General features: G+C 42.1%; 9 protein-coding genes, 2 long non-coding RNA genes and 4 other non-coding genes across 35 annotated transcripts in view; 9 read left to right on the top strand and 6 right to left on the bottom strand.

Annotated features, from left to right (window-relative positions):
* Positions 1 to 827, bottom strand: part of LOC113019985 (alpha-2,8-sialyltransferase 8F-like) — an 18,358-nt gene extending 17,531 nt beyond the window's left edge. The window contains exon 1 of the mRNA XM_026163653.1: positions 554 to 827. Within this exon, the coding sequence (XP_026019438.1) occupies positions 554 to 564 (11 nt within the window). The 5' untranslated portion in view covers positions 565 to 827. The remainder of the gene's footprint in view (positions 1 to 553) is intronic.
* A 9,225-nt stretch (positions 828 to 10,052) lies between these two features.
* LOC113020384 (alpha-2,8-sialyltransferase 8F-like) lies at positions 10,053 to 18,918 on the bottom strand. The gene is made up of 7 exons (XM_026164310.1): positions 18,170 to 18,918; positions 14,597 to 14,671; positions 14,391 to 14,465; positions 13,120 to 13,264; positions 12,034 to 12,146; positions 11,858 to 11,950; positions 10,053 to 11,779 (listed from the first exon to the last, which is right to left on the bottom strand). Exons 1-7 carry the CDS (start codon positions 18,268 to 18,270, stop codon positions 11,302 to 11,304), a joined length of 1,080 nt encoding a protein of 359 aa, XP_026020095.1. The 5' UTR covers positions 18,271 to 18,918; the 3' UTR covers positions 10,053 to 11,301.
* Positions 18,919 to 26,968: 8,050 nt separating this feature from the next.
* rpl19 (ribosomal protein L19) lies at positions 26,969 to 29,904 on the bottom strand. The gene is made up of 6 exons (XM_026164309.1): positions 29,820 to 29,904; positions 29,331 to 29,437; positions 28,497 to 28,619; positions 28,249 to 28,369; positions 27,906 to 28,016; positions 26,969 to 27,161 (listed from the first exon to the last, which is right to left on the bottom strand). Exons 1-6 carry the CDS (start codon positions 29,822 to 29,824, stop codon positions 27,038 to 27,040), a joined length of 591 nt encoding a protein of 196 aa, XP_026020094.1. The 5' UTR covers positions 29,825 to 29,904; the 3' UTR covers positions 26,969 to 27,037.
* A 14,699-nt stretch (positions 29,905 to 44,603) lies between these two features.
* cacnb1 (calcium channel, voltage-dependent, beta 1 subunit) lies at positions 44,604 to 87,710 on the top strand. 7 transcript variants are annotated; one of them, XM_026164303.1, is made up of 15 exons: positions 44,604 to 44,882; positions 50,440 to 50,526; positions 69,604 to 69,723; positions 69,906 to 70,028; positions 70,936 to 71,072; positions 71,526 to 71,593; positions 73,296 to 73,324; positions 76,523 to 76,603; positions 76,700 to 76,758; positions 78,192 to 78,301; positions 80,620 to 80,628; positions 81,996 to 82,147; positions 82,273 to 82,368; positions 84,097 to 84,282; positions 85,641 to 87,710. In XM_026164303.1, the coding sequence occupies exons 1-15, from the start codon at positions 44,793 to 44,795 to the stop codon at positions 86,178 to 86,180; spliced, it is 1,887 nt and encodes a 628-aa protein (XP_026020088.1). In that variant the 5' UTR covers positions 44,604 to 44,792; the 3' UTR covers positions 86,181 to 87,710. The 7 variants fall into 7 exon arrangements, with proteins under 7 accessions (XP_026020088.1, XP_026020085.1, XP_026020090.1 ...); XM_026164300.1 differs by lacking the exon at positions 73,296 to 73,324 and adding an exon at positions 72,662 to 72,822; XM_026164305.1 differs by lacking the exon at positions 80,620 to 80,628.
* Positions 49,783 to 49,854, bottom strand: trnac-gca (transfer RNA cysteine (anticodon GCA)). Its single transcript has one exon. It is a non-coding gene; the product is annotated as a tRNA-Cys (tRNA).
* Positions 87,711 to 91,527: 3,817 nt separating the features above from the next.
* Positions 91,528 to 94,631, top strand: arl5c (ADP-ribosylation factor-like 5C). The gene is made up of 6 exons (XM_026164308.1): positions 91,528 to 91,757; positions 92,111 to 92,171; positions 92,279 to 92,426; positions 92,753 to 92,836; positions 93,312 to 93,463; positions 93,625 to 94,631. Exons 1-6 carry the CDS (start codon positions 91,712 to 91,714, stop codon positions 93,671 to 93,673), a joined length of 540 nt encoding a protein of 179 aa, XP_026020093.1. The 5' UTR covers positions 91,528 to 91,711; the 3' UTR covers positions 93,674 to 94,631.
* Positions 94,632 to 94,959: 328 nt separating this feature from the next.
* On the bottom strand, positions 94,960 to 95,031 carry trnac-gca (transfer RNA cysteine (anticodon GCA)). The gene has a single exon. It is a non-coding gene; the product is annotated as a tRNA-Cys (tRNA).
* Positions 95,032 to 95,235: 204 nt separating this feature from the next.
* LOC113020380 (plexin domain-containing protein 1-like) lies at positions 95,236 to 109,298 on the top strand. 2 transcript variants are annotated; one of them, XM_026164298.1, is made up of 15 exons: positions 95,236 to 95,295; positions 98,397 to 98,482; positions 104,138 to 104,304; positions 104,587 to 104,730; positions 107,235 to 107,304; positions 107,402 to 107,524; positions 107,616 to 107,734; positions 107,836 to 107,935; positions 108,011 to 108,106; positions 108,195 to 108,276; positions 108,343 to 108,403; positions 108,494 to 108,614; positions 108,707 to 108,742; positions 108,809 to 108,972; positions 109,079 to 109,298. In XM_026164298.1, exons 2-15 carry the CDS (start codon positions 98,404 to 98,406, stop codon positions 109,190 to 109,192), a joined length of 1,476 nt encoding a protein of 491 aa, XP_026020083.1. In that variant the 5' UTR covers positions 95,236 to 95,295; positions 98,397 to 98,403; the 3' UTR covers positions 109,193 to 109,298. The 2 variants fall into 2 exon arrangements, with proteins under 2 accessions (XP_026020083.1, XP_026020084.1); XM_026164299.1 differs by lacking the exon at positions 95,236 to 95,295 and adding an exon at positions 95,562 to 95,607.
* On the top strand, positions 104,937 to 105,008 carry trnac-gca (transfer RNA cysteine (anticodon GCA)). The gene has a single exon. It is a non-coding gene; the product is annotated as a tRNA-Cys (tRNA).
* On the top strand, positions 106,493 to 106,564 carry trnac-gca (transfer RNA cysteine (anticodon GCA)). Its single transcript has one exon. It is a non-coding gene; the product is annotated as a tRNA-Cys (tRNA).
* An 848-nt stretch (positions 109,299 to 110,146) lies between the features above and the next one.
* lasp1 (LIM and SH3 protein 1) lies at positions 110,147 to 141,045 on the top strand. 2 transcript variants are annotated; one of them, XM_026164296.1, is made up of 7 exons: positions 110,147 to 110,475; positions 120,250 to 120,344; positions 126,254 to 126,338; positions 131,981 to 132,103; positions 135,635 to 135,713; positions 137,278 to 137,375; positions 137,554 to 141,045. In XM_026164296.1, the coding sequence occupies exons 1-7, from the start codon at positions 110,407 to 110,409 to the stop codon at positions 137,725 to 137,727; spliced, it is 723 nt and encodes a 240-aa protein (XP_026020081.1). In that variant the 5' UTR covers positions 110,147 to 110,406; the 3' UTR covers positions 137,728 to 141,045. The 2 variants fall into 2 exon arrangements, with proteins under 2 accessions (XP_026020081.1, XP_026020082.1); XM_026164297.1 differs by having other exon boundaries at positions 110,149 to 110,475; positions 131,981 to 132,088.
* A 1,789-nt stretch (positions 141,046 to 142,834) lies between these two features.
* On the top strand, positions 142,835 to 144,657 carry LOC113019983 (uncharacterized). Its single transcript, XR_003272128.1, has 2 exons — positions 142,835 to 143,710; positions 143,894 to 144,657. It is a non-coding gene; the product is annotated as an uncharacterized LOC113019983 (long non-coding RNA).
* A 1,177-nt stretch (positions 144,658 to 145,834) lies between these two features.
* LOC113019984 (uncharacterized) lies at positions 145,835 to 147,248 on the top strand. Its single transcript, XR_003272129.1, has 3 exons — positions 145,835 to 145,968; positions 146,123 to 146,191; positions 146,652 to 147,248. It is a non-coding gene; the product is annotated as an uncharacterized LOC113019984 (long non-coding RNA).
* A 1,662-nt stretch (positions 147,249 to 148,910) lies between these two features.
* arhgap23a (Rho GTPase activating protein 23a) lies at positions 148,911 to 216,478 on the top strand. 13 transcript variants are annotated; one of them, XM_026164288.1, is made up of 24 exons: positions 148,911 to 149,331; positions 189,259 to 189,462; positions 192,560 to 192,584; positions 193,781 to 193,873; positions 194,670 to 194,748; positions 195,488 to 195,548; positions 197,060 to 198,656; positions 202,356 to 202,511; positions 203,372 to 203,480; positions 203,569 to 203,611; positions 204,773 to 204,910; positions 204,993 to 205,301; positions 205,409 to 205,470; positions 205,683 to 205,801; positions 206,313 to 206,431; positions 206,530 to 206,682; positions 207,334 to 207,412; positions 207,512 to 207,585; positions 207,687 to 207,776; positions 207,868 to 207,993; positions 208,090 to 208,131; positions 208,861 to 208,954; positions 212,597 to 212,628; positions 212,713 to 216,478. In XM_026164288.1, the coding sequence occupies exons 1-24, from the start codon at positions 149,323 to 149,325 to the stop codon at positions 214,153 to 214,155; spliced, it is 5,256 nt and encodes a 1,751-aa protein (XP_026020073.1). In that variant the 5' UTR covers positions 148,911 to 149,322; the 3' UTR covers positions 214,156 to 216,478. The 13 variants fall into 13 exon arrangements, with proteins under 13 accessions (XP_026020073.1, XP_026020069.1, XP_026020074.1 ...); XM_026164284.1 differs by lacking the exon at positions 148,911 to 149,331 and adding an exon at positions 162,715 to 163,164; XM_026164289.1 differs by lacking the exon at positions 148,911 to 149,331 and adding an exon at positions 163,863 to 163,884.
* Positions 216,479 to 217,604: 1,126 nt separating this feature from the next.
* hexim1 (HEXIM P-TEFb complex subunit 1) lies at positions 217,605 to 219,615 on the bottom strand. The gene is made up of 2 exons (XM_026164295.1): positions 218,013 to 219,615; positions 217,605 to 217,677 (listed from the first exon to the last, which is right to left on the bottom strand). The coding sequence occupies exon 1, from the start codon at positions 219,105 to 219,107 to the stop codon at positions 218,028 to 218,030; it is 1,080 nt and encodes a 359-aa protein (XP_026020080.1). The 5' UTR covers positions 219,108 to 219,615; the 3' UTR covers positions 217,605 to 217,677; positions 218,013 to 218,027.
* Positions 219,616 to 222,419: the final 2,804 nt, after the last annotated feature.

Raw genomic sequence — 222,419 nt, 5'->3', positions numbered from 1 at the left:
TGTTTCTCTAACTAAGTAACGAACAGCTGGAAAAATGAGAGAAGTGGGAAGTGATGATTTACTTGCTCTCTGTTGCCAAATGACTAATGTTAGCAGAATTAAATTCTTGCAGTGATTAGATTAATACTGGCAAAGCACTTTTTTCAAAATTAACTAAAAAAAAGCATGCCTTTAAAAACACATCTGATAATGTATTAATATTTTAAAATTGTATTATATTTTACTTAAAACTACATTATACAAGCATTTCACATATCAGTACATGCAAGTGTCCACTTTGTGGCAGCATTTCTTCACCACTATGTTGTCACTGTTGCATATATATTATACCTGCACATTGTTACTGCTCTTTTGAAACAGATGCCTCCCAAAACAAATATTTTTAATCAACTATTTGCTCAAATTACCACAGATATTCAGATATTCTTGTGTATTATGCTTTTGGTCCCTACCAAGAACTAACTCCCCAGTTCTTGACTGTTGTTTATTTTTGTTCCTTTTTTTTCTGGCAGCTTGGTCCTTCAAGCTGGATCTCAACATTTCCCCCACTCACCTCGGGAACATGACCGAGACCGTGCATACGGGAGTCTGGGGCTCCACCCCAGTATTGGGGTTAGAAGTGCTGTTTCAGAATGTAGAGAGCGGGAGCTAGAGGCAACTGAAAGAGTGACGAGAATCATAAACTAGAGGAGCAACTAGAATTGGGAGCAAGTGGCCTGGGACCGCGAAAAGGAAACCTCACATGGAAAATAAGATAGGCCTGCTACTAGAATCCTAGAATCTGACTTTTCTAGACTTTTCTAAGAGAGACTAGTCATTTAAAAGGGTGTGATCAAAGCCCAATGATCAAACACCACTTGTTGTAGAGACCCACCTTTTAGCACATCCCAGCACACCCACTCACTTCACCAGATGCACCTTGTTTAGTTCTCTCACCTTTGATTGGGTGTGGTGCTTGTCCTTAATTGCACTCACCTGTCACACATTATATAAGGACTGCATTCACTTTTGGCTCACTTTTTCTTCACTCCTACATGGAGCGGCAGCAGAGCAATGGCAGTCCATGTGTGTCCTTCCTTCCTTCCTTTATTGATTTGGAGAATAAAAGGAAAACCCTGTGAATGATTAGATGACTGCTTATTCTTATTCTAATCGGATGAGCCCATGATGCTGATTACTTAAGCCCTGAGCCTTCCTTCCTTCAAAACACCACTGATCAAAGCCCACTGATCAATGGCCACGAGTACCATTCACAGAGAGTTGGGGAATGACTGCAATCACAGCATTGTAAGATGGCGAAAGATGTACCCTTAGGCCCCCACCTCGATTCAGAGATGGTCTTTCCCTTTTCACGTAAATAGCCTCCAGAGGAACCAGTGTTCCTCTGGTTTGAGCGCTGGCCTGTGTGGACTCCTAGCCTGACGAGTTAGCTCTTCTGTGTTGTGCCATCTGCTTCACCAGAGGTTGTTTGGTTTCCCTGATCTATAAATCTTGGCAATTCTCCTGGCACTAAACAGCGTACACTATGTTACTCTGTTTGTATCGGGTGACCCGATCCTTGGGGTGGACCAGTTTTTGGTGCAGCGTGTTTTGGGGTTTAAAAGCCACAGAGACATGGCGTTTAGAAAAAATGCATCTCAGCTGGTCCGATACTCCTGACATGTACGGGGTCACTAAGTGTTTTCCCTTAGGCAGCAGTTGTCCTTCTCTCCTGGATCAGCTGGAGCTTTCTTTTGGTGCCTTACCAGTTTTGACACATGTCCAGCTGGGATAACCACATTTACGAGGGGGCTTCTTGATGTGATGTTCATCTGCTTCCCTGGCTGCTGTGGCTGTGGGTGGGGATGGTGTTCGCTCTGTGTTGTAGTGTCCTGATGACACCCAGATGAACAGAATCAATCTTTTGGGATTTACTTACCTGGATGATTGAGCATGCATCAAGACATGTCATTTAAGGGAATGAAACACATGAAAAAAATGTTGAATAACAAAACTGTGATTTCCTCAAATTCTGTTCCACAGCAGGAACCAGGACCTTCAACAGAAAAGGGTGAAGCCAGGAGACTGGGTGTTCCTTAAAGTCATTAAGAGCAGTGAAAATAGTGGAGAGAAGAACCTGGATGTGTCTAAGCCATTGTAAGTCTGCCACACATGTCAACCACAAAGACAACAAATAAAGCTGAGGTAAAGCAACACTTTCAAATGCACTTTAAAACTATCTATGCAATGGAACCTGTACTTGTGCCCTAGTTTATCTGGTTATATCTTTTACTGTGGTTTTAGGCCTAAAGGCAAACACTTTGGCATCAGAAAGTAAACTTTCTCACAAATTCTATAAAGGAGACCTACCCACAGTTGAATGGCACGTGTGTATATATATATATATAGACCCCATGGGGGTTCCAAGAGGACTCCCAGATGACTTTAAAGCACATAACCAGATAGCTGCAGGGTTTTAATCCATGTTCTGGTAGCTAACTATTATTAAAATGTTGATTGGATAAATTAACTGTATTACAAACAACAAAGATTCTTGAATTACTTTAGAGTTGCAAATAAGAGACTTTTGGAAGAGCAGAAAGATAATATACTTTAAAGGCATGTTGAAAGTCTTATCTTCAAAAATAATAAAAATAAATAGAAGCTTAGCAAGAGAAAGAACTCTTACTCTTCCCAAAGAGCCTGAAACAAGAAAAGTGGAGAAAATGAGGAGGAAAATCTTGTCCTAAAGGAATTGCTAGACAATATAAACCCTTGTTTTAAGGGGGGGAAAAGACAACATTATTCCAAACTTATTAGACTATAGTGGGCGGGATGCAGATGTTGAATTCATCTATCACAGGGGTGGGGAACGCCAGGCCTCAAGGGCCAGTGTCCTGCAGGTTTTAGATGTGTCCTTGAACACAGCTGATTTAAATGGATAAATGACCTCCTCAACATGTCTTGAAGTTTCCCAGAGGCCTTGTAATGAACTACTCATTACTACTGATTCAGGTGTGTTGACCCAGGGTGATATCTCGAACCTGCAGGACACCGGCCCTCAGGGCCTGGAGTTCCCCCACCCCTGATCTATCAGAATAACTCTGTGACAGGATGTCACATGTTGGATTTGATTAAATATTTGTAGGTTTCACATAAGACCAAACAAAGTCACAGTGTAGGATGATTTGTTTTCCACCTTCAGTAGCAGGTAATTCAATTGCACATCAGCAGATTCTGCTGATCGACGCCATGCAGGACACCACAACATGACACATCAACAGGAGATGAGCATTTTAATAACCTGATCTTCCTTCATAACAATATCATGCACATCAGTTATATCGTTTTACAAAAATTGACATCATGGCATAATTTTACTGGCAGCTAACCCACGCTGGTTTTGTTTTCCAGAATTGTCAAGATGATTTTAGAGTAACATATTCAGGTGGAAATCTAAAAAGAAAATTATAAATAAATAAAAAGGTCCCATTCCCAGAGTTAAAGATGATTATTGTACTTCAGGTTTATGTTTTGCAAAAATGAGCCAACATTCCCTTCTCTAAGCAATCTTGCCAAGAAACATCTGGAATTTATTACATCATCTGTACCTTCAGTTAGGATTTTCTCAAAGACAAAGTTAGTGAGCTAGAAAAGAAGTACAAGAAAACATTTATTTTCCATTAATAATTTGTACACTTTATTTTAAAAAGACACAAGTGCAATAACAGGGAAAATGTCTTATTATATTATTGTTTCTGAACAAAAAAGTGGAGTGTGCCATGTGAGATTTAGAGCAACAAATACTTCCCTAGCAGTCTGTCTAATTAAATATCCAGGCCTAGTGTGTGGTTTCACCTCATTACAGGCTACAACTTGGCATGCCAATGCACTCAGTACACTCTGACAGCGCCTCAAACAGCAGCTCCATTACAGACTACGGGAACCTGGACACCAGTATCTCATAAGGGTGGAAGTACAATACTGTACAATAGAATACAATCAAACTTTCAAAATAAGATCCCACAGGTTTCAAAGTGTCCGTGATGGGGTTGAATTAGGATTGTGATTTCATGCATGAGGTGGGAAGTTGTATTTTCTAAAATATTTGACCAATAATATTTAAGAAATCTACTATCAGATCAATTTATTAGACATGCAGTTCTTTAAGGTAATCAAAAATGCACCTCTCTGAGAGAATCATACATTGTCGTGGTCCCTCGGTCCTACCTGGCTGACATATCAGGGTTTGTTTTTGTCAAGGCTCGGCTGTGTGGCAGGCAGGAGGAGGACCCAAACGCAAAACTCACAGACACGGGGATGAACTCAAAATCACAGCTTTAATGCTGGAATGGCAGAACATAGGAAATACAAAACTAAACTGGGAAAACTACAAACTAAGAACTCACAGAGAGACACAGGGAGATCCACACAACATGAGGGACGACGTCACGCTGAACAGAGGGAGACGCAGACAGAAATACACAGAGGGTTAACGAGGGGAGTGGGAACACACGGGGAACACAGGTGACACTGATAACCATAACGAGACAGGGCGGGGTGAACTGAACACTGACGGGAGAGGTGAAACAGGGAGCACAGAGGTTCAGACAGGAGGAGAGAGAGCACGAGTAGAACACCAACATAACAGGCAGAGGAGACACGGAATAAACACGAAAGGGGACGAGGGCTCATAAATACATAGAGGGGCACACAGGGAGACATGAAGGGCAAGGGATCAAAACTAGAAGCCATAGAATAAATCACACAAGTACAATAATACGAAAATCACAAAGAACTAAAAACGCTGGGTCAGGAGACCCAGGACCGTGACAGTACCCCCCCCTCAAGGGCTGGCTCCAGACAGCCCAAACACAGAAAAACAAAACCAAACAGAAAACAACCCAGGGCGGGCGGCGGGGGCCCAGGACGGAGGGCTCGGAACAGAAAACAAAGAGCACAGAAAACACCGGAGCCCAAGAAAACAACCCAAAACACAGAGCAGTTCAGGGGGCCGACCGTGCGGAAGGCAACGGCGGAGACGTGGAAACAGTTCAGGAGGCCGACCGCGCGGAAGGCAACGGCGGAGACGTGGAAACAGTTCAGGAGGCCGACCGCGCGCAAGGCAACGGCGGCGACGCGGAAACAGTTCAGGAGGCCGGCCGCGCGCAAGGCAACGGCGGCGGCGAAGGAGACGACGGAGCAGTTCAGGAGGCCGACCGCGCGGAAGGCAGCGGCGGCCCTCCAGTCCCAGGCGTGCCGGCCATGGCCCGGTGGGCGCAGGGCCAGACGAGGCAGCTGATGAGGATGCTGGACCAGACGAGGCAGCTGATGAGGATGCTGGACCAGACGAGGCAGCTGATGAGGATGCTGGACCAGACGAGGCAGCTGATGAGGATGCTGGAGCAGACGAGGCAGCTGATGAGGATGCTGGAGCAGACGAGGCAGCTGATGAGGATGCTGGACCAGACGAGGCAGCTGATGAGGATGCTGCGGCAGACGAGGGCTCTGAAGAGGAGGCTGCGGCAGACGAGGCAGCTGAAGAGGAGGCTGCGGCAGACGAGGCAGCTGAAGAGGAGGCTGCGGCAGACGAAGGCTCTGAAGAGGAGGCTGCGGCAGACGAAGGCTCTGAAGAGGAGGCTGCGGCAGACGAAGGCTCTGAAGAGGAGGCTGCGGCAGACGAAGGCTCTGAAGAGGAGGCTGCGGCAGACGAAGGCTCTGAAGAGGAGGCTGCGGCAGACGAAGGCTCTGAAGAGGAGGCTGCGGCAGACGAAGGCTCTGAAGAAGAGGCTGCGGCAGACGAAGGCTCTGAAGAGGAGGCTGCGGCAGACGAAGGCTCTGAAGAGGAGGCTGCGGCAGACGAAGGCTCTGAAGAGGAGGCTGCGGCAGACGAAGGCTCTGAAGAGGAGGCTGCGGCAGACGAAGGCTCTGAAGAGGAGGCTGCGGCAGACGCAGAGGCTGAGGCCGGGCCAGGCGAGGACGCAGAGGCTGAGGCCGGGCCAGGCGAGGACGCAGAGGCTGAGGCCGGGCCAGGCGAGGACGCAGAGGCTGAGGCCGGGCCAGGCGAGGACGCAGAGGCTGAGGCCGGGCCAGGCGTAGCAGAAGCACAGGCGGATGTAGCCGGGCCAGGCGATGACGAGGTGGTCGCAGATGGCGGCTGGACAGGCTCCTCGGACCCTCCAGCGGAGACGTGAGGCTGAACGGGCCCCTCGGACCCTCCAGCGGAGACAGGAGGCTGAACGGGCCCCTCGGACCCTCCAGCGGAGACAGGAGGCTGAACGGGCCCCTCGGACCCTCCAGCGGAGACAGGGAGGTGCTGGCCGGGCCCCTCGGACCCTCCAGCGGAGGCAGGGAGGTGCTGGCCGGGCCCCTCGGACCCTCCAGCGGAGACAGGAGGCTGAACGGGCCCCTCGGACCCTCCAGCGGAGACAGGAGGCTGAACGGGCCCCTCGGACCCTCCAGCGGAGACAGGGAGGTGCTGGCCGGGCTCACTGGAACCCCCAGCGGACGAGGTAGATGGCGGCGTGGGAGCCGCGGAGTCCTGGATGAGCTCATCCGAGCTTCCAGCAGGAGCCGATGTAGAGCCAGAGAGGATTGGGACCCCGGGCTCAATGTTAAGCTGGCTAGAAAACCGCACTGCTACGGGGAACTGGGCCAAAGGTTCAGGTGCGAGCTGAGCTGCTGGACACACGGGGACCTGAGCTGCTGGACACACGGGGACCTGAGCTGCTGGACACACGGGGACCTGAGCTGCTGGACACACGGGGACCTGAGCTGCTAACAGTGGAGAAGTAAATGACTGCACAGGGGACTGAACTGATGTCTGTAGTAACGGTGGTGGTGAGAGTGGAGTAGGTGGTGGAGTTAATGACTTCACAGGGGAATGAACTAGAGGTAGTGACGGTTGTGGTGCTGGTGGTTGAGTGGGTGACTGTGCTAAAGGAGGCTGCACTGGGGACACTGGAGACTGTACTGGGGAAAGCAGGGCTGCAGGAGACTGCACTGGGGACACTGGAGACTGCACTGGGGACACTGGAGACTGCACTGGGGACACTGGAGACTGCACTGGGGACACTGGAGACTGCACTGGGGAAGGCAGAGCTGCGGGAGACTGCGCTAGAGACTGCAGTGATGGTTGTAGTGGAGGTGTGACGGGTGGAGGAGTGGCTGAAGTGGCTGCGGGTCGGGCGGCTAGTGGCTCAGCTACAGAGCATATTAACGGCAGGGCTATGGGTTGAATGTCTGACTGAGTAGCAGCCTGAGTGGCTGGGTGTAGTGACGGTTGTGGTGGAAGAGAAACAGGTGGTAGTGTGGATGATGGAGCTAAGGGCGACTGAGTGGCAGACCGAACTGATGACTGAAGCGATGGTAGAGGTGAAAATGGAGCTTGTGGTGGAGTTAATGGCTGAGCTAGCGGGGACACAGGAGACTGAGCTGCGGGTGGCGGCGAGGGAGCTAACTGAGCTGCGGGTGGCGGCGAGGGAGCTAACTGAGCTGCGGGTGGCGGCGAGGGAGCTAACTGAGCTGCGGGTGGCGGCGAGGGAGCTAACTGAGCTGGAAGTAGCAGCGAGGGAGCCGACGGAGCTTCTGGCAGCACAGAAGGTGAATTAGAAGGCCGAATGTCCGGCTGTGGGGTGGCGCGTCGGCGGCGTGAATGCCGTTTCTTTCGGGAGGCCGGAGGTGCGGTGATGGAGGAAACCGGCAACGACGGAGAGATCACGGCCGGCTCCTCATCCTCCGACCACATTGCTGCGAGAAAGGCAGCGGGTGAGTGACAGTCAGAGTGGAGGGTGGATGGAGAGGAGTCCAGTGGCAGCAGCGTGGAAACGTTTCCCGATTGTGGCGGTCGCTGTTGCGGTGTGACGAGCTCGCGGATTTGTACTGTCTCCTTGGCTTTCTGCAGATTGGACAGTAGGCCCGAAAATCCTGAGAGCTCGTGCAGATGGGGATTCCCCTTGAGAATAGCCTCGATGGCGTTTATCCCAATGGACATGGCTTTAATGTCCGAGGCGTGGGAAACTCGCTCCCACAGGCTGAAGATGCGGGCCAAATCGCTTTCCCGGGAGGAGCCTGCTGGGTCCATGTCTGGTGACGTCGTACTGTCAAGGCTCGGCTGTGTGGCAGGCAGGAGGAGGACCCAAACGCAAAACTCACAGACACGGGGATGAACTCAAAATCACAGCTTTAATGCTGGAATGGCAGAACATAGGAAATACAAAACTAAACTGGGAAAACTACAAACTAAGAACTCACAGGGAGATCCACACAACATGAGGGACGACGTCACGCTGAACAGAGGGAGACGCAGACAGAAATACACAGAGGGTTAACGAGGGGAGTGGGAACACACGGGGAACACAGGTGACACTGATAACCATAACGAGACAGGGCGGGGTGAACTGAACACTGACGGGAGAGGTGAAACAGGGAGCACAGAGGTTCAGACAGGAGGAGAGAGAGCACGAGTAGAACACCAACATAACAGGCAGAGGAGACACGGAATAAACACGAAAGGGGACGAGGGCTCATAAATACATAGAGGGGCACACAGGGAGACATGAAGGGCAAGGGATCAAAACTAGAAGCCATAGAATAAATCACACAAGTACAATAATACGAAAATCACAAAGAACTAAAAACGCTGGGTCAGGAGACCCAGGACCGTGACAGTTTTGTCTCTCTCTAGGCTTCCGTTTCTTTCTCCTCTCTTCTGTCTGTTATTGTTTGTTGTTGTCTGTGCTGTGAGGCAGTACTCATTCGTGTTCCTACCCTTGAGTCTACACACCTGAAGATAATCAACCCCCTCTGGCCTCTGATCTCATCATCAGCCATTACTTAAGGTAGTCATTACTGGATTGTTGAACTACCTTGTTAGTTAAGCACTGGCTCCTAGCTTGTATTTTGCTCGTGTGTGTTTGCCTCAAAGGATCCGACATTGTCTTCTCCCTCTGCACAGACCTTCCCTGGATTCCCCTTCCTGGACTGTGGTGAGTGTGCCTATTTTGAGAGAGTATTGTACTGGAGAGACAATTGAATGTTTTCGGATGCAGTTTCACCATGGACCCCTGGAGACCCATTTTTCCACCTGCACTGTTATTTATAGCATATTCTGGTGAAAACGCTGTAAATAGAATGCACTAAACTTTAAAATCATAAAACATCAATTATCTGTCTGCATCACTAACAGCTTTAAGCATAAGAAAATTAAGTTGTTGTGAACCCATGCTTTCATTTAGTGTGAAACATGTTTAACAACCATTTAGTAAATACAATAACTGAGGCCTTGGTTATAAATTCCACGTTACTTTCCATGTCCGCAGGTCTGCTGGACTCTACTTGAGTCAGAGTGACTTAACTTCAGGAACAGCTATGAGGGTGTGTGCATGGCATCATGGGCCTGCCAGTTTTTTGTCACTAATTGCACATTCACCCCAGATGGCAAACTTCAGATAAGTATGACGAACAGTTACTCAGCCATGGTGTCTCCAGCTCTCTGCACCAAGGTTTAAGTGACTAAGCTCCCTTAACCTTATAGTTAGAAGAGAAGGTTGTATGTTACTTTTCTCTGGTAGGGTGTCCCTAGGCAAATTAGACAATTTTCATTTCTTCCTATGTTGAATGCATAGCCATCTATCATGAAATCTTCTGTCTATTAGGAAGTATCTCCAATGGTATTAAGTCAAGTGTCTTAGTGCCCTAGTGGTCAGTATATTGATAGGAGTTCCACAGAGATATATTTTAAGAGCTCTATTATTTACCATTTATATAAAGAATAAATATGTCATGTATATCTTTACACTATTTTATATGCCACTTGAGAGCTTTTTCTTTTATCTGGACATTGCAAAACTGTTGTATTCTTTTGCTATATTTCAAATCTACCAAGAAGAGGCCAAGAAATCTATCAAGAAATGGAATGCTCATCATTGCTACAGTAATTACAATCGCTGGTCATAGGACTTTCTAATATTAGCTGTGCTTCTTATTGAAATCTGTATTTAAAAACACAAAACAGGATTATAAAAATAATAAAAGGGAAACAATGCATATAAATATATGTATATATATACACTAACCACAAAAATGCCCAAAAGACAGCAAGTTTTTAAGCACTTGAGATACTAAATCTTCCAACTGAGACATCCAGATAAATCTTTCCCCACCTGGTTAGAGAAGTGAAAGGCACCACACTTTTTGATATTTATGTATTCATTTGAATTTCATTTTCCTTTTATAACATACTGTTAAAAACAAAATATACAAATGTTCACAATATGTTGCCGTTGCTACAAGAGATGTCAGGTGTGATAATTCACAGCTTTATAATGCAGTGTTATGCTAAGAAACCTTGCATAATACTCCACGTAACTTGGCATGCACCTCACAAAACACGTAACTACACATCAGCGCCAATGTGTAGTTACACCAGAGGATACCCACAAAGGTCTAATGTCTCTTGTGGAAGCAAAAGCGGGACCTTAATGGCAGGAGGCATGTCATTTTAACATCGTGGCTTATTAGGGGCATTTCTGCATGACAAAAATCAATGCTAATACTTTAAAAATACCAGCCTAAAAGGCAACATTCCCATCTACATCAGACACACCTAAATACTGGTACAAATATTGCATAAGAAATTGTTCTGAACAGAGGTTTTCACTCTAAGTGCAAATTTTACAATTACATTTTTACATTTACAATTAACAATGAGATAAAAAGAACTTACACAACTAACATTTTACCAATAAATGTATGTTGCCACTTTGTGGCAGTAAGTTTTTTATCACCGTCTGGTCACTGCAGTGACGAAGCATAACACACATTTGTGTGATTTTATCAGGCACTACACATTCATTACCAGCTGGTACTAAAATACAAAGAGGTTAATAGTTTAAAAAATGTCAAAATAGGCCTTACATTCAGTGTATTCGTTTTCTTTCTAAAAAGCTTTTCAGCACGAACGTCTTCATGTAATGGAGGTATTTCAGAATATAAGGTGAGATCAATCTTTCATGAGGCACTAGACTGAGAGCAACTGCCTTACACAGGCATCAAACTGCATTAAAATCATTCCAGACTCCAAATGGAACATCTGTTTAATAAATAGGGTTAAAGAGGCACTCATCAGTGCAAATGTCTTGGTTGCTGGAAGGTAAGGAAGGTGCCTATGTGGCCATTTTCCATCTTTCCACTAACCAAAAATAATGTCTAAATTTTCTTAAACACATATGAAATGAATTGAGTGTCTAACTTCATCCTGAGGCTATAGAGAAGGCACTTAATTCTGCACTTTGCTTCTGTGCTGTTGTCTATCCCTGGGAACTATTTTTCATCTGATTCACAGTCTCCCAGGTGAAGCCTGAGTACCCCTTCAGTGTGCAGCTGCAACAAGCGGTTAAATTCAGCTGGCATTGCATGAAAACTCGCTTTAGCTGGTTTGTCATCATAGTAGTGGTTAGTCAGGGTATAGAGGCCATATGGGTGATTACTAAAGGGCCAGAATCCATACAGATGCACATTTTCACACAATTCCAGGGCCATGCTAACCATAATTAATCCAGTGCTGAGCCGCCTTTCTTTCAGGCCTTCAGAGCTCCAGAATTGAGCCAGACTGTCAAGGTACTGAGGGTTAAAGAAAACAGGTCGAATAGGGCTTTTAAAGTCCTCTATTGTATATGCAACTCGCTGACACACAGCAGTATTTATACCAAAGGAGAAGGCAGGAAGGAGCAGCAGAGAGTTGCCGTACTTGCGAAGACTCTCCACGAATGGAAGGCGGCGTCCCACCAGGGAGCCATACCTGTGCAAAAGAAATAGCTGACTTTGAGCAACAACTCATAAGTAATGTGAGGTGGCAGCAACTTTTTTTCTTGCTTACCTCTGTGTGAAGATGCTTGGATTTGCTGTCACAAGGCTAGTTTTGCTGCCAACATCTTTCTCATATCCATTTTCCAAAGGAGGTAAGTTGCACCTGAACAAACAAAAAAGTAGACACAGGAATGGTTATGTGGAATTTCCACTCTGAATTTGGTCTACATTGGACACTTTTCTCACCTGATAACAAAGTCAGCTGAATCAATCATTTTTCCACAGCTGCTGTCAGACAGGATCCCACCATTCCCAACTACTGAACAAGTGTCCCATTTCTTACTTGAAAAAGGATTCTCCTGGAATAGACAGCGACAAATAAGGCATTATAAAAAAAACATTTACCATTGTTGCTGATGTCAAATGTTGAAGCAAAAAGGATTTATATATAATCTTTCCTCTTCAATTCACACGTTTTCTGTCAATTTAAACTGATACTGAACTAAATCAGCATTTGTTGCTTTGCTGGTTGAGATGCTACTATATCACCTTAGCTTTTGTGGTTTGGTAGCTTACATATTTTTATATCTCTCATTCTGGATTTGACTTTATTTTTGAAACACTTCATAACAACTGACCGAATTGCAGTCGAAACAGAGTAATTAAAATGTTTAAAAAAAATAAGATAACAAGAACAGAAGAATAAATCAGTACAGGTACAAACAAAGAGCAAGAGGTTAAACACAGATAACAACTCACACTGGGTTAAAAGCCAAGGAGAAACGCTGTGTTCTTAAATGATTTTTAAAAACAGCAAGAGATGGAGCCTGCCTGACAGCTCATTCCACATTTTAGGAGGCAAAACTGCAAAGGCTGTGCCTCCTCTGGATTTACAAAATGTCTACGGGACAATCAAAAGCATTTGGTTATCTGATGTAAGAGCGTGAAGGCATGTAAAGGTGAAGCAGCTCAGACAAATAAGAAGGGGCAAGACCATTAAGACACTTAAAAACAAATAAAAGAATTTGAAATGGATGAAATGACTGCATGTCTGTTATTACTATGCAGTTTTTCTGCTTCTCCTTTTTTATACTGGTGTATACTTTATACTTAGTTTGTATCCGTTTGAGGGGGTGTAGCATTTAAGTTCCTGTTTGTAATACTTCTAAAAACATATTTTTAAAAGTGATGGTGCATTACTTACATATGGCTGTGTATGTATTTACATAAGCAAGCCCCAGCCCCTCCCGCCTCTCTCACACACACACACACACAAACAAACAAACAAACAAACAAACAAACAAACAAACAAACAAAAACAAAAAACCCTACCTTTGTAAAAATGCTGAACAGCTCTTTGTTCACCTGTAGAGTCCTCTTCTTTTCCCCATCATAAACGAGCTTCAACCCCACTGGAGTGTTATTCTTGGTAATGATTGCTTTGTCAATGCCATTGCACTTAAGTCTCAGATCAGTTCTGGGGAATATAAAACACTTTGTTGACACAGGCTAGCTATTTACCAGACAAACCGGTTCGCAGTTATTAACTGGGAACAGAAATATTGCTTTTCTCAAAATACAAGCTATCCAGATTGTCATATAATTTCATATTATGCAGTAAATTAGAAGAATATTTTAGGAAATAACATTAGTTTATTAAAAACATGACAATGGTTGGATCTCGAATAAAAATAAATTTTAATGCCATTATAAGAAATGCATATTAGCCATGTGTCTGAAAGCCTGTGTGACATCTAAGAAAACTGTCAATATTTAAAGTTGATGCTTGTTTAATTTATACTAACAGACATTGCCAATCTAAATGAAACCACTGCTATCGGTCCCTTAACGTAATGCCAAGGAATACCATTTCTTTAATGCTTTTGATTCTCTTCATGTTCATTGACGTGTTCAGTGAAATAGTTCAGTGTGAATAAATAGACAGAGAGAGATGAGACATCAGTACACCCACAGGGCAGGAGAGCATACAACAGGTGAGTGAGGGGAGGAACAAACATTGATCAATATAAAGTTAAACAGGAAAAGGTTAAAAATAAAATAAAAGAGCAGTGTATTACAACACAGTTAGCTTTAGTAATCGGTATAAAAAAATCTTTCTTTCAGCTGTAGGTAACAAATACAACAACAACTCCTGTTAATGTTTTATGCAGCTCGAGCTAATAGAAAGTCTCAGTCACATAGTCTTAAAGAGATATTTACCCACATGGTAAATATCTCAAGTATTCTTTGTTGTGCCTACAGAGATATTATGTCAAAGTCATCGTCCCTCATTGCAGGGCTCCTTTGGTTTAAGCTACTGGCTCACTGACTCCTACATGAGGCTGATGACACCTGATACCTGATAGGCTGATACCTCAATCAAATCTTTGCATAAAAAAATCCTGTTATCGATACACTATTTGAATATATTGTGGTAGGGATCATATTATGCTTGCAGAGCTCATCTGTGACTTTAATTTTATTTTATTTTTAATTAAAAATTTACTCGAGCAGACACACACACTCCTATTTAGTAAAACATTTTACTTTGATTTGTAATTTCTATAGAAAAAAATTGGAAGTGTTTGCAAATTGGTTCTTACCTGAATTTTAAGTATTTCTCCTCCTGCTTCTTCCAGGTTTGATTGTAACGCTCTTGTACCTTGCTAATGATTTCCCTGTGAAACACACAAACACACAGTCAACAGAATCATATCTGCACAGCTGACTTTGCAGAGCTCATTTTTGACGATGGCATAAACAAAGAGGTTTCTCAGGGAAATTCTGAGACTGTTATGTTATCTCTCACTTGCAGCCTTTGCAAATTTCTGAGGGCTTTGCGGCATGTTTCTTTTGAGAAGCTGGTTGGTGAGGCTTCACATGTCTGCAAAAAAACACAAACAAACAACAAAAACAAAGAAAACTGGTCAGATTAAGTAATACAGATCAGGAAAATGCAGAAAAAAGAGATGACATATTATAACAGCATTTCATTGTTGTTGTCAGTTGTTCACACATCCTGGTGTGAACAACTTAGTGATTCAGAGTGACGTATTGTTCCAGTCAGTGTCAAGCACTGTACTTAAAACTTGCTTGTTGTCCTTTTTTTCCAGTTTGTGCAACTAAATAATTATAATACGTAATATAATATAATTATATTACATCATATCACAGCAACTGTTCCTAATTTTTACTCAACTAAACTGATCCGACAACTTAAGTAATTATTTACAAAGGACAGTTGGACTGAATGATATGTTATCCTGGCTGTTATCCTTCCAACCTCCATAAAGATTAAATAATCTTGCATGCAATTGGTGTTCATGACTTAAACACTTCTTCGTGCAAATGATAGCCTCAGTTTCCTGTTCCTAGCTGGCAGCAGTGACAGTGTGTGGTCACCTGCTGCTGTAGCCCACCTGCTTCAAGGTTCAATATGCTGTAAGGAACCTTGGAGTCATTTTTGACCAAGACATGTCCTTCAATGCACATATTAAACAAATATGTAAATATGTAATATGCTTTCTTCCATTTGCACAACATCTCTAAAATTAGAAATATCCTGTCTCACAGTTACGCTGAAAAACTAGTTCGTGCATTTATTACTTCCAGGCTGGACGACTGCAATTCATTATTATCAGGATGTCCTAAAACCTCCCTGAAAAGCCTTCAGTTAATCCAAAATGCTACAGCAAGAGTTACTGACAGGAACTAGAAAGAGAGAGCATATTTCTCCTATATTGGCTTCCCTTCATTGGCTCCCTGTTAAATCCAGAATTGAATTCAAAATCCTGCTCCTCACATACAAGGTCTTAAATAATCAGGCACCATCTTATCTTAATGACATTGTGGTACCATATCACCCCAGTAGAGCACTTCGTTCTTGCACTGCAGGCTTACTTGTTGTTCCTAGAGTATTTAAAAGTACACAATATCTCCACTTTCAAGATTAGGCTTAAAACTTTCCTTTTTGCTAAAGCATATAGTTAGGGCTGGACCAGGTGACCCTGAATCCTCCCTTAGTTATGCTGCAATAGGCATAAGCTGTTGGGGGATTCCCATGATGCATTGAGTTTTTCCTTTTCAGTCACCTTTTTCACTCACTATGTGTTAACAGACCTCTCTGCATTGAATCGTACTTGTTATTAATCTCTGGCTCTCTTCCACAGCATGTTTTTATCCTGTTTTCCTTCTCTCACCCCAACCAGTCACAGCAGATGGCCCCGCCCCTCCCTCATCCTGGTTCTGCCGGAGGTTTCTTCCTGTTAAAAGGGAGTTTTTCCTTCCCACTGTCGCCAAAGTGCTTGCTCATAGGGGGTCATATGATTGTTGGGTTTTTCTCTGTATGTATTATTGTAGGGTCTACCTTAAAATATAAAGCGCCTTGAGACGAGTGTTGTTGTGATTTGGCGCTATATAAATAAAATTTAATTTAATTTAATCTTCAGTGTACCCTTTCAAATAAAGATGTCTATAGCAAATACTTCAGCTTCTACACCTCTTTTCAGAAGATAGTTCTGCTTCTGCTTTTTTCAGCAGAAAATTTCCGCTACACAACATTCTCATTGCATTCTCACAGGAAATGCAACTTTTTCTAGTTTTTACTATTACTATTGTTGTTGTTGTTGTTAAATAATGATAAAAAGAAACATTTTATTGCTATTAATAGTAGCTATGTGATATTATATCAAGACTTATGTTTGGATAGGGTTTAAAATATTTAGTTTAATGAATATACAGCACACCATATCTATGTCAATCTTTGACAGGGGTGCGTTGGTCTAAATAAGGCTTGCTATTCAAATAATAAATAAATAAAGCAATGCATATTTACATTTACAAATTTAGCCACAGTTATAAAACTATAGAATTATCTGTCTTAGATTGCAGAAAATTTGTTTTGCAAGCTGATCGATGAATATCTTTCATTTCATAGAGACTTGGGGGGTATTTCTCAAAGTCTGTCCGGCTTAAGCTCAATGTATGTCTCAGTCCGGGGGTTACGACTGAGGGGGTTATTCCGCTTAAAATTTTGATCACGCCCCACAGCTTTGAGACAACCCCCATATTTATTATACCGTTTCATACAGCTCGATAGGGAATGGTGTGCTATGGGAAAGGGCCTGAAAAAAGGTCCCAACCCAGGCCACTTTGAAGGTCCACCGCTCGGCCATACTTTGTCATAGAAACATCATTTAAACTTCTACAGGTCACAAGACTTTGGACTTTTATTGACCAAATCCATGTTGTGAGTCTGGAGAATAATTTGAAAAAAAGGTCTTTCTCTTCCTTTCCCACCCAAACCGTTTGCCCTACATGTATAATTTATACATCAAAACGTAGCTATCGTTGTCTACTTTCATCCAGTGTCTTCCTCACTGAGATCATATTTACGGTTTTCACACAAATGCCATCAAAACGCAGCCTCCTCCCTCTCTGTCCCCATAGACGGCCATTCTAAACCTGCTCTCAATTTTCGGTTCAAATTTAACATCACAGCGTGTCTTTACACTGTCACCACGTCAGTATAATACACTCTACAGGCATGGAAATTTATTATGTTGTAGTCTGGATGTTCCTACCACTCACAGTGAAAGAATCTTTGTGATCGGACCTACAGTTTTCTCTTGGGAACAATTTGTTTCAGAGTTTAATTCCTGTTTGCCGTTCTCTGTGTTTGACCCCAAATGCAGTGTGTGTGTGTCCCAGCGCCTCCTGCCACTCACACGAGTTACTATAGCAACCAGCCTTAACAGCTATGAACTGATGACTTTTTAAAACTCAACAGTTTTTTCCTCCAACCACATAGATCCTGTCTTCTGACAACTACCTTTGTTAATATGAGCTCAAAACATACTCTGACGAGTAAAATTAAGTGCAAAACCGTCATACCATTGTGAATGTAACCTACAAGCATACTTTAACAGCAAAAATTAAGTGGCAGATCACCCTACCTTTGTTAATAAGCACTAGAAACACACTCTGACGGGTACAATTAAGTTCCAAGCCATGCTACTTTTGTGAATGTGACCTACAAGCATACTTAAACCGGTAAAATGAAGTGGCAAACCGTCCTGGCTTTATGGATATGAGCTACAAGCATACTCTGATGGCCAAAAGTGGCAAACCGTCAAACCTACTTAAATTTATGCTGGAATTACTCTGTGACAGCAGAAATGTGCATAAACTACTTACGGTAGGACGTTTTGCCAAAGTAGGATGGTTTATCAGAACACCGGCATAGGCACAATTAAAGTTTCTTCAGAAATGTTCGCTTTCTAGTTTCACATCTTTGTTGCTACTTTTATACGGTGAGCACAATCGTTCTTCCACAGCCTCTTTAGTTTTTGCTCTCTAGGCACAAATGTAGTTATGCACTCACTTGCCGTCCGACTTGTACCAGATGAGAGTGGTCATCAGGCTCCCCAGACAGACGAGAGTGATCATGAGAGACAAGAAAGACTTCGAGAGCTGTCCCCTCATACCTCTCCCCTCCTGTTAGTCTTTCCCTTTAGAGGCCCACCTTTGTCTGTCTCTCTCCCTCTCTTCCTCCTTGCCCTGCTTTTACCTTGCGCAACACGCGCTTGTTTTATCTACCCTGTCCCGTTGCCTATGTTCTCATATTTCCAAACTCGCTTTGCACTGCCACGAAGTACTTCACAAGCACACACGCCGGCTCAGTGAAGGCTGTTAATCTTTTTCCTCATGCCTGTCTGCTGTTTTACGCACTCATCACTCCCGCCTCCCTCGCTCACTCTCTTCCTGTCTCATTTGCCTCTGTGGTTCAAATCCCTCCCCGATAAATTAAGCACCAGAAATTCAGTCATTTCTCTCTGTCTAGTATGATTTCTTTTCCGCCAGACTGGTCGAGACAAGTTTGAGCCCCTGTGCGCACTTCTGTTACTCTTGTTTCCTCTCGTTACACTTTGGTGGCAGTCAGCCGAGATGAAACCGATAGAACGTTCCTCCACATCACTCTTAAATTCTCGCCACTTCTGCTTTGCTCGTCCGTTTCTTTATGTTGTCGCGCACCTTTTTTGTCATTTGCTCACACGATGAAAGTCCGCCATTTCTTCTCAACTACAGCTCTGTTTTAGCCCCATTCTCTCGGGCTTCTGTGTGTACTTTCCCCTCCCTCTGCCCACATTGGCTAAACCCCTCTCCCCTCTGCACTAAAAGCACGTAGTAACATGAGTGCCCTGTACTGAATTAGCTCACAGTTGTCTCTTGACTCGACTGGTTCGTGTGTTGGTGAGTGTGTGTGTGTGTGATAAGAAAAACGTTCAAAATCAATGAGAGTCAGAGGAGGCAGGAGCCTATGATCGCCCCTCCAATCAGAGGGGCTCTTAAAACCTACCAAACTCTTATTAACGCACACAAAAGCTTCTTTGATTCGCGTGTGAAACTTTGCAAGCTTACAGCTGGTCTTTCTCTATGTAACTAACAGCTGGAAAAAATGAGAGAAAGAGGAAGCCATAATTTCTAACTTTTTCTATGTTGCCAATTGTGTGGTGGAAGTGGAATTAAATTCTTGGAGTAAATCATAATGAGGATTATGTTAAACTAGTTACATTTATGGGAATTTTTTTTCACAATAAATAACCATAAACAGATGGTTACTCCCACACTAATTCCAGTTGTCAGTGGTAAATTTCTTTCTCTCTCTCTCTCTTTCTTTGCAATAAAGGCATAATTCCTACATGCTATGGGATACCAGTTGTATATCACAGCAACTTCACTTTAAGTTTTTTAAGTTCTTTGGAGTTTTGCATCCATGTTTATTATAAGGCGTTTTCTGTTTGGTTTCAGCTGCAGCTCATAGGAGATGATGTCATTTCCACTCAAACACCCCATTAGCTATTTAAGCACATTAAACATTCATAATGTTTTAACAGAGGAGTTTTCCTCAGCCTTATGCAGTCCTGTGCGTGTAAGAAGCCTCAAGTCTCTCTAATGATGGAGGATTGTGTTGTTAACTTTTTATTGTACACCTGTCATGAGTAGTAATGAACAGGGTTGTAGCTGTGAATGTCTATATGTTCCCAAAGCTGCTCTGTTGGATTAAAATCTGATAATTTTGGAGGCCATTTGAGTACAGTGAACTCATTGTCATGTTCGAGAAACCATTTGTGAAACGGCATGTTATCCTACTGAACATATTAGCAGATAATGTACACTGGAACATGGTTAGCACAAACAGGGTGGGGATTTGAGACTTTGCTCAGTTGGAACTAAAGGAGCCAAAGTGTGCCAAGAAAATATCCCTCACATTGATACACCCCGACAGCAGCAGTCTGAACTGTTATACTGTTGATACAAGACGGGATGAATCCATGTTTTCATGTTGTTTACACAAATTCTGACTCTACCATCTTAATGTCACAGTAGAGATCAAGATTTTTCCAATCTTCTTGTCCAATTTTGCTGTTCCTATGTGAATAGTAGCTGCAGTTTTACATTCTTTGGCCATGATTATACTCAGCTGCAGACACTGACGCAAACAGCTGGAGGCTCCAAGTCTGAGTAGTCAATGGCGATGTCAGCGTCAACCTCAATTTTATTTCTCTAGGACATTTCATTGTATGAAGACATAAAGATAAAAGCATGAAAATCAGGTCTACAATGGCTTAAGGCAATAAAATAACAACAAAATAAAACTTTACACAGATAAAATACAATTTAGTGTTCACATACACGCACAGATACACACAATTTTTGACAGTAGCCCCAACGTGTGAGAATAAAAAGTGTTTGAATGTGGGTTTTTTTAATGTAGATAAAGTTCTAAGTCAGTGGGCAGATTGTTTTTAAGAAACAGTAACTGAAAGCACCCTGAGAAGAGTTTTGCACCTGATGACCTGAGGGTCCAACTGGGTTATAAACACTAAACAGTCAGAGATGCACTCTGAGAGCAAACCACTGAGTTCTTTATGAACTAATACAGCTCTTCCTGTTGTATTTCTTTGAATTCCACTGCCTGAGGCGAATGCATAGTTCATGCATGGTTCATGATGCTGTTTTGTTTGCTTTAAAGAACAGTAACTAATAACATGAGTGCATCATCTTATCTTTTTAATGATTGTTTGAATTTTTGTTTTTTATTTACACTACAGGGCTTAATAAAACTAAATAACTCTTCAAGTCATTCAGCTTTATGAGATTCATGATTCCTTTGATTTCTTTATTCTAAGAATGAGTTTGATTTCTTGTGACTAAAATGTTGTTTCCCAGTCATGTTTTCACAGTTATTGTAGAAAGATGACCCTAGTATTCCAGTTTTGTTTCCTGTCAGGTTTTATGGCATTTGAGATGTCGGATAAATAGGTTTATGTTTAACTTTTAGTTCAGAATTGCTGTTTTTCAACTCCTACTTAGAGTTTATTTGTGTTTAACTTCTTTAGTCTGTCTTGTCTTCCTATGGTTATACTTAGGGGTGTGAGTGTGTGTAAAAATGATAAGGCATGCGTCACTGGGTGAATGAGACTTGATTTTTATTTAGTTTAGTTCTTTTTTTTTTGTCGTGCATTTGGTTCTTCCTGCACACCCTCCAAACCCATGATTGGGAAGTAAAAGCAACATTTAACCCAATTTGTACATCAAATACACAGTGATTTCTTCACTGATAGACAGATCATGTGACTCCGGACTCCAGTAAGCAGCTGTAATGTGTTTGTCACAGTATGTAAAACTTCCAAGTGTCAAGTGTTTTGCAGATAGCTAAAGTCCTGGGAAGATAATGTGCATTTACACTTGGCATACATCATGAGGCACTAGCAGAAACATAGGTAAAATGTTGTTGTTGTTTTCCATTTGCATGGAATAACCACAATAAGGACTAGGCCACGACTAGAAAAGGGGAAGCCAGTGTCACTAGTGTATCATAGGGCAGTCAGACAAACACTTTGCTTCAGTTGCTGTCTGATTATTCAATAACCCAGACGTCTGGTTTTCCATCATTACAGGCTGCCCTGCTGCCTCCCACAGCAGTCATTAGCTTGTTACAGACAATGCCAATTCCATCCAAAGACTCCATTAGCAATTTAACCACATTAAAGGCAAAGAAGTAACTTTTCATAATGACATTCATAATCTTGTAAAACAACAGAGTTCCTCACCACCGTGTAACCCTGTGCCTGTGTGAAGCCCTCAGGCTCTCTAATGACATAAGATCGTGTTATTAACTTTTAATTATACATATGTCAGGAGTAGAAGGAGAAATTGGCAAATAAATAAATAAAAATAAAAAAGTTCTGTGCAAATTTTTCACATGTCTAAATTGGCTTACACAGGATCAGCTGTGAAGGTCTGTATGTTCTTAAAAATTGGTAAACACAGTTAAAATGTGCATGTGAGAGGACAAAAGCAAATTTATTACAGTTTATTGCAGCAGGGAGGGTGACAGTGGATGAGCGATGGGTTGGAGGAAGCAAAGGATGGAAGGTGTGCAAAGTACTTCCTCCATAAAGTCATGCTATATGCAAATGTAACAAGACAGAGATTCTTTGTTGTGCAACAAGTCACCTTTTAATAACAAATAACTTGCTGGTTATCTGATTCCTCTGTAAAACTGTGTCATTAATGGTGTAATAAAAGACCAAATGTAAGCCTGTTCCTCCATGTCTATACAAGGTGGGACTTTTGCTGAAAGTACACTGAGCTTCCTTTCAGGCTTTTAAGGTCAAGAGGCCGCATGCTGCAAACATCACCAATCTGCATGTTTCCTGCCAGCTTGCATGTTATTCTTTGCAGTGCATTCTCCTTCACGATGCTTTAATAGACAGCAGAATTCATGGCTCCATTTAACACAGCAAGTCTGTCAGGTCCCAAGGCATATAAACAGCCCCAGACCATCACACCTCCACCACCATATTTTACTGTTGCTATGATGTTCCTTTTCTGAAATGCTGTGTTACTTTTACACCAGGCCTCAAACTTTCCAAAGAGTTCAGCTATTTTCTCATCAGTTCACAAAATATTTTCCCAAAAGTTTTGAGTTTCAAATGTGAGATGAGCCTTTGTTCTTTTTGGTCAGCAGTGGTTTTCTCCTTGAAATCTCCCATGGATGCCATTTTTGCTCAGTCTGTTTCTTATTGTTGTATCACGAACTCTGACCTTAACTGAGACAAGTGAAGCCTGCGGTTCTTTAATGTTGTTCTGGGTTCTTTTATGTCCTCCTGGATGAGTTGTCGATGTGTTCTTGAAGTAAGTTTAGTAGGCTGATCACTCCTGGGAATGTTCACCACTGTTCCAAGTTTTCTCCACTGTGGTTCACTGGAGCCTTAGAAATAACTTTGTAACTCTTTCCAGGCTGATAAATGTCAGTGACTTTGTTTCTCGGGTGTTTCTTTAGATCATGACGTAATGTGTTGCTTTTTAAACTCTTTTGGCCTGGTTCACTTTGTATTTACTCAGGCTATCTTTGTCTAATATTTACAATTTGTTTAATGATCTGAAACATGTAAATGTGACAAATATCCGAAACTCTAGGAAATCAGGAAGGGGGCAAACACTTTTTCACACCACTGTATACATCAAATGGGGACACAATATATTTCCAGAGTTTCAGAAACACAACCAAAACACCAAAATAAACAAAACAAAGAAATAATCTTTATGTCCAAGCAAATTAATCATAGCATCTTACTTATCAACAATTACATGACATGCATGAAATATTACTTATCTTATCAACACAAGGGGAAGTCCCAGTGATTCTGGTGTTGGTGGTGGTGATAAGCGTGCAGTAGTAGTAGCCAAATTAGTTATTAGATATTCTGGTTCCAGCTTCTTGTATGTAAAGATTTTTCCATCTTTGTTATAAGCAGTATTTATGTGGGTTGTTGTTTATAAATTCAGGCCATTCGTGCTTATTGTTACTTTTTCTTTTTACTAAATTTTATTCTATTTATTGAAGACATAAATGCTTCAATTGATAACACAATTAACCTAAGGCAAGCTTTTAATGCTAATGACAAAGTCCAGCAGGAATCCAGGAAACTCAGGACTCAGGAAGACAGAATGAATGTAAACACCCCGGCAAGACTAGAAAACCAGACATTGGAAACACAAAGCTGGAAACAAACAGCAAGCATCAGAAAACAAGGAAAAGAGAGGGATGACTCAACAAAGGATCAGGGGAGACAGAGATAACAGACACTAACATGCAAACTTGGCACAGAAGTGCAGAAAGGGGAAAGCTAAGGAAACAATAAGAGAATGTACAAAATAAATCTGAGGCAGAGAACCAAAAACTGACAAAAAGACTCTGGATACTTAGAATAAATAATAATTATCAAACTAAAAACCAAAAGGAATGTTAAATAATAAAAAAGAATTCAAGCCCTCTTGAAAAACCCTCTGTCCAACGCCCAGGACCACGACATTCATAATTAATTCAGGTTTGGAACAACTAAACCTTATTTATTATTTTGATTGTGCTTTTTTCTCCCTAATTGGTTCCATCTGCCGAGGCTTGGCTCAAAACTTTCTCTTGGATGTCATTATGGCCTTTGGGACTTCTTGGTCACTTTATGGAATATTTGGTGGATTTTCTCAAGCTGCAATCCTTTAAATTTAAATTGTCAACTTCCACGGCTGTGACTATTGAATGTCTCCACATGGGAGTGTTGCAGAAGACATGGGCCTTAGGGAGGGAATATTGGGGTCGTGTGGTTTGGAACAGCTGATCCTTGTGCATTCCAAAGCTGTTTAGTGGTTGGTATTTTTATGCCTCAGTGATCTATTGCCTCCCTGTACAGCTCAGAAAAATCACAACCAAAACACAAAATAGTCAAATGATATCAACAGGCAAGCACATCTTGAAAAGGAACAAACAAACACAGATTCCGAGAAACAGTAGTTCACTCTGAAACGCAGTGCACCTGCAGATGCTGTTCATTTAACTGTGGTTAAAAGTTGCGAGAGTGAAACATCTCTGGCAGGTGGTTCAAATCAAACTTTTGAGAAATCCCATGCTGCAACCACTAGATGGCAACAAACCTTGAAAATTAACAAAGTTTATTTGCCCATTTATGGATCAAAATTATGTACACATTTGACAGGTTCATTGAGAACACATGGAAAATCCATCAGTTTGAGCTGGTTTGGGTTGTGGGTCAGTAGAAGTCATAACAGCGGCCTAAGAGAGTTCACTGAAGGATTACTGTTCTTCAGAAAGCAGGAAATAAAATTAATCACAACAGGATTAGTCACGGGGGGAAAGGCATAGGGGATGAAGTTAAATTGTATAGCCACATGGAAAACTAATTTAGAGAGAAACATAACTAAGCAAGTTCCAAAGGATGTGAAACCCATGATCCAAACATGGATCCACAAAAAACAAGCACATTCATACACATTCAGTCAGTGACAATTTTCTGCTTCTTAAGACTTACAAGTATTACAGATTTTATTTACCTTTGTGATTTTTCTCATTTTAATTTTTCTACCACAAACAACTGTAAAAATGAAAAAAACAACAACATATCTTTGTAGAATGCAGTTTCTATACTGAATAAATAAAACGATAGATGGATAGATATGTTGAATTGAATTTAAGGGGTAATTTGCTGGTTCACATTCATGTCCTTGCTCACAAGATAGATATTTGCCCTGTGTATGCATATCAGTGTGTAGGTATGAACATACTTGTGTTTGTGTACATGGGCGACTGACAGGACAGCTACAAGTAAGATGAATATTGCTTTCAATCATTAAACAGAATGCACTGGCCCCCCCGGCCATGAAAATGAATGCTTGTTTACTTTGGAAACATCAGTTTGACAAAACAATCAATTTAAAGGCTACTTTTTTTAACCTTTTAATAACATTTTCTTTTCATCATTAAAATGATAAGCTAATTTTGATTGAATTCTTTTCTACCAAAGTTACCCAGGATGATAAAGGAGGTGAAAATTTAGTGCTTAATAAGTGTGCGACAGTCGTTGAGAGTACTTCTTGCTCTTCTAACTTTCAATGTATAGCATGGTGCAACTTTCAAGTACAATCTAGAATAATACAAAAACAGTAAGCACTGACTGATAGAAAGAAAAAGAGCAGCAGCAGATTCTTATTTCACTACTTAATATACTACTTTTGTAAAATAACTGGGTATAAAATATTACAATTATTACAAACACACACTGCATAGACCACCTCACAATTAACTTTATCCATCCAGGTCCAGAGCTGCATCGTCCTCCACCAACAAACTGCAGTATGGACAAACAACTCAAAGGTTGACTGAGTTGTTTCAGTAATAGTTCTATTTCTGGTAAAAATGCAAAGCTGTCTTTCACAGTGTATACAAATTGATACTGTTAAACATTTTAATTTGCATTACAAGCAACAAGCAAATATGCGGCTTAAACATGTTCACCACTATGCTGTGTGAACATGTAAACTCCACCTATACTGTTTTATCACTGGTGTAACTCTGTTGCAGAGTAAATTAGGAATAAGGCCATATTGTTACAGCTTTGGGAGCCCATTATCACTTTGTGGAAGCTAGAGTAACTTAAATAATACAAGAACTTCTTTCATTGCCACTCTGGGAACTACCGATAGCAGTGGTTAACTTTGGGACCAGCAATGTTGTGCCACCCTGCTGGGTTTTGCTTTTTTTTTTTTTTTTTTTTTTTTTTTTTAAATCAACAGATCCATTTTTATATACATTGAACCAGCACTAAATTAAGTGGAGAAATGCTAAACATCAACTTTCAGCAAAAGAATGTAACCACTTGGCACACATACTTCATAACAGGTGTTATTAAGTATATGCGTTTGGTTTTTATTGCCCATTTATTGAATGTACGTGCACAGACAGATGAATATTTGGTCGCATGTAATAAAACATGTCACCGTGTGTTAAGCCTTCAGGTTTTCTCAATTAAAAGATATTGCTAATGCATTAGTGCAGGGGTGGGCAATTCCAGGCCCTGAGAGCCAGTGTCCTGCAGGTTTTAGATCTCACCTTGGGTCAACACACCTGAATCGCAAGATTAGTTCGTTACCAGGCCTCTGGAGAACTTCAGGACATGTTGAGGAGCTCATTTAGCCATTTAAATCAGCCGTGTTGGTTCAAAGACATCTAAAACCTGCAGGGACACCGGCCGTCGAGGCCTGGAGTTGCCCACCCCTGCATTAATGTCATCATGATGGAAGTAAACACACAAGACTACTGTTGTGTTTATGTACACTTTTATTATCAGCACTTGACAGGTGGCAGTCAGGCAGGACATAAAAAGCCAGATTACTTCTTTGTCTCCTCCTCCTTGGACAAGTTCTTGATGATCTCCTCCTTCTTGGCCTGGAGACGCTCCTCTCGGCGCTTGCGGGCCTCTCTTGTCTTGGAACGACGAGCCTCGGCCTGATCGCTGCAGGACAAACAGGAGAGACACCCGTGTTCATACAGTGCATAATCACAGCCACCACAGCTATTTTACCACAGATGTTTAACATCAGTGTGTTTTCTTTTTAGTTGACTAAATCCTTAAAACTGACACACTAAAGACTGAAAACATCCTTTATGTAAGGGCAGAACAAAAACACTGATCTTTTAGTTCTTCCCTCACAACTGCTAAATTATATAAAGATGCAGGTATAGTCAACACAATCCACAGATCATTAGCATTGCTAACACCCAACAAACAAGACTCCTTCACAGTCGCTATGGAGTTTTTCGAACAAACCGATCTAGCGTAACCAACCCTCTGCACTTAAGCTGCACAGGCAGCAGAGCACTTTCTCTAACAGACTGATTTAGGTTTTTTTGTCACAAGAACAGACACCAGAAATCTTTCAGACCTCAAGCAGTAACTCTCCACAGAGCACATCTGTGTAGCAGATAAATCTCTGCTCTTGTCTGAAGAGCTTTATTTCAACCCTCCACAGCTACTTGTGCTTCTGTATTTATCGAGCCATTTTACTTCAGGTTTTGCCCTGCAGTTGATTTAGATTTTAATTTGCTGAGCTTATTCATTTCTATTTTAGCTTTTCTTTTGACTTTACTGAAATGTTTTGTTTCGTCTTTCTAGACTTTTCGTGGTCAGGGCTTTCAAAACAATCCAGATGCCACAAATAGACGTCACTGTGCCAATTAAAGATGTAAAAATACTTACGCCAGGAGCTTCTTGCGGGCCTTGTCTGCCTTCAGCTTGTGAATGTGCTCCATAAGGATGCGCTTGTTCTTGAACACATTACCCTTAGCTCTCAGGTAGAGGCTGTGGTACCTGAAACGGATCATGTGGAAAATAAATGAAGGGCATCACAATTAAATAAAACAAAAAACAAGAACAACGCCCACCCACACAAAGTGAGGGAAAAGGATTTAAAAGCAAATTCTTTAGCCCAAGAATAATTCTATAAATACCAGCACATTTCACTGAGCTGACTTTATTAACTAAAAATCAACTAGATTTTAGAGTGTTCAGAGAGTCTTTATTTAACCACTGCAGAACCTACATGTGCCTGTCAATCTTCTTGGACTCCCTGTAGCGACGCAGCAGACGACGCAAGATCCTCATGCGGCGCATCCAGGTCAGCTTCTCGGGCATACGAGCGTTGGCAGTACCCTTTCTCTTACCTGGACACACAATAAAGACACATCAAGTACCGATGATAACGCAAACAAAATTTAAATTAGCTTTGTCTTTCAATTTCATCTTAAAAATGTAATCACTTTCTGCTTTGCTTTGCAAGTTTTAACCTACCGTAGCCTGTGTGTCTTCCCTTGCGACGCGCTAGTGTGTTCTTGCGGCAGCGGGCCCTGGAGTGGACCGTAACAGGTTTGCGGATGATAAGACCATCCTTTACCAGTTTACGGATCTGCTGGCCTGAAAATGGAAGAAAATAAAATGAGACGATGGGATGCAATGAATACCACCTTTGTGGTTTCTACCTATCAAAGCAGTGCTGAGTATGATCCTCGGATATCCGCAATTCATTCACCAAGTACAGAAGAGTGTTAACTAATATTAAAAATTTCCACCCCCAAAAAAACCAAACTAGAAAGTAGAACTGCTCCAGAGCGCTTATGCTGCAGTTAAATACTAGATTATGTACATCACTTCATACTCATGTCACTGACTCATATTGGTTTAATATTGCTCCAGTAAAGCAAAAAAAGATCATAATTGTTTTGGTCAACACTGTAATGAATTACTTAACAATCATTAACCTAACAAACTATTAAATTATTGAAATTTTAAAAAATGAAACCAAGATTAAATATTTAGCAGCTCCACCTAAATCCCTTCAGATGGGCGTCTGACATAAAAACTGCCAAATCAAACTGAGGAGGCCTGCTGCGTTAGTTTCCAGTGTTGATACACATTAACACTGGAGTTCACCTGTAAGATTGTGATGTTATAAATTCACTGTGCATCGAGTATGCAGGGCACTTAGTTTATTTAGCTGAGCTGATCCTCTGGCTCAGTTTTGGTCACACACGTGTAGATAACTTTGCATGAGCCGGTGAACTTTTAAACTGAGCCGCTAACAAGGCGTTAAGGACAAACTACAAAACTACTTTTTGTTCTGCTTACGGGAGTTGGCGTTGGCGATCTCGTTGGTCTCATTGGGGTCCAGCCAGACCTTCTTCTTGCCGCAGCGTAGTACGCTGGAGGCCAGCCTCTTCTGGAGCCTGAGCATGCTGCGGGAGGCACAAACAACCACCGGTCAGAATTACAGCTGAGATTAGACCCCCAAAATTTGTTCCTGTAGTCTTAAAAGCAGAATGTCTTTTTAAGGCTGTAAAAGTGTTGTTAACACACCAAAGAATTACGAGAGGATTAGTTAAAAGCTAGCTGTACGGCTAACTACCAGCCGGGCTGACAACATGGCCTCTCCGTCTGCTACATCGTGTTACACAAAGCACCGTAAAAACATGCCATGCTAACTTTGGACAGATCTATAAACTTTATATATTGATAAAAAGGGACTTTGCGTGTCTTAATAAAATGGTACGATACTGAAAGCTGCGCATTTTAACGCTTAAATTTTGACTTTTACTATGGAATCGCCTCGGCTCCTACCTCATGGCTGCTACTTCAGTAGGAAAAGGAAGGCTTCAGAGACGGACCGGAAGATACCATTTCTGAGGAGAGTCCATCTCTGATCTGTGAAACAGCTCGATGTCGACCCATACAATAATGGACATTATTATCACTTTAATTTTTACATAATGATACTATATATCCATATTGGAGCAATAAATACATAGGAAAGTGACAGAGAGAAAGGAAGTCTTTATCGCATTTTAAAAGTTTATACCGGTGACATCCCCTTTTGCCAAATAATGGCACTGCCCAGCATTGCTGCACTGCATTATGGGTGGAGAGGTAATTGGGTGTTTTCTGACGTTACACCACATGACAGCGGTGTTGAGACAAAAACTCGAACAAACCATGAACGTTAAAAAATATTTAAATACATTTTTCTATTCTTAGTTTCACTTTGAATCCTAAAGGTTTGTTTTTCCTTTTAAAAAAATTACAGGACAGCCCCCTTTTATTATCCTGCAAGTGGCGTTGCGTTCGAGTCAATGAAAGGACAACGTAACTAAAATGACAATGACATTTTTTTTAATATTAAAAAATTAATATGACATATAGTAGTATATCATCAAGTCATTAAACGTCTGGAATATTGATGTGGTCATATTAGCAGTTGTTAATCAGTTTCAGCTGCTTTGGTGATAATCAAACCAACAACAGGTGCACTAGACGAGAAGCAATGAGACATAACCCATGAACAGGAATGGTGTTACAGGTCACTGACAATTTTTCACTCCTCATCTTATCTTTTGACTCTTTTTTCAGTAATCTCACATTTGACTAGGGTCAGTGTTAAGACAAACGCAAAACCTGGACCATACCGAAGTGGCACAGGTATGGTCAAGGTTTTGACGTCAAGTCCTCAGGCCACCATCATGAGGAGTATTTGTGATTGCTTAGGCAGAGACATTAACACCAGTGGCCTGCTGAAGATCATTTTGTAGGGCTCTTGCAGTGCTCAATCTGTTGCTTTAACAAAAGACCAGACACTGGTCATTCAGATGGTTTAAGGACCTTCTTCAGTTCTGTCTAGCTCTTCAGAGAGCTATGTTGGGAGAGACTGCAAACCTTCTGGCAATGGCATCCTCTAATGATCCCTGTGCCTCTCACATATCAGAGTAGGTTCACACTGAGCACACGTGATAGATCTGGAAGTGTCTGGAGAAGCTGTGGAGAACGTTATGCTGCCTGTTACATCATTCTTCATGACTGGTTTGGTGGTGGTCAGTGATGTTGTGGAGAGACATATCCATAGAAGAACACACAGTGCTGGTGCAGTAGGTCCTGGGTTCCTCTTGGCGCATAACAACGCCCAACCACGTGGAAACAGTATGCACTCTCACCTGACTTAAATTCAGTTGAACACATCTGGGTCATTATCTTTCTGTCCATCTAAAACCACCAAGTTGCACTCAGACAGTCCAAGATCTCAGTGATGGCTTGGTTCAGATATGGGAGAATATCCAACCAGAATGCATCCTTCATTTATTAGTTTAGCTTTTCTCACAACATTGTCAGGCATGCACACAAACACGTAGGAACCATACAAACTACTGAGTACCATTTTGAGTTGCTGCAATAAAATTTTGACAAAACAGACTAGCCTGAGGTATCGCTGTTCACTTTTATTTTTTATTTTTTCTTGGTTATCTTTGAATTTAGCCCTCTGTAGGTTGATCATTTTCACTGACATCAAACAATGTGGTCTCCTTTTGTTCCATAACCAGTGTAGAAAAATAATTGCTATTTCCAACAAAAAGAAATTGCAAGGAGAAACGTTTCCCATAATATTGCACAAAATATAATTATCTTCACACTGTCTGAACTGTGAGTGATGTAGTGTGAAATTCACCATGTAAAGGTGTAAAAGCCGCTGAGTAAATAATTAACCTGCTGAGTAAAATAGCAAAAGTGTGATTGAGAACCAGGAGTGTCAAGAATGACAAATAAAGATCATTTTCAGCTACTTGAAAACATATAGTTTGAGCTTTGTTATTCTACTAGAAGCAGTCTTTGGAAGATGGGTACACTGTGCTCATAAAGGGATGAACATGGTCAGCAACAATACTCAAGTAGGGTGGTATTTGAATAATGTCTGATGGGCACAAAATGTGCCACAAAGTATCCCCCATACCATCACATCACCGCCAGCAACCTGAACCACTGATATACAGGATGGGCCATTTATATGGATACAGCGTAATAAAATGGGAATGATTGCTGATATGATATTAAAGTCCTGTTTGTGGCACATTAGTATATGTGAGGGGGCAAACTCCTCAAGATGGGTGGTGACCATGGTGGCCATTTAGAAGTCGGCCATCTTGGATACAACTTTGTTTTTTCAATAGGAAGAGGGCCATGTGACACATCAAACTTATTGGTAATGTCACAAGAAAAACAATGGTGTGCTTGGTTTCAACGTAATTTTATTCTTTCATGAGCTATTTACAAGTTTCTCTTTGTTCACAGCCATTGACATGTCGAAGAAGTTAACACGTGAGGAGCGGATCGAAATTGTGTTGATATCTGGTGAACGCACTAACCGAGTCATTGCAGCAGATTTCAATGCAAGACACCCTACGAGACCACCCATCTCCCATGCTACAGTTAGCAAACTGCTTGCTAATATTCGTCCAAAATGCAGCTGCTCACCTTCTTACAGAACCCATAAGCTGAAGCATATCTCCCCTGTTCTGGCCTCCCTTCACTGGCTTCCTTTGTGTCTTTAAGCATTTATTGTATGTTTTTAAACCCCTTAATGGATTAATATTACCTTGCTGATCTTTTAACACTTATATATCAACTTATATATGAGTGTCTTCTTTAAAAATAAAGTTGGTTAGTGAGTGGGATTCTTGTGAATAGACTTACAAAAAATAGCCATCTGATACATTACCATTTGACCGGCCACTTAGTAAGAATGCTGTTATAGTATCCTCTGCTTTTCATCCACACCAGGAGCAGCAGCCCATCACTATGGCAACACTGCAAACCTGTTGTGTGGGTGAATGAGGACCACTTGTGTGACTTCTTCACCTCAGGTAATACGAGTGAAAATCACCATCTGAGGGGGAAGTTCAACACAAAGTACTAGATCATCAACTCTCCTCCTCACTGCAGAGGAATGTGTCATCCAGCAAGAGAGAAAACAATCTATAAACTCCATGAACTTTGTGTTGGGCCACTGTCTGCCCAGGAAGAGAAGCAATATAGCTCATCTGAACTGCCATAGCTTTTGGAGGCCTCGGTGCGTAGTCTCTGTTGTCCTCTGGTGCAAATAACACCCCAGTTTGAGTTACGTTTTTGCTTTGCAGGGGAAACAAAAATGCCTTCCCTTAACAAATATCGAACAAAAGGCTGCTCATTTGCAATGCAATCTTGCATCTAATTAGCATTATTGGAACCTAATGCTTCAAACAAATTATAATAATGCCAATCTTGATTCTATCTAATAATTCAGTAAATGTGCATAGATGTACAATGAGCATCTCTCATTTCTTCTGAATCCACAGCTTAGAATAAATAAGTGTTTCCATAGCATTTGTTCACTCACTCCTGACCGAGACACATTTTCCAATTTAAATCAGCCCTGCACTCTTGCTTCCCTTAAGATTTGAATCCCTGCCATTAAGAGGTGCAATTAATTGGCTGTTGTTATACTTTAACATTTAATGGGTCAAAAAGTATTGATTTGTCTTCTGTAGTATCAACATCACTGAAAGTCTTTCTTCACTGAGCCAGTAAGGAATCTACTGAATCCTCCTATGAGCACCGGGATGCTACAGTGAGTGATATTTTTAATGTTGAAATCATCAGGATGTCAATCATAGTGAGTTTGAACTCCTATTTGTGAGATTTCATTCATATTGTTTATGAAATCATCACTCACATAAAAGGACACAAAAACACAGCAGGCAGAAACCAAAGAGCCGAGAAAATCACCATGTACTGAATTAAAATGTCGTGGCTGCACATTTATTATAGTGTTGATCCTTGTGGAAAAGTAAATGGATACTAGAGCTGACTACCTTGAGCTACCTTGGGTAGCAGTAGAGAGATTAAAAAAAAAAACACGAAAGGCTAGATAGAAAGTCCTGTTCTCCTGCTGCACATTATGTTCTTCTTGAAGGAGGATGTCAGCCAGTTGCTGCAGGAGAGTTAAAGGGACTATTCAGAGACATGACTACCATAATTTCAGTAAATATGTAAAATATGATAAAATATGAATATAAGTAAAATATGATCCGTTTTTGCTCCTTCCTCCTATGCAAAACTGAGCTCAGCGGAAGTATGACCTGCAGCCGCAGAGGACGATCTTGTGAGTGGGCATCAACACTGAATCAGGACGTCACACTGATTTCCCCCCAGAAGGGCTTTATCAAAGACTGCTGCAGGTGTGGGGTTCATTTTCCTTTATGACTGGTTGATACAAGAGGAGGAGGTGGATGAATCATCCCTTTGTTTATTCAGATTTACACGGATATCATCAATGCTCTTGTAACAGTTGCTATCGTAATGCAGTGTATCACCACATGGCGGCGCCTCCTGTCTCACGACTGGTGTCACCCCCTTTTTGTTCTTCTTCGCACTCCTCCTGTAATGGATGCTCCCGTGTGTACGCGGACTAGTGTGCTCTTCAGTAATGTGTGGTAGAGGTAGCACTTATTTTTGATATTGTAAATAAATGAGTACTTTTTGGAAAGTCAGAAGCTGTTGCTCATTCGCTATCCACCTGCACACCTCCGCGGCTGGCTTCATCTCCACCGCACGTTACAACTGGCGCCCGAACTTTTCCCCTTGGACTTCAGACGATTTTTGCATCCCGCCGAGGATTCTTCTCTTCTAGCACGTGAACTGTCTCGGAAATCCCCCAAGTTTTGCGGACGCTTGGACGTTTTCTCCAGTCATGGCCGCAGCCTCAGCTCAGGTGGGACTCGACTAATTTCAGGATACCGCGGTGTGCCGCTGCTCTGCTTGGGAGAAAGAAAAAGAGAGAAGCTGACTCCGCGACGCGAATGGACTCCGTGGATTTGTTATTTGGACGTGCTGTTGGTTTCGTCTTCTAAGGATTAATTCTTCTGTGGAGAGCCTGGACATGAACATTTCTGCTGGCTTTCCATTCCCCTTTCCCTCTGCTGAGACTGACTGTAGCACATTCTGATCTGACTCTTTTACTACTATATCAATAACTACACTGTGCCCTGGAGCGGCTTAATTTTTTTGAAATCACAATGGCACACTGCCCAGATGACTCTGACTCAGACATGGAACTTACCTCGTTACCTATGTGCCAGATAGTTGAAAATGTGACTCCTAGCCTTAGCCAACAAGTGGTGGAGTTAAGAACTGAGGTGAATAAGCTTAGTGATTGTTTACGTGACTCACTGAACATACAGCAGAGTTTACTAAGGCAGTGGGACCAACTCACAATGGGGAGCTCTCCCCCTCCTGCAGTCCCACAGTCTCCTGTTTTCCCAATGGCCACATCGACACCTCATGTTCCTGCGAGAGACAAAACTGAACCCACCAACAGTACCAATCCGTTCCTGCCCAGCAACCCATTTCAACCTACAAATCCTTTTCTCCCATCTCACTCACTTGAGCTCAGCAGCACTTCCAGAGTGATTGCGGCAGCTTTACATCACGCAAAACTGGAGCCTCCTGTGTATGCTGGGGACGGCAAAGTGCAACCTGAGGACTGGTTAAATGCAGTTGGCACATACAAAGCCTCATTGAACCTAACCGATGGGCAATTGCTAAACGAACTGCCACACTTTCTTGCAAAAGAGCCCGGGAAATGGTTCAAGGCATTGAGCTCCCACATCACATCATGGGCTCAATTCTGTCAACTGTTTAAGACAGTTTTTCTGCCCTCCGACAACCAAGAACGCATCCTGAGAGGAATTTTAGATCGTGTTCAGGCTCAGGACGAACCACTCCCAACCTTTGTTGCCCACATGTTGAGTGAGTTTGACAAACTGAAGAGTCCTCCACCTGAAAAAGACAGAATCGACCTAATTAGTAAACATGCTCTTGAAAAATACAGAGTTGCCCTGTATGGCGCTAATGTCACTTCTGTAATGGACCTGCTGCTACGTGCTCATGAGCTTCACTCAGTGCTTGGACCACAAAGACCACAGCCTGCTTTATGTAGCAAAGACAACTATAAGCCTGAACCTTACTGCTTCAAATGCTCTCAGCCAGGGTTCACCACACGCACCTGCCCAAACTGTAACACCCAACCTCATTTGCCACAACGAGCCTCGAACACCGCTAGGCATGGCCCAGTCCAGCCATTGCCGGCACCTGGCCCCTCTGACCCTGGCCATGAAAAGGTGGAATTAAGCAGCACCACATCCCAGCCACAATACAGGCAGTCGGGAAACTACAGGGGGGGGAGGACATTTCACAGAGGCCAACCTTCCCCCAGTTACTAACGGAGCCTCACACGCCCGATTCACTACAGGGTGGACACAGTCTTGGACACTTGGAAGACAATTTTTCACAAGTCCACTGGAATACCCCACTAAGAACGAAAGTGAACTTCAATGCTTCATCTGTGGATGCTACCCTCGACACGGGTGCTTCCCTCTCGGCTGTACGAACAGATCTCATTCAAGTAAATGACTCTTACCCTAGAAACACAAGTGAGTGGAATGGTCCTGCAGTTAACCTCGCCAATAATGCTCCCTGTATCCCTGACGGTGTTATTTGGCTCAATATTGGATTCATGAACAAGAACTTTTACCAGCGTTTTGCAATAATACCAGATTTGTCCTCTCCTTTCATTCTGGGAATGGATTTTATGGCAAGAGCTTCTGTTTCTATTCACATTCCCACTAGAACCGTCTACATTGAGGACATCCCCTGCCCACTCGCAGACGATGAAGAGGACCTTCAAAATGATTACTCACATTCACCTGGAACACTGATGTCTTTGGACTTGGTTCGCTCAGACTTAACAGCCAAACTGTCTGAAGCAAGTCTCTCAGAGAACAACAAGGATGCTTTACTCAATCTGCTCAGCAAGTTTAGCTCCTTGTTTGATGGTCAACTTGGTCGAATGGCTCTCACTGAGCACGCCATAGAGACTGGCAATGCAACACCTGTCAATCTCCCACCCTATCGCACGTCACCTGCTAAGAAACGTGTGATTGAAGAACAAGTACAACAAATGTTGAAGGACAACATCATTGAACCTTCCACAAGCCCTTGGGCAGCTCCTGTAGTCATTGTAAATAGAGCGGCCACGGAACCAAGGTTTTGTGTGGACTTTCGAGGGCTCAACCAAGTTACCCGAAAAGACTCTTATCCCCTGCCTCGTGTAGATGAGTCTTTGGACTTTCTGGCAAGAGGAAAGTTTGTCTCGACATTGGACTTAGCGCGAGGCTATTGGCAGGTTGCTGTAGCAGAGGACTCGAAGCCTAAAACTGCCTTCATCTCTCACTGCGGTCTCTTCCAGTTTCGGGTGCTGCCCTTTGGGCTCTGCAACGCACCTGCAACTTTTCAGAGACTCATGAACTCTGTGCTTGCTGGCCTCATTTACAAAACGTGCGCAGTCTACCTGGATGACATTGTTATCGCCTCACCTACCTTTGAACAGCACTTAGTGGATCTTGAGGAGGTGCTGGGCAGACTCCAGGCTGCTGGCTTGTCATTGAAGCTCAAAAAGTGCCAATTCTGCCTCGATGAATTCACCTTTCTCGGGTACCGCATCACATCATCAGGTGTTAAGCCCGATCCAGACAAAGTAAAGGCGGTTAAGGAGTTTGATACCCCAACCTCAGTGAAACACGTCTGTCAGTTCCTTGGCTTGACTGGCTATTATCGACGCTTCATTCAGAATTATGCCCGCCATGCCGAACCTCTTCACGCCATCACCAGAAAGGACAATGCTTTCCACTGGGACGACAGCTGTCGAAGGGCCATGGACACTTTGAAGGATCATGTCACATCAGCCCCGATCCTGTCATTTCCAGACTTCAACCGTCCCTTTTCCATTCACGCCGATGCATGTGACATTGGTCTTGGGGCAGTGTTGATGCAAAAGGATGACAAGGGTCGTGAGTACGTTGTGGCTTTTGCTAGTCGCTCCCTTCACAAAGCTGAACTCCCCTACTGCACTTCAGAGGAGGAGTGCCTCGCTGTGATATGGGCTCTGGAACACTTCCGCCCGTATGTTGAAGGTGTTCATGTTACTATCTTCACTGACCACAACAGTCTCAGGTGGCTCATGTCTCGTCAAAACCCAACGGGCCGACTCGCCCGCTGGTCACTTCGTTTGCAGGACTTTGATTTCACAATAGTGCACAAACCTGGTGCACAAAACAAAGTTCCCGACGCACTGTCACGCAACCCTTTGCCTCTGACCTGTGTCAGGCCGACTGATCTTTTACCAGATCATGCTGTTATGGGCAGCCTGGACATTCGTACTCTGCCCCCCGTCATTCTGGCTGACCGTTCACAATTGAGACAGCTGCAGTTAGACGATCACGTCACAGGTCCACTCCTCAGAGACATTGAAGCAGACTCTCTGAACAGCTCGGACAATGCCACCTTGTTACAGTATGTTGTGTATGACTCTCTTTTGTATCACAGGGAACCCAAGTCCACATGTGCTTTGCACCCTTTGAAAGAGCTGAAACTGTTTGCCCCTACTTCCATGAGAGGCACCTTGCTGGACTATTACCATGACCACCCCACAGCAGGTCACTTGGGTGTTTCTAAGACATTGGCTAGACTGCGTTTTAGGTTTTTCTGGCCCAAAATGGCAGCTGATGTGAAACGCTATGTGATTTCATGCTCAGTGTGCCAACTCACCAAGCCAAGTCAGAAAAAAGCAGCCGGTCTTATGGTTCCCATTGTCCCCCAGAAACCCTGGGAGTATGTGGGTGTGGATTTTGTTGGGCCACTTCCCCGCACCCCCACTGGTAATGCTTATTTGATCGTGTTTGTTGACTATTTGACTAAATGGGTTGAAGCCAGTGCTGTCAAAGAAGCTACATCTCAGGTAGCAGCTGGTAAATTCGTCACTGACATTTTTGCTAGACATGGTACACCCACTTACCTGATTTCTGACAGAGGGTCTCCTTTTGTGAGTGAGCTTTTTGAACATGTTGTTTCTGCATTAGGCTCGGTGCACAGACTCACTACGGCATATCACCCTCAGACAAATGCTACTGAACGCGTCAACCGGACTCTGAAAACTGCAATCCGCGCTTATGTAGGTGATAAGCACACATCATGGGACAAGTTTCTCCCTCAGATTTGCTTTGCTCTGCGCACCGCCCCTCATGACAGTACAGGTTTGACTCCTGCCATGATGCTTTATGGTCGTGAGTTAGACACCCCGCTTGACCTTATCACTCAGCCTTCTACAGCAGGTGTTGATGAACCGGGTGTGCCTTACCCTGAGACTCTGAGAGCCTCCCTGCAGGAAGCTCACGACCACGCCAAAGCAGCTTTGGACTATAGCCATGACAGACAAAAACATTACTATGACTTGAGACATCGACATGCCACGTTTCGTGTTGGTGACCTTGTGAGAGTTAAGACGCACCCCAGGTCAGATGCTCAGTCTAACTTTACTGCTAAACTTGCACCACTGTTTCAGGGACCATTGTGTGTATCTCAGAGACTCAGTGATGTTAATTACAGGCTCACTTGGGTGGACTCCGGTGTGGATGCAGGTGTTTATCATGTTGTGAACATGCAACCGTTCCATACCTGGGACTCTCTCACTTCCAAAGAACATTCTGTTTCATCGCCTGCCGAGAGAGAGACCGCAGAGGGTCTGAACTCTGACTCTCAGGCCCACCCTGGCCCCCCTGCAGACACTGAGATTGGCTCTGAGCCATTCCCCTTTGATTTACCGGACATTGACTCTTCTTCTGGTGTGGGCGCTGTTCCAGAGAGTGTTTCACCCAGATCTGTCCAGCACCCAGCTGCTGGTGGACATTACAATCTCAGGCCCAGACGTTGCCCCAGAGTTACGTCTGGCTGGAGCAACAAAAGATGGACTAATGATTTTCACACAACCAGGCTTGATCTGAAGTGAAATGTTCTGGTTAAACCTGTTTGATGCTGTCTTGTTGCATTGCTACTTTGAGTCATGATATGTAGATGTTTCTGTTTGCTCTACTTAATCCAGTTTTATGGCTCTTTAGTGCGTTAAGGTTCATTTTTGGCATTTACTTTAAAAACAAAGAAAAGGAAAAAGTGAAAAAACTAAGAAGACTGATTTTCCACTGTACATATTCGTCTTATTTTCACCAATTTCATTTTTAAATTGTCTTTTGCCCTGTGTGTGTGCACCAATCTTAGCTGTAACCTCTATGTATAGGGTACTGTTAGGTGTGGTGTGTGTTTTTTCAGCTGTGTACGGCTGAGGACAGCCTTTTTCTCACCAGGGGGGACTATGTAACAGTTGCTATCGTAATGCAGTGTATCACCACATGGCGGCGCCTCCTGTCTCACGACTGGTGTCACCCCCTTTTTGTTCTTCTTCGCACTCCTCCTGTAATGGATGCTCCCGTGTGTACGCGGACTAGTGTGCTCTTCAGTAATGTGTGGTAGAGGTAGCACTTATTTTTGATATTGTAAATAAATGAGTACTTTTTGGAAAGTCAGAAGCTGTTGCTCATTCGCTATCCACCTGCACACCTCCGCGGCTGGCTTCATCTCCACCGCACGTTACACTCTGTGAACTCAGTGTTTATTACACTTCCGTGACTGTCGTCATCTAAAACTCATCAACACCCAAACCTAACGATAATTTTGGGAACCGGCTGCTCATTTCGATTTCAGCCATGCACTTGAGGTGGGAATAATTCGCTATAACAGTTGGCCGTATAAACATCTGAAAATGCCACACTGAATAATATGCAGGAATCAAATACCAAATGGACCCTCAGAGACTTGCACTTGCACTTGACTTTTTACAGCCTTTTAAGGTGTTTCGGGTCCTTTTTTTAGGGGACGCTCTTTGACTTTACAATCTCCATGAAGTATCACAGAAATGTGGAAGTTTGCATCAATAGATGTGAGTTAAAACTGCATGATGAGCTTCAGCGAACAGCTAAAAAAGCTGAAAAACAGATGCATCAGACAGCATGAAAAAAACATTTTGAGATTAAACTTTTCTAAAGATCTTGAATAGTATAAATATTTTTTGGTCAGATTCAGTATACAAGACCTTTATTGTCAGTGTGGAAGCAACGTCACATAATGTATAGGAACAGAAGTGTTGGACCACACCACTTAATCTTTCAATTAAAGCAAAGCAAAGTGGATATTTGTAAATGGTAAATGGCCTGTATTTATATAGCACCTTACTAGTCCCTAAGGACCCCAAAGCGCTTTACATATCCAGTCATCCACCCATTCACACACACAATCACACACTGATGATGGCAAGCTACATTGTAGCCACAGCCACCCTGGGGCGCACTGACAGAGGCGAGGCTGCCGAACACTGGCGCCACCGGTCCCTCTGACCACCACCAGTAGGCAACGGGTGAAGTGTCTTGCCCAAGGACACAACGACCGAGACTGTCCAAGCCGGGGCTCGAACCGGCAACCTTCCGATTACAAGGCGAACTCCCAACTCTTGAGCCACGATCGCCCTTTGTAGGAGCCAAAGCAACTCAGACACAAAGTGGGAGAGCAAATAAAGTTAGTGGGTCCCTAACTAGTGTGCAAAAGTGGCCAACCATCTGCTGACAGAGTTCTAAATGTCCTTTGTCTTTAACATCAGCAGAAAAACTGTGCACCAAGTGCTTCATGGCATGGGTGTCCATGGCTAAGTAGCTTCTGGTGCACAGTTTTTGTCATACACCGGTAAAATTGAACATAAGAATATTGCACATCAGGACTGTACATGAAGTACAGTTCAGTGGTGTTGCAGCTGTTGTGAAGAATTTGAGTTTCAATCTGTTTGTGGATGCTTTTATAGCACTAAAGCACCCGCCTGCTGCAAGGAACAAATGGTGTCCAGCATGTGTCTTTGTGAAGTTGCTCAGCACTCTTCAAGCAGTGAGTGATGCAGAGATGTTCCAGAGATGGCTGGCAACAATGTTTTGTGCTGTTTTCAAAACACACTGGAGTGGCTTTTTGTCAGCTTTGGTGCTGCTACCTTACCAGGCTGTCATGCAGCTTGTGAGCGCAGTCTGTAAAATTTGGCAAGCCATTATAGGGGGGAGTTGGCTCTCTTTGACTTTTTTAATAAATAAAGGTGTCATCATCCCAGGAAAGGTGCTCAGTGATGTGAACCCCCAGAAACCAGAAGCTGAGGGCTCTTTTCATGGTCTCTGTATTGATGTATAGAGGTGTCTGTGGTTTTCTTTGTAGTCCTTGTTTGGTGGCATATTTGGTGTGATTATGTCCATGATTTCCTCAGTAAATGCATGCTAATAATTCTTTATTACTGAGGTGGGAGTACTGTACAATAACGTTGTTTTTTTTGTTTTTTGTTTTTTAATATATCAAAAATACTAGCGGACAAGAGAGTAGCAGAGGAGGAATATTCCAGCATCCAGAGCACATTGCCAAAAAAAGAATTTCTAAAAAAGAAGAAACTAAGAACTGTGACCTGATGCCTGAGTCGAGTTCAGCAGAACACTTTCGCAGCATTTTAAAGAGAAAGACAAACCAACCAAACCCTTCAGCAAAGAGGGTTTAAAAAATAGTTTGAACAGCGGAACAGCAACAAGATCTGTACTGTCCTGCATGTCAAAGACAATTTAATCTGTCATCAAAAGCAAAGGCAGAACAGGATGCAAATTAATGAAATAAATAAAAGATTTAAGTAATTAAAGTTGTACTGTTACACTGAGTCTCTACTGTGGAGCCTGCACTTATTACAGTAAACGCAGTTAAATCAAATCATGAGACTGCAAAAGTTTCCCCTCTACTCATGTGTCATGCTTCTGTTACTGGCTTCCATCTAATGTCTGTCCAACAGATACATTTAATATTGGGGCCTTAGGCTAAATAACGCCATCAAAAAGTCAAATCTGAGCAATTGAAAGGTGGCAAAAACTTTGCTTTCACTTTTGGTCTAAAACAATGCGCCTTAATAAAACAGGTGCATGCTACCTGCTCAGCATCAAATGACAAATCGGGAAATAGCTAGCTGAAGAGCTGGTTAAGGCATGGATGTTTTTAAGTTAGAGGACAACAAAGATAAAATGTATTGTTTACTGGATGTGTACTCATGGGATGGTTTGCCTATGCATCTGCCCACAAGTGATGATTTGCATTTAGCTGTCCACTCGTTTGTCTTTTCTGTTGTTGTTCCAACTCCAAGAGACCAGAATTATGTTTAGTTTGATGATTTTGAAAGCTTTAAGTTAATCATTTATAACTTTTTTACTAGATACATTAAAACTGTGAGATGATAGTGATTCGTTTTTTAAAAACCATTTCTGTATTTAGCTAGGTAACGCTAAATTTGGGCCCTCCTAGCAAATCAGACAGTCTTACCTGCTTCTGGGTCAGCATTATAGCTCAAAGTTTATTTATTTTATTTTATTTATTTATTTTACCCAAGGCCACATCAACATCATTCTCCTCTTCTTCAAATCATAGAGACGTAAGGCATTGAGACTCCCTGCTGCTTCAACAAACTAGCTGTCAAATTGAACTATTCTCACCCCCCATTACAGCCCCGCAGGACCTTTGATTCCTGGATCCCGGTGCGGGGACCAGTGGCTCAGCTTGACAGCCTATCCACACCCACAGCATCCATCGCTGCGTCTCGCTTCTCTCCATCAATCGATAAATGAGGGTGGGGTCTGTTCAGTGGGGCGTGGATCTCGGCTTCCAGCTGGAGTCTGTTGAGTTGAGCGCACACAAGGAAAAGAATCGACGTCAAGACAGAAAGAGAAACACAGAAACCCGAGAGTAGTTAGAAGATCCTGCCTTCAAAATAAAAGCCTGCCTGCGCTAGGTCGACTGATTTTGTAGCCATTAGTTTCTACTGTTACATCTTTCACAAATATAAATTTAACAAAACTGGTACCATGTATTAGTTTTAGCACAAGTGTTTTGCATTGTTTACACAGTGCAAACAGTGAAAAAAAAAACATATTGTACTTAACCTTGATGTTGATAGGCAGGTTGTTTCAACTCTCAGGGAACAGTTCATCTCATTGTTCTTTTTTCAGCTGAGTGTAATTCCTTATGGCCAGCGTTGGGGTTATTATTCCAAAAATGTGACATATTACATGTTAATTACATACTTTTAAAAAGAAAAAGCCCAAGTAACACACTACGCCGACACGGCTTATGACTGGTTGTATGTTTGGGCCTATTGTCCTACTGCAGAGTAACACTTTGCATTACCGATGCATTTGAGCATTTTGCTAACCCTGAAAGCGCATAAGGACCACAGGGGTCAAAGTTCATAGGTCGTGCTGGATCAGATGTCCCCAAAGCATCCCTTAGTTGCTCTGCTGTGTGTTCAGGCTCTTTGCAAAAGCAGGTTCTGCCAGAGGTCTCTTACTGTGAAAAGGGAGTTCTGTCTCCCCACCACTGCCAAATTTATTTCTCTCTAATATTCTACAACCTTTACCTTCTTATACATAACAAACGTAGTTTTGAACATGTGCTATGCGGAATAAACATCGAAAACTTTCAAACAGGTAAAAATAACAAAACTTGTAGTGATGCTTCTTTCCTATTCAAAGAATTTTGTTTTGAAAGCAGGATAACCGGATGTACCCGTGCGTCACACCCATAACTTGACTCTTGTGTAAAAGCCTGGTGCGACAGTGTGTAACGCTATAGGCTGGAAGGAGGCAGCTGTTGCCATTATATTATCAACCAGCTTAGACGCATCAGCGGCTTCATTCTCTCCGAAGAAAAAAAAATAAAAAGATGAGTCGATCGACACCATCGTAAACACACGAAACTAGAAACTGAAAATAGATTTTTAAAAAGTTAAATCAAATGGTACAGAAAAGTAGTATGTCCAGGACGCCTTCGACCTCAACCCAGGAGATCCAAATGGACATGTTCGACCATCACCCACACACACAGGTAAGACCAAGACACGGGAAGAGGGTAAAGCTTAAATATTATGGGAGTATTATGTTAAAAATCCCACGTCTACTATTTTGAATTCATACTCTATATGATGCTGGTGACCATTAAAGCTGCTGCACTTCTGAAGATTAACAGGTTGTTCTCCAATTAAGTCGATAAATTTGCCTTCGGGGTGCCGAGACGCTCGTGTACGTTGCACGGATGAATTTAGTCAAATTAATGATTTTAAGAAGAAGTGAAATGGATGAAATATTCTAGTTTTTTGATTTATAGCTACATCCTTGTTCTGTGTTTAATTTTTTCTGGCGTTAATAAGTCTGTGCTATGTAACTGTGATGTGACGCTTGTTTATATGCCGTCTGACCAGAGGGTTCCCAGGAAAACCACGCCTTTGTTTAATTGATGTCTAATTATCGAGTAACATGTTGAATTGACCAGCTTCTTCTTTTTTGCGGGGGGGATTTAATAATTTCCATATAGAAAGAGCGACTTGAGTTTTTCATAGGTGGAGTTGGTTTATGTTGTTGACATTTTTCCCATTTTGTAACCCCTCCTCCCAAAATACCAACAAATAAACAAACAAACATAAAATAAAATAATAATAACTCATTGATAGCTTTTATCTCCCCATGATGTCACCTGTTTTACAGCCACAAATACAGAGTGGCTTAGGAAGTGACATGACGTTGTGGGCATGTTTAGACATAAATGGATGACAAAAAAAAGAAAAAAAAAAGATGAGAATATCTAGAACAAACACACCCACGCTGGGCTCAGTCATTATCTCTCTGGAGAAGGGGAAAAAAACAGAACACCTCACCATCACAGACAACCAGCGCTTCAAACCCTGCCAAGTCCCGCTCTCTCCTCTTTACTCCCACTTCTCCCCCTCAGCTCTCCATCCACTTTGAATGTGCCACTATGCCCATCCTGCTCTCGCCTTCTCACCTCATGTGAGATGTCTGTTTTTAGAAATCAGATCTTTATCTGCTGAGAGGCTGTGGTGAGAAGCAGATGGGCACGGCCCTTGTGCCAGGCAGATTAGATGTAAAGTTCATGTTGACCTGCAGTGGGCTACGCTGTTATATGCACTTGTGTTTCTGCTGTAGAGAGAGAAGAAGAAGAAAAAAAGACACATTTCTAATATCCTGCAGGAAATGGCCAGAGTTCTCTCACCAGCCAGTTCTTTAACACGGAAGAAGAAATGAACTGTGTGCCGAGAAATTATCCAGTTTCGGAGCCTGAGGGCAGCTTAGATTAAAGATTGTGTCTGCTGACCGCTGTCACATTGCAGATCAGTTGGGCTCTCTGAGCACAATATTGTATAGAAGGTTCTGGTTAAAAGAATGAAATATGTTTGTGATACCTTTCAGTGTGCCACCCTCCACCCCTTATACTCCCTGCCTTCCTGCTTTCATAAACAGCACCCTCCTTAATTATACACTTAATCTGGGAGGATGTTTACCAGCAGGAAGCTTCCCATCCCACTTCCTTTGGCATTTCTCTGCTCTTTGGTGACAGAAATCAGCTCCATCATGGCTCCAATCATGCAAACATGCATGCTAATGCATGTATGCACCTGATATCACACACGCTGTGAGATGTGATAAAATTTACCAGCTTAATTGCTGACAAATTTAGTGGCACAGGAGCTTCTCCAGCATAGCAAACAGTGGGATCGGGCTGTGAGGCTACTTTTGGGTTCAATTTCAACTTTATTGTCCCCAATGAGAAATTGATTTGTGGCATGTCCACTCATCAAACAACACAGATATTTTATTATTTAAAAAAAAAGAAGCTGGACCTGAGTCCTCCCTAAAATCTTACCAGTCTGGTCCTATTGAAAGGCAGATTACCATACAACCAATGGTAAATGGCCTGTATTTATATAGTGCTTTACATATCCAGTCATCCACCCATTCACACACTGGTGATGGCAGCTACATTGTAGCCACAGCCGCCCTGACAGAGGCGAGGCTGCCAGACACTGGCGCCACCGGGCCCTCTGACCACCACCAGTAGGCAACGGGTGAAGTGTCTTGCCCAAGGACACAACCACAGAGACTGTCCAAGCCGGGGCTTGAACTGGCAACCTTCCGATTACAAGGCAAACTCCCCACTCTTGAGCCACGATCACCCCAATGATACAAAACATTAGAACAGATTCTATAAAACCTTTATTTTAAAAAAGGGTCAACACTTCAGGTGAAACATTACAAAAAGTTCAGCCATTGTTGGACTTTTTTTTGTGTGTGTTGTAGCAGCAAAATGTGACTCAAAGGACAGAACATTACCAAGAAAAACAGGTAAACATGACAGTATATTTGCACACAGGTCAAGAACCATGGATTTTGTCTTGTATCGCTAGGAAAACGAAGAGTGTTTAGCTTGTTTCAGTGAGTACGCGGCTGCTGTTATAAGAAAGATGTGAAACTGAGACTATCCAACCAAATTATCTTACTACTGCCTGGATATCAAAACACAATCACCTCTCAATGTTAGATGATAACTCACACAAAATCAATAGGATTAATTAAATTACACATTATACATTTGAGTGGATTGGCGGTTATTTATACTGGATCCATATGTTTGAAATGCTGTCTGCAATATAGTTCTTCATGACCCTGATGAGGGCCGCAACCTGACATGGTAAGGTATTAAAGTTGTTCCTCATCATACAATTATTGCTGGCGCTTCAGCGTCTTTAGGCGATGAGCCTTCTCCATGCACCTTGGAAGTAGGTGTGTTGTGCCAGAAATTAACTTTGTGTTTTCACTATGTGGGATTTGCCAGTTGGACACTCTAAGACTAACATCCAAGCAAAAGGGGGATGTGAGCAGCACCAAGATTAAATGTTATCAGCTGATGCACAGAAACTGTAGGCTGCAGAGATGTAACAGAGCAGGAGCAAGACCCATGCATGGAACAGAGGGGGCATTAATGAAAATACCGACAAAGTCAGATAAACCGTGAAAAGGATGAGCTGATGTGAACGTGGGTTGCAAAGCGGCTTACAGAAAACAGCAACTGTAGGCAGAGTGAAGCACCCCGAATAGCACATCCTGTATGCCTTTTACTGATGTGGACTGACATTGTGATTGTGAATATTCTTCTAAGTTAAATATCCGAATACAAACCAACATCTGTTTGATATTTTTGCGTGACAAAATATTTTCATGAACGCACACAGCACATCTTCAGAGAAGTCATGATTCTTGGATTCTTTCAGTCAGTGTAGGTGGACAGATTTGCCAGCAGTGATGTCATCCTCTATTTTTAAATCTGAGCAGCACAAAGTACAGCTGCCCATCCACATCATTGACAATATCTTGTATCAACACTTCATATTTCATTTCAATATTAAAAACCCAGTACCCATGTTAGCCGAACATTGAAACACAGTAATTGTTGTGGGTTCATCAGAGGTTGTCTTTTTTTCTGTGGAACATCCTGTGGTGTATTCATCCTATCCCATCAAAAATACTAAATCAAGCATACAACAGAAGGCTCTGTAGATAATTTTTTGCGCTGCTGGAGGCTTAAGATTGATTGAAATGGATTCTTGAGATGGATTTTTTGGAGAAGAACATGTAACAGATGTGTTCCCTTTTATTTGTTAACACTGGAAACCTCTCGGCCGCAGCGTGCTTTTATGTTCGCACCAGTTGGCGCTGGTGTAACAGGTCATGTTTGTTTAAAAGCAGGCGTGACAGCATCATTCATCCAAGGGCCTCGGTTTCCCCCGTTGAACATAATGTGACAGTGATAGCAAAATACCGAGTCGAGGACACTCACTGTTGGCTTGTAGTTAATCTGTCTCTGGATCCCACCTGCCAATTCAAGATTAGCCAATATATACTGACATTTGGGAAGTTTTGAGGTAGTTGTTCAGTGTTTACAATGGTGAGCATGTTTGTGTACAGGATCTGGGGGGCTGATTGGAAACAGTAGCAGGTAAATGCAGTTGTTTCTCATGGGAACCATAAAGCAAACAGATGGTTTATTAGAGTGTCACTGAAGAGAATATGTTAGGGTTTCATGCTGATTACTGACCTTTTGTGTATCCTTTTAAGAAAACTCACACCTCTTTTGAATTTTTATGTCTTTTTTAATCATAAGTCATATCTTTTCATGTCATGAGCAACACTGGAAATATTTATGATGATCACATTTTAGTTTTTATTTACAAAATTCTTTCATTTTAATTGGTCAAATATGTGTATAAAAATAAACAAACATCTTCACTGGTGAAACTGGCTTTGTATTGGTCCAAATCAGCTACCTGCTAACATGGACAGATTAGCCAATTGTATCTTAGTCACTAGCAAAATACGATTGGAATCCATATCAGCTTTTATTGCTTTATACTTTTGTGGATCCAAATAAAGGGCAAAAAAGGAAAACTCAAATTTTTTTTCATCCTTTTTTAATTTTACTGATAAGTTTTAAGCTAAAATTAGCCCATGTTACTCATTTCATAGAAACTCCATGCCAGTTCCCTCAGGCTGTTTGAGACAACCAATACCTCTTTTATGCTTTTATTGTATTGTACAGTGTGTTCATACACTCGGGATTATGGGCATTATGGGGAAAGCAATCCTGAGAGAGATAGTTTATTCTGCTGTGTGATAGTTAACATTAACAGAGGATAGTTTTCACTAGAAACTAGAGTGAGTGTTTTGGAGTGGCTGTCTCGAGCTAGTTTCCTGTTGGGTTTGTTTTGTAAACTAATGTGAAAAAAAGAGAAAAAGAATCAAATAGACATTTAGTGTGTTTTTCTCAGGAATCACATCAGATGCAGATGATCTGTGTAAACAAAATAAAATACACACCCGTGCAGTCCTTTAATGGGAAATGCCACAGCTGTTCCTGCTTAAACATGCTGAAAACTAGGGGGCATCCGGATTTGAACCAGAGACCTCTTGATCTGCAGTCAAATGCTCTACCACTGAGCTATACCCCCTGTGAGCATGCAGCAACAGGAGGATGATTACCTGAGGTGTGTATTAATGTGCTCTCTATGTGGTAGCATGTCTTTTCTGTATATTAATCGACTATGTTTATTTCCTTATCAGCAGTTCGCTTTTCATGCTGAAAGAACAACAACGCCATCCTTCTGATTGCAGACAAATGCGATTAGTCGGCATTGCGTTCCCATGACAATGTGGGCAGGGTGGGCTCATAATGCAATGTGTGGCCTCTGCACAACCCGGACAGGCCGTTTGCCAGGGGTCTACCAATCAGATTACAAGGTCCCAGTTTGCATCACAACATGAAAAATGACATGTAATGAAGGCAGTTCACGAACACGCTGGACACATTTTCTCTGCTCGACTTCCTCTACGGTCTGGGACTTGGGCTGCTTTATCTCTGGCTCCATCTAACCGCCTGATCATATTCAGAAGCTTTTACAAACGCTGCACCAAATGTTAATGGCTGCCATGCTCCTCGGAAACAAGGTTTTTCGAGAAATATGTCGAGATAATTATCGTAAACGAACATAATTAAACCTTTTCTGTTTTTTTTTCTCTTTTCTCAAAACCTTCAGGGAAAGTACGCCAAGAGGAAGAGCCGATTTAAGCGCTCAGATGGAAGCACCTCATCTGACACCACCTCAAACAGCTTTGTCCGACAGGTAACATTTCACACCTAATCCTTCCCTCAGATTTAATGAGGGCGCCAGACTTGGCCTCATCTTGTTTAATGAAGAATTACAAGTTTAATGGAATCAAGTGAGAACTTTTAGTGCCTTTGCATTTCAAGAGTTGCTAATGAAAACTCGTGGTTTATTGAATTTATTAAAGTTTTTATTCCCTTTTTTTAACATAATGCAAATTGAAATGTTACAAGAGATTATTTAAATGTGTAAATCAATACAAAACACAACACAGTGAACACATTGTAACAAAAAAATAGCTAACATATATCTGTAGTACAATATGAAATAAAAGTGTAAAACACAACAGGGCAAAGAATGAAAAATAAGAAGATAAAATGAGTTAGTGGTACTGTTAGTTTATCACATATACTAAAAAAAGAAAAAATACTTTGTATTAAGTCTGTCCAAAGCTCATAAGAATTTCCATGGAAATTGTTAGCCCTTGTAATTAATCCTAATCTGACTCTTCCAGTGCCAGAGAATGACTGCAAAGCTGTGTTAAAGCCTGCAAAAAAATGTTGTTTAGATACATTTACATTGGCAACAGTAATCCTCATCCACTTTAACATGTGTATAATAACAATATCTATGGGTGACTTTATTGCACATAAATTTATCCACCGCATCCACAAGTAACTGAAAACATCAACAACATGATCCTCATGTAGTTAGATATTCTATTTAACCTCTCATTCATTTAGTATTATAGTTTTTCACAACTACCATACAATGTCATTTTTATTAAAAAAAACAAACAAACAACCAAAACCACATTTTTGGTCACATTTTGTTTTAGTCACATAAAACAAACTATTTGAATATGTGAATTTTCCAGATAAGTAACATTTATCTGGAAAATCATCATCACTTACAACATATTTATATTGATACAGATTGATTGATATATTTATATTGAATACATCATTGATGCATTTAACGAAATTTACTGTAAATTTCTAAGTTAAAATCTGTAAATTTTGTAGTAACCTGTAAATTTGTATATTTTACTGTAAACCTACTGTCATTTAATGGTCGGGCATTGCACAGCTATTAGCATTTCACCTCATGTCATACTGCGTATGGTTGTGTGTGTGACAAATAAAATTTGAATTTGAATTTGAAAGGTGAGCACTGAAAACATGTTTTTCTGAAACATAAATTGCCCAATTATCAGAAGTATTCAGGATTACTGCATCATAATCTGTTTGTTTCTGAAAATCAGAAACAAGAAACAGTTTTGGATTCTAAACATTCTCACTGTATATTTTTCTCTGTATTACTTATATTTCATTCTCTTCAAAGTAAAAAAATATAGTTTTTATCCCATACATATGAATTTAAGTGTAATGGTTGTAGACAGGTCTAATAAACAAACATAATATTTAATATAAAAAAATTGTTATGGCAGCTAGAATAAGTGTGGAACCAATAAGTGTTTTATTGCAGAGTTAAGAGTAGGTTACATTTTTATGTTTGCAGTTCTTTCTCTCTTTACCTGTGCATGTCACAGGCAGCACACACACTATATAAATAAACATTCATGATATGATAATATCTTACTAAAACCCCTGTGGATGCAGCTGTGCATCACAGCATTATTCTCAACTAGTTTGAGCTGAGCAACATCTGCACAGATTCCTCCAGGTCCGACTGTGAATCTCAATCCCCAAGTCTTACTCATGCCACACCAATGCCCTCTGATCTGACCCCTCCCGGCCTGTTGATGTGTGTATACATAGATTTCTCTGTCAATCAATGCATGTAGTGAACAAGTTATAGCTTTAAACTTGTCCAGCTGCAGATGTTAATGTTCCTGCTCGGAATGACTGAAGAAGCCTTTCTTCTTGAGCTGTGAACATTTCTTCTCCTCGGGGGGTTGAAGGAGTTGGTTTGGGTATCACACGCTCATGACCCACGCAGCAGTCCTTGTCTGGCTGTGACATTTCTCAAAGACATGCTGCGCCGCAGCTAAATGAGCCCCCCTTTTCCACCTGACCTCTTCATTTGAGAGAGGGAATGATGCGCCGCAAGCTGAATGACATTTACCTGTTCAGTACTGGTGTTTCTTCAGAAAAAAAGAAAATCTCACTGCCGTGTGGTGAACACAGGGAGCTCAACTCCCCTGTGGTTTCTAAAGGTTAGCCACATCCCTTGCCTGCACATACCCCCCTTCCCACTGCCTTGTTCTTCATTAAATTTGTGACGGTGGACTACAGGTAGACAGGGCTCATATCACCCACGCTGTATAACGAGCGCATTACCTATATAGTAAGGATGATTTCATGCTTCATGATATAAATATGCTCCCATGCCTTACACTACTGCACATCAGATCCACTCATCAGAGTTGTCAGGGTTGATGTTGAGCTGCCAAAATGTTGCACATAATGTAAAAAGTGATTTAGCAACTCAACTGTTAAGTGTATGGAGTGTTTCCACACATGCACACAATTTTTTAAACTATGTTAAGATATTTTTTTAAGGTGTTTATTCCAGAAAAAGAAGCATAAAGATGCGTTATATAGGTTTTTCATACATATAGCCCTTATTAGCCGAACAACTGAAAGCAGAGCCCTGTATAGGCTTTACATTCTCACACACACCTACGCAAGTGCACACTCGTTCTTTCACACACACACACACACACACACACACACACACACACACACACACACACACACACACACACACACACACACACACACACACACACACACACACACACACGAGTAGACGAGAGCCACAATCAACCAACAGTGGAGCGGCTGGTACACTCGGCCTGGTTTCCACGGCAACCGGGCTACTGAATCTCTCCTTGTGTGCAGGCACAGTGGGATGGAGAGACGAAGGAGAGCATGTTTAGATGGGGTTGTGTTTGCTCGTGTGTGTGTGTTTGTGCGTGTGTGTGTGTGTGTGGGTGCAGCCTACGTGTTTGTGCAGTGTCAAGTTCAACAAAAACACACTCTGCCTTCAGGTGTGTGAATACAGGCAGGGACTGTCTGCTGCTGCTGTTGTGTGAAGTTGGGATTATTGTATTTGCTCCAGTAGTATTTGGTGATGATGTCAGTAAACAAAATACTTTTTACTTGCATATTTATGTTCACCTTTTTTGGATCAATCATGCCATGATCTCAAGCCAAAACACCCTCATCAGGGACCTCTAACACCCCCACCATGGACTGCTCTCCCTGCTGGAAAGAGGCTCTGCAGCACTCGGTGCAGGACCACCAGGTTATGCACTTGCGTTTTTCCCGAGGTCATCGGAAGTGCTGAAATCTAATTTGATACCATGTTTCTATATGTTAATTTCACCGGTTGCTTTAAGCATTGCATTTTATATGGTAATTTTGGATTCTATATATTTTTATATATTTAGCATAGGTGTTTATACTTTCACCCTGTGCTGAACCAACTGCAGTGAAATTTTGTTCCTTGTACGCTTGCTGTACACTGAATGACAACGAGTCTGTCTGTCAAATTAACAACCCAAAAAACAGACACAGCCATCACTGCTTCGTGATGCAACATCAGTTTAGAAAGGCTGTTATAATAAAAACATGACTTCTAATAAGGACACAACAAGATCCTTCGGACAATGTGAAATCCAGCCTGAACTTCCTATTCCTCTCTAACCCTAAACGTCTACATGAAGCATCTCTTACAGAGAATGAACCCAATTGTATTTTCCGGATTTAATCACCAGTGATGTCCAGTAGTTTAGTTTTTAAGCCGATGCTGATACGACTTCACGTTTAAAAAGAAAACAAACTGAAAGACAAACAATCTGCTAAATGAGGATGACTATATTCAAAAGAAGACTGCTATTTCCCTCTGCAGGAGGTAATATTTGGCAGTCTGGCCCTGTTGGGGGGGGGGCCTCCCCACCTCTCCACATGCTTAAGTGTAAACCATAAAGTGTAATTTACAGTACAGGGTTCAATCCCTACAGTATTGGACAATGTTGTTGTTTGTATTTATACTTGTGTGCTGGTATGTCTACATTGTCTGCCCACAAGTAAAACACAGGTGTTCATAGTGGACTTGAAATCCAATAATCTTGAACAACAATTACTACAGGACAGAAAATGCCAGAAACCATTCTGAGCTGTCGGAGCTAGAAAAATTAATAAAACAACATATCTTTTGTACACTGTCAGAATACTAACTATTGCATTACTGTAGTGAGCATGCGATTAGTGCTTTTACTGAAATATTATCCTTGAGCTTGTCTGCATACAAATCACAGTAGAGAGCAGCAGCAAACCGATGCACAGAACAGAGTGGGGATAAAACACAAAAGGTCCTTTTGTTATACCAGACATAGCATGAAAGTTGGAGTTGAGGTGGAGGTAGGTTGCAGATGCAAGACAGCAAATCTTTATCAGAATAGCTATGAAAAAACAGAATCAAGCTGTTGCAATGACCCAGTCAAAGTCTGGACCTCCACCTGATTGAAATGATGTGGAGAGCTGTGCATACACGAATCCCTGCTAACCTCAAGCAACGTTGTAAAGGAGAGTGGGCCAGAATTCCCCCGTTTTCACAGTAGTCCCTGCAGTCGAATCAAATTTTTCTTTTTAACATGCTCTGTGTGATTAATGTGATAGATAACTAACTGATAACTGCTGTTGAATAAATTAACATTGTGATATGAGAACTTCCACCTGAATAAGACTCACCTCAGTGCAAAGTTCATTGCATTACAGCAAAGATATGACATATTTTAGTAGGTTGAGTGCTAAATTTGCATTACAAGACCTGCAATATTGTTTCAGTTAGTTAGTTAGAGTTTTGCAATATTTGAAATATGTTTCACTCATCAAAAAAAGCCATATAGGAAAATTTATCCACAATTTGAATGTCTTAAAAACTATTTGAATCATTTAAAAAGTAGAATAAGTCAAACTTGCATGTGGTTTTGCTTTAAACACAGATTCATTTCTGACATCAGAATACCAAGACCCATTAATCTTCCCATAGACAAATCCTGGCTTGGTTGCCATATATGAAGACTTTGAGTGTTTAGATCCCGGAGAGATGCAAGTCGTCCTCCTGTCAGATCTGACATATGAATCCCAGCAGAGAGCCCCAGTTGCTGCTGTGTTTGGCTGCTCGAGGAGCCAGCTGGTATATGTGTTAGCAGCTCTCTGTTTTTTCACCGTCCCTCAGCTGACTCTGTTGTCACCGGTTACAAACACAAGTCAGGAAGGGGTGGTGGGGCCTATAGCCATGAAGAAGCCCCTGTCATTGTGTCAAAGGTTGCCCTCTGGTGGACACAGTAGACTTTTCTACCTGCTGCCTCCACAACACCTCCACCTACAAGTATCTGCTCTCCAACTGCCTCCTTTTAGCCTTTTAATAGTGTCCTATTTTGGATAATGTTTAAAATGTAGAAGGTCATGGGGTATGAGCGGTAACTATTCAACAGATACTTCAAAGGCTCGAGTCATCAAGCGCCAGTTGCTTCAAAGTGTCACAGCCCAGATCGCTGCTCTTCATGTCCTCCATTCCCTAATGCTGCACTGACTACCTCTCTTGTCTGTTTTACCTCTGCTCATATCCATATTATTCCTCATCTGATACCCCTGTTTCCAAGAGATAGACAAAGAAACAGAGAGAGCTAGAGAGAGATTGGGAAGAATGAGATCAGGACAGAGGCAAGGGGGACTGAAGCAAAAAAGAGAGAGGGGAGGGGGTTTCCCTGGGCACTGCCCCAGTCTTCTCCCACGTCAGCTGGGGCACTGAATGGCTGACGACTGCATACCAAGCCTCCTTCTGGGTCTCAGTGTGTTCACGTCCCTGTTTCTGCCCAGCCAGGGCTAAATATATTTCCCCAGTTTGCAAATGTAGCACAAGTCCTGCAACCTGACCCCCAGCCAGTTCCAGCTCCCTTCCTCTACACAAGGTTCACGTTCCTCTGGGTTGTGGAGGTGGGGGGTGGATATGTGTGTGTGAGGGTGTGTGTGTGCGAAAGGGTTGGAGGTTAAGAGAGCGCTCACTTAGTTTCGGGCGCACGACACTCTTTTCTGGCTTTCTCTCCTGTCACACACACACATACACTCACAAATACACACATACACTCATGCACTTGTTAAGCTAGACACTCACACTAGGTCCCACGATATACACGTTACTCTGTCGGCGGACTCTGGCGTTGCCCCCTTGGTTTGCCGTGGTGTGGCGAGTGTGGCAAACGAGGTATGGAGAGGACTGAGAGGATTCAAAGGCCTGTGTTGGTAAGAAGGATCTGGATTAATCTACAAGCTGTGCACTTTCTGCTGTGCCTGACTCAAAGTATGTAATGCAAGTGTGTATCAGTTTCCTTTCTGAATGGACTAACTTTTTGAAAATTCAGCAGAGGCTTTGAGATATGACTGGAGAATATAACTTTGTGTACCGTCCTGATAGCGTTATACCCCCTGCTCTGCGGCTTTCTTTGCTCCCCCTTGACTATACGACTGTGCGATTCCATTTTGGGCCGGGCCACAGCTGCTGGAAAGGCGCTGTGTTTTTAATTAGACTTCCAGTCCTCACCGTTGCGTTTGCAGCTATGTGGACTGCCTCTCAGACCAGGACTGTGGCCATTTCAGGGGGGTTTCTTTTACTGCTGTCCCTCAATCTCTGGCCTCGGTTGAATTGTTGATCACTGGTGTTGGAACTGCAGAATATTTTAAGAGAACTACGACTTGATATCGTCCTTGTTGCGCGGGTTTCCATTATGTTTGTAGTTGGTTTGGGGCAATAATTGAGTTAAACTTCAGTTGAATATTTTTGCAATGATTTGCAGCTAAAAAATGTTTCCTCTTTTTATTAATCAATTTATATCAAACATTTGATCATCTACTGTCAGTAAATAACAATATGGGAATGAAAATACATGTTGAAATGTTTCAATTTTCTAGAAAGAAATCCTGAGATTTGTCATTTTATCTGATCTCAGGTGTGATTGCATTAACCCTTTTTTATTAGAAAGTAGAAAGAATAAATGGCACCACTGTGACGTTTCTGTAAATTGAGTATTGACAGATGGACAAATGAAACTTATATATTGTGTTGTTGTTTTGCAAAATTATTTTTGTCTAATTTAAATGAGCAGTTTTGTACATAGGGACGCACATGCGCCCACATGACACAAGTCATCACTTTGATTCATTTATGTGCAAATGAGCACTAAGGACTGAGGCTCAGGAGTTTCCAAATTTGATCTTGATTTAGGCTGTTTATGTTGCATTGCTAACATATTTAATTAACTTACACAATGTTTGTATTTTGTGTGTATTATAGCATGTATATGTCTCATTAAAATCTGCTAATGAAACTATGATCTTTTGCATAAGAATTAGCTTTAAATTGTAGCACATTTGTATGTAGCACATTTAAACACAACAGACATTGTCCAAAGCGCTGCACAGCAAGTAAAATTATCGAAACAATACAAATCTTTTAAGAACAATGAAAAGAGTCATAATGATGGTAATTCATGTATTCAGCTGTACAAGCTTCAGGAATTAAAAACTATTAGAAGCTACTGATCAAGAAGACCTAAGTGAGCAACATGAGACACAGACATTGTAAAAGATCTCATAAATAACCAGGAGCAAGCTCATGCAAGCCAAGCACTTATATGTGAGCAACAGTATTTAATTAATTAATCCTGTACTTCACAGGAAGCCAGGGAAACGATTTAAGAATTAACTGTGATCACGCTTCTGTGTCCTTATCAGGAGGCTAGCAGCAACATTTGGAACCAGCTGTTTTTGCTCCGTCCGTCCGTATAATTTGTTGCAATAATCCAGTCCAGATATAATTAAAGCATGAATAACTTTCTCTAGGTCACTGATAGAAAGAATTTTTATAGCTTTAGTTTAAGGTCCTAATTGAAAAAAGCCGGCTTTAATAAGTGATATGTAAACATATTACCAACAAATTTCTTTACAAGTGAATTTTTGCACTGCACAGTAATGTCTTTAGAATTATTTTGTTTTTCCATCTTACTTACATTTACACAGTTGGTTCATTATGTACACTATATACATTTGGTCCCAGTCTAATGTATACAGGCAAATATAATAATCTTTATACTTTAAAATAATTTGATTTTTAGATTTCTAGGGAGTTTAAATGCCGTTAATAATGATCACAGTTTTGTTTCTATGGTAAAATAAGTGAAAGTATAACAGAAAATCTAATTTTTGTCTTCTCCCTTATTCTCGAGGATCATCACAGCAGATGTCCTGAGATTGATCTTTTGCTTGTGTCGCTTGTGTTGTAAACCTTTTCTCTACTGGTGTCAGAATTTGGCAGCCTGTGCTTTCTTGATTTATACGTCTCAAAAGCAATGAAGAAAGATTTTCAATAATGATAAACTCCAAACTCCAATGGGTTTTGTCCATCAAACAGTTCAGTATTAGAACACTTGCTTTTACACTCCAACGTTTGCTTGTTTGTGGGGATTTCTGATGAGTTCACTCCATGACTCATCTTTCTGGTAATCTCCATTCTCCGTCCATCTGGTTGCCATGACACTGCTGTGACAGAGAAGGGGCCATGGCCATTTACAGCCACTGGCCATTAGCTTCAGCCAGGAAATCTTTGGTCTGTGAATAGTAGTTTTGTGAGACATATATTTTGCTACTTCACCATTTCTTCCCTCCTACCTCTCTTACTGAGTTAACCTCGCCCTGGATGTGGTATGAATACACAGTTGGCTCTCAGACTTCTTACTTGTATCGTTGTGTTCTTCTTCTCTTAACTCTTTGATGACTGTGGCCCCGAGGAGACACTGAGATAAAGCGGATAGGAAAAGAATATTAAATCTTGTGGTTTTTCCATGCTTTTTTTTTTAATTTACACATCTTCTGATGTGACAATTGTGAATGCATTTTTATCTGAATAATTACCAGGGCAGAGGATCACAGTATGTGTGAGCTTTCTGAGGGTAATTATTTCTTTCTAACCCATTGTGAAGTCTGACAACACCTGTGGTGTTCCTGTTGTTTGTGATACTCACAAATTAACATGTTTGACCTCTGCACTGTTGCCTTGCATAACAGAAAAACACTGCTGATGATCTGCTGTGTTTTTCTAAAGATGTTAGGAACAAACATGGGGACAAATACAACATCAATGCCAAACGAAGAATTTCATTTTGTAAGCTGAGGCTTAATGCATGCTACTAAAATATATTTGCTACTACTACTACTACTTTATTTCCCAATTATAAGTAACTGCAAAACTCAGCCAATCAACTGATCTCAGTGCAAAACCACATCAGATGATTAGTCAGGTAATACCCATCTATGCATCCAGTTAGCAAACATCACATACGGTATGCTAGTTAAAGGGGACCTCTCTTTTTTTCCTTTAATGTCCCTGCGTACAATTTATAAAAACCCCATAATAGATTGATGTGTACTAAACTGTTCCCATGAGGGAAATGATTCAAAAGCAACATATGGAACTACATTTGTAGTTCTCTATGATGTCATCTCCGACATACAGCTCTGGCTGTAAGCACAGAAGCCCCACCCACCTGCTGTTCGAACATTTTGAAGGGTGGGAGCTAAAAAGGTTATCTTTAAGCTGCTTTAATAGTGTCTATTAAATAAACATGAAGTTGGAAATGAGCACAAGAGGTCTCCTTTAATGTGATTTAGTCTGGATTAGCTGCATGCCACTTTGTAACCCAACTCCTCCTTTTGATGCTGGGCCAAACTCAATCAGGAACTTCAGGTTTGTCGCTGCTGGTCTCTCCGTCAGTGCTTGCCTGTGAAAGGGCGAGGAGATTTCTGAACAGAGCCGACACCAACAAATATAAATTACTTCAGATGGAAAGAACAGCTCTTTTTTTTCCTTTTTTTTACCGTAGTATTAACTGATTTCCTTACTGCAGGGTGACTCTTTTCAACCCTCATTATTCAAAGCACTTGCTTTTACCATCCCGCCGTCGCTCCTTATTCTATTACCCCCCTACGTTCTGTTGCACTCCCTCTTTACCTCCCCCCCTCCATTTATTCAATATCGATGCTAAGGAGGTGTAAAGTCATCACGATGGCAGCCACTGTGCAGAAAATGGAAGGAAAACAGTTCATGTTCGGGACCATTACTGAACTTTACCTCCCTTTCTTTTCTTTTTTCCCCACTATCTGCTCCTTCTGTGAACAAAGGTTTTTGGAATTTCATCCATTAGATGTGGGAAACTGTAGCATTTAAAAACATTGATATTATATCTGCTACATCCCTTAAAAAGCTTACCCAAAGCCCATGATGTTTTGTTATTGTTATTGACATGTTATACTAAGGCCTATTGACTAGACTGCGGTCTCCCAGTGTGAGAAAATACCACATTGATCACCTGTTGAAATGCTTTTATACAATTTCCCTGCCTCTTATTTCACATCAGGGCATTTCATTTACTATTGATTCCCATATCTTCTTTCTGTATCTCCTTTGCAATACAGCGCTTTGTGGCTGCCAGTAATAAGCTGCAGCCATGGTTACTATGACACTGCTGGGGTCTCTACTAGTGCCCGGCCAATAGGAAAGCAGCTCTGCCATCAGGTGGCCTGTAGCTATTTTGAACAGGAGCTGTATGTGAAGTGAAGCAAGCAGCTAAATTAGAGACACAACTCATTGACTTCAGAGAGGGAGACAAGGAGGAGGAGGGGAGGGAGGGAGGGGACTGTGGAGGTGGAGGAAATTAGTTCATTTGTTTGCTCAGTCTGTCCACACATTTTGATGGAATTGATGGGAGAAAGGTGTAGAAAGGTTATCAAGTGGTTTCTATTTTTTCTTTTCCTCGTTTCCACTTTTTTTGGGATAAAATATTGACTTTTGTGTCCTTCACATTTATTCCTGGCTGTGTGTGACATGAATCAAGTTATTCAAGCACAACTTCATAGTGATCTCTTGTCCCTCCCACTCCCTCTATATTTTGCTGCATCACCGACCTGTTGTACTGAGCGTGTTATTCACAGGTAGTTTCCAACGTCATTTCGGCTCTTATTCTCTAAAAACATCCCCCTGGGTTCCCTTCCAGTGTCTGTTAACCTTCTCTTAGGCAGGGCTTCACATTGGGATGCACTTCTATGGTGTAGAAAATGACTCAGAGTCACTAAGTACAGGCGGCTATCCTCATTAGATGCGGCGTACCACTCACAGGATCATTCTTCCTACTTGAGTGGGATGTGGGCGCACCGCTTTGAGTGTTCGAGTAAATGAAACAGGAAGTGTGGATGGCTTGTAAATGCCCGAGGACACAAGGAGTCACTGGCCATTGCCTTGGAAACAGGGAGGAACTACATTTAGTGTGCTGTTGCCAAGTCACAGAGGGCCTCGGTATGACAGGTGGCAGAGCTAGAATCAACATTAGTATGTGTAGTTTCATTTCAGATCATACAGAGACACGTGAATGCTAATCAAAGGCATAGAGGAGCATTAACTATGCGTAAATGGACGTGCAAACATTCAACCACCACATGATGCTTCACATATGAGCAGCTTCTTTCTCTGAGTAGATATGTTACAATTTATATGAGTTGTTTATTCCTGTTGAACAGACAAATTAAAGGTTTAGGAGCATACAGTTTGTGTTTCTGAGAGCAGTAGTCTTGGCTCCACTGGTGCTGCTATGTTAACTTTTCTTTTTAACCTGTAATCGAAGGTTTTTTTGCTCTAACTTGTCATTATAAAGTAAATGTTGATTGCACATTGCAGTGACTGCAGAACTGTACAACAATAACCCCGCCTGCATTTTGATTGGTTCCCGTAACTCTCGCTTTTACCATGCAAATTCAGTAAACCACCAGGGATGATATTTTCCAGGAAAATGTAGTCTAAATTTACTGCACAAAGAAAGTGTTTGCATTTTGTACCAGAGGTGGTTATGTCATGTTTCTCTGCTCATTTCTAATATGAAATCAAACATCTACCTTCGTCTTCTTTCCATTTTCTAAAAAACATAACACGAAACCAAACCTGCCTGCTTTCTTGTGATAAGATAATCTGCTTTGATATTTTCCTCATTCAATCTTTAATGTAATCCCTTTTAAAAACACTCACTGGCCCCTTTATTGGATGCATGTGTTCAACTACTTATCAAGTAGTTCAAACTGAGCATCAGAGTAGGGAAGAAAGGTGATTTAAGTGACTTTAAATGTGGTGTGGTTGTTGGTGTTGTTGGTGCCTGGGTAATTCAGAAACTGCTCATCCACTGGGATTTTCCCATAAACCATCTCTTTGGTCACTTTGGTCCTGTGCTGGATATTTTAAAGTGCTTTATAAATAAAATTGGATTGGATTGGAATTGGAATTGGATCTCTGGAGTTTACAAAGGATGGTTCAAAAAAGAGAAACTATCTTTGATATCTGCCTTGTTACCTGCAGAACTTCACTGTAACCTCTCTATACAACAAAGTTACACAGAACACCGTATCTGAATGCACAACATATCAAAACTTGAAGTAGATGGGCAACCTTAGCAGAGGACTGCGCTGCAAGCCACTCCTGTCAGCTAAGAACAAAATTGGACAACAGAAGATTGGAGAAGCATTGTCTGGTCTGATGAGTGCTGAATTCTGTTATTGCGTTTGGATTGTAGGGTAAGAATTTGATGTAAACCCAATGAGCGTTTGGATCCATCCTGCCTTGTGTCAGTTGAACAGGCTGTTTTTTTAATGTGTAATGTAATTTTCTTTGCACAAAAAGGGGCCAACCCTTATGACCAACTGAGCATCATATAATCTAAAATCTTATGGAATGTTTCTGGCACCTTGTTGAATCTATGCCATAAAGAATAAGGCAGTTGTGAAGGCTAAAGGGAGTCCAATCTGGTAATTACCAATTGTACCTAACAAATGTGTGTATGTGCCTAGTGACAAGAGCAAAATAATTGTGATTTCTCATTGTGCAGTGCTGCTAAGATGGCAGTGTAACTGTATTAATATTAGCATTGGTGAGTCTGTAATTGGTGAGTCTCAGTTGCAGAGGCGGGCGAAGTCATCACACTTTCTACAGTCATTGCAAAATAAGAGGCCCCAAGCAAATATGTGAGTTTTAGACTCATTCATTAATGTTCTGTAGTTAATAAGAGGAATCAGATCATTTGCGCTGTCTAATTTTAACTTGTTTTATGTTCATTTATATTAGAGTGTCCTTGGGTGTTTTTAAAGGCACCTATAAATAAATTGTATTATTATTATGATCATAAAACTTACATACTGACAATTCACTGATTGGCATCAGAAATCGTATGAGCCTTTGAAATAAAGGTTTACTTTAATTGAACTAATTACAGCTTAATTATTTTAGCGAAATGTTGTTGTTTTTTACTAGATATTAAAAATTAAAAAATAATGTAACGTCTCACCTGCTGTACTCCAAAGAACTACTAGGTGTGCTGCATCTATTAGCACTAGGAAGGCCCAGAGCCCAGCCATTTGGCTTTTCTACCTTTAAAACCCGGAGAGCAGCCAAATGGCTGGTAGGCTTTTAGCTAAGCTTTAGCTTCAGGCAAGTGGAAGCTAAATTGGCTAGTCATTCATATGTAAATTGGGTTGTTACCTGGGAATTCTGGAGGGAGGGGAGTGGGGGTGTGTGGATGAGGGGGGGGGGGAGCTGCTAAAAGCGGTGAGCTTCCTTTTGTTTCATCTTGATGCATTCTCAATCATCCAGGGAAACAAATCTCCAAAAGTCACCAACTTGGAGTGTTTCAGTTTGCCATCTTAGGGAGAAATCAACACACATGGGTGTATGTCCTTTGTTGCTGAGATTTATTGATAAAAACAGTACAAAAAATCAACCATTTGTACACATTTTTACAAATAATTATAAAAAGTGAGTGAGTACATTTCAACATTTTCAGCAATCACTCACAATCCTGGCACTGCCATGGTATCTGTAGTCTGCATTTACCACATGTGTATCTGTTGCAGTGAACACATCGCACAGTGGCATGATTGTTCTTGCAATTGTGTTTGACCTGACACATGGCTCTTTTTCCAGGGCTCAGTGTGGAGGGTTGTGTCAAAGGCAACTGTTCTTTTCTTGCCTTCTTCGCAGCTACATGAGAGTGAGCTAACTCCCTTGCAAGCTCCACCAGGAAGTCCACCCGTCTTTCCTTCGTCCCGGAGCATGCTTGATACAGCACATGTGCATTCAGTGCTGCCATGTCAATCATGTTATAAAACACGGCAACTGGCCAGCGCCGTGTTCCTCTGCGGACAGTGTACTCCCGAACCATCTGGTCCATCACATCCACGCCACACTTTGTTTTGTTGTAAAGGGTGACAGTGTTTGGCTTCCTTTTGGTAGTGTTATCAGTCTGAACCACGCCGTGCATGCTGCTAAGAATATAGACTGTCTTCTTCCGTTTGGCCGCATACGCCGTCAGCGTGGCAGCAGAGGTTGAAGGAATGGAGAGTTTAAATGTTAGTTGTAAACAGCTATATCATATAATAACTGCAGCTGTAGCTGTGATCAGACATCCCCCTGCAGGCCCTGAAGCTGAGCTCTGAGGTCCTCACAAACCTGCTGGAGCCAGCTTCCATCCTGGGGAGCACGTTTTTGTGTTTCAGCGCGGGGCGAGGCACAAAACCCAGATGGTCCAGATGGACCAGATGGTTCGGGAGTACACTGTCCGCAGAGGAACACGGCGCTGGCCAGTTGCCGTGTTTTATAACATGATTGACATGGCAGCACTGAATGCACATGTGCTGTATCAAGCATGCTCCGGGACGAAGGAAAGACGGGTGGACTTCCTGGTGGAGCTTGCAAGGGAGTTAGCTCACTCTCATGTAGCTGCGAAGAAGGCAAGAAAAGAACAGTTGCCTTTGACACAACCCTCCACACCGAGCCCTGGAAAAAGAGCCATGTGTCAGGTCAAACACAATTGCAAGAACAATCATGCCACTGTGCGATGTGTTCACTGCAACAGATACACATGTGGTAAATGCAGACTACAGATACCATGGCAGTGCCAGGATTGTGAGTGATTGCTGAAAATGTTGAAATGTACTCACTCACTTTTTATAATTATTTGTAAAAATGTGTACAAATGGTTGATTTTTTGTACTGTTTTTATCAATAAATCTCAGCAACAAAGGACATACACCCATGTGTGTTGATTTCTCCCTAAGATGGCAAACTGAAACACTCCAAGTTGGTGACTTTTGGAGATTTGTTTCCCTGGATGATTGAGAATGCATCAAGATGAAACAAAAGGAAGCTCACCGCTTTTAGCAGCTCCCCCCCCCCCCCATCCACACACCCCCACTCCCCTCCCTCCAGAATTCCCAGGTAACAACCCAATTTACATATGAATGACTAGCCAATTTAGCTTCCACTTGCCTGAAGCTAAAGCTTAGCTAAAAGCCTACCAGCCATTTGGCTGGTGGCGGGTTTTAAAGGTAGAAAGGTAGAAGCCTGGGACTGCCAGTGTTAGACCCACTGGAGAAACACTGGAACAGTTATTATAAAAGTGTGGGAAAAGCCTGCAGGTGAACTCCTGCAGTATAGGAAAGGAAAAATCTATATTTATTATTAGGATATATATTTATATATCTATAGTTATATTTTAAAAGAAACGGAAGTGATTGATTACATGAAAATCATTCTTTCTTATTTAGACAATATATAGTCCTGATTCGTCTTGTGTCAGTTTTGGAAAAGAAGTAACAGGATGGAACAGATGTAACAGTAGCTATCAGGAGCCTGAAGTAAAGCTGTTAATGGGTCTATTTCCATTAACAGTTTTTCATAATCACTGAGAATACAAACTTAGGCCTATGTGATGGTTGGATTAAACTAGATAGTTGAATAAAATCACACAGTTACTTCTAATGTTTTCTTACCATTAACTTTGCAAAAGTAGGATAAATCACATGTCCTGTGTTGTTGTTGGTTGCTAAGCTTTAAGGAAAACAGAAAGCAACAGCAGCGCCAACAGTAAGATTTGACCAGTAATGCACTGAGTGTAGTTACACAGTGAAAAGCACTGCTAGTATACTCACATTCTCCAATCTGTGGATTTATAAAAAAAAAAAATTTGTTGACATACTTTAACTCTAATATTGGCATCAATACCGAAAGAAATTCCTAACAATAGCCGGCCACAGTCCAAAGATATCTGTTATACTCACTGTTTGTCTGATGTTACACCCCGGCCTAGGCAACCGGGGTGCAACGCAGGAAAATAAAAATAAGGAAAATAAAAATAAAGTAAAAACACACGAGAAAAAACTAATACGGGTTTCCACAAAAATCATCCCAAAACGAAAGTATCGACCACTATTTTCTTTAAAGCAAAATATGATATTTATTTACATCACAACACATGGCGCCAAACTATTTACAACGGGGGGGAAGAAGATCGCGACCATGACATACAGAAACACAGGGCTTAAATACATAGAAGGAGCAATCAGGGAATGGACCACAGGAGGGAAACACAGCCGGGGCAAATTAGAACTAACGAGACAAGGAAACGTAAACTGAACACACTAAGATGACACAGACTTTCAAAGTAAAGTAGGAAACACATAACAGTCACGCAAAAACAACACATTACCAACGCCAAATCGTAACATACCCGGAGGAGCACCTAGACACTCAAATCCCCACACAATTACGGCCACAGTCGTAACACCCCCTTACCCAAGAATTAACATTAACCCCAAAATGTTTAATTCAAGGAGACAGTGCTCTAGACAGGGTGTCAGCCAATACGTTAACCTTCCCTTTCTTGTAGCTGATCCCCAAGTTAAAATCTTGCAACAACAAGGACCAGCGCATAAGTCTTTGATTGGAGTTGCACATTCGGGAAAGGAACACCAGTGGGTTGTGACCGGTAAACACCTGCACAGGCAGCACACTTGACCCAGCATAGACCTAACATACCCCCCACCCAAAAAAACACAAACATGTAAAACATACAACCCCAACGAAAAAACGAAAAGTTCCATGTCCAGCCCATACGGCACCGGCCACCGTCCCGCAGGCGACGCTGAAGACTGGACGGGTCCTCCAGTGGAAACGGAAAACCGGAGCGGGCCCTCGGATCCTCCAGCGAAGACAAACGAAGCTGACGAAGGCTGGAGCGGTCCCTCGGACACTCCAGCGAAGGCGGATGAAGGCTGGAGCGGCCCCACGGACCCTCCAGCAGACGACGAAGGCTGGGGCGGTCCCTCGGATCCTCCAGCGAAGGCGGATGAAGGCTGGAGCGGTCCCACGGACCCTCCAGCAGACGACGAAGGCTGAGGCGGCCCCTCGGACCCCCCAGCGAAGGCAAATGAAAACTGAAGCGGTCCCACGGACCCTCCAGCGGAGGCAGATGAAACTGACGGAGGCTGGAGCGGTCCCCCTGACCCTCCAGCAGACGACGAAGGCTGAGGCGGTCCCTCGGACCCCCCCAGCGAAGGCAAATGAAGACTGAAGCGGTCCCACGGACCCTCCAGCGGAGGCAGATGAAGCTGATGGAGGCTGGAGCGGTCCCACTGACCCTCCAGCAGACGACGGAGGCCGGAGCGGTCCCACGGACCCTCCAGCGAAGGCGGATGAAGCGTGGAGCGGTCCCACCGACCCCCCAGCGAAGACAGACGGAGGCTGGAGCGGTCCTCGGACCCCACAGTGATTGGACGAGCCCCCATATGTTACACCCCGGCCTAGGCAACCGGGGTGCAACGCAGGAAAATAAAAATAAGGAAAATAAAAATAAAGTAAAAACACACGAGAAAAAACTAATACGGGTTTCCACAAAAATCATCCCAAAACGAAAGTATCGACCACTATTTTCTTTAAAGCAAAATATGATATTTATTTACATCACAACACATGGCGCCAAACTATTTACAACAGGGGGGAAGAAGATCGCGACCATGACATACAGAAACACAGGGCTTAAATACATAGAAGGAGCAATCAGGGAATGGACCACAGGAGGGAAACACAGCCGGGGCAAATTAGAACTAACGAGACAAGGAAACGTAAACTGAACACACTAAGATGACACAGACTTTCAAAGTAAAGTAGGAAACACATAACAGTCACGCAAAAACAACACATTACCAACGCCAAATCGTAACATACCCGGAGGAGCACCTAGACACTCAAATCCCCACACAATTACGGCCACAGTCGTAACACTGAGTACACATGTGCAGGGAATTTTTCATCATCATTGCATATGCTGTATGTCATCTTTGTTCATTCTCACCTCTATTTTAAAAACCCACACCTAGTGACTCATTTTTTCTGCCTGGAACATTCATTTGTCCACATTTTTGTCAGTACCTCCCACAAAGCATCAGGCAGCCTGTCAGCTCAAAAACGAAAACAGCAACAAGAGAACAAGTGGGATTGTTATATAAATTGAACACTCGAACACTTCAGAAGTTCAGGCTGCCTCCCTCCCTGCGCTGGACATGCTGAGCAGTACAGCGGGTCGACTCTGCAGGCTCGGAGGAGGCTCGGGTTTTTGATTGTGGCATGGGTGTCTGAAAGAGGGTCAGCAGGAGAGAGTCGAGTTACAGTGCATGAGTGGTGGATGTGTTAGAAACTGTAGCCACTTCATGAGAAATTTATATCCTCGCTGATATTATAAACAGTCCTCGAGCCATTTTTTTCCCCTCTCCACATCTTTCTGTCTGTACTTGACACACCCACACATGCTGAATCTATTGTGCCTGTGCAAAAAATACGATTTAACACCCCGGCCGCTCTCGATGCTGCGGTGGAAGTGTCGGCAAATGAAAATGTTATGCATCCTTCCAACCTCGAATAACACAGAGTCAGCTTCATGCAGTGTGATGGGCGGGGTTCTCTTTGTGTTTATTTAGGTTGCACTTCACAAGGTGGTCTTGATATTATAATCTCAGGATATTAAAAAAACAGGCTGCAACCTTTACTCCTCATATTGAGGAGCAGCTGAAAGACACATACCTGGATTTAAGGTGCAACACGAGTGGACTGATGGGCATGCAATTCATCAGTTAGACTGCAAACCTCATGCTTATTTGGTCTAACTCTGCTTTCGTTATATGAATTCTTTGTGCATTTCAGGGCTCTGCAGACTCCTACACCAGCCGACCGTCGGACTCGGACGTGTCCCTGGAGGAGGACCCTGAGGCTCTGAGGAAGGAGGCCGACAGGCAGGCTCTCGCCACACTCGAGAAAGCAAAGGTCAGAGATCAAGCCTTTCACATCCATCTCTTATGCTGTGTGCTCATCCTTATTGAGTAACTGTCACGTGATTAAGTGTTTGGACACAGTTAAATCTCTTCAGCTGTATCAGGCACCTCTAAAGTGCGATTTAGTGAGCTGCTCTGTGCATACTAATACCTTTTCTCCCATCTTGGCTCCAGACCAAACCAGTGGCATTTGCTGTGCGTACAAATGTTGGTTACAACCCAGGCCCCAATGATGATGTTCCTGTGCAGGGCATGGCCATCTCCTTTGAAGCCAAAGACTTCTTGCACATTAAAGAGGTTTGAACTTATTTCATTCTCTTATTATAGAGTCATTTCAGTACATTTTTCACACTGAGAGTAATTTCTGTGGCTTAGAGCACCAACGTTAACTAAAGTTAATGCTTTTGAGTTCGAGTGAGGATATTTTGGATTTTGGATGGTATTGGGAAAAGAATGCCAGTAGCATATTGGCCCCATCCAAAAACTGTCAGTGGTGGTGGGTGGGAAACCAATGAGGGATCATGCTACAACTTATTGCACTGCCTCCTTCTTTTGTAAAGCCTAGCCAGGCCATGAGTAGGAGTTAGCTGCAATACAAGCTGCAGTGCAGTGAGAAATAGGTGATCCAAATTTGGGAAAAAAATGGGAAAATATTTGCTAAATAAAAGTAGTGCTCTGATTTGTTTAATACTGTTTAATACTTTGAGTGACTCAAGATACAGAATTGTGTGTTTTTACCAAGTTTGGGCTGTCATTTAGCTTGTTTTACACTTTATATTTAGTCTAAAGTTTCATATAAAACCTTAATAATCATATTCAAAAAGTTTTAAATGATGAAAGTTTTAATGCAGCCCTATTTGGGAAAAATTTCTGGCTGCAGAAATGCTCTTGTGCTCTACTGGAGAAGTGATGATTCACAGTTTAAATTAAGCCTTATTTAGCTTATATTGGACCTTGGTGCCGGCCCTCTTCTGTTTGAGATGAGACACTTTAACTTCTCTCCTTTTAAGGCTGCTCTCTCCTTAAGCCATTTCTTCTGATAGTCCTCCCCCGGCATTAAGAAGGTTTGAAACTATAGCCATGTTTGTACAATGGTGGATTCTCATGTTTAATATATCCATGGCAGAAAACAAGGGTCAAATGGTAAAATATATTTGTATAAAATGCTGCATTGCCCTCTGATGCCTGTCTGTTCTGAATACAGAAGTACAACAATGACTGGTGGATCGGGCGTCTGGTGAAAGAGGGCTGTGAGGTGGGCTTCATTCCCAGCCCGGTCAAACTGGAGAACACCCGTCTGCTGCAGGAGCAGAGGATGAGGCAAAACCGACTCAGCTCCAGGTAACAATGAAGAGCGAGCTCTCTGTGTCTGCGTTATCAGCAGCACAAACAAGAACCCACTCTTTAAAACAGGTCACACATGAGTCACACAGCACTCAACGGCAATGTAAAACATACTGAAATAGACAAAAGCACTGCTGTGAGTCACTCTGTTACTCAGTGCATCTATAGTATAGTATGTACAAAAGTCTCTATAGTCTCTGTATTTACACATGCAGTAGAGGAAACAGATTTTAGTATACATATTAGTTGAATATGAATTTCTGCACAGTCAGCAGGTAATTTAAGCAGTTTTCCACGTGTTCTCTTTGTTTTTTAATGTTTACATTCGCATCATCATATGTAACAATTTGTGTCTTCTTCTTTGTTTAAGGTAGAAAATAAAAATGAAATCAAAAGGAATCATGTATCGTTCTCCAAGCTATGATTTGTGCCCGTTTTTCTGTATTTCAGTAAATCTGGAGGAAGTTCTAGTCTTGACGTTGCCACGGGAACCCGCAGGCCTACTCCACCTGGAACAGGTGAGGTCACAAGGTCGCCCTGTCACGTGGAAACATAGTGCCTGTCTGTGTGTGTGCGTTTGTGTGGGCACCTGAAAGGGTGAGAGAGAGCGAGAGAGATAGCAAGATGAGACGGGCGCCTGATATTTAGATGAAAATTTTAATTGGCTAGTTAGTCAGGCATGATGATGAATCACAGCGTGTCTCAGTGGGTTGCTGTGTGAAGCGAGAAAGGTCTTAGGAGGTCTGTCATTAGCACACAAGACGGGACTGAAATAGAGCCGAAAATGAACTTCACTCATTAAACTTGTTAAGTACGTCTGGCTGACAGAGAGAAGGAGAGACGGTGGAGGAAATGGGTAAACATAAACATCTCTTGATTGACTTTAAAAGGCTTTGCATATCTGTGTAACAGAAAAATCATCTCTCTAACACACCTTGTACATCCTAAGTTGTTGTTCTGACTCAAAGTCAGAATTTGACATAGATTCGAGATATACTAGAGAGAGAGTTAGATATACACACACATTTTAATGAGCTACAAATTTGCTACTTTTGTACAATTTTGTTACAATTACTCAACCCTTCCATGATATACCTTTAAAACAAGACACCTGCAAGGCCCCATTCACCCTCCCTCATCCCTATAGCAACACACACCCTGTCTCCACCCTAAACTTCCCTCTTTGCTTGATTCCTTCTTTCCTACCTGTACCTTTTTCCAGTTCCCGCTGCAGCCATCCTTCTCAACGGTTCGTTCACATCTTTACTTCAGGTTTTGTTTCTTTCTCGTCGCACCAAATTCACTTTCTGTGCTCTGCCTCATAAAATTGTGGTGTGTTCTTTTTAAGACTCTTGTAAGTGTCGTTTCCAGTTTAAATCATACTCTGTGTCACTTTTTTCCAGTCTCTGTGCCATCTCTTGCCTCTCTCTGGATGCATCTCACACTTTATTCTTCCCCCTCTTGCCTTTTCTCCCTTCTGCTATTCTCTCTGCTCTCATCCTTTTTCACTCCACCTCATCTCGCTTTCTCCTCTTTCTCCTGTTCTTTTGTTCCGTCTCTCCAACGTCCACCCTTCCCATCATCAGCTCACGTAGACATGTCCACAGTGGCCTTTGACGTTGACCCCCTCGACCTGGAGGCTGAGGAGGCCCCTGAGTCCCAGGGTGACCCTCGCTCTTCCAAGAGCATGTCAGGCAGCGTAACATCCCCCCAGGCCAACATCCACCGACTGCCCTTCTTTAAGAAGGTAACATTAGAGGGCAAGGTGATCTCTCTCCTCCTCCGTCCTGCATTTGCCCCCCTTTCCTCCAAGATATCCAGGTTTAAGCTCTCCTTCTTCCACTCTACATCTCTCACTAACCTCTCATAACTGATCCGTCCCTGCTGCTGCTATAGATCCAAAATCTAACACTGTTTGGCCCCTCAGGCTCCCACGGTTACAGTGATATGTTTGGATGTGCGTTTCTGTGCTTGTTGAGCTGGGAGAGGCGTTGAGCTAACTGATCCTCTCTGAAATAGCTGCTGCTGGATATCAGTCTGAATCTGTTTGAAAATGAATTCACAGAGGAGGCAGTCAGTGTAAACTCTGCTTTAATCAACAAACAGCTCCTCTCCCAATTCCCCCACCCCTCTAATCCAAACCTGTCAATAACTAAATGTGCTCTTGTGTTTTGTGCTTTTTTTTGTCTCCTCTGGCTTTTGTGTGGATTGATACTGTAGGTGGCCCGGCTAAACAGAAACAGAAGTCGGTGAGTGTGGCTTGTCTTCAAGACTAACCTCTAGCATTTCGTCTTTTTTCCTCCGTCTCCTCGTCTTCTGTTTGTTGTCTCCTCTTTTTATTCTGTGTATCACTTCTGATGCTCGTTAGCGCAAAAATATTCACTGGATCATTTGTAAATTGTGGTGACACTTCTGTCATTTCCTCAGAGCGTGTATCACAGCTGTTAGTGTGCAGATGCAGGTGCAGAGCCGTCCCAGACCCTGTTAGTCAGCACGTGGCTATAATGCGTCCTGACATGCTTTCATTTTCATTTGTGATGGCTGATTTGAGTCACAGTGGCCCACAATCAGCAGTTTTTATGCTTTTCAGCACAATTTCAATCACACGTAAAGGCTGAAGGCTGTTGCGGTAGGAGTAAGAAATACAAGCAACACCATTCGCACAGCAATACTTATCACAGCAATATCTCATAAGGTTTAAAATTCATTTCACGACATATTATTATCAATTTTTTTATTCATTATGCACTTTTAGCCCACTTTAGGACATTTGTAACTCCCAGTCATTTCAATTAAAAAATGGAAATTGCACACTAATAAATGAAATAACTACAGAGCACAAGAGAAAAGAAGCCTGAAAGATTTAATCAAACATCCCACTCACTGAAGAGAAAAGACATTTTTATAGCTTATTGTTATTAACCTAGTGGGGGGGGCAGAAACACTATATTCACAAGAGTAAAACACAAAAATGAGGAGTTTAGCTAGACAGCTAGGGGAAACAAACAGGAGAGAAAACATGATGAGAGTATAATCAGACATCTTCAGTGAGGACAAAGGGAAAGAGGCAACTGTGGTTGCAGCCATATAGTCAGTTTCAAGGTTATTAACTGAGCGAAGTATCTACATAACAGCCGTAATAACATCTGTTCATCTTCTCTGTATACTAAGAAAAGGTAGTTCAGTACTTACTTTATTACCCCCTTTAGCAGCAGATATATTGGACAAGGAAAGAAGATAAGCTGTCCCAGAATTCATAGCAAATGCATCATCATACCATGACGATCAACAAAAGTGCCAAAGTGAAACATTTTGTGTAAAAGTTTTCATTTTGTACTATAGGATGCTAAAATGTTTCATATTTACAATAGCAGAGTGTTAAACCCACAGCTAAAGCGATGAAGTGATTTGAAGGGAATTTGACTTTACTCAAGGAGTAAAATTGTAAAATTGAGAAAAGTGGTTATACTGGCTAAGTCTTTAGTAAATGTCATAAGAAAATAAGATTTATTTCCTAAAGACCATAAGCTTGCTTTTCTTTAAAGTATGAGTTGTGAAAAGAAAAGGGAAGTAAAACTGGAAGAAGAACCACCTTTAAAGTAAAAGAGGAAATGACAACTGGGGAAAACAGGTAACAGGTACTGATATACAGACAGGAGAAAGCAAGTGAGGGAATCCTCAAGCTACACTGCTACTATTACTATAATCACAAGAAGAAAGGACACGAGCCGAAATTGAATGATATCAACAACAAAAAAAACTGAGATTGTGACATGAAAATAATGCAAATGGGATTCATTTTCTCCCTGGCTGACTAAAATACTTTAAGTTCTTTCTTTCAATTTATGTTTGAAACCTAAACAAATATGGCTCGGCTCCCACAATAGACTGGGAAAGCTATCCAGTTTATACGCCACCTTTCACCCTCTGACAGCTGGGATAAGCTCCAGTCCTTCCATGGCTCTTAAACTGGATTAGCAGACATGATGGATATGCAGAAGCACATGTAAGATCATTGAATATAAATAAGATATATTTTATTTACGCCAAAGCTGTGAAATTTCTTTGTTACAGTAGTTAAAAATGAAGTAAAAATGAAGCCGGGGTTAATACCCATCAATTCTTCCATTCCCATCCAATTCTGGAGCTGAATCAGTGTCATAATAATATTATTACTTATTATTGCAATATAATATAAGGAAAACTGCATATCTAACATTAAAGGATGGGTAAGTCGGGTAATTTGATTTCAGCTTTCCAGTTTAATCTTTCGTCTACGAGAGCTCACACGAGTTTTCTGTGTGATACCTGATGGAAATTCGCAGTCATCCTTTGCATCATTTTTGAAAAGTATTGGATATAAATTCGATTTTTTTCTGTTGTATAAACATGAAACTGTGAAACCGAATATCTACACGCTGGAACTGTATAACGTGTGATTGGAGAAGAACAATAAACCGCGTGTCATTCCTCCCCGTGCTAAATTGTTCCCTGCGCTCCTGTTTTTCCCGAACGAATGAGTAGTGTTGTGATGTTCAGGGCTCCAGCGCTGCCCCTTTATAGACAAGAGCCATTTGGAAGCTTTTATATTATTTATTTTTAGCTTCTGTGAATACAAATTGGGTGAAATGAGCTTCCGTTGTTCTGCTTTATGTAATGTAATGTAGAAGCGGGACACTCCAGCACTTTCTCTTGCCTGAAGTGCTGTACAGTGTGCACAGGGGCGGGGGCGTGCTTGGAGTACAAATGTAGAAAAGGTTAAAAAAAAAAATCCAGTTTCATTGTCAGAGTATATCGGACATGTGACTCCTTCCATCCATTTCTCACTAACAGAGGACAGAAACTAATGGATCAGTTGATAATTTACTAATGAGCCTAAAGTTCAACAATGCAGGTGGAAATTTGATTATAAATGCTACACTGATTTTTTAGTTTTAGTTTTTTTTAAATATAAGAAAGTTGATTTTTTTTAACCATAAAATACTACTCGTACTGCAAACAATACCTTGCAGTAATTATGTGACAGTGCAGAAGGAAAAGAAAGAGCTGCAAAGGATGACGTTTGTCTTAAGAGCTGTGACGCAGTCGTGAGATTTCTCCTGACAACCTGGCATCTGGGTTAATTACGGGCACTTTAATTATGTGAGACTGCAGACTGAGAAGTAGAAGCCAAGGCTTTCGGTGAGAAATTGATCCCTGACCCTGAACATTCATAGACACTCAATAACGCAAATGGACTCCAAATTTCTGGAACTCTCCATCCATCAATCTGACTGCTCACAGAAGAGAAGGAGGGTTTATGGGGAGTGGGTGGGGCTGTTTTGTGTCAAGTTAATGTTGATTTGTGTGTGAGTATAACCCTGTGACTGCAGGTCTTCTAAGGTCTTTGGAAATGTGCTGAGTGTATAACGTGACACCAACTCACGTGCTGTGTTGTCCATGCTCAGATGGAGCATGTCCCCCCTTACGACGTGGTTCCCTCCATGAGGCCCATCGTCCTAGTCGGACCTTCACTCAAAGGCTATGAAGTAAGGAGAAGCAGCGCATTCTCGGCTTGTAATTTCTACTTTCATTGGATTTTACTATTAAATATTACTTGTTTCTGATGTCTGATGTTTTACTAGGTGACGGACATGATGCAGAAAGCACTTTTTGACTTCCTGAAACACAAGTTTGAGGGCAGGTAAGAATGGAGGCTTACACCCATCCAGGATTTTTGTTTTTTAATGATTATCCATAATCATATACACTCCAGCCACTTCATTAGGTACATCTTGTCCAGCCCTTTAACCAGTTTGCACCCGATAACTTCCTCAAGTCTTCGTGGCATTTATTTAACAATGTGCTGGAAATATTGCTCAGAGATTTTGGTCCAGATTAACATGAAACCAGTTCCAGCACACCCCAAAGATGCCCTATTGGGCAGAGATCTGATGACTGTGAAGGCTGTTTGTTTGTATTTGTGCTTTATTTGTTTTGTGGGGGGGGGGGGGGGGGGGGGGGGTTTACATCAAATTCTGACCCTACCATCCAAATTTCACAGCATAAATTGAAATTCAGTAAGACCACGCAACTTTTCCCCCCCAACATTCTGTTGTCCAGTTATAGCCTCAGTTTCTAGTTCTTAGCTGGCAAGAGTGGCACCCGGTGTGGTCTTCTGCTGCTGTAACCCTTCTGCTACAACGTTCAACATGTTGTGATTCAGAGATACTTTTCTGCAAGCATTGATTTTAACAAGGGGTTATTTGAATTACTGTTGCCTTTACTTACCTCAGGTTACAGCTTGAAGTAGTCTTGTCATTCTCCTCTGACCTCTGACATCAGCGAGGCATTTGTACCAAGACAACTGGATATATTATATTATATTATATTATATTATATTATATTATATTATATTATATTATATTATATTATATTATATTATATTATATTATATACTGGATATTTCTTCTTTTTTGGACCATTCTCTGTAACCCCGAGAGATGGTTGTGTGGGGAAATCCCAGCAGATCCTGTAGATTAGCAGTTTGATAGCTGATTCCTGTATGGCATCAACAATCATGCCACGTTCAAAACACCTAAATCACCTTTCATCGCCATTCTGATGCTTAGTTTGAACCTCAGTATGTCATCCTGACCGTCTGCATGCCTAAAACACTCCGATTAGATACTTCGATTAGTGAGCAGTTGAACAGTTGTACCTAATAAAGTGGCCCATCAGTGTACATGACATTACTGGATCATAATATTGATTCATTAAGGTGTATATCCCTTAAATGTTATAGCCTGAGATGGATTACAGAGATCAGTATTTGCATTAGAAGTGGAAAGCACTGTAACATAATTGCTTAAATAAAATAAAAGTACAATAAAACTGTATATGAGTAAGTGTTTGTAGTTACTTTAGATGTCCTATTTATGCCTTCATCCACTGATATTGAGGATTGAAAGATGAACAGTACGCTAGTCTAGTTGGCGGTACAAAGGAAGGCCAATCATATTTCTGTGTCACTCCATGCCCCTCCCCCCTCTGGACACACCCTTGCAGCCATGATAGACTCTAAATTTAATAGGTTTCTTTTTACTGACCCACTAATGTGCTGGCTCTCTGTTTCAGGATATCCATCACACGGGTGACAGCAGACATCTCTCTGGCCAAACGTTCAGTCCTCAACAACCCGAGCAAACACACTATCATTGAGCGCTCCAGTACCCGCTCGAGCTTGGGTAAGAGGACGCTTTTGTTATCCACAAACCACAACAGGCAGAATCACACTGAGAAACGCAACGCAGACAGTTCGTGACAATTAGGATTTAATTTTTACTCTTTCAACAGCTGACATATTAAAGTTTAGGGAGAATATTAGTGTAATGTATTTTTGTTCATCACATCATGTTACTGAACATCTTTCACTGTCCTTCATATCTATATTTCTTTAAGTGTGTCTCTCTTTTATTTAGACAGACAAGAGTCCATTAATATTGCGTTGTTGTTGTTGTTGTTGTTGTTTTTTAAATACTCAACAGCAGCTGGGAAATTACATTTTTAGCAAATGTTACTAAAACAGGAGAAACATTGCATTTGCTTTTTTATATCAGCCACACAGGGAATGTTGGACTGATCAAAAAGACAGTGTGTTTCTGTGTGTGGACATATCTCACACAAGCTGACTTGTAAATGATTAAAGGGATGACTGACCCCAAAATCATATTTACATATTTTCCTCTTGTCCGTAGTGCCAATTATTCATCTAGGTTGTTATGGTGATTTGCCATTTTTTAAGATTTTAAAGGTGTCTGCCCTCGCTTGCATATAATGAGACTAGATGGCACTCAGCTTAAATTTCCCTCAATCATGACCCAGTTCCCAAAATATTTCCAGAAGTCTTGTTATAAGCAGTTTTATCTACAGTCATGTGAAAATACTGCTTATGTAGGACTTAAGAGGGAAAGTAGCTGCCAGATCCTGCTAATCAAATCCATAAGCACCAGTGGTGGCAGTGATTGAATCGATCATGAAGTCTAAAGTCGAATGTGAAGCCATCTGCCATCAGCTAACGGTTGGCCAAAATCAGGTCATGCAACAGAATGACCAAAAAGGCATAAAAGTGTTGCAGTGGCCCAGTCAAAGTCCAGACCTCCACCTGACTGAAATCCCGCCAGTGCCTTAAACAAGCTGTGCACAAACAAATGCCAACTGCCAATGGCTGCCCCTCTCTGAGCCTGGTTCTGCTTGAGGCCTCTTCTTGTTAAAAAGGAGTTCTTACTCTCCACTGTCACTAAATGCTTGCTCATACGGTGTCATATGATCGTTGGGCTTTTCAGCATTTTTTAGAACTTCTATCCATTCATCCATCTGCCACTTATCCAAATCAAGGTCGTGGGGGGTTAGAGCGTATCCCAGCTGTCATAGGGCAACTGAATAAGGTGCCAGTCTGTCATAAGGTTGACACAGAGAAAAAACAATCATTCACCCTCATACCTATGGCCAATTTACCTTGGAGATAACAGGTAAGCATCACGCACAAGGGCTGGTATCTTGAGATCTGAGGAGCTCACAGAGAAATGGCCTAGATAAATAAAAAGCACTGCAGGCACTACACAAGTTAATATATTTGATTATGGGGTGAGCTATAACTTGTAGTCTTTAGACCAGCGGTCCCCAACCCCCGGGCCTCGGACCGGTACCGGTCCGTGAGTCGTTTGGTACCGGGCCGCGAGAGTTGAGGCTCAGGTGTGAAATGTATAGTTTTCAGGGTTTTTATCGGTTTTCAGTGTTATTTTGTTATCGTTTTTATCGTTAACTCGGTTTTCCTGGGTCTTTTCACGTGTATTATGAATAAATCTTCTTTTTTTCGGTACCGGTACTAGTTTTATTTTGTTGTATTTATCCGCGACACCTTAAAGGCCGGTCCGTGAAAATATTGTCGGGCATAAACTGGTCCGTGACGCAAAAAAGGTTGGAGACCGCTGCTTTAGACAACAGTCACACTCTTCTTCATACAAATATCAACTTTAAAGACTTAAAGACAGACTTCTTAAAATATGGATCAGTCTGTAGCTGGGTTTAGTCTTTTTATTTGACTTCTTAATAAAAAGACAAATGTAGAAAATCATCAGACTTAATATCTTTTAAGCTTTACACATTAAGAATATGTGTAAAATAGCATACTGTCTGTATTCAAGCACAAAATGAAGCTCTTGAAGCTGAATGTTTGAGAAAAACATTTCAGCATCTGTGTTGTCAGAGGTGTGGTTATCAGTGACATCACATGGAGGACTTTTCTTTCAAATGTATACATGATAAATCGGAATATTTTAGGTTAGATAATTACTAACGATCAGTTCTAGCAGTTAACGTACTTCAGTTTCAAGTTTGAGGTGTATCATCCAAAGACACGAGACTGTCACTTATTTTCTTTTTACACCTGCTCTGATTGCCTGAGTCTGATCTGGCCTCCTCTCTCTCTTCATCCTGTCTACACCCATCCTCCCCCCTTTCTCTCCCACCACCCATCCTCTTCCTCCTCTGTCTTTTGATTCAGACGTACTGGGTACGTATGCTCTTCCCGCAACAAAACAATGAAGCATCTCTTTCTCTTTCCTTCCCCTCCCCTTTTTCTTCTAACTATATTCATCATCTGCTCATACATCGTTGTCTGCCTGTCTGCTTGCCTGTCAGTTTCTCTGTTCCTCATACTTCTGTGTGACAGCCTGTAGTCTCTTAACAAAAAGAAACCAATTACAAAACCCAAGCAGGAAGAGATCCGTGGGAGGGCAGCAGAGCGGCTGGTAGCAGAGAGGGAAGACGATACTCTCCCATCCTGCTGTCACCCTTATGTTGTGACTCATAATGCTGTTTATCTTCAGTCATACCCAAGGATAGCATCTATTGCAGCTGGACCTTGCCTTTTAAATTCACTCTTGTCATCACGGGGGAGCAAACGTCTCTCTGAAGTTAAATCCAAATTCGCAGAAGGCTTTGTCGAGGTTAATGGAAACCTTGGCTGCTGTTTCTTTGTACAACTTAAAAGTTCACGTCTCTTGTCATTCTGCAGAGACCCCGTTTCGCCTCCGGCTTTAATTCTCTATCCTTTAGCCCTCTGGAGGCTGCTGAAATGTGCGGGCCACGTCTCTGTGCAGATTGCCTTGCCCCTGTTATCTCTCTTTGCCACTTGGGTTGGCAGCGCACAGACACCTCGGAGGCGCTGAGGGTTGACCAGACAGACGAGGAACATTCTGGTTTTCGGTTTTAATCTCGCTCCTTACACGTCGACAGGCTGATAAAAAGGTGGAGCTGTCTTCGAAATGCTAAATAACCAGCTTTTATAGGCTGCTGTTGAGGAACAATGAACACAACGTTCAGCATTCTACAGCCTTGAGTGATGCACCTGATAGTATAATTACCGCTGTGCCTATTAGTGCTAACAAAACAACTAATGTTCCACTTCATCTATTTAATGAGGTTGTTTTTTTTGTTTGTTTGGTTGTTTTTTTGTCGTTGATGTTTCTGTTTTAGTTACATGGTGAGAACTTGTGCCCTTATTGTAAGTTATTTCAAGTACCACAGGCATCTCATTCTTAAGTGCCTCCTTTCTCTGCACCTTTTAAAAAAGCATTAAATACATATCTGAAATGTCAGGAGGGGGCAGGAGAATGAGGATGTTCGAGCGCTCCATTTAGCTGTGCATAAATGGAACTTTTAACTGTGGTCCAATCTGATTCATACGCTTGGAGCTGTTTTGTTTTCCTCTTAACTCCGACATGCATGAGTAAGAACTAACACGTCTGTTATGTACTTTTGCACAAAGTTAAGGGAGATTGGCTCACATGCAGTGCTTTAACTCCTCAAACAGAGATCATGTATCTGTTTTGTTGTCTCACTGTATTCACGTGTCTTGTCTGTTTCCTGGGCATTCAGCTGAGGTGCAGAGTGAGATCGAGCGTATCTTCGAGCTGGCCCGAACTCTCCAGCTTGTTGCTTTGGATGCCGACACCATTAACCACCCCTCTCAACTGGCTAAGACTTCCCTGGCTCCCATCATTGTTTATATCAAAATAGCTTCCCCTAAGGTATGCCTGTTTCATTCATTCATTTAAACCGATTCTCATACTTAATTTTGGAATGACTCTACCGTCTTCTGATTCTGATAGCAGTAAATATTGTTTCAGTTCAGTGCTCTGCTATCTCCCTGCAGGTTCTCCAGAGGCTCATTAAATCCAGAGGGAAGTCCCAGGCTAAACACTTAAATGTGCAGATGGTTGCAGCAGACAAGCTGGCTCAGTGCCCACCTGTGAGTTTTGCTTTGCGACTTGAGCTTTTTTAACATATTCTCATCCCCGGCTCATCACACCCTGACACTCAGTCAAATGAATTTGAACTCATCAAGTACCCCTTTGGGATTATTTTCCAACGGTATCTGACGATTAACAGCTGAAAGAAGACAGGTTCGAGGCCCTCAATTCAGTTTAATTCAATTTTATTTATACTGCCCCTCATCCAACAACGGCTGCTTTTATTCTGAGTGGGGGCCCTACAAAAATAACAATCAGACTACACCTTATGAGCAAGCACTTGGCAAGTGCTTTTTCCATCACAGTTTTTTGGGGGTTTAGGCATAAAACCTACTTGGATGGATTTCAGGAAAAGATGTAAAAACTTATATCACAGTACTTTCCGGTTTTACAGAATAACACTTATGCATCTATCTTTACATGAGCGGACTTTGACATGATTTTACAGAGCAATAAATGAGCTACTCTCAGGCTTTGCTAACAAATGATACATTTTTGGCACAGAGCTATAGAATCGCTCCTTAACAGGCTGCCTGTTATGCTTTTACGATAGACCTGATCGTTCTGTCTTGAGTAATATTTAGTCATCATCCCAGCTGGTTCCCTGTCGCTGTGTGTGGAGGAGCATAGAGACCATAGTCTGTATATGGCTGTTGTGTCAGCCATTGGTTTAGGACAATGCATTTTGAGTTCTGTCCACCTCCATATCAGTTTTTTTGAACGAGCGGGTTCTAAGGGCGGCACGATGATTCAGTAGTCAGCAGTGCTGCCTCACAGCTTTGCCTTTTTGTTTGGAGTTTCCATGTTCTCTGCATCCTCTAACAATACAAATACATGCTTGTTAAATTAATTGGTGACACCTAACTTACTCTAGGTTGGATGTAAGTGTGTGGTGTTTGCATATTTATAAATAAAAAAAAAACAAGTTATAAAAATGCCAAAAATATCTTGTAGAATTCAGAGGCAAAACAGAAGACAGATGGAGAGGCATTTTCTTTAGGTTCAGAAGTGGCTTAATGAACTCATGTTGACTGTGAGCTCACATATCCACAACGTACTTCCGCTCCTTTTGCAATTTTCAAGTAGGGTCTTGCTTTAAAACTAGCTGCACATGCTACCTAGGCTTAAAGAAAAGTTGAAAATGCTGACCTCCATAGGCCACATCATTCACTGTCTTCCCCTGTGATGCTGGTTGCCATGATTTCTGCAGAAGCACTAAACTGCAGTGAACTGAATAACTACATTCGGTTGAACTCTCACTGAAATAACTGATCAGAAATATGGTTGTTTAAGTTTTTCATTATCAAACTGTATGAATTAGTGTAACTTACAGTCGAACTTCCCCATTAGAATTCAGGTGAGGGGGAACAGTGACTTCAATAAAATAAAATAAAATACCATACAGCTGTTATGAAAGGGAAAGCTAGATATAAACAGTTTTTTCCAGCAAACCGTAAATCTGCTTTTTAATACCTTTTTTTAAAATGCCTGACTCTTTTGTTGGGTTAGCCTCAAATGGCTACTAATTCCTTTCTCACCACTGGCATAATTTTTCAGATAGAGTTACCACTTTCTTAAATGCTGAGGCATTCTACATATGATGTCTTGAAAGGCGGAGCAGATGGTTTTGTGATAAAACAATTGGCTGTTACTAGAATTCATGTAAAGACAGAAGGAAAATTCACTTTGGTACAGTGAAATAAATGAAGAGCTGTTTTTTGTTGCAGGAATTATTTGACATCATCCTGGATGAGAACCAGCTGGAGGATGCCTGCGAACACCTGGCTGACTACCTTGAAGCCTACTGGAAGGCAACACACCCTCCAAGCAGCAACCCTCCCAACCCTCTGCTGAATCGTACCATGGCTACGGCAGCCCTGGCTGCCTCCCCAGAGCCCGTCTCCAACCTACAGGTACAGGTCCTCACCTCCCTGCGCAGAAATATGGATCCGTGGCCTGACATGGACGGCACTGTAGCCACTGAGGGGAAAGAGGAAGAACATGCTCTCTGAAGTCCAGTAGCACAGGGGGGTGGGGGGCGACTCCGGCAACTCAACCCAAACTCAGCAGCCTGTTCCTTTTACCCTGGAGTAGGAGTGCACTAATAGCCTGTTTATGCTGTATAAAGGAAACCGCAGATACATCTGTGCAAGAAATTAACACCCAAATGAACCAACAAGGATCCAATTTTCCACACATGAACAGCTAGCCTAAGAACACCTACGAGTAAAAATGATGTAGTCTGCATGTTAGCAGGTCAGCTTTTCCTTCTGTGCACTGTTTAAAACTGTGAAAACAGCTCAGCTGAAAGCACACTGGACTCAAGGAATAACCTCAGAAGGTACCTCTGCCCCCACAATCCCTTCTATTTTACTGTAATCAGACGTAAAATAGCGTCTGCTGCCCCCACCCTGCCCTCTGCAGCTCTGTGGCCTCCTTTTCTTCAGCGCTTCTAGAGGCTGAAATCCAGTTTGCTGTCCTCCTCTCTGTTGCCATGGTACCACCCCTGAAAACAGCAAGTCATGTCCGCCTCTTCAAATAGAAACGCTTAGTTTGGTGGAGGCTGTTGCTAACACTCTGTCCGGTTTAATCAATTTATCTTAAGAGTGAGAGCAAAATACTAATCAGTTTTCATTCTGTTCTTCAGTTGCTACTGGCTCCTTATCAGCTAACATGAGCTGCATGCTGTCAGATTAATTACATGGCACACAAGCGACAGTCTTGCACCGAATGGACACAATTATGCAGGGATCCTTGACAAAAATGAATGAAAAGTATTTTTTAAAAAAAGATTCAAACTGGATTGAATTTTTAAATTTAAGGAAAACTGTTTCAGGATAAACATGTGAGCTATATCATTTTGCTGCTTTGTTCTGCCATGAGCTCAAACAGCCAGCAGATGGCACTATTGTAATTGTAGATATATAGTTTAGCTTCTTTATAAGTTGCTGGGATCTGTTTTCGTTTGTAGGTTGATATCATCATTTTATAACAGTCAATTAGCAGAACTAAACAATTTCTACTTACTGATTAAATTGTGTTGTTTGAGTATAGACTAGTGTGAGTATGCACAATGTTAATGTGGAATGTGTTTCATATAAGTATCTTCAGCACTAATGCCTTTAAAGTCATGGATTCTTAAGCTAGAACAAGTATGCATCTTTGTTCTTTCTGCCCTGTCTGCTAACCCTGCTAATTAACTGCTGACACCTTGGTGTGCTGTTTGTGTCTCTGCATGCTTTTCGTGTGGCATGGGTGCGGCTCGCTGCAGGGGGCGTACTTGGTGCATGGTGAGCAGAAGCGGGAAGGGCCTCTGACAGAGTGTGGTGGGAGCGGCACGCTGCATGACTATCAGACAGACCTGGGAGGGAAGCCCCAGCAGCAGCACCAGCAGCAAGCATACCTGCGCTCCTCTCGTGGCCAGCTACGAGGAGGCAGCGGGCGAGGCCTTTCACGGCAAGACACCTTCGACTCGGAGACCCAGGGCAGCCGGGACTCGGCCTACACCGAGGCCGGTGACTCCTGCATGGACATTGAGACCGACCCCTATGAGGAGCCTGAGCCCTACCGAGGAAGTGGGGGCAGCCGCCTCCACCTGGCGCAGCATCTCGGCCGACAAGCCTCCTGGGAAGACGAAGGTGCCGAGCCGGACCAGGAAAACCGAAACCACCCTCCGATGCCGAGCCAGACACATCCGCATGGACGTGCCAAGCTGAGGGAGCGTTACTGCCAGGATCCTGTGGACACAGGGGCCAACATGAGCCGCAACAAGAACCAGGATGACTGGGGGAGGGACGTCTACATCCGCTGAACGGTCATCATACCACAGAGCCAAGGAAGCCCCTGGACAGACTGAGGACAGAGGGAGAGGAGGGGATGGAGGGGAAATGCTCTGGTTTTTGGGTTCAACAGGAACTGAAGTGTAGGTTTGGGGCCATGCCGGTCAGGCTAACAAAAAAATCTGTTTACATCCCAGTACAATGTAAAGAAATACATCAACTGCCAGATGCCATTCTCATCAAGTTCTTCTTGTAATTCAGTTTATTTACATTTAGAAAAAATAATATTGGTCTTTTTTGTTTCTTATGTTAATACTGCATGAATATCATGGATTTCTATACTCACAGCACAAGGACAGTAATTGTTACGACTCTGATCTGTATGATTCGATCCTCTCTTCGATTGTAAAGTGCAAAGGTCGGTAGAGCCGTAGTGTATCACGTCTGTCCTCTGCAGTCTTAAACAGGGTCTAATGTCACGGTTCCCATGTACGTACAGTGTCAGGGTTTCTCTTTACCTTAAGCTCACTCAGTGCTTTTGGCTTTCAGGGTTTCCTCCCATACTGATATCCAGAAGTTTTGAGTCTCTCACCTCCACTTTCTTATCACCCAGACCTTAAAAAGTTGGTGGAGAAGTTGCCATATTTTAGCACGTAAATTTATCAATGTTGCTATACTCATGTCAGTGCGATAACAATGAATAATACACTCCAAAGATGTTTACTTCTTCCCTAACCTGGTTCAGTCACCATACCTGACTGTATATGTCTGACCCAGTCCTCCCATTTCTGTTATCCTCTTCTTCATGGGTGCTGAGGGCACCTCCAGTTGTTCTCTGGTTTCCAAATGTGGTGCAGATTCAAAGTAGTTGTGTGAACGAAACGTCCTGCCTTAGTCACTCCCACCCCTTATTTCAAGAAAACTCCAATCACAAGTGCCGGAATGTCTCGCCAAGCCATGTCCGCCGCTGCTGCGGTGGGATGTCTTAACTCTTGTTACACTCGTTTTCATACCATATCTCTGTCTCTTTGTGTCTCGTGGCTGCTCCGTCCCAGCTCGTTGCTCATCTCTTTTTTCTTTGCACCAGCTTCGTCGTCTGTTTTTCAGGGCTAACAGTTATATAAAAAGTACTTGTACGTGTGGTTAATCACTTCGAACTTCCACCCAAACAGCTCGCTTGTCTAATATTAAATACCACTCTCTTCTTACTCCTGATTTCTGACTGAATTAGTGTTGGGTTTTTGTTTTTTTCAGTGAACATTTGCATTATTTTTTTCAATCTTCAGTTCTTGTGAGCTAGTGAGAGGAGTATAAAGTGGGCAGTGGGGGGGATAGGATCAGCTTTGGTCTTTACACAGTTATCTATAATGGAGAATTCATGAATGTCTTTGGTAGGCTGCTTTGGCCCACCCCCGTCTTCAGTTGAATAAATAAATATTAAATAATGATCAGTAAATAATGTTATTGTTGCGTTATCGCAATTGTTAAAATGATGAAATAACATGTATCATTGGTGCCTGATTGTAGCTACATTTTGCTTTTTCTGCCTTTCATTTTTAATCTGTGGATAAATTCGTATTTTAATTAAAAATCGAATAAGAAAATGCCATTGTGTCATTTCATTGTTACAGTGAGATGTGATGAACAAAAACAGCTGTCAAAAATGCTAAATGTCTGCACGTGTATGTCTGCGTCGTGTTGTTTATTCCACTGGATACATGTGAACACATAGTTCAATACAAATCATAGAGTAGATTAGTTTTTCAATAAATTACATGATAATTAGTCAAAATTGATATGAAAAGCAAAAGACAGGCTTGCTGCTTCCATAGGAATTAAGAGGGTAAGTAGCAGCCAGGTACTGCTAATCAAATGCACTTAATTAATTAATCATCAGCACCTCTGTGGAAGCAGATATTTTGATAGTTTGCTGGTCTGGAGCATTCAGCTGGGTGTTAACACAATGCCACAATTTCTCCAGGAATGGATGTCTCAACAAATTTGCCCCATGTCAGAAAAATACCCAAGAGCTACATCTCAAACTTGACAGGCTTCTGTTAGCAGTGCTAAATGCTAAAGTGCATCATAGAATAATTAGAATTAGAATAAAGAAGGGTATGAATTGAAAGTTCGCCAACAGAAAGCCTCTTCTCTCTAAAAAGAACACAGTATCATAGCTTCACAAAGATGAATCTGAACAAGCTACAAGAGTTGTGGAATAATGACCTTTGGATAGATGGGACCAATGTGGGAATGTTTACCCATAATGCACACCACCAGTTTAGCACAAAAACATCATAGCAACTGTGAAGCACAGTGGTGGAGGAGGGGGAAACTGTGCTTATTTTGTTTTTGCAGCAACACGACCTGGGCACCAACCATGTAGTCAACCATGACCGCCTCTGTATACGAAAATATTCTGGACACAAATGTGAGGCCATCTGTCTGACAGCTACACGTTGGACCAAACAAGGTCATGCAACAGGATAATAATCCCAAGTGCAGTAGCAAATGCCTGAAAAGGAACAGAATCGACTTGTTGAATCAACCTAAGGCCTTTAAAAAGCTGTGCAAAAACAAATCCCTGCAAACCCCAATGAGCAGAAGCAATGCTGTAAAGAAGAGTGGGCCAAAATTTCTCTATAATGATGCAAGAGACTAACAAAGTCGTGCTGAAAACAACTACTCTGCATTATTCTTGCTAAAGGTAGTTGTTGTATGTTCACCAGTATGATAATGATGAAGCAGTAATCTCAGTTAACGTGGTTTTATTAACCAGCACAGCAGCAGAGAACTTACATGCTTGGATTCAATAACGGAATGGCGCCTATACCACTCAAAACATACACACACCTACACGGAGGTACCGCAAGCGGATTAGGACAAAATACCAAACTAACAGCAGGTTATCTACAGTAGTTATACAAGCTATTGATTCATCAGGTTGTACTAAGCTTTTTCATATGACTGTCTTATTTAAAAAAAAAAAAAAAAGCCAACACCACCCTGAATGTAGAAACTATCCCATACTTCTGCTGGGTGTAAACCTGCAAAACAATGAGCCACAAGAATGTTGACAGATTCTGAGAATAAAAAAAACAGTTTCACTTTGTATTCACAGAAACGTAATCTCCAAAATACTCGTGTCAAATTGCAGCACATTTCAAAACACCTGCATTTTCTGAAGTGCAGTTATGAAGTGCAGCTGGCTCACTCCAGGATGTGGTTTTTGTCATCGTCGAGCTGATGCTCTGCACAGGACAAACTGTCACAGACCTGAGACACGGTTTCCATCTGTAAATCGAAATGTGAGACTTACATCAGAGCGTTGCTCAACAGGGTCAAAATGACTGTAATAACAAACTGCTAAAAACTGACAGAACGGGACAGAACAAATATGTAACACATGTTTGCATGTATAACTAAAACTAAGGGTAAACTTCCATTATTATAGTTAAAGCAGGATAATTTTAAAGAAAAACACAAAAAGTTATCTGCAGTATCACTGCTTCAGATTTTGAAGTGTACACATGTGGAATGACATCTTTCAAAGTGTTTCTGATGACTGTTATCTGATCATCTGTATTAACAATAAGGACCATATCACGGTTATAAAGCAGAGTTAATTTCAAGTATATACTGTCTGACATGCAAGTTAATTTAAAAAAATCACATCGTAGATCCTTTAATGTAGCAAACAGAAATACTGGAGAGTGATAAGGTAACATTAAATGCTTAATTATAGTGGAAAAGAAATGTGCAGCGGTAATAATCACAATAATAATAAAAATGATGATGATGATGATGAAGATAACAGATACCATAACTGTATTCCTGATGAGAAAGTGTGCTTATGTGATTACTTTTACCTCAATAAACTAAAGAAAATGCCTTTCACCTTCAATATACATTCATTTCCAGAATGAAACCTGGCAATTAATTTCACTTAAAACACTTCAAGCTATAAATAAATTATAGGGAAATAAATACAGGTACAATACTTTGACTGAGGTGAATATAAGTATGCCTCATTACTGAATCTCTTATGGGTTTGAAATTAAGACAAATCTGTCAGATCAGAGGCCCTAATATGCAAAGAGGTCATCAGTGTTGTGATTGTGTAACTGGAGAGTTGAAAGTAGAACTGATATAAAATTGCTTGAACGGTTCAGTGGAAATCCCGGGGAATTCTTTGTTTGAAGCCAGTTTTGCTTTCTGTTGGTTTTTACAGGCCGATAAGTTCTATGGTTTCTCAGAAAGGAAGGTACATAGTTTTACTTCTCTTTCCATATATAGACCGGACATACGCGTGTCACCGACTGCGTCATTATCCCACTCGTGCCGTCGGTGTGGCAGGACTTGTAGGTTGCCTTCAGGGACTATAGGTGAGCTCAGATTTTCGATATTTAAGGAGGTAAATAAATTGCATTTAATGTACGCTAATATCTCGTGATGACGAACGATGATTTATCTAGGATTTTTCGGTACTTATTCGGCTTTTACAAACATATTCTTCCTCAGTTTGGAGCACAAGTAGTTTTCTATAGACCTGATAAAGAGGTCACTACACAATGAACGGGGCAAAGAAAGCGATTTGGGAGACATTTAAAATATATTTAGAATATTTGGCCCAAATAAAAACAAAGCAAAACAATAAAATCTTAAATGCCTTAAATTACTTTATTACCCCAAAGTAAATAATCACATATACAAAGAATCAGAATCAGAAATATTATTAATCCCAAAGGAAATTATGGGCAAGGGCGGCTGCTATTTCTATATTTTTTCCACTTTGTTAAAATGAGGGTAGAATAAATAAAATTCTATATAGTAGAATATAGAAATGCCAGGGTATATTGTATTACAGCTAGGACAATATTTCTGTCCAGGGTGACAGGGTGCCCCATTTATTTGGTACAGCCCAGTATTTCACTAATATTCTCAATTATGGAGTCAGCGTCTCACAATTTAATTGGCTCTATATAATAGTGAACACCTCTCTCACACTCGTGCAACAAAAAGATATGTGCTGATCTGTGACAGCATCCCTACTAAAAACACAAGCAAGTAAATGTGTGAAAGTACAAAGACGACCACACATGACTCCAAAACAATCTCAGTCTTCCAGTGATGCTTTTAAGATGTTGGGAAAATCTCATCTGAGCAAAATCTTTAACTTACAATTATTTAAACAAAAAAAAAGGAAAGAAAAAACAGCCTACCCACTTGCATCTGTAACATAATCCACACCGTCCCACACAAACCCCAACTTACTTTGTGGATAATCTAGCCCTTGGCGAATCCCTCACCGGCCCACGTTTTGTATTCCCCACAGCACTGAACGCACCATCATTACTATCTACGCTGCTCGTGACTCACTCGGCAAAAGGTGCAGACTTTCTGAGGAGGAAGCGCCGCCCACAAATGGTATGCCGAGGCAGAAACTGATAATAGATCCCGCAGCAGAGTCAGTCTGACAGTCAGCTTCTAATCGATACTGAAGTCTGCTTCCTCTGGATTTCTTTTGTATTCATCGCTCATCTAGCACTCACACCTGTTGAACATGGGCTATCTGCTGTCTAAGATGATGGCTGTGTTCGGGGACAAAGGTACATGTGCTTTAATTCTTGTGTTCGTCTTGTTATGCCTGCATTGTTGCTGTTTAGATGAATTATAAAAGCCCGTCGGTGTGTATCGGGTAATATGTGATAATTGTGGTTTGATCACCTTACTAAAAACTGATTTCCTGACACAGTAAAGTTTCAGTCCTTTCTTATATACGACACTTAAACCAAGTGTTGGACGTGTTTTACTGCAAGAACAGTCTTTTGATAAGAGATGTGAATCTGTTCAGCACATCACCCTCATGTACTTGCCTTTTATCTTATCTGTGTGTACATTTATCCCTTGAGGCTGAATTTGCAGTGAGCATGCAACTTTAACATGTTTAACTTTCCTACAGAGCACAAAGTCATCATTGTGGGTTTGGATAATGCTGGGAAGACGACCATCCTCTATCAATTGTGAGTGATCTGACTGCTTTCTGAGTCTTTCAGCAGTTTTTTAAAATCTGTTCTCACAGTTTAATCTAATTCTAAATGCATCTTTTCCCTTTTTCAAATACATCTAGTCTGACAAAAGAAGCCGTCCACACATCACCAACTATTGGCAGCAACGTCGAACAGATCACCGTTCGGAAGACTCACTTTTTGGTTTGGGATATCGGAGGACAGGAGAGCCTGCGAGCTAGCTGGTACTCCTACTATGGCAACACAGAGGTATGGCTCACCTACACTCTTCAGATCCTTTCTATCTCTAAAAAACTTTTAAAACACAGTAAATCTTTCATTGAAGTGCATTGGAAGTGATATTAGCAGTTCCCAAAAATAAATCCAGAGAAAGTAAAAGCTTTTGAAGTGCTGGCTGCTAATGCACCTGCATCTGTTTTATGACTTTTCCTGTGATCCATTGTTTACAGGTACTGTATCTTTAATAGAGCATTGTAGACATGCTGTGCTCCCTCTTATGAATCAAGCGTCCCATAGATTGGGTCCTGATAAGAACGACCTTATAACAGGTTTAATAACTATTATTTCCCTTTCAGATCGTCATTCTGGTTGTGGACAGCACTGACCGGGAACGACTGACTGTAACCAAAGAAGAACTTCACCGAATGCTCGCACATGAGGTAGGATCTTTAAAACATAGCGTAGAGACTGACTTTATTAAAACATTTAGGGAAGTTACTTGGTCATAACTATATTAAAAGTGCCTTTTAACATATTTGAATACTGCTTACGGATGATAAACAGGTAGAGGAGGGTTGATCATACTTTGCTTTATTGTTTAAATATGAAGTGTTTTGCCTGTTTTCTTTGAGAGCTGCTTTGACGTACAATCACATTGTTGTTTTGTGAAGCTGCCCTCTTTTGGTGTTTGACGTTCCCTCCCGCTTTCAGACAGACACTGATTGCGTAATAGATGTGAAAGCAGATTACTCACCCATGACATACTGTGATGAGGAACTTTCTTCTTATAGTCAGCATGTCTGTGCGTTTCTATGTTCCGCTGAGGTTGCTGTTTGTTTTGAACAACATCACATGTTTCCAGTGGAACCTGAGTGCAGACACGGTATCGGTAACCCATTTTTAAATTCTTTTTAGGACCTACAGAATGCAGCCGTTCTTATCCTGGCCAACAAACAGGACATGAAGGGTTCCCTGACAGCGGCAGAGATCTCCCAGTTCCTCACGCTCGACTCCATCACAACACACTCCTGGCATGTTCAAGCTTGCTGCGCCCTGACAGGAGAGGGGTGAGTCTAACGCACCTCCAGCTCTCAGTATCATCGACTATTACTCACCCTTCACAAATATGTGACGTAGCTAACAGAAACATGCCTCTGCATACCACTGCTTCTGTTGAAATAATAGCCTTTGAAACACTTATCAAAATGCTTCTGATCTCTCCCTGCAGTCTACCTGCCAGTCTGGACTGGATGAAGTCGCGGGTTGTGGCAAACTAGAAGAAAACAATGGATTAAAAGTCCTGAAACTGAACCAGCCTCTCGGGCGCTGCAAAGGCCGCAGTGTCAGGATTATTTACAGTGTTTTGAGCCTGTGACCACAACATCTGTGACAGAAACTGCCTCACCACGTCTACAGTATGACTTACTGACAATGTGACATCCTGAAGAAACCTGCGTTGTGTGTACCTCAGCCTCGGAAACATGACAACAGACAAGCTTCAAAAACTGTTTGATTGTTTGATTATATTTTAGTAATCTGGAGGTTGTGCACTGAGGGAGAGAAAGTGTTAGTAATGTATTGACATAAGTGGCCTGTGTGTAAATGAGAACAATGTTTGGGCAAATTATCCTACCTCACCAGAAGTATCACGTTCCACTTTAACTGTCAAGAGTGACTAAAATGTTATTATTTTATTATTAGAAAGGAAAACAATAAGGCAGGTTGACAAAGGACAATGATTTATAACACTAAGTCATATATTTTCCTATTAGTATCTTAATTTTCTAGAACTGATCCAGTGATTCCACAGACGCTTTAAAACAAGACAATCCTAATTTCATTTTGACTTAGTTCTCATAAATGAAGATTTTTGTTCTTAGTTCACAAACTACTGATTCATCACAGTTTACCAGCAAACAGTAAGACTATAAAGAAAACAAACAAAAGAACATTATGCAGCTGCTGTGGTTTTCCTTCTCAGGATTTCTGCAATGTTGCAAAAGCCTACAAGCCTGCATCTGATGTTAAAATTTAATTTAACGCCAGCAAATGATTTTAGCTTCATTAAACCTGAATATTTATATTAATTTATTCTTTTTTTAATGCTCTTGGACTGTGTACTGTATATGACAGCGATTTCTTGAATGGGAGAAGGCGCTAGCTGCTATGAGTCATAATTTTGCAATGTACATACTGTATAGTTTGATTTTTTTTAAATAAATGTTATTATTGCTATGTGTGTGTTGTTATTTTAATAAGTGATGGGCAGCATGCTATTGAGGTTGTTAACGCTAGTTTACCTTTGGCTTCCTTTGTCTTTACCATCCTTGTCTCTGTCCCTCCAGCCCTCTGTATACCCTCCTTTACTACATTCACGAATCTTCTCTGTGGTCTTACTGTTTTCGTCCTGCTTGACAGCTTCGTATTGACACGCTTTGTTCTATATAACGTTTTTCTTGTTTATTAAACAATAGCGCCTAAACTACAACGTTACGATAGCACTAACACGACTTCAACAACAAACGTGGCGTTTTTCACTGGCAAAAGAGCAAAATTAGATTTTAGGGGGCATCCGGATTTGAACCGGAGACCTCTTGATCTGCAGTCAAATGCTCTACCACTGAGCTATACCCCCGCACGCTACGACGAGCGGCCCGCTCCTGCTTTAGATACAATAATAATAATTCTATGTTCTTGTTTTGGACATTCTGTTTTTCATAATCACTCGAAAATCTAAATTCGAGTTGATTTTGACGACAGCCGTGGTATTTAATCGCTAAATAATAGACGGTTTTCTGACCGCTAGAGGGAGAAATGAGTTTACATTTATGGCTGTCACTGTAACTGGACGGCGAGAATAAGAACACGCGTCACATTCGTGACAATAAGCACAAAGGGGGTAAGTTTGCATATTTATTTAGGCAAAAAGAAAAAGAAATTGAAAAAAAAAACAACGAAACTTACACACTTTCATCATCACGTGGTTTAACATCACACGGAAAGTTATTAAACATACAACAACAATCCTTCTAGATGCAAACATCATCAGCTGTTTTAACAATGACTCAGCATAAATGAAGAAAAAATTGATGTGCAGAAGTGACTTTTTTGTGAAGTGAAAACTGTGGTCACCTCAGCACTGTGTGACTATCACCACAGCTGAAGACTTTGTGATTTTTGAAGTACCCGTTGTGGCTGAGGAACAACCAGTGTAAGTCTTAAGTCACACATGTTTACCTACCACAGAGTTTGGGATTTTTTTCTTTAGACATGAAGCCACAATTTTTCTGTCCTTTTTAAAATTTCAACAGTCATGCTGACAGGAGCAATCAAGTAGGAATGTTTTTCAAGTCCACATTCGATTGCCAAATAACATTTTTCTTAGACTTTTATTCTGATATACCACCTTCAAGTTACTGAAATACACACATGAGCAGGACAAATATATAGGATAAGGTTGACTTTTTGTCCCCTTACTCTTTGATTTGTTGGACCTCAGCGAAGCCCTCGATACAGCTGATCATGGGACCTTGTGTTGTGGTAGCTGGTATTTAACATATACTAAACTGGTTCACTGTGATAGTGTCATACTATCACAAGTAGCTGAGTAAATTTTTGATCAATCTTTGATTTTTGAAGTTCACATCAAGTCTCTGACCTGCTCTTTTTTAATTTTTCCATTTAAGAAACATGGCTAAACTCCTAAAAAGTTGTTCTCAAAAAATGGACTCGACTGTTCATCTCTTGCTTGGAATGTTGTGATGTCCTGTTTTTTGTGGTTGTGTCCTAATTTTGACTTTCCACAAGTTAGTTTTATTGATGCTGCTGTCAAGAACTTTGAGATTTTTTATCTTGAAAAGCATTATATAAATAAATGTTACTTTTAAACTTAAATCAATAGGCTAAAATAAACACAGATATACTACTAAAAACATATCAGGCCAAACTAAAAATTCCAAAAGGTCACAGGAAATACCTAGAAACATGAAAAGTACCATCAGGACAGAAAACAAGGACTCGAGAAAAGGAACTGAAATAGATAGGCAACTGAAAAGAGGAAATGGGAGCGCAGACAAAGGCAGCAATCAGAGGGTTTCCAATAACTGACGACAGCAAAATACCATTATGCCTTCGTGAACTTTCCCAGTCCATGTTAATAAAAGTAGAATATTTTATTTATCAAGAAACAATGTGTGATTTAAATGTTCTTTTATGTTTTGGAACAGTGCATACAGTATATATACCAAAAACTATACTAATAATTCAACACAGGTGATACTAATGAAAGCAAATGCAAAGCAAGGAGAACTGACAAAGAAAGCTGTAAGTGACCAGAACAAAAATCCACACGCAAGTGACACAAGCAAATTTAACTGAAGCATTTTGCTACAGCTACTTGAATTACAGCACATAAATAAACCCTTTGATGAACGTTATAGCCTAGGCTGGATCAGGTGACCCTGAGCTATCCAGTCATGCATCTTTATCCTCAGGCTGCTGTGAGACTCTCCGTGATGCACATACCTTTTCACTCCCAATACTTTTATTTTGCACTGCTGCAGTCATCAACTTTTGTAGTTGTCCTGTTTGTTATTCCTGGTTTCTCTCTGCTCTTCGTTTCTCTCATCTCTGTCAATTCACCCCTAACCCGTGCCTGGTTCTGCCAGAGATTTCTTCCTGTTAAAAGGGAGTTCTTCCTTCTCATTGTTGCCAAGTGCTTGCTCATAGGAAATTCTGTAATTGTTAAGATTTTCCCTCTATTATTATTAATAATAATGCTATTTTTAGTATTATTATTAATGAAACCGTTGCTGTGATTTGGCACTACACAAATGAAATTGAATTGAATCTTGCACACTTATTTTCTTTTTTCCAAGGTGATATGTCAAAATGTCTTTTATGAAACATACCCATTGAGCTTGGAAGGTTCCTGTCTGAGGCTTCACTTTAGCTTTAACTAAAAGTCAGAAAATAAAAACAATAGCAATATTTTTAAAATGCATATGGGTATGTCAGCATTGTTTAAAGAGAGCCTATGAACCCAAATGATCCTAAGGGATGTTTAGCAGGCAGCAGTTCCTCTTTGCACGTAATTGCAGTAAGTTTCAAATAACAGGATACCCCTTGTGAATGCAGTAGGTTTTTAACCATTGTGAATATTATGGACACCAACATTTTAATAGAGGAAAATTTGGAAGATGCATATTATCCGTTTATTTACTGTCCTCACATTGTCACTGTGTGAAAACTGCCACCTGCTGCTGTCATGCTGTATACTGTGTTTACAATCGGGATTATGAGACATGGTACTGATTATCTCTCCAGCTGTGAATCTAATAAACTCTCAGCTGTCATTTTCCCTGCCAAAGATTCATGTTTGCTCGCATAGCAGATAGAGATAATTAAATAGAGAGGTGGTGGAGTGAACCGCATTACTTGCAAACTTTGCTTTTTGCCAGTTTGCATGTCATCTAAAGCAGGCCTTTTACAAAACTGCTGGAAATTAAATTCCTACAAAGAAAGTTTTGTGTGCCATGTAGGCTACGAAAGGTTAATGACAATGTTTAGGTTTTAGGTCTGGCCTTGTTAGCATCATGATCGCCACGTCTAATCTAAGATGTCAGATTTCTGACCGTCCTCACAGCCCGTTTGGACAGAGGGAGGCGCCATTCTGCTGCTGCCATTGTTGGTCTTACTTTTATTATTTCTCTGAATGATGCTGTGATTCCAGAGAACTTCACTGACGAATGAGCAGAGTTGCTGTGTGGTTAATATAAACAGAAAGGAGGCAAACTCAAGGTCCAGACCTTTTGTGGACCCCAGCGAGCTGATCTCTGTGTCTTTGCAATCACCATGGCAGCAGGGGAACAACGTTGAGGAGGAGAGAAGGGGTGTAGTTACAAACAGGGTGGTGTGCGCCGGCAGTGAGACCGAGAGTGGAGAAAGAGGAGAAAAGAGGAGCAGAGACGAGGCTGTCATTTTTGCTTTTGTCTTTTTCAGGTCAAACATGTGTCTGAGGTTGGTGATGCTATTTCTCTGTCTCTCCCAAACACAGCTTGCTGAAGTTTGGGTTCAGCAGCAGACAGGTGAGCTCGGTGTCTTTTTCATGCATCATCATTAATGCTTTTGTTTATTTTGCCTGATTTTGTCGCAAAGATGCTTAAGCCTGCAGGTGATTTTTCTCTGGCAGCTTCTCCAAATATATGTTTTTAATCATTTGCTGTATGCTTTGAAGCCAGTGCACTGGTATTTATGATTAGCAATAACAGTTGTTTTCTCATTTACTCAAAAGCTAAGCAAACATTTGCAATTTTTATTTACAGAATGTGTGTTTTTAACATTTTCATCCTGATGTTGCACATGCGACTCTGCGTGTTAATTTAATTTGCTCTAAGCCACAGAACTTCAGTAGGAATCTTTATGGAGCAGCAAATGGGTATACCATGCCCTTTTCATTTTACACACAACAAGTGAATGAACTAGTTTACAATAAAGGGCACAATAAAAATACCCTCTTCCACAAGCATGCGACAGAGTCTAAACAGCAACCCACAAACAGCCCGTCTCAGATTAAAATTAGATTTAGACTTGTTTTTCTTCTTGCATCCCTGCAAGTTTGGCACAACTTTTTACGAGCCTGCTGCATGGACGACGTGAGTCTATCGCTTGCATTTCCATCGCGAGATATACAAATATGTCGAGTAGTGGTTGGGAAACATGTTAGCTGATTTGGGAGTCTGAATCTCTGGAAACTCCCTTCTTGCATCCCAGCTCATCCTTTCAGCGATTCCTGAGCTAAAACAGCTGTCTGAGAAAGAGACATGATATAAACTGAAAATTGGTCATACTTTTTCTTCCTCGGGATAGAGCTCATCAGAAAGCTTATTTCATTAAAACAGCGGAAAGTTTGAGAGTTCTTCTGCATCATAGTGTTGCGAAGGAGGGACTCCGTGTTCTTGCAACATTAGGGGTCAACTGTCTCTGTTGATCTAGCATAATCCTCCTTTCCTTTTCTTAATAGTTCTTATCTGCACTGCCACTCAACATTATATACAGTTCAACCTTTTTAAAAAAATCACTCTGGCCCGAAAGCCATCAACATCATCTGAACCAGACTGTAAAAACACAGAGTCCTGAGGTGAAATGAATCGTGCACCCAGAAATGACCTCAGTGTTTGGCCTCTCATCATTTGTCCTGCTGAGAAGTTTGCTTAACAAATAGCCTGAAGTTAATCCAGGCATTTTGGAGCAAAGTATAAAAAAAATATTACAAGAAAGAGAAACAAAGTGACAGATTGTTTTCTAAGACTGAGCCACAGATAGGATGTTATTGTCTGCGGGCCCTTATTTTATAAAAGTCATGTGTAATGTCACTGGCGATAGCAAAACACGGATGTGTTTTAGGAAAGTGGCAGGAACAAAAACAGCCATCTGCCAACAGCTGAGCAACTTTGAATTATGTAGTTATTTGGAGAAGGCTTTGTATATGAAATAGCTGCGGTCTGAGCTTTGTCTTCTTAATTCATTTCTCTTATCTGAAAATGAAAAGCAGAAATGTTTTCGTGTCTTGAACGCAGAGATTTTGTTTCTCCATAGCAGAAGAAAAGTGAGGTAATCAGTACATTTGTTTTCTTAACAAAGACTTGTCTCTTGTCTTTAAAGGCTCAACATGAAATTTGTTGCACCCTCTTGGGGTTATCGTTTGACATGTTTTATATTCTGGGTGTTATTTTTAAAGGATGTTCCTCTAAAATCATTAAACTATTGCAACAGCATGCCAGCACATGAGAGCGAGTCCACTTATCAGCTATCTCATTAGAACTGGGAGACTTCAAGTTTAATATGTGCTTTCTATTGAAACTGCACTTCTACAATTCAGACACGCTCTTTGAAATGAACCAGGGGACGTTTGGTGCTTCATGCCAAATCCTTCAGCCTCTGCACAGGAAGGGTGTGTCCTCTCAGACCACTCTGAGCTGACCACTTGCAGAAAAAGGCAGCTAAATGTTGTGGTTTGGTAGCTCCTAAAAGAGTGGGCAGAGATCATTTTTCATTCCAAAACATCTGCCTATTTAGTGCAGGGGGGGAAAGGTTTCTCTTTTACCTCATGAGGCTTTTATTTGGTTATCCTTTATCTTATTCTTTTAAACTTTAACCCAGCAAACAAACCTTTTTTAAAATAATCAAGTTAGACCAAACTCCATCTATATACGTGACCCGTTGTGGCTTTCTTCTTTATTATCTCTTTATCCAAACTCTGTGCAAATGTTAATTTTCTCAGGTATTACCTTCTAACCAGGGAATCACCCGAAACTGCACAAAGCCAGAAAGACGCACTAAACAAATCTCGATGCACAGTCACTACTCAATCCTCTCTCTGTTGCACCTCCTTTCTTGTGTGGGTCTTTTTGTGAAGTAATAACATTTATATGCTAGGTTTCCATTCATTTTCTAAAATGTTTGGCCATATGTTTAAACATTTTAATGAAAGGCTCAAAATTTTTAGAATCAGCCTAACCTTAGTCTAAACAGTTTTTATAGCTATATCTTGCAATTCCAAAGACAATTCCAGTGTTACAAATTAGTTCAAGTGAATCTTGAAATTAAATCTCAAAGCATGACTGAAAAGGGGGGTTTCTATTTTCTTCCACTGCACAATCTTCTATTCCAAGAAATGTTGTTAGACACCAAGCAGACTGGACTGCATTATGCAGTTTCAGCTCACTTGCAGAGTCTGACTCAAATCTCACTGCTTTGTCTGCCAGTAAATTCAATAAAATGCCTAGTGGGGGTCATGATGACCCAAGTAGATATCATAGCTTCATATTCAGTACATGCACTCCTCCCAGCTTTTGTTATACTAGAATATGTCCATCTGCTGCACTGCAGACATCCTTTGTGCTCTTACCTCATAGATGCCACTACAGGGTGGATCTGGTGCTCAGCGATCACACGTCTAGGCATAATATACAAGCTGCCACGAACACATTGACGCAGCACTTAATTGATTGAAAGGGTGGAGAGTAGCATAAATACAATGTTCCCTATGAGGTCAAAACATTTGAGCTGCCACTTTAGAAACTTTTTAAATGACACAGTGTAGCTTTGGTGACTGTGGAAGACATCAGCATTATAACTGTGAATGCAGAGCGATGTTTAAAGCAGGCCTCGCCAGTGTCCCACACAGTCTGAACTCTGGGGGTTTGGCACAAGACAAAGCTGAGGGACCAGCAGGCCTGAGCTCTCCTCCCACACTCAAGACAGAAACGCAGGCATCAAACCAACATCAACTGACATTTCGCTGGCAAGAGAGGAGCTCCACTGGGTACTGGCACCCATTGAAACTCGGTTACGGAATTATGGCCAAATTGAAAATGTCTGAGTCAATATATAAATGTTGCTTTCCTGATTATTGTCTGACTTTTCTTTGCTGAGGCTTCTTTATGGAAAACTGCAGCAAGAAAGGATTCAGATCTACTCTGTTAATTTTCTCATTAACACAAGCTGGGGTGGGAGGTGTCTGCATGCAAAGGAGCCCTCCCATTGTCCTCAATTAGACTTGACAACATGAGCACAACAAGAGTTAAACAACACACACGGTGTTTTACACTGAACAGATTGAGTTCACTCTTCAGCTACATACACCCTTTCTGAGCTTTTGAAAACAGTAAAATCGGTACTAAAATTTCCAGGTAAATTACAATACACAGCTGTGATGTTAGGCTGCATTACGCTATATTCAACTCAGGTGTGCAAGACTGAGTCACTGCAACAGGTGGCTTTAGCTTGCTTTTAAAACATGACTATCATTCTTTTCCATACCAACGCACTAGCAGTTTCTATTTTGATAACTAATACAAAAGAGTGTAGGCTGCAGGTGGCTAGCCTGACTTAAGCTGAAACTAGTTTCTACTGCTGCAAAGAAATAAATGCATAGTATTGTCCCAGCTTCAATTCAATTAACGATGAAGCTGCAACATTTCAGCAGTGTTAACGTTTAAGATCTTCTCTGTCGCGTTAGCTCATGGATGAGTTAGCAGTACTTGCTAGGATTAGCGTGACCTGGAGAGCAAGCAGGTCCATATTACCTAAGTAACAACCTAAATTATGGCGTTTGAATGTTAGTTTACGGAGTGTTTGAGCGTAGGTTTCCCAGCCGGACCACTGCAGGTCCGGCAAGTTACCTTGCTCATTTTTAATCTGCTCAATTGCGAAGACTCCCTGCAAGAAGTCACCGGAGCAACAGAGACGAACTCTTCGCGGCAGCCGGGCTGACCACGGCAATACATTAACGGTGATTCTGAAAGGAAACTGAGCTTGACGGGGTGATTAAGTTGGCTTTTTTTATATAATCCGAGACCTTTCCAACGCTACTTGAAAAAAATCCCCTGTAGTTTGCTGAAAGCCCAAAACAGCAAACGTTACGTACAGGCGACGACCCTCATTTAGGGTTAGATGAGACACCCCGTAAAGAAGTGGCACTGCCGGGGGATTATATAGGCTGCTGCGTGACGTCATCGTCGTGTCCCGTAATCTAGGTAAAAATCCCGCAATCAACTGTCGTAAATAGGGCAATGACTGTAGACAGATGAATGTATCTTACCAGGTTTAATTTTTCAAGGCAGGAAAACTGGCAAAAAAAAAAAAAAAACATATTGCACGAAAGGGTTTGCCCTTGATGTTATCCCCTAACTAAACAATGCAAGCTGATTCAAACCAGAATTGATTGACAAATGCCAGCAGGAAAACATTTAAATCACTTTATTTTGAGAAACTTGCTAGTCCACAACTGAAATTCATTAGATGGCACCTACAAAACACCAAAGGCAAGGTTAACAGTTAGGAGACCACTCTAGGATGCTGAAAACGTAGCAGTGTATTTTGACTAGGCCATAAAAGGAAAATATTAAGACAGAGGAACTTAAATATAGGCCTAGAAATAATTTTGAGAACTTAGTAACATCTGTTAAGCATGATAGAAACACATGATTGATTGGGGGTCCTTTGGTAGCAAAGTGAACTATCTGAACTGCATAATGAAGCCAGTTTCCTCCTACAACAGGTCAATGGCAGCTGCAAACTATGCAAGGACTATTTAGAGACATTTTTAAATTTAATTGTATTTATTTATTTTTGCCATTATCTTTGAACTGATTCTTTAGAGCTGAGAGGAGACATTGTTCATTGTGTTGCTTCATGTGTAGACCTGCACTGGTTCCAGACGTTGTGCAAGGACAAAGATGTCCACAGGTTTACATCCAACTCTCAGTATAAACATACCAGCAGACATGCATTTTCCACACTCCATAAGAAATTACAGGATGGTGTTAAAATAAACACCTAAAATTAACCAGGAATTTGTGGCTTGAAAGAAAGACAAGTTGTCAATTAAAACACCCAGAATTTTAAAACAAGTCCTACCTACCCCAGTTTGCTTACTACAGTATGGTTTTCTTTGTTTATAGGGTATGACAGTTCTTTCCGAGCGTCAGTAAATATTATTTGTATCCTATTTATTTTCATTCAACAAGGGCATTTAACTGACAAGGCTACAGCTGATACCGGCTTGGCTGACTGACTGAGCACTAAGCATGACCATAACACCTTCAGTCTGAATAAAAATGAAGTGTTTCATGTGCATTTTATTTTTGAAGGCAGTGAAATGAAACCAGCAGGTTTATAATCTGAAATGCATCCTGACTAGGGCAGCACTGTAAAATCATATGCATTATTTTGGACAGATGATTGGTACAGTGTGGTCCCACAGCACCACGAAGAGTCTAATGGAGGTGACAGCAATGCTTATAGAACACTGAGGTCATCTTCGGGCCACACTAGAGTAAGCAGGGCAGTTCTGGGTGGAGGACTAAGCATCACTACCCTCCCAGACAATATGACACGTGTAGTGGTAAGTTATACACCACAGTGTTCCTTATTACTGTAATGGTTTGTGGCGTTTAATATGTTCTTGGCTCTTACCTGGTTGTATTTGTTTTACTTGGAGTTAAACACTGCCCTCTTTTGGAAAGAAGCATTTACTCTTCTCTGCTTACGCGGAGAAGCTGTGCCCAACACCTGAAATTTATTATTTAACCGTGTTCTCTGGGAACTTTTAATCCTTTTGCAGCATACTCTGTCAACACACATCATGCTTTTAAAGCTCTAATCTCTTCTGTTTTCTGCATGGAAGGAGGATTCTGGCAAATATTACACATGGCGCATCTTTGGTCCAGAGGACCAACGTACTGAGAACCTGTGGATAGACATGAATGATGTCCGGCATGGTCAAGTCAGAGTCCATGGCATTCTGTCAAATTCATACAAACAGGCTGTGGTGAGTCTCACACACAGACATAAGTGAACCGTCTTACTTTCGGTTTCTTTCTTAACCCATAAAAACCATATTAATGAAGTAAAATTTTACAGAGTTAAAAATTAAAATGATTTGAACCCTTGAATAGAATTTCTCCTGGTTTGTAGACTAAGTGGCTCACTACAACATTTCTTTACACCTGGTCTACAAAGTTGGTATTTGTGCATGGGGGTATAGCTCAGTGGTAGAGCATTTGACTGCAGATCAAGAGGTCCCCAGTTCAAATCTGGGTGCCCCCTACATATATATGCACTGCTTACTTTGTTAAGCTGAACTGCTTCTTTACTTCCATGTTCAAGACAACCTGCTGGAAGCAAATGGGTGACAGAAACAATACAATTCATGGGAGCTCTCCAAAATTGGGCAATAGAACATTTGAAAAAAATTGCCTTTTTGTACTCCAACATTTGAATGGTATGATCAGGATTTGGCATTAACAACATCAAGGCATGAATCCTTTCTGCCTCACCACTGCCAATATTCAGGCTGGTGGTGGTGTAATGGTGTGGGCGAAATTTTCTTGGCACACCTTGGGCCCCTTACTACCAACCCCAACTGAGCATTATTTACATGAGTCACCTTGCATATTGTTGCTGACCATGTCTATCTCTTTTTGATCGCAGTGCACCCTTTTCAAATGGCTGCTTCCAGCAGGATAACATGCCACAACATAGCTCAGATCACCTCAACCCTGTTTCTTGAACACAACAGCGAGTACCTCTGCAATCAACAGATTTAAATCCAATAGAATACCTTTGAGATCCAATAAATTTGCAGCAACTGTGTCCTTTAATGACAATATGGTCCTTAATCTATGAGGACTGTTTCCAGCATCTTGTTGAAATTGTGCCACAAAGAATTAAAGCAGGCAAAGTGCTGAATCCAGGCAAAGCATTCATCACAGCACTAGCAAGCTGTACCTAACAAATTGGCCAGCAAGTGTCGCTTGCTCCACATTTTTACTGTATTTTTTCACCATATTTCTTTTAAAACTGACAGTTTTGATTCATCATCCAGCTGAAGTATAAAAAGAATATGTTCCTGCAACCTGGCAAATACTTAATAATTCTACATTAATTAGAAATACCTGAAAATTTCCTTTAACATTTGATATGAGACCAAGCCAAGATGAAGTTCCCTTGTAAATATGTGGTTGCATGGAAGCTGAGGCACATTAACATATTGGTAAATGTGAGGAGCTGCAAAACTGAGATATATTAATACACTTTAAATATAGAAAGGTGAAAACTACAAAGAGTGAAGACTGATGGTAAATGGTAAATGGTCTGTATTTGTATAGCGCTTTACTAGTCCCTAAGGACCCCAAAGCGCTTTACACATTCAGTCATCCACCCATTCACACACACATTCACACACTGGTGGACTGATGGAAAATTTTTATACTTGGTTACAGCAGGAGCATGTTCCCGCTCTTGATCCTAATAATAATAATAATAATGTGAGTTTTAGGCATGAATTATAGTGTTTTGGATGTTAGTTATTTAGAAGAATATCTGCTTTGGAAAGTTAACACCCAGCCAGTTCAACTGTCTGTACTTACAAAGCCAAGTTGTTGCTATAATTCAGTTAGTACACTGAAAAACAATTACATCAGACAGCATGCTGGGAAAATGTTAATCACAGACAGGCTGCTTCCAGTCACATGTCCAGATCCTGTACACCCAATGTGTTGTGATAAGACCAGTTGCTAAACTCACATGTAGGGGGTATAGCTCAGTGGTAGAGCATTTGACTGCAGATCGAGAGGTCCCTGGTTCAAATCCGGGTGCCCCCTTATTTAGATTTTGGTCATGACAAACTGATGTAGTTCTTGTAAGATAACATACAGGATTTTCGTCACATTAGAAATACAGCTGGTTGTAAAATTGAGTATTGTGCTCATTTACAGTTACATGTTTTTATTATTGTACTCTATCAGAGAAGCTCAGCATGTTGCCCAGTTCAGAATGCTGCATATTTATCTTATATGATCTTTCATGTAGCCGTGCAGCTCCTTTCCCATAAAGCCACTCTCCTTTTAGGCCATCATTTCTTCTGATTAGCGGCCCCTCACGTACAGCAAGTGGGTGTTGCTTCTGTGCTCATAGCTAGAGCTGTGTGCCTGAGATGACCATATTAAATATATTCCTTTGTTCTTTCTCATTCAGAGGAAGAAAAGTAGAAAAGACTGTGTGAAACAGAGCAGTCTGAAAGTCTTTTTAAAAAACAAAGTAGAACAAATCTTTTTACTGAGAGATTTGTCCAAAACAAAGGTTTTCCCAGAGATTTTGAAGCTTCTTTGTACCATATAAGGAGCAGCTGGGGTGCTTTTAACTGCAGAATAACAAATCAAAACATGACAACAAAGAAATTTCTTCAATCTGTTTTTTTTTTTGATGACAGATAAATCATTTTTTTTAATCTCTTCTTTTGTCTGTGTCTGTTTGAATCTTCTCTTTTTGCAGCGAGTAGCCCTGTCCTTTGACTTTCCTTTTTATGGACATTACCTGAGGCAGATTACCATAGCAACCGGAGGTACGTTTTGATTTTCTAACAGATGTTCAAGTGACCTTCTGCAGTGCAGTAAGTTGTACACAAGTCTTACATATTTTTCCTTCTGGCCTTTTTCCAGGGTTTATCTTCACAGGGGACATTACTCACCGTATGCTGACTACAACACAGTACATCGCCCCTTTAATGGCTAATTTCGACCCCAGCTACTCCAAAGAATCCACTGTGCAATACCTTGATAATGGTATAATACCATCTGACATTTGAACATGTCCTTGAGTATGAGATTGTCTGATCTTTCTGTTTGATTTCTATTTGGCTTTCATTATCTTCAGGTGAGGTCTTTGTGGTCCAGTGGGAGCATGTCAGAATCCCCGGCAAAGAGTCAGTAGGAGGTTTTACCTTTCAAGTTGCTCTTTACAAAACAGGAACCATCACTTTCAGCTACAGAGACGTGAGGAACATTTCTGCTCTTTGCTCTTACTGGCATTCTCAGATCAGGTCACTTGATCTTATTTTTGCAAGTATTAAGTGAAACTTCTTTGTGTTTACCAGATACCTCTGTCGGTAGACGTGATCAGTTCAGCTGAGCACCCAGTGAAAGCTGGGTTATCTGATGCCTTCATGGTCATGTCGCCGTCTTCTCAGTCAGCAGGTCAGCAATAATTGTGCACTACAATAAAGTGCTACCATAAAAAAACACATATAAATCATAATATTTCCATTTCAGATCTCCCACGGCAAATGATCTATGAGTACCATCGAGTTGAGATAGACGTTACAAAGATTACCAACTACTCTGCTGTTGAGTTCACTCCTTTGCCTAGTAAGTGAATATCTAAATCTCCAGAGATTTCTTTCCACAGTCAAAGATTTAAAAATCAGCAGTGTTTTCCTTTTCTTTCCCTGTGCAGCCTGCCTTCTGCATGACAGCTGTGAGCTCTGCCTCTCAGCCAGCCAAACCTCTGGTTGTAGTTGGTGTCACGTACTGCAGAGGTGAGTGGGGAATTCTGCAAACCGACAGTGTTAGAAAAACAATCATTTTAATGTCTCCTGTTTTAGATGCTCAGACGGCATGGACAGACACAGACAAGAATGGCTGGATTATGCTTGTGCAGAAGAGGTATAGTTGGACTAAATATCAGTTTATTGTATTGTATTGTCCACGTTTCAACATGTGTTTATCATTAAGCACTGTCAACTGTATTGGCAGAGCCAAGGCGCAACATGTGAGGATTACTCCAGGAATGACAACTCCACTGGGGCCTCCATCACGCCAGAGATCGAGGACATTACCTTTCTGACTCCACGACAAAAGGGCTGTGACAGTGACGGTGAGAATATGGAACTAAACTCTGTGTGTTTGCTCAGTAAAAACAACAAACAGAATCTACAATGGAATAAGTATTTAAACTTTTACTTTCAGATGAATCTAAACATCAAGTTTTCAAGACTGGTAGTGGTGAGTACCACTTGTAGAAACTGGTAAGATTAGGTTTGGGAATGAATTCTTAAGAATTTGTCTTAGTTCCAGATGTAAAAACTGATTCTTCAACCAAGAGCGTTGGGTTTGCTAACACTGGCTTGATCGCTGGCTTAGCATCTGCCCTGGTGCTGCTCTTGGCCCTGATACTGGTATCTCTTTACATCAGCTACCATCCTTCTGCTGTATCACCACTTTACCTCATTCAGGTGAGTTCAAAACATATCCTATACATGTTCAGTCTGAGTCAAGCTGATGTTCATATTCTAAACAATGATAATAATATGAGTATTATTATTACTTGATGCATTTCAGCGACGCAAGAGCTACTGGCCCTCCTTGAAGTTTCAAAAGCAAGAGTCTGGTTACACGGAAGTGGAAGGAGGTGGTCATGAAAAAGACAGCATTGTTGAAGCCGGGCCATGTTAAATCCATGTGAAGGGAATTATGGATCATGCATGTTGTGCAAATAACTACATTGGAAATTGAGTTCCAAATAAAGGATTAAAAGTCTTTTTTAAAAACATACCTTAAAGGGATGGTGCTGTTGTTGAACATTATTTAGAAATGCAAGGTTTTCATAGTCCCTCCACTGCATTACACTGTAAAATGCATGCCATTAAGCTGACATACATAAACTTTGCAGTTTTTTCATCAGATAAGCAAAGATATGAGAAAGTGAGCTTCACTTTCAGTTCCTGCTGCTCTTGATTGCGATTGTGATGCTTTTGAGTTCCACTTTTTTGTCTTGCTCAAATCAACCCTATCATTTCCTGAACAGTACTCCCGCTTGAAATGCATGCTTTGTTGGGGGGGGTGTAACTAAAGATTCTGCATTTTTCTTCTATGCTGTACATAAAATAAGTGTAAACAAATAGTCTAATGTTGCAGCTGGCTACACACATTAAATAATGTAGGCCGATACGCAGATACAGTGCAACTCTTTTGTCAGCAGATGTCACTCTAAACAAAAGGATCACATGAGCAGTGAAGTAGGGTATGTAGTGCAGTGAACGTGGCAGATGTGTAAAATTTGATGTGAGAAAACTGGACTGGTGAAGCACAAAAAAAGAAAAGGGAAAAAACCCTATAAAGATGATCGCACAAGTTTTCTATGCGAGCACAGATGGCGCAAATACGGTTAAGTTTGATATGCAAATGCACAGGCGGCGATTGGACCTTCATACTGTTACAGAAAACTGAAATAATGTTGCTTCATTTCCAAGTAAAACAGTGCTATAGTCCCAGTTAAATATATAAATGTACGAATGTTCTCGTTCCTTATTTTGTAGTAATATTTTTTCTTTTTCAGAAATAAAAACAAACATAAAAAAAACAAAAAAACGGATCCTCCTACACAACCTCTTCCCTTTCTGCTCGGACACGCGCAGTCGAGGGAGGAAGAGAGGGGGGCGGCGGGAGCGCGCTTTCCGTCTCTGGTTAGTGGACTGACAGCCAGCTGTGCAGCTACAACGACAACAACCTCCTGGATTTCCTACATACAACTAGATTAGAGTTGGTCTGCTACTGCTTCTAATCATACATTATAGCTGTTTTTCGGAGCAAACACTCGACGGCACACAGCTACGACCAGTATCATCGGCGTTTTCTGTGCTAACTAGCTAGAAGAGCATTCCTCCAACATGAATCCGTTGTGTAGCAGATGTAATCTAGTCGTTTACCCCACGGAAAAAGTGAATTGTCTGGACAAGGTAAGAACCGAAACCTTCTCGTTTTCGTATCTTTCTTTCTTAAATTAATGCTGATACACTGCCGTGGAGTGGTGCAGTGACTCAACTTATTTCAGCACCCCAAAAACTACAAATTTCACATATTTTTGTGAATGAATCGAACACCCCAGCTGGACAGGTATTTCGCTAGCCTTGCAGGCTAACGGCTAACTCACGTCTGGAAGGCGACGGCACAACAGTGCGTACACTAAAATCAAATTAAACCGCATTGTGGTATTGGTGGGTTATCTTAAGGGACCGGAATTTGTATTTTTGTCCCAAAGATGATAGCCTCAAGCTGTGGTACGGATTTACCCCAACCAGCACTTCACAGTGCTTCCGGAGAGCCATGTCTAGTCTAGGCCTGGCTCCAACCGCTGCTTTGACGAAACCTGACAATCAACGTTTTTAGCCTCGATGGCAGATTCATTGTGTGTATTTAAAAATTATCTATTAACGCACGATATATAAAGAGAACGGTATAGTCCCGTTGTCATATTTTTCGTGTCCACTGTTGTTGAAGACAACGTGGACTGATGTGGACGTGTCTGTGTCTAATTCACTGGCTAATCCAGGTCAGGGATGATTAGTCGAGCCGCCTAGTTAGTTTTTAGGCAAAGTAGACGTATAATCTAATCAATTGTAGCCACAGTGGATCTGTCGAAGCTACCAATTTACACGGGAGCAACAACTGGTGTTAACATGGTGCTGCACGTCGTCTTCCTCTTTCCCTTTCAGCTTTGATGAGGCAAAGGTGTCCAGAATGTGTTGAATATTGCAGCAATCACTTCTAATGTAAATCTGTAAAGAGAGATTGCACTCGCTGTGTTGATCAGGGTGGGGTCTGGTTGCTTGATATATGATCCATAGGTTATATCTGACCAAAGAAGGACCTGGGGCAAGTACCTAATTTGTCTAATGGAAGTCTGAATGGTCAATGAAAATCAATGCCTGTTGAGTTGTCTTATCTGTTGGGCTTAACAGATGGAAAAGGTGTAGAAAGACACATTCACAAAGCAGTTTATCTAAAGGAACATCAGCTCTGACTGGATACGTTACTGCTCTGCTTCACGGTTGTCTTCCCCAAGTGCCCTGTATTCAAATACATTTAGGTTTTCCTGCATAAGCACCGTAGTACAAGTCATTTTAGCATGCTAGAAAGTTAGTGTAAATGTGAGTCAAATTGCCTGAACTACAGCTTGAATGCAGGCTGTAATTCAGCCTGAAGGAGCGTGCATTCCAGCAGACAGACACTCCCGTAAAACGTGCTCTGTCAGTGGCCTGCTGTGCTATCTCCCTTCTCTGAACTGAGCACAGAAGTGTAGCCCGCCGTCTGTCTTAGCTGCCATTCCACATCAGCGCACACCCCCTTTTAGACATGCCAAAACAACCTCCCTTTCCCCTTCTCCATGGGACACACACACATTGCCATTCTATTTTTGTTTTAAGCAGCAGAGTTGACGATTTTTTTTCATGTACCAGGCTAGCTCAGGTGAATGCTCAGGGGCCTAAGGGCTCTGACACGTCTGTGTTTTTAATCTAAACAAAGTATCTTAACCTGACAAGCTTCTTCTTTTAATATCCCTCTTTTGAGAGGCTAAACCACATAGGCTTTTTTGTCTGACAGCTGCATTCCTGTATAGCGGGGTAGGGCCCCGCGGGCAGCCGAACACACGTAAAGACAGGAAGTGAATTTTAGTTCAAGCTGTTGTTGGTAACGGTTTTGCCTTGTCATTTGGCTTCCTTTGACTACCTAAAATGCTTGCTGGTAGTAATGAGACGAGATGCATATTTGGCTCTAGTGTCCGACTCATATCTACCAGAGTGGCTTTTTGTCGCTTGAGTTGAGGGCAGCTTTTGAACTGTAGCCAGTGAAACTTTTAACAAGGAAGTGTTTTTTAAAAGCACAGGCTAATATGCAAATCACACTAGGTTCACTTTAAGTTGATATGCAATTCTTGGATAAATAAAATTATTGGTGTGTTTTATTAAGCGATAGATTCAACACTTTAGCGGGAAGTGTGGATTTTCAAGTTAAACTGAGTATCTGTGCAGAGTCACAGAAACACTCAAACAAGCTTTGCAGGAGTGTCTGTGAATTTATCATTGCCGCATGCTGTCTGCGTTTTGTATGACTGAAATATGCAAACTATTCCCACCCACAGGTGAAATGAAAGTTCTTGAACATCTTTAAGGGGGTTCATTAATAATTAACTGTGACGTATGTGTGGTTGTGTTCACAAACTAGCTGAACTGGTTAATTAGTTCTGAAGTTTAAAGCTTTTTCAAATGTATGTAAATATTGTGAGAGTGTGCGTTATGACGGCTTGTGTTTTATTAAGTATGTAAAACATGCACTACTTCAACATGTTTGGCTTGTGAGCCTGTTAGTTGGGTCAACATATTTTGATTGTTCTTTGGAATTTATTTGTTGAAGCATGTCAGACACAGCTTTTATGCAACCAGTTATCTCCCACATTGTATCAAGTTTAGTAGGTAAGTCTCAGCCTAACTCTGAACAAGCAACCTTTTGACAGAAAGCCAGAAGATATACAGATTAGCCAAAGCCAGATGGGAACTTTATTTATATGAAAATGAAATGGAAAACTTTTATGGCGCAAACAAAGAAGAAATAGCATTGTATGTGCTTTATAAGTGCTTTTTATTTGTTATTTTATGTTTAAATGATTTCACATATTTAAACTGTGAGAATAGTGTTTTCGCAAACTGGGGAAAATTGAACAAATATCATGTCTTAATATTTGTACATGGCAATATATGATGCTATGGATATCTCTTTATTCATATAAGTAAATATAGACATGCAATACTGTAGTCACTCTAATTAAAACTGACATTTCATAAACATTTCATAGTTTGTTCATAAAAGCAGGCAGTTTCCCAATGACACGTTTTGGTTTCTTTGAAGTGGGACTGTTTGAGGACCTGATCCACAGTCTGTGTGTTACCTACAATGATGGTTAACGGCTCAGAAGCTAACCAACATACTGCTGTGGATGGAGTCCACACCAAATTGCATTTATCCTCCTGAAAAATCAATACTGCTTTTATGTATGCTATATTTAGAAGTTTTTTACTGCTTTATCCACCATTAGACACCTCTTTCAAACGAGGAACTGAAGGCGCTGTGCTTGTAAAAGCGACCAGTCTCCATTGAAAAAACAGATCTACCACAGTCTCTGCTCAGTTAATGTTATAGTGTGACTTTAGTTTTTTAATAAGGTAACTTGGGTCCAAACTAATATGCTAAACATAAACATTTACAGCAGTAGACCAACACCACCTGTTATCTGCTTGGAAGAACTGCTGTTTTCATCAACAATCTGGTCGTTTCAAAAAAAAAGAGCAATTTCTTTCTTAATGTCTGGTTTATAACTTCGCATCTGACATGTTTTGTTGCTCTCTAACCAATCTTTTAGAGTTATGGCTAACTTGTGTCCCATTTTTTTTTACTGTCATTGTTAACAATGTGGTTAGTGTGTAATTCCTCTGCTGTGGAACAATAGTGTCTAAGATGGGAGCTTCAGTTGTACTGCTCCCTTTCAATCCCTGGAAGTTGTTAGAAATCTGGTTAATGGTAATGTTTTTCAAATTGAGGTGCTCTGTACAGTTTATACTTAAGCGTGATATAAACTCTTCTTATGTACCGAAATGTGGTTTATAATTTATAAATTGCTCCTATTAAAAATCACAATAACAATTTTCTGGCTTGCAGAATAGTCTCCCTACTTCTAACATTAAACACCTTGCTGTTTGTAGGTTAGTCTTATGCAAATTTGTAATTCTGCAAAAGCTACACAATGTTGTGTAGGTTTTAAAAAAAAATCTTAAAGGTAAAGTAATGTCTGTATTTTCACTCTGTTATTCTTGCTCCAATTTTTGCTCCTTACCTTAGTTTCAGAGGAACCTGTCTGCTGCCTTTGCCTATATTTAGACAGATTATTTTGAGAGCTGATTCATGTTATCCAAATGTCACAAGAGTTGAGGACTCTGTGCAGCCACTGCCACCAGTCACATCTCTTTGATGACTCAGAGTCACAAACACGCATTAAACTCACAATCGCCTGAGGTGTTGACTCGACATCAAGTGGCCAGGTACTTCTGCTTGGTGTGAAGAAGCCAGTGCACATGTGGGGTTTGTTTTCCCAAACTATTACATGCTTATTTGTACCTGCACACATTTCTTGACTATAGGGGTTTACATCTTGATTCTTGGGCCACAATTTTTGTTCATATTTTTGATTTTCCTTTAGAAGGGATTGGGGAAAAAAGAGGGAAAAATAGTTTTCCCGTACATCTGATGACTTGATCATGATTGCATTCTGAACAAAAAAACAAGATTTCAGCTGCTTTTTGGTCAAATTATTGACCAAAATGATTTTAAAGGAATGCGAAGAAGTATGTTCTGGCTTTTTCCATACCAGCTCACCTGGGTTCTTCAGGTTCATGAATTTTCTTGAACCTGAAAAAAACATGGAAATATCTGTTCATGGTACATAGCAAAATTCAAAAAGAATACCTGGCCATGTGATTTTCAGCATTTTTGAGTTTCTTGTGAACATTAGCCAACATATATTGTTTATTTTTGTCTGCACCAAGGGACAACATTGATAAATTCCTGCATGTATTCAAATAGATAGATGCCACTAAGTGTTTTACAAAAATCTAAATGACCTATCTAAGAATCTTAGGTTAGAGAAAGTTAATGATATACAAATGTCTGCTGCAGGAAATTAAAAACTAGTGGATATAATTATTATTAATGAAAGCATCTTTTTTCTTCTAATATAAATGTAAATAACCTTTTACCCTCAACAAATCACACAAAATTTCGCACATTTCACATGATTAGAGAGTTTATATGCAGATTATTTACACTTAAGCAGAAGTGTTTTGGCATTTCTTATCAACTCTGTCTCTTGTCTTTTCTGTAGTTTTGTTTCCCACACAGAAATATGTGTATGTTACACATTAGTCTGGTGTAGTTTGAAAAGTTAATAGCATACTGGGGCATAGCCTGTCAAATCACAGTCTGCCTGCTGGACAGCAGCAATGCCCTGGGCCTGGGTAAAAATTAATGGTATCATTTGGGCTAATAATTAACCTGCCTACATTAATTCGTTAGTTTCCTATAATAGCACCAGCCAGATGTGTGAACTTTGTCTTTAGGCATGTGCTATCTTGTGGAAGACTAATCATTCACACTCGCAGAGCTGCTGTGCACTGTGGTGTGTGGTGTGTTGGTTTTGGCCACTGTTGGAGACAAACAGCCCTCACAGCATGTTTCAAACTATACCACTTCCCAAATTGTCTGTACTGAAGTTTAATTGCTGGATATTTAGCCATAGGTAGGGAAATATTTCATTATGGTACCAGGAGACATCCTTGGGTGCACTAAATTCCTCTCATGTCTAATATGGTGATTAACAGAGGACGGAAACATGCATATTCACTTAATGTGGAACATAGATAGTAATGAAACTGTTTTTGTGTTAAAGTGATAATGAGACTGTCAATTAATCAAATGGGGAAAGTAACACCAGCCAAGCCCTTGAAAATGTGTCTGCTTTAGTGTCACTTAGGAGGTGCCCAAATGGTGTTTCCAACCAATATTTCTATTGAAATCTATTGAAAGCAGTCATTTGGTTTTGTTTGGTTTACTATTGGACCATGGTGAGTGAGTAATCTGCCCTAATTATGTGCTAAATGTGAAATCAGAAGTGGTTGGCACAACAGGCCTGGGGTTGCTTAATGCTTTAAGCCGGGCACTTCTATCAGAATATTTTTAGTATGTTATTATATGCATCTGGTCAGACTCTCAGTAAGTTTCCTCCTGATTTGTCTGCATAGACTGTGTGTTTAAAGGGTTACTGACCTTCCATACATCTACATGGGATTTTACTTGGTCCATTTGTATTTGACTCTTACTGAGAGGATGCTGTGAGGCTGAGTGAACGTCTCGGCTCTTGGCTCGATCGTTGGGTCCACACTGACACAAATACATCATGCATTAACACATATAACCTACATACAGTAATACACACATCCACCGACAGGGTTAATTCTCACGCACACACAGACACAGGCGTACATACACAACTGCCCTTGAGCTGTGCTGATGCAGGGAGACGGAGCATTTTTTTTAAAAATGGTGTTTTATTTCTAGGGCTCTAGTTCTGCAGTGTCCTCATTTTACAGCTGACTGCCAGATCCTGTCTTGGCACCCAAGAGCCAGGTTTTCCTGGAGCTGGACAGGGCTAACTGCAGGATGACCTCGCTAACACATGGCTGGAATGTTTCTCTCATTCACATATTTTTGTTTGTCCATTTCTTTCTGACTGCTACCTACTCATCTTTTCATAGATAGGTGATAGCAGTTTGTTGGTGGGTTTAAGAAGGCAGGGTAGAGTTGAGGGTTCACCCATGGTGCTATGTGCATGTATGGGTTTTTGCAAAAGGGATCTTATCAGTTGCCTCCCAGTGAGTCTTTAATCCTGCTGTTCAATGCCACTACCATTACCAACACTAGTCCTTGTTCAGCAAGCGTGACATAGCAGTACCTGAAGCAGTTTTGCACCTGCTGCAGTTTCTTGTTTAGAGTAGCTCTCCAGGTCATGTAAAAAGCTGCAGTCCAGCATGGTGGAGATGGAGGTTGGTGTACTAGTGTCGAGAGCCACTGGTCACCCAGCAGATAGGGAAGGCCTTGGTTTAGCTGGTTAGGACCAGGGATGACCATGATATTTCATTTGTAAAACATTATAATATTTTCACCTCAGTATTTATCTACTTTTTGTCTAAAATACAAATGTTCTTTTAACCAGTGTCTGGTTGGATGCACATTACCAAAATAATACAGGAATTAAACTTAGATGCAGTGTTTTTGTGACATGATAAATACGCCATTCACAGAGAACCTACCTGGCTCTACCTTTGAATGTATGTCAGTAGTCTTTAATCCCACAAAAACAGTGTTGCACTGTATTGCCAGGGATAGATTTCTAGAAACAAAACAAATCCTGTTTTCCTTGCTTTTCTAACAATACCACTGAAACTTAGTCAGCTCAGACATGATGTCACTTCCAATTCTGACATTTGACTTCAGAGGAAATAAAAAAACTCAGCAGTAAGAGAGAACTTAATCCAGCATGAAATGTACCAGGTAACGTTATCATGCTCCAAATCTGCCTTTGGGATAGTTGGGGAACTTCGAAGTTAAATAGTTGTGGAAGAATATCAACTAGTATTTTTTTTTTTTTTTTTTAATGCATAAAATGCCCAGCCACAGTTGGCAGGTGACACATTTCCAAATAAAGAGGGGGTTTTCCACTAGTAAATCAATCACTCTGTTCTCTCAGATAGATGGGGGAAAAAAAATAACCAAACACACTTGGAGGAGTGTCATTGTAACTAGGTGAACTACCCAAGTAAAGTCAATATATAAAGAGTGTGTTCATATATCATACCATTACTCAGAATGTTCAGATTACACTAAGATGAGTGGCTGATATTTGCATTGTATCACATATTGGTGTTGAGTGACCACAATGATGTCATCTATGGCCACTGCTACGCCTAAAGATATGTCTGCTGTGGGCAGTAGGCTAAATGCATACTAAGCACTTAAAGTGTCATTGGTGGTCCTTTACTCTGTCCATGATGTTTAGGCTATAAATTTGAATATTTAGATCTTGCTGGAGCTGTATAATTTCCCCTCTTCAAAAGGCTTTGTTTCCTCGGTGCATTTCGGCACCTGTTTAGAGTCGTCTGCAAGTGATTAGATCAGTTGAAGAGACTGTTTGCTTTGAACTGCCTGAGTAGGGTGTCTGCCACCCGAGAGGGTCATGTTGTCCAAGCAAAGGTCTCGCTTGATGAGGGTTGCCATGGTGGAATCTGGGTTAGCAGGTTGGGCAAGACTTAGGGATAGTTTGCTAAACAGATGAGTTCAGCAAACTTGTTCTCAAGGTCAATATTTATTCTAGGAAACAACGGGAGTATCAAGGTCCATGCTCCGCTCACGTGTGTGACTCAACAGAATTTTCATTTACACTTGTCTATTTAGGCTCCACATGGATAATTTATTACTAGTTTATTATTAAAGAATTGGGGGATTTTGGAAGGGATAATAATAGAGACTAATTAATAGTGACTATGATACTGGGCTGCTGCGTTGGAAGTAGATCAACCTGCAAAGATGGCTGCCAGCACAGCTGCAGATCAGCTGAAGCTATAGGAAATGGAATCTGCTTGCAGTATGCTGTTGTTTGTGAAGGGATTTGCCATTGTAGTTCTAGACAGAAGAAGGAAGAGCAGGAAAAAGTAACATGTGTCCATCTGCAGTTCCCCCAGGCTTCAGCTGGGTTGTAGTGGGATAAAGAGTTTGCATTCGAAGGCTTGGCACAGTGTGTTTGGCTGTGGATCACAGCTCCGCTGAGGAGAGCCGAGGCCTGATTTCCACTGTGTGCTGCTTCTTTTGTATGCCTCAGTACAGTATTGCTTACCCCCAGCTACAAACACCCATGCCAAACACATTCATACACTTGCTTGTTGTCAGTACACACCTCTCTGGGTGGGCTGTTAACATCCAGACAGAACAAAAGTTGATCTCAAAATCAACCTGAAGCCATATCTTTTGATTTGATAATTTCTGAAGCCTCCATTGTGCTGCATGTTTCCACTCATAATAGTGCCAGGATTGCATTGTCGATCTACAGCGTACATATGCAATAACCCTCAACATCATAGTGATTTATTCCAAGCACCCTGTAACACATCAAATTGCACTGCACACAACAGAACCTGATGTTGTATTTCCATATGCTTCTGTGGTTTTATCCTCTGCTTTGAATCATCTTTTCCTTGTTGTTTGTTTGGAAGACTAGTGTTTAGTGTATGGGCAGTTGGTGTAGAAAGTGATAAAGAGTAGGTGAAAGAAAGAGAGGGAGGGCAAAGCGCCTCAAGGCCATGTTAATAAGGACTCACTCTTTCTCTCTCACTCTCTCTTCATGTCTCTGCACTCCTCCCTTCATTCCCTTGATGATAGCAGGAACAGCCAGATCATTGCTTCACTGTCTGGCGTTTTCTTTCTCTTGCCCACCCCTCCCAAACATGCTCCCTTCCTCTTGCTTTCTCCAGCTCCTTACTTTCATGTTTCCTCCCTCCTCTCGGTTTTCTCCAATCTTCAGTCCCTCTCTCTGAATCTTCAGGCTGCAAATCAGCCCAGTGCCAGAAGAGTGAAGAAGAGGAGGCATGAGGGCGAGTGGGTGGTAGGAAGGGAGAAAGGGTGGCTAGGGAGATGGAGGCACAACATCTTGTGACAATGGTAGGGGAGTCGAAGAGTGGCCTGCACACCAAGCAGAGTCTCTGTAGCAAGTATATCGCTGCTTTCTTTGCACTTAACCTCATAGCTTATGGTAAAGGTGGGAAAATTTGTGACCACAAGAAAATAAACACATAAACTGTACAGCTATCCTTTTTTCGCTCACACAAGAGTATCGAGACCTGCTTATAAATAGCAAATACAGTTTGGTAGCAAAGGAGAAGTTGTTTTGTTTCTGACTCTTCAGTGCCAGCTGATGCAAAACTGCATTGCTTCACTTTTTTCACACAGACCTAACAGTTGTCCTAACTCTGTCATTTCACTTCCCTCTGTTTGCTGATGTATCAGCGTCTCTTTGTATACAAGTAAAATAAATCGAACTCTCCTTGCTTAACTTATTGTCCTCTCTGTTTTGACAGTATTGGCATAAAGGATGCTTCAGCTGCGAGGTCTGCAAAATGACTCTAAACATGAAGAATTACAAAGGCTTCGAGAAGAGACCATACTGCAATGCGTAAGTTGTCCCTAAGTTAATCACTTTGTGTGTGTCAGTGAACATGTCTCATGTTTTGCACTCAAGCAATTCAGCTTGCATCCCTAAGACAGAGTGACAGCAGTGTTTAATTTGTCCACAGCCTGAAATGGGACTCTGTTTGTGTGTGTGTGTGTGTGTGTGCTGCGACCCAACTAAGGCCCCTCTTTCCCTCCCTTGCCGGTTATCTGTAACTATTCCAGCTCCCCCTTCAGAGAAAACGCCTCGATGTGGTGTGGGAAAGTGCCTCCCTCCCTTCTCCTCGGTAGGGAAGGGGGGGTATCAACAAAGGAAATTCCTGAAGTTCCTCTACAGTGACACAGGCGGACACTGAAAACTACCATGTCTGCTCACGCTTAAGCACTAAAGGCTCATCAGGAATTTGTGGAATTCCCCTCTCTCATTACTTATAATGATTTTCTTCTCCTCTGTGTGTGTTTGTGAGAGCTTGAGTGGAAGTTCAGAGAGGGAATGAAGGCAGGAGGCGTGGCTTCATGTTCTGACAAGCTCTTTTGCTGAACTGCCATTTTATTGTTGAGGAAATGACTCAAGACAACATGCTACCATTGTCACTTTCAACTTCAGTGTGAAAATAGAAGTAGTATGCTTGTTATTGTCAGCAGTGACATGTAGGATTTAGCTTCCTTTGTGATTAAAACCTTTGTTCGTTGGGGTTTTTGGGGGTGTACATTGACATTATAATATAGCCATTCCAGAGTTAAATGCTTCAAAGTAACTGCAAGTAAGTGCCAGAGGTTTCAAGATGACTGTCAAGCCAGAAGGACTTTGCAGTATCTCTCGAGCAGCTGGAGGGACACGAACATGTCGTATGTTTCATGTCATGGTGCGTATTGGTGCAGAAACAGAGTAAGAAAGGCATTTGAGAAATTCCCTGCCCCACCCCTTTTAAAAAAAGAAACTGAGATAAGAAAACCAAGTGTTGAACTGATTTGCTCATTTGATTAGAACTGCACAGTCCAAACAGACAGGAGTGTAGAGTCTAACTTGATCGACTGGTAGAAACATACAAATGCTAAGGAAAAGTCTAAATGTTACGGTTTCATTTTTTGTTTTGAAACCACATTTTTCTTCTCAGTGTATTTGGCTGCTAAAAGTTGTTGCCTGTGCATGTTTTTTTTTTTTTTTTTTAATTTCCACATAAGCTTCTAACAACCATGTGCCCTGTCCGGTAATACAGGTGATGGCAGCTTGGTGTGGCCATTTAAAAAAAAAAAAAAAAAAAAAAAAAAAAAAAGTTTCCTTGTCTTTCTGTTCATTGATCTGAATCTGATTCCCTTTTTTTCTCTGAAGTTGGAATATGTCTAACTGCTTGGGAAGCTGCAATTTAACCTGAGAAAGCGAGTTAGAAATGATTAACTGCCAAATGTGATAAGCAAAACCTGCCTTTAAATGCAAATCATTTCTGGGTTAAACTGCTGTGTAGGTCAGCCAGTTTATACAGTAGACACGTGTATCTATCATCATATTTTGACCTTTTTTAACTGGAGAAGCAAAGGTCTTACTGCAACAAACAATAGCTCCAAGCTATAGTGGACTTTGAAACTGAGCCAACCAAATTGAATTGAACCTCTGATGTTTAACAGTTAATACTTGAGCTTTTCCTACTGAAACATTTACATCGTCTCTGCATTTTTGTTGTCCCTGTATATAAATCAAAACTGCCATGTAAGCAGAACAATTAAAATACAATTAAAATAAAGCCATACAGGTGCTGTATACTCGTACAACTGTGCCTCCTCTGACTTTCCCTGTTGGCTTGATTTCAGCTGAGGTCTAATTATGCCACAATGAGTGTAAACACCTGTTTATAGGCCTAATTATAAGCTTATATATGATGATAATATGTGGTAATGTTAATGACTGTTATTAGTCGTAAAACATCTGTTCTTGTTTTAGTGTGTAACTCAGACTCTTATCACTACTTCCATTCACATTTATATTTAGCTTGTTGGCCTCCTACAGCAGGTGACATCTCATCCTACTATCCCATTTGTTTACTAAAAATTAAAATGGCCTCTTCTTTTCCCAATTTCTGCTTCCGATGTTCCCTTGGTAAGGCAGGGAGGCCCTTCAGAGCCTGTTTATTATGCCTCTTTCCGTTTGTTTAAAACAGCCTTGTTTGAGTAAACATCATCAGTGGAAGAGCTTGCTGCTACTTCAAGAAAGGAATGCAGCTCGCATCCCCTGTTATTATTCTGTGGGATAACGACTTTATCATTACTCCTCTATATTTGTACTTAGTAAGTGATATAGGCGCTGTTTATTTTCTCTGTATTCCCATCCACCTCCTCCCTGAGAATCTCTGGTTAGATAGTTAGAAGTGGTGGGAGATTAGGAGGATAAGTAGAGAGGATAATTCATTATTCCCCCCAGAGACTAAAGGAGCCAAATAATAGGATACTACCTTAATGGCTGATGTGATATTCATTTGAGCATCACACAGTGTTGTTATAGCATCTCATGATTCCTTGATTTACTGTTATTTTTACAATGCAATTTCCTTACTTCCTCTGGACTTGGGCAATTTTCTAAGTATCTCGCCACCCTCATGAGATCGCTCATAACCAATAACCACCCTCCATAATATACATACTGTGTTTACATAAAATGAGCGATTTAGATTACTGTAACTCTTGACTATAAGTGGGTGTATATTAGCTCAACAACTACAACTGTAAGGCCTCCATTTGTCTGGCTCTTGTTACTTTCCCCCATATTCTTTGGGCTTATATGTATCTAGTATCTGTGTCTACATTTTTATGTGCATAAAACAGCACACCCTCTTTGCTTTTCACCATGCTGTCCCCCCAAACACACACAGCCAAGCACACACTATCAGTGCCTCAAAGGGTTTGAGAGGAACTCTTCAAAAGGAAACGTTTAATAAGCACTACAAGCTCATTCATTCCAAAGAGGGCAGAGTTGCAAACTTATGTTCTAAGTGTCAGTTAGAAATTTATCACATTAAATTTTGCATTAATGTAGTAATAATAATAATAACAATAATAATAATAGTGATAGTGTGGAATTAATGTACAAATGTAACAACAAGTTCTTTAAAAATCCCCTTGATTGTCACACTGTAGCTGATTATAGTAAAAATAATAATTACTATTATTTTGGTCAGTATGACAGTCCAAATCATATTGCACTTGAAAACTGTTCTTTTTAGTTAGTTTTGATGATTGTGTCTTTTGACTCTGGCTCACAATAGCACCTCTAGTCTTTGTTGGCTCACCTCCACTGTTTGAATGTTTCCGGGAACAGATGGGGGTGAAGAAAGTCCTGGGCCACGGTCGAGCACCGGGTAGAAATGAGAGCTTCGTGGCTAAAATGGATGCAAACGAGTAATCCTTTTAAGCAGATTATTTTGAGTTCATAATTGATGCGGAAAAAAATGTAATTGATATTAAAATCTGATTTATTGTCTAACTCTATTGTCCATTGTCACAAGATAACTCAAGTTGATTTATTTTTATGCTGGAAGCTGACTGACAAAGAGACTGTTATCTGTTGCACATAGTGCAACTGTGTGTGTGTTTGTGTGTGTATTTTTGTGAGGCTGCTGTTCAGATTTCACAGTTAGCTGCCCCTCAGTTACGCATTGAACTTGTTGAGTAGGATGCTGTGTAAATGTAGATGAAATGTTCTTGCTGAATGATTCATTACAACCTTTCCAGGTCTCACAGGGTCAAGCTGGCCACAGCATCTCCTGGTTCCACTATTCAAACAGGCCTCTCCTCCATCACAGTAGGCAGCTTGAGTGTGTGTGTGTGATTACACATGCGTGGCCTCCTGACTACCCCACTCCCCTCCATTTTGATCACTCCCTGTTTAGCATTTGTGCATGTGTCACCCCTTTCCGTTTGCGACTTATTACCTTGTTATACAAGCTGACAGACAGATGAGTGTTCTTTTGACTCATTCATAGCCTCAAACTTGCACAGAATCATAAGCTTGGTTATACACACCGACAGAAAGACACACACACACACACACCTCCCAGATCTCACTGAGTCACTAAGCTTGTATCTGAAATTTAATAGCCCTTGAGTGCAACAGTTTACAGATACAAAGGTGACATAAACACAGTTAACACAGATCAGTTGCAAACTAGACACGCCCAGCTTTAGAAACAAAAAGCACATATTAGTTTCCCAGCTTTGATAAAGGCACACATACCCGGACAAATTTAAGGGATAGATTGCTTGTAAAATGACCTGTAGGGATGCTTGATAGCAGCCAGTTTGAAAAAAATTTTCTCCATACAAATAGGCATTTGTCAGTGCAACTAGCATACTCACAGAAAATTGCTAGTATGTACAAAGTACTGCTATTAAAAGGACAGATTCTTTAAAAATTATTTATATAGGGTCAAGGATCTGTAACGTTGTTGATGGATAAAAAAAAATTAGAGCAATAGTACCATGGCCTTTTTTCCCTTTAGACCACAAGGTTTTTTTTGCTCCTTAATTTAGGATTTAATGTGGTAATTAATGTATGCACTCAGCTGTGAGTTGCTTGTGTACGATAAACAAACGAGGTTAGTGCGCTTCTATAGGAAAATGCCTTTTTGCTTTTATCACTATATGTCCGAGAGCAGTGAAAGTGTACTTTAATTTGCATGATTTGATTAGCTCACCACGCCTTAGGTGCTAGGATAGCAAACCACTACATCTAAATGTGTAGATAAATGTTGCTTCAGGAAATTGAGAGCCGTATACCTCTGTGTGTAGATGGACACAGAAACGCTGTTTGGGTTGAAATTCCAGTTCCAGTTTCTGCTGTTGTCCAGATCTGACTACTTTTTTTCTACTTCCCGTTCTCCAAAATTGTCCCTTTTTAAAATTAGCTGGTGTATGCTGTAATTAGCTGTTGTCAAGGAAACCGTAAACATATTGCTTAAGTGGGTTACCCAGAGGCATGAAGACTGGTTAAAGATTTTTTGAGGTCACCCAGTGCTAAGAGGCAGGCTGGGAACTTCAGTTCATATGAGCAGTTAGATAAGCTGTTTGGGCTCTTCCGCTCCTGCTGGACTACTGCCATGTTCTTTTGCAGCCTTAAGGACCACACTGAACTGGCAGGCACAATTATTTGTGGACCTGAAGGCTACTTGTACTCAGAAGCCTCCAGTGTATAAAAACACTGAGTTATGCCACATATACACGCAAATGCACACATTAACTAGTGATTGCAGTTCATGCAGTCATTATGTAAGTATGTAATGAACAGCTTTTGCTTGGTGTGCTGCATGTGAGCATGCTTATGCTGACCAAAACAGTATTTATATTTGCTGTATGTCTTCCAAACAGAGCATTTTCTCCTAAGCAGCTGGAGTTCCGATGGTTGTTACGGATCTGAGACTGCCAAGAAGATTCCCAGAATCAGTTGAGGGGGGAAAAAATGGTCCCTTTGCGATTTGCTGAAAGGAGCTGCTTATGACATCATTCACACTCGCCCATGATCTCTTTGACTCTGTTGCTGTGTTGGGTGCATGCTGTTCCTCTAGTGTGCCTATATGTGCATATATGTGTCAGGGGTTTTTTTCACACCTGCTATGGTTCGCCACAAAACATTGCAACCTTGAGCCCACACCTAGTTTCCTCTTTCTCAGAGTACCTTGGCTCTCACTGACAGAGCGTTGTGTGTTATACTGACATGCTTTTTGTATGCAGGGGCTCTTAACTCAACCTCAGGACCACCTTGAATAACAAATGACCCCAGAGTGGGGCCACAGACTGCACACTGCTTGACTTGTGCTGTTTTTCTAGTCTTGAGCATCACAGTGAGAGTCTCAGTGGAAGCTGGCAGCTGCCTATGCGTGTCTACTATGTATTTACAATCTCTGCCGTTCTGTGTTTATTTTACAGACACTACCCCAAGTCAAGCTTCACCTGTGTGACTGACACTCCAGAGAACCTCCGCCTCAAACAGCAGAGCAAGATACAGAGCCAGGTAACCCATTGGGAATATCCATAATATTCACTGCTGAACTAAACTTCAGCTGTACAACATACGAGTATAACACTGTGCCATGTGTTTGTGCATAAGAGGCAGTAGAAAAGTATGCTTAATTTAAAAATTCAATGATGGTTAAACTTGGTAGTAAGTCTAACACGACCAGCTTTCAGATTACATTCTGTCTTGCTCCATTTTAGCGTCCGTCTGCATGCTCACTGCTTTAAAACAAAGCCCTGAGAAATCAAGCATGAAATTGACACAAGTAACACATTTGAAGCTGGGAGGCCCATAGTCATGCAAACTAAAACTGAGACAAACTAGAACAGAAACAACTCAGCATTTATAATCAAAAGATGTACAGACTGGAACATATGAAAAGGGGCCTTGCTTAAATGTGTTTTGCAAGAATTTCAGTTTCCCTTTATTGAGATTTGAAGAGAAAAAGTCTTGTTAGATAAGAAGACGTTGCGACATTTATGGCTGTAATACTGAATGTAAGCTCATTTGCTCAAGGACCTCATTATACCCACCATCCAGTGCATGTCAAAAAACACTCTACAACAAAGTTCACATCAATTTGCCCACTTTTTTCTGACCGCTGTTTCTGTTGTTCCCTTACATCTTTATTTTTTATTTTTTTGCTGTCTAGTGTATTGTCCACTTCCACCACAGCTGGGTGGGTGCATGAGCGTATTGTGTCAGCGTTTGACATGCTCCCATGAATGTCCACTAAACAAAAGACTAACTGCTTATTTTAAATAGTTTAAATTTAGCTGATTCTTTTTCTTTTTTTGTAAATTAGGCTGGAGGCTGACACCTATAGTCAACCTCACTTTTTCTAGCAGTGATACCCACTTGGCAGTGTTTAAAGTGGGCAAGATAATTGATTCCACTACCTTTATGTTGAAGCTTTGGTTACTAGTTATTTTGCAAATTATTCATATCAAATGTAAATTACTAAAACAAATATGCTAAAATCTGCTAGCTTAGCAGTATACAAAGTGAGTTGGTTCAAGAAGGGCAAACTGTTGCATTGGACGCTGTCCGTGCAGTTGTTTCCAAACATCTAGGTTAAAAGTGTTCAGTGTGTTTGTAGAAGGATGTAAACGGGGAGAAAATAAGGTGTAGTATCTAGGCCTTTTTTAATATCCTGCTTGTTTGAGGATTCCCCTTCACCAGTGTTCATGTGTTATAGCCTTTTGTTTACCATTTATGATGGTTACAAACTGGATTATATGGACTTACATTTTTGCGCTTTTATAGCGTATCATATTGATGTGGATACAATTTGCCAACATTCCTGTACTTTTAAAACCACACCAAATTATTAATGCAGTTTGAATACTTCTTGTTGTACAGCAACACTCAGGGTTCACTGAGCTACCCAGTTTCTCTGCTCCTATTTTTCTGCAATTAGTAGCTTATCTTGGTCTAATTTGTAACCACAAAAAACACTATGGTTGTTCTTGCAGTTGCTAAAATTACAAACACCCAAATGAATTATAATATGTTATAAAAAAAAAAAAAAAAAGAAACCCCACTGACCAAAATATCCTCCTTAACTGGGTCATTCCTTATTGCCTTAATAGAAAAGAGAAAGCCAGAATAGAGAGTCGGGGAGATTTGTGCTCGCTAAAGACTGTTTTCCTCTTGAACTGCTTGCAGTTAATTTTGGATGTCAAATCATAGAGTAAGTTTAAAATATTATCTCTGTCCACAAACTTGTTATAGTAGGCATTCCACTGCCTTAAAATTTGTCATTTTCAGTTTCACTTCTCCAAATAATAGTAAGATGTCTGGGCTTTGTATAATAGAATTCCAGGAACTTGTCTACGTCCACTAAAGTAAGCACAGAAAAACACAAAAAACAACACACATTAATTCAGACGTACACAAAGATTAGAACAAATCTTTCAGCACAGTTTTAGTCTCTAATTAGAAAAAACTATGTGAGAGGTACAGCTGTTGAAGCCTCTTTACTTTGGAGAAAGAAAACGACACACAATCCACCAGGAAACCTGAAGGAGAAGCTTGTTTTTGCAGCTTGTTGTAGAAGAGAGAGCGCTGTACAGAGAGGCAGGCAGGGCATATCCATATCTTATCCAAAAGTCTGTGTCAAACACTAGAGATGAGTGGGGTGTGGATGTGACGGGGGGTTTTGCAGAGTATAGGGGTTTGGATAGTCATATGGGGAGGGGGATGACTGAGGAATCAAGGGACAGATGGTGTTTTTCTACATGGATTGTGCATCCAAACAGCCCCCACAAAGACTCCATAATACTGAGAGAGTGTTATGCTAATTGTTTACTGTATCCAATAAGATCCATATAATAAATGCTAGTGCATGGCTGAATTTTAATCATTTTTTTTTCTATAGCATTTCTTAACAGTTATAACATGCTTCATGATTTGAATGAAACACAAACATCAGAAATGTGCCTTAAATGCAGTAAATGCAGAGATGCATTCAAGCATGAATTCTTATTTATGATATAAATCGATGTTTAAAGAAAGGCTACCATATAAAACGAGTTTTCAGCAGGTGTTTGAAAATGAACCACTGAGTCAGCTGAACTGATGAATTGTAGATTTAGGTGCAACAACCTTAGAAGTGCCTCTGGATGTGAAAAATGATCAAGGAATAAGGTCTTCGCGGGTCTGCTGTATAAGGAGAAGTCTGGCCACTGAGAAGTACATGTGAAAAGTGAGCTACAAAAAACTGTATACACCCAAGTTTTTGGGTGACGGTAAAGGTTTGATTTTCTCAGTTAAAAGGAAAAGTTTTGCTGGTGATGACGGGTCAGTTTAACCACCGACTTCCACAGTGGAAGTTTTGGGGGCAGGAATTTCAGTTTTATCGAGGTTGAGATGGACAAAGAGTAGTGTGGGATGTTGTGACTTTTATTTCTCCTCATTTGCAGTTTAATGTCACAGTGGACAGGAAAATATGATTTGTGACAGGGGGGAAAAAAAACACATGAACCTTAAATTTGTCAAAAAGATTTTTTTTTTTTTTTTAATCCCTTTAGCAAAGTTGTCACCTCCGTGCAGACGTTTTTGTGTTTTTTAGCTGAAGGGGTTGATTGTGCTGTCAGTTCAGCAGACACCCTTAAAGAAAAAACATCCTGTTAACTGCTGAATCTTTTGAGCTAAAGTTGTGTTTTTAAGGGCACTTTTTAGGTGTTTCTGTGTCATCAAATTAAAGTTGAGGGGAGGTTTGTTTGTGGAGATCGGTAACTGTCTAACCCCTCACCACCACCACGCTGCCGCTACTGCGTTGCTACGAAACCTTATTGCTATGGTAGCAGGGTTTGTCACACCTCATTACTAGACTTTGTGGGGGGAAGACAGAAAGAAACAAGACAGAAAAGGAGAAAAAAAACTAGAGAGAAACGAATTGGGAAGGAGGAGAGGAAGAGCTATGAATTGCACATGAGAAGAGACGGGACGGCACCAACCAGAAAGAGGGAGGAGTGTGTGGTGAGAGAGTAAGAGATAAAAGTGAAATTCCCTTAGGAAGGAAGGCTGGTGGAATGCAAATAGAAGCAACGAGAAAGATTATAATGAGGAAAAGCTCCAGCTCTATGGGATGACTGACTATTGCCGTTGAAGCAGTAAAATATGAATGAATGAAAAAGGAGCACAGCAAGAGCAGAGTGTGGGTGGGGAAAGAAAGCAGAGGTATGATTGGAGGAGAAGAAGCTGTTGCATAGATCCCAAAAGACAAAGGAGACAGGCTTGAGAAATTAAAAAAAAAACATAAGGGGGATCACATATTGAACAGAGAAGAGCAAGGAATGAGGGACAAAGATGGGTCGAGGTCACATTAATCTTCTTATCTGTGTGTGCATGCCTCAAAGCTGTATACAATTCCTCATTGAACGAGGATCAGCTATAGTTTTGCCTCATTTTCTCAGTGGACGTCACACCGAGGGTGACGGCAGATATGGACCAATTACAGCGCATCACCTACGCACTCGCGCACATTAGCTGTGAATCACAGTAACATTGTGTCATCACAAGGCTCCGGGAGATGAGAGGGAGGATTGGTCACTGTATTGAGCAGTGTCAGGCATTATGTGGATATCTGGGGGAGAGGATGCAAGGGTGAAGCTTTGTTTCCTGGTAATGGACTGTGCAAGCAGGCGCCCTCAGTCTTGGAGGAGTGCAGGAAATCAGTGCAGTCACCATGGAGGCAGGGACAGAGTTTCAGTGTGGGGGGTGGAGTCTAAAATTCTCAGAAAAGATGACAGAGAGAAGCGCTAAAATGTGTTACAGCTTTAGTTCAGAAATAAAACGTGTTTTCCTGTTTCAGGTTTGTTAAGTGGTGTATGTGGTTGTGGCTTTGAGTGATCACCCACGGTGTAGCAGTGAGGGAGAGCTTTGTAATTTCTGATTCCCATCTGACGTTACATGGGCAGGACGTTTCCTCCTCTCTGCCCCTTAGGGTCAGAATAGGGTGGGAAGGCTGGAAAATAACACACACACACACACGCTGACACTGTTTGTTGCACAGTACCTCTCATTTTAACCATATATGGTTACTACCACGTCCTGCATGTAAGGCCTTCACTCACTCAAGCAGGCAGGAAGTTAACGTCACCACAGAAGACAAAGCAATATATGCAGGGCAAACCCTACTCAGTTTGTGCATACAACACAAACAGAGAGCCTATTTGATGCGTACAAGATTATTGAATTTGCAGAAAACGTAAAATTTGACTAGTAAAGGCCAAAAGCAACTTTGTTGTATTGTCGTCAAGCTTATGCTTTATAGTGAGAGATATAAGTAAACAAATACAATTAAATGGTCATAAAACTATAATTAGTAGTTTATGTGATTGATCCAGTTTGCGGATAATTGTGTCCTGTAATTTTTTGGGTGCTTTTCCTGTGCATATCAAACTGAAAAAAGGAAAAAATGTGAAACATCTTGTCCATCTCAAGAACATATCACAAAATAATCCATATTCAGATATTCCTCTGGATGCAGGGCCCCGAATCATGTGTGGTGTGAAGGGAATTTTCAGCCTCAGAGGCAGTGTGTAGATTTGGGCTGCTGTTGTTGTAGAATCTGGTACATTTGTTTAAATTTCAGCTAGCCTTCTTATGGAAATACCCAAAAAAGAAGATGCAAAATATAAACGAATGTCAGTTTCCCAGAGACGACTTGTCAACATTATCATGTTAGTCCATCGCATGTTGTTGAGCTGTGGTTGAGCTGTGATCGAGCTGCCAATAAAATAATTTTATTCCTTCCTTCCAAAGAATTTTATAAACCCAAAGCTTTAGTTCAGCAAAACTCAGCACTGACATTAGCAAAACCAAGAATTTTATTTCACGATTTTTAATTTTTTGTTACTTTTTACAATTATATATGAGTTGTAAATTGATTTCAGAGGTGCAGGAAAATACCAAGTCTCCATTATGAATCCTCAAAATGTTGAATATGATTTGTTGAAAGAATCTAGGTCACTGCATCTATAAATAACCATTTCCACTGCATTTGCTGGATTTTCCTTGTTGACTCGCTAAACTGAAACTGTTGATGTCAATGTATAATTCATTTTACATGTAATTTGCCTTGCGTGTTGACCTTGCCTTTATTTCTAACACGATCCTGTTTTGTTGTGCAGGTTCTTTACAGGGAGGATTTTGAGAAGAATAAAGGGAAGGGTTTCAGCGTGGTCGCAGACACACCAGAGATGCAAAGAATTAAGAAAACGCAGGACCAAATCAGCAATGTAAGCGTCACCAAAGCAAGTACTCCATTCACTCCACTTGTTTGTTTATTTCTCAACATCTTAATAATAAAGCAGACTGAATATTTGGAGCTCTTTCTGCGTTTCCCCCCACCCTGACAGCCTGGTATGAAGCCAGTCTGCTCTGTGTTGATTAGTTTCCCTGTGTGACTATAATCTCTTTGCCAATATTGAACTGAGGATTTCTTCTATGGAGAATGATTGGTCTACATGAAGTACTCTGCAAACGGCTCTTCAGTTCTTTAAGATTTACTGATTTCACTGCTTTAAAGGGAAGCGGTGGCATTTTTAATCTTTTGGGTGTAAATTTTTAATTGGGACCAAAATGTTTGGAATGGGTCCAGTTATTGAGTGAGGACACTGTGAATGGCTACCACAACATAAGATTTAAGATCAGCCAATACGGTTAAAAAAAAAAAAAATCAATATTTCTGCATTACCTCGTTGTCTAAAGACTTTTGAGAATCTTGAGAATCCACCAGACTCAGTTAGTCCACTCCGAAGTTCACTTGACTTAGTCTGAATTGTTTTCCACACTCGGAGTCTACTGAGACAGCTACTGTGGTACTTAACTCGCTAGGTTCTCCACGTTGGTCAGTCATCTACTCTTACCAGTTTCAGTTACAACTCCCGTAATTATTCATCTTCTGTCACACTAAAATAAATACCACTTTATAGGCATCTATTGATCTAATCTAGTCATCTATGGTTTAAGACAGCGGTCCCCAACCTTTTTTGCGCCACGGACCGACAATATTTTCACGGACCGGCCTTTAAGGTGTCGCGGATAAATACAGCAAAATAAAACTAGTACCAGTACCGAAAAAAAAGATTTATTCATAACACACGTGAAAAGACCCACGAAAACAGAGTTAACGATAAAAACGATAACAAAATAACACTGAAAACCGATAAAAACCCTGAAAACCATACATTTCACACCTGAGCCTCAACTCTCGCGGCCCGGTACCAAACTACTCACGGACCGGTACCGGTCCGAGGCCCGGGGGTTGGGGACCGCTGGTTTAAGATATGGCAGCCTGCTTATCAAAATGTCTCTTACTAATGGATAAGCATTGCTAGGCAACTGAGCATGCCATGATTGTTGAGTGCAGCATGGGAAATTAGAAAATTGTACAAGGAAAGCAAAACAAATAATTTGTTAAAAATGTAGCAATTTATATTGAGGAAGGAGCAACAGCACCAATCCTGAAAACAGGCATCTGCAAAACAACTGTAAATCCCAGGGGACAGCTGTCTGTGCCACGCCAGGCTGTAATCACAACAACACATTTTTATTTTATTAGCATTTTTACAATCTCTGTTCAGATGAGTGTTTTGATACTGTTTTAGAAATAATCTCAGCGCGTAATAACTTGCCCTTAAACACGTATTACATGACCTTTAGCGAGTGCTGGAGATGAAGCAGAGTAGAGAAAGTAAGTGGCAGAAAATGTGAAAAATTAAAGCCAAGGTTTATTTTTTTATTTAAAACAAACAAAAAAAAAAAAACTTGATTTCCTTTAAAGCTTAGTCATTATGCTTCAAATGAAAGCTTTGGAAGCCACCAGAATAACGTGGCACATTTTTTGTCATCATTTTCTGTTACATTACCTAATTGGTCTCACCTCCTCCAGCTCAAGCCTCAGAGAATTTCCCCAGATTAAGATCTCAAGTTCTACAATTTTTTTTGTATACTGTTGCTTTTAAAATCTTTTTGTCCTCTTACTTGCTCTTTATACATGGTAAAGGAGTTCTCTCCCATTCACTTTTCATTGGGTCCAATCACCTTCACTTTCCTCTCCCTCTGCCCCTGTTATTGATTGATTTGCCATTTCTCTGTAAATACACAACAGGAATGTAGAAATGTTTATATTGTTCACCTTGTGTCCCCCAATCTGCTTAAGTCAGCTGCAAAGACCTTTCTTTCTATGTGAAACAAACTGACAAAACAAAGACACCTCTTCATACATACCGAGCTCTGCACTGGCCTCGCTAATGGCATAATTGGTGTGGAGGGTGATGGATAATTACAGTTTTCATGTGATGAAGATCTTGCATGTTGGAGATTAAGGAAGTCAGCAAAGCAGGAAAACAAACACATATATTATATGCGTTTATGGGCGCGCACACAAGCCACAATTTCACTGTTTAAGGATAGATTTAAGCGCATCGTGAAGTGGCTTTAGTTGAAGCTGATAAACGAGACCTCTGCTTGCAATCAATTTGTCATTCACAGCCAATCATAAAGGAGCCACTGCAGATGAACATTAGTGTCTTTTATTTCTCTTCTCTGGACACTGAAAAACAAAGTGCAATAAACCCTCTTCTAGTCTCATCTCTGTTTTGCCCTTCTTTTTGCCACATCTCTCGGTCCATCCTTCTATATTTCCTGCCACCAGCAAAGATTGAGATGAATCAGGGGGGATGGTCGGGGGTAGTTCAGCAGCAGCTAGGGCAAGTCCTGTAAATCCACACACAAACACACCATCTGTTCAACCTGCTTCTTCAAAACAAACTAAAATAATCTCTCTCACACACTCTCACTTAGCATATTGCACTTGAGAATAGCCACTGTGTTCTCCCAGTCACTCGCTTCACTGTCCTTACACAAACACTCCGTCGTCCCATCCAGTCGGTGAATACACTCCTCACTGACGCCAGCAGCACAGTGGGCTCTTTGAGCCGGGGCATAAGCGGGAACAGAATACAGGGTTGTAAATCTTGACCGAAGAACTGTTGAGTAAGTCTGTTATCAGTCTGGTAATAAGGAGACGGGTTAAATAGAGCAGTCACTCAGTTTCTGTTTCATCAGTGCTGCCTGTTTGATTTTGAAACACTGAACACAGCCTTTGTCGCACTGGCTGGAGAAATGGTCATAAAGTCTGCCTAAACATCTAATTGTGCTGCTTTTTTGTTTTTGTTCAGTTATAACTCAGCGTATGGCTTACAGAATGAAAAAAATCCATTTTTTCTCTATTCACTTACACTTGAGACTGTAGTACTTTAATTTAAACTTGATTCCATTTCATATGCTTAGTCATACAACCCCACCCTTCTCCTTTTCCTCTCAGTAGTTCCTTTTGAGTCTTGCTCTGTCATTCCAAGCGAGTGTGTAAGACTCGGGGATTTGAGTGACTTGTTCTCTGTACTCCTCCTCTGCTCTTTTTTTTTTTTTTTTTTTTTTTTTGGTGTGTGTTTGTGTGTATGTTTCACCTGTCTGATGTGTCAACAAGCCGTTGCTATACACCTACGTCCTTACACTGCTTCCGGTACCTGAGATGTCATTTCCTCTCAACATCAAGCTGCTTCCCTGAGCATTTGCTGCAAATAGTGCGCCCCACCTATCTCCACAGACACTGAGAAGCTAGAGAGCAAGTGGGAGACCCCTGGTGGATAGAAAAGGAACTGTACAAACTACAAGTCCTTTTTGAATCTAGAAAAGACTTGAAAGGATTTGAATCTCCTAAGAGAAGGTGCGTTATTCCTCATCTTCATGAATGACCTGTTTGTGTTTGTGCATTGCAGATTAAGTACCATGAGGAATTTGAGAAGAAGAAGATCGGAGGAGAGGGTCCACAACATCTGCCAAGCAACCCCAGTGCAGGTATGACCAGCAATTACTAGTAAATGTAGCAGAGAAGTAGAAGGCAGAAGTGAAGAAAGCACTGTCTGAATCCACAAAAATATCTGTGTAGCTGGAAAATGTACATGAACTAGAGAACAAAAAGCATTACATTTTTCTTTAGCTTTCTTGGCTTGTCTGCGCTTGGTTCCTCCCTCCCAGAGGCTATAGGAGCTCAAGTTCTTCACTGCACTCTTCTGCTTTTTAATCTTCTTAGCCATAAATGACTACATTACTGCAAGCATAATTCTGTTTCACAATCACAGCTGAAATCATAATTGTACATAATCTGTTTTTATTCATTACTCAAGTCAAACAATTGTTTGCTGAAGCTCAGACACAGAAACTTTGCAGTAATAATTGCAAACAACAACAGGAGCAGTTATGTCAGAACAGTGCTTTCAGCATTAGGAAGAGGAATGACTAGTCAGCCTGCTATTTGTATTTCGTGTGCCAGTTCAACACCTTTACACAGAAGGTCATTGTTTAGAGGGTTGTGAATCAAGAGCATGCGTGCCTTGGCTTGCCATGTAGGGTTTGTTTTTTTTAGCATTTACTGTAAAAGAGCTTTTGCACAAACAAACAATAAATACACAGCTTGTATGCATGGAAAATACATGGAAATGAATATCTAATTATAGACTGTACTGAGTCAATGTTTACAAACTTCTGAATTTAGCCTTTGTGGAGCTTTTTACATTTTCTCAGTGTTCAGTAGTCAGATTTTTCTCAGTGCTTTTTTTTTTTCTTTTTAAACCTGCGTCTTAATATTCCTACACGTATTTATTAGTTATTATAGTCATTTATCTAATTATTTATGGGTCGTGTACCTGAATTGTGTAGTTGTGAACTTTATGTATGTGCAACCTACTGTGCGTAACCAAGTCAGGTCATTTCTGACCCCATTATTTTATACAGGAGAACATTTTAATAGGTATTGTGTTTATATTAACTATACTGTTACCTGTTAAGCGAGATTTTTTTAATTTAATTACAGTTCTGTCATTTTTATGCAAATATGGTATTGTACAAACAAAATGACCTTTTATTTACACAATATTTTTATTGTCTCTCGCTTCTTAAAAGACAGTTTCTCTTCATTTTAGAACTGCTAGAGAAGAAATGCATTTTAAACGGTAACATGTGTTTGAGTGGCACCAAAACAAAGATGAACTGGTGACTCTTTAATAACGTTAGCAACAACAAATTGACTAAAGTATTAAGAGTGTTTTGTTTTTATTTTTCGCATCCTTTATTACTTTGTTTGTAGTTAAAACAAAATGTATGCAAACATCTTGAGCTTGTATAATAATTAAAATATTTTGTGTATTAAGTGATCCCACCCTCCTTAATCCTTGCCACAGCAATGGGCAAGTGCTCTTAAAACTTTGCAAGGTAGCAGAATTTGATGCTACTTCTTATGATTTAAAAAAATCACAGAGCCGCATACTGCCATAAATGACCTTTTGTGTAGGTTAAAGCACCAATTATAAGTAGTACTGCTTATGATTCTAACTCCTTCATTATCCCTGTACTCCTTCACCAGGTGGTTACCAGCAGCCTGCAGCCACTCAGAACTACCACTATGATCCTGCTCCTGAACCAGTGCGCCAGGCAGCCGCTGCCCCGCCTCCCAGTGCTGGGGTACGTCCTTCACTCTTCTAATTAAATTCACCGATTCCAAAACCTAACAAGAATCAGAAGATTTGTTGTAATTTAATAACACAAAAGCAAAACACATTCTTTCCAAGATGATTAAGCTCATTGTCAGCAGACTGTAACCGTTTATAAACTAACCAAGCTCATTCTTTTTTGCTGACAGAAGCGATACAGGGCAGTATATGACTACTCTGCCGCCGATGAGGATGAAGTTTCCTTTATGGACGGAGATGTGATCGTAGACGTGCAGCAGATTGATGAAGGCTGGATGTATGGCCGCGTGGAGCGTACCGGCCAGCAGGGCATGCTGCCTGCCAACTACGTGGAGGCCATCTGAGCTAGAGGAGAAGAAAAAGAGGGAGAGAAAAAGGAGGAGATAGAGAAAGGGAGGGAAAGTAGGAAAGGAAAAGCCCAGTGCCATCTCATCTTAGCGCCGCTTTCTCTTATTTTTACTCTTGTTCCCTAACCTGCCCTGAGAGACCCTGAACCCCTTCCCCCTCTACATCCCTGCTCTGCTCTCACTGTTCGCCAGCCACAGACACACACCCTCTATCTAGCTGTCTGTCCTTCTGTCTGTCTATCTGCCTGCCTGCTTCTCTATTCGTCCATCTGTGCTAATGTCTCTCTATTTGGATGTTCGTCATCCTCTTTGTCTTTGTCCCCATCCTGACTCCACTCTCATGCAGCTGCAAGTGGGAATGGAAAGTCCTCAAAGATGAATTCACAGTTCATTGCAGTATGTCAGGGGTCCGTGCCGTGTCACACAGCTCCATCCTAGCTACGCCACTTAGCAATCCTACCACTAAAACATGCAAAAATACTGAAGAAAATGTTTGTTTGTTTTTTGAAAAAAAGATATCCCTGAAGTGAGTAAACCTGCAGACACAATTCAGTGAAGAAACTAGCTCAAAGTGTGTTTGAGTGGCGTTTTAATGGGCCCATTTGTCTTTTTCTTTCTTTAATTTTGCAGCGTGATCTTGGCCAGACTGGAAAAACAGTGTATAGAATCTCAGTCTGTCTTAGAGTGATTTTTTTTTTTTCACTTGAGTACATTCCTTTAACCTCCAACGCTGTTGCTGTTGCATCAGTCAGCCAGTTTTCAGTCTTAACAGAGAGGTTTTTTAAATATATTTATAGATGGACACACATCTCGCCAGTCTGCTCAAGTAGGCACCCTCATGTTCAGCACTGTGCTGTTGTCAAACTGGAATAATGACCTAACTGTAGAGCACCTCCTGTTGAGCCTTACACAGGCTTCCTGGATACAGGAGGGATCAGGGACACGTTAGGGGACTTCATCAGTCTTTCTCTTGCAGTTACACTGAACACACGTCTGCATGTACAGTATACACGTTTATTCCTGATTTTGCAGCCTAAATGCCTTCAGTCCTGTGAGAATCACAAAGATATGGTGATCAAGATTAAGCTGTTTTGGGGGGGAAATGGCTCTTCCCCTTTGCTAAGAAAAAAAAATATCACCATCACAGAAATCCTTTATAAAAGACGAGGCCAAGCACAACTCGATATTGTGAATCATTTATTTGAAATTCATTCCACCGTTTTTGAAAGAGTACATTCCAGTCTTTTTTTTTTCTCATTTAATGTGAGATTTTTTTTTATGGCTGTGGTAGATGTTGTCATTTTTCTCGCTCTTTTCTTCCTGAACTGTCCTTGTTGTTATTAGATGTTTGTTTTGAGAAAAAAAAAACAGATCTGTGTATTTAATAAATAAACCAGCAACTCAGTTTGCAAGACAGAAAAGGAGTAGTTATGGAGACTCTTGTAGTCACTGTATTAGATCAGTCATGGGATAATTACTTGGAGTTTCAGGACAGCGCTAACTGCTTGTTGTTAAAGACAGTTTCATTGTTCTGCAGCTTCAAAGAAGGGAGAATTTAGAAAAAGAATCATTTAAAATACACCTGAAAGTTGATTTTTATCGTATGCTCTGTTCATTTTAAAGGCAGCTGCCACCTGAGCCAGGGCGGCACATGTGGCAGGCCAATCCCAACAACAAGCCAGCCACCGCTCGCTGGCAGCTAAATGTTGAAACTGGTTCTTGAGCGTAAAATGAAGCGTTTGCGTTGCTGGCTCTTCCACAGAAAGACTGCGACACAGTATTTCTGTTAAAACCATAACACGTGTAATTGTCATTATTGTTGCCATTCCTCTGTGGTGTAAATAATGTCACAGGCCCCTGACCTTATGCACCTTTCCCCTTTTCTTGCAGTTTCCTTCTCCTGTGATGCACTGTGACTGTCACAGACATGAGCGATCAGGGTGGGGCCATCCTTACAGTGGAGCTGGGGAGCGGGGAGGGAGGGGATTTCGGCTTCATTAAGTGAAACAAGGCTCTCACTATGTAGCTAGATGACATTGTACAATTGTATATGTATCATAAATGTAAGTTAGGGGGAATTGTTTTTACAGGTCACGGTGCTCTGGGAAGTGGCTTGCCTGCAGATAAAAGCGTTTCAATATTTTTGTGAATGTGGAGAAGTTCTGTGATTTTTAAAAGCTGACTCACGGTTGATGCACGTTGTCAGTTGGTGTTGAACAATCAAACTCTCTAATGTCATGAATTGTGACAGTGCTGATGGAAAAAAAAAAAAGTCACTGAATTAGAAAAAAGACTCTTCTAATCTTCTAATAAATGAGAATGAATGAACACACTGTACAGCATCTTTCCTGCATTTTGCATTAATCTCTATTCGACAACAGGATATTTGCAAAACAGACGCTAGATCGGAAAGCTGGTTTAGAGCTCACGGTTGTGTGTATCCCTGGGGTAAATTGAGGAATTTTGTGGTTTGGCTTTGAGTGAAATGATTGTTGTTCCTGGCTGATGGTGCATTTGCTCAAATTTAATTATCAACGAAACTACTCACACTGGTAGATTCCGGATTGCGTCCAGTCCAAACTTATCTCAAGTGTGTTGATTGTTGTTAGGTGGTGGTGTGGATGAAATGAGGGAAGGAGGGGGGGAATGGCCAAAGACAGCCAGTATTGTTTAAGTGTGGCTCAGGATGGATTTGTTAAGGCACTGTGTGTGCGAAGATGTAAGCGTGCGAGGCTGGGGGGAGAGGGGGCGACTGAGGGTGGCGATCCTCTCGATTTCCCAGTCTGTGAGAGGCGGCAAGTTGTTTGTCTGACCTGGATTTTAGTCAGGAGTTAACCTCTTTGCGCCAAATACCGCTCCTCTGCTCTGGCATCACTACTGAACCCTAACTTCATATCATAACCCTGCTTCCATTCAGTTTCTGTCTTCTTATGCTGTCCAACCTCCTGCTGCAGTTCCTCTTTCCTTCAGCCTTCATCGTAGGCTCCTGCTCTTCCGATGAATCATTCCCTGCTTCTATGATACTGGTTATATACTGTAGACTTTGCAGAGTGAAATCATATAATCCACAATTGCAGGTTTAGCATTCAGACCAGTTTTTGTGCATTCCATCTTAAATTGTTTTTGATATAATTTTGTTATTTTTTTAAAGAAAAAAAAATATACCATATGCATATTGACATACACATGTATTCAACACTCTGAATACATCCTCAGATTAAGGACCTGATATCATCTCCTGTTGCCCTGATACAGCACTTCAAATTGTACTTATGATTCTGCAGATTCAATAAAATGTCATTTTTTTTCTCAAGACTGCTCTGTCTGTACAGTCTCTTCACTTGGACACATGAATAGCAACGCAAACGTAAAAATCTACATAGGTGTGCAAGGCCCTTTTTCAGCAAATGTCACATTATGTCGCTTCTACGAATTTATGATGCAAAAAAGGACAATTGCTAAATAGGAAAACTTTTTCATGTTATGTTGTCATACCTAAAAACCATTGTGCTGATTAATGAAGTAATATGTTTAGCTGAGTCTTTTGGGGGTTTGGTTCTAAGTCTCAAAATGGTTCATTAAAGGACCTTCATTAGCGTGCTTGTGCTAATAAATTCAAGCTATTCCACGTGGGAAAAGAAGAAACAGTATTTCATACAACAATTTTCACCACTCCCCTTGCAGAAGAGGGAAAACCGGCTCCAGCCAGAATTCAAAAGAAGTGGGAAACACTGGTGCATAACTGATAACACAGGCTCCTCAGAGTCTCTAATTTAAGACCTTGAGAATCTGGCAGGTCCTGAACTGCTAGCTTTATTAAATATGAACTGCAAAGCACCCTTCTCACCATTCAAGAAGTGAATCAGGAATGTTTCCATATCTAAAACCATACTGGGTTTGCACTAAATCAGTGGAGATGCCCTAACCAGGGAGAAATGGATTAATATTGTCCCTCATTTGGCAGGTCTGTCAGAGAAACTCAGAACCGTAACAGCCCAGTGTGCTTCAGACCTAACAACACAAGACGAGACAAAACAACACAAGTGTACATTGTGCAATGTGTTGAGGAGCGTTTGGACTTTTACACGGGCGAGACCAAAGAACCACTCGTGACACGTCACACAACGCAGTTATACATCTTCAGCTAAAGCAGAGAGGACACGGGAATAAAGGAGGGTATTTATGTCCACACTGAATGACCGCTGTTAGACTGCTGGTGTCCTAGAGCACCAGTCATCAGTCACCTATAACACAGTCTGGAGATCCCTTTCCAGGTGATTCAATCCCCACTCACACCATAACCCATGTGACCTTAATTATTTCCAACATGACATGGTAGGACAGTGTCTCCAAAGGGATTCACACCTTGGCCTCTGTGACAGTAATGACCTACCTTGATTCACACCTGGGCTCATGTAACTCACAATGACAAAGATGGTGACTCTCAGGATCTCTTCAATGGAGACAATCCCACAAGGGGTAAAATACCCAAGACTCTCCATTAGTTTCTAGAACTAAAGAAGCCACTTGGATGGGAAGTAAAATGTCTTCACAAGCAGAAAGAAGTCCATTTGCCTTCATTTCAAGTGCTTAAAAAAACAAAAGACCTCAAAAAGGAAAATTCTGAACCTATTTGTGAGAGGTGAGACAACTGAAAAGATGCTGGGGGGAGTTTGATGACCTCTTTCAAGCATAATGGGGGGAAAATGTGGTAAATGGGAGATTTGTGCAGATTAAAAGGGATCTTCAACGAGGATGGTTACTGCTCCATTAGGCAACAAGATTTGAACATAGTTTGATTGAAGCCAGTTTACTTATAAAGCAGGAAAAGGTCAAAACGATGTAGTTATCAGGGAGAATTACTGGTTCAGTTGTGGTATGTGGAACATCCTGATTGGCTATTGTTGTTGTTGATCTTGTGAGAAATAAGAAAAACCCATCAAGCTAATTCAACTTGTGGAAGGTTCTCTACTTCTGTCACACCAGCCCTTTAGATGTCCTCCTTCACTACAACCATGAATCTTCTCTGTGGTCTTCCTCATTTCCTCCTGCCTGACAGCTCCATATTCAACATCCTTTGAGCAGTATATCCACTATCTCTCCTCTGCACATGTCCAAAACATCTCAGCTTTTCCTCTTTGTCTCCAAACCGCCCACCCTGAGCTGTCCCTCCGATGTGCTAATTTCAGCCTTGGCCATCCCAATGAAAATCTTAACATCTTCAACTCTGCCATCTCCAGCTCAGCTTCCTGTCTTTTTATCAAAGCCTTTATCTCCAAAACCATACATCATAGCAGGTCACCAACATCGCCTGCTAGTCTTCTGTCACAAATCACCCCTGAAACTCGTCTCCACCCCCTGGCTACGCTCTCTGCTTCACCTCTCTTGCGACTGTCCGTTGCTTTGGATGGTTGACCCCAGTTATTTACAGTCATAGACTCTTTCTACTCTTTGTATGTTCTCTCTTGCTTCTCCTGACTTAAGACTTTATTGACTTATTATTGATTAAAGCTACAAACTGTCCTTTTGGTAACAAAGTAAAGATTTTGGGGGAAGTCATCCATGGAGGCCAAACACGCCTTTCTTGGGCAAACGTGCCTGAAAGCCAAAACTCCGGGTTAGAAAATCACATGTGTTTTCTTTTCCCCCTTGCACGTTCGCTTTTTGTGTAGGGCGGGGCGTGTGGAGCTCTCCGAGTTCTTCCGATCTGTTCCGATCTTCGCCGATCTTCTACCCTCGGTGGTAAGGTCGCTGTTTGTGCTGCGTGTTCTCCTCACATCCGCACAGTCTGTCTCCGACCGAGCTCCCATCATGGTGGACATCTTGGTGTTGATGTTTTTCGCCGTTATGGGCCTCGTCTTTCTCTCCTACATCATCTACATGCTGTGATGAAGATGCGTCCTGGTCAGGCGGTGCTGGAGCCTAACGGAGGGTGTTTGTTTTTCCTCTCCTGCATCCCCGGTTTACGCCACAAACAGAGGTGAGTGTTGTATTTGCAGGTGTTATTAAGCGAAATCCTTCTGTGGTGGAAAATGAGTGCATATACCCGAGAAAGGCCGGTGTTCCTGTTGCTGTATCGATTTTGGGATGATTGGTTTCTTTCATCGCCGTAAGTGTTAGTAAGTTGCCAGCGACAGACCTGTTAATGCTTCCCATGTTTCAGGGAGTAGAGCCACGGCCAGGCCATGATGGTTCCCTTTGGAGCTTTCATGTGGGGATGAGAGGAGCGATCCAGGCAAGAGAGGAAAAACAAATGGAGAAGAAGTGGAAGCCAAACTGTTTTGCACTCTGCAATCATTCCCCTCCTTCCTTCTTTGGAACAGTCAGATCTGACCAGGATGCCCAAACAGAAATTATAACCCTCATCATCATTTTCTGTGGTACTTCTGTGTCAGTATTACTGTTTAGAGGAGTAGCGATGTTACCTGCACATAAGGATCCAGGATGGCATTCATAAAGGTGTAGAATTTGCCTTTTTTTTCCCTTTTTTTTTTTTACGATGTGCGATTATTTATTTATTTATTTTTTAAGGATGGATTTGATTTGAAGTGTTCAGTTTGACAGTATTATCCAGATGTTTTATCAGCTCTTTTTGCACAGGTTTGTGTTTCAGCAATCAGTTGGAGAGCCTCAGTCACTATACTTTCCTTCTCACTGTAATCATCATTGTCCACTAAATTAAGAGGAATGGAAAGGTATTTGTTGCACTATATCAGTTGCTTTAATGTTCTGAAGCTTTGCAACTACATTGCTCTTTTTCTGTTTTTGTCCTTATTTTTTTTGGCCACAGATGACATCCACAAAGAGGTGTTGTTTGTGTATATCTGAGTTTCATATTATCTGTTATTTTTAAATAATGTTCACTGATGCACACACAATTTTCTGATAATTGTGAAATGTCAAATAAAGATGATTCCAGTAAACCCAGCTGCCTTCTCTTTCGCTTTTTGGAAAGCAAAGTTGAATTCATCCTTTTTGGGCATTATCAACTGTCACGGTCAGTTTTCAAGAAGATGACAAGCATTTCATGGTTCGAGCTTCTCAAATAGATGGAGGCTTTCCTGCTTATTCTTAGGTGTATTAAGTTTAATACATTTGCTCTTGGAGTGACAGACCAAATCACTATTTGTTGTTGTCCGCAGATACTTTTATTGAAATTTATATTGCTTGAGTGGTTAATAAGCAAAAGCAGGGCTGAGGTTGCACCAGACCACTAAAAGTGGATTGTGTTGCCATATTGATGTAACCACAGCTGGAAATTACAGGAAAGAATAATCCTGGGGGGGGGGAATAAGAAGAACTGTTGTCCTCCGCAATTCAATATTAAAAAGGTCTTCAAACAAGAGTCGAATGTAAAGGCAGAGGCTTTAAAACATGTTCTAAACCACTGGTTAAAGTCCAGAACAATAGGGTCAGGTTAAACTTTAGCAGAAAACCTCTAAATGAGCCCACAGAGTTCTGAAAAAGAATTCCTTGATCCAAGCAGATTGAAGAGCAGAGTGTGGCTCATGACCATAGCATTGTACGCTTTTTGGTCACTCGAGACACGACTGAATATAGAGAGAACATATTTCATCCCTCTGAAAATGGGGGACTATGTACAAAACTCTCTATAATTTTTAATTAATACAAAACTTCTATCAAACTCATTGAATTAAACCTGAAAGTCTGCTCTTCCAAGTACATGTTGATAGATTTAAAATCCACCGTGGGAGGTATCCAAGGGCAAAATTACAAAAAAAATAAAATAGACCTAATTATGCTTTTATTATGAAATTTCTTAGGCAATATACTTCACAATTTTGTAATTTTTTTAGTCTGGTATGTTTATTTCTCTAAATAAAAGGCATATTGCACACACAAAAATTCCACTCGAGTGTTCTGTGAAGTAATGTCATGCTGTAAACTCTGCACATCACATCCACATTTCAGCTACTGAGAAAACATTTGAGCAGGATATATATTTTTAACCCTTGAGCATGTTGGAAAAATATTCATTCTTCTCTAAAAAGAATGGGTATGACCTGAAGGATGACTAACAGTACCATATTCCATGCACCACATTTCCTGCCAAACCCGCCCCACGCTCTGTAGCTGTTGTGGATTTTTGTGCCAGATGCTCTCCTGCAGATGGTGCTGTTGACCTATAGCAGGCTGTGGGGCCTGACCTGAGAGCAGCTTATCTGTAAATAGATCAGAACAATCCAGATGCATATATGGAACAACAGGTTACAGGAGGTGGGTGGATAAAGAAAATACTCACGTGAAGTTTTTCAAGTTGATCACAAAAATGCTTGAATTCCAGCTAAAGGCATATTTTAGTCGCTACTCAAACCAAAGTGTACTGTTACACAAAACAGGATTTATTCATAATTTTCTATTTTATCAACAGATGAAGGCTCCTCTGTCTTATTTCTCAATGAGGACTCTTGAACATTTGCATCTCTCTGCACGGTCACAGGTCAGCTTCTGCATAACAGTGGATGTCTTACCCTAACAATTATTTTTAATGAATCCTGAAAACACGTAATGTCTCCTTTAAGTTATATGAACTTAAGCTAGTTAAGCTAGATTAGCACAAAGTGTAAAAACATGGTAACATGGCTAACCTGGTTCACCCCTTACTCAAAACGTTTAACCTGTATGAATTACACAAATATAACATAATATGTTAATTTGCGAGCTGTAGAGTTGCTGGTATGTAGATTTAGTTTAGCTTTTTTTCCTGCTTTGTTCTCACTTTTATGCTAAGATAAGCTAAATATCAGTAGCCATGCAGTGTAAACATAAACTGTAGCAATTTCAATCATATCCTTTCTGAAACTATATAAATCTATTTCCTAAATGTTAAACTGGGATGCATCAGAGTCGACCCTGATGAAAGCGTTGGTCAGTCAATAAAGTTGTTCCTCTTCCCTTAGGTGTTGCTGGAGTTCCTGCATTGTGAATTGTTTCATCCTCTCCATGCACCTTGGAAGTAGGTGAAGTTGTGCCAGAAATTTTTGCTCTAAATGTTACACTACTCATTAATTCATTCCTTCCCACCTCCTCAAAGCACTTAGCTAAAGTTTCTCCCACATAGGCAGATAGAGCCCCTCTGGGGAATGATCAGAATTCCTCTGCTGATAGTATAAGCTACCGCTCTCACCATTACAATACACCCACTGTTTTATCAGAGAGCACACACACACATGTGCAGTCATTTTACTTCAAACAGCATCTTTGGCACGGCCAGATCAAATGACACTGCAGCAAGCTGACACTACACTTGTGAGTCTTCATCTGGGTTAGAAAGAGAATGAAGCATTGAAGCTGGACTAAAGGAAAGATTTCAATCACACTCCTGTTCGCCTCATATCAGATTGTGTCACAGCTATGTTTTGTGTCCCCTGAAGCTCGACAGGCCAGAAACAGGTGCTCTTTTGTTTTTCAGCTGCAGAGACCTTGACTTTCCCCCGGAGCCATAGTTTTGGTCTAATGCAGTAACACAGGACATTTATATGTGCTTATAATTATTTTAAAAGGAGAAAAAAACAATCTAAATAGTACCGTATCACTGCTACAGCTGCTGACAGCATTCCTGGCATTCCCGGGGATATTTCGTTGTCTTTTATATTTTTGCTTAATTCTCTGGATAGCTGGAAGAATGTGCACAACATTACATCATGTCCAGATGCTTCCGGTGCAGACTTTGATGGCTGAAATGTCATCGATTTAAAACCTAAATGTTTTTAGGATTTAAAGACAAATAACGTGGTGTGTTTTAAGTGGTTCGTTTTAGACTTCTTACTGTCAGAAAATTTCTTTGATGCTTTTTTTCACCTTGTTCTCCATTTGTCAACTCTGGAGCTTAAAAAAATGAACATAAGGAGCCTTTCTGGGAAATAAACTAAGTAATCACTCACTAGAAGAGAACTGGGAGCAAACTGAACACAACACAATCATAAAACACATCAAGTCGTTCCATAATAACCCCTGGAAGTGGAGAGTGGAGTGGGAATAACAAATAATATAAGGAAAGACTTTCCCGATGTGAAGTTTCCTTTTAAATTAATCCTGCACAGTTATGGAAAGCCAGGAGGAACACATGCACATCGACAGCGTAATGCATAAACTACTGCCTGCTTAAATAAAGGATAATAAGTTTACATCTTTTTCAAAAATCTCTATATTTCCATTCATGAAGGCGTCTCCTGATTTTAGATGGTGATGATAATAGATGTTGTGATATGATGAATCTAATGTATATGTATGTGTTCAAAGTTCAAATATCAGAACCCGCGTGACTAGATTGTAATAACATCTCGTATCTGTGGCACCTTTAACCTCCGGCAACTTTTTGCCAGTGAGCCGGAGTTTGGGATTGAGAGGATAGAGAGTGTAGTGATAATAATACAATAGGTGAAGATGGAGGGAGGTGGAGAGGATAGAGGCAGAGCAAATAAAGAAAAAAACAGGCAATGAAAGAAAAGAGAATGAGGGAAGGGAAATGGAGTGCCTCTGTGCTTATAGCCGTGGCCTTCAGTGTTAGAGTTCCTGTTGTTGTGGGGTGGGAGTTTCCCTCTGTGGCGGCAGTGAGGGAAATGGCAGAGGATGTCTTTTTCCTGGCTGACCAAGAATGCCCGGCTCTCGAGGTCTTTTCTCCTCTCGTGTGTGGTTTTTAGTCATTTTTTGCCAAAGTTTTTAGTGTTAATAATACAAACATCTCACCACAAACTCCTCGTTTTCTTTTCATTTCATTTGGAACACTGATGCATTGCGGGTGAACTATTTTCTCCCTGGGGGCACGGGGATATCTGCTCTTAAACGCCCAACAGATCCTGACAACAGATTGGACTACACGTCCCAACATGCTCCCCTCACAATAGGAGGCGGGGGCCATAAATCCTGCCAGCCAATGGTTTTACGTGAAGGGGTTCTGTGGTTGGTGAGCTGCACGGGCAGCTGTTGTCAATGGCAACAGAGGTTTGCAGGGAAGCATGAGCTGGACAGCTGGTAGAGGGTCCTCTGCTAGGAGTCACATGAGCTCCCGGCAGCCAATCTCAAGCCTTCCGCCTTCCTCTATCGGCTGCTTCTTCTCGCTCATTTGCTGTTCTGGTTCTCTTCAGCTGCAGCAGGAGGGGGAGGGGAGATGGAAGGAGAGGAGGGAAGTGGAGACAGGGAGAGGGAGGGAAAGGAGGCGAGGCCAGCGTACACAGGGAACGAGTGAAAGAGAACGAAAGCGGAGAGCGGGAGTCTCTTCCTTCTGTGTGGCCATCAAGCAGAGAGGCGAGAATTGGACGTGCACACTGTTTCCCCTCTAGCTGTCACCCAGAGCGGCAGGGGAAGAAGAGGAAACAGAGACAAGGACAAAAGATGAGTGTCTAGCTGGATGTTTCAGGCTGTCACACTCAGAGACAGAGTTATGCCTGTGTGGAGAGGCGAAGCAGCAGCAGCAGCGCTCGGCTGCCAGGCTGCCTCGCCTGTGTGACGAGAGCAGGACTGCATTTCTGCTGGGAATACTAAACCAGGAAAAGAAAAGAGAGAAGGCAGGCAGCCGGTGATCTTGTGCCATGACTGGGAAGAGGAGGAGGGAGGAGACTCGTTGAAATCATGGACCAGGTGAGGATGGAGATGAGGAGGAGGGGAGGAAGTGAAGGGGAAGTGAAGGGGAACACCACCTTTAATGTGCTCCACATATCCACACCTCTCTGACACAAAGCACGCAGCGCAGACGCAGCAGCGGCTCCTGGTTTATTCATAACATGCATCACAACTGTTTTCATTCCCTCGAGGCAAAAACCAACTGCACAGCATGCTGCCGAACCCACGGTGTGTGTTTTCTGATTCACCCCCGGCGAGCTGGTTTTCACTCTGAGTGGGTGGGGAGGGGGGGGAGAGGCCGGGCCGGCAAAGGTGTCGCCGCCGGCAAGTGGCAGGCCTCTGGAGAGATGACACAGTTCAAAACATCACCGGCTCATATCTTAGGTGAACACTTTGGAGATGAGCAACAGAACAGAATGAAAACAGGGGTGTGGCTGATTTTTACAGGATAACATGTCGTGAAGCGAGTGGCACCTTCACCTAGAGTCAGACAGGAAGGAGTAAGGGGATGGGATGTCGTGCAACAGTGTTCACATCCAGAGCGTTACTGATAGAGACCGAGGCAAGCCGAAATATTGTGTACTCATGTCACAGCCTTTGCAATAGGTCTCATCGCCTGCGCCACATGTGCAGCGCTGTAACTTGATGCATGTCGAATGTCCCTCTCTTGCGCCCTAAACAGACAGTGTTTGTGACTGCTTTGGTGTATTTTATGACCTGTTTCTCAGAGCTCTGTTTGCAGGCTGATTGCTGCAGCTGTCTTTTGGTGTTGTCTCCACGGTGGAGGCGAGCAGCTGCTGGTAGTTTAGCAAAATGATGGATGGTTTAGAGGAGCAGAGACAAGAAGCAACACCAATCAAGTCTCCCTCCCTCTCGCATCTCCCCTCCATTGCCCTCAAATGTGTCTCCTGCTCATTGATTACCTCATCCCCCGTGTCCACCCTCCCCCTGTCTCACTCTGTTGCTTTGCGTCCTCTATGCTCCTGAGAGGGGATCTGGTGTGAGCATCAGGTTTGCGATGAAGAAGAGGAGGGATTACGGAGTAAATAGGTGACACACCCAAAGCCCAGCCCTTGCCTCGGGGTTAATTATTCATGCTGTCCATGGGTGGGGGCGTGCCTGTCCTGTATGTGTCTGCCTGCTCAGGTTGGGGTGATGTTAGCCCCCTTGGTACAGCAGGGATGATGTCATGACTGCTGCTAGCCAGACAGTCAGAGTGTCTTTGTTATTGTGGGTGGAGATATACTTAGAGGCAGGGGTATAAGCTAGCAACCCAAGCAGCAAACTTCAGGTAGTAACAGAGAGCTCACGATGTGTTTGGAGGACCTAAAAATGTCACGTATGACTTATTAACCAAGTCTTACACACACATTCTCATGAAAAGTATCAGTTCACTTTTGCAACAACAATGACAAAAAAAGAGAATGGTGTCACTTACTGTGCAGTATAGATCACAGGAAACAAAAACTATTTATAAGACTCCGCAGTGCTGTGAAATGCTGACACGGCGTGGCCTTGGTGCAGTGCTAAAGCTGGGTCAGTGTCATTTTAATAGATGGACTATATTGTGATGTAATGTATGATTATACAGTAGCACTTTCCTGTTCACATGACTGTGAAGCATTATCTGTTGTTTTTTGTTTCCTGGGTGTGTTTACAGTAAAGCAGCCGCGAGATGGTTCTTGGTACACAGTCTAAGTCTGAGAAACGTTTAGAGATACAGTGAGAGTTGGAAGCCTCAGCATGCACTAATATCACCGTGTGGATGCAAAAGAGGCATGCGGGCTTTACTGCAGTCATCGAAAGGCTTGCAAAGTTTACACGGCATCGTCACACGCTTTTGTCCTTCTTTCTGTTTGTAGCTGTCTATTGAAGGACACGCATGTACATTCGCAGTGATAAGGAGGGCAGAGGCTCAGTGAGGGACAGGAAAAAGGCTTGTGAGATAAAGCGCCTGTGAGAGAGAATCCAGGGCAGCAGCGGGACACCTCTTACTCTCAGAGTCCGTCTGCGATGCATTCTTCTGTGTCCGAGTGTTGCCACGATCCTCATCCTCACTGCACTCTCTGGTTTTATAGGCTTATAAATGTTCTTAGTTCAGAGCGCCTCCTTCCATGAGGATGATTAAACTATTAGACTAACTGCAAATCAGCGTGGGTCATTAGTGCTTTGTGATCAATAGTCATTAAGGGAGACATGGGCAGGGCTTGTGGTGACTGCTGGCGTGCGAACTCGAAGGCCGGAGATGGAGTTGCATGACCGCATCCATCACGCAGAACCACATCACTCTTTCTACTGTAACATCCTTGGACTCCACTGGAGTAAATTTGCAGGATTCACAGTTTAAAGTAAACCTTATTTATTTTATATTAGGCCTTGGTGCACTCCCCCACACTTCTTCCACTCTAAAACAAGTTGTTTCAGCTCGTCTCCTTTTACGCCAACTCTCTTCTGATTGTCTGCATCTTGCAAACTAACTCTTGGTGCAGCAGGCGGTCTTAGTCGTGTGCCTGACAGGGCTATATTAAGGATACCCACTATCTTTTTATTATCATTCAAATCCAAGAGATGAAACCCCCCCCCAAAAAAAAAATTATACTTTTGGCTCACCGGCACTACTTGCACATATGTTGAACTTATTATGTGAAACTTAATATGAGCAACCACAACTGCAGCTGTTTGTGTATGACAGAAAATAAGGCAGAGCATGATAGATACATTTAAAAGTGTGTCACTACATCAGAGGGAATCCCTGATACAACTGGATGAGGCACATTCATGTGGACAGGGGTGACGCTGTTGTGTTTGTGCTGCTGTCTGAGTACAGCTCCCTGGAGGCTCAGTAAAGGAGGCTGGGCGACATGTGTAACTTTAGTGTGTATATGTGTGCATATATATATCTATGTGTGTGTGTGTGTGTGTAAGTTCCTGTGGCTGTCAGCCAGAGTTATCTGGCAAATTGCTTTGTCTGTTTCCCATAGATGTGACTGAAATGGAATGCAGTCAGAATTAGCTCAGGGCAAAGCAGCCACGGAGGGAGATATTTTATGAGAGTGAAAGTGTGTGTGCCTGTGTGTGTGCGTGTTAGTGAAGAAAGGGTCTTATTAGGTTACAAATGAGATAGTGAGAGAGAATGTAAAAGACAAATGTGTGAGAGGAATGGATAAAGAAAAAGAAGGAGTGTGTGTGTGTGTGTGCTTCATGGTAGAACAGGTGGTCTAATCTGATGTCCCACCCATGGCACCCCGAGGCCTCCTGTCTACAGCCCTTCAGTCTTTGCACTCTGAAGAATTTCTCACCGCGGGGCAGCAAACAGTGAGAGACTGTTAAAGATAAACTTTGAATGTGCGCTTGCATCCAAGCTGAAATCGAACAGTCACCAGACGTGATATTAAAACCACGGCCACAAAAACAGCTCTGACCTACCCTGACCTATCAGAGCAAGGAGTCGGGACCTCTGTCTGGCGGCAGATCCTCTTATGGATGCTTGTTATAGCTGGTTATGTTTTCTGTGTGTTGAAGTAGTGTGAAAGACCCAGAATTTGTCAGCAGCGTTTTTGCATTCTGCTAAGATAATTAATGCTATTCATTCATACAGTCATTCAGTGTTTATATTGATATTTTTACCCATGTTTAGAGCTTCTCTGGTCTCAGTATGAGTTCTGTAACACTGAGTGGAGGGGAGTTACAATGACATATATCCACACTGCTGTAGGAAAGCAGAGTTCACAGAGGTACATAGTTCCTTGCAGACATTTATGGTACAAATGGCTGTCACCATATTATGCACAGTCTCTGCAGCAGCAAGTAGGCTCTAGTACTACTACATGCTTATCAGTGTAATACTTTTCATGCAGGCTTCCATTTCATGTAAAATCAACCAAATCTATAAAAGGAAAAAATTAAACTAGAACCTCTCAGAACCTGTAGTCAGCTTCATTAGTTATATGTGGAGCAGCACAATGGTCTGCTCTCATTGTTAGCTCTGCAAAAGACTGGCAGCCAGCTGGATTAGGATCCACCCCCCGCCTACCCATGACCCTGAATTGGATAAGTGATTAAGAAAATCAATTGATGGGTGGGTGGCTGTAGTATATTTATCAAAGCTATGAAAAACATTGCTGTCATAGTAAAAGAAGCTCTATAGACTGAAGTCAGAAGAGACAAACAGAAGGTGTTTTATCATTTCCAGCATTTTCAATCTCTTGTAAATTTTTATGTACAGAAGCCGGCCATCAAACCCATTTTAAATCAACATTAAGCGTCACCATCCGAAGCTTAAATTTGGATTTTTTTCCAGCATGATTTTTTCTATAACTTTCCTTTGAGCCTGAATATGATGAAATGTGTGCATAATAGCATACTGTTAGCCTTTTTCCTTTAGGCATCCAACATCTTGGAAGAAGTGTGAGCTTTTGACCCACCTCTGTGTCTATACTGAGAGATGTAGCTCAGTAATTTTATCATAACATGAAGGTAACATTTCGCACAATTTGATTAAATATACAAAAGAAATTAACTTGTTCTGAGGGAGTCTAGAAGAAGCGGCTCGTTGATTTTTCAAAGAGAAAATTTTAGATTTGTATCTATTCTCTAGGCTCTATTTTTCCACAGAAATCCTTTCAACTCATTTTTAAGACATTTAAAATGCAGAAATGCATTTAAACATATTGTAAATATCATGTTCATGTCAGGTATAAAGAGCTGTTTGTGCATGTGGAGTATCTTAGCACAGGGCTCATGTTCTTAATTCAGTTGAATTTTTAAGGCTGGAGATAACCAACTGTTCGAGGCCAGCAGGCAAACAACGCACAGATTGTCCCGTGAAAGAAAGTAGGACACCCATCTCCAGCAAGTAAACATCTCCCGCTCAGCTTAGGACCTCAACCTCAATGCACTTAAGTGGCAAGCAATGAATGCAGATGGCAGAAGCGGAGGGGGGGGGGGGGGTTCTCCCGCAGGGGTCAAAGGTTAGCCAGTGTGGCTAAAGCCCTTCCTGTCAGCAGCACTTTGCATCAGTCCAGCCAGGGAACGGCAGGATGATGACACGGGACGAGAGCAGCTGAGCAGGGATAAACCAGCCAAAACAGAGGAATGAGGTTTATCGGTTGCATTGGGAGACCGTCCAATTAGGAAGCCATTTGAGTCCAATTTAACCTAATGGGCCTGTTTGGCGTGCTCAGTTATCAGTTTGACATGTTTTCGACTCCCTATCTATTCCCACTCCTGCTCTGTCATCCTTGAGTCTCAGAGCAGCTGACTTCAGTGGTTGAGGTGCTGCACGAGTATGTCAGTCTGTAATGAACAGCTGCTGTTTCATTACTTTGATCATCTAACAAGCTAAATGGATGCTCTAAAGTTACTGGGCGCCACGGCAGCATATCAGTAATGACCTGAGCTTCATGACCCGCTGACCTCTTGGCCTATTCTCCTTTGTACTGTCCAACTTTTCCTTCATTCACCGCAATGACCCGACTCTATCACATCATGAGTTCAGACTCAGATTTTGTGGCTCTCATGTCCAGAATAAACTGTTCCCTTCCCCGTTTCTCACATGGCCACATATTTCTTTCCATTTTTAGGGCTCATTAAAATCCTTGTCATCACTTTAAATCACATGAAACCCCATAGATGGGAATAAAATGGAAAAACTCATCTGAGCTACATGCAAGGACCTAATTTTGTTTTTATTCTCCACCCTCATACTGTATCTCACCATCTCTTGTAGGTATGGAGCCCCCTTGTGGCATCCAGATGCCACTGTGGCTCAGTTTCTATCTTTCAGGGTTGGGAGCGAGGATTATCTATTTAGGGAAATCTCTGTGGTGAGCAGCAAAGGAACAGATGGTTATCCTTTTACAGAATCCAACCTAGAATAAGACGATGTTTGCTTATTTTGTTATTAACAATGATGATGGTGCACATTTACATTAATTCCACGAGCAAAGTATATAATCCTCTCTGTCTTGGCCATTAAACACTGCAGGAAAAAAGCGTCACATCTCAGTTTGTTATAAAAAGCACTGCCCTCATTCTCAGATTTATGGTTAATACTTGTAGATCAACATCTTTATTAGTGATCTGTGTTTTGGAAAACAGCGCTGACTTTCCTTTTGAATTCAAAGATTTTACAAGTGAGCAAATCCACTCCTTTTATCTCAGTCTATGACTTTAGTTCAGAAACGTGACAAAAGCATTTAACACATGTGATCCAACTGTTTTAAGCACTTATAGATGTTTATATTAAAAAAGTGGTGACCTCTCTGAAGGTTAGAAATCTGTCAAAACGTTTCTCTTGTGCGGTCTCACGTCTCCTCCGAAATGAGAACACCCTCCTTTAAGGCCATGTCTAGACAAACTTATCTCTGAGTTTTAAGGCCAGAGAAATGCTGGGATTAGGGTATGATCCCTTCAAGCGTACGGGATTATTCAGTTTACTGTATATACTGCAAGAGGTGTGGCTTTATGTGCACCACAAAGCAGATCTGTCATGGCCGTAAGGTCCTTGAGACGATTTTTCTTGCTGCTTCAGAAAGTCTGATGATGTTTATGTTGTAGATTATAAGTTATGAAGACCTTGGGGGTGCTTGATTATTCTGAACTGAGTTATTTATGGTAAAACTTGCTCCATCTTTTTGTAATAAGTTCTTCTGTGAAGGCAGAGGATTAACTTCAAAGACTCAGATCCAAAGACAAAACACACTTTAATCCCCTAAATGTTTTAGGAGAAGGAAATAGTCGTCCTAAGATGCCCAAAATACTAAAGTCTAAGGATGTGACCATGTGACGTTAAGTTACAGGACTTTTTTTAAAGGTATGAAAATAAGGAACAAACATTTGCCTCTGGATCTGGAGCTTATGTCATTCTATTAATATACGAGTTATTTCTGGATCCTACTGATTCATCGGTAACCAGCAGAGAAATCTGATGCAAACATGTTGAATGATATTGCACTCACTGATTCCCGAATGTGACTGGAAAACATATCTCATCGTCCGAGCTCATTGCCATTGTTTTCCCTCATGCCACAGGAAGTGATATGAGAGAGAGGAAAAAGATCTGTGAAAGGTAAAGAGGCAGCAGACACATTCAGCCAGCAGGAAGGAAACTCCGTGCTCTGCTACTGGAACCATGAGTGTCTGTTTATTTTATTTCTCTGTCTCTCAGAAGAGATTTAAGGGAAAAGAAGAGGTTGTCCTTTTGAAGAATGTGTGCCAAGCATTTATAGTAACAGTGGCCATTTATAGAAATAGTGGAAACCCCTGGAAGCTATTTCAGCCCTTGTTGTTTTTTGTATTTGTCTGGAACTTTGAGGAATACATTGATGGGGAGACACACTGGCGATCTCAGGATGCTAATTCTCCACTCATGTGTACTGACACTAACACCTGAACATCGATTAGTCTTCTTGTTAGACTCTGGGCATTTCCTTCTCTTTGTTCCTTTATCTCAAACACTCCCGCATGGCTGTTCTTATCAGCTGTCTCCATGTTAAGGCCTGCTTCTGTATCAAAAAGAAAACTCCAAGAAGTTGAGGCCCAGCAGTTCATGAGTGGAGATGAGATAATGTATAAGCTTGTACAGGAAGATGGGACTTAAACTCTCTTTACAAAAGGCTTATATGCATAAAAACCCATAAACCTCTATCTTTGATACAAAGGGTTCTTTTTGCAGTGGAAACTGGATCGTGCACTATAGGATATGGCGTATCAGCATGTCCAGTGTAAACCCCAGGCTAGCAGTAGTGTGTGGCTTGCATGTGTGTGTGTGTCTGCAATGAGTCACTCTCTCCATCCTACACCCAGCTCAATGTCTGCTCCAGCAACAAAAGCTCTGAGCCTAACCTGTCTCTACCTTTGCAGATTGGGTGCCCACAGGCCTTTAGTTGTTTATAGAGGAATGAGCGAGGCAGCTGCAAGAGCGAGTGGGGATTACAGTGAAATGTAGAGATGGGTGAGGGAGGCCTACAGGTCAATAGAGAAACAAGGAAAAGAGTATATGCTATGTTATAATATCAAGGAGGTTCGTTACTGACCATAGCTACAAAAAACAAAACAAAACAATGAGCTTTCAGTGTGCCAAGCTGTTGTTCCCTCTGCTCTTGGTGTAAACCTAAAGCTTTCTGGGCATTACCTGACAGAGGGGCATCAAACGAACTGGTAATTCAACAGTCGTGACTACGCTCCATCCCTAGCACCTAGTTCCCAAAATACCTGTGATGTTACCTACTTGGTCCGTCTAATAGTGAATTCAAATTGAGCAGGTTAATAGTGAGAACAAGTGTGAAGCAGACTATCTTCTGATGTGAGGAAGGGCAACAATGTTTCTCCCAGAGTTGAAGTTCATTTGGGAAAACGGCTGTTTATTATTTTTCGACAAGCACAGTGCAGAATGACAGGAAATGAGCAGAGAAAAGGGAATAGCTTGCAACTTTTGGGAACTGAAATATGACCATTGCACAATCTTAGTCTATATATGCTTATCCATATTAATAAAAACATTACTAACACTTTCCCTGTTAACCTTCCTGTAAACCCCGTTACCACTTACAAATGACGTCACATTCATCCGTGTCAATCTCTTTAAGCATGCAGAAATAAATGGAAACCAATTACTGCAAAATGGCTACAAAATCCAAAAGCACAAATGAAAGGTCTGCATCATTTTGTAAATGAAGCTCTTAGAAATCAGTGTAGCATGAATAGAAAGCATCTTCTGAATGGGGTTCAGTCGCTTGGCACAGCATCAAGCGATTACAAAAGCTGCGGCAAAGGCTGCAATTCAGGCTCGGTGTTTAACTACTTTTATTTATGTAGCGGTATGCGGTACAGTTACAGTCCCTCTCTGTCCGTTTAAGCTGCCTGGTCAGCTGTTTCCTCCTCTCGTGCCAGTTGTCCGGCCAGACAAAGAGGACTCCTCTGTCATGCGGGGGGGGGGGGGGGGGGGGGGGGGTCATGGCTCTGGTTGGAATCCATGGGGTCATCGCTCTCCCTCTCAAACTTCCCATAACACCCTTCAAAGGAGTGCCACGGGAGCTTTTATGTCTCAGAGTGAGACATACAGCAGAATTGCTTTCATAACTACATCTTACTCACACATACATAAATATTTCAACCTGTCTCTTTCTCATCTTTGACACCCACGTTGCAATCACACGCTCACATATGTTCAGATGTGCTTAGCAATGAGCAGCTGAGAGAATTACTACAGCGCAAGCATATGGGAGGTCAATTTTTAGGTCATGTTTCACGCTATCAAACCGAGGACATGTTAATCAGCCTTTTATTACATTTGAAACAAGGATTTAAAGATGGTTACTCTTTATAATAGATTTGAAAGCGAGTGGGAGATAGTGTACCTTGGCAGGATTTCCACAATGTTTCCTTTTGGCTCTTAGCAGTAGGAAAACCCTCCAAGTACCATCATTAAATGCAACAGTATCAAGGAGACGGATATAGAGCGACTCTGTAGAAGCTTAAGGAGAACGATGTTGAGAAGTTCTGGCAACTAGACTCCTCAGACATGAAGTAAGCGTGTGCAGAGGGCGTTACGGACATTTACTGAGAGGCTGGGCACAGTAACTTAGGGGAAGTGAAGTGAAATAGAGGAGATATGAAAGAATTAGGAGATAGAAGCCTTGGGCGTGAGGACTGGGCGGGGTTAGCTTGGAATAAATGGAGTGATAACAATGAATAGTAGCATCCTAGTGCACAAGCTGTGCGAGGTGGCCTAGAATGGTATGAGGAATGCCCACCCACCATTCCATCCATCCGTCCTGCCGCCTTTACAGCCTCAGCCAGGCAGCGTCGGGCCAGCGGAGGGAGGCGGGAGTCGAGGGGTGGGGGAGCGGTCGAGCGAGCAAATAGGATGATGGTTGTTTATGGGTTGGTCCCACAAGGCGTCGGGCTGTGTGCGCGATTATGTAACGGCTGAGGAGAGGCTCTGGATGCTCTCTGCTCATCCCCAGCTGACCCTCGAGGGAAAGAGATTGGGGAGGGAGGGGTGTCGCCTCACATCACAGTCACAGATCGGGGCTTACTCAGTCAGTCGTGGGGGACATACCCAGCGCCTGAGGATGTGTGTCAGTGAGTAAGCCCGACTCAGGGATGTGTTAGCCGTCAAGTGCAGGAGAAAAAAACGCTTTCTTCTGCCTGCACTTACTACTCCTTCCTGTCCTTCAACAACAACCTTTTATAGCCACCTGCTCAGATATAACACACAGCCCCTCAAGTACACAAATCTTTCTCTCCCCCTCCCTCCCTTGCTGCACCTCTTTACTCTCAGCCTACCACCAGCCATCAATAATAGAAAGCCCATTTTGCTTGCCTGACAGGGAAATTAATGTGTTGCGTGACTGTGGATCTGCATGCAATATGGGATAAGATGTGGACAAGCCCCAACTCAGGAGGGGTCTCCAACATAGGATCGCTCTTCCCACAGAAGAATGTCACGGCAAAGACTGATTTATGCCTCCGATTGCTTGAATTAAAAACATACTGACCGCAGAAAGAGGCTGCAGAGTTAGATCCTGATCCCAGGTCAGAGTTAAGATATAAAGTGTCCAGCTGCACATCCCTCACACTCCATGAAACCCCCCTTTTCCCACACCAGAAACCAAGCTTTGTGAACCAGACCGTCTGCACCATTACCCTTCTTACTCTCGGAGACCATCTGCCCTTCTCTCCCACCTTAAGACGGGGATACTCCAGCTAAGTCTCTTGCTCCGCCATGGTGGATTTACGGACAATCTGATATTCACTGAAACTACTCTGACCGCTGTAGATGTGTAACCTGGGGGTGGATTTAGGACACATATGGTAATTGTCTGTGTCAAATGAGGGATGAGTGAAGGTCATAGCTCTGGCTTTCGAAGAGTGTCCCCTGTAAGCTTTTGGCAGGGATTGTGTGTCTCCAGGCAGGCTTGAAGCAGAGGTTGGAGTCCATGAATGGAGACTGAGCAGACATGCAGAGATGAAAGCTGAATTGGCAGCTGTGGCTCTTGGCGTGGGAAGACTCCCGTAAGCGGCTTTTTCCCACTATGATTCCAGTTGGTTTCCTCACAGGCAAGGAGGTTTTGAAGTGGCTCCCTGATACTCATACCCCTTCAGAGTAATAGCAGCCACATGGGTCCCCCCCCCCCTAGCTTTGAGTCATCACAGCAGCCAAAGACCCCAATCTCAACAATTTTATCTTCTTTTTAAAAAATTGTATTTATTTTTTATCCATAGCTCGTGCTGAAGTTTTTATTTGCACTTTATATGATGCCATGGAGCATATGTAGTTACACTGTATCCTCCTGGCGGCAGACTACACTTCCTTTTGTACTTATGAGTAAACTTCCTCTGACTACATCTATTGAGTCACATGAACTGCATCCAAAAATACAAATCTCAACACTTTTCCGAGAATACACAGACTGCTCTGGGTGGGAAAAGAATTAGAACAGCTATCAATGAATTATCCTTTCAGGCTTTCTTTAGCCTTTTTTTCTGTCATATCCACATTCCCGAGATTCTTGCTACTCCTGAAATTATACCTAATGCATTGTTTTCCCAACCCTGTGGTTAATTTTACAGTAAATACTCATTGGGAGGTTGCTTTTCTGTGTGATCTATGATGATTAGGCAGCTAACTATTTGTTTAAGCAAAATGCCAGAAACTGACTCACTCATTTCTTTATCTAAATCTGAATATTTGCTGTTTAATTGAGCTCTGTTGAGTAAAGTGAGTATTTTGTGGGTTTGAACACATCACCTTGGGTTACAGAGGTGATCTGGTTCCCTTATGACAACATTCACAGTAGGTTCAAGGTTCTTTATTTGTCACATGCATAGTTATACAAGTATAACACACAGTGAAATGTAGCCTGACACGCTCCTCGACATGTGCAAAAAAATTTGGGGGGGGGGTGTAGAGGAAGAACATTATATATATATATATATATATATATATATGTAGTATATACATTGGGTGAATGTGCAGTAGTAGCAGCAAGCAGGTGAATTCTGTACATTGATATGAATAGACATCTGACTATTTTACAGGATAGACAATATAAACATATTTAAAATTAAAGGAATTGAAATGTACATTGTGCCTTGGTTTAGTGTCTGGAAGAGTCCTGACTCAGTCAATTATAGATGATGTGAGAGGGCGGGTGTGTGTGTTTAGGGCACGGATGGCTTGGGGATAGAAGCTCCTCTTGAGTCTCTCTTTCCTTGCCCGGAAGATGCGGAACCTTCTACCAGATTGCAGAAGTTGGAACAGTTTGTTGCCAGGATGGACGGGTCCTTCAGTATCTGCGCTGCTCTAGTCCGGCATCTCCTGGTACAATTTAATCAATAAGACGTAATGTAGAGTCAGACAAATACTTGTAGTGCCTACTGTAGTTTACGTTTTAGACATTTTAAGGGACAGACTGTGTCAGACTGTGTTATTGTTGACATTTCATAGGTTCAGCAAAGAAATAGGACGTTCATATTGTATGTTTTGTTTTTATACTTCATAGGTCAGCGATAAGTGGTTTAACAAACAACAACAAATTCCTCAGTTACAAGGAGTGGACTGAAAGTGACTGAAATGGCAGTTGGAAAGCCAAAAGGAAAACTTGAAAGCCTGGAGAACTGTTGTTCAAGGCCACTGTAAAAGTTACAAGAAGGTCTGGCTCCTCGAAAGCAAAATATAAAGCAATGTGTAATAACTATACATTTACAGTCACTTTCCAGATTATAGGAGTGCGTTTAAATTTAAGTCCATCTTTATACAGTGAATTGAATATTTAGTAGGACATAAAACTTTTTAAAATAGCACCACATCAAAATGATGGAGCATAAAAGTGTTGCATATAAGAATACAACACTGGTTAGATCTAGTTTGTCAGGTTTCACTTTTAATTTCACCGATAATTATTGTGACACAGTGACTTTTATACGCGCTGCTTTTGCATTTTCACAGTACTCGAATTCAGTTTCTAAGGTACTCCGATCAGAGCTGTGTTGGGTGTGCTTTTGGCTTGGAGCCCTCCTCTCGTTCAGCGCACAGCCAGAGGGAGCCCGCATGCTTCGCGTCTGCAGGGCGGAGCGCACAGATTTATCCAACGCACCCTCATTTAATTTGACTCTCTCCGTGTGAAGTTTAGTACTCTAAAACAGCTCACTTCCGGTGCAGATAGCAACCATAAAAGCTTAAAAACGGCTTTAAATCGACTAGATACCTTCTCTCAAACTCATCCACGTTTAGAGCATTTCTATTGATGGCAAGTCCAAAATTGCCTCCCCCCCCCCCCCCCCCCCCCCCCCAGCGAATAAAAATAGACTGTTAAATCTTACGATAAATGACTACAGCACTAATGTTTATCTACAGCTTCCAGAAATATTTTTCTTTTGGAAGTTGTTTCTTTGAATTTGGGAATTTGGACACATTCCTCTCTCCAGCTTTACTTTGAAGGCGGAGTCTCTTGGCTTCCTGTGCACCCCCTCTTTGTATTTTGATGCCGCTACAGTCAGTTTCCAGGCAGGGCGAGTTCGCAGGGACTTAGATATGTACAACTGATGCGGTCTGCCGGAAGAAGAAGGAGAAGAAAAGGAGGAGGAGGCGGAGGGGCAGCGCACCGGACTGCCCCAAACAACGGGAAAAGACTTGGGAGTTGTTTTTTTCCTTCTAGGAGGAAGGAAGCTGGAAAAGTGTCGAATATATAAGTTTGTGTTTGGAGCATTGTTACCCTCAGAGCTCCCCGTCTGCCTGTGCGGCAACAAATCTGCCTCTCCTCGTTGCAGCCAAACAGTTTCTGCTGTCCAATGAATGGAGTTGCTTTTTGCCTTGTTGGAATACCTCCCTACTCTGAGAACCACGTAAGTACGCCGAGCTGACAGTGTGGTCCTGCTCCTTACTTGTCGTTAGAGGTATTGATACTTGGACATATTGCGCTGTGGAGCGGTGCGCGCTCGGGCCGGTCAGAGAGCGTGATTTCCTAAGAGGATTAACTGTAGTTTACATAGCCACTGTGTACACACACACTCACAGTCATACTGTACAGAAATAAGTGTTTGATCAGGGTTTTTCTGCAGCTTTTGCGTCGCTGCTGTGGACGCAAGTGGTGCGCAAAGAAATGAATTTAATCAGCCGCTTTACGAAAGCGAACGTCCCATTTTACGCCCGGGTGGGTTCAGTCTTTTGTCCGCGTCTGGACTGCATCGGGACGCGGAGGAGCTGTCAGTCCAGACGGGACGTCCCAAATGGGGATGGTGCGTCACTCCTCCACTAGTATCGAGCTTCTCCTCATAAATCAAACATATTAATCACGCGGATTTGGCTGCATGGGGAGTCTTAATTGATTTAGCTCCATCAGGGGATGCTACCTTTAATCAAAACTGGTGGTCTGCTGCTTTTAATCTGTTACAAATAAGCTGTAAAGTGGTGGGAGATGACTGCTGACACACGAAGTGGTGGTGTAACAGTAAATGAGAAGATGGAAAGGTGTGACTTGGTCTCAATAAGCATCACAAGATACCGCGGCCACCATCACTCACTTACAGCAGCTGTTTTAAGCCTGCAGAGATATACATGCAATGGTAAGTTGTTGTTTTTTTCTCCTGAGCAATGCTCTGGATGTCTGTTGGTGTGGCTCTGGAGCTGTGCATTGAAGCACTCATAGTGAAGTCATGATGTGAGAGGAGAGGTCTGCTTGCATGTGTGTGTCTGCTCAGATTTAACCTCTGAGGGTCCTTATCTTCTTGTGTGATATGGCTCCACCGTGAAAATGCAGGACTAGCAGATATTTCCTGTTCTTTGGTAAATTGCATTCATCTTTGTGTTTGACAGGGTGACGAGGTTATGTTTGCCAGTATCTCTGCTGTGTGTTGCAATATTGCTCTGAAATCATCAACCTCCGCTGTCACTCAGCGGAGGTTGTCACACAGCTTGCTAAGTACACGAGGCTCCGAGCCCTCTCAGCAGTACCTCATCCCTGCTGTTCTGCCCCGGTGCTGGAGTTGTACAGATCCCCTCAGCTGTACAGGACACTGAAAGACAAGAGTTCACGTTTAAAGAGCTACAGGATCCACATTAGGTGGCACAAGTCAGAAGACTGCAGTTCATGTTCTGTTTGGTTGGTTTGTGTTTTGCACTTTGTGTTGCTATTTATGTTAACTTCCACTCAGCAGTTAGATTCAGACACCAAAAACTACTTGGTTTAGTTTAGAAAAAAAATGTTATTTGGGTTGAAAAGCTGACATTAACCTTGTATGTTGAAAAATGACAGTGTCTTTAAATATTATTTATTTATTTCTATGAATGAATTCAGAGCGAAAAACCTGTCTTACTATTTCCTAAACCCAGTGTTCCCAGACCAAACTCCCATGGCACCAAGTGTGCATGCATTTTTAAAGCCGGCTCAATGCGGACTACAGATTAATATAAGAAAAACAACTTGTGCATTCCTGATCTACACAGCTGCGTTCGGTTTACTGGCCGGGTGCTGTGTGTGTCTGCTCAGATTTAACCTCTGAGGGTCCTTATCTCCCTGAAATAGCAGATATTTGCTTTTGTTCTTTGGTAAATTTCATTCATCTTTGTGTGTGTTTGACAGGGTGACGAGGTTACCTTTGCCAGTATCTCTGCCGTGTGTTGCAAAATTGCTCTGAAGGAATCAACCTCCGCAGTCACTCCGCGGCGCGCTCAGTCTTGCTGTAATTAGGAATTTGTCTGTTTTTATAGCTCGGCTCTACATTTTTTCCCTCCTCTCTGTTCTTGCAGAGTTTATCACCTCCAGCAAAGAGCAACACTTCCTCTTGTGTGGTCGCACATTGATTGAGCCTCTGCTGTTTTATGTCACTGCAACAGAGCTGCGAAAGCCCCTTCAGACCCACTGAATTCACTTTTATCTGTTATGTAGTATCACAGTAAAACATGAAACACTTTGATGCCGTGCGTGTTCCCACATAAAACTGTAATTGAAATGAACAGGAACTCATAAAATTCAAAGGGTTTGATATCCCTCAGAAAGCCTTAGCTGTCTCTTGTTGCAGAGGCTTCTGTGCTGAGTTCAGCTCGTCTCATTTCAGTTCCTGATCTGTTCTAAACCCTGTGCTTCAGCCAACACCCTGCTCTTCTTTTTAGCAGTGTCTTTTTATTTATTTTTTATGCGATGGTGCAGGAAATGAGTCGCATACATCCATCAGCACAGATGGAAATGATCGGGATTGTTCTCCTCTCTTGCCCGAGTATTGGCAAGCGCACAATTGAACATTATTCCTTAGCGAGATGCAGGATGACACTAGAATCTAATAAAATGTCTAATTTGTCAAAATGAGGCGCAAAGTGAATCAGGCTTTGTGTGTTCCTCCAACATTCGAGCACAGAGAAGAGGAAGGGTGGAAAGTGTCTGTGTGATGAGAGCAGTTATGATGTTGTCCAGTGGGACTGGTTTAATGTTGTTAGCAGTTCTGCTCTAATGTAGCAGTGCAGCGTTTGCGGGTGAGATCGATACCGGCAGCGGAGAGCAGGGAGGGGGAAGAGGGCAGGATGAGCGGCACTCCTGATGTCTAATGCTGCATTGTGCCACGTGATGCTGGAATATGTTGATGATGGGAAACATGAGAGCACTTTTATGAAAATCTTGCCTTGAGCTGGTCGATGTTAAAGCTCACGTTTGTCCCTGCGGCACGCCTGTGTTTGTTCACTGATACACTGCAGACTAACGCAGCATCACCCTGTAGCTGTTATTATGTGCAAATCCTTCAGTTCTCTCTACTGATCTGGAGACAGTTATCACACTGAGGTCCAGTCTCAGAAGTTGCTCATTGCCTCAGAGAAAACCTCTTCTGGCAGAGGCAGTGGATCACAGGACAACCACCTCAGAGAGGCTGCAGACCTCAGACCACAGAACAGTCTGCAGGTCCAGGATCAGCTCCTGGTCAAGGCAACCTTAACTGAAAGCATCTGTAAGAGGCTGCAGAGGAAAGCATTTCAGTGATCATTAGCAGATGGCCTCACCACGTAGTAGGCACATCGCAGAGCAGATGCTGCAGTGCTGACTATTTTACAGATTTTCAAAACGGTTAGGCTTTCTTGGACTTCTTTTTTTATTTTACAAAATATGCATTTTCCAAAAAACGTTTTGCTTTCATTCACTGCTCTGTACTGTTAAAGTAAACGTTGGTTCACTTTACCGTCAAACAGGTGGTAAGTGTCACCGCCACCATGAAGCAGAGTCACATCTGTAGGTGAATCTGCTAACAGGACCTTCAAGTTTTAATATCCACATTTGGATCCGAAGTATTCGTACTGAGGGAGTGATAGGATGACATTATCGTATCGATATTTGTACTTTTAGTCATTTGGTTACATTGTTTCATTTTGAGGATGGTAAAACAAAAATGTTTAGGATCAGCTGCAATGTACTAATACTACAACTCATAGGCTAATACGACGTATAAGCTGTGAATATTTCTTTATTACACCATATATTGCAATTAAATTGTTTAATATAGCGATTCAATTGTTAACAGTGGAGTCAAAAGATAAGCCAAGTCAGGAAACTGTACAAAAAAAGCCCCAAAATGCATTAATCTCTCATTAAAGCTGTTCCACGATTGTTGTGCACCTTTTGTTTTTGTTATTCCAGCCACGAAAGTAATTCCTTTGCTTGTATTGTGCATTGCATTATGGGACAGGATTGTCCACAGAATCAAACAGAATCAAGCAGTACCCAAAATATCGGCGAAGCTACACAGAGCACACTGTAAAGTAAAGTTTGTGTTTTCTCTGTGTTATTGCAGGATGTGTTGTTGAGATTTGGCGCTGTATTAAAAAAAGAAAATCACTTAAATTGAATGGACCATCCTACATCAGTCAGTTCGTACCTCACACCTCCTCCCCTCCGCCGTCACCCCTGCTGCATTCCTCTAACCCAGAGACAACAGCTGCACCGCTGCTCTCACACCTCACATCCACAGTTATTAACCCTGTGAGTCTGTGTGTGTGTTGACACATGTTAATGACACTCAGACACAGTCAAGCACACAGGTGTTCGCAAAATTAGCCACTCCTGCTTGTTTACATCCTACTTAAAGGGTCAGAGTTACACCTAAAACTCATAATCTGTGCGCAGGTGCATGAAACGTACACACAACAGACACGCACAGATGCTTTTTGGCATTGAGGCCAGTCTGAAAACTAGCTCTGGGAGAGTTTTAATTTGGCCTTCTCCCCCATGTGTGCATGAGGAAGTCCTTGATGTTGTACAAACATGGGCCAGCCGGTATAAAGGTAGGCGAAGGACATCAGTCATCATTGACCTTGTTTGCTGTGGTACAAGGGGAGCAGCTGTTGTAGCTCTGCAAAGCAGGCGTGTTTCTGCTACTAAATGGCTCCTTATTGATCTTCCTGTAGGTAGTCAGCCAGTCTGCATTTCTCTCTGCCACGGTTAAGCATCAGTAATTGGTTTAGTTTTGTTTTTAAAAATTTTACATTTGTATCTGTTTATTATGCAGTGGATGAAAGGTGAGGACTTTTATAGGGTGTGCATGATGCTCTGTGCACATGTGCAACATGTTCTCATCCCAGGATGCAGATACTGCCGTTCTGTCCCGGTGCTATGGGAGTTGTAGAGATCCACAAGATCTCTTGCTGCAGAGCCTCAGCAGCACTGGACAGTGAGGGATAAGAGTTCATTTTTAAAGAACTACAGGATAGCACAAGTCATAAGTCTGCAGATCACTTCCTGTTTGTGTTTTGTGCTTTGTTATTGGGCTTTCACTCGCTATTTATGTTCAGTTTCACTCAGCGGGTAGGTTTAGACGCCCAAAACTACTTGGTTAAGTTTAATGGAAGTGGAACTCAAGTTTGTATATAAACCATCATAATCAAATAACTTGATATTTGTGCTTCCTGGGAGGCATTGCTGTTCTCTGAAACTGGCCAAAGAATTAAGAGAATTTCTAATTATTTACACACTGGTGAGACGCTCTGCTGGGTGAAAAGTGACGGATCTCATACCTACCTAGCCCTTCTCTTGCAGGGCACGCTCGGCCTGTGTTGTGCCTCAACTGGGAGATTTTCCTGTGGCGTCTGACTGGCAGGCGGTGGGAGGTTTGGTGTAAAACAAAGCCTCTCTCTCAGAAACAGATGAGAGCTAATTAGATTCAGCCTGTCGATGGTCTGGCATGCGTCAGTACCTCTTTGTATTTGTGCCTACAAAGACGCTGTGTTGGTGTGTGTCTCGAAGTGTTGTTTCTGCAAAGGAAAATATGAGGCTGTTGTACAGCACATTACATTGCATGAGGGGTTTATTGTTGACATATTGAAGAATGAAGAGCACGCCAGGTCTTGTTTGGAAATGCAGACTTGACTCTGTCTGTATCTGCTTGCAGGATCAGTCTGAAGGCAGCAGCTCAGGGTGAGGTTTGACTCAGGGTCAAGGTTCAGAGGTTAGGGGCCCCACTCGTCACACACTTGGCCCCCAGTAAAGAGGCTAAAGAGGCAGGCGGGAACGCCTGTCACTGTGTGCAGCAGGGGGGCACAAGGGTTAACCAAGGGCTCCTGTGTGACTGATTTACATTCACATCATCTGATCCTGCATGTTGTTTCGTCTCGGTGTCGACTGTGCACAGTTCTACTTTTCTTGCACATGTTCTGTTTTTGCAAAGAGAGAGCTGTCTTAAGAGCGAGTGTGTGTTTGCAGAACACTATATGGAGCGATGCATCTTGCTCTCATCAGCTGTGCACTTCTTTTTTTTTTTTTTTTTTTTTTTGCAAACAGCGGGGATTGCACTGGAATGTGAGAGAGACTAGGGTGGAGGAAGGGTAAAGAAAAAGGGAAGATAACAAAATCGGGAGAATCCTTATGAGTCATGTGAGGGGAAGCACTGAAAGGTAAAGAAATAGGAAAGAAAAAGAGGTTGTTCCTCCATAACTTCCATATAACCACCCAACTTCTCCCTCTCATCATATAATATGCACCATTTGCACTGATTGCATAAGTGGATGCATAACGAGCCCATTAAAATCCTTTTAGTTTCAACCAACCAGGCTGATTAGAAAACATCAGAAATTGTGTTTATTTTTGTTTCAGTGTGTCTTCATGATATGAATCTCCAATTACACGTGATGGCTCAAGAGCGCTAACGTAACTTTCTTTTTCGGTGTGATGCGAAATGTTAAAGCATCCAAAGAAGAAAAAGAAGAAGAGTTGTGTTTGCTTATTAATGAGATGATGTTTGCTCACTGTATTTAACTTCTCAGAAATGCTGCTCTGTTGTTTATACTGTAAATGACAGCCGGCCAGGTACCGTCCATCAAAGCTGCAGTTGTGAGTTGATGAACTGTGAATTGCAGGTCACACACACGGTAGATCGCTGTTTTTTTTTCATTGGAGGTTGAGCGCTGACTCACTAACCTCTATCTCTGTTTCCCAAACATCCCAGGCCGCAGTGCTGCAGTGTGCATGCACGCGCAACAACAACAGCAACGGTGTGTTTCGTGCTATTTGTAAGCGGTCTCAGACGGGAAGGCTGTTTTGACAGTCTGGTGAAATCATGGGACAGAGATTATCAGGAGGCTAATGAGCTAAGGATGCTGGGAAAAGATAAAGCGCTGTGGTTTTCCTGATGCCTGGTGGTTGAGCACAACATCGTCTCTGTTTACATATTCGCTTAGATTCTCTCAATGGATAATCCTAGTCATACGATTTATTTGGTTTGCTGGTTTTGTGTGTAACATTACTCTGAGATGTTGTCTCACTTTGTTATTGTGCAGCTTTAAATCAGTAGCTTGATGCTGCTTGTATTCGGGTTTCAACACTTAACAAGAAACTACAGTCAGAAGAGAAAAAAACATCCTTGCTAAAAAAAAAATATCCAAGTTTTAGCTTCAAATTTTGACATCCATCCTTTTTTCCACTTATCCACTTCAGGGTGATGGTTTTGGGTTGTGGGGAGCCTGGAGCCTATCCCAGCTGCTATAGGTAAGAGGTGGGGTACATCCTAGACAGGCTGCCAATCTGTCAAAGAAAGCTGGGACAACTAAGGCTAATCGAAAAGCAGCAAATTTCAACCTACACCTCCCAAAATATTCATATTCTCTTAAATATCATTAGATATGCTAAAAGTATTGTAAAGAAAGAATCAGCTGATTCTGATGGGTGACCAGCTGTTACAGACCCTTATTTACAAGGAGGTCACTACAGTTTGTACCTTCTTGTTTGATTTGGGAAAGTTTTTATCCCAGATGCCCGTCCTAATTTAACATTGAGGGGTTTGTGTGTCCTTGTCTGGTGGAAGTGTAAACTACTACACTATGGAGTTTGCAAACTTAAAAAATTTGGGTCCCTTATTTTTCTTTCTTTTAAATTTAGAGCAAAGAAACCCATATTTAATCCAGATATATGGATTTGATTTGAAAGTGAAATCAAGCTAAGGAATGTGGCTCAGGAATGTGAGACACAAAAGCTTAAAAGCTTAAAATCAAAGGCGCCAAACTAAAGGTGAAATCAAAAATGATTACCAGATATGGACTAAATTTTTGAGAAAGCATGAGCATAAGAAGAGTAGAGCACAACATTTAGTTTGCTGGGATATGGTCACCTCTGCGACTCCCTGATAACTGCCGCCGCTAGGGAAAAATTTGTATTAACAACTGGTGAAAGAATGTTTGCAGATAAATTGGCATTTTCCATGCAAACGACAGGTAACTTTGGCAGTCTTTTTGCAACCAAAGCAATGGCAAGGAGGTTTTCCAGACTGTATATCTCTTTGTGACCTATTTCACATAGCATCAGCCAACAACCACTCACCAGCTGAGCAGGAAATAGACATTTTTCCCTAGCAACCTGGGGTTAAAAGGGGGTCGCTGATCAGTCTCTAGGCTGATGTGAAGCCTTACTTGCTCAGGCAAATACACAGCAGTTGTGTTCTGTTGGCTGAAGGTTTGCATGAATTCAGATGTACTCAAACTCAACTCTAACTCTGCACACATTGAGCTTCATTATTCTCACTCGTATCTCTTCCGGCTTCCTTCTCTTCTCTACTCTTTGTTGGTCTTTTTCCCTCTCTGTGTGTGACTGTGTGTGTCACAGTTCTTATTAATAGAGTAGTACTTTTTTCTTCTTCTCTGGCTTCTTCCGAATTTGAAGCTTTCTTGTTTTTTCATTTCCTTGTGAATCGCTCGTTGCTTTGATCCCCTCTCTGCTTCCTTCTTTGGGCATCTCCTTTCAGGATACTCTGCTGCCGCCGCTGCTTTCAATTCTGTCTGTATGTGCCGTCTGTGAGCAGAATGTCATCCTTAAAGCAGCGGGTATTCACATGTAGGTTTTTGCCATGAAGGGTTTGTTTTTGTACAGTTCTTGTATATCCAACCCCCCCACCCACCCACCGCCCTGAGTTTACAGAGTGAAAACTAACAGTCCAGTGTGTTTCTGTTAACTTTCCTCTTCACTATAAGCAATGGCAACGTGTCTTTAATCCGAATAACAGAGTGAAAACATATGCGAGTGTATGATTCCTGTGTTAACAGTTGGAGGCCTCTCCAGGCGTCCCATTAGCTAAGCAAAATAAGAATACAAGCGCGAGCCTAATTTCCTTCAGGTGGCAAATTTGACCTTCTTTTCTGAGGTGATAGAAGTCATGAGGCTACAAAAGGACAGTTTATTTCGGCAGGGTGAACAGTCTCTGGGTTGCATTAAAAGGCTGCTAATACAGAGTGACAGAGGTTAAAGATGCAGACATAGCATCATCAGCTTGGCATATGGATCTCATCGTTGCTCGGCGCGCTCAAAAGGGCAGTGCCTTTGGGATCTGCTCGAATATTAGGACTAAACAGGGTTTTACATCACAGTCAACAGGAAGGAGCAGATGAAGTGATAGCGTGGGACGATCGCCCTGTATTCGAAACATGCCAGTCAGTATCTGCAGAGCATCTCTGCTCTGCTGGGGAATGCTGAAGAGAAGAGATGGTTTGCAAAAGCCCCTTTGGATTTAATCTGAGGATCACCAGGTTTATCTCAAAGTGAGAACAGAAGCTGAAGTTACTGCCAGAAAAATCACGCCTAGCAAGTTTCGCTTGACCTCTGCATCACATGCGTTTGGCTGTGCTTCAGATTTGACTAGATTGAAAAAGGGAAGAATTGATGTGTCTGCCTCCAAACTCCTTTAAACTGTAGTAATTGATTACGTGCAGTTGCTATCTTTTGCCCGGTGGCATCATGCGTACACTGTTAAAGAGAGACTTTGCGAGCCCGTGGAGAGTCATGTGAATCACAACACTGATCTTAATTTGAGATGGTCTATGTGAAATATTGGAAAATCTTACTGAACTTTTAGACAGTGGGAATTTGTCCAGCTGGGTTAAGAGCTGCATCAGTGTACTCGTGCATCTGCAAAAGCAGTCTTTAAAACTATTTTCACATCCCCAAATACCCAGACGTAACCCACAGATTCCCAGGTGATCAGATTCCATCTGTGAGACCCAAACATAAGAAAAACTTTCATTAACTTAAACTATTCTTCACTACTCTGAGAGCTCCCTAAATGGCTACTCTACACCCCAGACTCAGCTTTGAGAATTGCTGGATTGTACAGTCCTGTGTGAACTTAGTGATGGAGACTTCCTCGGCGTGGTGTGAGCGGTGGTGCATGGCAGGAATGTAAGAACCAGATGACCACAAATGGAAACTCCAGGGCTGATGGAGGCAGTCAAGCAGGCCATCTCGCTAGCTCTAATAAACACTCTGACTCCTTTCTGCAGTCGTCTTTCTCTTTCTTTTTTAACTGCCTCGCTCAGTTTCCCAACCTGGCTTAGCATCGCCTCCACCACGCCCCACATGTTGGACCGCCGCCTGGTTTTTGTCCCCCCTAGGGCTGAAGCTTAAGTTCAGCTTCAGCCAAGGAGAACAGCAACGTCATCTCCGAGTCCCAAAGTTATAATTTTCATCTGTTAATTATACAGAAGCAGAGATGAGCTAAATATATACATGTGGGTCTGAAGAGGGAAGCAACCGAGAAGAGGGGGCTCAAAGTACGGCCGCGCTTCTTCCAAACGCGGGCGAGGGGGGTGGAGAGAGTCAAAAGGCCTGCTGGAGCCCTGTGGTTTTCTGTTGCTGAGGCCTGCTTCTGAAAACAACCAGGAAAGAAAGAGAAGAAAAGGGAAAAAGGGGAAAAAGAAGGGAGGGGTAGCAAGGGAGGGCATCTTACTGCAGTGGAGCTCCGACGTGACGCTCTGATTGCTCCCAGCGGTTGTGGTCAGTACAGTGGAGCAGTGAGGGGTGGGGAATACAACATTTAGTTAGCTCTCTGCCAGATGTCGTCATAGATCCCGTCAGTATCAGAAGACTCGTTATACGGTACAGCTGGGAATTTACCTGATAAAACCCAGCCGTCGCCTCATAGTGGCTTTCAGAAGCAGCAGGATGTGGCTGTTGTTTCGGTCCTCTTTGTTTCATGTTCTTTGGCTAAGCGTGAGGGGATGGGACATGACTAAAAACACCGTGGAAAGAGAGCAGATCTTTAGCAGGAACCAGTGTGTTTTGATTTAAGCGTTCTTGGTGACTGCTCGGCCGTCACACATCTTTCATGCATCAAAAGGTGGAACGTTTTCAGACTTCCAGATTTCAGACATGTCTGAAAAGAGAGGAAGGATCTAGCATTCACACCTGGCTCTTTAAAATGAGCCAAGTGGTTTTACAGTCTGAGAGTCTTAAAGTTCAGACCTATAGTAACTATTAAGGTCAAACATAGGCAACTTGATAGTTTTCATGGCAACTTTGAGCTCTCACCCTTCACTAAAAAATAAGCGGACACAAAAAGTTAAACTGTTAATGCATGCATGAAATATCCAGTAAGAGACGAAGCTTCTTCTTCATTTTAGTTCCGTTTTATTATCGAAGTGACCTGAACATAAAACATGCAGTCGACTAGAGGAGCCACTTCTCGTTAATTAGGTTAAAGTGGAGCACCGTCTCTCCACTTAGTGTATGTCATAGTGTGTGTGTGTGTGTGTGTGTGTGTGTGTGTGTGTGTGTGTGTGTGTGTGTGTGTGTGTGTTTTGCCTGTATGCTTCATCGCTCTTTATCACATGCACAAATAGAAACCATCTTTTCCTTCATACATCCAGGTTTGATCCCATGCAATATGGCCTGCGGGTCTCTCCTTGCTATGAAAAATTTATAGCCACGAGAGACCCACCCATTAAATTTGAGAAGTATAAATGCGACACTATCAGATGTTGAAACTTTTTGAATTTGCTTCCAGAAAGCCCGTCCAACAAAGTTCAGACGGGGAGAGCAAAAGCCTGCAAAGATTGTGTCATGTTAAAACAAAACACCGGCCAACAACATGAAGAAGATCATCCCAGTGGAGCTGAGGACGTTACATGTAATTGGAGGAGAAGTTCATCACTGTGGAAGACTTAAGAGGCATTCACACAACTATATATGGGGATTAAATAAAGATTCAGATAATCTGAATCTTGTAAACTGCCTGTGGATGGTTTTGATATTCAGGCTGTTTACAGGAAAATCATTTTATAGATCCAGGAGCATTTTTGAAAACCATGTCAATGAATAGTTGGTTCTTTTATCGTAAGCGATGCAATTCAAACACACTCAGAAACAGTGACACTTACTGTGTGCCTGAGATTATTTTTAGGGGTTTTCATGGCTTACTTGCACATCTGTGAAGGCAGCATTAATGCTGAATGATACATACATGCTGCAATTCCGCCAGCATGCTTTTCAAGACAATACCAAGATATTGTCCATGTGCTCAGTTTGCCTGCCTGCAACCCAAACCTGTTACTCATTAGCAGAATTTGACGACTTATTTAAAAAATCTATACCAGAGGAGTCCCCAAACTCTTGAGTATTTATTTGCTTTAAAGAGTACACCTCTCTTCCCAAGCAATCCCAGAATTCTGTTAAAAGAAGAGGTGATGTGCACGTTTTTGGAACGCGAGTTGGAAAACAGGGCAAAAATCCATAGGATAGATTATTCTCAACACTCACTTACACATCTCTTAGTGTGTTTAATCATTTGTCAGCAGACTGTCTGTTAATGGATTCATTTCTTAGCCTTTAATTAGCTTGATTGAGCAAAGAAGTGACATTTTTGTGGTTTAGCCTCCAGCCGTGCAGTCTGGACTGTCGTCGTTTATGTGCTGCGTTATTTAAATGAAACAATAGAGGAGGTATTTAGAGTGCGTCTCTGCGTAAATACGCGCCTGCGCCGCCGCTGTCTGAGCCCAGATGTTTAAATCGTCCTCTCCTGTCTCCTCTCCATCTGCTCTCTTCAACTTCCTGACTCTTGCTTCTGCTTTAGATCACTCTCTGTCCTCATTTTTTATTCCCTCCAAGTTTCCCCCCCTTTACCCCGGTGTTCGCTCTCCAACATCTGTCAAAGCCCCCACCCTTTCGTGTTCTGCTTCCTGCTCTGTATCGGGCATTTTTGTCCACGTAGATGCTTTGTAGGCCGGCGGGCTGACTCATGTATCCCAGCGTTCCCTTGTGGCAGAAGTAGCACAATAGGCACATTTTTTGTGTTATAATTTCCAAAAAATGGGTTATATGAATGAATCATATAAATTGAATTAATGAATCAATTCTTGTGAAAAGGAGCAGATTGTCACATTTGGGAAGCTGGAGTCCTAGTCCACCTAGTTAAATGATTTAAGAAGTTATTATCAGTGCTAAATGATTACCTGTGATTTAGGTCCCTAATTGAGATTGTGTTGTTACTATCAACTTATCTGATGTGTTAAGCCAGCCGAATGATTGTTGATTAACACTGCAGTAAAAGAGTGACATGCTATAACACTGAAAGCCAAAGATTCACTGGTTTGGCAGGTTTTGTAAGACTTCCGTTATGATACACCACAGCTTCAGATTTCATGCTGTTGGGCATCAATGTTTTTTTACTATTTTCGGGACTAAACAGACATTAATCTTAACCTGGTTAATTATAGAAATAATCTTTTTGTGGCCTGTTTTTAAAGCAGTGTAATGTCGGTTCAGATTAAAAGCTTGACTCATATCAGTAATTACAGACTTCTTGTACATTATTAGCTTCATGGAGCTAATAATATCTTAAGTGTGTGAGTGAGTGGGCGGGAAAAGGTGACTAAAGAGTTGATATTTCAGTTCTCAGCCAGCTCACTTGGGCTGATGTCATGTGGAGTGCATGCATAATGCAGTGGGTTTAACACAGAAGACGCTTCTTCTGGTTTGCAGATTTGAGTCATGCATTGTTGTTGTTGTTGTTGTTGTTGTTGTAAAAGTCCTCTGGCCAGTCAGGGAGGGTTAGACCACCCCGGTACCACCTCAGCTGTGTGTTGATTAGATATCTGACCCTTGCACGTTTCGTCTCGCTCTGCACCTGCTATCGTCTCAGAGCTTCGCACAACAGAGACCACAACAGGTGTGACCTCCCTAATGTCCAGCCACAGTCTCCCACCCCGAGCTTATCCATTTGTAACTCATTTACAACCACGAATCGCAGATAACGGCTTATAGGTCGGCTTCTTGCACTTCCTCGCCCTGGGCACACACTCATGCCACCTATTGTTGTAAAACTTTACATTTACTTGTAGCTCATCACCCTTTGCTCTATCCCCTGCGGCCCAGTGCCCTCTGGGCTTTTCCCCCCACCCATCTGCTTTTAGACCCTGGGTTGCAGCTGCCCTCTAGTGTCTGCTGTCTGCTCACTACATCATGAATGCTGTTACAAAGGCCTATAGGTTCCATGGCATGGGGATTTACTGGAGATTAAAGTTAAAATTAACCATCTTAAAACAGCTACATCCCCTTTTTTCACACAAGCGCTTGCTTTTGTACAATCCACTTCAGCAGATTACGCTTAATGTCTGTCTAGACGGAGAAATCGACTCCATGCTGATGCCATCTAGAGCCAATTATTGAACCGCTACATGTGAAATGTGCTCTAACAAAACTTTTATTCACTCATTCTTTTATTAAAATAGCCTCATGTTTCATAACTGTAGATTATATTTAGTTAAACCTAAGAAATACTGAGGCACAGAAAAGTTTTTCACAGCCGCTTTGTGAACACTCTTTTAAATGTTTTCTTAAAGCACAAAGGCAAAAACAAAAGTCCCCAATTCTTGGTGGGAAAATGGAAAAGACAAACAGCTTTGTTTAAGGAAAAAGTGTGGCTTTGATTTGTTTGTTACTCATCTTGGGGGACCCCCTCGGAGCTTGGTAACCGTGGCGGTGCATCGGGCATATATTTGTGGTAAAATCTGAATCATTCCTTAGTTTCCAGTGTGATGACACAGATAACTCATGTGGGCTCCTTTATCGCCTTTCCTGGCACATGTTGAGTGTGTCACCGGAGTTTGTCTCACCAGAGGCGACGGGATTTTCCTCAAGGGTTTCCAGACGTCAGATTATAATGATATTAAAGTTCTTTATCTATGTATTGTCTTTGTTGTGTCAGTCATTGTAAGCATCAAACCCCGTCTGTCCTTTTCTGACCCTTTTTGTGCCTTTTCTTGCAGCCTGTGTTTAGAGAAGACACCCTACGGTTGTGTCTGCAGCGCGGTTTGTTAGCGACAGGCCAACCAAGCGCTCAGTCAGCACTCTGAATGGCTTCACTCTGCTCTTTCTTGCCTTTTTTCTCCTCATCACAGCTCTGTTTTGTAGATGCAGCAGAGAAGAGACAGACTTTTGTTTTGCCTTGCGAGGAAGCTGCAGTGGGGAAAACAAAAAGGGTAGGGAGGCCACTGTGTGTTAATCGGTTGGCTCACTGTCATGATCCGACTATGAGAGGGATTAAAACATATCGCCAGACTAATCTGTCCCTTACACCAGCGGGCAGTTTTCACTTTCCACAGATGTGTTTGTTGTCGGAGAGCAGTGAGGGGCAGAGACGTCGCTCCTCTGAGAGCTGCGGTGCATGTCGGGCTTTGATTTCCTGACATTTCCAGGAGTTTTGCGCTCCCAGGTTAAGATCTAAAAGAAACGGGGGGAAGAAAAAACCTCGAGTGCTGTTTACTGAGCATTCAAATCGTTACAAGTTAGATAAAAAAAGGTATGCTGTTATGATTTAAATTAAGCCCATATGCAGGTGATGTCTGCCTGCTCGGGCATGTTTCGGCTAACCAGTAGACCATGTGCTTTTGTTCGAGCTCCTCACGTGTGGCTCACATCAGATAAACTGTAACTCAATGCCTTTATTTTCATTTTTCTTTTGCCAGCCATCTCTCTTTTTTTCTCACTTAACCTCCTGTTTTTGTAAGTGCCGTCATGGTTCATGAAAGGGTGACCGAGAGAAAGAGAGGGTGTGAGACAGCCAGAAACCTTTTGTTTCCAAATTAGGCACTCCTCCCGCCTCACTAAAACTAACTGTTATTGTAAAAAGTGCCATATGAAATCCCACCTCAGTGCTGCCGCTTTGAAATGGATGCAGATTTTAAATCCCCGTCTGGCTTTTTCTTTCTCTCGCATCTCCCCCTCCTGGTGATGAATCGGACCTCCCCATGGTGATCCAGCAGGGCGGTTCCGGGTGGTGCATTGAACCCGAAGCTCTGGTCTGAACCACAGAGAGAAGACAAACCCCCCTACAGCCACAGCCTTCTGACTTTAAGTGGAACCATAATTACATAGCCTAGTGTATTTATACTCAGCAGTGACTCAGTGGGACATGTGGCATGTGCTTGTGTGTATGCATGTGCACAAGAAAACCAGCCTTTTGTATTCACATGTAACTGGTTTCTGTGTGTGTGTGTGTGCCTGTGTGTGTAAGTGAAAGTCTACTGACTCAATAAACTAACTGGGGATAAAGTGAGGTGTGGATCCACCTCAATGTAGTTTGTTATTTTTGCAGGAAAGATCATTAAAAGAGCCACTATGTAACTCTTGGAAGTAGAAAAATAGAAAATGTGTGACGCCCATAAAAATGAGGTTCGTTATTATGATGACGTACGAATTAGAAGCAACTATTAAGGATGCATATCAGTCATGCAGTGCAAGCGCCTTGCTGCTTTAATAGGCCTGTTGCTAACATGCAAAAAGATCAGATGTTTGCATGCTGTGTATAAATACATGGAGCTTATTAATAAAAAAGCTTTTTAAAGCCTTTCCAATGTTTGCTGTAATGCAAAATTGAGAACATGAAGAGCATGGCCTGCGAGTGATATGTGGGTGACTGCAGGCCAATTATAACATTCTGGACTCTTGATCAAAGATCTCCCATAATGTAAATCAGTTTTATTGTAAATAAATTACTCTTTACATCATTCAATGACTGATCCCACAGACTGCGCATAAAACATGGTTGTATTGAACGCAGGACCACTGCAGGGATCTCGAAGTGATCACATCTGGATGAGAGCGTAGCTAGCTTGATTAGCAAAGCGATTAGCATCACACAGATACTTGTGAAAGAATGATGCACAGAAACTAAACTGCTTGAATTTCATTCACCAAAACTGGCGTGTAGACTTTGACTGACTGTTGTCCTGTCACTCAATGTTGCATAATTTTACACCATAATGAAATTTAAATTGGTAAGTAGAGATGTAGAGAAGGGAGACGTTAACTTCACAGTTAAGGAAGTATCTTTAGCCTTTCCAGATTTGCTTCATTTTTCAGCCTTGCATTTGCAGCCTCACATTGCACAATATCTTAACTTCCTGGAGTAAATGTAACATATTTTCCTAACGCACATGTATACATCCTTGTGTGTTTGCACAAGATTAACAAAAAAAAGAAAAAGTGACCCACACGGAAGAGAAACGCAGGATATCATATTAAAGTGCTAGATGACACCAAAACACTTTGAGTTCATATTTTATATTAACTGTGTTTTATATTTTTTGGTACTTTTATTGGACACGCCACTATTATTCACTCTTCTTGGGGTATGTTTCTGCCTGTGAAAGTAACAGACTCGTTAATTTATCACCTCCTCAGTGAGTATAAACTATCAAAGCCTGCAGTGTGTGTTCTTGTTGGCATAGTGCGACATATCCAGAGGGTACGGTGTTTTTTGCGGATGACGGCCTTCTCCAGTCGAGTTGGAACTTGCCCCGCTGTTCGGCAGGTGAAACCTGTCTAACCTCATCGGTAACGGATGCTCGGCAGGTTAACAGTGACGACAACCGGAGGGGAACGTTGGCTGTCTGTAACAACAACATGGTTACCTGTCTGCCGCTCTCGCACGTACCCTGGACGCCTGGCTGTTTGGTGAGAACTCACCCCTGACTGATTTAGTGGTTTTTAGGTGTCACTGTGTTGTATATGGGTGGATCCTCTGGGAAGGAGTGTGTCTGCACGTGAGAGTGGGAGTATAGGCTTGACAAAGAGGTCATATTGACATCCAGTAGCGACCGTGTTATTTTCAGAGCTTTTACAACCACAGCAGCGCCCGTTGCTCTCCTTCTCTGTCTTTGGCAGCTTTTTTCCATGTTCTCTCATTATCATTCTCCCTCCTCTGTGTTTTCCCCTCCTAACTATAAGAAAAAGGGAGTAGAAGACTAAGCATAGCAGCCGCAAATGTTTTTTTTCTTCTCTCTTTGTGCTGCAAATTGGCCTCTTTCTCTTTTCTCTCTTTTTTTTTTTCGTCTCCCCTTTGAGTGGAGGGGAGGCGGTGGAGGCAGGGCTGGCTTTTGTGGAGTTTAGCAGCGGGACCAAAGCTCTGTCACTGTGTTTGTGTCGCTCACACACACATATGTGCAGCACACGTGCAGCACAGGAAGGATCCAACGTGGATTTAACCTACCAGCAGCAACCCTACAGGAGATCTCTTCACCTGGACTGTTAACAGCTGACCCGCTCTCGGTTTTTCCCAACGTATGGCTTCAAGAGTTCCGCTTTACAGTGCACAGGTGTTTGTTTACTGATGACAGTCAGACCGGTTCATGTGGAAGGAGTCAGTAACTGTCTGGATACAGTCCGAGTAACAAAAACAAGGACTAAAGAGAAAGCAAAAGAGGAGAAGCAACAGAAAAGCAACAGATCGAGTAGCTGATGGTCGCTGTGATAAAGTAAACATTCGGGATTAAGATGAGAGAGAGATGAAGTTTGTCTGGCACTAGAGGTAGAGAGGGAGGGTGAAAGGAGAGAGTGGGGGCAGTGGGAGGGAGGAGAGACAGAAGATCCAGCCCTCTGGGACAGCAGTTGTGTGTTTTGGGGGGTGGACAGAGTGGCTTTGAATGCAGAACATCACTGGACACCGACAGGAGGGCTGCTGTCAGTTGGTCTCTGTGTGTGTGTCTGTAGTGAAACCAGACCTACCTCTGATCCCTGCACCACACACACACTCCTCTATCTGCTGCCTTTTTCTTCCTCTGGTTTGAACCCCCCAATAGTGCGGATGAGGGTCTTGGAGAGCTGACCGATGGAGGTCAGGAGCGTCAGGCTGTGATGTGTAACTTGTTGGATTAAACTTTCCCGAGGCTCAGCAGCAGCAGCAATGGACTGGAGCCAGGAGGCGTGAAGTTAAATGACTGGAGAATCGGAAGACACTAAAAGCAGCCACCCTGTCTTGGCTCGATTGTAGGTCTGTGTCTGGACACCGTCCAGGACTTTGTGTTGGTGCTTGAGTGTGTGCAGCCCATGTTGGTGGCGAGCGATGCGGATCTGACCAAACTCAGCGCTCCGATGCCCGCTGCTATGCTCCCGTGTCCTGCGCCAGCCGGGTCTGACTGGAGCTTCCAGAACCCGGTGGGGGTGGACTGCAGCTCCCCTGAACCTCGTTGCATTTGGCTGGCGGTTCTACGTGGAGGCACAACCTCGGAGCCACCCACTTCGCCACCTGCCATGCCTATTGGGCACAGCCAGAGCTCTCATCAGCCCAGGGTAAGAAGGGGTCACTGGTCTTCACCCATCTAACGTTAAGATGTGGTGACTGTGGCTAAAAGCATCAGTCAGTGGCTGCTGTTAAATGACAAGTTGAGTCCAAATTAAATGCTTTAGCTAGATAACTTGATGAGGATTTCCAACAATGTATTGATCCCCATCACAGCTTCTAATAGCAAGATGTGAAATTTGTAGGAATTTCCTGTTTTATCTGTTTTTAAAAATAAGATTTATCAGTTAAAACTGTACATTGCTTGTTTGAATAGTTTCTCATAAATTTTTCTGTTGTCAAATGAATTGACCAGATTGCTTATTTAACATACTTCCTGCTAAATCCTCGGCCACTTTACACTCCAAGACATCGGAGATGTTTTTTGTCGTGCTCGTGGTGACTTTTGTGGTTCTCCAGAATTAACACAGCAAACAATGATATCAGCAATACTCTCCAGAAACCGCTGTGTGCAATTAGTCATGCATGTCAGCAATGCTTCTCTGTAACTGTACTCATTGTTTGGAGCCGGTTAACCCCTCAGCTGTTGGTAGATTCTTTAAAGTTTCTGGAGAAATGCCTGTGTTGCCTTCAGGCTCTTTTGTTTTGGCAGGCACACTTTGTTTAGACTTCTTTGAGTGGATCAATATAATTAAGAAAGTGTAGTTTTTACCTACAGTCAAGGTGGCTTTTAGCTGCAGTTGGCCTGCAAAGACCACGTACACACCGGATTATTGAATTTGTTGTGGACTTGTTAATTCTGAACAAAAATATACTTAGAATTATGAATTTAAGATCAGATAAGCTACATTTAGCAAATAAAAATATTTCCCAGCTTACTCACGTTTTCCATCCATTGGATTAGGAATGGCTTGCATATTGACCCTTTTCTTCCTCCTAGGAGCTAATTACTGGCTAAGCACAGTTTAAGGTGGCTTCTAAGTACCACTTTGATCGAGGTGTCATGCAGTTGTACAGCTGTGCATCCCCACCCCCAAGTCCCAAATGCCCTCAGAATTCAGGCCATTACTTCCTCATTTAACCGTGATCATTTATGTGGAATATCACATCTTTTTTCACTGCTTTTTTTTTTTTTTTAATGGTTCTCATCATCCGCTTCCCCCAGACTCATTGACACAGTTTAAAAAATGCCATAATGAGGAATGTAAGTGTGGGGGGAGGAAAAGGAGAGGCTGTACGGACACAGCTGGGACAAACAGACACTGTACACTGTTTACATTTTAGGAGAGGGGGAGGAAGAGCAGTTGCACCTAGCTGTCTCTATCTGTTACTTTAAGTTGAAATATGCACTTCTATTATCTCTCTGGCACATCATATGTCTGGTATCTTGTTCTGCTTTATTATCGTTGAGATTTATTGCGTTTGAGGGATCACAGGATTGGCGCATTCAATTCTTTTTGCATTTTTTTTCTTTACGTTCAGCTGCCGGCACGACCGCAACACCCTCACGAATTGTAAAGGTGAAAATCTGTCATGTAAAAGTGTGATAAAGTGCAGTGTTTTGTTGCACTTTCACCTCTTTGTTAAAGCAAAAAGTCGAGGCAGCGAGGATAAAAAGTCCCTGGTCAGATTTAAACCCACGTCACAGACTAACTGCCATGTGCTGCTGCCCACTCAGCTATCAAGTCATGCTGTAAAAGTTATTCTAAAACCGCTCCTCCTGGAAATGATTCTAGGCCTTGGATTGAATTAAAATAGCTTAAATGAACTTCACTGCTACCAGTGATGCAGGTTTCACTTGGACAAATAGGCATGTTTTGCTATTCAACAGAAAAAAACCCTGTTTAACAGACATTGCATCATCACCTGTTGGCCTGGTTGAACTGGACTGGACTGTGGGGCTGGACTGGTTTTTCAGCAAACATTCTGCATTCACACACGTTCGCAAGTATGGCCCCTTAAACATATTGTTATATAAATTACAGAATCCGCCGGCTTCCTTAAGAGAGTAAAGGTGGATATTCACGTGCACGTCACACATTTGTGAGACATAGGATGCTCGTGGAGGTGCAGAGGTGGGGGAGCGCTCTCTGTGTGTGGCCGGTGAGTCCAGGAATTATCAGGATGAGATGGTTTGGCTTTTTTTTCGCGCCGTCCCCTCTCCTGTTCCCTCTTGGCAGCTCGGCTCCGGGCTGCGGACGCAGACAGCTATGACCATCGGGATTAAAGGCTCGTCAGCATTTGTAACAGCCGCAAAGCTCCACTTTTCAAACAGGTTGCAGCTCTCAGCTGTTTAAAAGAGCATTATTGTTCTGTCCTGCTGGGGTTTTAGCAGGAGCCGGGCTCCCTGACAGTCACTGCATTCCTCTGAACTGCTTTACCTCTGGATGGAGCGAGGACAAGAGTGTGTGTCTGTGTGGACGTGTGCTACCCTACACGTACGCTGTTCCCGACGATTATGCCGTCAGCTTTACAATATTGTCATGTCCTAGAAAAGCCTCTTAAGACTCAAAAATCCTTTATTACGGGATTTCAGGGGAGATTACCACCCCCGCTGTTTATTTATAGCGTTTTTATTCTCTAATAAAGCTGATGGGGCTCTAAAATTTTGGCGCCGCAATTTAAACATCAAACATTTCCTCTGGATTTTATAGATGCAGCATGCTATGTTGTCCTTGAGCTGCTCCTTTCTTGTCTTATCAGTCCTTCATCTTAATTATATGGTTCTTAATTTAAATCAGGAGGAAAATGTCCTCGGGGAAGAGCCGGCTGCTGCTGCTGTGTGTTGGCAAAGCACACCACTTTACCCACTAAACATTCACTCAAAGGAGGAAGCTGTGGTGTGACATTACAAGCTTTTCTGCATATTCAGTTGTTTCCAATGAAGCATTTTTTTTACTCTTTTTTTAATGACATCATCTACAGGTGATAACAGGATTCTTCAGTTCTCTGTACTCGCTGAAGTTTATTTGCTAATCAGCCTCAGCAGGTAATACTTCTTTTGGCGAAAACAATGTGAAACAGTTTAAGTTCCCACTTGCAGGGCAGGAAATAACAAATGTCTTCTTTTCTCAGCAAAACAGGAGCGAGGTTTCCCTCGTCTGTGCTTCCAGCCTGAGTAGGAAGTCAAGATTAGACTGCAAAACCGCAGATACAATTTTCCAAGTTCCTTGTTGGTTAAACCGAATGTCCTGTCCCGGAGAGGCCTGTCAGCAAGCTTAAACTGTTTTTTAATTTTATTTTGGTAGCGGTGGCAGAGGAAACTGGTCGAATCATGCTCAGAGGGCATGAGAGGGGGTTCGTCTTGTTTTAGGGGGAAAAGGTTGAGTCTAGATTCGGCAGAATGGCCGAGCAGAAACACAGCCCACACAGTCCAGAGCTGCAGAGTGGGAAACTGTCCTCCTGGCTCAGAGACCCAGGCAGACCCTGTGTGTTTTGGGTAATCACAGGGTTCAGTATTCTCAGCGCCGGGAGGGGCCATGTGGTCGAAACCGGCGTGCTGGAGCCTGTCCCTCGCTGGGGCCCGATACTCCTCCTCCTTCTGCGTCTCCTTCTCTCCTCATCCTTCTCGTCTCATTCACTCTGTCTCATTCACTCTATCTGTGCTCCCGCCCCTCCTGTGCCAGTTGCTGTGTGTGTTTCAACTTGTCCAAAATCAACCCGCGCCCTCCAAGGAATTCACTCTGTCTCTTCCTCCTTTCACCCCGTTGCTCTTTCATTTCCTCTTTTTTTTCTTTCCTGGCCTTTTCTTTTTCTTTATCATTTTAATTTGACACTCCAAGCACTCCCCTGCCTTCCTCACGCACCTCTTTATGCGGCTCACATAATAGGCCTCGCTGCATGCCTCTCTAAGAAAATAGAAGGGTTATTTTACATTGTTTAGACTGCCAGACTAAAGATCCAGCTTTGAGAATCTATGGATATCACAGTCTGTGAAACGTGCACATCATATCTTCCAAAATAATCTTTTGTGATCGTTTGGAAAATAGCCAAGATTAATCAAAATTATATTCGTACTTTTAAGTTTAAGCGTTTTAACCAGCAAACATCTTGATGTTTCTGAAAGTAGCCTATAAGTGCAAACTTATTTTTTGGTTTCTTTTTTTTCCCTCGATGGAATGTGAAATTAGAGGAAAAGAACATGTGCGGTAAATGTCGGCAGAGCCAGGTTTCCATTGCAAGAATAGAAGTGGAGAGAGAGGAAGAAGAGGTGGAAGGGAGGAGAGGTTGGAAGGAAGGAGAAAGAGGGGTGAAGAATGGAAGTGCCTCCATAACTCTCCGTGGTTATATTTGTAGGGTTATCCCGCCCCACAGTGCTGCCCCACTTCCTGCCTCAAGCCTGCCACTTCCTGTTGTTCTGTGGCCATGCGGAGATTTGCCAGGACAGGCCTGTGCGCGTTATTGTGCTTGTGTGTAAGCATGTTTATCGGGAGGACAGGAAGCGGAATGTGGGGTGTGCATCTAGATGATGTGGTCTAGAAATACTAACCCACTGACACGAAAACATGTATGCAACATACACAATCACATAATCTGAAGACGCGCAAAACAGTTTAGGATTTCGACTTTTAAGGGCACACTGACTCATATCTCAGTGTGGTTTGAGTAATCTGAATCTCAGAGCATTCACTCATTTTTCATATCAAGTGACATGCACATCAAATCACACCTAAAATGACATCTGTGGCCTCTGTTGATTCATGGCTTGTACACTCATAAAATAAGTCCCTTTATTAGGGCTGTGCGATATGACCAAAATATGACCAAAACTCTATCGTCCCGATAACGATATAAATCACAAAAATGTAACATTTTCTGTAAATTCTGTGAATCTCGGGCAGCTCGACTTGCGGGGAGTGTTTCCAGCTGCGCGGCATGTAGCTGGAGTGTTTTAACCGATGCATGAAACGATACATTTTTAGACATAAGTTGTAACGGCCGCCGTTTTCTTTGTGAGTATTTATTACACGGCGTGCTGCGGGGAAAAGCCTGTTCTAACGTTTGAGTCTAAGGTTTATTTTTTAGTACCTGGCGGCTCTTTTTTTCACTTCTCATCCGTAAATAATCTGCTCTTTCACGTGATTCGGTTTATTTTGAAAAGTCTCAACAGGATCTTGAGCTTTATTGTGAAAGGTTTATGTGGAACATAAACAAGCGGACACGTGATGGTTTTACCTTCGTTGTTGCTAATGACAAAACAGGTGCTTGTCCGTCAGTAGTGTGGTTATATTAAATATAAGAGAAAGAGAGAACTTTAAGAAATTAATATAGCCACTATCGTGACCATCAAAACGATGAAAAAATATTGCCGTAAACAGTTTATTTTGCGACACCACGAAACAAAAGATAGCGTAAAATGAAACGATAGATCGTCATCCGATATATATCGTTATATCGAACAGCCCTACCCTTTATTGTATCTTTGGGGCTGTAATGGCATGTCACAAAGTGACCTTTGACAGGGGTGTTCATCCCATATTAAATCAATAAAACCTGTGGAAAAAACATCATAAGATAAGTAAAACATCCAGTATACAGATGTTTTTGTTAGTCATTAAATTAGTTCAAATGTGCTGAAGATTCTGTGTGGGGAGTAAAAATTCTGTTGTTGCAGGGTTTTAAAGGCTTATAGCACAAATTAAAAATGTATATTCTATTCAGTTTCATTTATATTGTGCCAAATCACAGCAGCAGTTGCCGCATGCCTTAGTAAATGTGCAAAATCCAGGTGAATGTGAAGGCGGTCAAGCAGGTGGTACTTGTTTGTATCCGTTGACAGTTTTGTGCATTAATGTAACAGTTAGTAGGTGAGAGGTGGATCACATTTACTTTTAATAGACTCCTGTAGCCTTTCTCAGAGTGTATGACGTTAGCATTTAACCAGTGTACGAACTTATTTGGGCAACCTTTACCTCTGTCATCATTTACTTCGTCTAATCTAATCTAATCTTCAAGTAGGATTAGATAAAATGTCATCATTTAATATGGTGTCCTCCTGAGCTCATCGTTGATTTAACCAAAACAGTGCGTAGGCGTAAAAATGTGCGCAATGTGATTTAAGATCCCCGTGCAGCTCCTGGTTTGCTCGTATCAGTGTCAGCCCTCATCTTTAGTTAATGAAAAACAAATCAATGTCTTTTTTTGTCTAAATGATCATTTACTAAGAAGAAAAATGATCCGACTGTTTATAATCTGTCTTTCTGAAACTGTTAAAAATGTTATTTTTGTCTGCAGTGCATTGCATTTTTATGCTGTAGCATCCATCAGTAAGATGCTAAGAAGTTATTTTTACCATCAGTATGCAGAAGATTGCAGCTTTAAACAAAATAAAGCACGGCACGGTGACTGAAAGACCGGGCTGACTTGGTCGGACTAGTCATTACAGTGTTTTAATTTAAGTTTGGGAGAGTGTGAGAGTGCAGGGAGTTCAGTTTTACTAAGAAAAGTTTTGCAGTGACTTGATGTGTGCAGCAGACTTAAGCTGTGAGCTGGCACTCAGATTCCCTTCTTCCTTCTCTCCCTCGCTCCCACTCCTGCCTGTTTGGTCAGGTGATTGTGTTTGACTGACAGATGTGGGTCGATGGGGCAGCAGGCGGGTGATAGTTCTCACGTGTGTCTGTCAGCTGAGCTTGCCGGACTTATTTACTCGGCAGCAGGAATGAGAAATTTAGAGAGCTGTGCTGAAAATCTGCCTTTATTCTCCACGCTCAGAGTCCCTGGATCTTCTCTCCCTATAATAAGACCAAGGTCACTGTAGTCTGAACTGGGTGATACCCGCATTTCCCGCTTGGCCCCGTCTAGATATGGCCTCTTCCTGATAGTCCCCCCTGCCCTCCCCCAGGTGTGTTTATTGACTATTGTTCTGAGGCTGGGTGGCATGCAGAGGCTAGCAGACAGGACTTCACAAGGAAGCTGCTAATGAGCGGTCCGGCAGCGGCGGAGTTAATGTCACTGAGTACAGAGGCACCTTGTGCTTCTCCAGTGAGCCATAAATCTGGACAACTGCAGGTTTTTCTGGAGTGTTGGTACGAATAATGGGAAAGAACTGATATTGCTGACATTTCTGATGCCCGTAAATCTTATTAGAAGCAAATATTCCAGCTTACTAAATGACAAATTGCAGTCATTTCGTATAAAATTGCTTTTCCTGCTGGGGGTAATGTTTTTAACCAAATCTCTTTGTGTTTACAGGCTAAGGGGCGGAGGGATGGTTTCTCCTCAGCCGGTGACAACCCTCGGCCGCCCATGGCGACCCGGCCGGGAAGGGAGGGGGTCGGCATGGGCTGGAAGGGTCCCCGGACACTGGTCCTCCATAAGAACTCCCAGGGTTTCGGTTTCACATTACGCCACTTCATCGTTTATCCTCCAGAATCCGCTTTGCACACTAACCTCAAGGTGAGAGTCACAGATGTCTGCAGGTCCCTGAAACACTAGAAAATGCCTTAAATGTTAAAGGTGTTTAAAAGTGTTGAATTATGTTATAAAAATACCAGTTGTGCTTCAGGGCTTAGTGTCACAAAGTACTTTGTGTTTGTTTTTATAGTACACATGGTCTCCATTTCATCCTAGCTGGCATTTAAAGGGGTTTCGAAGGCCTTAGCTTTAACTCGCTGAACTCAGGAGAGAGCCAATTTGAGCTCAGAGATAAAGCCAATCATACTGTGGCTGCGGGTCAGCGAGGTTGAGCGGAGCAAAATGAACACAAAGACAAAGGGAGAAAACAAGCCTGGGTGATTAGAGACAGCAGAAGACGAAGAAACCGAGCTGTTAGAGGTAGAGAGGCACAAGATCTGGAGACAGAACAAGGACCGGGGCTTAGATTTTACTACTTTGAGGAATTTAAAAAAACACCTTCATTTTACTCCTGTTTGTTTCACAGGCCTGTTTTTGTCCCTGGTGAATTCAGGCTTGTTCTGGTGTTGGGAAATGAGCCCGAGTGGTTATTTAGCTGTTTGAGGTGTGGGGGCAAACGTCTCCAGATGTGAAATTGAGGGATGTGGAGGCTGGGGTGGGGTGAGCCAGCTGAAACAAGGCCTCTATTATTTTTATACCACCCCACCATCTAGCAGCTGCTGATAGGAACACGAATTGAATGGGATCTGTTGTCTTATCCTGGTACCACTCACTGGCAGCCGGGCCGTACCATGCCAGCCCTAGACAATAGGCCCACTGCTGGCCTTTGGCCTCATTTCTGCCCTTGTCTCCTCTGCCTCAGAAGGGATCACATGTTGTTTTTTGGACAATTAGACTCACAGATCTTTCTGTTCTTATCTGAAGAGGCTTCATGGAAACCTCCCAAATTAACCTCTTAGTGTCCAATTAGTACAGATTCACAGGGTCTGTGACTCATTCATGCTCTCGATTTATAGGTCCACAGGTCGTCTGGGTCGTGGTTCTAACAGGACCCTTCAGCGTCTTCACAACCTTCTCTTGACACTTCCTCTTATTAGGATGTAACTTGATTTTTATTCACTTTGGAAAAAAACTATATTTTATTTAATGTGAAATGAAGTGAACTGAAAAAAGAAGTAACTACAGTACCACAGATTTCTTTGTTACTTAATTTCTTTGCTTATTTACGCTGTGTAGTGTCAAAGTACTTGTTACTGAGTTACAGCATACAGCAGTCATGCTATTGCCATACATATAAGCTGAAATAAACAAAAGTACTCATTCAGATAGGGAGGACATACACTGGATCTATTTTTAGATGCTAGCTCCTTTTATTATTTATTATATCCTGAAGCCTGTAGTAGAAGATGTGAAAAACAGCTCTGCTTTTGTTACCTGGTCAAAATTCACTCATTCTGAGGAGACATTTGGGTGGTCTGTGGTCTTTAGCTACCAGCCTTGTGTTTCTCGGCACATTTTGCACATTGCTGTCACATTTCTTTCCTTACGAGCAATAAATTCCAAGCAATGCACATATTTGCCACCGTTGAACTGGGAACTGAGGAGACTGTTTTTGGAAGGGTTTATGTACCTGCATAACCATTTGATCAAGGAGAAGTTTCTTGGATCGAGAGGTCAAAGTTCAGTCGCTTTCCTCGGACTTCCATGACCTGGATGACTGAGAACCTCCCCAGATAACTATCCGTCCAGTAACTTTGATCTTAATACTGAATTTTGGACCAAAAGTGTGTTACATTACATTAAAGTAACACGTTATTAGTGTGATGATACAGTGAAGAATTGCTGTTTTATTATCACTGAAAACTGGGATGTACCTTGTGAGCAACAGGATGGATACGGATGCATTTTTGTGTAGGTTTAGAGTCTTTTCAATCCAGTGCCAGACATCCGCATAAATTAAGGGATGAGTAATTTTCCAGATGTATAGAATCCCTAGCATAGACTTTTGTGTCCACCTCTTCCCATCTCCTTCCGGATGTGGTGAAATTAGGACTGGCCGGGTGGTGAGTGTCCCCAGCTATGAGTTCTATTCTGGGGTCGGCAGCTATCCTTTCTCTGCCTCTAAACCCTCCACCATTGTCTGCAGAGCCCGGAATGAGCCCACTCAGCGCAGGATAAAGCCCGGCAGCAGTCAGCCCACTGTGCCCCTGCCCACAAACTGTCCACTCAGCTTAGTGTGTGTGTGTGTCTGTGCGTGTGTGTGTGTGTGTGAAGGTGATCAGAGAACCTGCAGCTATCAGATCTCACCACCTCGTTTCTCACTGTCCCCGCCTTTATTTACTCGCTGTGTGTGTGATGTCATGAGCACCTGCAGATTGTCAAACCAGATAGTCAGTGTCTGTGCTGGATCTGCAACATTAAGAGCTCATGAAAACAAACAGGTCGGTGTCAGGAGGTTTGGCATAAATTGTCAGTGAAGTCACCGACACGTGAGGGAAAGCTGTAAACAGTTGATCTCATCCTTCCACATTTTGGTTTCTGTTCAGAAAAAGGTCACCTGGGGTTGAGAACTGTGGCCAAAGTTAGAAGCCGTATGCTGCTGAAGTGTCTGTGTTTAAATCAGGAGTATGAGGGCCCTGTATGAGGCCTTTCTACTACATGATGTAAACCCCGAATCATCACTTGGTAGCATTCCTGCCTGGAAAAGTAGTGATAGCTTTTGTTTTTCCCCTCAGTTTTGTCTAAAAGTTGAATGCTGAATGGGCATGAAAAAAAAGCACTTTATTATTGGTTGCAAAATTTTCCATGTGGCACAGCCAGTTTCCGTCCTGCAAATCTTTGTATATGGTCAATTTTGTGACAGTGTCTGAAGTAGCAACTTTTCCCACATTTCCAAAAGTAAAACCTTTTTTTTTGTAAAGCTCAGCGCTTGCGTTGCATCACATGTCGACCTTTCTGTGCATGTGGAAAAGTTTACCCCTCGCTATCAGATCTCTCTCATCTAGAACTTCTTAAACGCGGCCAAAGACCATCTCAGCAAATGTGTTTGTAATTACTAGGACAACAATAAATGTCTCTTACAGGAATTTTACGCTTTAAATTTGCTCTAATATGTGTAATTCTGTCTTTCTGTTTGCAGGATGAGGAGAACGGTAACGGAAAGGGTGAGCTGCCTCTATTTTTTGCCTTCTCAGTCTTTTATTAGTGCTCCAGTTAAAGCTTACTACAGGGATAGGGATAATGATGATGTAATTGAGGCAAGACCCTACTGTACTTCCCTCATGTCTCGCCTGCTCTGCAGCCTTTATGCGCCACCTACAGGACGCTATCCAGTACTACATCTAAAAATCCACCTGCAGTTAGACTTCTGGTTCTCCAGCTTTTTCTAGTTTTCTTGACTTGAGATGCTGAAAAAAGTGTGAATATTTATCAATAAATATCAATAAGAAATTTAATTTTACATAAATAAACATGCAGTAGTATAAGCAAACTCTTATTTATTTTCCCTGAAAAAAATTTACCTTAGTTTTGCAACCCACAGTCTGACAACCTCTGAGTTAGATGCTCATGGACGTATTTACTCGTCTGAAAAAGTGCTACTTTCAGCTGCTACCTGGTTCACTCGGGGTTGGGACAGAAGGTAGCTCTGCATATGTGAATTGGAAGAATTCAACAGGAGATGCTCTTCCTAACACAACCCACGAGGCATTTGTGCCTTCTCCCGGGATTCACCTGACGAGGGAGTTTTCACTCGTGAGGTGAACGCGTAAACAACTACACTGTGGAGCCACGTCGCTCGTGTCAAAAACAAACCCTTAACAAATATCTGATGGGCGCTGGTAGAAAGTGTCAGCAGTAACTGTTCGTAGGTGTAGCGCAGCAGAAGGGGAACAGATTTGTTTGAGCCTGCAGCTTTACTCGGCGCTTCTGAAAGATTTGTGGGTGTAGCGCTTATCAAACAACCAGCCTGGCGTGGACTCCCAGGTGATATTCATGAAGTAATCGCAAAACAAATACATCAGAGAGTACATCTGTATATCAATGTCATGTCTGCTTAGATATGCATGTGAATTTACCCAAATGAGTTCATGCAAAAAATGTAAACTAATGGATTGTTGTACTGTGCACCTCCAATACAGAATGGCATTTTATCTATGTTATTTTACTATTATTTACTATTTGACTATTGTTTACAATATTTGGATGATTAATAATATTATATAATATTATATAATGGTAAATGTTCATGTGTAACAACGTTCATACCCACATGTGGATTTCTTTTTCTTTCCTTGTGCATTAACTGAATCTGTCTATGTCCTGATCTTTGCGCATCCCCTCTTTTCATGTTGTCATTCAGGGTTTCAGAAAGGTCAGTTGGAGCCAATGGACACTATATTTGTGAAGAACGTGAGAGAAAAGGGTCCGGCCCATCAGGCAGGCCTGTGCACAGGTAAAAGGAACACGTTGTGCAGGAGTGAGGACGCCTCGATTTGCATTGGAAATCTGTTCTGCGTGCAGGTCACGTGACGCTGCACGAGCATGCAGAGAGAAGTTGACTAACAATAAAAACAAAGGAGACGAGAGTTATTACAGAACGAGAGCTCAGTGTGTGTGAGGTTTTCCTCTTGTGTATTTCTGTGACAGCAGAGCAAACCAGTACTCGGTGTTAAAGCACCAGCTTGATTTAACGCAAACTGACGCATCCACGGAGTTGCACGCTACCTCAAACGTATGCAAACACACGCCCTGCGAGCACCGCGTATGTGTTTCAGCTTGCATAAAGTAACCGCAAATGCATATAAAATTTGAGCAGGTAGTTATCGGACGCCTTTCCTCAAGGCCTTGGTTCACAAAAGCTGAGGTGTTCTAAACATACCTGTTCTTTATGCTTGAAAGCTATTTTAATTTTATTGATGTACTTTTTTGCCTTTAAGACATAGAACACCACATGAAGTGAAAAAGTGTGAGATTAAGTTCAAGCTGGCTTTTGATGCCACCCAATACAGGTGATTTGCTTAATGTGGTTTTGGTTTTGCTGACTTTAGACAGCCCAGAGTCAATTATTCAAAAAGTTCACTACTTATTTTTCACTCCGGGTCATTATTATTTTGATGTCTGCCTTCAGGGAATTTACCCCTTACCCATTTTCTTTATCATTTCCTCTTGCTTTAAAGGTCAGAGTTTACTGATTCATTGTTCTCAAATGTATTAGTGATATAATATGACAATCTGTCCATGCTGTGCAGGGGATCGTCTGGTGAAAGTGAATGGAGAAAGTATTCTAGGAAAGACGTACTCACAGGTGATCGCCCTCATTCAGAACAGGTAAGAATCCCTTCCTGTGAACCCCTTCAGAGCCTTTTAAGTGTTGATTTATTGTCCTGTGAGAGAAGTCATAGGAGAGTGACACAAAAAGTGGAGATATGTGCACTGACTCGTGTATATCTTCATGCTTGCCAGCTTACCATCTGGCTATAAGCCGAGCTAGGCAGCAACAGGAATAGCTTGTTTCACCCTGAGATATGAGAATAACCTCATGACAGATCAATGTGACGCATCCAAATCATATCTAATGGCCCAAATGTAATGTAGGAGGGAGTGCGTGACTTCACCTTTACAAATATACTTGTTTAACTGGGCCACAGGTGTTTGTTTTTTTAAATAATAATAATAATTTCATCAGTCTAAATGCTAAAAATTCACACAAGGGCAAAAAAAACATTAACTAAAAAATCCCAACAACCAACTATTCTGATTGGCTTTCTGCCTTTCACGTAGTTTGTTAGTCTTTTGCTGCATATTATGAGTTTTAATGGAAGGTATGAAACATCAAGTGACATACCTCAGTTCAGATTACCCGATGGAACTGATTCATTATCCTCCTGCTCAAATCAGTGCATTCCTAACTGGTATTCGTTTAAGAATAGCTGGAGTTTTTTTAAGGTTTCTTTTGTATTTGATTTTATTGTATTTTTATTTTAGCTATAACAATCCACAGGTACAAATGTTGCCTCTGAAGTCTTATTCTTGCTCTTGTCTCTTTTTTGTCGCACGTGTCCTGCAGTGAGAGCGTGTTGGAGCTCTCCATTATGCCAAAGGATGAAGATGTGCTTCAGTTGGTAAGTGTGAGTATGAGATTTTTCACACATATTTTACCCCACCCCCACCCCCACCTCAAATACACACACAAAATAAACCCACACATATTACATGCATTATTTTAGGACACTGCAGAAGTCTGCAGAGATGATTCACAGCGTCACTGTTGAAGAATTTCAAGATTTTGTTAGACTGGCTGCAGAGTGACTCACAGGCTCTCCGCTCTGTGTTTAGATTACAACACATGATCATTTAAAACCACTGGTATCTGTCAAAGTTTGTGCCTGGGGAAAAAAAAACCAACCCAAAAACTCGGTTGTCGCTCACACACCCATGTTCCGTAAAACACATTTTTATCGCTCCACAGGTTGCTCTTCCACAAGATCCAACATGCATCGTTAAATGCCCCTCCCATTAACCTGGAGCAACTCGTCAACACACACAAACACCAGATGAGCTGATTTAACTGGTCTTTCTCACAGATGCAGAAACATCACCGTTCCTCCCAGAAATGCCCCAAACTGCCCTCTCCTTCCAAGCGTCCTGCCGTGTCTTAATATTATAAACCCCCTCCTCTGTTGTCTCGCTCCTCCCCTCGCTGCTACGCCTGTCTTTGCTGCATTCCTAGCATGACCTCACCAATCCCGCGCACCTCCCTCCACACTCCCACAGGGTGGAGTAAGATGAGGAGGAGGAGAGAGGGAGTTTGGAAAGATCTGAGAGAGGCAGAAACAAGTCGATAGAGCAGATAGAAAAGTCACAAATACAAAGGAAAAGAAAAGAAGTTTAAGTCTGGATGTTTTAGGACGAGGACGCGGTACAAAATGAAGAGCAGAATGTTTTAGCTGCAGAGCTGTCGCATCCGCGGTGTTAGTGAGCTCTTCTTTTTCTGCTTGTGTGGCTTCGGTCTTAACGCACAAGCTGTGGAAAGGCTCTGGATTCTGTTGGACAGCCTAAACGTTTCATTAGGTAAACCTTTAAAAGTGTCAAACTGATTTAAAATGTCTTTGTCATGCGAGTTTAAAAATAACTGGAAGTAGGTGTGTTTTTGGTTTAAATATGGCAGTGTGGCCGATTCTTGAAATGATCGGGTAATTTAAAGCTAGTTATTTACATTTGGATTCTCCTAAAGCAGCAAAGTGTGTGTGTGTTTTGTATTTGTTTAGATAACATTAGAGGATACTTTTGTATTTATAGCTAGCTGCAGTGCGGTGAGTGTTGTGGCCTTTTCTCGGGGGAATTCTTCCAGTTTGGTAGCTAGTTTGTGTTTGTGTGGAGAGCCGAGGCCTCGGGGACAAACTGTGGCAATAACTCAGAAGCTTCCCCTTTCAGGCTGTTGTTGTGTGTAAAGCAGCACGACACTGTGCCGTTGTCAAACTTGTTTACAGGAAGAGACCATTTTTATTTAAACTTCTCATTCCACACATACACACACAGGCGCACACAGACACACACCTACCTACCTACCTTTGTAATTTCTCATTTCTTCCTGTCACGTCTGTTCTCACGGTTCCTCCATCTTCCCTCCTTTCTCTAGGCGTACTCCCAGGATGCCTACCTGACGGGTAATGAACCGTACGCTGGGGGAGCTGAAAACCTTCCGCCGCCACCCCCCCTATGTTACCCACGCTCCAAGACGACGTCGGTTTCTGGAGCTCCCCTCTCATCCCCCATGGGCCAGAACCAGCTGGATAACTGGAGTCGCTGGCCAGGTTCTTCCAGCCCCTCATCACCCTTGGACAACCGATCTGCTGTGTGCAGCCCCGCCAGCTGGCAGGAGGGGCGGCCAGGCGAGCCCGGTGGTGTGGGTCACAGCAGTCCAGCCCACCGCACAGAGGAGATCCAGTACGGTATGACCAGCCAGCAGCCTCAGGGCCAGATTAGGGGACGCTCCTACTCTTCGTCTTCCTCCTCCGGAGGCCCTTTGTCCAGCCCGCTACAAGTTCACTACCCCAACCACCATGGTGCCAGTTCTTCACAGGCTCAGCCACGCAAGTCCAGCTCAGCCTGGACCAGTCCCCCTCAGCCACAGATCAGCCACAGCCGCAGTGACCGCTGCCAGCAGGCCCTCTCTGACTGGTACTACAACCAGCAGCCGGATCGCTCAGTACGCAAGATGCAGACCCGCCATCGGAGCTACTCACAAGACCGGCTCAGTGAATCAAGGAGGCAGCAGCAGCGTACAGGTGGCTGGCCACACAGCGCCTCCCAGGACACTCTGCTCTTACTTCAGCAGTCAGGACCCGGACCCCAAGGGGAGCCATACTGGTCCTACGGAGACCACACTGCCACTAACTATACTCGAACACGCTCTGAAAATTTGCTCGCCCTCTACGACCACCATGGTCGCTCGTTAGAGATGTTGGACCGAGGAGCAGCTGGACTGGTCTCGCCTCGGATTGACAGGCCCGCGTGGCTCCAGCAGGCCCCCAAGCCTCCCCCGAGGACTGACGCTTACCACAGGCAGGGCAACCATTTTAGCGCAGCGCAAGCTCCTCAAGTGTCCCGGCAGTCACAGCCAACCTCTAAACACCACCCACAGACCCACACCCAGCCACAGCCGGCGCCCACTCAGAGCAGGCGGCTTCCTCCTGGACAGAGCGTGGACGACCTGCCGGTGGGCTACCGTAGCTACAGCCCATCTTTTTACCGCAAAACAGGCCGCATCCTGCAGCAGGCTCATTCGTTCAGGGACCCTTCATACTCTGGCCCCCACTTAAACTGGAACCCAGTACCTAAAACCAGCCCTCCAGAGGGGACGCCAGCACCTCCCACTGCCTCCACCACAACTCCAGTTGCCTCCGCCACGCCCGAATCCCAGGACAGAGGGTACAGGCCAACAAACCACGAGAGGGAACGAGGGGCAGTGGAAGGGCAGGCTGAATTGGTGGCACAGACCCAGGAAGTGGTGATGAGGCAGAAACCCCCCACGGGGCGGAGGAATGTCCAGGGTATGCGTCACCCTCACTATGCCCTGCCTTTGGATGGGCTAGAACCCTCTTTGTTTTCTCCTGATCCCAAAGACTCAGCCCCAGGTCCCGGTTCCACAGGAGATGTAGCCTCAGGCAAACCAAATGGAAACCTTGCTCCCCTCCCACTAGAGGATGACTCTCTGGCCTCCATCCCCTTCATAGGTGAGTAGGGAGCCTCCAAGCTTCCTCCCATGTCCCTTCTCCTACTTCCCTAACACAAAAAAACCCCACACTGACCTTGAGATTTCATTAGTCGTCCTCTAAAATGTAATCTACACTGAGTGTTTATTGAACGTTAGCGAAAGCTTAACCGAGAGGAAATGCAAAGCAGATGAAAATTTGAATTTGTGTGTTGTTTAATTTCCTCCTCGTCTGTATATTCAGACGCCAGAGTCTGCCCAGACGCAGTTTCCGATCCGTCTGTGAATGTTTGCGTTGGGTAATTGCGGTATTCCCACAGTCTTACGCACCATATTAGTCGTATGTGCGATGGAAGTTCACTAATCCTGCTGGCTGCCCTCCTGACTTTAAGGTCACCTCACTGTGCTGAGGAAATGAGGTGGAGGTCTGGACTTCCTGAATGTGGGTTGTTGTTTAGAGGGATAATTTTCAATTTCACATCGGTGGAGTTTGATTTTGTGTGTTGAGGCGTGACAGGAGCTCAACAGCTACTGACAGTGGTTTTAATCTAAACCAGTAATACTAATAACGAGCTGTCATAGCACCGTCCGAGTAGGACATGCAGTCTTTTCTGTTTGTTTTCTACAGTTATGGCCTGCATATGTTGCCGTCAGTGGGAGTTGACTGCAATCGTGTTCGAGCTTGTTTCTTGCTCTGAAAAGGCTCAAACAGAAGGGGCCCTGTAGGCTTCTGATTAGATTCTATCACTTGACACGGACATTAGTCAAAGTCAAACCACAAGCAAATGAAGTCAGCCGGTGAGGCTGGACTTGCCTATATCGCCCACTCGCAGGCTGGGGAAAACTTGCATTAATGTTGAATAGATTCAAATCAGCTGACTGGGAAGCTTTGACCCATCTTGGAATGACTGTGGATATTTGAGCCAAGCTGCGCTCTGCCTCATTTAAAGAGAGAAACTACAGGAAACCAGGAAGGCATCTCTCGTCCTCGCTGTCAATCCGTCAGAGCACATTCTTGCCTCGTACTTTCACCTGAATTAAACGAAACCAAGCAGCCAGAGCAGCAGGTCAGGACATGTTTAATATCCACAAACTGAAACTAGGATAGACAAGAAGTAGTTGTTCGTTCGTTCGTTCGTTCGTTCGTTCGTTCGTTCATTCGTTCTTTCTTTCTTTCTTTCTTTCTTTCTTTCTTTCTTTCTTTCTTTCTTTCTTTCTTTCTTTCTTTCTTTCTTTATCTAACTGACGCAGATGCTGATATAATCTGAGGCTGTTTAGGGACATGCAATTTCATGGGCTGTTGTTTTTCTTCTTCTTTTCAAAGCATGGGTGTCTGTGAGATAGCAGTTCAAAGGCAAACCGTGTCTGAATGCAGATACTGTATGTTTTTATCAAATCTCGTACACCATATTGAATTTTTCCTAAATTCAATGAAGTGTTTAATACTTTCTGTGTTTCTGGTAGCTCCTACAAAATGAAACGACAAATTATATCGAATGCTGCTGCAGGATTTTATTGTGCGCCCACTTGGAGTCTTTGTAAGCTGTAAATTGCCAGGAGGTTTTTGTCATGGTCCTTGTGGGGAACAGTGGGGGCTCCCGCCTTCAATGCAGCTATTGTACTGCTCTACTAGATGAAGGGTTTTATGTGGGGGTTCATTCTATGACTGTCTTTACTAGCTGGACCCTGGACATGATGGACTTCGTGTACTGGCCTGTGTACTGGCCCTCTGTGTTTTCTTACAGGCACCTGCTTTCAATTACTTTGTATTGAAAGCTCAAGCTCATTCTCTCTCATTTTCTTGGTCTAAACTTCTTTACATTGAATTACAGTTGCTACATACAGGTTAGTTTGATAGTCAGTTAATTCTTTGAGATATTTCGTAAGCAGGAGTACAGGTAGTACAGCTAGTAAAACATGCTGCAAAAACTCAGGCCTCAGACTATTTATATTCAACTCTTGGCTCTGTATGATGTCAGAGAGAAGGAATATCCCTAAGAAACTCCACATGGAGTTGAAACCTTCTAGTTGTGAGGGACAGCCAGTCAAAGGAAAGCTGGCATCTTTGCCCTAAAGGGAGAGGAGCTAAAAGGGTTGGTTTCAGATAGTTCAGAGTCCATGAAATGAGGTCCAGTTTAGATGTAATAAAGATAAATAAGAATTAATTGGAACTGTATATCATGCAGAAGATAAAAACTAGAAATCAAGCACAATAGGTCCCTCTTAATAAAGTAAATATTCCAAAGAGGAATGAGTCTTTAAGCATTTCTTCTATCTTCACCATTTGTCCAGGACAAATCTGAGTCAGGAATTCCTAATTTACTATATGTACTGTAGAGCAGCAGCACAGTGTACTTCAGTATGCTGCTCCCCTCTGCTGGTCTGTCTCTGTGTCGTGTTTCTGAGCTCACTCTGGCTGCCTGTTAATGACGGCCTTTGTTAAACCCACAGCCCGGCTATTTCTGGGCCATGCTGTAAACAGGCAGATTCCTTATCCCAGACTGGGAATGTTTTCCGCCTTATGTCGGCCTCTAAAATGCACAGGAGCGAAGAATAGAAAAGCGAGGGCGGGAAGAAGAGCATGAAGAAAGGGAAGAGACGAAGGATGTTCGAGGACTGGACTGTAAGAAGAGAGATGGTTATTAAAATAGGGAAAATTAAATATGAAACCAGTGCAGGGTTTTTCTAAAATGACCATGTGGTGGTCAGTTGAAGTGTGGCGGAGTGAGGCTGTGCTGCCCTCTGCTGTTTCCTCCGAGAGCAAACCAGAGCCTCGACGCATTTCGGTCCTGAGAGTTTAAAACATCACGGCAAATCCAGCTTCTCCTCACTGCATGCAAATATCAGACCAGCCCCTAATCCTCGCTGTCAGTCAGGAAGTGTGAGCGTGTTTGTGTATGAATGTTTCTGTGCGTTAGAGTTTCATATCCCTTTACCTGAAACTGCTGATGACTAGTAGCCTGTGTGATCCTAACCATTTTATGCCTTTGTCTTCTTAAAAACTACGTTTCTTTATCAGCATAAAAAAATCCCCAGAATTCTTATGTTGGAAAGAAAATGAAAAGATCATTCATGCCCAATAATTTATTTTCTACCTTTTGGACAGTAACGGTTTCTCTTGCATATATCAGATCATGCCTGCGCTAGGGTAGATTTCACAAAGAACTGAAACCATGAGCCAGTAAACCTGTAACAAAACCCCCTCCTCTCTGTTAGCTACTGAACAGTTCTTCCTATGGCAGCAGAAGACGCAGGTATTGTATTTTCTGTAAACTTTTTGCCTGTTCAGCCATGTTCCTGTGGGACTTTTTCTTACTGTAGTTGGGTCGCAGCTATGCTTACTTTCCTGAGAGAGGACAGGAGCTTTTAGTGACTTCTGCTTCATCTGTGTGTTCTTAAGTGACCATATAAATGTATGTGTTTCTGACTTTCTTGTACTTCTCACGGGAATCTGGAAGTGCATCATGTTAAAGTATTGTGGTAAATGTTTTAAGGTGATAGTCAAATTTAAAGTGAAAGAAACTGTGAAAAGCGTTTTTTTTTTAAGTCTCTCTGATGGTAATCCCCCAATTCCTCATCATTCCTCTACCTTAAAACCTCTCCTCTCCTTACCTTCTCCTAACCCAACCCATTTTTTTCTTACCTTCTCGCCCTTTTTGCTAACACCTAACCCTTCTCCTTCTCTTTCACCCTTTCCTTCCTTCCCTCCACCCGCCCACAGACGAGCCAACCAGCCCCGGCGCCGATTTGCGCGCCCGGCACGTGCCGGCGTCCTCCGTTGTCTCCAGCGGCATGAGTTCAACGCCCGCCGTGGTCAACAGCCCTGCATCCCCCACCTTCACCTTCCCCCTCACTAGGCTCTTCTCACACGACTGCAGTGAGTGCCCCCTCCTCCCTCCCTTCCTCGCCACTGCATGCAGCCAAAAATTAAGATTCTCCTTTTATTTCCAATGTGGATTTATAAAGCATGAGATTTGAAGAGAGTATACAATTTTATAACTGCTGTAATCTCCATCTTATGAAGCATTTTGTCTCCTTATTGTGTTTTAACTGCCTTATTTTCTTAACACAAATGGGGTGGGGGGAAGCTGAAATCTTGAACTTAAGGATGCACTTAAGTTGTGGAAATTTACGTTTTATTTTATAGAGCTGAAAAAAAGTTTGTTTTTATGAGAAGTGAACTTTAAAATCTCACTCAAAAACCAAAATAGCTTGACAAGATGAAGTTTCAGCAGTTTGCATGTTGAATTTGTAGATTGGACTTGAACACATTGGTTTAGATCATTTTTTGGTCACAATTCTAAGCGTGCATGAAGCCCAATCTGTGTATTTTCAAATTAATTTAGCCCATATTGGTGGTGCACAAACCAAGACTTGCATGATTGTGAAAAAACTGCACAAAAAAATGAATATGGGTGTGTACACCTGTATGCCAGAGGTGAGCAAACGGTCCAAGGAAACCAGTCTAACCCCCACTCCTCTAGCTCATGTTCCTACTCACCATCTCCACCAAGTCGCTGATTCACTCACCCTGTTAAACACCCCCCCCCCCCCCCCTTCCTCCACCACCTCCCGCTTCCTCCCTCACTGCCCCAATCTCCTAATCCAACACCATCCACTCTGGTGATTGGCATTACATCAACATTCTTTCTGTTTTTTTTCCCTCTTTCTCTTTCTTTCTGCTCTCTTCTCTCTCTCTCGTTCTCTCCATTCATTCATTCATCCCTCGCTGAGCAGGCAGTATTAAATCCAGTCGCCGTTCCTCCTATGTTCTAGCCATCTCCAGCGAGCGCTCCAAGTCATGTGACGAAGGACTCAACACGTTCAGAGAGGACGGACGATCCTTGTAAGTACTGCAGATCCCAGACACCTGATAGAAATTATATTTCACATTATTAATATTAACGACTCTTTGTTGTGATGTTATATTCAAGTAGGAGGCTTCCAAAAAGAGTGAAGAGCTTCTTCACAGATGGGGTGAGTTCCTCACTTTTTATTACTGCACATAAACTGACACGATCTGTAAATACTTTGCATGTTATCATAAAATTCAAAGACGAAGCTAAAATGCAAACAAATGCAACTAAATCATTATCAACCCACATTGAATTTAAACTAGTCATTTGTATTTATTTAACTAAGGCAATGAATTAATTATGGCAAACCAACATTAATATTTTTAAATGCGGTCATACAAAAAAATGGATGGATGGTTGCACAAACATCTAAAACAAGTTATTATAATCATTTTAATTCTCATTATCAAATTCAGGCTGAGGTTTTGAAGGAGTTTCAAATGACTTCTTCCTGCCACCGCCGAGCTACAGAGACACAAATCATATTAAACTTTTGTCATTAAAACCAGTGAGGTGTTTTTTCTGTGACACGCTGCCATAAAAGAGTCATAAAGTCTGAAATGAAGTGTTGGGGCACGTGGCTTAAGTTTGCCAACGTTAAATATAATTTAACTACAGCTACAGTGAGCTGGTTACACTGGAACACTATGAGTGTGTCTTCTGTTATTACAGCTTTTTAAATCAGCTTTTTATTTGTGCAAGGAAAGGATTGTGTTATGTTTTAATAAAGCTTTTATCAGGTAATATTTGGCCATATACAAAGACACATAAAGGTGCGATAGCTGATAGTTGAACTGGTGGTTCGTCCGTTGCAAAATTCTGCAGTATGGAAACTACTGCAATCTTCTGCCAGGTCAGCATGAAGAGTACAGTTTTCTTTGAAACTGTTGCATGGTATTTTTAAAAGCAATTTTAAATTTAAACAATAATTAGCAACACAAAATAATATGCATTGATGTGTTTTTGCACATTATAAAAGAAGCTTGAGAATTAAAAAATAAACAGAAGGTGAAAACTAGCTGAAACCACTTTGTGAGCTTTGAAAACTAACTTTAAAAGAAAAAGTAAGATGCTTACTTTTGGTTTCTGTTAAAAAAAAATGTTATACAACCAAAATAAAAAAAGACTAAAACTAACACTGAAACCAATAGAATCGAAACTAAAACGAAAGATTTTCAGATAATAAAAACTAACTTGAAATGAGAAAATCCGCTCTAAACACTAGCTAACTGAAAACAGAAAGTCAACAAATTACCTGAAAACTTTTCCGATTGTGTTTCAGTCTCTGGACAACATCGGGACAGCGGAGGAGGTTCGGTCGAAACGTCACTCCACCTCGGAGCTGGGAAACATCACTTACAGCGATGTATGGCGAGAAGGATGGCTGCACTACAAGCAGATCCACACCGAGAAGGGCAAGGTGGGCAAATCGAGCTTGATTACGAGAGAAATCTGGAAAGCATAGCAAAGGAGTCGCATCACATCTCCTCTTTCCTTCACAGAAGGTAGGCAGCGCCATGCGTCCGTGGAAGCGTGTCTTTTCGGTTCTTCGCTCCCAATCGCTGTTCCTCTACAAGGATAAGCGGGAGGCGGTGCTTCGCGGAGCCACATTTGGAGGTTCGGCCGAGGATGAGCAGCCGATCAGCATCCAGGGCTGCCTGGTGGACATCGCGTACAGCGAGACCAAACGAAAGCACGCCCTCCGGCTGACCACCCAGGACTTCTGTGAGTATTTGCTGCAAGCGGAGGACCGGGAGGACATGCTGAATTGGATAAAGGTCATCGGGGAGAACAGCAAGATAGACAACGAGGTCAGAGAACACACTTTTACCGGGCAGATTTTCAATAACTGTATGCATTTAATATGTTCTCAGTGAAAACCTCAGACTCATAATGCAGGTGTGTTTATGTCTCGCAGGAGCTCGGCTTTTCCAGGCAGGCCCTCATTAATAAGAAGCTTAATGACTACAGAAAACAAAGGTGAGTCACCCGATCATGAATATTGCTGTCCTTTCTCCTCATCCTGCCTGGATATTCCCCTCCCACACACCAGAAAAATGCAGGTTAACTTAAATTGAAGTTAAATTTACTCTAACCTGTCCTGGATTTTTGCCACCGGACGAGCAGATACAGCTAAATTTAAATGAACCACAACAGTAATACCTACACTGTCTCTCTGTCTCCCCCTACAGTCCAGCTGTCAACAAGCCAGACTCCTCTCCCAAGTTGTCCCGTATGAAGCCTCCCTTCCTGCTCAATAAGACGGAGAACGCTGCTGGAGCGCCACGCTCGCCCAAACCAGAAGGCAAAGGTCAGTGTCGGGGAGACTCGAAGCCATCCACGCTGGCATTCGGCATTTGCTGAATCCTGGGCTCTAACTTTGTTACTGACTTTGTCTTCAAACTAATCTTGGAATCAAAACTATAAAGAATTAATTGGACCAATTATGAGTGTATTTGGAACTCCTCAAAGTTGTGAATAGCTCATCATTTAGTTGTCATATTCACTCTTGTTGTGGAGGCACCTTTAGTCAACTGCTTTGTTGTTTCTTCTCTTTTTTGTCCATATTATTTCAATATTTAATTATACCATGCTAACACAAAGCAACTATACATAAGACTGACCTAAAAAGTGCAACTCTTGCCCAAAGTAAGTACTAACCTTTTCAAATGTTTAGAGATTTTTTTAATCCCATTCTATTAAAGCAGTCTGCTGGTTTTCAAATCCTTTTTTATTTTTGTTTTAATGGGTGACATCGTTTGGATAAGAAGGTGTTTAGTCAAACATGGAAGTTGCTAAGTTTCTGTTCAATCTGCCTACAGATGAGAGCAGCCCTCCCAAGTCTCCATGGGGAATTAACATCATGAAGAAAGCAAAGAAAGCTGGGCCCAAAGCTTTCGGTGTGAGGCTGGAGGAATGTCAACCTGGTACAAATAACAAGGTTAGCCACACTGACCTCTGTCACCACCTGAATGCGGTAAAACTGTTTTCCTTTTCCTTATTTTCTGTGATCACACGTTTCCGTGTCTCCTTCTGCAGTTCGTTCCAATGATTGTGGAGATCTGCTGTGGCCTCGTGGAGGAGATGGGTCTGGAATACACCGGCATTTACCGAGTCCCAGGGAATAACGCCATGGTGTCGCTGCTCCAGGAGCAGCTCAACAAGGGCGTGGACATCAACCCTGCAGAGGAGGTGCAGAAATATAAATATACATTCAGTCGTGTAAAAAAAAAAAAAAAAAAAAAAAAAAAAAGTGCAGCCTCTTTCATTTCTGAGATTTTACATATCAGCACATAAAAAAATCATCTGGTGCTTCGTAGGTCTTAAAATAGCCTGTAAACGCAACCTCAGATGAACCTCAGTGCTGTAATTTATTTAGCAAAAAATAAGCCAAAATCCAGAAGCAGTAAGTACACACTTATTGCTTCACAGGTGCCAGGTGCTGCTAATTGAATGCACTTGATAAACTGATCATTAGCAAGTTTGAGCGCCTCGTTTCCAAACAATTTGAAGTCTGTTATTGTCCAAGAGGTAGAAATGGAAAACCTTCAAGAGTCTTTCCAAAGATTGTTTGAAAAGATTCCAGGAAATTCCTCGATAACAATGTGAGAGGCTTCTAAAGTCATGCAGAAAACCATAACTTAAAGTTATTGCTCCTGAATGTGTTTCTACAAGCCTGCTGAATCATTGGGATCTGCTTTTTTTTTTTACATGATCATAGAAGGCAAGAATACTGTCGATCCTCAAAGAGAGGAAAAAAAGAAACAATTAACTGGCACTTTTAGTACAAAAGGTGATTGGTAACGATATCTGAGTCGTCTCTGTGTGCTCTGTCGTCTGCAGAAGTGGCAGGACCTCAATGTCGTCAGTAGCTTACTCAAATCCTTCTTCAGGAAACTCCCAGAGCCACTCTTCACCAACGGTGAGACCAACAGGTTCCAACATGCCATCGCAAAACATCGCTATGCAGCCTAATCACACAGCTTCATCTGACTTTTTATATCTTCTCATATCTTAACAGACAAGTACAACGACTTCATCGATGCCAATCGGATGGAAAATGCATCCGACAGACTGAAGACCATGAAGAAGTTGGTACGTGTTTACCCGCTTGGGTTAAGTGCGCGCAGAAGTCGGGCAGGTTAAACAGGTTTACGGTTTTGACGTTTCACTCTGTTTTCCTTTCATTTGTACAGATCCGCGACCTCCCAGATCATTATTACCACACTCTCAAGTTCCTGGTTGGTCACCTGAAGACTGTAGCCGACAACTCGGATAAAAACAAGGTGGGATAAAGGGAATTTGTAAATGCGGACGAAATGTATCACTGTTAAGTATTTGGTATTAATGCCATCAATATGTTCCTGGCGTCTCTAGATGGAGCCTCGTAACTTGGCTCTCGTGTTTGGGCCGACGCTGGTTCGGACGTCTGAGGACAACATGAAAGACATGGTCACTCACATGCCCGACCGCTACAAGATCGTAGAAACGCTCATACAACACGTGAGAGATGCAAACGCGCACGAACAGTATAAATCACTTACATCCTTAATAGTATCCAAGTCATGCTCAGTATTTCTTTCTCCGGCTTTCTTGCAGTGCACCTGGTTTTTCACTGATGAGCTAGACAAGGATGAGAAGGTATGCTTTCAAAGGCAATGATAGATGCTGCAACTGACAAAAAAAAAGTGCAGAATGTTTGGCACAAAGTTGCAAACGTCACTGCAAATAACTGCAAAGCAGCTCTGCGAAAGAATCTCTATTGCTCTAGAAAATGACAGGAAAAAAAGAAAATCCATTATTGCGGGAATTTGAAACATTGTATCCAACATTTTAAGAAAAATGACTGGTTGAGTGAAGAGTCACATCATTCATTATTTCTTTTTATTTGGTCATTTAATATTTATGATTTTTCTTTTCATGATGTAATGGAGCTCTCTGACAAACCCAACAAGTCACTCTGCTGTTTGGTGGCGACATTTAATTTTTAATCTTTGTGAAATTGGAAATTGTTGAGACATGCATTCAAAAGCAAATCATTCAAGACTTATTGACCTTTCTAGGAATCTTCTTCCAGTTTCAGTAACTAATATTTCCCTAATGATAATTGTCTCATAAGTATGCAGCAGCCGCTACACTTGATCTCCAGAAATGGAGCTGAATTAATGATAGCTGCATTTGAGCTCTTGGCCTAGGGATTGAGATGCTAGCCACGTCCCCAATTTGAGTCTGTCTCACTCTGTTCTTCATTTGCTGTCATGTACTGCCCATAATAAAGACATAAAAGGCCCCTAAAACTACGGCGGATACTTAACAGTTTATGGATGCAATGCTCCAAGTTTTTAAAGTAAATCTACCCCGTCCCTGCAGACACCAGTGGACACGGAGGACGTGCAGCCCGCCCCCAACATCGACCACCTGCTCTCCAACATCGGCAGGACCGCTCTGCTCGGCGAAGCCTCGGGTGAGCACGCTGTTTACAGCTCCGCCTTTCTGTGACGAGCCGCACCAGTAGCACTGAGTTAGAATTAGTAAACGCGAAACGAATGCTGCTGCTTTTCATTTAAAGCTGGAAGTAGGTAATTCCTCACTTGTGTGTTGAATGTTGTGCGGCCAGGTTTGTCTAAAACAAGACAACAGTAATACATTTATAAATATTAAAAGAAACCAATGATCACCGAAGTTCCACTGAGAGGTTTTTACAATTAATCTGAAGGAATATATTTCTAGGACTAACAGATTGTGTTTGCTTAAAGGCAGTTGATAGAATTCCTGGCCTGATTCAGAATTCTCCTTGGAAGTTTGTCCCAGTTTAAAGTATGATTTCCCTACTTTCCAACAGAACTGGAAAGCAGCTCAAGGAATGAACATCCGTTAGCAGTTTGAGTGTTTCGGTGTTTGATAGTGTGCCTTTACTTCTCTTCTTTCTGCTGACCTCTTTTTTTCCCCTCCATGTTGCTCACCTTTCACTTTCTCTGTACATTTCTGCATTTCTTTCTCTCAGCTGAGCCTGTGGAGCAGCCACTGCGGTAGGATGGCACTGTTTGTGTGTGTGAGTGTGTGTGCAACCAAATCAGTGCACCATACTGTGAAAGTAATAATAATGGGTGTGAGAGAGTGTGTGTGTGTGTGTGTGTGTGTGTTAGCGGTGGTGATGGTTTGTGTCTCCATGGTCTCCATTACCCTCCTGAAAGTCAGCGTCTCCCTCTTAGCGTCAGACTGAAGTCTCTGTAAAAACATGTCACTTCAATGTCGGCCCCAGTCTGACTAATGAATTAATGGATGACTGGATGCTCTCTGAGTGTTAAAGCTGCTTTATCTGACACCGGAGTGTAAACTGTGCTCTGTCACTGAGAGACAACTCCTTCACTGGTGGCCTGTGCCTTGCCGAGCACTGCGCTGCACTCATCCTACAGGCAATTTCGGTCTGTGTGGCCCCATCGTAAAAATCCTAACATCACTTCTGCCTGTAAAGGGACTCTGCATGGTGCTGTTTCATTGTTTCATTATCCCTTCAAAAGAAAATATTTTGTGTAAAAGCTTCAAGATGGCAGCTGGAAGCTCCCTCCTTGTAGCCAAAGTGAGTGCAGACGTAACAGGAAGTCTGTTTAGCTTGGGGTGGACTCACAGGGACGTGTCCTCTCATGTATTATCGGCACAGTGTGAACTAGGAATGTCTAATGTGGCACTGGTATATATGGTAACAAGCGAAGCATCTCATATTATTATCTTTTAAAAAGAATATATGCAAAATAAGGTTATAAGGAAAATTACATTCACAGTTTGTTCCGTACTTGCTTGTCAAACTGTAAAGTTGCTATGTAGAGCAACATATAACTGTATTTGAGTCAGGACTACTATAGTCTGTTCTGAGGTTTCCTAACAGCCAGCCTGCATACAAGCAGGAAGAGCAGCAGACCTGGCTTCAGTTGCAAAGGATGTGATACTCATATAGTCAAACACATTGCAAAAAGAACAGCTGGGGTGGAGATGGGTTGCAAAGCGGCTTAAATTATGCGCCTTATATGAGATTTGCCTAGAAATGTATCAGCTGATGTAGGCTTGAGATCAGTTAATCTGCCAGGGCTGCACTTGAGCTTCACTTTGCCTTACCCCTGAGATCTAAGTTATCATCAGTGATGATCCTAGCTTTCACTTGAACCCTGTGCTACTAGAATGTCTTTTCAGTCAAGGCCAAAGAAAAATCCCAATTTTTTCCAAAAAGTACTTTTTGTTTGTCTCCAAACATAGGGTTAGGGTTCAAAGGTCGGACTGGGATCATCACCAGTGATGGTATGGAGAGAATACTCAAGTATCCTACCCATCAAATTCATATTTAACATGTGTAATATCCTAATAACGTATACCAAATCTATACTAATCAACAGAATTATACAGACGAAAACAAAAAAAATGTTCAAGAAGAAACAACAGAAATCCTGCGATCCTCACATTAGAAAAGTTCAGATGAAAACGATTCAAAAGGGTCGTCTGTTAATATTTAATTGTTTCTGTCTATAAAGTCCGCTCATAGCTGTCGCCATAGTTAACTTAAGAGGCCAGATTTTCAATAATAGAACTCAGGTGTTGTTGGTTTTATGGGTGATTTACAAAAGTTGTTTTCAAAATCCAGGCGCAGTCGGTTCATTTCTTACTTTGCTCTCTAATTGTAAATAGTGACAGTAGTTTCTTTATATGCTAAAGCCAGTTTGGGCTGGCATAATGCGTTAGTAATGCGTTAGTAATGCGTTAGTAATGCGTTAGTAATGCATTAGTAATGCATTAGTAAAAACTGCGTTGGTCCTATGTGTATCAGAATTGTAGTGGGTAAGTGATGTTAGTGTAGCAGTAAGAAAGGCTGTGTCACATTTTGAATGTCATCACTAGCTTTCTAGTAAACAAGAGAACTTCTCTAAGCTGAGCAGAAAATACACTGACGTGGTCATTACTGCTGAGTCCCTGAGAAACAGCTCCATCCAGAAAACCTTACCAACCCTCCCCGGTTTCTCAAGAGATTTGGGTGTTCCCTTTACTACGATACATGAAAGACAAATCCAGGGCTTCATTCCTGCATTCATTTGTGAGGATTGCGTTTCTTTTCGTACTGCTTCTTTCACTGACCGATGCCATCCGTGTTTTTCGTGATGTCATCAGTGTGTGCCGTGATTTTTCTAATGAGGTTTCTCCTCCAACACCAAACCCTGCTTCCCCCCCCCAATCATTGTTTTCCCTGAACACAACTCCAGTGTGTGATTCAGTGTTTTTGTCCTTGTTATGGTCCGAGGCCACAGAGGAAAACAAGTTCCTTTAAAAATCCATCACAGGAATTGGAGATACAACTGCAGCTGCACTGCTCACTGCAGAATAAACCGTTGTATAGAGATGCAATTGTGATTTTTTTATTTTTTTTTTCATTTAAGGTTAAGGAGCAGAACATCACATGCATAAATTGAATCCAATCAAAACTGTTCAATCTGCATCTGCCAGGTCATTGTCGACCCCTTTATAGGCGCTTAGTTAACTTGCACTCTTTTAACAAAATGTTCCTCTACAAGAAAATAGAGTCTAATGCTGTCAAAATGTATTAGACCTTATAGGAAATCTAACATCTTCTTGTTTATGAAAATGGTTTCCTATTTGTTATGTGACCAAACAAAACTAACCCTAACCCCAGACAGGTTGCCATGACCTCGGCATTAGGAGGTTAATCTGAGTCCCTGAAGCATCCATCACCATAAAAACAGCACAGAATGAACCACTGCCTGCAACATGTGAAGTACTGATTAAACTTTTTGCAGTTTTCTGAGAATAAACACAATTTTATCCAAAAATTAGCCGCACGTTAAGACGCAATGTCCCAGGCGGTGTTGTCCACTTTGCACCTGATGGAAAACAACCTGCTTCATAGCAAAATCAGCATTAAAGTCTGTAGGAACATACAGGGAGCAGTGCAGGAGCAGTTATTTTATTTATTGTTGTTTTTTTCCTTTTAAAAAATAAGTGATGATCACAGCAACTCCCTCTGTGTCCTCCACCATGACTGTTCTGGCCTTTTGTTTACTTCGTCCGTTCTGACCCACAAATGTCTCCATTTCCTTTTCCCCAGATTCAACCAACAGTGATTCAGCGAAATCAAAGGTAACCTCCCCTCACATGAAGCAAGCCTGATTGTCCAACCTCCTGCACGCACAGATTCAGCAGTAATATTTCCTGCTTTTTCAGGGGTCATGGGGGTCAAAGAAGGACCTCACAGCCAAGGAATTCCTGGCTCTGTCCATCATGTCAGCGGTTACTGGCCGCAAACGCAGGAAGCGCCATAACGCCCGCCGCGTGGGCAGCAGCACCGACGACGACTCTGAGCATGAGCCGATCAAAGCTGGACATTTAGGGGCAGGAGAGGAAGAGGAGGTGGAGTCGCCAGTAGGAGACACTGCTCCTCGAGCAGAGGGAGAGGAGGATGATGACGAAGAGGAAGAAGAGGACGAGGAGGAGGAGGATGAGGAAGTTGCAGAGAGCGGAGTGAAAGAGGAGCGACAAGAGGAGCCGGCCGTTAAACCCAATCGGTTGTCCTGTAAAGTGGAAGAGGAGGCGGGAGGAAGGCAGGCAGCCATGTTAAACGAGGAGGAGGAGGTGCAGGCGGAGGTGAAGGGGCCTCAGTGGCGAGCTCCAGAGGATGCTCGCTCTATAGTTTCAGGTTACTCCACCCTCTCTACTTTAGGGCGGAGCTTGGGATCTGAGGGGAGGGGGGACGATGCTGATGATGAACACAGCGAGCTGGTGAGCGAGACAGATAATGAGAGCGGCTTCGCCTCGCGCTCTCTTACACAGGAGAGACCCGATAAACACCCGGCGCCACCTGTAAACACGCAGCTGCTGGCGCCGCCGCGAAGCTTTCTCTACACACACTACAAAAGCCCCGCTCTGTCAACCAGTAACATTCTCACCCCACCCACTTCCCTCACACAGAGACCAGACTCCACAGAGAGGAGCGACGGAGGGGCCCGCTCCACTACACCTTCTTCCTCCTCCTTCTCGTCCTCCTCCACCACTCACAGACTGCACTCGCGGCCTTCCTTTAACTCCCACAAGCTGATCCAGTGCGACACTCTGGCCAGGAGGAAGCTGAAGTCTGAGAAAAACAAGACTCGCTCCCTGGACCTGATGGAGTCTCCCGAGGGCACGGCTCCATCCGAGGGCTCCGGCTCAGGAACGGAAGGTGCACCCACAGCAAAGAGGGATACCTCCAGAACCAACACTTCCTCAGGCAGCAGCCAGGAGAGTCTGCGCCCAGCCCGACCCAAGCCTGCCGTGCTGCCCAGCGAGGCCGCTTCCTTCACTCCGACCGGCCCGGGCGGGAAGTCGCTGGCCGATCAGGTCCGCGCCCGACTGCTAGGCTCAGCTGACAACCTGCACCGCGTCGGACTGCGGAAACCACCGTCACCCGAGACGCGCAGGAAGAAGCGGGCTTGGCGCAGACACACTGTGGTGGCTTCCCCGACTGAGATGTCCGATAAGAGACCCCAGCTGATTGTCAGCGATTTCCCCTTATCTCCTAACAATCAAAACCAGGTCAAAACACAAGGGCTGCCTCGGGATGCAGAAGGTCTTGACCAAGGACCGGCTACACGTCAAGCACCCACCTCCAATTTCCACCAGTACCTTTGAACCCTGACCCCAACCACCGCTCCAAGAAAAGAGGCCAAAGCTGCTGATTCTCAGTTTGTGCGTAAGGATGGGGGAGTGGATGTCCAGCTGAGCTGCTGACGGCCTGCAGGTCAGTAAACTGGCAGCAGTGCAAACGGGGATGTGGTTGGTGGACAGGTGAAAAACGGCCCACCTTATTTGTTGTTGTTGTTGTTTTTTTTTTACTTTTCATTGAGCTCCATTTGCATGGCAGGGTGCGTTCCAGTGTTGCCAAAGCTTTCATTTTCTTTTTCCTTTAAGTGTGCTCTTATAGAAATGATAGGACAGAGACACAAACAGACGTCATCACGGTCGACGTAAGAGCCAAGAATTCTGATTCGTGTAACAACTGAGCATCCCTCGTCTTCTCTTCCTTCCTGTCTGGATCACAGATGACGTAAATTAAAAGTTTAATCGACCAGACGAGGATGCTGAAATGCAGCTTCTACAGTTATTAAAAAAAAATAAAAAAAATCATATAAAACCATTTCAGGAGGGCAAACAACTGATTCTTCATATCAGTCTTCCTAACGTTTCCCCTCTGACCATTCACACTGTAAAACTCCACCAAACTTCAGCTCACATGAAATGCAGTTGTCTCCCTCTACTTGTTAATAATGTTTATGTGTGTTTGCCCAAAAATATTTGTGACCATGTCTAAACGTGCAGGTGTTTGTGTTAAACGATTTTTGTAACATTTGTACAAAGCCTTGTTAAGTTAACCCTGTAAATATAAATATTATGTTATAATATTTGTTTGTACTTTTTTTTTTTTTTAGGTCTTTTTTTTAAGGTTTACAAAAGTGCAAATAAGTGCACAGTTGTTTTTTTGTTTGGTTTTGTTTTCAAGATGTTACTTGAAATGTTTCCCTTAATATATTATTTGTTTTTGTTTTATATTCAATATATATATATATATTAAATATATATATTTTGTATTAAAGTAAAATTTATTGCAATTTCACCTCTTGGGTGTACCTGTTTAAAGGAGACGAGATAAACACGACTAAACGTATTCCTTATTTCCTCATAGATGGCCTTTCTGATTCACAGCACTGTGCAGGAAACCTTTATCTCACGAGATAAGTCTTATAATAAAGATTATCTCGTGGCTAGTTACACAAAATGTACACAACACTCTGTAGTAACAACATGTAGCAAGTTCTGAATTTTAATCAGGTAATTATTATGTGATATCGGACAGTTTGCAGACAGCTGATCATGCCGCCAGGGCTTCAAGTCTGGCATTACTGAGCATTGCCTCAACAGATCAGCTCATATTCACTGAACACAGGAGCTCAAAAGAAGATGCCTGACAGTGTTTAACAGACTGGTGTAGGATTTTTTTATTTTTTTTTTTGGTGTTTTCAGCACACAAGGTCAGGTTCTAATAAATCTTCCCTGAGTGGGGAAATGGTACGTTGGAGGAAATGAAAAAAGAAGAACAAGAGTCTGTTGTTTCTGTCTCGTCTTGACCGCAGAACCAATTTGCAGTAGCGAAAAAAACACGACCCGAGCGAGAGGTGCAAATTCAGAAGTCACAAAAGGCTTGCTTGTTTCCCTGCGACCAAATAATAACCCAGTGAAAGAGAAGAAGAATGATAATAATAAATAGGTTCTAGTCTCGTCTTACCTCAAGGTTTTTTCTACAAGTGCCTGATTTCTGGAATGTGTTTTTGTTCTGCAGTGCCATGCTCGGTTCTTATCCTTCCATTTCCTTTTGTTATTTCTGGGTCTCCTCCCCTCCTCTGCTGTGGTTGACGGTATAATTGAGGCACTGACCCAAAGATGTGTAGATTAAATACAAGCAGTCTAACAGAGAGGCTGTACAAAACAAAATAAAAGAAAGAAAAGTAAAGCACACTTCAAGCCAAGGACACTTCTATGCACTCCCTTTGCCTTTAACAGAGGAGGGGAAAAGCATAGTATTCTCTCAGCTGCTTCTTTTGTTTTTTTAACAAACTGAGGTCACCTCTCTATGCCTAATAATCCACAGTGTGTGAATAAGGTACACCTAACACACCCCCACCCTACAACTGCATTAGGTCATGCCAGACAGCATCCAGTTTCCTAAAGATGAACAAAAACCTCATCAAAGGGAAACGTCGACAGTCTGAAATGTGATTTTACCTTTTGTGTCGTTGTTGTATTTTAAAAGCGTTTCTTTTTTTTGTACATACTATCTTAATATGTAACATATTGTATTGTGTACATTTGGAATTGCTTTCGAGTATGACTAATATGAAAAATGACTGGACTAAAAGAAAAAAACAAATAAAAAAACATGGTTGTCCGCCTGAACTCATTTCCCTCGTGGCTGTGTGCTTAAAAGCAGGTTATATGATGTAAATAAACAGAACTATGTTTAAAAAAAATGTGTTTGCGTTTGTGACTTTTGTGTGTGCGCAAAACACATTTTTTACAGTGGAGATGTGCCTCACATTTTGCAGCGCAGGCATCTTAAAATAGGAGCTGACTGGCTCCCCCTAGAGGCTTGAAGAGGAATAAGACATAAAGGGAAACGGAATCTGGAGTGTTGAGGGTCTTTATTTTAATTTATGGGAATGTTTAAATATTTATGGATTCTGTGAGTAGTAGCTGTAATAATGGGATTCTATTAAAACGGATGACCCCACCAAAGTAAAGACACACTTTTCATCACATTCTTAGGCTTTGCAAATGAGCAGCACTTCTCACATGATCAGTAACCAACCTTGTCTGCATGGCTGTCCACAGGCTCTTCAGGAACAAGTCTCACCACTCGCCTAAACCCCCTTTAGGCATTTATTTGCAAGATATTTCTAAATTAACTTAATAAAAATTTAAGTTACACCTCTACCACTATCTACCCTGCTACATAATTATCCCATCGATTGCAAAACAAATCTCTGGGTGCCATGTCTCTTTGTATCAGGCCTGCCTAAACTTGTGAAGTTACTAATTTTAACTGGGGGCGGGGTGTAAATATATATTATGTGATTGGTAGCTGTAATGATGAGAAAATTCATTATCAAGTCAGAATAAAGACACGATTTTCTGCAGATCCTTGACTTGCAAAAATAATAACCACAGTGTGTCTGTATTACAACCTAGAAAATTTAGTAAAATAAACAATAAAATCCCACTTGCATGTCTTCCTGTATACCTCCGAGTGGACTAAGCTTTCATAAAGAGCATCTCATCCATATCCCATCCCCCCTTCTCATGTAGTCTTCCATTCAGAGGCCACTGATGCCTTGTGTCTGGCCCATATCGGAATCCTTGCAAGAAATCTGACCAAAGCCACTGACAGCAGCTCCTAGCTGCAGCTTCCTGTGTTTGAGGACAGGCTGAACAACACATGGCAGTCTGATTCAGAACTTCAATTTTTATATTATTTTATTGGAACTAAAAGGTTAACACACAACTGTTAAAATGTTCACGCTGAAGTCTTTTTTTTTTTTTTTTGCAAAAAAGTATCTGAAAGGATGGCCCAATTAGCTGCAAGTTCTTCTTGTTCAGTTTCTGGAGGGGGGAGAAAAATAATCCGACATACAATATTTGCTCTTAAAATTAAAAACAGAACAGTTTATGTCAATGGATACCTACAAAGTTGAGCAGAGGAACAAACGGAAATTTCTTTTCAAATACCTCTTTATAAAAAAAGGAAAAAAAGAAAAAAAAAGAAATCAAATTTGAAATATTTACAATTCTCCTTGAAAACAATAACCGAATGGGACATTAACAGCTCAAATAGAAAGTGAAACGTCAAATATTTACTTATTTTGTCCAGGTGACAAACTGCTTACAGAAAAACTTATGATAAATTCTTTTAAAAATGCAGTAGTCCCATGTTTTACCTTATCCAAAGGATTTTAATTTGTAGCGACCTGGCCCCTGTCCTTGCTGGGCTGGCTCTTCAGGAGCAGCTCCATGTTTTGGGCTTTCAGTCTCTCCAGTTCCTTCTCCATCTCTTTGACCCGGACCGAGCAGTTCTGACCCCCGGGCTCCACGGCGCGTCTCAGCCGGTTGTTCTCCTCCTCCAACCGGGACATGCACTTCTCCAGCTCCAGGTACTCCTTGACCAGCTCCTGCTTGGTCATATTCTGCAGGCTCTCGACGTGATACATCTCGTAGGTCTCGGAAAAGTCTCTTTGGAGGAACTCTCCACCCGCGTTCCCGGGCCTCCCGATGCCATCGCTGCCCCCGCCGCTGCCGTCATCGTAGTCCTGGTCCTCGTTTTCCAAGACCTCATCCTCGCTGCCAGTGTCCTCCATGCAAACCCCGACCCCAGAAGGCCGCCTGACCCCCATCTGGGTGTTGAGGTCGGGTTCCTCTCGGTCGTGCTCGTCCATCAGGAACTGAGTTGTGTTGTAAGGGGCAACCGGGAGCCCTTTGGCGAACATTTCCTCTCTTATGCGCGAAGCTCTGGCAGTCTCCTTCTCTTCTAGGGCTTTCTTTTCCTCCCAGGAAAGTTTGTTATACGGCTTCCAGTGGCGCTTCTTCTTGGAGGTCCTGCGCCTGTGCCTTTTCTTGCCTAGACGCGCATCTAAGCCCGTATCAGAGTCGATGTGCAAACTATCCACTTGTACCTGCAGCCGTCTGTCTTGGGCGTTTTTTCCCTGTGTGGTGTGGTGGTCTCCTGTCGCTCCTTGGATGCTGCGTTTCTGATGAGGCTGAGTTGAAATCGGGCACTTCTGGACCTCGTTTCCGGCTGCTAACCCAGGGCACACCTCCCTCTGCCCGCCTTTCATTTGCCGTAACTTGTCTGTGTTGATATCCTCGCAGTTCTCCGCCCGCTGCTCCTGCTTATGCTCGCTCTGTCGCCCCCTGTCGCCGTTTTGTGGTCCATCATGGTTTCTAGCTGGGAGATGCTCCAACGCGTCTCCACTGCTCCCACCTGAAGGGCTGGCTGAAGTTTTCAGGTGATGGGTCGTCTCCTCTGGCTCAGTCATCCTGGTGTTCCGCTCCTATGGCTCCACTTTAGCACATTTTTAGATGATATTCATGCTCCCGTGACTGAGTTTTAAAGTTCGTTAAAAAGACGTTAATTTGAACAAAAATATTCTACAATCTCGCGTAATCAATAAAGAAACTTTTGAGATTGTTTGCGTTTGTAAACAAACGCGCGCAAAGTAAAAGTAAACTTCCGAACAGTAAACACTTGTTACTCCTCCAAGGGTTTGTCAGAGCAACTGTCGCTAACTACCATTAACTGTTTCGATGCTGTCAGAGTTATCGTTAACCCGGAGACAGCGTTCCGCCGTCACAACAGTGTCCAGTGTGCCGCTCAAGAAGAGGGAGCTCGTGTTTATATACCAGCTCCGCCTCTACCCGTGCGCATGCTACTGCTTTCAACTCCTGATGGATTGTGGGGTATGACGTTTTCGTTTCGGCGAAGCCTTGGCGGAGACCTTCGCGCCAAACTACATAGCCCACAAGTCTACCATAACTGGCGAGCTTCTTGACCAATCAATTAAGAGGATCTCGAGTCCGCTAAAGCCTACCCTACTCTTTGTTGATTGGACCAGAGAATAATTTTGCTGTTGCTAAGCTCAAGGTATTTTCTGATTGGGCAGATCAATAGTCAATCACAGGACCGTAATCCACGCAAAGAAAGCAGTCCCGGGCATTTTACGGACGCTACTATTTACAAATGAAGGGGTTGTGTTTGCAATTGAAGAACTAAAAGTTAATCTGTTTACATTTGAAATAAGTGATTTGCAAACTGGAGCAAATATGCGTGGTTTAAACACACAATAATAGGCTTTGTTTTTATTTACTCATCCAGCCAACATAGGACAAAATTACCCATACAATTAACCCCCCCTGTATTTTAAGCTACAACAACAAACTGTCTTGCGGAATCTAGTCCGTCTTCGACGTTCATTTGAGAAACTAAGTAAATACAGCTTATTCAAAACATAAATTTTTGTACATGTCAGCTGCCATAAAAATGCGTTGCTCAGGCGCCATTTAAGAGATTGAATGTTTCCGTGTCAAAAGTCTCTTCTGTGCGGAGTGATATGTTGTGGGGCAGAGGGCCAGGGGAACTCTGGAATCAGCGTAAACAAACGACATTTATTGTGAAGCTGCCGTGGAGAGCGCTGTTCCGAACCCCTCGTTGTTAAAGGGTGGGTCAGGCGATCTCACACTTGCTCAATAATCCTATTAGCAGTTGACGAAGTGGTGTAGATCAGCGTTTGAGTTTTTCCGCGGAGCCAACGTTCTGATACGCAGTGTTAGTTTTACACTGTTGTCTCGTGTTAACGGCTAAGGAGACGCTAGCTAGCTAACGTTAGCCAAACGTTAGCCAACGGGCGCTACGTGTCGTGGCTCCCAAACTAAACACTACACTACTCCACATACATACGAAGCCATACGTACAACAACAAAAATAAACTTAACGTTTAACTCATTGGTCACAGAAAACGCTCCTAGTCGGTCTGAGTATGACGAAAAACGCCATACTGCACTAAAGCTAGGTAAGCTAACGTAAGTTAGCGTACGCTACCGTGTAGCGATAATATAAAAAGTATTAAACCATGAGTGATAGACCGTTTTTAAATAAAATTGTTTGGCTTGTGTCAGTTTGTCGATTCAACTGCAGCAAAGCAACTACAATGCGCTGTGCTACTGGTAATGATAGCCATCTGCTAACTAGGCCAACGTGTTCATATGGGGCCCGCGTAATTCCTGGGCTGTTTTATTCCGATGTGATTTTCTCGTTTCACTAAAGCGATTAGTGTACACATTTCAAGTACTGCCACAGTTAGTCGAACTGTACAAGTCAGAGTACCGAAAATATACACAAACAGACTGAAAACATTCGTTTTTTGAAACAGTCCTTCACATGAGACGTTTGAGCAACTGTCTTGCTTTCAGGAAGTAGACCGCGCCTGATCTTTCCAGTTTCCCTTTAGTTAACTAGTGTTAGCAAGCTCTAGATGGGTGTAACTCGCCAAACCAATAATCTTCTACAGTATTCACAACTTTTCTGTATTGTCGGCTTGTGTGAAATAAACAAATGGAAATAAAATGCTGTGGGGAAAAAGGTTGAAACCTTTATGTGGAATATGTTAATGTGGTTAATTTGTTTTATTTGTTTTCTGATGCACATTATTTACATGTGCATACTACATGCATACATATTTGATGTCACAATGGTTAAAGAGTTAGTCATTATTCTGTGTTAATCCTTAACTGTGCATGCTTCACTGTGTCATCCACAAATTGTGTCCAGTTTTCACAAAGCAGTTTGCTTCCATTAATGGAAGAAGTGGGTTATTCAGTCTGTGGCCTTATGTTGGGTGACTGGTCTCTCCTAACACTGCCAGTGAAGACTGGTTACAAACAACACAGGCCCACTGTTTCTACTAATAGAAGCAGGCAGAGTTTCAGCTTTGGCAAATAAGCAAGGCAAACTGGGAAATCCTTTGAGAGGGGAGGTGATCTGTTCTAGTTAATATGAAACCTAATGACCATGGAGATTGAGAAACAGTACCAGGGCTTCCCATATTCTCAAATCAAGGAGCGGTGCGCAGCTACAGCACCAGAGCTGCTCCTGCATAGATCACAGCTTGTGAGGATTAGCAGGCATGACTTAATCTCTCACCCTGTCCAACATAGTAGTTGCTGCAATTGAGCGGAGATGAAAGATATGTGTAATATACTATTATACGCTGGTGCACGGGCCTGAAGAGGAGGTGCAGGAGGAGTTTGTGCAGACAGCAGGTCCAGATGGGTGTTTTAGTAAGGGAAACAGTCAATCCACCAGCTTCATTAAATGACCAGGTTAAAGAAACATCACCTTAGGCTCCATCCACCCAGCCTACCAAACCTGTACGTGTGTGTTTCCTTTGCACATGGCTGTGACTCAGCTCTGTCACTCTCTGCTCTCTGTTATAACTCCATTACTAAGACTTAATTAAGTTTGCAGGCAGTGCTCTGGTACTGTGAGCACCATCTAATAATCAAAAAATTAAAAAAGACTGCAGTGCAGGTTTTCACTTTCATAACCAACCCTTTAAATCCGTGCAGACAGCATGAACATACTGGCCACAGATGATGAATGTGGCATTACGGAACTGATTGTTGTTGTTGAGAGCTAAGCAGTTACTTTTAATAACCAACAGGGGACGCCAGCTCCTCAGTCACTGGCATTTGAATGGGGAACAGTTTTACTAAAGTGGAAGCACTTTTTTCTGCTCTTGATCTCCATTTAGAGGAAGGTGTTTACATATTTGAAAGTTTGCCTGAACAATCAG

Source organism: Astatotilapia calliptera, chromosome 4, assembly GCF_900246225.1.
Source record: "Astatotilapia calliptera chromosome 4, fAstCal1.2, whole genome shotgun sequence".
NCBI lineage: Eukaryota > Metazoa > Chordata > Actinopteri > Cichliformes > Cichlidae > Astatotilapia > Astatotilapia calliptera.
This window is presented reverse-complemented; position numbering and strand designations above follow the sequence as displayed.

Bases quoted from the DNA above. Each gene is read 5' to 3' on its own strand.
- LOC113020384 (XM_026164310.1), bottom strand. From the start codon at position 18,270: ATGAGGGGACAGCTCTCGAAGTCTTTCTTGTCTCTCATGATCACTCTC. The intron at 14,672-18,169 runs GTGAGTGCATAA...GTTTTTTTGCAG, and splicing joins TGGTACAAGTCGGACGGCAA to ACATGTGAAGCCTCACCAAC. The intron at 12,147-13,119 runs GTAGGGTTTTTT...TGTCTATTCCAG, and splicing joins TGTTCAGCATTTTTACAAAG to GAGAATCCTTTTTCAAGTAA.
- rpl19 (XM_026164309.1), bottom strand. The intron at 28,620-29,330 runs GTAAGCAGAACA...TTCCATTTTCAG, and splicing joins GATCGCCAACGCCAACTCCC to GCCAGCAGATCCGTAAACTG. The intron at 27,162-27,905 runs GTAAGTATTTTT...TTTGTCCTGCAG, and splicing joins GCCCGCAAGAAGCTCCTGGC to CGATCAGGCCGAGGCTCGTC.
- cacnb1 (XM_026164300.1), top strand. From the start codon at position 44,793: ATGGTACAGAAAAGTAGTATGTCCAGGACGCCTTCGACCTCAACCCAG. The intron at 76,604-76,699 runs GTAAGGAGAAGC...ATGTTTTACTAG, and splicing joins CTTCACTCAAAGGCTATGAA to GTGACGGACATGATGCAGAA. The intron at 82,148-82,272 runs GTATGCCTGTTT...ATCTCCCTGCAG, and splicing joins TCAAAATAGCTTCCCCTAAG to GTTCTCCAGAGGCTCATTAA.
- arl5c (XM_026164308.1), top strand. From the start codon at position 91,712: ATGGGCTATCTGCTGTCTAAGATGATGGCTGTGTTCGGGGACAAAG. The intron at 92,172-92,278 runs GTGAGTGATCTG...AAATACATCTAG, and splicing joins ACGACCATCCTCTATCAATT to TCTGACAAAAGAAGCCGTCC. The intron at 92,837-93,311 runs GTAGGATCTTTA...AATTCTTTTTAG, and splicing joins ACCGAATGCTCGCACATGAG to GACCTACAGAATGCAGCCGT.
- LOC113020380 (XM_026164298.1), top strand. From the start codon at position 98,404: ATGTGTCTGAGGTTGGTGATGCTATTTCTCTGTCTCTCCCAAACACAG. The intron at 107,936-108,010 runs GTCAGCAATAAT...TTTCCATTTCAG, and splicing joins GCCGTCTTCTCAGTCAGCAG to ATCTCCCACGGCAAATGATC. The intron at 108,973-109,078 runs GTGAGTTCAAAA...GATGCATTTCAG, and splicing joins CACCACTTTACCTCATTCAG to CGACGCAAGAGCTACTGGCC.
- lasp1 (XM_026164296.1), top strand. From the start codon at position 110,407: ATGAATCCGTTGTGTAGCAGATGTAATCTAGTCGTTTACCCCACGGAA. The intron at 110,476-120,249 runs GTAAGAACCGAA...CTGTTTTGACAG, and splicing joins AAGTGAATTGTCTGGACAAG to TATTGGCATAAAGGATGCTT. The intron at 126,339-131,980 runs GTAACCCATTGG...TTTGTTGTGCAG, and splicing joins AGAGCAAGATACAGAGCCAG to GTTCTTTACAGGGAGGATTT.
- arhgap23a (XM_026164277.1), top strand. From the start codon at position 181,875: ATGTTGGTGGCGAGCGATGCGGATCTGACCAAACTCAGCGCTCCGATG. The intron at 202,512-203,371 runs GTGAGTGCCCCC...CTCGCTGAGCAG, and splicing joins GCTCTTCTCACACGACTGCA to GCAGTATTAAATCCAGTCGC. The intron at 205,802-206,312 runs GTCAGTGTCGGG...ATCTGCCTACAG, and splicing joins GCCCAAACCAGAAGGCAAAG to ATGAGAGCAGCCCTCCCAAG.
- hexim1 (XM_026164295.1), bottom strand. From the start codon at position 219,107: ATGACTGAGCCAGAGGAGACGACCCATCACCTGAAAACTTCAGCCAGC.